Below are 245,391 nucleotides of genomic sequence, written 5' to 3' on the forward strand. Positions count from 1 at the left end.
GCTCCAAGATAAACATTTGTTTGAGGAAACAATGGTGAGAAATGCTTCTGTTTGAAAAATGGTTGCTTATGGAGCAAACATTTGATGTTGAAATCTATACTTAAACTGTTAGGTTGCTGCCAAATAAAATACTTGTCCACCCGAACATATGTTTGAATTGAAAAATGCTTGCCAGTGTAGACAGATAAAAAGGAAATGCCCGAACCTTGGCCATACTTAACAATATGTTTAAAAGTCACGTTGTTCATTACTGATTTTTTCAAAATGTTAATTTTCCAATCAATGTCCCAGTGTTACCTGTCAATTACTATATTATAAAGATGAGCTAAGAATGTATTCCATGTTCGTGCTTAGCCTTTTAAAAGTTTCACTTAAGAATCTGGGAGTTTTGCCAATGAAAAAACGGTTATTTTTCTTTGAGTCTCAAGAATCTTGTCATTTTTGTGTAATATCTTTCTTTGTTTTCTTTTTGCCGAGGGATTAGCCATAATTAGTCTGTAAGGATCCTTGGGAAATGTATCTGCATATTCTAAAATATTTTCAGGGCCCCTGAGTGGCTCAGTCCATTAATTGTCCAATTCTTGATTTCAGCTCAGGTCACAATCTCGTGGTTCGGGGGGTCAAGCCCCACATCAGGCTCTGTGCTGACGGTGAGGAGCCTCCTTGGGACTCTCTCTCTCTCTCTGTCTTTCCACCCCTCCCCAGCTCTCTCTTTCTCTCAATAAATAAATAAGTAAATAAATATTTTGAAACATTTTCCTACATGATTTTTTACTTCAGAAGTATCTTTTAAACTTACCTCAGGCCTAATATATAAATATAATATTTATATATTTATTACATTAAGTTATATATATATATTTATAAAGCTTATTTATTTTGAGAGAGAGACAGTGCAAGTGGGGAGGGGGCAGAGAGAGAGGGGGACAGAGAACCCCAAGCAGGCTCCGCATTGTCCACGCGGAACCCAATGCGGGGCTCGAACTCTCAAAACTGTGAGATCATGACCTGAGTCGAAACCAAGAGTCGACCAAGAGTTGAAGGAGTGGGTTGGAGAGTCATAGACTGTACCATCCAGAGCCTGGAAATAGCATTGCTGAACTTACTGAACCACGGTCCCGTGCACCTTCTGTGCTGATGGCTGTATACTGGAGCTCTCAACAGTTTTGACTTACCGTACTTGTGAGGTGATTGTCAGATTTAAACCTGAGCATATTAGGTCAGGAGATTCTCATAGAAACATTTTTCTGAATCTGGACTAGGACTGCAGGGCCCCCAAGGAGCTGGTGCTCGGTCCTTGAAGGAGGGCAGTCAGTCATTCCATTGTTATTCTCCTGAATGGATGAAGGAAAGACAGAGGAGCCTCCCAGTTTATTTTTGGTGGGTCCTTTCCTTGGGCGGCTTGGCTCAGGCAGTTCTCCTGTCCTATAATGCTTTTCCTCACTTCCTCTCCCTGCTAGCCAGAATGCAGGCGGTCCTCACAGCCCTTCTCGTTTGCGAAACTTTGCTTGATCATCTCCTGGCCTCAAGCAATGATGGCTTCCTCTCCTGAACTCTTATGTCACCCACTGGCTCCAGATCCTGGAGATCAGAGAAGGAAAGTGGGGACTCTGAAAGTTATCCCCGGAACATTGAAGGTAGGGGCACTGCAGATTTATACTCTTTTTTTTTCTTTTAAGATTTTTAAAATTGTTTACTTTTGAGAGAGAGAGAGAGCACAAGCAGGGGAGGGCAGAGAGAGGGAGAGACACAGAATCTGAAGCAGGCTCCAGGCTCTGAGCTGTCAGCACAGAGTCTGATGTGGGGCTTGAACCCACAAACTACAAGATCATGACCTGAGCCAAAGTTGGACGATTAACCCAACTGAGCCACCCAGGAGCCCCTATCCTCTTTTGGCTTCCCCCAGAAACCTGCACAGGTTGCTTTATCTTGGTCTAAAGGCAAGTTTTTCTGGTTCCAAACAGGAAACTGAGAGTAAGTTTTATGTATCTAGCTAGCTAGCTATCATCTATTTATCTATCTCTTTCTCTATTTACTTATTTGCTGGGAGGCTCTTATACAGAGAACATAGACTCGCCAGAAATAATACAAGAGCACACTTTAGTGTCATCCTTTGACCCCCTAACTCAGAAGAGGGCAAGAACACCAGTCCATCCAGGAGAGAGTATGATGAGGGGGCAGACAGGACTCCCAGGGCTCCCACAGGGGTGTGTGCGTGTGTGTGTGTGTGTGTGTGTGTGTGTGTGTGTGTATATATATATATATATATATATATATATATATATATGTAATCCCCTAAGGTGTGGGTCCGATTTCCTCAGGCTGCTCTGGGACAAAATCTTCAGGGCCCCTCATGAACGGGGCTAACTAGAAGTCATCCTGGTTCCTAGACCGCCGCCAGGCATTTAGGGGGACCCAGCAGGCACTAGGAAGCACCGACCCTCAGAATGCCAATCAACCAAAGCATATGTTCCTAATTTCAAACAGATGCGCTGCAATATGCTTGCCTCATCCTGATTAGAACTTAAGGCCTACGGGCTTCAACCAGTTGAGGCAACGCTCTGGTGACCCAAAGCAGCCCGTGTTAGAACCAGGTAGCATTTGCTAAAAGAAATCAGAGGAGATTGTCCCAAAGATCCCTGCCCGTAGTCTCTTGCACATAGTAGGTGTCCATTAGATAGTAGGTATAGCTGTTAATTTGTAGCTAACTTCAATTGGTCTTATCCTTAACAGATTCTGGGGAAAAGGGAAGAACAAATTGGGGGAAATGGGCGAAAAGTAGATAAAGAAGGAGACAGTAAAGGAGATACATGAGTTTCTGAAGGGACAGTTCTCCATGTCTAATTATTTCTCTTTTACTCATCAAGACTTGAAAGAGGGGCTGGTTTTCATTCCTTGGCTATTCATGAAAACTTTAGGGGACCGAACTTCCCCAATATGTTTTAAACTTACAAGGCCTTTGTAAATAATAATAGCTGACTTCCCCACAAGCAGAAGGGATAGCTTTAAAGGCTTTCCCGGGAGAATGATCCGGCCCTGGGGGACTGGTAATGGACGGGAGAGCCTTTCACCTCGAGGTCAGCAGGTCAAATCCAAATCAGGCCTGGGGTGGCTGCGAGGCATTGTTTGAGTGACAGCTGTTGGGAAACCCTGGTGAAAGGCGCTGGAGGGTTCGGCTGCATTTCAAGTGAAGTGAACAGGTGCTGTCTGCAGTAATTTTGGCAGAGGATAAAAGAGAGTGGTCAGAAATAGGCCAAGCTTGGGCTCCTGGCCCCAGAGGCCATCTCTGACCTGGCAAAGCGAGGCGCTTGCTTTCCCAACGCAGTCGTGACAGGAGGCAAGCTGAGGAGGCAATGGGTCTGAATCGCCAAGGCCTCAGAGGAACAGACAGTTTCAGGCTGCAGCATTTCAGGAGAGAGCTGGCTTCTTCCTGGGGAGTTTTCCAGTCCCTTCCACTCCCCACCCGCCACCAACTCTAGCCCTGTGTCTTCCCTCTCACACCCTTTCTTTCCAACACACTGTTTGCTATCACTGAGTAAGGACCAACCAGCCAAGATGCAAAGGGGTCAGTGGGACGATGGCAGTGATTCACGTAAGTGGCGTCCGTTTCCTTGTTTTCAGTTTCTCTGTACATTTTACGCACCATACACCTCAGACTCGCAGAGGTGGGGTATAAAATAGGTAGTAGAGAGGACATCAGAATTGGGTAGCTCCTTTATGAGAATCCTTAGGATGGAAAGCCACAGGAGCCCCATCCTTTTGTTTGATGTTGAAGAAACTGAGGCCCAGTGGGGGTTGGGGCAGGCCACTGTGTGAGGCTCTAAGCGGCCAGCAACAGAGGGGACTTGCACTGATGTAAACAATGAGCAGACGTATTTGAAAGGACACTGAGGCGCTCACAGCATCTCGGGGGTGGGGGTGGGGGGGCAGGTGGGAACAGAGAGAAGCAGGGGGAGCCAAGTGTGGCCAGAAGCTGACAAGGCAGAATCCTTGGCGGTTCTTCAGAGGAGGCCCCTTTTACCAAGTTAGCCCTGGGGCCCTGAGAATAGGGCCAGGAATGCCCCACTCCACACACAAAGCAGTCATCCCCTTACTTTTAAGTATCTATTCAAATTTCACCTTGGAAGGGGTGCCTTCCCAGACCACCCTATTTCAAATATTAACACCCTTTATCGATCTTCATTGCACTTATTAGCATCTCACAACTCCTTTACTTGACCATAAACTTCATGCAGATGTGGACTTTGTGATTTGGTTTTGTTTGAACGCCGCATTTCAGAAATCCCCATTTCTGAAGGGGTAGTGCCCACCGGAAGCTGCCTGTGCCCCTAGGAATGGAGCTTCCTCTGGGCCGGTTGCAAAGTTCCTCTGGGAACTTCACAGGGCTGGGGGAGGGGGTTGGCTAGTCTCTATCCAGAGATTTCCCCCTTTTGCCTGCATTCCCGGGTCCTCAGAAGGCTCTTCCGATGTTAAAGCGGGGAGGAATGGGGCTTTCTGAATAAGGGCGAGTGAACGGATGTAGACACAGGCAAAGGAATGTTGGAGGCCACGGTCCCTGGGCTGTTCGGATGCCACATTTTCTACCAAGTTTTTGTCAGCAGGCTAGAGGGACCTGTCCGTGAATCTGGCCGAACAAAGATTCCTCCTAGCTGTGTCCAGCTCTCTCCATTTCCCTTTTCCTCCTCCTTCCTTTCACCTGCAGCTGGATAGTTCCCCCCTCCCTTCCATTTCCCAGGAAAATAAATCTCTGGGAGGAGGCGGGAGAGCGGGTCTCAGAGAACCCTTCTGAATAAATGTCTATATTAATGAATTATTAACTCAGCCATCCATGACCTTAAACCTAGAAGCGGGAGCGCCGAGGGCAGAGAGCTGCTGAATCCTTTATTGGAGTCCTGTCAAAGGCAACCGACCATTTGTCCCCCTCCTCCATCACGAAAAAAATAATTAATATGAGAGGCAAACTTTAAAATTGTGTGTCAAACGAAATCAGATAGAGGGTCTCCCTGACCCAATCCTCTTGTCGCTTTCCTGCCCCTTCCTGGCACTCCCTCCCCACTCTCCCCTCCAGCTCCCTTCTTCCCCTCCCAGCGAAGGGTACAATGGGCTTCCCGAGAATAATTTTCAGGAAGAAAAAAAAAATTGCCGGAGAAAATGATGAATTTGGGTAGTTAATTTATCGATCCCGGCTCCTCTTCCCACTTGTTTTATTTTAGAGGTCATTAATCAATGAAGAAAAACACCACCGTGTCCCCCCGTTTGCATTTAATACACTCACGCTCCTTATTTATTCCTCTGGAACAAATTCCCAGCAAATATTCACCCATCGATTTGGGAGCGATGGATTTTTATAAAGGTTTGATCGCTTCCTAAGTGGTCCAAGTGATTTGTTTCCGCGGTCTTCTTCTAAATAATGAAGAGGAGGGGGGCGGATTTGGGGGGTGCATGTCCTGGCGACGGGTGGCCTCACTTTCTAAACACCCCCACCCCCCACCGACGAGATGCGCCAGGGCGAGCCGCGGGCCCAGGATCAGCCGGTGGGTGGGGGGTGGGGTGGCGGCCTCCGCAGCACTTAGTACCCCGGGGCCACGGGTGGTCGGGACTACACAGCTCGGCGCGGCGCCCGAGGGTGGGGGGACCGCGCTGACCTCTGTCCCAGCCCAGCCCCTCGGGCCTCCTCTGCGTGAGGGCAGGGCCCCACCCCGCGTCGTGGGCCGACTGGGAGGCACAGGAATCCCGCCACACTCCCCTCCAGACCTTTGTGTGAGCTCCTGGATACCCGGGCCTTCTGAGCGCTCGCTGTAACTTCCAGTCACCTCCTTCACGCAAGTTCCCTAAGGCCTCTGGGCCCTAGGGTCCCTTCGCCCTGAGACCGGCCTACTCCCAGGGCCGCAGGGGGGTGGGGGCGAACCTGATGAGTCAGGAACTCCACACTCTGGCCTAGGAAGAGGCTGAGGCTCCGCTCCAGTCCCTGCTTCTCCTCTTGGCCCTCACAGCAAGGGAAGTCCAACCTCCCTGGAGGTGCCCCTACACCCCTCTGGCGTCGGTCTCGAAGGTGAGGGTAGAGGTTTGACTAGGGTGGGCAGGAAAATACACGTGTCGCCTCACTGACGCGGTTTCCATCACGCACTAGTGGCGGGACCTTAGGCAACCTACTTTCTGAGCCTCAGTGTCTCCATCTGTAATATGGGGTTAATGATAATGTGTTCTCCGCGCGGTTCCTAGGCGGAATGAACTTGAAGCGCCTACCCGCGCCTGGCCAATCCGAAGCTCTCCCTGACCGATCAGCTAATCTTGCTACGAAGGGGACCCCCCCCCACCTCCGGCTTCCCAGAGTGCGGGCGGCAGGAGGCCTGGGGGCGGGACGACAGTTGTTGCAACTAACTAGCGTCTCAAAATCTCGAGATTTTCAAGTTTGTTTGGAGGGCGGTATGGGGAGGAGTTCTCCGAGACGGCCAGCCCTGGGGACCAAACAGTTGAGCGTAGCCGGCGTGGCCCCAAACAAGGAGGCGGCGGGCGGGGCCGCTGCCGCAGCGTCCGGGCTCCCCGTCTCTCCCAGAGAACAGAGAAGCCTCCTCGTTCCTCAGCAATGAACCGGGAGAGTGTCAGAGAGAGACAGCTTGCCCCTTCTCCCGAGGGCCGGCAGCTACTCTTGGGCAGTTCTTCCAGCAAATTAATTGAAACGGGCCTGGAACTTCGTAGTCTCCTTCCGATGGGGTTGTTCAAAGCCCGCGCTCAGAGTGCTCGGTTAGCCTCGGGGGTCCACAGCACGTGGGTTTTCCCTCGTGGTGTTGGCCTTAAACTTGGATACCATCAATCTGTCCAAGAATGACTGATGACCTTGTCACAACGACGCCAGTCAAAACATTTTCGGTCCAACTGTGTTCCAATCAGCGTCGAGGCATCCTCCGTGAGACCCGGACAAAGTCTAAACAGCGCGGTTCCCAGGCTCAGGCGACAGGAGTGGTGGGAAGACAAAAAGAAACAAGAAATCAGTAAGGAGTGGCTATTAATTGTTCAGAGTGGCGGGTGCTAAATAAGTTGGCTTGTTTGGGGAAAGACAAATGTCATTTCTTCCCTCTGAGTGTGGACAGAACTCCGGCTTTGGGAAAGCGCCCGAGCCGGTCATTTTCACACACCCTGTCCGTGCCCTACCCCCACCGAGCACTGCCACTGCCTGGAAGGGCAGGGGGCTGGTGCCCAAATCTTGGAGATGAGAGCGCGCAGGGAAGGGCAGCGGGGCATTCCAAGGCACCTGGAATGGTCAGAGTGGGGGTGGGGCTGCTCTCCCAGCCTGCACCGCCGACGCCACGTTTGGGGCAAGAGGCTTCTGCACGACCCCCCGGGGCAGCCCCTAGCAGCAAAGGCAAAAAGCTTCGCCAGTGACCGGGAGCAGTTTAACCAAGTGTAACGCAGCCCGGGATACTTGCCTCCGCTGCCCACAAGGAGAAGGAGCGAGTTCCCCAGGCAGACCACTCGAGAGTGGGTGGGCTTAGCGCTAAGCCGTGTGACACTCCACTGCGGCCGCCTCCCAGCTCCGCGGCCAGACTTGAGTCCCGCCAGGACTAGCTGCCCTTTAGAGACCCTCAGCCTCACGCCCACCAGCTCACCAAAGCCTGCCTTCTCCGCTGCAAACTGAGCGTTTCGTACCAGTGCGCAACCCGCCCCTCCCCTGCCTCCCCCGGCCAGGATATCTGCTGAGAGTTGCGTGGCGGGCTAGTCGAGCAGTTACTCCTGGAAAAACTGACCCGGACAAAAGCGCAAACCCTGTACTGGGACTTGGTCCACTCGCCGGCTGGGCGCGCCTACTCCGATGCGGACACCCGAGCGCGTGAGGAGATGCATTCCGGTTTTCGTGTTTCCCCTGCTTTCAGAATCAGGGCAGTGAGCTGGTACCTAGAAAAGACTTATCATGGGCAGGAAGAGACAACAGGAGAGCGGGAGACGTCACGCCAAAAAACCAGCGGGGGAGTGGGTGGGTGGGAAGGCGTTGGAGGTATCTGTGCTGGAGAGGGGCACAGGCCGTGTGTGGATCCAACCGAGTTAGAACTTCCTTCTCTCCCTCTCCCCTCCCCTTCGTTATTCTGGCCTGCCTACCGCCTCCCCCCACTCTCCATCTCCACCTCTCTCTCTCTCTCTCTCTCTCTCTCTCTCTCTCTCTCTCTCTCTCACACACACACACACACACACACACACACACACACTTGTATTTTGTGCTGTCGTAAAACCCACGTGTCCAGCCGGGAGGCTGCCAGAGCGTGGAGCCGAGGAACCGGGACGCGGCGGCAGCCGAGCGCAGCAGCCCACCGCGGCTCCGATCCGCGCCGGATCGGCCCGCGCTCCCGGCTGAACTGCTCTAGCGCGTTCCGCGGGCCTCCACGCCCATCTCTCGCAGCCCGGGAGGGTTCCGGGAGGTCAGATCACATCTTGGGCTCTCCCCTCCGCGGCGCAGGGGCATGTAGCGCACCCGGGACGCACACTCTCCCCCACGCCCACCGAGACACACGCACGCACGCACCCGCCGGCGGCTCGGAGTTTCCAGGTAAGGCGAGGCTCGTCTGGGGCCGGTGGTCTTGGGCCCCGGGGATAGGAGGCTGGAGGTCCCGGGCTGGGGGCGGGGGGCGAGACTGTCCCGCCTCCTGGCGCCGGAGGCCAAAGCCGCTCCGGCTCTGCGCTACTCCGGCTCGGGTCTGCTCCGGGCGCCTGCTGAGGGCGGGGGCTGCGTCCTGCCGCCGAGTTCTGCGGGCGAGCGCCCTTGCGCCGGGCTTCAACAGTGCGCGGCGGGAGCTGGGCGCCTCGGACTGGAGGCAAGGCAGGGTGCACACAGCTCCCTTCGCGAGGCGCCGCCGCTTCAGAGTAAACTTTGCGCCCCAGCGGAGTTGGAAAGAGGGAGCTGGGGAACCGGGCTGCCGCAGGCGGAGCCCAGGGCTGAGCCCTTGCTCCACGATCTTGGCGGTCATCCTCCCCGCCCCTCTCGCACCCAGCCCTGGGCCCGGCTCAAGCGTACCCTCCTCTCTGCCCTCTGCCCCCAGCTTGAGAGGTCGGACATGCTGAAGCCCGGAGACCCCGGCGGCTCGGCCTTCCTCAAAGTGGATCCAGCCTATTTGCAGCACTGGCAGCAACTCTTCCCGCACAGCGGCAGCGGCGGCCCGCTCAAGGGCGGCGGCGCCGCGGGTCCCCTGGGCGCGCCGCAGCCTCTCCAGCCCCCGCCGCCGCCGCCGCCCCCGGAGCGCGCAGAGCCGCCGCCGGACAGCTTGCGCCCGCGGCCCGCTTCGCTCTCCTCCGCCTCCTCCACTCCGGCTTCCTCCTCCAACTCGGCCTCCTCTGCCTCCTCCTGCGCCGCCGCTGCCGCCGCCGCCGCCGCCGCGCTGGCGGGTCTCTCGGCCCTGCCTGTGGCGCAGCTGCCGGTGTTCGCCCCTCTGGCCGCCGCCGCCGTCGCCGCGGAGCCGCTGCCCCCCAAAGACCTGTGCCTCGGCGCCGCCTCGGGCCCGGGGCCTTCCAAGTGCGGCGGAGGCAGCGGCGTGGACGCCCGGGGCGCCCCGCGCTTCCGCTGCAGCGCGGAGGAGCTGGACTATTACCTGTACGGCCAGCAGCGAATGGAGATCATCCCGCTCAACCAGCACACCAGCGACCCCAACAACCGTATGTAGCCGCAGCCCGCGCGCGCTCTCCAGGGGCGCTGGCGCCGTCGAGCGCGGGCGCCCATCGGGGAAGCGGGTCGGATGAACGGGACTCCGGGTGGTGGGCTGGCCCAGGCCGCGGCTCTGCACGTCCCAGACTGCGGTGGCAAAATTTTCCCGACGTTAGAGAAGGAAAGAGAACGGATGGGATGCCGGGTGGCACTTCGGGGTTACCTTGTCCTCCTCCCATTCCCTGCCTCGCAGCCCCAAGCCTTTAAGACCCACGCTGCTCGAGGACCGGACTTTCAGATCTCCGCCCTCCCGCGGGATTGTGCCCGGGGCCGGGAGGGTCCTAGCAGCGTACGCTGGGGAGTGTGGGAGACGGGCTTCGCCTGGCCTTAGCGGGACACGGAAGGGACTCTCAGCATTTCTGGGGCGCGTGAATCCCAGGGCTTGGGTCTCCTCTCTGCCTTCTCTCTGGAGTTCACTACATCAGCTCATTTTCGGGCCGTGGGGTTGCAGGGGACCAGCCGCGAGCTGCTGGCTGGCCGGGCCTCGCTGGAGTAGGAATTTTGGACGACGCTGGGTCAGTCTCTCCCTGCAGGCAGGCATGATTCTTGGATCTTCTGTTTATTTAGAAAAGGGGAAAAAGAAAAATTGCCAACTGCTTAATGAGAAAACATTTCCGACTTCAGGGTAGGGTGGTTCCCTGCGGATCCCGCGTTCTCCGTGCACCCTTGATCGTGTAAACGTTCGCAGTCCGTAGGCATGCTTGGTGGTTTACTTCTTTCTTTCTTTTTTTTAAAAATAAGAGTGACAGTAGTTAGTTTCGTACAGTGCGCTGTCTTTGTTTCCGAGTAAATGGCAAGTGCCTAATTAAAGCTGGAAGTTCTCTTCCCCGCTTCGATCCTTTATTCAAAGTTTCAGACCTCACCAGTACAGGTCCATTGGGAGGTCTTGAAGCAAAATTCTAAATGAAGACCAAGAATGTGCATTGCTTGGTCTCTAGTTATTTTCGTAATATCAGAAGTTATGATATGCTTACACCTAAGGCAGTTGGTGTAAGTGCTAAGTGTACTTCCAGAGTCTCTGGAGAGTCTATTAAAGCAGGTTAAGAGAGTCAGGTGGAAAGCGATACAGGATTCCAGAGATTGGCACTCACTCAGCTATTTTCATCTCATTTCTTCATTTAGTTTCTGTATGAGGAAAGTGGGTGATAAACATGTGTTATCATTCTCCGCTGGAATAAGTCCCCTCTTGCAGAATGTCTCCCGCTCCAAGAACTTCTTAATTCGTTGTAAAAACAAAATAACTCCGGGTTTTAGCGAAAGGGCTCCCGGTGTCGCTACTTTGATGAGAAAACATTGGACACGACCCTAGCGATGGAGGTATTTTAGTCTTTTCATAAGAGATGGGGATAATTTTTCTGATGGAGATAATTACAACTAACAAAAAGATCAGTTGTATTTACTTTTTTTCCTCTCTAGAGTTTGAGGCTAAAGTACCAGTTTAAAATGAGGGTTTCAACTCGAATTTGCCCTGCAGTTAAGAAGACTTTTGTATTTCAGAGCTTTAGAAAATTTTGGAAAATTATATTGTCCTGGTGGATTTCAAAAAAATACTTATCTCCTACTGAATTTCTTGAATGTGTTGTTTTCAAAGCAGTTCTTTTAAAAAAAAATGTGAATTAAGAAAGACAAGAAATGCTTTTTGGAGAAGATATTTTCTGACCGCTAAGTAAAACATAGTGATTTTGGGCTTAGAGTGCGTCGAGCTTGCGGTTTCTCTTCTGAATTAAACGAGTATTGGAAAAAAATGCCAACAGTACACCCCAAAAGCCCAGGCTGTGCCCTGAGCTCCTATACTGTTTGCAGAGCCATCTTGAGGTTCAGGGCATTTTCACCAGAGAAGAACCTAGATCAATCTGAGAAAGAACTGGGATAGATTGCTAATTAATATGTGGCTCTTGAACCAGTTTATTGCCCAGGTAACTTTTTCCTCTGGCTGGAGGAGATGATTTATGATTTATCTAAATTATTCCTATCGTGTTAATCTTCTGGTATCCCCTTTTGAGTGGACTGGACGGCTTCCCTGTGCCAAGCGCAGGGGAAAACAGAAAACACGAAGGGAAAGACAGTCAGATCGTCCTATTAGAGTTACACTTCACGTCTCTCCCTAATTAAGGGGCAATTGAGAAAGAAAATAGAAAGCTGAGGTCGTTCTGTGTAATGCTGACGGACCAGGCCTGCCATTCTATCAGAAACTTCTCTGGGCAAGAGCCCTCGCTCTTTTGAAACCTTGGGATGTGTTTTTGCAAAGATGGAGTGAGAAGTGATTGAGTTTAATCTAGCGAGCGGATCAAAACAAAACAGAAATGCAAAGGGTGGGAAACATTCCCCCCCCCCCCCCCGCCTTAGATGGGGGGAAGTTTCTCAGTTACTTGAAAGATGGTGAAAACCACAGCTTCGCCCCATTCCCAGGTTCTAAGTGGGTGGGGGTGGGGGGAGGTGGGGTGGGAGGCAGGCAGAGGGAAGCGCCTCTTTATCCTGCGGCTCATATCTTTTCCTGGTTTCCTTTTAGCCTCTTGCCATCTTCCTCTAAAAGAATTCTGTGAAATGACCACTCAGCATTTCTTCGTTTTATTACTTTATATTAAAAAGGATATTGGGACATTTTCTCTTTTTTCTTACAAGGCAAAGAAAGGGACCTCCTTACTTCCCTTATCCCTTTAGAAGAGTAACCCTTTGCCTGGGAGAAACAACCCAGTAACACATAGGAATCATTAACAGTCCTTTGACCTTGAAACTTTATTGGCATCTTTGGCAAATGCCATAGAGAAGGTCCTGTGGCTTTCTTACACACACACACACACACACACACACACACACACACACTTAAAAACAGCAGAAACTGTAAAAGCTAGCCCCCCGTAAACTCTTCCATTGTATTTCTCTTATCTAACTCTGTGGGTTATTTTATCGCACGATTGAAGTACTCTTTGAACTGACTCTCCCAATGCTTCTTTGCCGGGTTTTCTTCCCACTGTCCTCACACCGGTCGGCATTGTGTAGTAGAAACGGAGGATGGGGTCTCTCTTCCTTTTCTTCTGTCACTGCCCGCATTTGCTGCCTGGTTGCCTGAAGCCATTGATTACGTCAGGCTCCTTCGCTTTGGCCTCTTGTGGGGTTCCGGGAGCTGGTGCGTTGCTCAAGACCCCACCACTACTCTTGCAAGGTAGTGAAAGGCGGCCACAGGGCGCCCCTGGTGTTTGTACGAATGATACTGGGCAGTCTCTTGGCCGGGCTGATTGCCTCCTCGCATACCTTTCATGTGAAGATGTTCTTTTTTGTGTGGAAAGGGAGGTGGGAGCTAAGTCCGCCCCGAGTGTCTCCGCGTGGAGTAGGGGCACTTTGCAACTTCCCCAGCTGGAGGTCTCTGCCTCCTTCTTTTTCAGAGGGAGCCCTGCTGCGCAGGGAACAGTAGTGGGAACAGCACTGGCAGGTGCCCAGGTGTAGGAGTAGGGTGCAAAGCATTCTGTTGGTAGTGCCACCCTTTCCTAGCGCTTGGGGAGAGGGGCTGTGGGAGAGAAAGAAATCTGGGGTTTGTCCTGTTGAGGGGTTAGAGAGCTGAAAGAAGGGTGAGTATTTTCTGACCTTCCCCGATCTCTTCCCAACCTGTTGGGACACGTAGGTCCCGTTTTGGGGAGCTCCCGAGCCCAGTAACCCCCCAGTGGCGTCCTCCTGCCACCCAGGCACCGGCTTCGCTACCCCCGCCCAGCGTCCCCGCTGTCAAGCGCCTGCGACTTAGATTTCAGACCTGGTCCCTGGTGGGAGGGAGGCTCGGAGTCAGTGTGTGGGCTTTTGTGTTGTTCTATTTTTTTTTCTCTTTTCTCTCTTGTGTGCAGGCCCAGCCCCATCCCGTAACACACATGATTTAGCTATTTTACATTATTCGTTATCTAGCGCCCTGAAACCGAACATAGAGCCATATATTAGATTGAGGTTAGGAGTGGTGGCGACTGTTTATTTAAGGTGATAAAATGGTCCATCAGCAGTAATCTCCATCGATATGTGCCACCAGGAGATGAAGGATGAGGGGACAAGCCACAATTAATTGCCCTATAGTTTTGTAGGAGAGAGTGGAGTCGGCCCAGGCCCGCTTCGATCTCCTCTCCCTCCTATTCATCATCTCCGCAATGTATATGGCGGCCTCGCAGGGGCAGGGGCCGGCGAGGTTTATCTCGGCCCAATATTCTCTCGCCCGCACACGCTGGCGCTCCCATTTAATTTATTAATACGGTCATCGAAAGACAAATAAAATCCACATTGCCTCCCCCCTTCTTTCTCCCCCTCCCCCTTTTGTCTCTCCCTCTTGGTCCCTGGGCCAAGCCGGCAGCCAGGCGGAACAGGGAAAGCCCAGCGCGCCCGCGATTCGCGGGGAGCTTTAAACGCCCCTCGGGAGAGTCCTCGAGAAGGTTCGGCGCGCCCACATTCGGCTCCCCTTCCCGGTGGCCGGGCTAACCGGCCTCGCCTTCTGGGTGTGCCTCTAGAGCCCCTCGGGGGAGCCTAAAAGACCCCTGCTGGGTGGAGGCACCGACCCGTGGGAGGGGCGGCAGTGGCGGCGGCCCCTTCTGGTTTTCTAAGAAAGGCCTTGGCCGGCCGGAAGGGGCAGGGGCCTGGGCGTTCAAGGTTCAGACTTCGGTGCGGGGAGTCCCCCGGCGGGCCTGGCCGTGCCTCCCCTCCAGGCACGGGGCTGGCGTGGGAGGACGCGCGGAGAGCGCGGGTTGGAGTCCCGGGGGCGTGCGCCCCGGCGTGGGAGGTTCCGGCCTGCAGGGCTCAGCCCGCCCCCCGCCCCGTCGCCGCACCCCGGCGACCCCGCGCCCGCACCCCGAGCTCTCGCGGAGCTGCCAGCAGGCGGCACTCCCGGGGCGCCTCCCCGGGCGGGATCGATGGGCACCCGCCCCGCCGCGCTCGGCCTGCGGGACCGGGGGCCGCGACCTCGGCGGCGGTCGCTGAAGATTTATAGCTTAGCTGTTACTGCCGCCCAGGCGGAGAGGCCGGCTTCTCGGCGGCCCCTCCGTTTCTTTTCCAGAGGATGAGCGAGGGCGCAGGCGAAGGCGGCGGCCGAGAGGCGTCGGGGAGCCAGGGCCTAGTGTGGCGGGGGCTTCCCGCGGGTCCGCCAGCCTCTCCAGACAGCAACAAAGTCCCGAAACGTGTTAAATTTCACCTTTCCTAGAACCAGAAATGAAACACCAGAGAAGAAAACCATGGCCTGCTCGGCCCCCTTTACTTACTCCATTTGCATTTGCACAAGTAGTGCACGCACTCGGAAAAAGATTCAAACAGCGTGCTAGGGTGTGAGATGAAGAGTCAGAGTCTGCTCTTCACTACACTGGGCCTGGCCTTCACAAGTCAGTAGGGAGGTCTGGAACCTGGTGACACATCCTTCCCTTATTCAGGGACCCATCAACAGGAGCACTAACACATCTATTCAAGGTAGAGGAGGGACCCTGGTCTCTTCTGTTGCCTAGTGCTAAAATGGCATTTCAGCCTATCTTGCTTGGAGAATCTGATAGTCGTTCTCACAGATGGAGAAAACACTTTGCAAATAATAATTATGAACTGTACAAAAAATTACCCTAATTCTAGGAGAAACGAGGAACATGCATTTGCTTGCTCTTTATGAATACCAGTGGACTTGCATTTTATGTATTGCTTGGTAGGGAATGCTGCGTGTAATGTGTATATTAAATGTATATACAGCATATAAAAAATTCATCTTGGGGGTGTAGTTTGGGCGTCTAGCTAGCTTCTCCCTCAAACCTTTTCTAGGTGTTCATGGCTTGTCTCTACAAAACACTCTCTGAGTACTACCTCACATGTTGTAAGCTTCTTCAGACTCCTTTGGGACTCAGAGACCTAAGCCAGGGGCCAATTATTTTCAATGGCAGAGGTTTTGTAGAGTAAAAAACAACAGCATCAGGATAGAACTGTGTTTAGACGTAATTGGTCAACTTCTCTAGCAGAATATTTTGATGCCACCTGAAGTGGTTTCTAAATTAAGACTCATGTAATTAGAGTGGATTGGCCTCCCTTGCTCTGCTGTGGACTTCACACACAGGTAGTTTTCTCAATACTGGGAGAAACTCAGCTTTTGATTCAGCAAAATGCCACTACTGGGTTTTTCAACACCTGCTGGAGGCCAATGAAACATAGCAAGTAGAGAAGTAAAGCTATCTAAAGAGGACTTCTTAAAGAAAGGACTAGCCAGAGTTTTACCGTGCATCACAAATACTGGGAGTGTGTTTGCTGTCTGTGGGGGTGGTGGCTGGAGTTGGTACTTTTCCTCCTTATTTTATTACTGATGTAGTTGGTGTGATATTGAACGTGGTGGAGACGTTGGAAGTTGACAGAATCTCTGGGGTTGGACTGATAGGGAGTGAATACCAAATGCTCTCGCTTCTTATCCTGGTTCACTGAGCCAACCAGAAAGGAAAGTGGGTTAAGCAACTCCCTGGGGTGATTTTATTTTTATTTTTATGGGCCTGTTGCCTTTGCTCATTGTCATTTAAGTTCTTTTTGCTCAGGTGCTGAACGGTCATCTCTGAGGTCAGACACTAAAATTCAAAATTGTAGACATCACCTCTTCACTTTTCCGTACTTCTCACAGCCCCAAGCCCAAGAGTGTGGGAGAGAGATCTAGAAATCTTTGTAATTGACCGGTGCTAGAGCAAATTTTGCATCTCCCAAAGAGTGCTGTCAGTGAAATAATGCTATCGATTGTGAGTTTGGGTATACAATTCTCCCAGCTTTCATTGGTCTCCCTAGATCTTTAGGTCTGGAGGCTTTGGAGTCAGGCAAACCTGACTGAATCTTTACCACTTTCTAGTTTCTGAGCCTTGGTCTCATGACATTGCTCATGAAGCCTCAAATTGCGTCATCTGCAAAACAGGGATCATGATAGGGTGATTGCTCGGCTCAAGATAGGTGTCTGGAACACTATGCGGCAGGTGACTTTGAGTTTTTATTGTCTTTCTTTCCATTCCGCCTTTGTCTTGAAGTTTCTGTTTTCACAATCAGAAGCTTAAGAGGATGTGTGAAGTGTATCTGGAAGGGCTGACGTATGGTAAGTGTAGGACTACCTTCCATCTAGGCCCTGAAGTCAAAAGCAGAGCCTGACGGTATTTACATTAGTGTCTGTTACTGGAAGAGGGAGCTTTTGTGCGACGGAGGTCCAGAGGCATGGACGCTTCCTGCCTGTAGGACCAGTTTGTTGCTTTTCACTTGAGAGGCCTGGGGACGCCTTCAGGACGCTGCAGTCAGAGGGTCCTGTCATTTCCTGGGCTCTCTTGGGAGGAGTGAGGGAATAGCTGAGGGGAAGGCGCAGCCAGCTGGAGCCCTTCTCCACGGAGATAGGATGCTCACATGATGGTCACCCCTCAGCTTGCTGTGAAACAAGGGGGGTTCGCTCACCGTGGATGGTTGCCATTAGGGGTTCCTTCCTTGATGACCCACTTTGTCCAAAGTTACGTGGGTGTTTCCTCTGTTTGAGCACGGAGAGGGCACACTTAGGGTGATCCACCAGGACTGGCAGCGACCAAAGCTAGGCGGAGGTGCTTTGAGACCCCAAGGATGAGCCGTCACCCAGCACTGGCGTATCCACTGGTGCCCCAGCTCTCGCCTGAGAGCATGCTCTGATGCTCGGTGCCATAGGACTCCGTTGCGCCGCGGGTTCCCCGGGGAGGCCGGGTCGTGCAGGCGGGTGCCCAGGCTGCCTCCCTGAGGCAGGTCTGCAGGGCCCCGGGCGCAGACACCGCGGCTCCGCCAGGCCCATTAATAACCCGGAGGGCGCTGCGATCCGACAGCGCGGTCGCCGCAGGCCCTGCTTCCCGCGGCCGCCTGGCCTTTTCCCATCCAGTTTTTAGTCGAGGGACACTGGGCATCCACAGGTCCCCCTCCCAGAAGGAGGGTGAGGGATCCCCTTGGCTGCTGGCCGCCCTGGGGAACGTTGGCGAGAGACCTCTTCACAACAGCTTTCCCTTCGCTTATAACTCAAGATAGTCGCATTCAGCCTGGGGATCGGCCGTCTGGGCGGGAGTTGAGGCCCTCTCCACCGAGCCATTATTCTGATCCTTAACGACCCATTATGTTGATCCTTAAATTTGCTCTTCGTTTCTTTTTGGCTTCTGGGAGGAGTTTGCACTCCAGGACAGGTACTCCAAACCTGCCAGAACATTCCCCTTTTCCACCCGTGCCCTTCTGGCTGGAGTGGCCAGAGCGAGTGCTGCCGGGGCTCGAGAGGGACCCCAGCGCCAGTGCGCCCTCTTTGGCGGTTGTCTGGGGTTTCGGCACCACGGGAGCCAAGACCGGCTCCGCCCTCTGGTGTGGGGGTCCCTAGGAGTAGGAAGGACGCTCTGTGCTAGGTGGGTTGCCCACCTGCCCTGGTGATTCTAGAAGTATTTTTCTTTAATTGTAGAAGGTGGAAAACCAGATATGCCCGGGTGATCAAAGCGCGATCTCTGTTGAGACAGAAGACAGAGCAAGAGACACGCTCTTTTCGAGTATTAAACACACCTGGAAATCCCGTAGAGCGAGAACACCTGGGAACCGAGAAAGGGAAGTGGGAACTAGAGACCGACGGGAAGAGGGGGAGAGGGACAGACCTAGAGGACAAGACGCAACGCCATCCTCACCTACCTCGCAGGGCTTTTGGGGTGCCCCGGGTCTCGACTCCTACCAGGCCAATGTGGGTGCTGCGATTTCCAGGGGAGAGGTGCATATTTACTTCTCCCCCTGTTCGCAGTGGCCTCACCTCCCTCGCAGGTGGCTTACCCGGGAGGGGGATGTTGTTGTCCCCGGGGTTTACCCGAGGCTGGGCCGCCTCGAGCGGCAGGTTAACCTTCTTCCTTCCCTCCCTCCCGCCTGTCTCCCGGCAGGTTGCGACATGTGCGCGGACAACCGCAACGGCGAGTGTCCCATGCACGGGCCGCTGCACTCGCTGCGCCGGCTCGTGGGCACCAGCAGCGCCGCGGCCGCCGCGCCCCCGCCGGAGCTGCCCGAGTGGCTCCGGGACCTGCCGCGGGAGGTGTGCCTGTGCACCAGCACTGTGCCGGGCCTGGCCTACGGCATCTGCGCGGCGCAGAGGATCCAGCAGGGCACCTGGATCGGGCCCTTCCAGGGCGTCCTCCTGCCCCCGGAGAAGGTGCAGGCCGGCGCTGTGAGGAACACGCAGCATCTCTGGGAGGTAAGTCCCTCGCCGCCCAGCACCTTGCCACCCAGCCGGAGCTCTGGCCGGCAAAGAGCCTGGCCCTTGGTGGGGGCAGGGGCGGAGGAAGGCATTTTTGGGGAGAGCTTCCCTTGTTCTCCAGAAGGTAGTAGAGAATAGATTTCTCTGGTCACGCAAATGCCCAATATCGGCAGCACCTGCAGTAAAGAGGTGCTCAGCCAGGAAGACAGGGGCTCCAGGTTTCTGAAGTTGGGACCCCCTTAACAGGCCTCTACTCCAGCTAGTCTCCCTGGATCTTGAGAAAAAGAAAACGCAGGTGAGGTGATAGAGCAGAGGAGGGTGGACATTGGGGGTGTAAGCTAGAAGAATCTGGTGCCCCATTCTGAGCTCTTCCAGGATGTTTTTTGGGCACTGGGCAAGAAGGAACATAAGCCTGACCAGGAGGAAGAGAGCCAGGCTCCTTTTCCCAGATAAAAACAGTTTTGTAAACCCTGAATTAGACTGCAACATGTTTCATAACGTCCCAAGTATCCTCAGGAAGCAATTCCTGTCGTGAATGAGAAATCACAAATTCTGCTGCTTCTCTGACAAAGTACAGTTCCACAGTCTTCAACAAGACAGGAAATCAAAACATAGGAAAACTCGGAGCACTTTGATATCACCCAATTAATGGTAATACTTCAGTGGCACAATCTTATCTCATGCTATTATTTAAAAATAAACAGTATACTTGAAAAATGTTAATCTGAGATTCCTCCCAAAGCTTTACGGTTGATTATCGAGATCCAGTTCTGAAGAGGCAGATTCTTGGCCATAGGTAATCCCCCCCCCCCCCCCACCAACCAGTTGTAGCCACCTCTCACCCATGGAGTGATTTATGAAATACAAGATGCTAGAAGTTTTACTCTTAGGGCAATATGTAGATCTTACTGAGGCCAGGCAGTGTAATGGAGTGGGAACAGCCAGAAAACAAAGTCTCTCGAGTGCCAGCGGCCAAGTTGGTGTGGACTTTAAGTCCCCGTTCATGGTCATTTCTACAGCAACGTGTCTCACACACTTGGTTCGCTGGCCTGTCAAGATGGGCATGCTCATTGTGAGAAGCCCCATGGTCAGTCACCAAAACTCGGGAGACTCAGTAATCCACTCGGATTTTTGCTGAGCACTCTGGCCAGCACTACCTTAGGGCCTGGAGACACAGCATTGTGAAAAACAAACCCAGCCTCCAGAACTGTTACAGGGCTGTTGGCGATGGGCTGCTGGGGCCTGTGTTTGTAAAACCTCCTTGGAAGGGGGAGGAGCTAAGTGTATGAGCTCCCAGCGCACTGGCCCAAGATGACCACGTGGCGGCCATGGGTGGCATAGACCTTACAGTTATCTGCTAGGGCTGTGGGCCCAGGTTGCAGGTTCCATTTCACTCCTAAATTGGAAAACAGTTACACGTTTTTCATCTTTCAGACCAGGAATCTTGAACAAGGGGCAGATTTATGTTACCAAATAGTGTTTTGTTTTGTTTTTTTGTTTTTTAATAGACATTTTCACAGGAAAACATGGTGGGAGAAAAATGGCTTGGTACATGGAGCCAGGTTAGGAGTTAGAGCTCTGGGGATTGGAAAAACTGACAAGCGGGAAATAATCAAAGCATCTGGTTTGGAAATATTTCCCAGTTGGTTTTTGTTTCTGACTAATTAGTTGTAACCTCCAATGCGGTTTAAAGTTTATAAAACACTTCCAGGCACTTTTCGTGTTCCAGTAGTGTTATTAGGAGTGCTAATATCATAGAGTTAAAGGTCTGCCAGTACTTTTCTGAGATCTTAAAGCAGTTGTTCAATGGTACGGATTTGCTCTGTGTGCAAATGTTAAGACTGAACACTGTTATATTGCCCTCGGTTGCCTCACGTTTTGAGCTCATCTATTTTTAGAGTGCCAGGGGACAAAGCCATAAACATGAAAAAAATCCCATAATTCATTGTTGTTGTTTTTTTTCTTTTTTTTGGTTTTTTTCTTAAAGGATTTGGATTCTTGGTATATTGGCTGGAGATCACTATGCATATAGAGTAAAATGATAAATCTTAATGCTGAAAACTGTAGAGTCTTTCCCTTGTACCTTTCCTTGTACGTGAAGTTGAAATTGTTCAAATAAGGAGTGGGACTTGAGGGTTGTTGTTGATCCCTCGGTCGATAGGAAGTGCGTCTTACCTGTAGCTTCAGGTATGTGAGTTGGTTCTGTGTTATAAAAAAGACTTGATGGGAGTATGCATGCATAAATGATTTACGGGCCCCTCTTCCTAATTTCAGGACACGATCTGTTTATTTTTATCATCTGTAAGAACAGTTAGAATAAGCAAACATTGAGGGGATCGAAGGGATAGTAAAACTGCAGCCGTGCAAAATATATCTGTCTCCTGGGAGATCCTATAAAATGTGACGGACTGGGGCCAGGTAACTTAGTGCCGATGTCCATTTGTAAGATACAACACTTACTTTAATGGGTTTCAGGTTTTTATTAGTATAATTTTTTTTAAGCTATAGAGTCTGAGTTTGTTAATTTTAAGCATTATGATTTATTCTTTTTCTGAAATGTGCCGATTTGAATTTAGTGAAATTTATAACAGGAGATTCCAAATGGTGTTCCTTACATGTCAGCCTTTGCTTTCAAACCTAAGTTCTACTGTGAAAAAATTTTAATCACTGTATGATTCGTATTAGGAAAGAATCAGTAATCGGGATATACGGTAGATCGATAGGAAACTTTTGGCAATAATTGTTTCATGACTCATGTAATAATTATCCATTGAAAAAAACACATTCTTTCAGATATCTTCCAGAATCTCAGGTTGACATAAAACAGATCTTTAAAAACTTAAAAGCAGTTGAAGCATTACCATTTCATTTTAAAAGTCAACTGAAATCATTTCTCTTCTCACATTTTTTCCAAGTCACTGGCTGATGAAGAAATGTCTTTATATTTAGAGTTCAATACTCAGGTCCTGATGGATCTTCCCAGGGTTACTTATCTTTATTTCAGTACAATAAATGGATTGCTAATCTTTTCCCGTCACTGTTTCCAAGTAGATGATGGATTTTTGTTTCAGTTTACAGTTCATTGTTTTTAGTATGGCTGTACTTTATTATACACATGAAGGCTTATTACAGAAACAATCAGATTCACCTTAGTTACTCCCTTTGTTTAATCATTAAAACCTCCATTTTCTTTGTAGAAAATGGCTCTTTAATATTTAACATACATCAGCCATGGAGAGCTTGTCTGATTGTTTTGTCAGTGTGCTATCATCTTTTAGTTAATATTTGCTTTGTGTATAACCCTGGTTCTTAAAAATAGAGCAATTTAAAGAAAGTTAAATATCATTCCGTTACCTTCCGTATATTTTGACTCTTTGGGGTACTTACGGAAAATTCTAAGAGTTTTTCTTTTCTCTCTGTCTCTCTCTTTTTTAAGGAAGAAGTCCAAGTGATTTTTTTTTTTTTTTTTTTGCTGTGTGTGACTTAAGGAGATTAACAAACTGAAAGCCAAGTTGCTAGTCTTTTTCCTGGGGAGGGGCTGGGTACAGTTTCTTTTAGAATCAGATTTTAATGTGTTTTACAAAAAATAGTAAATTCAGATAGTTTAAAACAAAAACATTACAGGATGGATTAAACAATCACTCACTTTGCTTATAGACATTTATTCCAGTAAGAGTTGGATACATGGTATATTTCTAGCTACTTGGCCATAATGAGAAAAATCTTTCTCAATATTTTGCAAAGAAAACATAGTCTTTCTCAGCAATTAGGTCTTATTGATGAGAGTGAGATAATTTTGCTCTAATGTGTTTTCTAATAAAGAAGTGAAAAGGCACATTTGATTCTAACATTTATGAAAACATTATCTCAATTATTAATGTGCCCTTTTTCCCTAGAGATAGATTAATCTAATTGCACATGGTTTCCCCTTTCTGCTTAACATCAGAATTTAATATGACTGGACCTGAGGAATGTACATAGTGTAAACTTGAAATTCTATTGGATATAAAATACGGAAGTTTAAAATAAAGTTACCATGTAAGATAGGCCAGAATTGCTCAGGCCTTTCAAATCAAAGTCTGATTTAACAGGAAATTTTAGTGACAATGACAAAATAGATTACACTTATTTTCGCCCTAGAAAAATTGTTCTGCTCACTGAAATAAGGTAGTGACTTGTTAGGATTACAGTCAAGGAACTGGAAAGGGCTTTAATTTTATAGAACCTGTCTTTGCCTCAGTAAATTTGAGTGTCTCCTTTTCATTTACACTACGTGAAAACCTTCCATTATTTTTCTTCAGAAAATCAAGGGGGATAACATAATGCGGGTTTTTTTTTTTTTTTGTGGTTTGATTTTATGCCATGATATTCTAGATTTAATAAGAGGTTTGCTTTTAAGCAAATGGTCTATTTTTCATCATTACCATTTAGCTTAGGTCAAAAGATGTTGATGAAACCAATATTAAAAATATATTACATGTTGCTAAATGTTTATATTTCACAACCATCATACATAATTGGTACTAGAAGGAAATGAATTGATTTCATATTTTAAATGTATTACTTAGCTTTTTATAAATACCCAATTGCATATATAGTACCGTACTCATTTGTATATATTTAGATGTTGGAAAAAAATCATTTCAAATGAATCATTTCAAATGAAATTAAAGTCATTTAAAAATGAAATTGAAGTCATTCTAAAGTTGTTCCGGTGATAGTACCATAATTATACGGTCCATATTTTTGCTTTATAGACTTTGACGCATTTGGCCTGATTCACCAAAGCACTAGGGGATAGAATTATGTGGCTGTTCCAGTTAAAATGAAGTAGAAATTGTGTTTCTTAGTGATTTATCATTTCATGTGATAGACTGCTTGTCAGCTTGGTTTTGAATATGTCAATTTCATGAAGTCCAAATATGATTTCTCCTTAAAAATAAACTATAGTCATAGTACTGTTAGGTTTTAAATTTGCAGAGTAGCAACTGATGTATCTCTTTGGCTTTGCCTCATTTGATTCGAAGATGTCTTTTATCGTGGTGCCCATTTGATAGAGTGCGAGCATTTTGTAGTTTTACATACACTGTAAAACCATCTGCCGCCTCTTGGAATCGTTTCCAGCATTGTGCTAAAAATCAAAACTTAGGACTTAATGTTGGCTTCGAAAAGGGCCCTTACAGTCCCGGTCCGTTACATTTACATATCGCCCTGCACAGTGCCACTGGTGGTTTTCTGGGTCTGAAAATGATTCTGCTTTAAGAAAATAAATACGTAGAGCAGCCGTTTGGAAATTCTCACACTAGTGAGGTTTAATCTAAATATGCGTGTGACACGCCAGTGATTTAACTGCAAATATTTTATGAAGAGTGATGTGTTCTGTATCCATGGGACTATATTTCTCATTCGTTCATTTTATCTGTTGTTTACAGATGGCTTTTACTGATGGCATTTTGGCTATGTGAAGAAAATAATTCATAAGTCTCTCGTGTTCACAACCGCATCTTTTCTTACATCCTATGATTTTTTTTTTTTTTCCACACTGACTTAAAAACAGGGTCAAGAAATTGAAATCCCAAGCTCAGAGGTTACTGGACAGATGAAGTCTGTCCTCCCCAGTGGTAGCAAGTGAGCTGATGAAAATGTGGCTGTGGTAACATTGGGCTGAAGGAAGCTTGCTGGGGAGCCTCTGTCTTTTACTGTGTCACTTACGGCACTTTTAATTATTTGAGTAAGTCTGTTTTGCTCCCCAGATATCACTTAGAGTGGTAGTATAACCTTATGGATTTGTTAGCTGAGGAACCACATCCACAATATCCAAAACCTCTGGTTCTGCCGATCTGAAGAACACCATGCCTAGACCCACTGCTGGATTGCCCCCCCCCTCCTTTTCTCCCCCTCCCTTTCTTTTTTAGAATCTCGTAGACTCCAAGATTTCATGGGTCCCGACATTCCTTGTGTATTTACACAAGAAATACAGACTCCGGTACAACTACTTAGCATAAAAGCCAGAGAAAGCAGAGCAGGGTAGACTTTTCCTTGTAAGCATTAGCCACCTCGCTCAGATAAGTTACAGAATTCCATTATCCAAATTGTTACACATGTGTGACAGAGGTTGACCTTTCGTCATGTCAATCCTTTTTGCGTGGGCCCCAGGCTCCAGCCTAATGGCTCAAACCCTGATTTACTCACTGTAATAAGGGCAGGAGGTCGAGCAGTTGTCAGGCTGCCTGTTCGTACTCTTCTCGGAGCCCGGTTGAAGGCTGTTAACACAAAGCTTTTCAAAGTGAATTTACAACCCGCACCACTGACAGAGGCCAATCAGTGCACCATAAATGTCAGGTTAGTGAGATTGAGCAGTAAGTAAAGTACTGACAGCACACTATTGGCTGGAATCAATTGGCCAAGGTTTGACTGAGGAGCGCGAGCTACGTGCCTTGGCGGGCGCAGGGCAGGGGCTCAAGTGCGGAGCCTGGCTTTCCAGGTGGGAGTCCGTAGAGGTACCTGGGAGCAGGTGTTTGAGGGTTGAGACGCCGCCCCCATTTGCTGGGGCGTATGGGTGTAGCCAGCCTCGTCCGTGTTGATGGGCTGCACGGTGTCTGAGTTCACGGCCGCCCCGCCTACTGACTCTGAGGCTTGGAGGAGAAGGGCCCCGAGTTAGACACAAAGGGGCAAGAGGAGAACGATCACGGTGTGGTGCCTTCAGAACCAGGGGACGCGTGCAGTGCGGTGCTGTGCGGCTAAAAGGTAACGTGTTCAGACTCCGCAACCCTAACAGGGATTTCCACCAAGGCGCCGACCCACACACAAGCCGCCTCTTCTGCCCTTCTGGAGGCTGAGGGATGTGCAACTTTCACGGAAGTCACTAATGAATGATTATGGGTTGAGGGCCTGAATATCCATGAGGTGTGGTTTCCCCACCACACGGAATGTTTTTATCATTTTGTGTAATGACAGCCTGGACAACAATTCATTTAGCTCTGAAGGCATCAGCATTAAAATGGAGGAATCCATTAAAATGCTGTACGCAAGGATTTATAAATTAGGCAATTTCCTTGATTATTGCAATCATTTACAAAATTGATTGTTGCAGTGTGGTATAGACAGATTTCAGCAACTGTCATTGACAACAAGCACATTCTCTGATATCTATGGTTACTGGTCACCAAACCAGGTCACTGTCCCTCACTACTCCCTCTCTCCCGCTCCCCCTCCCCCCCCTTGTTGTGCTTGGTCACAAGGTCAGGCAGACTTGCAGAGAACCTTAAAACTCTAAAGTTTGAGTTGCCTTCAGAAGAGACCCACTTGGGCTGTGAGGGTGGGTGCAGGTTGTTGTGATGGTCGTAGCATTGTTTGCACGTGTGAATTCTAATTTTGGAGCCGCACGAGGATGATCCTCATGTGCCTCAGGTCAGTAGCGGAGATTTTGAAATGAGGCCAACCCAAAAGGAGATAATTTTTGCAAATTGCAGCTGTAAATATTTGTTTGATTGAAGATCTAAAAGTCAATAATGTGTTTTATTTGTTGGTCCTTAGAGTTCTAATTATCCGATAGATATATCGTAGAGTCACTGGATTTTAGGTCAATTAATTCTGGAAGGCATAATAAAGACATTGTTACAAGCGTGAAACGCTCAAAATGCTGCAGATTTTCCTGTACGAGGACACACACAAAACAAGTCGACTTGGTGCTTAATCACTAACCACAAACCACAGAGTTGCCTTTATTCGTGCAGTCTCAGACACGGGCATGCCCAATGTGTCTGCAGAGCTCCAGCCAATGAAAGCTAGCCGTGCGGTTTATGCTTAGTACCAAATAACTGACTTCGGACATTTGTTTTTCATCATCATTTTGTTTTTAATCATAATTTTTCCCTTTTGGAACTCTAAAAGAAACCGGGGCTTGTAAAATAATAACACTTTGGAAAATTGTTTAACGCTGTTGGGAAGACAAAAACGTTTTGGTTTGTCCTGATTTGAAGACATCAGTATTTGATCTCATGGTGGTCTTTGTTTAAAAGGGAAGATGCTGTGTTTTAGGAAGTCCTATGGCTTGGTGACACCTTGCGTCTATTTGGCTATTGTTGGGTCAGAAGTCAGAAGTTCCTTTTCATTTTTAATTAGTTGTACTATTCATGGCTTCACAATTCAGCAGAGAGGCAGTATTTTCATTTCAGTGCCTCGATATGATTGCCTCGTTTTTATCCAAATGTTCTTTTCCACAGGTATTTCTGGTTTCTGTTAAGACTCAAAAGCCACGTGACTAGATCTGTTTTGGGTGAAGTGTGAACGAGGCACTCACTGTTAAAGCTGTTTCTGCCAGTGCCCTTGTACATGAATTTAATACATCAAAATCTACAGCGTGCAACTGTGAAATGATGATATGGGGCTAAGCCCGTTTTATTAAAATGAACAGTGTTTTTCACTCTCTGTGATCATTTTAAATTAAAGCTGCCTCCGGTAATGAAGTGTCTTCTATGTAGAAACATTCAGTGTAATCTAATTCAGCAGAAACTTCTTAAGTGCTTTTTAATTGGAATCAAATTAAATGTAATCAAGTCATGTTTTCAGGGTCTTGTAAAGCACCGAGACCTAAGTGTTGTTAGCAGGCTTGGGAATATTAATGTTGATCACAAATTTAGTACAACACTACTAAAGTCTCAGAGGTCCATGCAAACTCCAAAATGGCAGATGACCAGTACATATATGTTTGGTTAGAGTACAATGCTTTCGGAATCTATTTTGTTTGTCCCCAGGCTAATACTGAGGTTCCTCTGTGATACTAAAAAAATACAGAAATCCTTGCTGGGAGATAAAATCCTGAAAAACTTGGGGCTCATGCAAAATGCACTTAATTTCAGTTTGTTGCAATTAATTGTAGTTTATAATTTGACCTGCATAATCTACAAAGTGGAAAATCTGCAAATTAAGCTTTAAATGATGGAAATGAGATTTTCTACTGAAAATGTTTAATGTTCATCCTAAGCAATTCACACTACACAAAAGTATACGCTGGCAGTAACTGTTGTTGATGGTTTTTTTTTTCAAGATTTTATTCTTGTTTTCAAGTAATCCCTACACCCATCCGTGGGGCTTGAACTCACAACTTCTGAGATCAAGAGTCACACGTTCCACTGACTGAGCCAGCCAGGTGCCCCCCCACCTTTGTTGATGATTTTTACAATGGCCTTTTGGGAGATGACTATGTAATATAATGCATATTTATTTCATTGAAATCACAGTTTTGGTAAAAATATTTGTACACTGTCATTGATACTGCAAAACAGATCTTGAAAGCCGCCGCCAAAAGCACTGTTTTTCTAAGATCTTCTGCAGTGGTTAAATTTGGCTCAGCCATGAATAGATTTTGATTTTGTGTCTAGTTGCGTCCTTCCCTCTGTGTATTTCTCTTGGTAGGAAATTTCCTTAACAGTCTGCCAGCCTTGCTGTATTATAGAAACACTTCTTGTGATATTTTTGTATGTTTTTAGTGCATGTCTTTAATATGACCAGAGGCTTTCTGGAGCCTGTAGGGAGGTTTTAATGGTTCTCAGAGGGGAAGAAATTTCTGTGTTCCTTTTTATACGTGGAGGTGTTAACAAAAAAGGATCAGATTGCTTTGAAATGCTTTTCTAAGTAGGAAGACTCATTAATTTACCGACTTGCATGTTAGACTTCAGGCAAACTACTAAATTTCTTTGTGTCGCCGTTTCTTGTATAAAAGAGTCCTGCACTATTGTGCAAGTTAGAAAGACCGTATATATGGCTTTTATATAACGAAAGGGATTTTCTGTTTCAATTGGGATTTTTATTTTATTTTATTTTTCACTTGGGATTTTAATAGTAGCCTGTAAGTTTCTACTGTACTCTGCACATAATTATAAAGAATCTCATTATTTGTTAAAGCGAAACTGTAGACTATGACACACAGTTTGAATGGATTTAGTTACAAAATCAGGCTTAAATAATATCTAAATGCACATTTATTTAGTGCTGCTTATAAGGAAGAAAGGATTAAAGAGATGCCATACGACATGGGCGAAAAAAAATGATTAGATGGCTTTAATTTTTAAGACTACTTTTCTAATGGAGAGCAAAAGGATAACTGTAAATATTGGACATGTAAATAGAAGTTTCTAGGTGTGTGATTTCAGTAAGTCAAATGATTGCTCTTCATCCTCACAACAGAGAACTGACTTGCAGTATGAAATGTGAGGGGAAATGACTGAGAAACATCTAGAAAGATCACAAGGAAGCCCCCAAACCTGAAGGTCCTTTGACCGTGGACCTCACGCCAGGAGCAATTCATTAGGTAGGTTTGACACTGGGTATTGAATTCTGTATAGAACAGCATCTCACTGCCTAGCATATGGTGGCTTGTCAATACATATTAAATGACAGCAAATCAACATCGTGGCACATTTGCCACTGTCCATAAAAACATGTGTGCTGCTGTGTGTGTACTGGTGAATACTGACTTACTGGCACACCGTGCAAATGGTGAATCTGTCAGTGTTGACCCTGTGAAAAGCAAGAATTCTGAGTAGCGGCTTGCAATTGGAAACTGTTATGTTTGGGGTGCCTGGGTGGCTCAGTCAGTTGAGCGTCCGACTCTTGATTCATCTCAGGTCATGATCCCAGGGTCGTGGGGTCAAGCCCTGCGTGGGGCTCCATGCTGATGATGGAGCCTGCTTGGGCTTCTCTGTCTCCCTCCTTATCTCACCCTGCTCTGCTTGTGTGCACGTGCACGCGTGCTCTCTTTCTCTCTCAAAATAAGTAAACACTAAAAAGAAAATTTTGTTTTATTATTTTTATAAGCAGGCTCCATGCCCTAGCGTGGAGCCCAATGCGGGGCTTGAATTCATGACCCTGAGATCAAGACCTGAGCTGCTATCAGCAGTTAGATGCTTTTTTTTTTTTTTTAAATGTTTGTTTATTTTTGAGAGAGAGAGACAGAGATTGAGTGGGGGAGGGGCAGAGAGAGAGGGAGCCACAGAATCTGAAGCAGGCTCCAGGCTCTGAGCTGTCAGCACAGAGCCTGACGATGGGCTCGAACCCATGAACCTTGAGATCATGACCTGAGCCGAAGTCGGATGCTTAACCGACTGAGCCACCCGCGCCCCAGGAAAATGTAGATGAAAAAGTCAAAATAAGATAAAAGCAGAGAGGCAGGCAAACCTTAAGAGACTCTTAAATACAGAGAATGAACTGAGGGGTGGTGGTGGGGGATGGGCTAAATAGGTGACGGGCATTTAGGAGGGAACTTGTTGGGATGAGCACCGGTGTCCTATGTAAGACATAAATCCCCGGGTTCTACTCCCAAAGCCATGACAACCCTGCATGTCAACTAACTTGACTTTAAATACCAAAAAAAAAAAAAAAAAAACAAAAAAACAACAAAACTTCAGATGAAGAAGTAAAAATCGAAACACGATCTAAAGAACAAAAATTTAGGTTGAGATTAATATTTTTAAAAATGTATATTCGTTTTACATGAATCATTTCTCTTACGGCATCTGGAGTTATTACTTAGATGTCACTCAGAGCAGGGGTGATGTTCAAAGTATTTGACAACCAATGCTGTCCCATAAACCTGCGTGCCTGCCACTGTATCGGTGTCTTGGGTGTGGTGTAGAGGTTCTGAATCTAGGAGAGTTAGGTGGGCTTTAGCAAAGCTATTAAATACACAATCAGTGGCAATAACAATCTATTAACAGGTATAGGGTTTTTGTTTTATAAGATAAAAAGTTCTGGAGATGGGTTGCACAACTGTGTGACCATCCTTTACTAAACCGTACCCTGAAACATGGTTAAAATGGGGGTGCCTGGGTGGCTCAGTCAATTAAGCCACACACTTGATCTCGTGGGTGGTAAGTTCAAGCCCTACCTCCGCCGTCAGCGCGGAGCCTGCTTGGGATTCTCTGCCTCCCTCTCTCCCTGCCCCTTCCCACTCGCAGTAAATAAATAAAGTTTAAAAACATAGTTAAAATGGTAAATGTTATGTGGATTTTACCCCAATTAAAAACAAAGAACGATCTACATTTTCAGCGATTTTTCTTCTAGCTCTTCTTAAAGTCCAGCTTACGTAAGAGTTTTCAGGTGTAGGGAGCCAAGAAAAAGTCACTCTAGGGTCCTGCCCCTAAAAGATTCTGGTTCAGCCCTCCTGCACTGGGGACCCAGCAGTCTGTTTTCTTAACAAATGTCTCACCGGTTCGTCCAGCTGCACTTTAAGCAAACAGAAAAAGCCAGACTCCACCTTTTTCTACCTTACTCTTGGGGTTGTCCGCTTCTCTTGTTTGGGCTCCCCTTGAGCAAACCTGGTCTAGTCTCATTTGCTCCTATGTTAATTCTAGTCTTTCATTCCTGCTGCACCTGGACTAATCTCTGGGTATTTCCCACCTCCTCCCTTATCACCCCCTCCAGATAGATAGATGGATAGGTAGGTCGATAGATACAGAGATAGATACAAGTATTGCTAGACGTAACAGACAGCAAAATGGACTCCCGTGACTTTCCTCTCTTTGTATCTTTTGGAAGTCTGCCTGGCCAGGTGTAAGGAAGCGAGCAAAAAGGCAGAAAGCTTTCCACAGTGTGTAAACCGCAGTGTGTCATTAGCCCCTAGGTAATCAAGGCGTGTTTCAGAAGGAGGTGGCTTCCTGGACGGCAGGCATTCGGTGCTGCTCGCTAGGGCCAGAGCTCCAGCACTGTCTGGGTCTGAGCCGTGTGTGACGGCAAGCAGACCCCCGAACTCCCTCCGCTCCTACCATCGCTGCTTTCCTCCCCGCGTCACCTGGCAGCCCCTTCTGTGCAGTCCTCTACCACGTGGAGAGACCATATGGTCCTTGTGTGACATTTGCCATTTGCACAGTCTGTAAAGTTTCCATATGCCAACTTCATTCTCCAGGTCTGCTGATCTTTTCCCGTCTTTTGCCTCCGCCTGCCGTTTCTGCCCGTTGATGGAGGGAGGTCTGTGGGCACGCAGCCTGTTGTCGGGTCTGCCCTTCTTACACTTACCTCCCCTGGTCTTACGGTTTCTTCCTTTTTGTTTTAAAAAAAAAAAAAGTATTTTTAATTAACGTTTGTGTGTTGAGAGAGTGCGAGCAGGGGAGGGGCAGAGAGAGGGAGTCACAGCATCGGAAGCAGGCTCCAGACTTTGTGCTGACAGCTCAGAGCCCAGTGTGGGGCTCGAACCCACAAACTGCGAGATCGTGACCTGAGCTGAAGTTGAGGCCACGCAGGCGCCCCTCTTCCCCTTTTTTTTTTCTTTTAATGCTTACTTTTGAGAGAATGTAAGTGAGGGAAGGGCAGAGAGGGGGACAGAAGATCTGAAGCAGGCTCTGCCGACAGCAGCGAGCCCCATGCGGGGTTTGAACTCAGGAACAAACTGTGAGATCATGACCTGAGCCAAAGTGGGTTGCTCAACTGACCTAGCCCCCCGGGTGCCTTTCACTCATTCTTACTGTTTCAGTTGCCTTCTCTGAGGGATGGCTCTCACGTTCCGGTCCCCACGCTGACCTCTCCTAAGTCCTGGATTTCTTTGAGACCTCGCTCTTTGGAGATGTAGCTACAAATTGAGTGTGCTGACTGCCCTCGTCCTATGTCTCCCCACAGAGGTGGCCCTTTATCCTTAACCTACAGTGTTCTCTTAGCCCTTTTTGGCCTATGAGCCCAACACTTTGGAGTCCCTCTAACGGTTTTTTTTAAATATTTATGTTCCTGGAAACCAACAGGGTATCTAGCACACAAAAGGTACTTAGTAAACACTGTTGTTCTGATAGCAATAATCAGAGCTAACACAGCTCCTCTGAGACTGTGAACCAGGCGCTATGCATGCTAAAGAGCTCTGCGGAGCTGGTCTTAATTCCTCCTCAGAACATCCTGGTGAGGTGAGGACTATTGCAACTCCTTTTTCAGATGAAGGAACTTCTCAGATGAAGGCAAAAGAAGTTAAATTACTCACCCAAGGTTGTATGTAGTGAAGGTAGGACTCCCCCTGAGGTGGTGTGGCCCGTAGAGTCCTTGCTCCAAACCATTCTGCTGTTATACTGCCTGCTCCCTTCCTCTCTGACCCCTGAACTGCCATTACGTTATGGGGCTCCAATGTCTGCCACAGACTTCTCCACACAGCTGACCCTAGCCTCTAGGTCTGCATATGAGCATTTCCTCCTTGGTAGACAATGCTTTGGCTTCTCAGACACAGCCCCGCTGCAGCTTAAACAGAGACCTGGTACTTAGTCTCATGATGTGCTTGGTCCACCTTGGGTTCTAGGACCATCGGCGCCATGTTTATTATGCTAGACAATTCAAACTTCCCAGCCTTCAGAGAAATAAATTTACTGAGAGCCTACATGCGTGAGGTGTCGTGCAGGTCACAGAGATGGGCAAGATGAACTCTGCCTTCAAGGCCCAGAGAGTGGTAAGACCATGAGTAATTCCCCTTGGAAACAGGAGCGAAAAGTGCTTTTTCAGAGCACAGAGGTGGCTTCCTGCTGGGAGCCTCAGGGGAGGAGGAGAATTTGACCCGGGGACGTAAATGGTTAATACTAAGGGAGGCAGGTGCTTCCTGGGGGAAGATCAGCCCCCATCAGTGGGTCCACAGTCCTTCCTTTCCCAGCTATGTTGCCTCTCTGTCCTTCCTCTCAATGAACTGCTTCCTGTCCTCTGGCATACCAAGATGGTATGCCAGAAGGCTTGCCCTTCTGTGGTCAGCCTGCGTCTTTCACTTTTTTTAGAGACACAGTTCCCAGGAATTCATTTTAGCCTCATTCTGGGTCTCCACCACCCTATTCACTTTCTCTTGCCTTCAGCCATCCCCTTAATAGGTGTTGAAGTTTGGCTTTATCACCTGATGTTACAGTTAGGTCCTCACTTGGTAAGCTCTTATTTGGGACTGACTTACACTAAAAAAATATTTGATTGTTTATAATTCAACTCTGATTGGGTGTCCTGTATTTTACTTGCTCACTTTGGCAATCCTATTAAGGTGACAACTGAGGAGAGACCTCATGGAAGAAGGAATGATGCTTGAGATCGTTCGGGAAGGCCAGCGTGCTAGAAGCCAAGGCGGTTCGGAGAGACATGGTGGGAGATAAAGTCGGAGGGACTGTGGGAGAAGACTGCATTTTATCGTGGGTGAAGTAGATCTTGAGGCGGAAGTAGCCTGAACCGAACTGTCCTCTGTGTTATAAAAACGTTCTTCTGGGTGCTGTGTGGAGAAGGCTCTGGTGGGGCAAGGCTGGCTGCTGAGGGCAGGAACTCAGTGGACCGGGTGGAGAAGTGGATTTGGAGTTAGGGGAACATTTGGTGATTTCAATCCGTAGGGCTCCTTGAGCTCAGCTGGCGAGGGTGGGAAGGCAGAGCTCTGACTGGAGGGAGGCTAGTTCCATGATCGCTAGTTCTCTATGCCTCTGTGAACTGCCTCCGTAAAAGTCTTATGTGGATTAAGGACCGTGTAGCTTGGTACAGCCACAGATGGCCTCATCTCATTTCCGTCCCCTGCCAGTAACGTCACAGGTCTCCGCTTTTGCCCCTCTGGTGGGTGTGGCAGTGAGGCAGTAGCACAGCCAGCCTTCTTAAGCGCTTTGGAATCTGTGAACCATGAGACGCTTAGAGACTCCGCTTGAGGTCTGTGCAGGATACCTTCCCCAGAGAGAGGGAGGGATGCTTCACCTGACTCAGCTCGGCGTTGCCTCAAAACTCTCCTTTAGCTCCTCTCCTGTGCAGCTGTCTGCATGCACAGGTGCGTGTGAACATGCACACGTGCTCGGTACTGTTCTCTTGGCTTTTCGCCCTGCGTCTTCTGAGGTCTTCGTATTTTTTCCGATTACAAAGGGTAATGAGCGAGAATCTGGAAAACGCAGAAAAATACTTGTGAAAACACGAGATAAAAGAGCTGTAAATAACTTGGTGTCATTCGTACTGCAGCTAGGATTTTCTTTTAATACATGGATAACAACATATTCTTTGCCCTTAGCATGAAACCGTACGCACGTCCCCCATGTTGAAAATTCTTGGAGGAGCACCTGAGTGGCTCTGTCGTCGAAGCATCTGACTTTGGCTCAGGTCACGATCTTTGGTTTGTGAGTTTGAGCCCTGCTTTGGGTGAGCCCTGCTTCTCTCTCTCCCTCTCTCTCTCTGCCCTTCACTCATGTCTTCTCTCTCTCTCAAAAAAAAAAAAAAAAAAAAAAAAACAAATAAAACCAAAATTCTTTGCATGTATATCCAATGATTTTTATGGCTGTATACTCTCAATATGGTTGAATCCAGTTGTTGAACATTGGTGTTGATCCTTCCTCCCTCTCTGCCTCCTTCCCTTTTTTCCTCCTTCCCTTCCTCCTTCCCACCCTCTCTCCTTACTTTGAAAATATTACTGATCCTTTGGTCTCCTGAGTGTATCGGCTCAAGCTTGCCAAAATACCTGCAGGAAAACACACACATACAGAGAAACTCTTTTTTGTGCAAACAGTAAGAATCCTAAGAACGACAGCAAATATTTATCCATCACTTTGTAGTTTGAAAGAGATTTCATAACGGGCATGCTGATTTTATTGCTGTGCCCTCTGCAGCGCAGGGAGCGCTCTGTCCCGCCCGGTGCTAGTGACATGGGGAGGCTGGATCCACGAGGCCAGGCGGAGCTGGCTCTTTTGACCCGTGTCAAGTGGAGCTTTCCATCTGTCCAAATGTTAGCCTGGAACTAAACGCCTCCACACAGCGATGAAATCCCTAACAAATGTAGTGACAGCGCGGAACATAAGGCCTTAATTTTTTTCAAATTGCTTGCATTTACAGTGAATTCAATTTGAACGATAAGTCACCTCCGTGCGAATGACTCACGCGCTTGTTATTGTGAGCTTTGTTTTGCAGAGTACACGAAACAGAGAGAGAGGTGGGTTCACAGAGCGAACCCAGCCAAGGTAGTGGCGACTCGTTTCCAGCTGAGAAAGTTGTTCCGTGTCTTTATACATGGTGCATTCTGGGACTGGAGTTGCACAAGGAAACGGAAATACCTTTTAAAAGCGCATTTGGTCCACTGTCCACAGGGGCAGTTGGAGGGGATAAATACGCAGACGAAGCTTACTTAGCACAGTGAAAAAGTGTTTTTTTTTTTGTCTTCCAGGACGTTTCACTTCAGGTCCGCTGAAACCCCTTTTCCAAATCCAGACTGTTGGGGTTCTAGAGAGGGCAGCGAGATTAGGCCTTGCAGACTGTGACAGAAGGGAGGAAATGATTTCCAAAGCAAATCACTTCCCCACTGTAGAGAAGCCTGGAGAGAAACAGTAAGGAAATGTCTAGAAAACAACCATATAAATAGCTGATTGCTAAAATATTTGGATAATTTTGAGAATAAATGCAGGCTAACATTTTTGGACAGTGAAATCAGCTTTTCATAATGACTCTGTCTCCCAGCCAGTAATTTCCTTGTTCTCCCTAATTTATTTCACTTCTCTGTAGCTGGCAAAGTCCTGTGTTCCGTACCTCAAATACACCAGCTTTCCCAGCTACCAATTTCTGTTGTGAGACTCTTGCTTCGCTTCCTGTTTTTATGCACAAACTGGTTCTCGCACGGAGCTGGGGGTGGGGGGGAGGCTCTAGAGCTGCAAGAGATTCGCGCTTTCTGATGACTTTCTGAGCAGTACCTCCGGGGATGCCCAGGGTCCTGACGCTTTATTTAATTTTGGACCCAGGTCCGGAGTGACTCCCGAGTTAAGCAACTTTTAACAGTCTTAGAGCTCCTGGTAAGGGCAGTAGGGACTGGGAGAGGACAATAAACAGACCCAGGCCATCTCCACTGGAGGCTAATGGCACAAGTGGTCCCTGCCAGGTTTGTACGGCCCTTGAAGGCAGTGGGTCATTCAAGGTGCCTTTGGTTTTTGGCCTTTTATTTTTTCCTCTGACCAAGGGAGAGGAGGAGCAGTGACTTCTACTTCTGAAAACTCTGTTTAGTGGCCTGGCATGATGGAAATTTTCATGCTCTTGACTTTGGACCACAGCAAGTTTGTGTCTGGAAAGTTTAAAATGGGTATCTTAGAGACACATCAGAAAGGACTAGATAACCAGTAGAAAATAGGGTGGGTTTCATTTTGGTGCCCTGTCACCTTTCTTGTTTGGGTAGAGCCACTGAGGGGTTTTTCTCAGATTCACCCTGATGGCATGGGATCACTAATGACGGACTTTCTCTATCTTAAACCTTGCTAGAGCCAGGAGTTCCATTCAGAGCAACTGCGGGCCAGGTTGCACAGAGCTGAGTGTGAAGCACGAGCAGTGTTTGCTTTGCATTGTATGTTTGGTGACCGAGAACTGGACCAGAAATTGTAGAGGTGTGCCCCAATTCTGGAGGACGAACAAGAGCCATTTGGCCCGTCCAACATAGGTTCATTTATCCAGGATGTATTGGATAAGCTTCTCTTATGTGCTGGGCTCTGCCCAGGGTTGGTGGAGGATGGTGTTGTATTTGAAAGACAGAGTTTGTGCCTGGGAGGAGCTAACTGTCTGTAAGATATTGAAGGGAAATAGACAAGTCAGAGGGAGTATCGGTGGGCCCCTGATGATGAAAATGCAGAGGAGACCTGGGGAGGTGAATGAAGGTCCACCTGGTGAAGTGCTGTCACCTCTGGAGGCAGGTTTGCTGGCACGTTTTTCTGGGATGAGTGTACTGGGAAGCCTAACCAAGAGGAGAGACGGAATGTGAGAGGGGTTGAGTCAGGGAAGACCTGAGGAGGAGTAAACGAACTGTTGGTGTCTGAAAGGTCGGCTTGGTCTGTGGGTTGCTCTCATGGAGGTGATAGAAAGAAACGAGGCTGTAGACGCAGGAAGGCACACGAGTGAGCTGCTTGAAAACTGGTGCGAGAGTTCAGATTTGACGTGTGCATAGGAAACCACGACGTGTTACTTGGGAAGGGGACTTGAGGCTGGCTGCTTGCAAATGAAGAGGGACATGGGTTTGACTTGACAGGTACTGTTTTCACAGGCATTGCGATAGGTAATGGAAGTCTCGCCTGTATCTGAGATCTCCCCTTCATTGAGATTGATGGAGACTGCGGTAAAGCTGGGACCACCCCTTAATGGCAGCGGATTTCAGTGACTAGAGCCCAGTGTATGTTACACACGAGCCGTCAGTCCCTGTGCACGGCCCTTTTAGGGCAGTTGAGTATCGCAGTGTCTTAGATTTGGTACATAACTCTTAGCAACCTCTACTTAGATGGACAGGGAAGCAAGATGGCAGGGGAGCAAGGAGTTGTATAGCAGTGCTCGGAAGGGGGATTAGGAACCCCTCTAAGGTCTAGAGAATTCTCTGGGTTAGAAGCTTTTTTTTTTCCCTTCCCCTTTCTGATGGTGATTGTGGTACAGTTGCTCACTGGGGTGTACGATCTTCTGTTGGAACAAAGAAGAGTATCTTCTGCTTTGTGCCAAATGCGTGCATCTTGTTAGGTTCAGGATGGGCTTGACTCTGCCCGTCTGTGGTCCTTCAGCAAACGGCATAGACTGAACTGTAAAAATTTAAAGGAAGAAAACAAGCACAAACCTAGAAAACTCAGCTGTCTAGGAGCCCGGAGTAGAAAGATGTGTGTGTGTGGGGGGGGGGGGTGGGGTTGGGGTGGGAGGGGAGTGTGCACATGACCCTTCCAGGAAAATTTGGATAATGGACTGAGTGACTAATGTGTAGCGGGCAGCGTTCACTGTTATTATTTCTTACACACAGAAAACAAAAAAGAGAAACCATCCTAAAGCAGCTGTGAGCTAAGAGGAGCAGTAGGAGCTATAACTTTTTGAGTGAGTGGAGATCACAGTAGGGCAAACCCATATGACACGTAAAAACATGAAGGAATGAGAAAACAATGGGTGATCCAGGTTAGGTTTTGGGAAAGACAGGACCTGGGCAGGGGGATCCTCTGAGAAGACAGAGCGAAGAGTGCTGTGGGGTGGGGGTGGGAGTGGGGTCCCAGGGACATCAGCTGTCACGCAGGTGCTGGGTACAGGCGGGCTCCGCAGTCCTGCCACCTTTGGGGCCACCGACTTCTTTATTCCTGCTACAGTGACCAGAAACTTCGGTGATGATGCCTGGCCCTGCCCCCTCTTGGAATTAGAGGAATGCATCTGTTTGCGGGCTGGAGATTAGAGTTTGGGGCTGGGGGTGGGGGGCTACAAGGAGAGCTGTCTTTTTGGGTGGCCTCACAAGACATGCTTCAGACCCGAAGCTGATACTTCAAAACTTCCTTCTCTGATAATCTATAATATTCTGTTTTTAGAACTACACTGTCAGCGGTGTCGGAGGGACTCCTCTCAGATGATTCATCCATTTAAGACGAGCAGTAATATCTCTTGTTTGGAAATTAAGCAACAGAAAGGAATTCAAGGGGGCCAGCTAAATATGGGCATTTTAAATGAAAATATATCTGTGGTTATGCTACCAAGTTAAGTCAGATGGGTTTTATTCCAGAGTCTATATACAAGGTTAAAAGATTATGTTTGAATGGTTTCAGTTTGTTTTTCATTTGAAAAGTTTAAGTTGAGTTAAAAATTATTGTTAAAAGTCTGTCCTTCACAGTGTCTTCTAGAGTGTCGATACACGGGAGGTACCTTGTAACGAGTTTTTGGTGAGTTTTGGGTATGTTGCGTTTTATTAGAAACCTTTGTTTATTCTCATTGCACCTTGTTCCAGAAGAGACTTGAAGCAGCTCAGTAGAAAGTCTGAGTTTAGAGATGGATACATGTTTGAGATGAAACCGAGACGTTCTAAGGAGAAACACATGTGCATAATTTAACATATTCTAGATAACCTCTTGATGCTGGAATGTGGTATATCCAAACAGTGTTGTCTTGGAGAGGTTACTTGATGAACACCTTCTCTGGGAGTTGTGTTGTTTGTGTGTGTGTGTGTGTGTGTGTGTGTGTGTGTGTGTGTGTGTGTGTGTGTAGAATGGAAATGTTACCATGATGGGATGTTTTTTGCTCCATCATCTCGGACACAGTGTCACATGGGGGTAGAGGGAGATCGGCAGTCTCAGGGTGAAGTCTCCTGACAAGTTGTGTAATGCTAGATTTCTTCATTCCCCCTTTTTTTTGTCTTATTAAACAAGTATTTGGTTTTTATTACCAAAAATACAGAAAATACAGGAAAAAATGTTAATTCCCACAATCTACTACCTGGAAACAAACTCTAACATTTTACATGTATTTTTTTTCTAGAAAACTTTATATGCATTTACATGTGTGCTTTCTGCTGACTTTTTTTTTTTTTACTTAAAATTATTACCTACACATGTCCTAGCATAATTAATACTCTGCGTAATCATCCTGTGTAACATATCGTCTGTCAAATGAATGAGTCACAGTTTGCTTAACTGTTTCCTTATTGTTAGATGTTTAGTGTTTTTGTTGCATGTAGTTTTCGTTATTTCACTGAACACATCTAGTAATGTTAATCTTTTGGAACTAGAATTTAGACTTTTATATATTGGGAATTATTTTTTCTCTTTTTGGGTTATAGTAATAATGAATATGATAATATATGATAAATCAGTGTTTATGAAATATGGGTCCAATTTTGGTGATCTTTGGACTTCATAGGGCTGTCTTTAGTATCTGGAGTTGATGTTTATAAACATTAACTGCTGATGTTATGCAAATGCTAATTCCAAAAATGTGCAATTTCGTATTTTATGCAAGAGTGAGGTCTGGAAAAATTGCTTTAGGTCCAGTTTTACAAACCGAATCGCTTTAATCCACAAAGGGGTGGTGTCCAAGCCACTGGGATGCTTTTTACTCTCTTAAGTTTTTGTAGAATTTTAAGTATAAAGGAGTAAAGTAAGTAAAGAGAAATAGTGTAATACATTCTCTTATTTCTAGGATGCATTTCAAATAATTTTTCTTTTTTTTCTTTTAAATTTTTTTAAACTTTTTTTTTAAGTTTATTTTTGAGAGAGAGCATGAGTGGGGGAGGGGCAGAGAGAGAGGGAGACACAGAATCCGAAGCACGCTCCAGGCTCCGAGCTGTCTGTACAGAGCCAGCATGGGGCTTGAACTCGAACCCGCAAGCCGTGAGATCATGACCTGAGCGGAAGTCGGACGCTTTACCAACTGAGCCACCCAGGCGCCCCTCAAATAAGTTTTCTTAATGTTTTTGTTTCTTCTGTTCTCTCCCACTTTTTTTTTTTATTTTGTTATGTGTTTTTTTGTTGTTGGAATATTGTAAAGTAAATCTCAGATACAGTAACGATTTACCTCCAAATACTTACCTATCTCTAAGAGATACATATTAAAAAAAAATACAGTATAACCACGATACCACTATCCTACTCAGCAATATTAACATGTTAATATCAGCTAATTTCCATATTCCATCATTTCCCCCATACATTATTTTACAGTTGGTTTGTTTGAATAACAATCAAAACAAGATCTTTACATTGCATTTTGTTGACCTATGTCTCCAGCATCTTTTAATTTCTAACAGCTCATTAGTTGGGAGCTTTTTTTTGTCTTTTCTTTTTCAATGAGAATACTTGAGTCACACCTCTAGGCTACGAAATCAGAGTCAGCAGGAACGTAGTCTGATGGTCTGCATTTTATAATAGCTCTCAAGGCGATTCTGATGGACAAACAGCTTTGAGAACCTCTATACAAGGGAACATATTTCAAGACACCTTAAGATTGAGTATTTTAATAAAGAAGTAAACTTTTTGAAATGTAAATAATCACTCTTTGTATGTCCTACTTTGTTTATTTTATAAATGTGAATGCTTTTTTACTGGATTTCCCCCACGTGGGACTCCCTTCTTGTACGGATGATGGTTGAGAGGCTCTATGGAGTCTTTCTACAGTTTGCATCATATCTATAGTTATCTATCTTCCCTTGGCAAGAAATTTTAAAACTGAAAATACACAGGAAATTGGGAAGAAATACAAATTACCTACAGTCTCCCTGCTCGGTGGTAACCACTGTTAATATTTTCACTATTTTTCGTTCTAGTCTTTCCCTAGGACAGTAAAACCTTAAACCTTTTAAACCTTAAAAAACAAAGCGTAAACTCTTTGAAAATTTTTGTTACTCTCACACATAATATATTGTGAATGCCTTTTCGATGACCATACATTCTTTATTGTGCTTTGAGTGGCTGCCTAGTAGTCCATGATTTAGGTGTGGTCTAATTTTCGATTTTTGTCTTCTTAAATTTTGTTATTCTGTGTGGATAATGCTCTTTTAAAATGCATGTATTTTTTCTTGCCCATTTGTGCTTATATTCCTCATTTAAATTTCTATATTTCCGAATTAAAATGCTTGTGCATTTCAACAGCTTTTAATTTTGCCCAATGTTGCCTTCAAATGAGTTAAATCAATTTGCATTCCTGAGTGGATGAGGGAGGATTTATTTTTCCATGCAACCATTCACATGTCCTTCTCTCTTTGGTATTAGTGTTTTTTTGTTTGTTTTTTTAGAATGAGAGAGAGAGAGAGAGCATGCTAGAGACAGGGGCAGAGGGAGAGAGAGAAGGAATCTCAAGCAGCTGAGCATGAAACCCAACACAGGACCCTATCCCATGACCCTAGGATCATGACCTGAGCCAAAATCAAGAGTCGGACACATAACTGACTGAGACACCAGGCACCCCTCATATCACTGGTTTTTAAAAAAAAATTTTTTTTCAACGTTTATTTATTTTTGGGACAGAGAGAGACAGAGCATGAACGGGGGAGGGGCAGAGAGAGAGGGAGACACAGAATCGGAAACAGGCTCCAGGCTCTGAGCCATCAGCCCAGAGCCCGAGGTGGGGCTCGAACCCACAGACCGGGAGATCGTGACCTGGCTGAAGTCGGACGCTTAACCGACTGCGCCACCCAGGCGCCCCTCACTGGTTTTTAATATAGGCCCTAGCTTATGCTTTCTGAGGCACATCATATCTGATGATGTAGTATGTGGGCCTGTGACCGTTGTAGTGTTGGGAGAACACTTGGAGGTCAGTTCAAAAGCCCTCAGCTCTCATTACAGGGATAAAGGATGATTGGAACCATGTAGCTGGCTAGTAATTTCTTTCCATCGAGTTTGACTATTTTAGATATTGCATCGTTGGCAGAGATAATGAAATGTTCAGCTTCTGCAGGTGGCTGCATTTTATGGGTAAGTAAAATGAATCCAAAATAAACAAATTTTGCCCATTATCTATCTTTAGGCTCCTTGGGGCCCAGGTCTCTAGAAAAAACATTTGACAGTTGGTTGCATGGTTTTCATTTTTGTTGCCCTTGGGTCTCTTTCTACATTTACACGGATGCTGTAGTTAGTGTATAATCCCTCTCTCCTCCTGTGCAAACTCTGATCCCGCTCCGATAGAGTTTGAAACTTTAGCCCCATTTTAATCCGTACCCTTCGATGTACCTCCTGATTTCTTGTCTGGTTTTTCTGGCTGTCCCCAGTCCAGTCTCTTGCCTGAGACGGGAGCTGTGCGGGCTCGCATTGTTGCAGAGTGACTAAAAAAAGGGGTAAAGTGGAGAAGAAAGGGGCAGACAGCTGAAGTTTGGGTAGAGGAAAGGGAGAGCCGCAATATTTGAATATTTTGAAAAATGGAAGAGATCCACGGTTGTGTGTGGATTAAAGGCCCTCTACAAAGCTCGCCAGAGTGGAACGGGCAAGGTGAGGGAAGATAGGATCTTTGGCAACTTTCCGCCTGGGCAAGAGTGGGCCAACCTTGGAGACTGACCTGCCAGGCTGGGTGGCTATTCCGTGTGTGTTGAGGGCAAGTTGAATGGTGCGTCTCTGTTCTGTGCTGTGATTCTCCTGAGCAGCTACACCAAAACGCTTCACTTTTGCGACTGTTTGTAGAGCACAACAGGAAGAGCCAACCTGGTGGTTTTCTAAATAATTATTTCAGGGTAGATGGCCAGAAGGATAATTCAGACGCCAATGGAAATGATTTTATCTTAAATTGTCCACTTTAGGCCCTCACATTGGTAGAAAGAATGTTGCCAAATTGCAGTTTACTTTTGGGCTGTTTAGACACACTTCATATGGTGCTTTGTTTAAAAGGCCTCGGAGTATTTTTATGGAAGTATTTACAGGAAGTTTGTTCTCAAGGGCACAAAGGCAAAAATATCATTACCTCACTGGTGAATGTATTTATCCTAATCGGCTTTTTAAGACAATAGCCCAACTTTGGGCACTAAGTGGAACGGTCCCGGTCTTTGACAGAGCATCTAAGTCAGAAACTTTGCTGTTTTTGGCAATCCCACGGTCTTGATTTAGGTGGGACAGGGATCAGGGATTAAAATGGCTCTACCCAGGAGGAAAGGAGACAAGTCTGACAGCAATGAAAACCAAGGCATTGCTGCATCCAGAAAATTTATGGTTAAGACCAGGGAAGTCTGGAAAGTTAGACAACTGTGTCATTTATTAATTTATCACCCTGTGCAGCATGTTTTACTTGAGAAGAGTGATGTATGATCTCTGAAAGGGTACGTCTTCAAGCTCAGGGTTTTTTTTTTTTCTTCACATAAAGATACTCTACTTACGGTTTTCTAAAACAGAAAACTTAAGGAAAAAAATCTATTCTTTTGCCTCTAGATTTGTGAAAAAAAATGTAGTTTTTCTCTGGCTACATTTTGTATACCCCAAAATTTTGATGGCAGAACTTCATCATTGCAAATATTTCCCTGGAGACTGAGTGCAGGCAACATGTAAAACTTAAAAAAAATTTTTTTTAATGTTTATTTTTGAGAGAGAGAGAGAGAGAGAGAGAGAGAGAGACAGAGCGTGAATGCAGGAGGGGGCAGAGAGAAAAGGAGACACAGAATCTAAAGCAGGCTCTAGGTTCCAAGCTATCAGCACAGAGCCTGATGCGGGGCTCAAACTGACAAGCTGTGAGATCATGACCTGAGCCAAAGTCGGATGCTTAACCAACTGAGCCACCCAGGAGCCCCCTGCGTTTTTTTTTAAAGCCTTATGCTGCATTTTCCTGAAAACTCTCCCTATCCCCTGCCCAATCTATGTAACTACACACACACACACACACACACACACACACACACACACACACACACACGTGCCCAGAGACTCTTGAGCTCTGGGTGTCTTGTGTGCTGCTCACCCAGCTGGGCTTGTAGTACATCTTAGATCTTGGTGACTCACAGTCTATTTGTTTTGTTGCCTCATTGAAGTTGTGGTGTCATCAATCACTCCATTTTTTAATCATTTGAGTAGCAAACACCCCAAAGCATTTAAGTTAAACAATGTTAATGGGGATTTACTTTGGATGCCATTGTTTTAATATGACAAATGGCCGTGCGTCAAGCTGCGTAGCACGGTTTATTTATGCAGACATAATGAGGCCTTTGAAATGAACTATACACGGAGCCATTTGCCAGAAATTCAAAGCCTCGTAGACATGGTCCCTCCTCCAGTCTTCGTTCTCCTATGTGCTTGATAGGTTTCAAGCAAAACATAAGCTAGATGAACATTCTTGGTTGGGAGACATGGTAAGTGGGCTTAGGAGAGGAATCGCCTGGTCTTCAGAATGGAACACTTCCTCCTCCGAGTCTTTGGCCTTTTTCGGGACTTTCAGTAGGACAGACTTGAAAGTTAGAAAAAAAAAAAAGGTTTTTTGGTTCCAGACATGTGAAAAAGAGGCATTTTCCAAAAGCGGTCTCAGTGAAGAGAACGGGAGTTTCAGGCTCTGAAGAACGCTGAGCTGTGCCGTGCGGGTTCTAGAGAGAGACGGCAGGAGGCCCCTTCTAGGAAAGCCTGAACAGCATGCATGTGCTCTTTTTCAGGTCTTAGCGTAGGCCCTGAAGGGTCCTTGTCCCCACGATTGTACATTTATTCTTTTGTGCTTATGTTTGTGTGTGGGGGTGGAAGATGGAGGAGTACATTTAGTGCCGGGTAGATAGTACTTGATGTTTTTAATTGCTGACGCTTCAGCAGCCAGCAGGTGGGGACTTAGTGGGCACAGGGGACAAGTCCAGGGAGTGAGGAGCCAGCCTGCAGGGAATCTCACAAATTCACATCAGCTTCTCAGTCTTATTCATGCATCACTAGGCCTGATCTTCCTCGTTAGTCTCAGAGGGGGTTGTGTAGTATCAACAAAGGTAGAAAAAGGGACCATGATTCCACGAGTTACGTCGCATTTGTGGCTATTACCATATCTCTTTCATTTTTTTTAATGTTTATTTTTGAGAGAGACAAAGCACGAGTGGGGGAGGGGCAGAGAGAGAGGGAGACACAGAATCCGAAGCAGGATCCAGGCTCAGAGCTGTCAGCCCAGAGCCCGAGGCGGGGCTCGAACTCAAAAACCGGAATATCATGATGTGAGCCGAACTTGGAAGCTTACTGAGTCACCCAGGTGCCCCATTATTACCATATCTCTTGCTTGGTGTGGAATGTCAAGGAGCTGGGTGACTGCTTCAAAGTTGGAAAGCAGGGAGCTGCTGACCCTAATCGATCATGTTTTTTCGGGTGAGGTTTTCAAGGTAGTATCTCTATATTCCTGGAGAGCTGAGATCACACTGGCAGTGATCAGGGACCTGACACTATTTGGGATGAGCATTTTTTTCTAGGCTCTAGCTAATTAGTTATGGAAATGGTTTCGCGTCAGTCTCCACCATTGAGCAGTAAATTTCACTGAAAAGCCAGACTCCCAAAATGTCAGCCATCACCGGTGTCTTAGATTCCATTTTAACCAACTTTTGGCTGTTGAAGCAGGATGTATTTCCTTGAGGACAGATGATACGTATTCTTACGTTTTCTTAGAATGTCAGAAATAAGATTAATTTTAAGGGGAAAATTCCTAGCCAGTAAAGGTTTTTACGCCTGTCCCTACTTTGGTTTCCAAGAAAAAAATCTTGGAGCTGCTCACCTGATTCTACCCTCCAGAGACTTATTATCATAATCACGATCATAATCACTAATAAGCTTTTTGTGTTTTATAATGTGACACAAAGTGGCTTCTACCGTTGGTGTAAGGAAAGTTGATCGCTGTTTATTGTTTTTGCTATTTTGGGATGGTCACTTTAACTGAAAAGCCAGACTCTCTAAATTTAGAGGTGGGGTCTTTCTTTCTCTCACTTTCCCTCACTTTCTCTTACTCCTATTTTTTTAAATCTCTTTTTCTTTTAATTTTTTAAATTTATTTTTGAAAGAGAGTGAGAACACATGCGCATGCATGTGGTGGGGGCGAGCAGAGGAAGAGAGGGACAGAGGATCGAAAGCACGCTCTGTCCTGACGGCAGAGAGCCTGTTGTAGGGCTCGAACTCACAAACCATGAGATCATGACCTGAGCGGAAGTCAGATGCTTAACCAACTGAGCCACCTAGATGCCCCTCTCTTACTCCTGTTTGCTGGAATCACTGGGAAAATCTTGACAGTTGAGGTTGAAGGAAAAAAATCAAGAGGTTGGGAAAAAGTTCCCATGTCCAAGCCTTAGAACTGTCAAGTTGATGGTAGAGGGTCCGTGTGTCTTATCATCATAAAATGGTGTGTAACCTCACTTAGAGGGAGAAGTGACTTTTGGGGGGTTGAAACAAAACATTGTTAGTTATGAGACTTAATGCTTTTCAAGATTTGTTAACGTTTAAACCTCTGCCTGGAAAAATCTGTGAATGAAAATAAAGCCAGGGATTTTGATCCTAAAACATTTTTAGAAACCAGATTTTCTTAAGGGATTTCTCAGATAAAGTGTTAGTATAAAGCCATTTAGCATCACGTTGAATCCAGAACTTAGTGTACAGATTATTATTAATAGCATTCTCACATGCAGGAAGGACCTCCTGGGGGTATTCACTGAAGCCATAGGTCTACCTTAAATCTGTAGGATCAAGGTCTTTGGACAGCACCTTGCATTGTAAACAAGCACAAAAGCATTTGAGGACATTACATAAAGGTCGTGGTCGGACTTGCCATGTATCTTTCCTTGTTCAGGGCTTCACAGAGAATGCATTTGCAGGATGATACAATGAATAAGGCCTTAGTAGTCCTCCAGGTTGGGTCAAACCGTGACTGCTTCATGTGACTTCGGACAAGTCGCTTTTAACTTCCCTTCCCTTTAGTTTTCTCATTTGTCACATGAAGATCACCAGTCTTTTTTTTTTTTTTAACGTTTTTTTATTTATGTTGAGAGAGAGCATGCATGCCTGTGGGGGAGGGGCAGAGAGCGAGAAAGAGAGAATCCCAAGTGGGTTCCATGCTGTCAGCGCAGAGCCTGACACGGATTCATCCCGCAAACTGTGAGATCATGACCTGAGTCAAAATCAAGAGTTGGACGCTTAACTGACTGAGCCCCCTGGGCGCCCTGAGGTGATGTCACCAGTCTTCTCTAACTTTGAGGATTTATCAAAACGGAAGTTCTATGAACTTTATAGCATGTTGTTTCTCACCTAGTACGTTCTGTGTAAATGTTTCCTTTTCTTTATTGCATTCAAAAAGAAATCTAGAGTACAAAGTTCTCTTCCACTTAGGATCTGAGAGAGAATCAGAAAATGCAGTATTTCAAAGTAGGCAATTCCTATTTATAAAAATATCACCTGAACAAATGAATGAATGAACTGTCTGCTTCCCTTCCTTCCTTCATTCTTTCCTTCCCTCCTTCCCTCCTCTTCTCTCCTCTATTTCTTTCTCAATAGCAGTTAGCCCTGGCACGTATTTTGAAGTATCAGGAAATCCTCAAGTGTGGGGAATAACTAATTACTTCGTACATGATGCAGTGCTTGTGTGTTTTTGGATTCGAATCAGATACACAGGATCTCTTTTTTGTAATGGCTTTATTTAAATTGTCTCATTTATTTAGGGGTATTTTTTAAATGATAAAGTCCATGTGTTCCATTAAGGTGTTTATAGTATTAAGAGACTAAAAATTGCATTTGAACCAGAGGATGGTCAGTAAGCAGTTACTAATTCTCTCAAGGAATGGGCTGAGAGGTTGATACAGCTACAATTCCATTTGTATTTCTTTACTTGTAATAGCACAGAATATTTCCTGCTACTCTGTTCATCATGTTAAAACTGATCGCAGTGGATGTTAACAATACTTACCACGTGCCAGCCATTATTCTGTGCTTTTCACACATTGTCCATCTTAACCCTTCCATCATCCCTTTGAGGGTGGTTTAATTATTCCCATTTTGTGCGTTGAAAACTGAGGCCCTGAGAGGTTGTGTCTATCATGACACCATGATGCATTTTAGTTATACGTTTTAATACCTGTCTTTCTCAGTCGACTGAATGAAGGCATCTTGAAGTCAAAGGTCCTATCTGACTCAAATGTATATCCTCAGGTTTTGATAAATATTTGCTGAAAGAACAGTGATGATAAGAGTGATTTATCGATGTTGAGTGCTTATGATGTGCCTGGGACACGATCAGACGTTGTCCATTCAGAATGATGGAAGTTTGGGGCTCAGCTTTGTTCCCTAGTAGGAGTATGTCCTGGAGTGATTTGCTTAGGCTTCCTGTGTCTCAGGTCCTTAAAACACAACATGGGCATCATAATAGGAGCTTTTTCCATAGGGCAGTTTGGGGATTGAGTTAGTACATAAAGCACCTGGCAGCCTGTAAATATCAACTATCATTTTCATCTTAGGCACGTCTCATTCCCAAGTATGCATCCACGCTAGAAAACAGCTATCTCTCTTGAAAAAGGTTTATCTGTCTTCAAGTAAGAATTGTGTATATGTGATTCGTACTACTTGATGATTCAATGTACACAGACATAGCAAAATGATGCCTGCCTGTAATCAAGCCACTGTATCACTACCTCACATAGTTACCATTTCTTGTAGCTGTGCTGAGCACACTTGAAATCTCTCTTGGCCTGTTTCCAGCGGTAAGTAGAGTGTCATTATTAAGTCTAGTCACCATGCCTGTACATTAGCTCTCTTGGGGTCACAATTAAAAATGTTCACGCAAAAAAAAAAAATGTTCATGCAGAGAAATCCACGCTCCCTTTGTTGAATTGCTCGAGCTAAATTCCTACATTGTGGTCTTTTCAGCGCTAAGAATCCCATCCATGAGTGCATGGGGTGCCTAAGTGTAGAGAAACACCTCAGGCCTTTGAAAATTAGAATTATTGCTGGCTCACCCTTCACATAAGTGGAATAAACACAATCCACTGTCCAAGTGACAGACGAGTTTTGTGGGTTGCCTTGTTTTGTTTGCCCTTCCTTAACTGCTCCAAGAGAAGTTTCCCCATTCTGGATGTTCAGTAAGTACTTTCTAATGGGTTTTCCTTGTTTAGTTTTTCACAAGAGTAGGTATATCATCCCCGTATCTTTGGTGGAGCGCTCTTGGAGTGTGTTGACATTTCAGGAAGCTTTGGATGTTTCTAAATGCATCTGTGTTTTGGGCTAAGCAGTTGGCCCAGACTCTGAGAAACGTGTCTGCACAAGATCCTTTCCAAGTATGATCTCTAACATGATACAGTTGTGGCTGTTCACACACGTGTGCATATATGGGTTGGTATCCTGTACGGACCCTTCCCTTTTTCTTAACGTCCTTATTATTTTAGGGGTTTTGGTTATTTACGAAGTATACTCTCTCCCAGACATATTAGCTTTCTGTTAACGTTTTTCTGTTCTTTCCCAGCATGGAAGTTTTAGAACTTCACGTTTGCTAAAGTTTGAAAAACTCTCACAGGTCATCTTTAACCAGTATTATCTAGACCATTTGCTGACGACAGATGTTTTGTCCATTCAGTTCTCCTAGAGCATGAAGTGCATGATAGTCCTGTAATTATCTCCCTCGTAAGGGGCCTTGTAAAGAGAAGGACGCACTGATACTGATGACACAATTTATGTTCTGGAAGGAAGATAGAAAGTCAGCAACCCTGGGGGCAGGAAGGCTGTGAATGTGGAAGTGAAAAGAAAACACGCCAGGGTTGCAGAAACCATATTAATCATATTTGTCATAATGTCTTTTTCCTTTTAAAACAAAATATTCTTATTAGGGGTTATGCATTTTGCCAAACTAAGAAGAGAGTGGTAGGAATCTCATAAATTCTTCCTGTATAATGTGTATTTCGCCTGTGAGAGAAATAACCATTGTTGGTAGTACTACCAGGCTTCTCCTTTTGAAATGGAATCAGACTGAAAATATCCATTGTAAAAAACAGGAAAAAATTCGTTCTAGTAGTTTATTCTGCTTCCTTTTGGGCGGGGTGCGGGGGGGGGGGCGGTGGGAAGAAAAAAGACAAAGGAACAAAACACAACCAAAATACTCCTTTTCATTAAAAGTCAGAATTAGCATTGCAAATACAATCCAGAACTTCAGAGCTGTCATTTTGGGTGAACCTTTTGATAAATTGGATCTTGATATTTACAAAATCTATTAAAACACAACCAATAGTGCGTGTGTTTATATGTTGACAAGATGATATACATCCTGAAGGTCAAGGGTGATGTGAACTGTTATGGTGTTCTTGTCAAAGTAGCTAAAAAAGGGGGGGGCTCTTTAAAGAGTTTTGATGGAATAATGGCTTCACCACAATGGGACAGCAAATGGAAAGATCATCGTGAACAAGTTGGATTGATTTGAAACAAAATCTGTGATGTTCATCAATCAAAAAAAAAAAGTTTCTCTTCCTTCTGTAGCATGTTAAAAAAACTGGCAGCTCAAATGGAAAAACAAATAGTGAAATTAAACAGAAAAGCATTGATTTAACTGCTTGGGTGGTTTATCAGAATGCCACAACGAACTTTTCATTCTGTCTTGTCATTTATTAATTAGCATGTTTTAATCAAACCAGTGAAGGATCACTTTATAAAACTTTCGGGCTACTTCTGTAGAAATAGTTCCAAAACTGAAAGTCACTTTGTCTTTTTAGCAAATGTCTTTTCTCTGATTGTCAGCCAACTTGTAGTTCTTTTTCCCTTGTAAAAACTCAAAATGTATCTGAGAAGGAAATGTTAGGTTTACATAATAATATTTTTCCTAGCGTGATTTTACCACTGCCTCTGGGTCCCTTGTTCTCCTTTCTTTAGCAGTGGTAATGTCCGTAGTTACTGGAGACTTTAGCTCCAACGTGTAACACCAGAACGAATGTAGATGCATCAACGGCAGTTAAGTTTTTCGGTAGAGATCTTGATTGGAGTGTCTCAAACTAGCATCTGTAAGAAACGGAATAAAAATTGTGTGTGTGAGCTTCAAAGTAACAGATTAAGCTTTAATGAAGAGGGTTTGTTAACAGGCTGTTGACAAAACATGAACTGATATAAATGGGGAGATAGATTTAGACATGAGATCCCCTCCTATTTAGAGAGCATTTTAATTTTTATGTATTTTAGATTATGGAAGCACACACAGAAAGCCATTTTATGAGCCTGTTGGAATTTATTTTTGAAAGGAGCCGAACTTTTCCATGTGTCTGCCGTAAAATGGATTAATTAAATGAAATTAAGTGGGAATGTACATAGACATGAAAATTATTAACCTCACATCTCCACCAATTTCAGTGTAAGTTTTCTGCAAAACGGTACGTGGTTTTGCCTCCAGGAATTAATTCTTTGAGTACTTTTCAATAAATTGGTTCATCTTCAGTTACTGCTCATGCAGAGATATGGAGTAGAATGTTATGTAAGACATCAGTGTTTTAAGAAGCTAATCATACTGCAGCACGGGTACATTTGACCAGCATTGGATGACACATTCCATTTCCATGGGCGGTAAGGACAAACAGATCTTACAAAATAAATCCCCCCAAAATGAGAGCAGAAATAGGCTTTAAGAAGTACGAATCTGTGTTCTCCTTAAGTTAATTAAAAACTTTGGCTGAAAACGCATCTCTCTGGTTGTCTTGATTTAAAAGGTCAACCCAAGGGCACCTGGGTGGCTCAGTCATTTAAGCGTCCAACTTGGGCTCAGGTCATGATCTTGAGGTTCATGAGCTCGAGCCCCATGACAGATTCTGTGCTGACAGCTCAGAGCCTGGAGCCTGCTTTGGATTCTGTGTCTCCCTCTTCCTGCCCCCCCCCCTTCTCAAGAATAAACAAACATTAAAAAAAATTAAAAATAGAGGAGATCATGGTCAACCCAGAATTAGCTATTGCTAGATGGTTTATATAGCCTGCAAGCCATAGTGAAGGTAACTACATACAATAATTTTGAAAACACAAATTGTCATTTGAACATGAATGAAGCTACCTTTGCCTGTGTGCCTTCAAAACCTATCACTCATCCTCTCCGATGAAGTTTTAGAAACCAGCAACTCATATAAAAGCATTATTGGAAAATCTTTAAGGTAATACAGGGTTGTGAAAGGCACATGCTGAAGAAGCTAAGGCTGTTCCCCAGAAGGAAAACAAAACAAAACAGAAAGGATCACAGGCTACAAGAGCGAATGCAGAAATTTCTCCCCCAGGGTGACTCTACTCTTTGAACATGTCCCAGAGCTACAGTTCAGCTTCTTACTAAAGACCTGTGGTTTTAATAAAACTTCACGGTGTGTCCATTAATGGTTGCGATAGATGGGATGTTGGTAACGCAACATTACCTCAAACCACCCTCAGTTCCCTAGCTCAGAGCCCTAAGAACTATATCTAAGCCACTAAACTGTTACTAAAGCTGATTAATCACCCCTGACTGCTTCGAAATAAAACAAATGATTTAAGAATTAAAGTTTCTGTATCCCATTATCAAACTCATTAAGTCATCTCAGACTGCCGAATTTTGGATGAATTTCTAAATTCCTAAGCATCTATTCATGCACATTCACCACCCTCCAAACACAGACTGCCCCCCTCTCTCTCTCTCTCTCTCTCTCTCTCTCTCTCTCTCTCTCACACACACACACACACACACACACACACACACACACACACCCATGTTACACAAATCTTAACAAAACCAATCCCTTTGGATAGCACAGTTCAACATAATTATTTTAGGGTTTCATTAGTTTGTTTTGTTAATGGTCACATGGCTTTGGGATATTTAAAAATTTTTAATTACTTTTCCATTCTAAGTAAAGGAAATTAAAGTATTGGGTTTGCAGTCTCTGATCTTAAACAAAAAATGAAACTTTCTGGTTAGGCCAGGAAGCCTCACCGTGGAGATGGGGACACATGGGTTTTGCAAAGGTCTCTGTAAATGGAAGGGAGTAGGTTTTATCGTGAGTTTCAAGGAAGACTTAAATGAAAAGGCCGTATTTTCAGCCCTGTGCTTTTCGGAAGTCAGACCTCTGTCTCCTTTTGGAAATCATTCCACTTGTATGTTTCAAGACTATGATCGTATGGCTACAGTTTTGAATGTATTCCTTGGCGCGTTGTGTGGTGTAACGTGAACCGTGTAGGTCCTAGTGGGAACCATGCTCCTTCTATTTCGTTTCTTCCCTGACCGTTTTACTGTGTTTGTAGGGTTCCTGTTGGCGGAGACAGCAGGAAGCTATATGAGGCTATTCACCCAGCATAGTAGACTGTTTTAGTAAGTAGATACCTCAGAGCCCGGAGTGTTGCTAATTGTTATTATTTGCTGTTCTTCTGTAGAGAGAATGAAAGTGTAAAAAGAAAAACCAACCTAATCAGAAACTACTTAGGTAGCCAGTAAATCTCAGAGATTACAAATATATTTTAGGACCCTCGTGCGAAGCTATTTGGGAACATTTTGGCCACAATTAAAAAAAAAAAATTAATCTTTTTGGTGAAAGAGGCTAGGACTGTAATGCTACTTGGCTTGTGTTTTTGCTCTGGTTGTTTGTAGTGTTATTGAGAGGTTTCCTGTTGCTGACCTTACTTATGCAAATTTATGCAAAGGAATACCTGTTGTAGCAGATTTCCTTCTCATTTCCCAGCTCCTCTTGACTTCCCCGCGTGTGTTCTCTTTTGGCAAAGATAATGTCGCCCCCACTGCTCCACTCATACCCTCAGCCAAGTGTCCACGGGGACCTCAGCAGCCGAGGGGCACCCCAAATTTGGTGTGGTGGCAAGAGCCCACACTCTGCAGCCAGGCTCCTGGGACTCCAGTTCCCAACTACATCACTCCCCAAACAGCTCTCTCATCTTGTGCGAATTACTCCTCTTCATGCCTCAGTTTCTTATCTGTGATAGAGGTTGGCAGAGGGTTGGGAGGATTAAGTGAGATAATGCATGATGAGCCTTTGGAAACTGAAGGCATGCGTTAGATACGCGTATGCTCTCTTGCCCCATCACGCTCATTTCCAGATCACTTACACATTTGTGTGCACGGAGGGTGAGAACAAGAGAGCACCGGATCAGGAGTCCAGAAACCTGAGAGTTGGATCTGGTTCTGCTCTTGATTGACTGTGCAAGGAGACCATGCACATCACGAGAAGTCCCTGGATCGTCAGGTTTTAGAATTTAGAGGGGACTGCTCAGGTTATCCAGATATTTGACTTCTGTACAGGCAAACCAGGAGATCCACAGAGGTCGAAATGGCTTGCTCTGTGACACACATACCTAGGACAAAGCTGGCCATGGGCACTGTAATCTTTTTTTTTTTTTTTAATGCAGTTTGTTTGTTTGTTTGTTTGTTTATTTATTTATTTTTGAGGGTGGGGGGGAGGGAGAGAGAGAGAGAGGGAGAGAGAGAATCCCGAGCAGGCTCAGCACTGCTAGCACGGAGCCTGATACAGGGCTCGAACTCACGAACCATGACATCATGACCCGAGCTGAGACCAAGAGTCGGACCCATAACTAAGCCACCCAGGTGCCCCTGTAATCTTATTTAAGCCTTTACCAAAGTGTGGCATGTTGTATTCAAAATAATTTTAGGTAGTATGCAGAAAAGTGGTTTTTAATATACCTACTATACCAAACACCACACTTTTATACATGTCGTTGCTTTTGAGGACGCCAGTGTGAACAGGCTGATGTGAAGTCATTTGAAGAAGAATACTAAGTACGTAATGGTACAGGGTGTGTGAAGACAAAGCAAAGCTCATACTGCTGATGCCGAAGTATTGGAAATGCTGCCTCCTCCGGGGTCAACCCCGTCCCTTTCACATACTGCTTGAGGCCAGAGCTCTACGACAGCCCAATGATTTCTGTGATTTAATTTTTTTTTTCTCCTTCGTGGTTATATGTACAAAGAGAACAATCTTTAAAAATTTATTTTTAGTATTTTTTAATGTGTATTTATTTTGGAGAGAGAGAGAGAGAGAGAGAGCAGGGGAGGGGCAGAGAGAGAGGGAGACACAGATTCCGAAGCAGGCTCCAGGCTCTGAGCTGTCAGCACAGAGCCCGACGCAGGGCTCAGACTCGTGAACCACGGGATCATGACCTGAGCTGAAGTCAGGCGCTCAACTGGCTGAGCCACCTAGGAGCCCCCACAGAGAAAAATCTTTTAGGCTTGAGGAGTTTTTCCTGTTCTCTTAACTTGTTGTTTTGTTTTGTTTTGTTTTAAAAGCATCAGCGAATATTGGCTAACGGTATGACATACTATTCTGGAATCCTAAGTGCACAGGGGAAGCGGTAGTTGTTGGCAATAGGAGCAAGCTGAGGGAAGTGTGAAACGCACTTTAGAAGGAAAAGGCAGATATGAAAACCAAAATGTCAGGAATGGCTCTGATAGCGGGTTATCTTATCACATGCATATGAACATTTACCCATTCGCTTTCAGCAAAGACTGTTAAGCGCCTCCGTGGTCTCTTCTCCTTATCTCTGTGTACATACAGGTAGACCCCGTTTCACACAGTGGCTGTACTTTCGAAGTGTTGTAAATACGTTGACTTGTTTCTTCTATTCGAGCCACGCTTTCGGGTTCTCCGGAAATTGGATGTTGTAAGAAACACTGGGAGAGCGTTTTGTCAAGCGGGATCACCCCTTTATGTCTTGTAAGTTTGGATTTTGATGCCTCACATTTTCTTAAAGCAAAGCAGACAGAATCAGAATGTCCAAAGTTCGGGACATAGGAGATAACAGGTACCTGGTTTTGTTTCCATCGTTTGTGCTGCTTGCTCTTTATTTGTGAAGGCATGGAGGGAGGCCCTCGGAAATGTCAGCTGGTCCCGTGGAGAGGAGAGGCATGGCTCCTAATGACTCCTGTTAAGCACCACGGCTCCCTTCCCCACCCCACCCCACCCCATCTCCACCTTTAAAATGCACTTGAAGGGGCGCCTGGGTGGCTCAGTCGGTTGAGCGTCCGACTTCAGCTCAGGTCACGATCTCACGGTCCGTGAGTTGGAGCCCCGCGTCGGGCTCTGGGCTGATGGCTCAGAGCCTGGAGCCTGCTTCGGATTCTGTGTCTCCCTCTCTCTCTGCCCCTCCCCCATTCATGCTCTGTCTCTCTCTGTCTCAAAAATAAATTAACATTAAAAAAAAATTAAAAAAAAATACACTTGAAGGTCATTTTTCAATGAATGAATATTCTAATATTAAATTGCAGTTAACTTTGACAGATGAGAAAAAAAAGGGGAAAAAGCTTATTTTCTCTCAAAGGAGAGATCTAGCCTGGCTGAAATAAGCTTCAAAGGATACTGTGGAGGGGTGCCTGAGTGGCTCAGTCAGTGAAGCGTCCCACTCTTGATTTCAGCCCAGGTCCTGATGTCACTGTTCATGCATGAGTTTGAGCCCCGCATCGGGCTCTGTGCTGACGGTGTGAAGCCTGCTTGGAATTCTGTCTCCCTTTCTCTCTGCCCTGGCCCTGCTCACTCTCTCTCTCTCTCTCTCAAAAATAGATAAAAACTTTAAGGCTACTGTGGAATCTCTTGGTAGATGCTGAGTCCCATTCCTTTTGAAGGTGTTCTGTGGACCGATCTTAATAAGGACCATTCAGAAGGAGCCCAGCTCATAATTACAGCGAACGCTTCATGAAGGTTAGGTCCTGCTGTTGTGTTCTTAAATTAGCACCCGTTCTGTGTGTGTATGGTTCGGCGTGCTTCAGAGCGAGGAGGACGTGGACAGTGTGGGCCATAGGACCTTTTGCTGTTCTCAAAAGGTTCCTTGGAGAATTCCCTCCTCACTGCCATATGCTGCACCCATCCTTGGGGACACAGGCTTCACGCAGTGCCAGCAGGCTGTGCTCAACCTTGGTGACATATTTCTATGGAGTCACCACACCTAGTGTTTTTGGTTCCATTGACTGATCCACCCAGTGCTTAAAATGTGCAGATTTGGACTTGGGGTGCGGTGTTGAATGGAAAGAAGGTAGAGGTTCTGGAATCAACCTGAGCTGAACTCAGTAGGAGAGAGAAGAGCGTGAGGGATGGGCTGGGTGACAGGAGGGGGGAGGATGAAAGGGGGAAGAACGCATGGCCAAAAGGATGCTGCAGGAACGGGCTCCGTTTGACATAAATGTTTTTATGATTTGTTTGTGAAAAGATGCTGACAGAACTCGAGCCCTTATTTCAAACGGCACTAAGCCCTGCATTTGATGTTTTTTAAGAAAAAGGAACTGTGTAATTGGTAGTCATAGTTTATATTAAACCTTTAAAAACACTCTAAGCACTGTGGCAAGCTCCTAAGACTTTCTAAGTGACATCGTAATTATATCATAATTCCTGTGATTGATGATTGATGAAAAAAATGGGCTACGTTCTAAGATACTGTAACATCTTCAATCTGAGATTATCTGTGCTGGCCAAATTGGCTTGCCTGTATTTTCTTTCACAAAACATTTGGTCTCAATTGTAGTTTTCTTCCTTTAAAAAAAAAAAAGTAAAAAGGTCAGAAGAAGTTCAAAATGACATATTTGTTTGGAAAAATGACCTGGTTATTGCCATGGCAGCTATATTAAATTTGTAGGGTTATGTGATATAGTTTTTATATTAATACCATCTTTGAAATTTATTTACATGATGTAACAGCTCTGATGGTTACATTACATCCTTGAAAGCAAAAATGTACAAACTAGCTAAGATTTATGCAGCTTCTTAGCAGGATAACATTATTCTGTTTTAAGGGGAAAAAAAGATACTCGTTGGGTTTTAATCATAGCATTTAGAATATGACATGTGTTTAATTTATTGCGAAAGAAATGCAAAGATGGTTTATAGAAAGAAAATTCTTACCTAATAAAAAACGGCACATGTCTTAGTAAAGCTGTATAATTTTGCTTTGGAATGAAAGCAGTGGTCTGAGAAATGGGTTTCATGAATTGAGACGGTCTTTTGTGTTCATTGCCTCTTGTGTGTGGAATTGTTATACGTGTTTACTCTTGCTCAAGCTTTGGTTTCTAAAGAGCTTAGCGATCAAGAGAGGACACGTTGTTCTTTTTTTAACGAAATTCTAATTTGGGGGATTATTGCTTCTAAAGTTGTTTGGAGGCCTCTTCCTTCATCAGACATGGCTCCTCCCTTTTTAAAAAAAAATTATTTTTATTTATTTATTTTGAGAGAGAGACAGAGCCCAAGCTGGGGAGGGGCAGAGAGGAGAGACAGAATCCCACGTAGGCTCCACACTGTCAGCTCACAGTTTGATGCAGGGCTTGAACTCAGAAGCTGTGAGATCATGACCTGAGTGGAGATCAGGAGGAGATGCTTGGGACGCCTGGGTGGCTCAGTCAGTTAAGCGTCTGACTTCGGCTCAGGTCATGATCTCGTAGTTCATGAGTTCAAGCCCCACATCGGGCTCTGTGCTGACAGCTCAGAGCCTGGAGCCTGCTTCCGATTCTGTCTCCGTCTCTCTCTGCCCCTTCCCCACTTCATGCTCTGTCTCTTTCTCAAATATAAATAAAACATTAAAAAAAAAATTTAAGAAAAAGAGCAGACGCTTAACCAACTGAGCCACCCTGGCATCCCAACATGTCTCCCCTTTGAAAGTGAAATTCAGAATCTGAGTCAAAACATTTTTAAAAAACGAAGTCATTTAGTTTAGGGAGTTAATTCTGAGTTATTACAAGGGTGAGTATAGAAAATTAAATAGTACTGCCGAAGTAGAGAAAAGTATAAATTTTCTGAGGCTTCTCGTTATTATACTTCCTTGGTTTTATAACTCACTTTTGAGTGATTATACCCCAAGCACAGAAATTTTCTGTAAAATACATATCCAATTCTGATTGTTTTGAGGTTATAGAAATAATGTTATTTTCCCCCTTTAAGCTCTTACTTTAACTTAAAAAGAAATACCATATGATCCATCGAGCTAAAACTGAGATGACTTGGATATTCATGTTCAAGTTGGCCTGTGCCTCCATTAATACTGTAAACATTATTGAATGCCTTGGCATTTACATTTTTAATTGATAACTGTATTTAAGTTAATAAAATTGTATAGAGACTTTTAAAAATGGGTTAAAATTTGGTGCTTTTAATATGTAAGGTAATGGGGTCACTGAGCTATGGAAAAAAATTTTATTTTTCTAGAAATTGTCTTTGTAGTTGCATCGTGAGGCAGTACCCTAAGCCCTTTACGTGCCTTCTTTTCCTTAATCCTTACACACCCTGTGGGGTGGTTATTCTCTTTTTACACATGAGAAACAGAAATTAAGTAATGTGCCTGAAATCACCCAGCTGAGGCTCCTGATTCCTGCTCTGCCCGGTTCCACTTAATTAACACATCACACTTGGGGATTGAAAATGCTGTCATTTTCTTGTGTGGTTTTTCAGAAATACTGAAGCAGTGGACATTTGTTGTGGAAAGGAAAACCTGAGCCCACCAGTAAAAAGCAGTGAAAATGCTGCAGTTTACTGAGCACTTACTACGTGTCAGGCACTTATGTGGATTTTCTTACTTCGTCCTCGTGGACACCCTTGGAGGTCGCCCGAACATCTTTCCCGTCTTACAGATGAGATCAGTGCTTTGCTCAGGATGACACGGCTCGTGATTGCTGAATGCAAGATTCGTACCCAGGCTGTCTGATTCCACTCCTGTCGGGTCTCCTTTTCACTAAAATCGAAGAGCATCCGTTGCACGTTTGTGGAATTGAATTCACTTGCAAGTCCGTCGAAGTTAAAAGAACATAACCATTGAAAAGTTGATTCTTGCTTGTATTCTGCCGGTTGGAAACTATAGACGGCAACTAAATTTGCACAGGTGTAATAAAAAAGCCTGGGTCTTAGGGTTAAGTTATCCTGCCCCTCTCCGGGGCATCCAAATATTTTCATGTCTGCTTAAAATGGTTGTATTATGGCTTTTATCCTGCTGGATTCCAGCTGCCAAGTATTTATATTTAAGACACATTTTTACATAGTTGTCATTTCACAGGATCATACGTGTTGGGCTGGGGCGTCTTCGTCTAATTTAATGTCCGTGCTTCTCAGTGGAGGCTGTGGAGGGTCAGGTTAAGTGTGACCTAGGGCACAAAGTTAGTCCTGCCAGGCTTAGAATTAGAGCCCAGGCTTCCTGATCTGCAGCTCACCTAACAACAAATCCCCTAGGAAATATAAAGGCATAAGCCAAAGGAAGATAAACAGTGCTTTCATTTATAAAAATTTTACAGGTTACAAAGCAAGTGGTTCTACCAGGTGGAGTGATTTAATGTGAGCGTAGACTTTCTCCTGAGTAGGAAAAAATGGCGGCATCAAAGGGTTTGATCAAAGCCGGAAGGGAATGCTTTGGAGTATTAATAACTATTCACTCACTAAATCCAGCAACAGGCAGTGCTTAATGTTCACAGAGCTGAAACGCTGAGCTGCCTGATGTAATCTGGGCCACTCACATGATCTCTACCCTAAAAATATCTGTCTTAGGAGCTAAACCAACCTAAGGACTCTAGTCCAGCTTGCTCTTCCAGTGCTCCTGAAAATGTGATCCAAGGTTTAAGCACAACCAACACATCAAAACACATCTGCAAGCAAAGACAAAAGGAAGGTACCGTAAAAGGACCATGGGAAGGCTAGAGTCTGTAGATCTGGAAGGAAGGAACTGAGAGTCAGGTCTGGTGCTTCAGAGACTGAGAAAGCCATCAGACTCTGAAGAGAACCTCCTCAAAAGTACATAGGACACCCCAAGAATTCTAGCTCATTTATTATTGGTGTTCTGATTTCTGTCTCTCCATTCATACTGTCCTAACTGAATGGTGGAATTTGGCAGTAGTTGTGTGTGTGTGTGTGTGTGTGTGTGTGTGTGTGTGTGTGTGTGTAAACACACCTCTTTGAGAATCCCTGAAAACTCTGAGCCTTCTTCCAATAGATGATTCATACACACAACCAGCATCTTGCTGAGACTTCCGGGTGTTGGTAGCCTCACCTGAAACCTCTTTAAGGATCCCGTTGTAAGAGATCTCTCGACATTCATTCCTTTTGCCCACAGGTGCTTCCTGTGGAAAGAAGGAAATCCTAAGTCTTGTCTAAAAATGAGGAAGCATACAGGTTATCACAATGTGGTAATTAGACGGGTGCTTTCTTCGGGTGTTGACGTTAGTCATACCTCTGCTCACCAGAGGATTTGCAAACCTGGTGCCCCAGACATTGAGGTTTACTGGATCTCTTGGTTGGATTTCCGGGGAAGCATGCCTTGTGGACTGGACTGCCTCTCCAAGAACACAGGGCTGTCTCTTTGAGAGAAAACACTGTGTCCCGTCCCCGGCTGCACACTTGGCGGGTCTCTGGGCTCAATGGCATCAAAGGGGCTTTATTAACAAGTCCACACCAGCCCTGTTCAGAGGCCTGGCCGCTTCCATTTCTTGAGGCCCTTGATGGATCGAAAAGTGAAAAAAAATTGCCAAAACAGGGGTTACGAAAACAGTGGTGTACTTTAAATGTTTACCTTCAACAACTTTGTGCTTTTAATACCAGAAACATAGAATTGCACTATTCCTAAGTTAACTACAGGCTTTATAAAAGTGTCCATTTATGGCTGACTACAGAGGACCTGCGTTTAGAGTGTGCAGAAGAGGCCTCTCTACCCTGTTGGTCTGTTTCTGTGATTGTGTCCATAACCTCATTGGGAGGTGACTTCAAAGGTCTAAATTTGAGGCTCTTTGTGAAAGTAAGGTGGAATGGCCTGGCTGGCAGCCCCTGGAGAAAGATCCGTAGCAACCTGTTCCAGAAGGTCCTGGGTTGTTCCTGTCACCAGAATTCCTCACCGTCTCCTCTGAGCTGCCTTTTTTTTTTTTTTAAGAAGTTCATTTATTTTTGAGAGAGAGAGAATCCCAAGCATGTCAGCGCAGAGCCCAACGCGGGGCTCCGTCTCACAAAACTGAAACCGTGAGATCATGACCTGAGCCAAAACCAAGAGTCAGATGCTCCGCTGACTGAGCCACCCAGGCACCCCTCCTGTGAGCTTCTTTAGATGCCTGAGCTCTTGTACTGGGGCTCCAGCTGCACAGTCAGCCCCCTTGCCCTGCATCTCTAAGAGGACACACTTTGGACTAAGTGTGACAGGGGAAGGGTGTCACGAAGGGGTATCTGTCACCCCCTCCCCCCATGACTTCGGTCCTCATTAGGGTATTTGAAATTCCTTTAAGAGCGCACACCTCTTTGAAGGATCACTTGGAGATAAAGCTCAAAATGCACATATTCTTTCTGGAGTAATACTTTGACCTAGGTTCACAGCTCCCAGGATCCTAGTGAGGGGAACCCTGGGCCTGGAAGAGAGGGCTTGAAACCTGTTGGAGGGAGAGCCACAGTTACCTTGAGGGAAGAATGAGGATAGTGACAGCCCTCAGCAGGGGCCAGATATGGGGGTTGGGGTGGGAGGAAGAACCCACATTCGCAGAGAGGCAGGTATGCCCGGCTCTGGTAGCCTCTGCCCGTGCCCTTGACAGAAGTCTCCATCTAGGCGGCCTCCCCTCTGCAGAGACTGTTGAGCTGTTGTATTCTATTGTCTGTTTTCTCCCTCTCTTCCCCCCCCTCCTTCCTTTTTGAGGGAGAGAACCCTGTAAAAGGGGCAGAGAGAGAAGGAGAAAGAATCCTAAGCAGGTTTCATACTGTCAGCACAGAGCCCAAAATGGGTCTCACTCCCACAAACTGTGACATCATGACCTGAGCTGAAATCAAGAGTTGGATGCTTCACTGACTGAGCCACCCAGGCGCCCCTGTTGGGCATTTTTAAGAGAAATGTTAATTTTGGCCAGTGAGGCAAAAAAGCACACACTTTCAGCCTACGTTGCATCTTTTAAAATTGTCATAGTTGGGTTCAACTCTGCTTTTGCTATGTGGGTCTTCCCAAAGAACAGATAGACGTGGTCCAGCACTTAAAACTTAGTTACCTAGAAGGCATCCTGTCCTTTGATCTATATCCTTCTGACTGTGGGTTTGTCTACATACCCATCCACAAAATGGTCCACACCTCTGTCCTTACATGCATCCACACCTCTGTCCGTATCTCTGTCCACACCTCCATCCACACTTGCGTGCACACCTCCACCCACACCTCCATCCATATCTCCATCCAGCCGTCCAACCAGCTAGCCAGCCAACCCGCCAACTGATATTTGTTGAACACCGGGCACTACGGTATGCCAGGCTCTGTGTTAATCACTAGGAATACTGTGGCAAATATGACCGAGTTCGTCTCTGCCTTCATTGAGGTCAGAGTCTGGCAGATTTTAATCAGATGTTTGTTCAAGGCTGCCTTCACCAGTCCAGAATTTGGTTAAATAACTACTTTGAACTCCTTTTTTTTTTTTTTTTTTTTGCAAAATAGTGATGGATTACCCTTCCTCCCCGTAGGAACCCCATTTTATGCACACAGAATGTCCCATGGTTATGTGGCGAAATCTACAGATTGTGGTGCCAGAATAAATGTCTTCTGATGTGCTTTTTGCGTGTATGTTTCCTGTTGAACTGTAAATTCCTTGAGGGGTGGGGACCGGGCCTTAAGTTTTTCCTGCCCTGCGCCGAGCATGGTTGCTGGCACATGGTAACTGCATACTAAATGTTGAAACAGCACTGTCTGGGAGATCAGGCGCCCACATTTGAGGCTCACTGTTACATCGCCTTCTGTCCTGGGTGCCTCATCTTCTGGATACTGATGGGAAGGAGCACTGTGGCAAACCACTGTATTCATTCATTCCTTCCAGACAGATAGGTTCTGAGAACCCCAGACCCTTCCCTCTCCCAGGGATGAGTCTGTCTCTTGCTCTAGGACGGACTTAGATTTCTTTCGGTTTTTTTTTGTTTTGTTTTGTTTTTTCCTGCGAGCAGTTATCTTTGGAAGACAGCTGTCTAAGGGCCCAACCTGGGGGGCCAGGCTTGGTCTAGGCCGCTTGTGGTCTTTATACTCCCACACTTTATACTCACGAGTACTCTGACTCTGGATATTGGCTGCATCTCTGCCATTGTCCTCTGATCCAGGGTAAGATGGTCTAAGTTGAATGTGTTGCTCAGCACTGTCTTGACTTGACGTAAGGAATGTCTCCTAAATCATCTAAGGTCTGAAAATATGTCTTTTGCTCTGGCCGCATGGTCATTTTCCCCTTAATAAAGTGTGTCTGACAATCACACTTTATTGGTGTGGTGAGGAAAAGAATGTCGTAGACTTGGGAAAACATAATAATTTAAGGAGTGACACATTTCAGTGAAGAAATAAAGCCGTAGACTGCTCTGAAAAGAAGTAAAACCATAGGAAACCATTACGTCATTGGGACAAACATTCAGTGCCTTCAGAAAGCTCTTGACTAAAAAAAGCAGGTGAGCTCTAGGGCCTGGTGTGCGTTGGGACTACGCATACATGGAAGTAGGTTTTCTCCCAGGGACATTCCCTCTACAAACATTCCCTACTTAGTACCTTGTAAGTATTTAATGTGATTGCTAACGTCGCCGTTTGCGCCTAGGCTCTGGTCCAAGCTGCTTCTTGGAAATCGTACTCCTCAGTAGCTACCATGCTGAGCTGTAAAATTAGTAATGGTTTTCACCAAGGCCTGTATGGTGTCATACTCAGTAGAATTTATAAACCAGGAATTTCTACTCCAGTAAGGGTTGAATACTACTCCTTAAGACCCACTGCACGAACCATAGCTCCTTCAGATCACACTGATTGTATTTCTGGGATTGTTTTAACAACATAAAGTTCCTCTTTCCGGGGTGCTTGGGTGGCTCAGCCAGTTAAGCGTCCGACTTCGGCTTAAGTCATGATCTCATGGTTCATGGGTTCGAGCCCCGTGTTGGGCTCTCTGCTGATAGCTCAGAGCCTGGAGCCTGCTTTAGATTCTGTGTCTCCCTCTCTCTCTCTCTGTTTCTCCCCTGCACATGCTCTGTCAGTGTCTCTCTCTCTCTCTCTCTCTCTCTCTCTCTCTCTCTCTCTCTCTCTCTCTCAAGAAAATAGACATTAAAAAAACAGAGCAAACATTAAAACTTTGGTTATTCATACTCATTCAGAATAATGGGCATAGGTTAAAGCAAAACTATGCTTCATTGGGGCACCTGGGTGGCTCAGTCGGTTAAGCATCTGACTTGAGCTCAGATCATGATCTCAGGGTTCATGGGTTCGAGCCCTGCGTCGGGCTCTGTGCGGACAGCTCAGAGCCTGGAGCCTGCTTCGGGTTCTATGCCTCCCTCTCTCTTTGTCCCTCCCCTGTGTGCGCGCGCGCGCTCTCTCTCTCTCTCTCTCAAAAATAAATAAATGTTAAAAAAAATTTAAAGTTCCTCTTTCCTATTTCCTTGCCCTTTTTAACACTGATCCTTTCTCACATGTAGCACATTGTTGTGGTTGTTTATATCTTTCTCGAAATCCACCTTTCATTGAGAAAGGAGGACGAGTAACTGAGCATGTGTCCCAGCCGGGGTCTGAGATGAGTCACACGGGTGCACAGCAGGACTCTGACGCTGGGCACTGAGGTCCAGTGCTGCCGATCCCTTTCCATCTCAGCAAAATGAAAATGAGAGAGAAGAGCCGGAAAGAGAGGGTAGAGCGGGGAAGTGTGCTGTGTTACCCATTCATTTCAGTATACGGAGAAAAGCATAGTGATAACGTGTCCTGCCCTTTGTTTATAGCACGCACAGTTCATGGCAGCAGTCTGTATAACCCTCCGCTGGCACTTAATAACTAGGAGAAGATACAGGCTTTCTTGATTGCTTAGATCTAAATGTTTATTCGAGCTTTCAGGAGCATTTTCCTTCATTTACAGAGTTCTCTCTGATGAACGAATATCCATTTAAAATGTGGGCTCTGTACATATGAAGCAGGTTTTCACAGGCTCCAAATTTACTTCATTTGTAAACATATTTAGTGGAGGTCAGGGCTTCTTATTGGTTGCTTTGATTAAAACTGGGTTTTTAGGGGCACCTGGGTGGCTCACTGGGTTGAGCCCCCAACTTCAGCTCAGGTCATGATCTCGCAGTCTGTGAGTTCGAGCCCCATGTGGGGCTCTGTGTGGACAGCTTGGAGCCTGGAGACTGCTTTGGACTCGCCGTCTCCCTCTCTGCGCCTACCCCACTCATGCTCTGTCTGTCTGTCTGTCTGTCTCTCTCTCGAAGATAAACATCAGAAGAAAAAAAATTTTTAAACTGAATTGAGGCAGTTTTTAAATGGGTAGATTGTGACAGTTCGTCAGAGACATTCATGCTGATACTTTAAAAAATTTTTTTTAATGTTTATTTTTGAGAGAGGGAGAAAGTGTGAGCGGGGGAGGGGCAGAGAGAGAGGGAGACACAGAATCGGAAGCAGGCTCCAGCCTCTGAGCTGTCCGCACAGAGCCCGACGCGGGGCTCGAACCCACGAACCGTGAGATCATGACCTGAGCCAAAGTCAGATGCTAAGCCAACTGAGCCACCCAGGCGCCCCATCGTGCTGATACTTTTAAAAAAGGGTCAGGGTAGGAAGAAATTGCTGCCTGAAAATATTTCCAAGGCTGTCCTCGGCACCGGAGGATTAACCATCTTTTCCTTCCTAGCGTTGATGTCGTATGGGCACTGGAGACAGCTGTGTGCTATGGATATTATTGCTGTGACGGAGGAGAGGGAGAAAGATAGGATTGCAGCAGAGCCCGTGGATGGCACCAAGCCAGTGCTCTGAAAAATGGCAGACGTGTCACAGCTAACAGCTGGATGCAGAACTATTTCTCTTTAATTTGGACGGAGAAAATTTTTTTCACAGCAGGGCGCTCTCCGAAGAGTACAACATCAAAGAGGGCGGGTCTCACCAGTCAGACATGGGCTGGCTCCAGGATGGAGCAAAATGAATGAACTGTCAGGACTTTCCAGCGTAGACCGTGCTGCCAAGTGAAAAGTTAAAGGTTCAGTGGCTTGTTCAGATCACAGACAGAGTCCTGATAATGGAAGCCTGATTCCCCCCAAAGTCTTCCTCTGATCAACAGACAGGGGATGTCTGAAGAAGACTCCAGATTGATGGATGGCAGGCCTCCTATCGACGGCCGCCGCTGTCCTCGGAGATAAGTGGGATTCACTCAGTGCCCTACCGCTCGGCTCCCGGGAGTTCTTGGGTCTCCGGGCGGGAATCTTCCCAGCTGCCCATTGTCTTCTTCCAGCCCGCCACTTAGCAGCGGCTGGCCCGCAGTGTGACCAAAATATCCATTTGTGTGGCTTCACATGGCCAGCTCTCTTGCTGCAGGCTTCACGAACACCACGACGGGTGTTTTACAGTTTATTGACACTTTTCAACTGTTTTTCTGATGACCATATTTCAGTCTTGACGTATATGTTAGTATTATCTGCAAGCTCCACATAAACCTCTAATGATTTTCTAATATTTCTGGAACTTGATGAATGGGAATTGACAGAGTACAGTATATAGCTTTATATCAGCATTACTGAAAATACAACAACGGTGTATATAACCATTACTCATTTATTTTATGGGGCGTTTATTACTTGACCTTTGAAGCCTCGTCTTAAAATCTTGGCATTCCAGACATTCCAAAATAGGCCAAACCAAAGGGAGAGCAAAGGGTTTGCCTTTTAGAAATAACAGCACAGTAAGTTCATTCTAATGGAAGGAGGAAGGGGAAATTGTCGACATGAGAAACCTGTAGTTAGATATTTGAGGTAAAAGCTGAAAACGAGTAGATACGGGCACACGAGCCGCTTTGTGCTCGAATCAAGAATCTTTCCTTCTAAAATAGGCTTCTTCATCTGCAGACTTCAGTCTCACCCAGTTTTTTGATGTTCTGTGTCGTCATTATTTTTTTTTTACTTTTTTAATGTTTATTTTTGAGAGAGAGAGAGAAAGGCAGAGCATGAGCGGGGGAAGGGTAGAGAGAGAGAATGAGAGAGGGAGACACAGAATCCAAAACAGGCTCCAGGCTCTAGGCTCTGAGCTTTCAGCACAGAGCCCAGCGCGGGACTCAAAACCCAGTAACAGCAACATCATGACCTGAGCTAAAGTCGGGTGTCCCCCCCCCCCCACCCGCCCACCGGGTCATTATTACCCCTGGAAGGAGAGTGAGTTTTCACAGAATTGGGGAGTTGTATCTCTCCTGAATTGCATGGTGGCTTTGTATCAGTTTTACTAACAGATTAAGTAATTCTCAGTAAAGGGGCGTTTGCTCTGAAAATAGGGGTTTGTTTCACACATGACATTATTAATTGTTATGTACATTTTTATGAGCCTCACTCGGAGAATTTCTGATGCTTTTAAAGAAAACGCTTTCCATTTCTCCCTGATAGAACAAACGGGAGATGATGGAAAAAAGCCATAAGGGAGTGGCTGGCCTGTGACTCAGGGGGCATTTGTCCTGGTCACTTGTTTGTATAGATTGCATGTCTGGGGGCAAGTCCTTTAACCCTTGTTAGCCCAAGGTTTCTCGTCTGTAAAACAGAGTAATGGTCCATCCCACCTGCTAGGTCCGTTATGAGCCTCAAATAAGCTTAGGACAGTATGTTATAAACTAAAGTACCATACAGATGTGTATAATGCAGTCATTCACTGCTGTTCCTTCTTTGTGTTAAGGAGGATGGAGATTCGCTCCTCATTTAAAAAAAAATTTTAATGTTTATTTATATTTGAGAGAGACAGACAGAATGCGAGTGGGTTAGGGGCGGAGAGAGAGGGAGACCCAGAATCCGAAGCAGGCTCCAGGCTCCGAGCCATCAGCACAGAGCCCGACGTGGGGCTCAAACTCATGAGCTGTGAGATCATGACCTGAGCCGAAGTCGGTTGCTCAACCGACTGAGCCACCCAGGTGCCCCGATACTCTCTTCGTGTTTAAAGCATTGCTCAGTGGCCTCTTTTCTCAAGCTTTGATCTAGCTTGATTTAAAAATCTACGCTCAAAGAGGTTGGGAGCCCACAGTGCCGGGGTTCCTGCTGTTTTCCTCTCGAGACTGGGAGGCAGTGGCCCAAAGCCCTGACTCACAGAGCTCCCTGTCGATCTGATGCACTAGGCTGCCATCCGTACATGTCCCCTGCTCCTTATCCAGTATGCTTGATTGCTCAGATGGCTCGCCTACCTTGGTTGTGTTCAGTGTTCGCAGAGGAACGAGGCGCTTGCTATACGTTTGGGGCCTCCCCTGGCCAAATAATGTCACTGACTTCAGAGGTCAAGCAGTGCTACGTAGTAGGTGATGTTCAATGAGGGGGTTTTGGGGTCTCAAAGCCACAGTTAATTAAAACGCATGGAAGGACTGCCTGTTCATTATAAATAGGCTCCAGGTGTGTTCTGAAGGCGGTGAGGTACCTGTGTCTTTGGGATGACATTTTTGTAACCCTGCATTAAAACCAAAGACTGAGTAAGCTTAGGAGATGGGAAATTTAGCACTGAAGAGGTACTTCCTTAGCGTTTTCTGTGAGGTGTTCTCATCCATCCAGCACTTTAAAATACTTTGTTTTATCGTTTAATAGGCTCATCTGGGAGATAAAACTAGAATATCTATTCTGGGTTTTTAAAATTAATTTTTTAATGTCTGTTTATTTTTGAGAGAGAGACAGAGAGACAGAGAGAGGGAGAGCCTGCGCGCCCGCATGAGCAGGGGAGGAGTCGAGAGAGGGAGGCACAGAATCCAAAGTAGGCTCCAGGCCCCCATCTGTCCACACACAGCCTGATGCAGGGCTCGAACCCACGAACTGTGAGATCGTGGCCTGAGCTGAAGCCGGACTCTTAACCGACTGAGCCACCCAGGAGCCCCTAGGATATCTGTTTTATTCATACACCTTGCTTGTGTCGTTTCGGATCCGTTTCTTCTCTCTTTCTGTCTTTCAGCAGAAGCTGATTTCTTGGTCTGTGTAAAGACTCGCATAAGGTGCCTGTGGGTAAATTTAAAAAGCAATTACAGTGTATTCCTGCCCCCCCGTGAGCTTACAGGCTGGTCAACCCTAGCAGCAATGAGTCTTCTTACATTATACATACTATCTTGTGGTCAGGGGCCACCATCTGGTTGGTTGGTCATATTTGGGCTGAGGTTTAATTATAGTGATGGCCTAAGGATAGCAGATGTTCTTATACTGAGTGCCCAGCTCTGGTTTAAGAACTTCACATACACCGGCCCATTTGATTTTTATATTCGCCTGTATTTTTTTTAAGTTTATTTATTTATTTTGAGAGACAGCATGAGCATGCATGGGAGAGGGGCAGAGAACAAGAGAATCCCAAGCAGGCTTCTTGATGTCAGCCTGACGTGGGGCTCGATCCCACAAATTGTGGGATCATAATATGAGGTGAAACCAAGAGTCGGACACTTAGCCAACTGAGCCACCCAGGTGCCCCTCTATTAGCCCTTTGATGTAGGGACTATCATAAGCACCATTTCTTCAACGAAGGTCTCAGCATCTTCAAGAGGTTAAGTCACTGTCTAAGGTCACTTGGTTACTCAAGGGGGAGCCAGGCTTACAACTCCACATGCCCTTCCCAGTTGCTCTTAACCAGAGTGACTGCTGTGGCATGTTTTCCCTGGTAATACTTAAGAAAGTCCCCCTAACAACCATACTGTTGAAAGTAAGAGTTTTGATTTAGCAGCAGAGGTATTCTGGTTTGTAAGTGTTCACGGTCAAAACAGTGAAGAATTATTCTTTGTGGCATTAGTTGTGTTAGCTCTCCCTGAGCCACAAAATATTTGCTCCCTGCCCCTCCTGACCCAGAGGAATCCCACAGTAAAACGTTATTATGCATCTTGGCAAACAATATATTTTTTCAGTTGAGGTTCTCAAATCCCTAATACACTTGCTTATTGAAACCTTGCTTTTCTGAATTTTACAGAAAGAGGGGGCCAGATGAAGGCACTGTGGAGAACAGGCAGAGAAGATAAGAGAAACCATCTTTTTTTTTTCATGTTTATTTATTTTTGAGACAGAGACAGAGCATGAACGGGAGGAGGGGCACAGAGCAAGGGAGGCACAGAATCCGAAAGAGGTTCCAGGCTCTGAGCTGTCAGCACAGAACCCGACGCGGGGCTTGAGCTCACGGACTGTGAGATCATGACCTGAGCGGAAGTCGGATGCTCAACCAACTGAGCCACTCAGGCACCCCAAGACAAACCGTCTTTGTAGCTCTTCTTCCCTGCGTCCTCCGTGTGCTTAGGTTTTCAGATCTGAACCCAAAACCCCCCAAAGACCACTTCTTGGCTCTTGTTGTAACAGTTGTTGATTACATTTCAATAATCACATGCAATGTGTCTTTGCATTTCATAGAATTGGCAGAAGTTAGGTTCAAGGAGGGTGTAATATTTTCTTTTAAAAAGCCCTGGTGGATAGTGTTCGGAATGGAGTTTAATTGCATTTAGCGGTGATTTTTTTCCCTCAGGCTTCGAGTAAAAGCTAAGATCTTTAGGAAGCGGCAGAATTATTGTGAAAATTCATTTCCGTTCATTGCAGCGTGTTTTGAGGTCCTCCTCCGGGCACGTGCCAGGCCCCGTGTTAGACGTTTGGGCATAGAATATGCTCCGTCATGTCAGCCACCCGGTAAAGAGTGAAAGTGGCTGGCATTTCAGCACACAGCCAAATGCTGGTGTCTGGGGCCTGGGCACAGGGACAGGCCAAGGTGTGGAAATGAAAGAGGGGGCCAGAGATGTCTCCCTGCTCACTGAAAATTGGCTAATCGTTTTCCTGTAAAACCTTGGGGATCTTTTTTTTTTTTTTTCTTTCCATGCCAAAGTTCAAGGACCCAGGTTCTGGAAGGAACAGATTAGTATTTATGCTATTATAATGCATGGTCCTTTGGTCTGCAGTCACTGGCTCTTTTCAGGGTACTTGGAACAGTGGATGAGGTGACCCAGGCATGGCATCTCCCAGTGGGAAAGCAGAGGTATGGAGGCTGGAAGAAGGCCTGGAGATGAGGCCTCCGTCTGCCACTGACTAGTAGTCTCGCTTTGTCTAAGCCACTAACTTTTGGAGCCCCCGTTTTCTTAGGTCAAACCTGATCAGTTTGGAACAGATGGTCTCTGAGGTCCCTTCCAAATCTGATTCTCCTGGGCTTTAAATTTAGCCAAGGTCCTCAGCGTCCTAGCAGAAGAATGGGCGACCGAAATCTTCACGGAGGTCTGTCCACCGGAGAAAGTGCTCTGCCTGTGGTGTTTTTTCAGACCGGTCCCCCCAGTTCACTGCGAGCCCTTGGTGATGTCCCAGCAGCCGCCTCCAAGAGCAGGGGTGAGGTTAGGTGAGCTGGCTGGGCGCTTTCTGGCAGACTTTCTTTTGATCTGTTTTTATAGTGAAATTACTTTTATAACTTCTTTGACTTCAAGGGGGTCCTTTGGTTAAAAAGATCATTGAAAGCCTCTGCTGGTACGAATGAAAGAAATGAACCCAGCTCTCTCACTCCCTGGAAAACTACAGCACAGAAAGCTTGGATCCCAATCAGATGGGCTTCTGGGCAGCACAGGCGTAATGAATGTTTGCCGTGTTTCCAGGTTATCAGTTCAAAAGGGTTTCCTTCAGAGTGCCCCCAGCTGTCACAGACTGATTTTTAGTCATACCAATAATTCCTTTAGGGCTGGGATTACAGACTGAAATCCTTCATGAGGCCAAGCTGATAAGTAAATTACTGAAGTTGGGAGCATGTAAGACAATAGGGAGTGGTGCAGAACCACAGGGTTGGCCTAAAGGGGGTGATCTTTTCTCCGCCTCGGTGGATTATTGCCAGAGAGTGGGGACTCACCTTCTGATTGTACTTTTTGAGAACAGTTGGAAATTTCCAAGTTTTTAAAACACGGTGGAAGAAAAACCAAGTTGGCCACGTGCCCAAGTCCAGCCCGAGAGCCCGCTGGGTTTGCAACTCTTGCTTCAGAGAAACTGATGGCTCAGAGCCACCGATATGTACAAATTACTGTCATTCAGAAGGAGGTTTTACTGCTTTTTATAAATTAAAAATGAGCCCAACTTACTTGCTTCCTTACATTGTTTCTATGATGATGATTATCATTAAATGTAAATTGGCAACATTCACAAATGACAGAGCTGTGGACAAACCACTCAGGATTAGGATGTATAACACAACCTGGGTGGATTTTTTTTTTAATTTTTTTTCTACGTTTATTTTTTGGGGGGACAGAGAGAGACACAGCATGGACGGGGGAGGGGCAGAGAGAGAGGGAGACACAGAATCGGAAGCAGGCTCCAGGCTCTGAGCCATCAGCCCAGAGCCTGACGCGGGGCTCGAACTCACAGACCGCGAGATCGTGACCTGGCTGAAGTCGGACGCTTAACCGACTGCGCCACCCAGGCGCCCCGTGTTTTTTTTTTTTATTTTTTAAGCTTATTTATGTATTTTGATAGAGCACGAGTCGGGGAGGGACGGGGGGTGGGGTGTGGAAATTCCAGGCAGGCTCTGTGCTGTCAGCTTGAACTCAGGAACCGGGAGATCATGAACGTGGATGTATTTTTTATTGCTCTTGTTGTCCTTTAAAGTAGACTCTTCTTCTAGGACCCTAAAGTCATGGGAGACAGTGGTGCTTCCTGGTATCCAGGATTGAAATAAATACACACCTTTCACACGGTGGTTTTCATTTGATGTCATGTGTGGTTGGTAATAAGCAAGAACGTGTGGTCATTCTTTCCACCATGTGTGGCTTCCCAGTAAATATTACTGGACTGAAAACTGCAAAAATCCCCTTAAAAAGGTAAGAATTAGCGTTCACCCTTACTTATCTCTCCAGTCGCGTTGATAAAAGAGAAAAGAGAAAGCACAGACCAAAAATAATGGTTTTAAAATAGCAACAACAAGGATCACAGAAGAAATCAGGGGCTGTTGACACAGTCGTACATACTCCAAACATTTTCCTAGGAAGATAACACAGATAACGTTTTAACCTTGGGTAATATAGTCAGCTTCTCTATTTTAACAACACATGCAAACACCCGACTACAAAGAAATGAGTGCCTAGGTTTTCCTTTATTTTTCTCTCTCTGATTTTTTGGAAAAGAATCAGAAAAGCATAAAGTATAATATAGAAATGCCAGTATGTGGGCCAGCCAAAAAGTAAGTGTGAAGATTTTGCCATATTGGCTTCAGATTTTTTTTTTTTTGAAGAAAAATGAAACTTTTCAGGTAAATTCCCCTTATTTTACCTCCATTCCTTTTTCCCCAAGGCCAGTGCTCTCATAAAGTTATCATGAACCCCTCCGGTGAACCTTTTCAGAATTTTACCATATGTATCTTTAGCTCTCACTACTTGTATATTGCAGTATACGCTTTCAAAAAGTATGCTACTGAGTGTGGTATATTTTGAAATGTTAACAAACAGTATCATGTGTATCAATCTGCAGCCTGTTTTTCCTCAATCTTTCTTTGTTACTGTTTTTTATCTTATCTTTATTTATGAGAAAAAGAGACAGAGTGGGAGCAGGGGAGGAGCAGAGAGAGGGGGAGACACAGAATCCAAAGCAGGCTCCAGGCTCCGAGCTGTCAGCACAGAGCCCCATGCGGGGCTCCACCTCATGAACTGCAAGATCCTGGCCTGAGCTGAAGTCAGAAGCTTGGCCAACTGAGCCACCCAGGTGCCTCTATATTTTTATTAGAGAGAGAGAGAGAGAGAGAGAGACAGACTCAGAGAGAGACACTCAGAGAGACTCTAAAGCAGGGTCAATGCCCAGTGCAGAACCCGATTCAGGACTTGATCCTACAATCCCTGGGATCACGACCTGATCCAAACTCAAGACTTGGGCACTCAACGGACTGAGCCACCCAGGTGCCCCTCAACTCTCTGTTTTTGATATTTATCCATATCAACTGGATCTGAATATAAACAGATCTAATTCATTTCCTTTAAGTGTTTTGTACTATTTTATTGGGTAATTAAAGCGCAGTTTGTCTTTCTGATAAAGGGTATTTCCATTATTTCTCATTATTTACTATTACAAACAGTGCTACAGTGAATGCCCTTGGACTTGTCTCTTGGGGCACTGGGATTTCAGTGGGGTGATTTCCTAGTGTGATATTGCTGAGTCATAGGATTTACACATCATCAGCTTTATTTCAGTATTGCCAGAGTGTTTTCCAATATGACTGTGCTGTCTTACACTCGTTTTCAGCAAAGCTGGAGCTACCTTTCTAAAACCAATACGCCAGATATATACTTGGTATAGTTTGGAGACTTTTCTACTTGAAAATTTTACTTCAGTTCCCACCAAGTATCCTGTGTGTGTGTGTGTGTGTGTGTGTGTGTGTGTGTGTGTGTGTGTGTGTGTGTGTGTTTACTTGTATTTCCTCCACTTCCACACGGTTATTGGTTTGACTTCCTTAGAACAGAGCATGGGGCACCTGGCTGGCTCAGTCCGTTGAGCATCTGACTTTAGCTCAGGTCATGATCTCATTGTTGATGAGTTCGAGCCCCGCATGGGGCTCTGTGCTGACAGCTCAGAGCCTGGAGCCTGCTTCGGATTCTGTGTCTCCCTTTGTCTCTGGTCTTTCTCCACTCATGCTCTGTCTCTCTGTCTCTCCAAAATGAATAAACGTTAAAAAACAAAACAAAACACTCTGCTTTATTCAAGTGTTCTTCCAGAATGAGTCTTTCCCTTAATACAAATTTCACTCTCTTACCTTCATTCTCACTATTGGAATGAATAGAATTTGTGACCTTGTTGACATTTTCATAGATCTTGAGAGGATTGTCTAAACACTTTATGCATGGTTTCTTTTGAAAGGACATGAAAACAAAATAAATGTCGGTATCAGCATTAATTGATATCCTTAAATTCCTTGTTTTTTTTTTTTTTTTAGACCTACAGGTATCTAAATTTTCATTTTACCGTCCCACAAATATAGATGTTAATGCAATGTCCAAGAACACCTTCTTGAACTGGGAATTGTTGCTCTATCTTGAAACTTGTTGAAACATTTCTTCACTTCTAGTTCCTTCTGCCTTTTTTCCTTTTGATTTAACTTTATTTTTTATTTTTTTAAAATTTACTTCCAAATTAGTATATAGTGAAGCAATGATTTCGGTAGATTCCTTAGTGCCTTTTACCCATTTAGCCCATCCCTCCTCCCACAACCCGTCCAGCCACCCTCAGTTTGTTCTCCATATTTATGAGTCTCTTTTGTTTTGTCCCCCTCCCTGTTTTTATATTATTTTTGTTTCTAGTTCCTTCTGTCTTGGAAAAAGAAAGTTGGGCCCTGCCTGATACAGGAAATGGATATAGGCTCACTGTCCTTGTATAGTTTGGTTACATGTAGAATTTTGCACATAGTGCGCCCTTTAAACAACAAGAACAACAACAAAAAACACCTGAGCTCTTAAATGGAAACAAAGTTGAACTGATGATGGATGGTGATGATAGGGCCCAAGTGAGTACCTAGGGCTTTTCTTAGTTCCTGCTCAGTGCTCACATTTGGGTATCTTCGTTTTCCCGCTTGGATTCCCCTCCTGCTCGAGGAATGAACAGAAATACGTGTCAGTGCCTTCTGGCCCATTGTTTCTTGTTCTAGAAACACTGAGTTTAAATGTCAACTCTTGGCTGGGGGGGCGCCTGGGTGGCTCAGTCAGTTAAGCATCTGACTCTCGAGTTCAGCTCAGGTCATGATCTCACAGTTGGTTTCTTTGAGCCCCGCACTAGACTCTCTGCTGACAGTGTGGAGCCTGCTTGGAGATTCTCTCTCTCCCTGCCCCTTCCCCCCTCAAAACAAATACTTTTTTAAAAACCTTACAAAAAAAAAAAAGATAAATGTTCACATTTAACATCACTGATCAGAAGGGGTCCAGGATGATCTTGAGCCAAGTATACAGGCATACATTTTCGGCCCCTCTAAAAACTTTGGTTGGGGACCACGAACCAGGACGAGGAGGCACTGGTCTTATTATGATGAGCCCCCTTGAGGAAATGCCACATGCTGTGAATATATGTTGTCATGATGTGACATTTTGTGACATAGTTATGACATTTTGGGGGGACTTAGGTGAAACAGATGCTGTCACTGAGGACTGTGGTATAGTGCACGAGGAAGGTGACTCGGGCTGATGATGGTGACGGTGGAGAGAGAGAGAGACCGTTCTTGGAAAGCATGTAGGAGGCAAGTTCAACTCCATTGGGTGATGGCTGGGCACTGGGGGCCGAGGGAGAGAACAACATCAAGGTCAAATGAGTTTCCTCAACTCTGGGGGCACAGCTATGGGATCTAACAGAGTACCTGCGATTTTCGTCACTTTTCCGTTTGAGTTAGCGTAAAGTCAGTATTAGCGGAAGCCGGGGAGGCACAGCCTCATGTCCTATGCTACGTTGTGTGATGTTGGGAAAAGGCCTGACAAATAGCCACCTACTTTCCCCCTCAAGGCAAGTAGCAGTTCCAATCAAGCAGGCAAAAGTGATAGGATTTCTGTCGTCACACTATATTTAATTTGGGGGGATTTTTTGCTAAGACGAGAGTATAGGGAGAAACCTTTTTATACCCATTTTCAAGACTCACTAGCTTGTGCCTGGTGTTCAGATGAGCCAGCGTCCAAGTGACACCTGTTACACGTAAATACTAGAGTTTCATGTGCTGCTGATGAAATGGGCTAGAAGCACCAAGGAGAATGGTCCTCCTCAAAACGCTTCATAATTGTTTTCACTCGCAGCTCTCAAGGGAAGTTGGTTTGTGGGGGAAAGGATAGGGCAGAGGGGCTGGGTCGTCAACATTTCTGGCTCCATTTTAGGTAAACATTGGTGTCTGAGGAACTAATGGCTTTGTTCAGCGTCCCACGGGTTGTCAACAGCAGAGTCACGGTTGAGACTTTGAATCTCGGAACCAGCTTCCTAAAAAGGAAAGCAGAAACCACCGCCACATAATACAGTGGGATCTAACCTAAATGCAAAGTCTGTCTTTAGGTGGTTCAGGGAGCAGATACATCTACCTCATGAAATGATTCCATTCCCTTGCCCTCATCCTCAAACTAGGAACTGCAAGAAGTCGTTAATCTTAACTAGAATATAATCCAGGAGTCTCTTTACTCTTCTCAGGCGACATTGATTATCCGTTGTGATCGCCCTGCTGCGCTACCCAAAGCGTCTCCAGCAGTTGCCTCCATCAGATTGATGTCTTGTCTTTGAGGGGTGGGGGAGCCAGTGGAGAGGTTGGGGGTGGAGACAAATGAGCAAAAACAACAACAACACAACAACAAAACCCAAAACCCCAAAAAATAAGTCATCTGTTTTAAAATGACTAGAGATAATAAAAGAAACTGTCATCACTAAGCCCTTTGGCCCCCAGCACAGAAATGCTGAGCTAAATTAATCTGAATCACTGTACTAATTTTAGTCTCTAGTGTAACCAGTGAGGCTCTCTGTAAGACTTGTTCTCCATGTGTGTTTGGAAGAGAGCAGTGGAAAAGGCTGATGAGAGGGTAAGAGACATGACTTCCAGGATGCTGTGGGCAGCACTTCAGCAATTACCAGGATCCCATCCCTATTTTATTTGAGAAGGACCAGGCGCATCAGGGTTCCTTCTGAGAACTGCACCCCTTGCTTCCCAGATGCCCCCTAGGACTGGGATTCCCTTCTGGAACGGCTGTATGCATGTAAGCCCCCAACCTCACACCCCTCGAGAGACCACATCCTCCAAGCTCTCCAGGGCTCACCTGGTTTCTGGAAGCGGGAGCTGATGACCTCTGTGGTCGGCTCAGACTCTGCCTGTGCTGGGTTGGCTGGTGTTACACATGAGACTTTTTGTCCCATTGTCCTTGCCTGGTTTGAAACAAATTTCATTTCCTTGTATGTGATCTTTAAGAAAAAATTTTTTAATGTTTATTTTTTGAGAGAGAGTGCGCAAGCGGGGGCGGGGGGCGGAGAGAGAGAGGGGAACAGAGGATCTCAAGCAGGCTCTGTGTTGACAGCAGACATCCTGATGTGGGGCTCGAACTGACGAGCTATATAAGATCATGACCTAAGCCGAAGTTGGACGCTTAATCAACTAAACGGCCCAGGCCCCCCTCCTTGAATGTGATCTTGAAAGAAGAGTTGCTTAGAATGACCTCAAGCAGTCGTTAGTAGACCAACCTCAGTTAAGACATTTACAATCCCTAGGAAATAGTCATTCTCTGCCCCCCCTTTCTCTTCTTGAGGGTCTCTCTTTTTTGATGGCTGCCCTAATAGTTTCAGGTGCTGACAACAGCAGTCCCATATTCTCTGCGAGGTGAGAGTCCTTTTATTTCATCTGAATGAGAGCCTGTTGTGTTTTGTTTTAACCAGTTCTCTGCGCGTCTATAACATTCCACCTGCTTTCTTCCCCGGGGTCGCCCGGCTCGTCTAACAGACGGTTACTGCGTCCCGAATGCCTTCGAACAGTTACGTGTTTGAGCCCGGGGGCCTCTCGTGTGGATGTTCCAGCCATGTCAGCATGGCCTCTCCCTTCAGCTTGTTTTGTTTATCCGGCAGCTCATTACTTAGGAGTAGCCTGTCAAAATAGGTTAAATATCCTTTGGGAAACATGGTCACTCACATCCTAGAGATACCAGAAATATGTTGAATACAGGGGAAGATCGGCTTGATAAGAAAAACGGGATCGACTTGCATCACCCAAAAATATTTTCCTGCTATTCCAGTTGAGTTTCCGCGAACATCAATAAAGCTCTAGCGAACCTACAGGCCATAAATTTCTGCAGCCGACGCATAAAGACACCAAGGGAAGCAGGGAAAATGATTGCTGATGATTCGTTCTAACTACTTGACCTTCTGACCTCTTCTCTAGATATATGACCAAGATGGAACACTACAGCACTTTATTGATGGTGGGGAACCTAGTAAGTCGAGCTGGATGAGGTATATCCGATGTGCAAGGCACTGCGGAGAACAGAATCTAACAGTAGTTCAGTACAGGTAACGTATGTACCTTGATTTACCACTTCAACGTAGCTGAAGCCCTTTGGCTTGCGTGTACAAATTCAGGCTTGCTGCTGGTTTTAAAACCCTGCAGAGTCCCGCAGAACCCTGTGAGGACTGGCAGACATTGTTTTCCTAGGTTTTTGGAATCTCCTTGGTTCTTGAAACCACACTATCCCGAGAGTTCAGGAGTAAAGATGCTCCCGGAAGGGCCTCTTTTCCTCGGTGCACGTGGTGTAGTTACTTCCACGCCACTGCCTGAGCATCCACGAGTGCCTGAATGAGCTGGGAAAACTTGCCGATGCGGGGTGATTCCCCCACAGCCGGTGTGTGCCTGCGCGTAGATAGGAGTTCAGAGATGCAGCCCCAGATCCCGTGCACCCTGCCGTCTTTAGGCTTTCTCCCTCGGGAAACAGTGTCATTTGCACAGAGACGTGGGAGGCCAAGAACTAACTCTCAGCCTGCTCCAGGCTGCTTTTCCCGAACTCTTAGCTCAGCAGCCACGGCTGAGCCAGAATAACCCATCCCGGTCCCTCAAAAGGTGTCAGAGTGTTTGGCTTTGGCCCTTTGACCATTCAGGATACATGTCGGGTGATCAGGCAGTTCCAGAACGTGGAGAAGCCGCCGGTTCCCTGAGAAGTTTGGGCAGAGCCCAAAGGGTAGCAGACCCAAAGTGGAGCCAGCCTCATTTTCCAGAATCCCGTTGGGAGGCCTGTGGCTGGGGCGGGGTGGGGGGAAGGTGGGGGGGGGGGCGTGGGAGGGGCAGAAAAGCAAGGTGGATTCCCAGATGCCCTGCCACATCCACTCACTGCACCTGTTGGTCAAGCATTTCCACTTAGTGCTAAAGAAGGCTGAAATGGAGATGGGAACACAAAAACAGATCACAGAGAGGGGGGGAAAAAAACCCTTTCCTCAAAATCCCTCGAAAACATGTGCCGTATAAATATATGACCTCAGTTATAAACAGCCATGTTCCCTTTAGAATCAGAAGCAACTGGTTAGCTTTATTAGGCACCACAGACACATCAAAGCAGAAGGTCCTGTACTCTGCAACTTGGCTTCTTGCCTGTGGCTATTTATTTTCTTTCTTTCTCCTTCTTTTTTTTCTTTTTTGGTTTTTAAACACGAAGCTTAAAAAAAAAAAAAAGGGCTTTATACCCCTCGTAGGTATAAGGCTGCACAAATCTGGCTGGCTCTCCGAAGGTCTCCAGTTCAAAGGGAACATATTTGGGCAGCATGTGACTCACTGCCATGGTTTCCTGGGCAGTTATATTTCATTAAATAATGGTTTCAACGAAACCGTGCATGACGGTATTTGGTTACTTGACTGCGGCCGCATTTCTGTCATGAAGTTTTTATGAAAGCCGGAGCTAGAAAATTAGTAAAGGTTGGGTTTGTCCCTCTAGCAAGAGATAGTCTGGCCGGTTCCGTAATGAGCACCTGGGGAGCTCTTGAGGCAAATTCTGAATTTGGGGGAAACAAGAAACCCCTGACGAGTAAGGCAGTTACCTATCTGTCAGTAGTAAGTGGATTGTACAGCTAGCCTTTCATGATAGTGCTTCACCTTCTAGATCTCTCTGCCGATCTGTTTTCGATTACTTCGGATCTTTCTAAAATGAACTACAAAAACACAATTTAAAAAACTGGCATCCATCACCAGTGACCACGTCCAAGAGTAAGAAAATAGAAAAGTTGGACCCCGAAGAGCCAGCTTAATTTTTATTGTGCATGAACGTCCTCTTCACAAAAAGTCAGCTGGTTTAGATTCATTCTGTTATGATTTGTAATATCTAAATGGAATTTTCTTCAAAGCGCCCTTGATTGATTGACCCTTAGCTGAACGTTTTGTTTTTATTTTGAGGCTGACAATAATGTTTGTTGGCGTGTGCTGTGCTTCAACTGCGTTGGGACGCCATGAGGCTATCTTTATGAGTCATCCAACCACAATACTAAATACATGTCAGCAAAGGAAATATTATCTGAAGAGGGAAAAATTCCTTTGATGTGCTTCAACATGCAGAGATTTCTGCGAGTTTTGGAAGCTTTGCCCGCTTGTAAGGAACGGTGTACCCTTACACATTTTTTTTTCTTTTTTTTTTTTTTTTTTTTTTACCCACCCCTCCCTTTCGGCTTACTCGGTGCCTCAGAAGACCACCCATTGCTTGAAAACCGTTCTGTTCTTTCAGCGGCAAAGTGTGTCATTTGGTTTTTAGCACATTCATTTGCCGGGCGCTGTGTTTATATTAAGGGAAGCCAAACCGAGAGATGAAACGTTACAAGGGTGAAGTACAAAGTCGACTCAATTTTTCTCGAGTTAGGAGATGCCGGTGATTTATAGCTCGGCTCCAATTTTGATTTTTTTATGTAGCAGTGGAAAGAATTAATAAAATGCACAGCTCTTGGAGATGCGGAGGGAGGCAGGGTGGCGAGGTCCGCACAACTGGCTGGAGTTTTTGTCAGATATTCATAGAATGTGGGGAAAAACATTCTGCTTAGTTAGCAGTGCCCTCGCGAGACAGAATGGCAGCAAGTAAGGAAAATAACAAGATAAATGAAATTTTTGCAGCTGCAAGTAAAATATTGAGAATCTGCACTTTTTTTTTTTTTTATTGATCTTTATGATCCTATTGCCAAGAGCCACTTTGTGGTGACAAAATATGTTGACAAGTGCATATCTCACCGCCATGAAAAATGTGGAGAAGGATTTGCCTTATGTCTGCAGTGTTCTACAAGGAGCCAATTGCCCTGCCAAGGCCATTCCTTACAGAAAGGCTAAATTTAAGGCCCACCAACCCTGAACACTTTTATCTTGAACTTGAGGCTAATATTTGTAGCAATTCTTCATTGAGGAAACCAGTCACGGTCTCCTCATTTTTTTTTTTTTTAAACTGTAGGTTTTTCTTTACAGTACCAAAGCTGTTTTAAAAAAATGTTTGTTTCTTGGTACCTCCACTCTGTCATTTCAGAGGGTAATCTTTCAGCCAGAGTAAAGTGCTCCCCTTGTATTTAATGAACTTCCATTCGTTTTCCCCGGAAGAGGGGTTTTCTCTTCTCTTGTGTCAAACTTGAGAAGATAGGCGATGGGGAAGATTTTTACTTTCCTCCGTCCTTAAATCACAAAGCCGCTTAATTTTATTACGGATTTGGGGACTCCCATTGCCACGTTGCAAGAATACGTGTAATGCTTTTCCTTCAGAAAGGAAATCAATAATATTAATTGATAGATGAAGGTGAGGCACCGGCATCTACAATTTGCCGAGAGATGGAATTTTCTCATTAATCTGAGATGGAGTTTTTTGTTTTGTTTTTTGTTTTTAATGAGCCCCTGGCTTTATGCCAGCCCTTGGGCCCTGTATGTGTCTCTTCAGCCAAGATGTTCTATGGAGGGACATTGTGGAAATAAACTGTAAGGTGTTTATTATACCGGGGTAGAGGCTGTAATTGGTTGCTGGGAATGATAAGGTGGGTGCAGATTTTATTGCAAACAAACTGTTTAGATGGAGCCGGGCGGAACTTTTTCGGGGCAATGAAAATGTGGAGGGGGGGGGGCACCTGAATCCTACCTATTACTAAGCTGGGTTTTCTTTTGTTTTGAATAGGTCGAATATATTCTACCGAGCCTGTATAGATATTCCCAGGGGTACCGAGCTTCTGGTGTGGTACAATGACAGCTATACGTCTTTCTTTGGGATCCCTTTACAATGCATTGCCCAGGATGAAAACTGTAAGAATTTCTTTTAGCTCTGAATTCACATCTCAAAATACTTATTTGAAAGCTAACCGTTTAAGAGTGTTGCTTGAGACTCTTGAAATCCAACTCACCCTGATACGTGATGCAAATGTGCACGAGTCTGTTCCCTCATTTTCTTCTCCTCCTGTCCTTTGCTTTTTTACAGGGCATCTTATGTAAGCCAGTCCTTTCCTCACCTGTATTTATTGTCAAAGCCATTGTCATAGTTTTAAGTAGTCGCTGGTAGCAGTAACGAGGCAGCTGGTATTTAAAAAAAATTTTTTTTTATGTTTACTTACTTTGAGAAAGAGAATGGAAATGAAAATGAGAATGAGTCAGGCACAGACAGAGAGAGAGAGGGAGACACAGGATCCGAAGCAGGCTCCAGGCTCTGAGCTGTCAGCACAGAGCCTGACTTGGGGCTCCAACTCACAAACTGGGCAATTGTGATCTGAGCCAAAGTCGGAGGCTTGACCGACTGAGCCACCCAGCTACCCCTGAAGCAGCTGGTCTTTATTGAGCACATACTCTGTGTCTGGTACTGTGCTTGCCACCGCATGGGGTTACCAGAACAGCACAAGCTGTAACTCCTGCTCTGCAAGGGTACACGATCTTGCCAGAGTCACATCACAGGCAAAAATAAAATAATAAGAAAACGGTGCTGTCTACGTAGGGGTCAAAGCCCTCCAGGCAACTGGGTGCTAAGTAGTCATTGGAATGAGAAACAGTAGCAAAAATCATAGACACGTGACTGAGAAATTTGTCTTTGCAAATTTCCTAGTCTAACATGAACTATTTAATTTGTATCTTTATTACCACGGCAGTCATTATCTCTAAAAAAAAAAAAAAAAAGTCTTATCTAGGCAAACAGGACCTGGGAGCCGTTTTTATTAAAACTTTTGTTTTTGTTTTTATCAATTCTTTGCAAAGTATTATAAGGTGATTTCCAGGATTTGGAATGGAATTAGGTAATGCTGATGCGTTTCAGTGAGAAACACTGGTTTCACTGACACCATTTTAATAAAAAAAAATGGTGTGGCAATAAAGCCACCAAACTGATAACGGCTAATTGCAGTGAACTAATAATTTGTCATTCTGTAACAGAAAAAGGTGCAGAGAGAACAGATCTATTGAAGAAACTTCAGTTTGGAGGAAAAAAAGTGTTATTTTTCCTTTCCCACTTACTTTCTCACACACACACACACACACACACACACACACACACACACACACAAAGACCCCCCCCCCCCCAAAAAAAAAAAAAAAGTTTGTGTTACTCCTGATAAAAACGCTGCTGGTCAGATATTTCTTTTTCATGTTGTCTTTATTTTCTTTGCCCCCCCCCCCCCAAAAAAAATAGAACCCTCGGGAAGCGTATTGCCATCAAATTTCTCTTTCTACTTTACTCTAACCCCAAACCAATCTCCAATCAAACAATGAATCTTTGAACCTATAGTACATTCCTCTTACTTCCCAAGTTTCCATTGCAAAGTTTCTTTTCTGCAGTGATACTTGGGTTTGAAGGAGTGTCTGTTTTTGTAGGAGAAAAATCTCAGTGTTGGACATGGAGTGTGTGGTTGGTGTTTGAGGCAGAAATGGACAGGACACCAGAACGTTCTGTCTTCTCAGGACGGCTCCATGCCCCTGTTCCCCCAGACTAGACCGGAGTCCATGTACAGAGAAACAGCAGTTTCCGGCCCTCTAGCCTGCTGACATGGGCCTGTCCTGTGAACCTTGACGTAACCTCACCTTCTGAAGTGTGGAAGTTGATCCAAAAGCCTTCCAGAAATCCTGTAAGGTCTGCTGTTCGCTCCTTTACCACAGCCTGCTATAGACTCTGAAGATGTTACTGTGGTGTGTGTGTTGAGAAAGGTCTGAAGATAAGCTTATTGAAGGCTCGAGTTCTCAGGTACCTAGGCACATAGTCCAAGGATGTGTTCATTCATTGCGCAGATAGATGCTCATTGAACACCCGTAGTGAGCTAGTGTCTTCGTAGGTGCTGCAAATGCAGCAGCCAAAAAGCAGATGGGAATTCCTGCCCTCAGGGCACTTACATTCTAGTGGAGAGAGGCACAGGAATGAATAAATGAATGAATGAATGAATGAATACATGGCTTGTCAGGTGGTACATTTTGTAGAGTGGCCAACGCAGGGGAAGGGGTGAGGCATGCCAGGAGTTGTGAGTTGTGGTTGGCAGGAGTGAGCGGGGAAGCCCCTACCTGGAATGTGCCTTTGGGGTGAGATTGGCGAGGGAAGGATCAGCCACGTTTGCTATTTGGGAGAAGAATGTTCCAGGCGGCAAGATGAAAAGAGTGAAGGCCCCATGATGGGGATGTTTCTGGCCTGTTGGAAGGGTATCGTGGAGGTTAGCACGGGTGTTGTGGAGGGAGCGAGGTGAGGACGCGTTAACTCAGATGTGGGGTGGGACCGGAGCGGGGACCCCGTGGCGCCCAGGAGGCCCCTGTCGGAAGCCTGGCTTTTCCTCTGTTCGAGGGCCAGGCGGAGGGCGCTATGGCAGAGTTCTGGGCCGAAGAGTGAGATGTATTGGCTGCAGTGGTAACAAGATTACGCCGGCCATTGAGTGGAGACCAGACAGTAAGGGCGGAGGGTGGAGCAGGGAATCCAGTTCCAGGCTCCTGCAGGACTCCAGGGGAGAGGGGGTGGTAGTCCGGGCTAGTATAGACATGGTAGAGGTGGTGAGAAGTGGCTGGATTCTGGAAACGTTTTGAAAGTCAAGCCGGGAGTGCTTCCGGACACACTGGATGCTGAGCGAGAAAGAAAGGAGTCCAGGATAACTCTAAGGCTTTGGTCTGAGGAACTTGAAGAAAGGAATGGCCAGCTACTGAGTTAGGAGTCAGAAATGGAAACCACCGTGGAATTACTTCTATTTAAAAAAAAAAAAAAAAAAAAGCTTATTTATTTATTTTGAGAGAGAGAGAGAGAGAGCGTGCGTTCATGTGCGCAAGCAGGAGGGGGCAGGGGGAGAGAGAGACAGAGAGAGAGAGAGAGAGTGTGTCCCAAGCAGGCTCCACACTGGTAGCGTAGAGCCGGACTCGGGGTTCACACTCACGAACACAAGATCATGACCTGAGCCGAAATCAAGAGTTGGCGGCTCGAGCTGAGCCGCCCAGACGCCCCTAAGGTTTAAAAAATGGTTTCAGGTTATTTACTTGTTTTGTTGAGAAATAGTACACATGCACGTGAGGGGGAGCCATGGAATTACTCCCTAGGGAAGGCATTTCTTACCCTTGATGTGATCTCTGGGGTGGCAATCACACATTTGCAACATTGCTTGCATTTGGTGTTGCTGTTACATGGATGAGACAGATGTAGGGGTTGGGCTGGAGGATTTTGGGATCTTGTGTGCCGTTCACAGCCACCGACAACAGGGATCTGAGAGTGCACCCTCTGGTCTTGAGATTCATTGCCGCAGTGTTATCAAAAGGGTACTTTCTGGAAACACCGGATGCTTTGCTTTTTAATCCTTCTGTCTCATAGAGTCCGACCGTGTAAAGCACTCTTGAGGCTGCTGATTAGAGTATTACGTTAACTCCACCGGGATAGATGTTCAACCATTTATTGAAATCCTTGGAAGACAATGTGGAAAACTATAGCAGCCTGAAGTATCGCGGATTCGGTAGATAAATGAAGCGGCTCTTTTGGGTGTTGAGTTCCGAGCTCAAGGTGAGGGTGGAGGGAAGCTTCAAGAAAATTAAGTCATTGACTTAAACGCTCACCAGTGACAATCCCCCTTCCCCCTTAGGGTATTATAGGAATTTTATTTCAGTTCCTGTCTCACAGTCATATATCTGTCATGTGATTGGCCACCCAAGAAACCAGCAGAAAGCTTCATCAGATAGTGTGGGGGAGATATATGACCGTAACTCTGAGATGGATTCCCATTCCGCATGATTCACGGAGAGGGCTGGGAGTGCTTTATAATGAGGGTTCCTTATTCTGCACAGAGAAAATACTCTGCGTGATTTAAAAGCACAAATGTGTGAGAGGGCATGGGCAGATAATTTAACAGATAGCCTTCCACAGCCCTGAGTAATTTAAATCATCTCAACTGGATTAGCAATTCTAAGACCATTTTTATCCTACGGAGCGAGCCACAAAATAAATTAGGTACCTTAAAAAGCTTCTTGATACCAGAGACAAAATACCTCCACAGGGCCTCCTTCTCGTGCTCTGCACACACCAATTACTAAATGCCCGCCCCCCCCCCGATGAATATTGAGAATTTTTTTTGCCATTATTTGAAGGGATTAAACGTTTCAGCCAGATTTTTCTTTGTTAATGAAGTTGATACCTGGCCCAAGACATTCAAGGGAAATATGATTTTACTTAGCAAATGATACTTATTAAGCCCTTTCATTTATGAAAATATCGTTTTCTTCCCATGGTTCTTTCAACAATGAAAGTACACATTTCCTATTGAGCGTGTGCGGTGGGTTCAGGCCTCAGTGACTGCCCCCCTCCAGCGGCAGCTGAGAGGCGGTGGGGGCACACTCAGGTGCCCAGACAAGCCCCCGAAAGCCGCCTTGCTGCTCAAAGAGAAGGCATCGTTTGACACAGGCATTTGGGTTCTGGAAGCAATTCCTATGTTATTTTCTTTGTAAAAAACCATGGTTATAAATGTAATAGAGCTCCAAGCAGAGAGCCGCTCCATCCACCCTAGACCTTCCAGAAGAGCCCGAAGGAAAGCCTGTGTCGACAGATTGCATCCGCGAGAAGGAATGAGGCTCCCCAAAGCTTCCAGTGGGGGATTAGCTCCTGCGGAGTGTAAAGACCAGAGTGTATTCATATTCATTTCAGAGGAAGTGGAAAAAAAAAAAACCAGGGAATAAATGTTAAACAAGTCTTCCTGCTGCTTTTTCTGTCTTGGCAAGGGAAGCCAAGGTAACAAGAATGTGAGAGGCAGTGGCCGAGGCAGTGGGCGCACTGCCCCCTTCCGCTCCCCTCTTCCTCTTGATTTTACAGAGCAGAAAACAAAAAGGGGCACCTCTGCCTCATGCCCCTTACCCTGTCACACCACCGAGAGGGAGGCGCTAGGCCCAGGCTCAAGCTTACATCTGGAAACACGGAGGAGTTTCCATTCCAGTTGGGTCCCGCAGGGCCATCTGTGTGCCAAGCTCCGTGGGGAGGGTTGTGACGAGGTAGAGGAGCTCAGACCCTGTCCTCAGGTCTAGAAGAAAGCACTGGAACACACAGCGTACCAACCAGATACAACACAGGAACCGGGTGACATGGCCACGGCTGTGAGCCTTAGCTCGGGGGAATTGGGCTGAGCATTCGTGAGGTTGGTAGGAGTCCAGGCTCCAGGCCCTTTGAGTACCATGGGCAGCTGGGATTTGCCTCTTCACTTAAGCCCGGGAACTAGAAGTTCCTGTTCTCTCCCTGACTGGGGACTAGAAAAATACTACCCACAGTCCTGGAAGCCAAGGAAACGTCCGTCTCAGGCCATTGGTAAAAGCAGTGCCTGGGGTGCCTGGGTGGTTCTGTCAGTTGAGCATCCAACTTCAGCTCAGGCCACGATCCCATGGTTCTTGAGTTCGAGACCTATGACGGACTCACTGCTATCGTTGCAGAGCCTGCTTCGGATTTTCTGTCCCCCTCTCTCTCTCTGCCCCTCCCCTGGTCGTGCATGCTTTCTCTCTCTCTCTCAAAAACATAAAAACAAGCAAACAATGCCACACTCTAAAAGCCAGCCCTGGCTATGGGATGTTGTGGGGTTGATTTTGTACTGCCTGCCAGGTCTGGAAACCCTGGGCCAACAGAGATTGGTCAAGAACTGGAGAAACCTGTAGGGTGCTAAAGGAAGCAAAGAGAAGTCACCCCCTAGGGATGCCTCGGTACCTGCACAGGACTCCCAACAGAAGGCAGCCGCTGCTGAGAACGCATCTGCAGTGAGAAGTGACAAAAAACACAGGGAAACCCACTGTTGTCAGAGATTCGGTCTCTTTGGGTGCTTTGGAATGCTCTGGGGGTACCACCTAGATCCCAACCTTGCTATTAGATTGAGGCACTCATTCCCCTGGTGGGGGGGGGGGGAGATTAAGGGGCTGCTGGCCTCAGAGGAGTTTGTCTCCAGGAAGTACCTTCAGCCTAAGAGAGCCACTTTGCCCTTGGTCCTACTCCCCCTCTGTGTAGCCCATGTTCAGTGACTGGGCATTGTGGGTGGAGGCTACCAGGGACTGGTTCCCTTGCCCCAAAACAGGACGCCTGTGAAGGACCTCCATCTCCAGAATTGTCCCGTCTCCTCCCTGGACAGAGTTCTCTTGCCTCACTTCCCTAGAGGTATTGATCCCAGGAGCACTCCTCCGGGAACCTCGTGCACACAAAACTGCAAATCTGCATTTCAGTGCCTTTCCCCGGGGGACCCGATTTAGGTGTTCCGAGATTTGTGTCTTCAGTCCAGACCTCTGTACTGATCCCCACATTCCTATGTAGTTGTGTGCTCCGTATCTGTCCTGGTATCGGACCGGAGTGCCCAGCTGGGCACATACCGCTGAAACCATTCTGCCCCTCCTCTAGTTCAGTAGCTCAGCCCCATTCATCCAGTTCTTTCTAGAAACATTGGCATCTCACTTTTAGTCACCCTTCTATCTAATCACTTACAAAGCCCTGTTGATTGTATATTCTGGGTTTTTTTTAATTTAAGTGTATTTATTTACTTTTGAGAGAGAGAGGAAGACAAACAATCCCAAGCAGTCTCTGCGCTGGCAGTGGGACTCGATGCCATCAACCATGAGATCATGAGCTGAAATCCAGAGTCCGATGCTCAACTGACAGAGCCACCCAGGTGCCCCATGGCTTGCCATTACTCTTATAATGGGTCCCCAGGTCTTTAATATGGTAGCCTATGGGCCACACAGAGTCTCCAGAAAGTATTTCCTACGGTTCATGTCCCGTTTTATCAAATTAGAACTCACGCGTCATTAGACTGGCCATGACCCGTTCAGTTTGTTACAGACCCTGCGTCCTCCCTTGAGCTCCTGCTCACCTCAGCCTGTCAGGTAGACCCCGTAGCAGAGCTGCCCATGTTGCATCCCCTCACATTGCCTTTTGTTCCCCCTTTCCACCTGACACCTGTGTGCCTTTTGGCACTCACATTCAAGGTCACTGCCTGAGAGAAGCTGTCCCGCACCCCCCTCCCCCCACCTTTCCTGGAGCCTCTTCGTCTCTCTCATAGCATGCGTCACACTTGGAGCACCTGTGTCTTGTAAGTGCTCACGTACACGCCCCCCCCCAGCCCCCCCCCCCCCCCCCCGCCACGTTTTGTTCTTTTTGTTCCTTCTGAACCTGGGAGATGCCTTACAGTTAATGGTGCAACCTGCAATTAATGGGATTTTAGATTTGACGACACTGAGAACTCACTTGCAAAAACCTTTTGTTTGATAGCTCTCTCACTAGAGTGTAAGTGGTCTGAGGACAGGGGTCGGGGCTTGCTTTTCCCCCCGTACCCACGGCACCAGCAGCTCACGAAATATTGGCGGACTGAATGAATGGACAGAGGGTGGTTGTACGGATCCTGCATGGGCCCCTCTCACTGTTGTAATTTCCCAGGGTTTGCCAAGTTCGTGTTCTTCCTTGACTCTATACCCTGTAGGGCTTTGCCGGTTTTCCCTCTACCCCCTTAATCTTTGTCTGGTAGAAGGAAGAGATTTTCCCAGCTCACTGTGTCTTCGTGTGGAAACCCCTCATTTTCTAGGCCACTTTAGTTCATCATCTCTGGGCCTTTTGCAGGCGTCTGCAAGGTCTGTCACCTTTCCGGTCATTTTGTTCATACTTTTGGATTGCCATAGCCCATGGGGCTCTAATTTAGGAAGAATAGTCTTCTGTGTCCTTTAAATCCTTCTTTAGAAAAACTGTAATTTGTAGATACCAAGAGTCCTATGAAAGTGTGCAGGAACTCTGTGGGACAGTTTAGAGATCACATATGGTTGCTTTTGTGATAATTATTTCTTCCCGCCATTACTTTCTCCTCTCTCTACGTTATGTGCTCATTTGATTCATTTGTACGGACGATTCAATTGATTCACTCGTACAGTAAAGGATCCCATACCAAAAGTAGAGTCTAGAGTGTAGAATATAGAGTGTAGTTGCTTCTTCTGTCTTGAAAGCGTATTACCTTTGCTTTGAGGTGTCCCAGAGAAGGAAATAATGAGACAGGGCATAATTTTGTTCCAACCATTTTCACTGTTACTGCCTCATATTATTATCATTACCTCTGATCCCAAATATCCTAGATTATTTTACAAACTGGTATACGTTTTTATCACCCTGTTGACGTTGCTCATTAGAGTTAAATTCATTTGCTTACCCATTCTCGTGCTTAATATAAAGGTGAGGCAACCGTAACCATTTTTGAAAATCTATGAGGTTATTTTCCAAGAGAAGTTGGAAGTCAGAATTCACAATCTATACTTAAAGTATTCTTTATATTAATTTCCCCAGAGTGAAGTTTCTGGCTGGTTACCCTGCTCTCGTGCACACTGATGACATCTTCATTAGACAGTCTTTCCAACGTGTCTTCCTTTAGTCTGCCATTTCCCAACCTGCAAGAACTTAGTGTTGCCTAGAAATGTGTGTGTTCCCCTGTGCCTTGTCTCTTCTGGATAAGTTATAAACAGGGTACACAAAACGAGTTCTACACTGATCTCTGACAATGCTGCTGTTATCTTTTACTAACAAAGTGCTGGAGCGCCCGGGTGGCTCAGTCGGTTAAGCGTCCGACTTCAGCTCTGGTCATGATCTCGTGGTCTGTGAGTTGGAGCCCCGCGTTGGGCTCTGTGCTGACAGCTCAGAACCTGGATCCTGTTTCAGATTCTGTGTCTCCCTCTTTCTCCTCCCCCCGCTTGTGCTTGGTCAAAAATAAATAAACATTAAAAAAAAAAAACTACTAAAACATTCCTCCTGATTTTACCTGTTTAAAGAGTAACATTCAGGACGCCAGGGTGGCTCACGTGGTTAAGCATCTGAGTTTCGATTCAGGTCATGATCGCACAGTTCGTGGGATCCAGCCCCACATTGGGATCAGTGCTGACAGCATGACAGCACAGAGCCTGCTTGAGATTCTCTCAGTCTCCATCTCTCTCTGCTCCTTCCCTGCTTTCTCTCTCTCTCTCTCTCTCTCTCTCTCTCTCTCTCTCTCTCTCTCTCTCTCTCTCTCTCTCTCTCTCTGTCACACACACACACACACACACACTAGATGAACATTAGGGGTGCCTGGCTAGCTCAGTCAGTTAAACATTTGACTTCGGCTCAGGTGTCATGATCTTGCAATCCGTAAGTTCGAGCCCCGCGTCGGGCTCTGTGCTGACAGCTCAGACCCTGGAGCCTGCTGTGGATTCTGGGTCTCCCCCTCTCTGCCCCTTCCCCACTCATGCTCTTTCTCTTTCTCTCTCAAAAATAAGTAAACATTTAAAAAATTAAATAAAAAAAAACGTTCTGTGTGCAAAGATTTTCTTTTGAAAGTCTGAAACATATGGGCAAATTTCATATTGATTATACATTTTTGCCTCAGAAGTTGAAATTACGTGTAAATATTTATATACAGAATATAGACATATAAACGTGTATATGGGTATGTATCAGTATTTGTATAGTGTACATGTATATATGACATCTATGTTTATGTTTATCCTATATTTGCATACATGCCAAACCCTATGCTACCTATAAGATGTTCTTTTTACTTTTGAAACACAGCTGGTGAGTGATGAACGGTCTAGGAGTGTGGCTAAAAAAATGACTTGGCAGTTAGAAGGCTAAAGCTTCCAGGTCAGATGTGTCCTCTGTATGTGTGACCCTGGTCGAGTTACAGTATTGGACCTTCTGGGGCTTCAGCTTTTTTTATTTGTAATAAGAGAGGGTTGGATTAGATCAGTGATTTTGGAACCTGATTGTACATTAGAAGTACTTGAGGGAGCCTCTAAAAATGCAGATGCCCAGGCCCTACCAAGAGCTTGTGATTTAATTTTTTTAAGCGTATTTTATTTACTTATTTGAGACAGAGCTGGGAGGGACAGAGAGAGGGAGGGAGAGAGAGACTCCCAAGCCCTGCCAGCACACTGCCTACACAGAGCCTGCTGTGGGTCTTGAACTGATGAACTGTGAGATCATGACCTGAGCCAAAACCAAGAGTTGGAGGCATTTTAATGGACTGAGCCATCCTGGTGCCTCTGTGATTTTAACTTTTTAAAAGCCTCCCCTGTGAGTATAAGGTGCATTCAACTACATAGACTTCTTCCCAGGTCTGTGAATCTCTTTATTTTCCCTTCCCAAGACAGGATGGGCCATGCCGACAGAGTCCTGTACACAGAGCTGTTCCTTTTATTGGATGCGTGTCACAGCTGTGATTGTACAGAACACTGTCTGGGTTGGAAGGCCCTTAGCGGCAGCCCATCATCCCCCATGAGTCTCTGCATATGGTCTCTCCCTGTCCTCTCAAGCGTGGAGCCTCCCCGTGTCCACGGTCCACTACCATTTTCTCTTTGTAGTCAAGCACGCTTGAGTTTGCATGGTACGTGGGCATCTCAGCGATGGTCTGAGGGAAGGATGAGAGCCCTCACTTTGTATGTGTCCTCCCTTGTGGCCTTGAACCAGTGGCCAAGGGCCATAGGTTACTTCCCACGACCCATCTTTTGGCCTGTCAACCTCTTCAAATTTTTTGGCCTCTAATTTTCTTCTTTGGCCACCCTGTGACTTTTTTTTTTTAAACTTTTATTTTAATGTTTTTATTTATTTTTGAAGGAGAGAGAGAGACAGAGCATGAGCAGGGGAGGAGCAGAGAGAGAGGGAGACAGAATTCGAAGCAAGCTCCAGGCTCTAAGCTGTCAGCACAGAGACTGATGTGGGGCTTGAACCCACAAACTGTGAGATCATGACCTGAGCCGAAGCCGGACGCTCAACTGACTGAGCCACCCAGGCACCCCTCGGCCCTCCTGTGACTTTTAATCTCTTTGACCCCTGAAATAACCAGTTAATACATTTTATTGCCACAGTACTGACTTAATACAAGAATAATAGTTTGAAAGCATATTCTAATCACCTTTCACCCTGTGGATTGACCAGCGAGTGCATGATGTGGATTATTAGCACCGTAACAACTTAAAGAAAAACAGATTTCACATGTATTAGGTTTCCTTCCTCAAAAATGTTTCTTCTTTTGCTGCTTTTACCACCATTCCAGTTTACATCCATCTTCCTTCATTCCAGTGTCTTCCCTAAAATAAGAGTAATGGTGGTCGTCGTTGATGGATACTTCCATTATTGCATTTCCGTGTCATGACGGGGTTTAAAGATGAAGCCACTGCCCTTAGGCCTCAGCATCTGTGGCGTGGCACTTTCTACATTCTGTGCATTAACTTAATCCATAGGGGGACCGTTTTACATCTTACCAAGGATGCGGTTGTAGATGTCAACGTTCTGTACTTGCCACTGGTCGCAAGAGTATTAGAGAGCAGTGTGAAAATGGAGGCTGTCTCAACCCCTTAGCCCTGCTGCGGTTACTTTTAGGATTATGACTCCCACTGTCCTCATCTTACAGATGGGGAAGCTGAGGCACAAGGCGATTTTGAATAACTTAGATGAGATGACTAAGCTAATACAAGGCAGAGTCAGGATTCGAACCCAGGTCTCCCCGGTCCCAAACCCGAGTTGCCAGCGCTATGCTGTCTTCGACTCTGACCTTAGCTACTGCACCCTGTCTGTAAGTCACATCTGACTCAAACCCTTTTTTCTTGCTGTTTCTGTACAGAAACGGTCTCTGTTTCCTAGACGTGACGTATTTATTTATTTATCTGGACTTTATAGAGCCTCTGAGGTTTACCTCCTCTTGGACCCCTTGTTCCCATGGCGTCGAGAACCATGCCGTTTGGTCAGCCTGTCTCCCTCACCATCCTACTAAGGTGCCAGACTATTGTCTGTAGGCATCTTTCACCTCGTTCCCTTCGTCTTTCAGCCAGTTTTTCTGGAATGTCGCATGCTGGCAAGGTTCGGTGGAAGGCCTAAAATCCTGGGAGCCCAAATCTGTCTTCTCAGACATTGCTCGGGGTTGCCTTCTGTGGGCAGAACCCCCCCCCCCCCCGCCATTCTCTCCCCTCTCTTCTCCTTTTGCTGTTTTTGCCTTCTCGACTCTCTCCAAGCCTAGGGTGCAGTGTGGAGCCTCATTCTGGAGTCTTTATGTCTCTACCCGTAAGTGAACTGTGAGGCAAAGACGATGTGTAAACAACCCTGAGCGTATAGTATGTGCTTAATGAAGAGGCACTGAGTGAGATAGGAATTTGTGACATTAGTGCTTTCTTTTCCCCTTCAAGTCAAGTAATTTGGAGTCCAGAAAAACGAATGTTGACAATGGTGATGTAAAGGAATTTTTAGAAGCATGTGTAATGGTGCTTCTTGGAAAGGCTCACGAAACTGATCTTCTGACACTCTTCCTGTTCTCCCAGTAAACGTCCCCTCCACGGTCATGGAGGCCATGTGCAGACAAGACGCCCTGCAGCCTTTCAGCAAGAGCAGCAAACTGCCCCCGGCCGCCCAGCAGCGTTCTGTGGTTTTCCCACAGACGCCGTGCAGCAGGAACTTCTCTCTCCTGGATAAGTCTGGGCCCATGGAGTCAGGATTTAACCAAATCAACGTGAAAAACCAGCGAGTCCTGGCCAGCCCGACCTCCACGAGCCAGCTCCACTCGGAGTTCAGTGACTGGCACCTTTGGAAGTGCGGGCAGTGCTTTAAGACTTTCACGCAGCGGATCCTCTTGCAGATGCACGTGTGCACGCAGAACCCCGACAGGTAACCCCGACTCTTGGCCGCTCCCCTCGTGTTTGCTCAGTGAGACCCATTGCCTGCCTTCCACCAGGCCCAGGCGCCTCCCGCAGCCGCCCACGACGGGAGGTGTGTGCGCGCGTTCTGGAAGGTCAGAGATGAGTGGCGGGGCCGCTGATGGACTTTTTACTGTGTAGCCGGGCTACGGGAACGACAGAGGTCGCAGGGAGGGACCTTGCTCTCGCTTTCCAGACAGTTCTGTCCGGGTCTAAAGGGGAACAAAGCAGACGGCGCATGTATGAATATCGTAGATGGAAAAATGAGGTCAGGAGCATTAGAATCCTCTCTGTCTTCCTAAGATAATATAGTTGGCTGCCTTGCTTGCTGTCACAGGCATTTCAGGGTTCACCTCCAGTGTGCCGTGGGTATGAACTTAATTAAGTACTAAGAGGTAATGAATTGGAATTTTTTGCTTAGTACTATTTTTCTTCAGAGCGTGCAAACCCATAAATCCTGCAAAGCTGTCAAAAGGAAATACCTACTCTGCTAGTGATGTGGAGGAAAACAGATGCCACTTATTCAATAAACTAATATCCACACAGAAGAAAAATGTTGACCAGATACCTCAGAGTCAAAGTTGGTTTGAAAGTTTGTCAATAAAGAATTTTATGGCCATGAACTGAGGATGAAATTTAGCTGAACAAGTGAATTAAAATTTCAGGTGCTTTGACGAGTGGCACAGTAGATATAATGGAACTATTATTTATGAATCAAAACTCGTTTATTCGACAGTCTTGAGAGCCGGGAGCGCAAAAGACAAAAATCAAAATAATTCAATAAGAAAGGACTGTGCTTTCTCTCCCTTTCACATCCTGTGAAGATGTGATTAAACCCCAAATATCTAAGAATAGCCTGGAAAAGGCACTTTGAATATGAAATGAAATAAAACATGGAAAATGATTTTTTGGAAGGAAGATATGCAGTTGGAAGCACGTCTTCTGAATTATTTTCTTCGTTTGGCCACTGATTAACCTTAAGCCCCTCTGTTCTCTTTGCCTTATGTTACACCCCTAGCTGTCCCCTCCCAGCTGAGTGGCATATGACAGTGTACTGGCGAACCTGGCAGGGACACAGAGGGTGGAGATGTGCTGGGAAGGGGGTGGATGTGTTCTAAAATAATAAGAACCCCTTTTAGTATATATATGCACATTTACATGTGTCTTTGTTCTTTATTTGTGCTTTTCTAGAAACCTCTTGCCAAGCATCAAGCATTGCTGTAATTAATTAATGTTGAAATGATTGCGTTAGTGTTGTTAAGGTAGCTGGGCCTTTCCAGTCTTTCACTTTCCAGGGAGAGATCCTGGTGAAACTGTCATCAGACCTCTGCACGTGTTAGTGCTTTGGGCTTTAGAAGTGACCACGAAAGTTGTGCAAGTGTTTTCCTCACTCAGGAAGGGTTTCCTTTGAAAGTTTCTCTGTTTTGCAAGTACGCATGTAGCTTCGAGATGCTTCTCTTCCAAGTTTGCAGTGCATTTTAGGAGTTTTGAAGCCTAAAAGAGGCGTTAACTTGTGTTACTAGGAACTTGCGTTCAGATGTATGGATTCGTTAGTGGCACAGATACGTTGTTATCATAGTAACTAAATGTGCAAGGTAAGATGAAATGATCGTTGAAAGTTTCTGGGTCCTGAAACGCCAGGCTTAGCTTTGAGTATGATTTGATTTCATGCTGAATATCACATAAAGCAATAAGAATATGTTACAGTAAATGGATACTGAAACAGACTATTTTGTCCGACCCCGGTTACACTTGGAAAACCATATGCATATTATGGCTTAAGTCCCTGTGAAGTCTGTCCCATCAAATAATACTGTCATGATTTGTAAAACATCTATGTAAGCTGTCAGAAAAACACCTGATAATTTCAGAAAACTTAGATACACCAAATACATGTGCAGGAGGGGTTGTTGGGTGAGCGCTGATTTAAAGTTAATTGAGAGTTACTGGCAGAAATCCACATGGCAGGAGTTTTCCATTCTGTGCTAGACATGGCTGGGCTTCTTTGACTCACATGCCCAGATGTGGTGTGGCCAGGCCTTCCCAGATGATGCACAGTGATGGGTGCTTGATGTCCAGGTACATAGCCAGGGTGGGATCAGATGACTCAGGCAGCGGTTACTTCTCTCTTCCCTGTCTTTGCTCTCTGTTCAGACGTAGTCACCATCATTCACGAATAAGTTGAATTTAAGAATTAGGACTTCAAAAAAATTAGGCCCTTCATAGGCAAAGTAATCAAGTTCGTGGCTTCTTAGTAACGATGAGGCAGTCCTTAAATTACTCCATCGTATCCGAATTGATTATTGGAGATACGGGCAAAATTGGGGAAGATACCCACTCACTTTGATGCACTTGTTTTAGGCACCTGATTTGCTTTTTGCCTATAGTACTGGAATAGCTCTTTTCAGTTCTAGAATCTAGAATGCGGTCTTTGCACCAGCAAGTTTGGAAGTAGAAGATACTCTCTATAATTCTTAACCACATGAGTGAATTGCCAAGAAAGAGGAAGAACTCACTTTCAGTATCAAATTTGTGTATGACGGTTGCGAAATTTGGAGCGTTTTCTCTTATTTTCCATGACTTATTTTCAGACTTACAGCTGCTGAGTGTACATATTTTCTTCAGTTATTGACTCCATAAATCAGTTGGCTTTCCATCTTTGGCAGTTGGTGGCCATTCAGCCGTATACAGTGATAAAGCTTGGAACCTGCCGGTCAGACACCATTTCCCCTCTCTTTGAAAAACGCACACGCTTTTATTTTGATAGGAAAATTGTGCTAGAAAACCAGGGGCAAAAAAGACATCGAAGACAAAGTCGGAAGGAAAACAGGTTAGAGTTTCAAACACGTCCAAATTTGAAACAGGCCCCAGAATCCGAGGTCCAAAAGATTTTTCACTCAACGGACTGAGTATTTGGCCATGAAACCCAACCCATCTGAACCTTCATCAAAAGAGACTTTGTGTGTCTATATCCGTGAGCTTTTCCATGGGAGAGACCATCAAAAAGTCTCTGCCTTGATATAAAGGAAAAAGATCCGGGGACGCTTAGAGTTGCCAGATCGCCCTTTTTCATGACCACGCTGTTTACACTAAATGCAGAAATAAATTCCATTTGCCCTAGCCAGGTAAGAAATTAGCACTCAAGATCAAAACACATCCGTGGGGGTCCTGGGGCCACGGAAGTGTTATTTCTCGATTCTGTTCTGTTAATACTTTGCAAACAGACTCCCAATTCTTGTCTTCCTTTTTCCCAGGCTACTAACTTTTTCTTTGCCCTGAGTGGATTCAAAAGGAAGAAGCTGTTGGCATCTACACGCCCCAAGGGTTTATTTAGGAACTTCATAAACACTAGGGGTTTTGCATTAGCTTATGACCTAGGCCAGGGCAGCTGAAATCCCTTTTGCTTGAACCAGGAGTTAGAAATCCCTTTTCTCTTCTGTTTTTCTGCTGCAGAAACCCTCAACAGTCCTACTGGGGGGGCTCCAGAAAGGGGTAGGCAAAGCCTTCAATCTCAGTGGATTATTTTTTGATGAACCTGTCGTCTTTTTTTGTCTGCAGAAAGTATCTTTCTAATGCTTATCTTTATGTTGCCTCCTTTTTCTTTTCTCCTTGGGTTTTGTTTTGTTTTTTGGGGGGTTTTTTTTTGGTGGCACGTTTGCCTTTTAGCCTCCCAGGTGTACCATCAGCTGCTCACATTTGTGTCGTTTTGAGTATCATTGTTTGTAACTGGATGTGGTGGTACCAGAGGGGAAAGTAACCCTAGAAGGTGCTCTTTGGTGGGAGGAGCCTGGAGATGATCCATCACCGTGATCGTTTGTTTTCAGTGTGTCCATGTTCTTGTGTTCCACTGTCCCCCTGCCCCCAAATGCGAAGCTTCTGTTCTTTTTAGGGTTTCGTGTTCTCCAGGTCCTTTTGGCTCTGTACTTTCACCGCTTTCCTGCAATCTTTTCCTTCTTACATACAGCTGCATTTGCTTCTCACTCCGCGTGGCCAGCAGTGACCTAAGTAGCACTCCCTTTGAAGTTCTGGAAGATGTACACGTGGGCAGACTGACGTGGGGCAAGGAGAGAACGTGGCCCCAGCTGAACGAGTTTTGTCCTGGAGGCTTTCATGCCATGAAAGAAAAAAATCAAAGGATTAATATTTTAAACCAAACCACACTTAATTTTGTTAAGTGCTTCATCCTTTTTCTTTGTGTACACAAAACCGATTACAGACCCCAAGTAAATGAATTGCACATTTTACTGGGGTAATCGTTGGTGTAGTTGCTGCCAGTTACAGAGAATGCCAGGGGATGTACAAAATTTGTCTTTTTGCTTGCTTTCTGTTTAAATGTGTACCAGCATCGATAGATGCTAACTAACTTGACTCAGGCTTTGTCTGGCTTTTAGTTACTTTTTTTGTTGTTAATATTTGTTTATTTTTGGGAGAGCACAGTAGGGGAGGGGCGGAGCGGGGAGGAAGGAGGATTGGAAGCGGACTCTGTGCTAACAGGATGACAGCAGCAAGCCTGATGTGGGGCTCAGACTCTAGAACTGGGAGATCATGACCTGAGCTGAAGTCACATGGTCAACTCCTGAGCCACCCAGGTGCCCCTGGTTTTTAGTTAGTTTGTCACTGCGTATGGGGCACCACACTCTGGTTTTTCATGAGGCTTTGATATTTCTATGTTGAAACTCACGAGACTATTTAAGTTTGAAGTAATCAAAATGGGGTAAAATAGTGTGCCTAGTTCTCAGTCACCCTAATCACATTTCAGGAGCTGAACAGCTCCAGGTGGCTCATGGCTCCCATGTTGGACAGTGCAGATAACATTTCCACGATCGGACAACAGTGCTAGATGTCTCCAGTAGTTAAAAAAAAAAAAAAAAAAAAAAAAGCCATAAGCTTCTTCTGGTTGTGAAATGTCATCACTTTGTGAGGAATGCTTGTTGCGTATATTTTCAGAATAACGAAATGGCGTCTGTGTATGATGATGTGGGGGGAGCTTTCTTAGAAAGTATATTCACATTTAGCTCTTGAGTCGCCTAAGATCCTGGGAAGAGGGGAGCTAAATGCGGTGCCTGATGATGTCAGTCCTTCCATGCTCCTGCCAGTAGGACACATCATAGGGAGAAAGAACTTTGGAGTTGAAATCGATTGGATCTGCAGGTTTAGGACAGGAAGCCTAACCTTTTGGCCGCACCTTGACACGTTTACGAGAATGTTAGTTATCAGAATAAAAAGCAGAGTAACGGCAATGAATCCTGTGCCCTCAAATCACTTCCGTTGTAAACTGTGAGCCTTAATTCCTCTGGCCAGTTGTTCCAAAGAAGATTCCATAGCGGTGGTCATGTTTTCGAAGGCCTGCCCTTGGACTTGGAGATTTCTTTCCGTTTTGAATGTATGCCTACATCCTTAGGTGAAACCCTTTGATGCAGTCAATGTTAAAATTACTTTTGAATCTTTTCCTTTCATTCATACTTTTTTTGTGGGAAATAGTGAAAATCCAGGAAAAGAAGGAATCTTGTCTACTTGCTATGTAACTCCCAGACTTTCTGAAGGCTAACTTCCTGTAAATTTCTAGGCTGCGAGAGACAATCTGTTATTAGAGTGGCAAGTCGAGTTCACATTTTAGTTCTGAACTCTACGTAAAGTCAGCTTCTGCAGAGGTGACTGTAAGCGTGGGGTATAAAATCTTACTCTTCAGGATATCTGAGAATGAAGGGATATTGCTTTGTTTCTTGAGATCAGTTCAAGTAAGGTTTGGTTCTCCATCTTGGTCCTGGATTTTCTGGTTGCCCTGACTTCTCAACTGTTTACCAAATAAGATTAAATGGGTCGTATTCTAATTAGTATGTATACTCACAAAACCAAGGAAGGCTCTCCGTGCAGGGAACTGGCTGGTGCACACAATACAAGATGGAGGTCATGTTGTTGATACTACGCCTTGGGGGGCTGTGTCTTGGGACAGATTCTCAGGCTGCACATGTTGGTTGATTGTCTGGAAGCAGGACCAGAGCATGATGGGAGGCTAGAGAGCAGGTAAATCACTACGTCCCTCTTAGCGGAGAGACGAGGAAACCGTGAGGAAGTGGACTTACCAAAGTCTCCCAGCTGACTCAGGCTAGGGGCTGAAGCAGGACTCCCCGGTGCTGCTTTCCCTGTCGTGCAGACCCTTCCATGAAGTCAAGCTAAATTCCACGAAGTTTTTAAAGTTGTGCCTTAGGTCACTGGACACCTAGCAATTGCCTCTCAGGCCGTAGTATTGGGCAAAATGGATGTGTTAGAATTCTCTTTGTCTTTCCTTGGTATTACCTTGATAACAGACTTCAGGATAAGCCTCCCCATGGTCATTTCCACTCTTCGGTGTGTAAATCTTCGCGACTGTGACTATTAACATAAAAAGGATGGATTGACTCCTGACTATGGGAAATAAATCACCCCAACTTTTGACAGCAGAGTTAGAAAAAAAAGAAAAGAAAAGATTAATTGGCTTTATTTAGTGGCTTATTGTTTATTGTGATAGCTATTAAAAATAGATAACCAGAGGCTAATAACTGTTAATGGTCCCTTCACTATTAGAAAAATCAATTGTCAGTGGATATAGCATATATTAATAAATTATTTTGTTTATAATCTTCAATAGTTTAAAAAGTTCACTCCTGAGAGAATGATTTCTTGAGGAACACTTTAAGGTTAACGGTTACTATAAAGAACAGACTTGGCAGGCAGACGTTTGCATTTACATATCATATTAATGGCTTTCAAAGCAATATTTAATAATTGTAATAAAGTGCACGTGCAGTTTATCAAGATTGATAAACTCCTTTACCAAGGACGCTTATATGTATTTTTTGAAACTTGTTTGAGAGCAGTTAAATAGATTTCTAAATGTAAGTAATTAAAATTGTATAGTATTGAGTTATTGACCAATCCTGGACTATTAATCAAGCTAAAAAATTCTACAATCAGTGCTCAGCGTGCTGAAGCCTGGTAAAATAATAGTATTTGTGTTCAGTGAGGCAAGTAGCCACAATTAAGCACTTCACTTGACAAATGAGAGGGTACACTTTATTTTGCACTTAATTGAATTGTTTTACATGCTCGCTCGCCATTGTCTCCTCGTCCTTCGTCTTGGTTTCTGGTCTTTGGAGCCTACGCATTTGTGAAAGCTAGAGCAATTAAATCTGCTTTTGCCATTGGCTTTCTTTTTTTTTTTTTTTTTTTTAATTTTTTTTTTTCAACGTTTATTTTTGGGACAGAGAGAGACAGAGCATGAACAGGGGAGGGGCAGAGAGAGAGGGAGACACAGAATTGGAAACAGGCTCCAGGCTCTGAGCCATCAGCCCAGAGCCTGGCCTGACGCGGGGCTCGAACTCACGGACCGTGAGATCGTGACCTGGTTGAAGTCGGACGCTTAACCGACTGCGCCACCCAGGCGCCCCTGCCATTGGCTTTCTAAATGCAGCCAGAAACGTCTGGGCCACAAAGCAGGGCTTCGTGAGTGCTGTTAATATCGCTCATGACAGATTATTAATTTTCCTCACAAAAATTTTGATAAATTAGAGTTCCATCGAAGAAGGATGAGAACTAGTTTTGTGAGTGGGGAGAACTCCCCAGGGTTTCTATCACTCACCGGACTCTGCTTAAGTAAGCAGCAGAACTCTGGTAGAGCAGACAGAAGTCTAATGTCTTTTATGAAAACCCCAAATCGATTTACTTCTCGTGAACTGGAAAGAATGTTCTCTGATAATCTCGCTAATTATCAGGTATTTGTCACAACTTCCTTCCATTGGCTTTCCCATCACCGTCCTCCCTCTGCAGACACAGGAACATCCTGTCATGTCTGTGCTGCTCTAAGTCGTTGCTTGCCACGGATTAAACTGGAGAGCTCAAGTTTAAGAAGATGACCCACAATGGATAAATATTAGTGTATGTGTGTGGGGTGTGTGGGTGTAAAGAGTAAGTACCAGTCAGGACTTTTGTCACAGACAAATTGGGGTGCACACCGGTGTTGACACACTATCAAATGTCTACGTTGTAGACCCCAAGGCAGTTGCGTATTTATTGAAACACACAAGAAACTTGCCCACTTCTCTGCATATTTACCTCAGAATAAAGTCCTAACACCCTGCGGTGACCTTGGCTTCGAGAGTTTATTTCCCCTGAGGACAGTTGGGCCTCAGTTTTCTGAACCGACAGAGATAGTAACAGCGGCTTTCCCTGCCCCTGAGGATTATTGTAAAGATTACACTACGTAATTGTTCGTAAAGCACTTTGAAAAGTTAAAAGTGTCACGGAATCATGAGAGACAATTCCGTATCTTCTCTGGTACCGTTCCTGCTTAATCACGCCCATACTCTCCGTGCTCCCCAGAGTGCCTTAATAGTTGCCTCGGGTGGGGATAAAAACAAGAAAGCGAGGGTTCTTGAAACGGGATGGTTGATACCCGCAAGGAATATTCATTTGGGAGTACTGATGTGTCTCAGAAGCTCCGTGAATTGTGTTCCCAGGGCCACAGGCGCGGTCTTGGGGACCCAGCCGCCAAAGCCTTGGGTGCGGTTTTAAAAACAGAGAAAATGTCAGTGGCAAGTTAAGGCCCTTGCCTCGTGACGCTGATTTTTGCCGACTTGACACAGACAGTGATGACCAGGCAGTCTCTTTATTTGTTTCAGACCTTACCAGTGTGGTCACTGCTCGCAGTCCTTTTCACAACCATCAGAGCTGAGGAACCACGTGGTCACTCACTCCAGTGACCGGCCCTTCAAGTGCGGCTACTGCGGTCGTGCCTTCGCCGGGGCCACCACCCTCAACAACCACATCCGAACCCACACTGGAGAAAAGCCCTTCAAGTGAGTAGAGCCTGACCCTTCACCCACCCCTTTCCTTCTAGCCTTTTCCAAGAGCCAGCAGACCAGCTGGCACGGTGCCACTCAGCTCAGCCAGTGGAGAAGGTTTTGCAAGGTGAGCATCCAGGCTCCGAGAGGACTTCCTTGTTTGGTGGTTGGCATTAAAAGAACGATGTCCGGAAGCCTATACCCTGATCCTGGCTCAGGCTGTGCGGCCATGGACACAAGATGATCTTTTCTGGGTCTGCTTCCTCATCAGTAAAATAAGGGAGAAGGAGTAGGTCATTTTAAGATTCTAGTTCCTTGGGGAGCCTGGGTGGCTCAGTGGGTTGAGCGTCCGACTTCATCTCAGGCCATGATCACGCGGTTCATGGGTTTGAGCCCTGCGTCTGGCTCTGTGCTGTTAGCCCAGAGCCTGGAGACTTTTCAGATTCTGTGTCTTTCTTTCTCTCTGCCCCTCCCCCGCTCACACTCTGTCTCTCTTTCTCTCAAAAATAAACATTAAAAAAAAAAGAGATTCTAGTTCCTGAGGGTCTGTGCTTCTAGAATTTAAGCGGAGAGCACCTACAGTGTCCTCTTTTGGCCACCAGCAAGTTTATGACCGTGGGTGAGGTGACCCCAGTTTAGGACATTTAAATAGTGATCTCTTGGGGAACTTGAACGTTTTAGGATTCTGGTGAACTATTTCCTCCTCTTCCCCATCTGTTAAAGTGGTTTGACTCTGTGACAGTGGCCAACCTGTGGCCTTTCCAGTGTGTTCTTTGGATCTTAGAATTACGATATTGGTGAAACAAAACAGGACCACATACTGGGCATGTCTGAATTCTTGAGGATTCAGGCAATGTGGGAAGAGGTGAGAATGAATTCCGAGGGCTTTGGCAAGGTAAGAGCATCTGAGTGAAAGACTGTTTCTAGATACGGCACAGTCATGAAAACAGTGGACATCTGAATCATGCAAGGTGACCTGTTGGTTCACGCACTCGTTCAGTCGTTCATTTATCCATGTATGCATTCATTCATTCAGCACATACCTACTGAACGTCTTCTTTTGTACTAGGCACCCACCTAGTCGCGGAAGATACAAAGGTGAATGCATCTCCACTTCCCGGTCTTTGAAGACCACATAATTTATGGGGGAAGCCCAGTTCATAAACAAGTATGATAACATAGGGTAAAGACTGCAAAAGTGAAGAGCAGGAAAATAATATATATATATATATGGCCACAGGATAGCACAGAAATGGAGGGGTCAGTGCTGTCTGGGAGAGATAATGTTGAAGATACGTCTTGAAGGATGAATAGGAGTTTTCCAGATAGACAAAGGAAAGAGGTATTTCTGGCAGCCCAAGTAGGTGGAAAGGGAGTGTGGACTAGCACATTGGACTTGGTCTGGTCAGTTGTCTCTAAGCAACTTCTCCTGTCTTTGTGATGAACTCTGCTGTTCATCCCTCTCTGTCTCTACTCATTTGCCGTACTGGCTTTCGGTGGTTAAGAAGGAGGATTAAAAGGACTTAGACGTACAGCCTATTCATTTTCTTTAGGACAAGTTCAAGCCAGAAGGGAAATAATTGAGGCAATAAGAGATGAATCTTGCTCAGTCTCAGCCAAGGAGTCTTGTAGGCTCTCATTACCCATAATTTTCCATTTGGACCTATTGGCATGGGATGTCATTGCCATGGTGCTCAACCCCCGAGGCTGAGCTTGTCTCAGGGTGGCACAGTCCTGCTGGCCCGGGTCCTGCCTGCCTTGGTGTCTGCCATCGGAGGGAGGACTCATCAAAGATGGTCGTCTTTGCTTACCTCCCATGAATTAGTTACCTTTATTCATCATCCTTAACTCGTTTTCATCCTGGTTTAATTTGTGATATATATTGGTAGTAAAAATAGTTTTAATTGTTGTCTGTGTACATAGGTGTAGCTTGTTGACTGTGCAAAAGCATCTGGCTAAGGGGGATGGGAAGAGATCTGAAGTCAAGCCTGCATTGCCCCGGCCCAGCTGGACCCTCTAGGGCTGTGATCGCCCAAATGGACCTCTTTTCTTCTAATCTCCCCTCAGGGCCGGTGGTTAGCACGGGTTCTAGAGTTTGGTGTACTCTTTCCTTGCCCTCAGTCCTGACCCCTCAGAGGGTTAGCACGTTCTGGCTTCATCACTGCCCTGGATGTGGAAGATGACAGCAGCACATTTCCAGGGCCTTTGAGCAAGAGCGCTTTGCAAAAGCAAAGACGTACGATTGACGATCCTTCCGGCCCCTTACATTAGAGAGGGCAGCCGGACAGACACAGTGCCAGGAATCAGATTGATTTTTATCTTGTTGCTGTGTAAATAGATTTTAGTAATTAATTGAAGAGGTTTCAGGGTCAAAATGCGAAATAGATTTCTATTAATGTTAAGGTGTTACTTATGTGTAACCTCGTTGACTCCAACTCAATTTTTTTTTCTCTAACATCCTGTTTTTGTCATGTTTCCAATAGCGTTGCCATTTTAACTTACTTTGAATTCATCAGGTTAATATTTGAGGGGCTTTAATAATTGTATCATTTACCTTTCCAAAGGTGTGTTTTTGTGACCATCACGTAATTTCATCTGGAAAACGAATTAAGAAAAGCATGAGAATTGGTTGGATTAGATTCTGTGTGTGTGTTTTAGTTCATTCTGCCTTTACTCTTATTGGGATGATGGCTACATGCTATATGTATGGTTGGGTAGTTTTGTGTGTGTGTGTGTGTGTGTGTGTGTGTGTGTTTTTAGTTTATTAAATATATATTCCCAGGGGAGAACTGAGTGTATGCTGTTTTTAATAGTGCAAAACTTAAACATCTTCTAGGAAATGGAAAACTAAATCCTTCAGTGTATACAATCAGATCGTTCTGGATTGAACTATCCCAAGGGAGTTTTGGGAAGCTTCTCACCATTGCCCACAGATATCCATCCCACGGACATTTGTAAATATTATGAAGATACTCTTTTACAAGCTCATAAAACAAACATTCAAAAAAACCTTTGTTGCAGATTAGTCAATAAAAACGGATTTCACCTCAACAGTTAATTTTACTACTTCACCTAATGGGTATTGGCTTAAACAACGTTACAAAGAAGGAAAAGAACCTCGTAAAGCTGCAGAATCCTAAACTGTATGCCTTGAGCAACTTGCACCTAGATGCCTCCAGTGGCTCAGTCTCCAAATTGTCCCACCCGCCCAGGGCCCCGGAGGCTTTCACAGAATTTTCAGGAGCCTGCCATGACAGGGGAGAGCCCTTTCCAAGTTCTGAAATCTGCTGGGATGTGGGTTTAGGCAGATCAAGATTATTGCTGCCCAAAGAAGGCTGGAGAAGATATGGCGTTAAGAGATCAGAGTCTCAGTGTAGGATTTGCCTTGAAATCTGATTGGCTGAGAGCCCACTGAAATACTCCACCCCTCAAGCTGCAGGTAGATCGTGGGCCTGTTGGCAGCCAACTTGGGTATCTACTTAGAACTTCTAAAGTAAAAGAGCCCATAGGAAAAAAATACCTATCAAAGGAGCATGATGAAGGTCTTGGCTTTCAGTTTGTACGGTGACACTGGAAGTCATGGACAGTAAGGAGCAAAAGCAAGACATCATTTCATTTAACAGCATTTGCCAAGCTCTTTAGTGAAAAGAGGAAAGAAGGAAGGAAGTGAATTGGCATCTAAAACTTCTTTATAGTAAGGACTCCTTTTTCCTTCTCTATTACTAAACATTAACCATAATCTCTGAAGATTTTAGGGGGGCGGGGCTGCTTAGCTCTGCCTGGAGGACCCCATGTGAACTGCTTGATGCCCAGCTTTGGAGTCTGGGAAGACCAAAACTTCCCACAGGAAAGGTTCTTCTGTTCATGTCTGTTAGAAGCAGGGGAAAAATACTCATCCGTACGTTTTTGCCTCAAGGAAAGACAGATTGGCTCAGTATATACATTAAAAAAAAAAAAAGGATATTCCAAAGATCATCTAATATTTTAACAAGATTCATGCAGCAGAGCAAATAAAAAGAGCACATCAGTAAATATGCATTGAGCACATCGTATGTACAAGCCCTGTGCAGTTCGGTCCAATCGAACAAGCGTTTGGTGACAGTCTGTAGAGGCACGAAAGAGAGCTTCTTGGAGCTTCCATTCTGTGTAACAGAACTTGACCTCATTTTGGCCTCTGTCAGCGTCAGGTGGTCATGGTTAGGCTCCCTGTACCTGTAATCCAGTCACCTATCAGATTAAGTAAAGAATGATTTCCAATCTAAAAGGAAATCAAATATAACTAAGATACCCATATTCATAGAAAATTGGGGGTTTCTCTGTGCTGGAATATTTGGATGACTTTCCACATCATCGTTCACGCAGTGTTCCTTTCGTGGCTGTGACATCCGCATAGTGAGGAAGACGTGTGGGCAAGAGCATTTCTTTGCTCCCAGCTCATTACCCTCGTCGTGCTTTGCTACTTTTTCTGCTGCACTCGATGAAGTCCAGGGTTAGAGGTACCCGCTCCCCCATCTGTGATATAGTTCAGGGTTAATTACATGCCAACACGGATGAAGTCTGGCTTTGACTTGCCAGAACCCAGGTATTTACATGGAGTCCTTCTGATGAGTTTCATTAAACTATGAAAATAACTTGTGAATGGATTTTTTCTAAAATTAAAGGTGATGAATGTAAAATGGAGGCTCATTCCTTATTTAAAAGATTATTTCTGTATCCGATTGTCTTCATTTCCTCATTTGGTAAGGAACCAACCCACACCGATACACATATCTGCATGTATTTTCATTCACACTTGGAGCAGATGGCAGTAGAGATGATTTATTTTATTTTATTTTGTTTTATTTTACTTTATTTTGTTTTACTTTTATTTTATTTTATTTTATTGTATTTTATTGTATTTCATTTTACTTTATTTTCTCTTAGAGAGAGAGTATGTGCAAGCTGGGAAGGGGGGCGGGGAGAGAGAGAGAATCTCAAGCAGGCTTCATGCTTAGCACAGAGCCTGACTTAGGGCTCAATCTCACAACCCTGGCATCATGACCTAAGCTGAAATCAAGAGTCAGATGCTCAATCGACTAAGGCACCCAGGTGCCCCAAGATGATTTCTCAGTGAGGACCTTGGGAGTCCTATAGACAGACTTAGTAGATTTTCTTTTGCAACAAGTTATTTCGAGAGAGTAAGTATCTAGGAGGCCAGTTAGGCACACGCTTGAGAGTTATGTAATTCTCCTCTTAATGTTTCCGTCCAGCCTAGATAGTTAATTATTACGTTTAGATGTACATTTGTGCCTTATATGAAGCACTAACCTTCTCACTTGTGAATTCTTTATCTTCTCATATACAAGGTTAGAGGTGCAGAAGTGTGACCCAGGTACACGGTCTTTCCTTGTAATTTTCAAACAGTTTGCTTTGAAATGGATTCTGAAGCTTCAGAATTTTTTTTTTTAAAAGGAATATAATAATTTGAAAGTTGGTCAGCCGTGAAAGGTAGTATATTCTGACATGCTGATCCAGTAACTGATCGGTTCTCTAATAAACGATCAGCAATGCGATAACATGTCACCAGCCCTCCGGGAGCCCCACAGAGAGGATGAGCTAACCGTGGACGCTAATGAATACACCAAAAATCATTAGCTGATCAATACTTCTGAGTTATTTTCATTGAGCTGATAGGTCTGATACATTAAAGCTGACATTATACATTTGTCAAGATCACAGTGCAGTTTTTAACAGTGGAACGGGCTGCTAAAAATATTCCCCGGAAGACAATCAAAGAAACACAACTTCTTCACCCTGACACGTTCAGATGGAACGGGAGCCCTGAAAAATCCAAGCGTGATGGTCAAGTCCCAGGCTCCCAGCATTAAAAAATATACAAGAATCCCCAAAGTGGATGGATATGTTTTATTTATTTATTTATTTATTTATTTATTTATTTATTTATTTATTTATTGTAATTATCTCTGTGGCTAGTTACTTTGTATATAAGGTACTAATAAAAAGAAGAGAGGCTCGTCCCCCAGATAATGGGGCACATGGCATATGATGGAGCAGTGAGGGCTTTGTCTTGAGAGCTTTGCCACAATCCAGTCATGCAGGGACCTGAGACCAGTGACTACATTAGTTAAGAGAGGGACAACAGTCAGGGTGCCTGGGTGGCTCAGTCAGTTGAGCGTCCCACTTCTGCCAAGGTCATGATCTCACGGTTCGTGGGTTCAAGCCCGACTTCAGGCTCTGTGCTGACAGCTCAGCGCCTGCAGCCTGCTTGGGATTCTGTGCCTCCCTCTCTCTCTGCCCCTCCCCCGCTCGCACTCTGTCCCTCTGTCTCTCTCAAAAATAAGCATTAAAGAATTTAGAAAGAGAAGGAGGGACAACTGTCTGCGGCTCTTCTGAACAGCCTTTCCTTCAAATGATTGAGAAGAAGACATTGAGGGGATGTGGTAGCCGCTGTGCCCTAATGGGTGCTCGGTCAGTGCTCCAGGCAGCCCGTGCATGCAGAGTGGTGACAGGAAATCACTGTCTATGCCCAGCTTGCTGCTAGAGTTTGAGTGTGTGTATAGTCATAGACCCCAGCCAGGAATAGCAACCACCACAGAGAAACTAGAGACCACCATTGGAGGTGTGTGTGTGTGTGTGTGTGTGTGTGTGTGTGGGAGATAGGTTTATATAGACTGAGTGGCCATGAAGTTAGTGTGTTGCGTAGGAGGTGGGTTGAGCTCAGGGTCTCTAGGTTACAATCTCTTTCAAAACTATTTTATTTTTTAACATTAAAGCCAGGAGATACTCTTGGAGCAGGATGCCGCTTTGCTCATCAGACACACTGACTCCTCACTATGGCCCACAGTTACCTTCTTTCTACTGTACCTTCTAGAGGGCTGAGCCTCTTGAGCCACCCAAACACGGGTCGATCCTGAATTTTTCTGTCTCCCATCCCACCTGCAAACATTCTTCTCGCCCTGAGTTTGCTCGCACTGTGATACTTCTGCACAGAAACAACCACCCACACCCACCCCCTGCGGTCGCCGCGGACTAATGTAGTGCTTCCTCCACACCCCATGTTCGGAGGTGACACGGGATCTTTGGCCGCTGCGCCGAGGGGAGTAGAATCCCCGATTTTAAATTAGCAGCAGGTGAAATTCTATTTGTCATCAATTTCTCTTTGGGGTTACAGAGCAGAAAACTGCAGACAAGATGCTGCTTTGATGGCTCACTCCTAAAAATCTCTTTTTGTTCTTTATCTATTTGAACTGACAGTGATCAGAGCTGCAGCAGGACAGGGCTCTCTGGAGAAATCACCTTCCCCCTGCCTATTGACAGATCCCTCTGTTCTGCATCAGACGGGCTTTGTCCCGTCCCGGGCATCCAGGCCTTGGAAGGAGCCACCAATTAAACCTCTTGAGCCGGTAAAATCTGAAGCCACTTTGGAGTGTCTGTTCTCATTAGGCAGGATGAGAGGAAGCCCATCACCCTGCAGGCCCCCGCTCCCCGGTCTCAATTTTCTCTCTTGCCTCCACCAGGTGCGAGAGGTGTGAACGGAGCTTCACGCAGGCCACGCAGCTGAGCCGGCACCAGCGGATGCCCAATGAGTGCAAGCCAATAACTGAGAGCCCAGAATCAATTGAAGTGGATTAACTGATTGACTGGTTGGAATTAAACTGCAAGCAAAGTCATGATTAAATGTCATGGACACTTAAGCAAAACCAAAGATTTCCTCTGAGCAACTTTCAATCAGTCCCAGAAAACCAAAAGCAGTAATAAAATAAGTAAGATGTTAAAGAGATATTGATCCTGGCGTGGAAGTCAGACCAGGAAAGAGATTATTTATTTATGACTAGGGATGAGACTTGTTTCAGTGGACCACAACCTGGGACGGTTCACGTTTCCAGTCCTCCCATGTATTTGCTTTGTTTCTAAAAAGCTTTTTTAAACTGTAATTTAATACCAAAGGGAGGAATCGTGTGGGTTCTTCGGCTCACACTTGTGACTAAGAATGCACAGGGACTTCTTTCTCGTTGCACCTTTTTTTTTTTTTTTTTAGTAGCATGATTCAAGGGGACCCACATTGTACAGCCCTCCTTCCTGCCGTTGGGGTTTGCGTGGCCCGATTTGGCCACCCCAGCAGGACCGCACAACCAGAAGCCAGAGCCTCCGCTAACTCATTGCCACCGTCAGCCCCGCGGGTGGCCCGTGTCTGTGTTTTCCACGCTTGTTTCCAAGGCCCTTTTTACGCCACTCCTTCCGTCCATCCGTCCACCCGGCAGCCTGACCTTGAGGCAGAGGAGCCTTGAAAAAGAAGAAAACGGTTCGGTTTCAAGATTGAAGGGGGGGGAAAAAAAGTGGGGAACTTACTTTGTCTTGTCAAGATCTCAGAAACATTTAAAATGTACAGAGCTTCATAATACAGTATATCGTTCCGAAGCAGCTAGTGGAGAAGATTTTGTTTTCAATAACATTTTAGCTTAAAAAAAAAAAAAAAACCACAAAAACACAAAATAAAGTTCTTCGGTACGAAGCCGAAACATAAGGTATTAGGCTTCCAGGAACTTTTTTCATTGTGTCTGTGAAAGTGTTGAATACGTGAGCAGAAAGGGTGCCCGGCCCCATTGTCAGCGCTCTCTGAGGTAGTTTTGTCTTCTTCCCTCCAGTAGAGGAAGCCCGGGAGACCCCTTTCCTCACTCCTGAGTGTCAGGGGAGCGTTGCTGCAAAAACAAGGGAAAATAGCCCAGACCAGGAAGCAGTGAGTGGAGGAACCGGGGACAGGGTTGTGATTAGAACAGACCGCACAAGAGCAGCTCTTTTTATCAGTTGGAATTACCTGTTCATCTCCTCTGGTCCTTGATAATACTCTTCTCTCATCGCTAATCTGTTGGAAGAGCAAAGATGGTGTACATAATTTCACCCCCCCTTGGTTGAGCACAAGGGAAGTGAGTGAACTTGAGCTAGCCTTTTGGCAGTTCGACAGTGGTGCCTGGTCACATTGGGTGCACATCCCGCGAAACGATCCACTATCAGGAAGAGCGGGTGGCCGCTGTACTCGTGTCCGTGAGCTCCCAGCCTCGTGGTGGAGCCCAAGTCTACCTTGTAGGTGTCTTGATCGCGTGGTAGCAGGACACAGCCTTTTGAGGAACTCTTTGTCTCTTAGCCCTCCCCCGGTCTTCCCTTAACAAAAACACGAGACACGGAACTGGCTGCCGGAAGGCAAGGGTACCCCTGTGTGGTGCACCTGATTCTGTCCTCATGGATTTGCTTCTCAGAAAATCTTCCTTTACTTTTAACTTTGCCTCCCCGCCCCTTAGCACCCAACTGCCACATTTAAAATGGGTGTGGAACAGGGCCTCATTGTGTTTGTAATTTATCTATATATACATGGTTAAAAAACCAAACTGAATCGAGTAAATTTGAAGATCTGATTGGCTTTATTAAAGGATTCATGAACTGGACTGTGTCCCATCTGGCGAGCAGAGAGATGCTTCCAGGATTTGGACTAAGTAGTAGGTTTTTGTAGGAAGAAAGGAGGGGGAGGAAGTTATCAGCAAAAGAAAAGGAAGGGTTCTTGCAGGTCACGACATCTTTTTTTTTAGTGGGAAGGGAACTGGCAGGATTTTTATCATGCAGGTTACTTCGCTGGTCAGGAAATTTCAGATGGACTCATAAAAGGTCACATTCGTGGGTTAGGTTGAAACTGTAGTTAAATCGTGGTTGACTCTTGTGTGGGTGCAAATGACTCCATTTCAGGCTTGTTATTTGTCTTTTTTAACAATATATTTATATCTCAAAATAATCTCTAAGATTGTGGGCTCCCAGGAGGAATTTGAACAATCCTGATCTCCATTGTCAGATATGACCTAGAATGTTCTCTTGGTTCTTTTTGGCTTTTTGTCGAGCAACTTGTAAGCATCCTGTGCTGCCCTGTAAGTTTTGCTGATGAAAAGTATTCCCTCTGGTAGATAGGAATGTGTTTTGTCTCATAGTTCCTTGTCTTAAATGATGGAGGCATTTGCCAAAACTGCGTGCCATTGGGCACGGTGGAAAGAACACGGAGCCTTAGTAACCTAAAACCTCTAAGAACATGTCAGATTGGCTGTACAGAGGAGGAAGCTGTTCCATTTATTAAAGATGAAACATTTGGCTGTACATTTTGAATGTGATGCAAAGGGACTCACCTGTATGTCCCCAACAATTTTTTTCCCTGAGAAAAATCGCTCTGTCATTTACCGCATTTCACAATGAAACACGCATGTGCTCTACTCAGTTCCCAGGACCTCCGCATGCAAGATGGAGAAAAATTCACTCCTCCCTTTCTGCCATGGGAAGTGTCTCTTTTTTTTTTTTTTTTTAAACATTTATTTATTATTTAGAGTCAGAGCATGATCATGGGAGGGGCAGAGAAAGGAGGAGACACAGAATCCAAACGAGGCTCCAGGCTCCAAGCTGTCAGCATAGAGCCCAATGCGGGGCTTGAACTCACAAACTGTGAGATCATGACCTGAGCCCAAGTCGGTTGCTTAACCGACTGAGCCATCCAGGCGCCCCGGCCACGGGAAGTTTCCATAACTGTGGTCTCTGCCACTCTCAGGGTTTTCCTAGCTGACCCCGAAGTCCCACTTCATATGGCAGCAACCTTTTTAAACCAGAAGATTCTTCTAGCTTTCTGCTCCATTGAAGCCTCTTTTTCTCCTTTATTGGAAAGGGAGACGTTTGGCATGTCTTTTCCACCCAACTTGGTCAGAAAGATTTTCTCTTTAACAAATAGAAAATCGAGGACGGCCCTAATGTTCACATTGCTGAGCCGTCCTCAGTTTCTAGCGGACTAGCCCAGGCTGTCTGTTCGTAAGACAGGCCTCGACCTATAAATTGACTTGAAGTCCTGAAGCAGGTCCAGACATTATTTGGGTTATAAATGCTTTTAATTGAGGTATGTGCCACGGAGGGGATTTCTCCCTAATATCTCCCAGCTATTGCTTGAGCGTTTGTACTTAAAAATGATAGATACTCAGGAGGCTGCAAATGGGTGGCAGAAACTGCAGTCATAAATTTTGCCAGTTTCCCTTCTCAGCAACTTCCTAATTCATTACAGTGTGAAGAGCATAAAAGCTCGGAATCGCTGGGACAGGGGGAGGCTGTCCGCCGAAGCGGTATTTGCCTCCTTAAGCTTTCCATGATTACCCTCTTCTATCATTGGGGAACCCTTTTTATTTCCAGAATAAGATGTACTATCCTCGCACATGCTCATTTGTCTAGCTAAGAGCCTAAGCCAAGGGGAAATGCCAGGTGGGGCTGCAAAAGTAACATTTCTAGAAAAATCTCAGTAACTGGAGGTAAAGCCACATATTTTCCCCAGGAAATGTGCATGATTTTTTTTTAAACCTAAGCTTTTGGTTTTGGTGGTCTTTATCTTTCAAAGTGACTTTTCAAAAGGGGAAGATAAACTTTTACAGAGTTATTGTGTGGATAGTTAAAGCTGTAAAACCAAATCCCTACAGGCAGGCTCTACACTGTCAGTGCAGATCTCTTCACGGGGCTCGATCCCATGAACCATGAGATTGTGACCTGAGTGGAAGTCAGACACTTAACCATCTGAGCCACCCCGGGTGCACCAGCAAACTCTTTATTTTGTATAAATGCCCCCTTTTAGGTGTTCGCTCTAAGTGGCCTTATTTAAGTGATTATTGATGAAAGAATACAATTTTCTCGTATTCTCCCTTGTAAGTGGCTGGCTAATAGCATGGGGATTTTAGTCCTTTAGGCTGTTATTTTAGTGAAGTCACAGAGGTTGCTACAGTTGTGAGCCTCAGATGTCAGTGCAACTGGGGACCAGAAGGTAGCATATTTCAAAAGAAATTAAGATGTGCCACTACATTGTCTTTGGCTGACCCACTGGGCTACTTAGCATCCATATCGAGGTACCAGGACTGGAGTCCAGAGTCTTAGTGTTTTTACGGCCCTCTTCTAGGGGTAGGGAATAAATACGGGCTGGACGTGCTCAGGCAGGGAACGCGGCATCCCCTGCGTGCGTCTGAGCGGCCTCATTGGTGACAAGCCTTGGCAATGCAGCCCCTGTCCCCACTTTGTGGCTGTGGTGCTCTCAGAGGTGGCGACCCCTAAATGGTACCCAGGTGTCTTAGCAATATGGACACCCACCTTTGGTTTAAGAAGAGCAGTTGTTTGGTTAAATTTGGTTTTGGACCTCACTCTCCATCTTTTCGTGCAGCTAATACTGGGTGGTCTTCCTCTTCCATGAAACCACTTTCCCAGGCCTCGGGTCTCTGGTGTATCATTGTGAAATTAATTGGTAGTAACGGGTTGCAAGAGTTGTTCCTGCAAGCAGCTAACATTTCATTGCGTTTCATGGAAGAAATAGCATCATTGCTGTTATTAGAGTGCCCTGCTGTAAAAACTGAAACACAGGTATCTGTTGCGTTGTTTAAAATAGGAAACATGATGCATCTAAAAAAGCAGGACATTTCTGGAACAGCCTGAGGTCAGTGGGTCCCTCGGAGGAGGCCCAGGCAGCCTTGTGTTTTAGGAGCGAATCTGTCGTTCTCTAATTGAGGCTACATATGCCTGCAGGAATCGGGCACATAGCAAACACACTTTCTGAAAAGTTCGCTTCTCTTTTCCTTCTTCGATGTGCATTTAATTTTATCTCCCATAACCTTTTCCAGTTCCTGACATCAAATCCTAAAAGATCCTGAGAGATGTGCTGCTTTGAGTGATAACAGCACGTTCCAGAAATGTCATTCATTTGTCAGGAGCCTTTCAAGGCAACGAGGTTCGGAGACGTTTTATGAAGCGACTGGATGTTTGGGTATTATCCAGCCAAGAGTGTGAGGTTTCCCTATCACTTAACACCTATCTGGACTACTACCAAATAACAACGTAGAGTCCCGGGAAGAGCCACATTTCAGACTTTCTCAAGATTCGATTCTCCAAACCCAACGATCAGCTGTCAGGAACAACTGGCCAGGGAGAACCAAACTGAAAAGGATATTGCTTTCCTTGTGGAAGGCTTGTGTCAGACGTTGAGCCTGTAATTCATGGTTGTGTTTAACAATGCCAGTATTTATTTAGTTTCTTCTTTTTAAGTAACGCGTGTCAGATAGTTCATCGGATCAATAGGAAAAATGACAAGAAACAAAAATATGTCAGAAAACAGAGCACAGACATTAAACTATTGAACTACCTTCCCTCTGTATTGAGAGGCAACCGTTGTGCTTAGAAAACAGTCTGTTGACTAAGTTTTAATAGGAAAATAAAATGAACGGGTCGCCTGGGTGGCTCACTCAGTTAAGCTGCTGACTTTGGCTAAGACCACGATCTCACAGATTATGAGTTCGAGCCCTACATTGGGCTCTCTGCTGTCAGTGCCAAGCCACTTTGGATCCTCTGTCTCCCTCTCTCTGTCCTTTCCCTTCTCTATCTCTCTTTCTCCCAAAAATAAATAAACATTTAAAAAATTAATAAAATGAGCTTCTTTTCCACACGTTGACAGGAATAATGATAGCAACTTGTATTGTGCAGTCACTGGTAGGCACCGTTCTAACTGCTTGACATGGATTATCTTACTTTAATCCCCAGTAACTCTGTAACAAAGATACTATCATTTTCCTCTTCTCATGTGTACTTAATCTTAGCAGCTTCTTTACCGTTTTCCCCCCTCCAAAACCACACAACAGTAATTTTCTAAGACGGAAAACCTCTATTCAAAGCCTCTTTTTGAGAACAAGAGTTTTTTTAAAATAAAAAGACACAAGTGTCATGTGTTTATAAAACGTGTTTCTAGAAACAATGCTGAGTTGCTCTTAAAATATGTGTCATTGTAGGGGCGCCTGGGTGGCTCAGTCACTTAAGCGTCCAACTCTTGATTTCTGCTCAGGTCATGATCCCAGGGTCATGGGATTGAGCCCTGAACTGGGCTTTGCATCGAGTGTAGAACCTGTCTAAGATGCTCTCTTTCCTTCTGTCTCTTGACTCAAGACTTGCACACCACTCTCTTAAGTAAAAACAGACAAAATGTGTGTGTGTGTGTGTGTGTGTGTATACACACATATATACACATATATATACAGATATACACATATATATACACATATATACATATATATATATACAGATATATATACACATATATATACACATATATACAGATATATACAGATATATATACACATATATACAGATATATATACACATATATACACATATATACAGATATATATACACATATATATACAGATATACACATATATATACATATATATACACATATATATACATATATACAGATATATATACACATATATACACACACATATATATATATATGGGTGTGTCCGTGTAGGTGCTGATTTTGTAATCACCACATCTGTCCTGCTGAACAACAAATTTTCAAATATCCCATTGCTGGCAGGCATTGTTTTTGTTTTTCCAAACTCGCAACTAAAAGTCCGCCTTAAAAAGAATCCTCTGAAGCCTGTGATACACATTGGAAACAAATGGCATCAGGCAGGAAGGCAGGCTATGTTGGGCCGTGGCCAAAGGAGAGCTGGGCTAGAGCACTATTGACAAGCGAAGACACATCGTGAATGAGGCTAAGTGAAATCTCGTTTTCTTTCTTTGTTCTGACTAAATGCAAAGTGAGTTACTTTTCAGGCATCAATGGAGTAATTATGTAGCTGTGTCCATTAAGAATATGAGCTTGTGTGGTTAGTCTGTTGGTTTCAAGCAGCCAGGGACAAAGATGGGAGTCCTTATAGGTTTGGTTTGTCAAAGGTATAAACAACATAGGTACATGCGTGACGTACTCAAGGAACCAGTTGACGTTCGTAGCCACAACCTAGAGACTCCTTTTGAGGTGGGTTCGAAAAGTAAGTTGACAACATTTCTCCATGAGCTGACTTTCTTACGAGGCAGTTCTTTATCACGGTGTAGAAACCACAGGGTAGGCTACGTTTTTTCCAAATTCAGATTCCTATTAGAATCTTGTTGGTCAAAATGATGAACAGGTTTCCCCCATCAGTGAAACATGGTGGGTTGCAGTTGGTATTTCCTTTCGTACAAAACATCTCTATTGCTGCCTTTCTCCCCCAAAGCTTGGCGTATCACTCCTGACTGGAAACAATCTTGATAGAAACTTCAACCAACTGGAGGTATATTGCTACAGCAGAATTCTGTTTATGTTTTGTTTTTGTTTTTTTTTAATCCTCCTACAGTAGATGATCACCACATGTCAGGGAGAGCAGCCATGTGGACCAAATGTCCACCTACTCACACTGTGGATCCCCATGCAAGCATTTTCTAATTGTAAAAATCCACCCTTGTAGACTTACTTTCTCTGAACAATCCAGTACGCGGACTTGAGTTTTTCCCAACTTGGAGAGAATACAATAGCAAAACCAGAGGCAAAATTCTTCTGGGAAGTCCTAAGTCCTCTGTGAAAGACGCTTCCTCCGGTATAAATTGAGTCATGTGGTGACTCCGACATGAAGGAAAGCTTTGGCTCAGATCAGCATAATTATTTTGGAAACCTGATGTCCCCAAGGTAATTTATTTTGTTCTGTCAAGGGAAGGCATCCAGCCTGTAGCATCCTACTAGAAATGTGGTATTTAGATGCTGTCAGGGCACTGTGTAATTTCCTTGATATGCTAATTTTAAATTTATTGTGAATGTTCCCCACTAGACTAGAGATCTGTCTGTCTCTCTCTCCACCTCCCCACCAAATAAAATGGGTAGGGTTAGCATTTAATTTCAGTTGTTGTTTTTGAGGTTTGGAAAGTTTAAACGAGTCAGGAGAATGAGGAGAGAAGCTCACTGTGGTATCGAATGCTTGCTGTAAGGACTGCTCGCTTATAGGATGGATAGGACTGACTGTCTTGTAGTTAGAATGGTAAACAATTTGTTTATGCTTTTACATCTTATTAAATTCACATCTTAAAAAAAAAAAACAACTATAAAGGACCAATGAGACCATACATTCAGCTGTATTCTTATGATAGTCTGTCCCGGGATTACATTGTGTTTAAATGAGAAGCAGGCACACATTTAGAGATAATTGACAAAGGATTGTAAATACATTGGATTCATAAGACCTGCCTGTGCTAACTTGGATGTGCCTGTGGGCTCTGCCTTTCCAGCCCCATGTTGGTCACTTCCCCAAGTGCAAGCTGTTTGATTCTAGAATCCGTCAACAAACTGATTGGGTGGTAGGCGTCAACAAGTTCTTCTTGGGAGAGTGTAAGCTAGAAAATGGAATAAGGAAGCTTGTGGAACTGGCTAGCAGAACGACTGTCAGAATTCATTCCTGTGGTCACCTGGGTCTTTTAGAGGTGGCTCTGCCCCTCGCTTCTGGGCTTGGTCACTCACTTGCCCAACCAGGTTGGGTCTACTATCAAGGAAACATAATATGCAGAGGCCCGGCCACAGTTCTAGACTTGATTTTTTTATCTCTGGCCTCCATTAGCCTCAGTGTAGCCTGGGTCTGTGGTCCTTCTGAGTGTCCACGGCTTCAAGGGCTCACAATCAGAAAGCCACAGTCAGCTGTTTGATTTACCTCCTGTTGTGTTAGAGAATGAAGTTCCACTTGACTCAGAAAGAGTATGTGAACTTCAAGAAACATCCAGGAAAACCCTGAGGCTGGAGTGGAGTGACAGAGGGGGAGGTGGTAAGGGGCTAAGGTCAGCGAGGTAAAGGGAAGTGGACCATGAGAGCCTTGAAGGCCACTTGGGAGATCTTGAAGACTCTTTCCCCTGAGTGAGGTGGGGCAAGGTCTGCTTGGAAAACATCACCTGGCTGCTCTTTGGACCACAGAATGTAAGGGCATATGGGCTGAAGATGGGAATTGATTATGAGGATACCTCACTATAGGGAACAGGTGGCGGGCAGAATCTCCCGCAAGGGGAGTAGTGGTCAAGACTGCAAGAAGTCATACCATTCTGCGTCTATTGGGATGATTTGTGGATGGATTGGATGTGGAATGTTAGATAAAGAGAGGACTCAAAAATGACTCCCAGGTTTTGTGGCCTCAGCAAGCGGAAGATTGAGTTTTTCGGTTTGGGGGGTTTGTGTTCCTTGTTTAGGTCGCTCATCCTTTCTATAAGCATCAGGATCACTCCTGTATAATAAACATGGAAAGGATCGTGCACAGTAAGCAGCTGTGCCATGAGGATGCTGACTCTCTGTGCGTGGCCAGGCTCAGCAGCCAGCCCCAACCCCGGGAACTGGGTTGAATAATAGCCTGCTTCTTCTGTCACACCACATGGATATTCCATTGGCCCAGAACGACACGCAGATGTTTCTTGAGCAAAAGATTACCTCAGAAGTAAAGATCTACTTTCAAAAGAGCAGTACCCTGCAGCTATAGGACATCTGAGTCTCCTTCTGGAGATTGTTTAAGGAAAGTGTGCTCTGGGAACACACATGGGACCATGTTTGTGCGTAGCTTGCTTCTCTTGTTAGTAGGCTCAGGTCCACACCTCTTGGTGGGAGGAAAGCAGGGCCAGCTACGGGTGTGGGGGGTGCGAACTGGGTTGTGGTTTTCAGCCTCCTGGTACGAATAGTTCTAAGTAGTTTTTTTTTTTTTAATTTTTTTTTCAACGTTTTTATTTATTTTTGGGACAGAGAGAGACAGAGCATGAACGGGGGAGGGGCAGAGAGAGAGGGAGACACAGAATCGGAAACAGGCTCCAGGCTCCGAGCCATCAGCCCAGAGCCCGATGCGGGGCTCGAACTCACGGACCACGAGATCGTGACCTGGCCGAAGTCGGACGCTTAACCGACTGCGCCACCCAGGCGCCCCCTAAGTAGTTTTAACTAATGGGACAACCCATGTTATTCATCTGTTCACACAGTCACTTAGCAAATTTTTTTTTTATTTTTTATTTTTTGGTTTATTTATTTTGAGAGAGAGCACAAATGGGAGGGGTAGAGAGAGAGGGAATCTCAAGCACACTGCACTGTCAGCACAGAGCCCAATGCAGGGCTCGAACTCATAAACCGTGAGATGATGATCTGAGCTGAAATCAAGAGTCGGACGCTTAATCGACTGAGCCATCCAGGTGCCCCACAAATACTTTTAAAAGATGCTTATATATAAAATTGAATGGGACCTGGTAGGTGATAAAATCTGGAAGAGAGAGAAAGATATGTAATCAAATAAAATGGTAGGCGGTAGGAGGTCATATGAAAACTGTCGGGGAAAGATTTGAGGGAGTAATCACTTCTCTTGGAGGAGACTTTCAGGAAAGTCTGAGGAGTTGCTTTCTGAGATGTGGCAAATGGAGACAAGGGTTTGAATTCCCTACTAAACAGCTATCACGAAAACTGTTGATGTGGGCTCATGCCTAAGATCCATCACTTGCATTGATGGCTATCCACTGTTCCCTTCACTGGGACATGTGTGTCATATGTGAATCAAAGGTTTTTCCTTTTATTGAATTTTTGCCATTGTTTCCATCCCCTGTGTGGGTACTACTTTTGCACACGGAAACTGGATAATTCACCAATAGTCAACAACCAACCAATGGCTCATAGCATTGAGCTGAGCTCTGGATCTTCTTACCTTTTGGGGTTGATGGATTTCTTTGAGAACGTGACTGCTTCACAGAAAAACCCAGAAACACACCAAGCTTCACATCGAATTTCAGAGAAGGGGGGCCTGGATCTCCCAGCTTAAGGACCTCTCACACTAAGATCTTGCATTTGGAATGGCGCCTTCCAGTCATGAATTATATTTTCAAATGATGGAGTGAAAATACAAATAAAAGACTCCTAGGTGATAATAGAGACATGGATTTCTTGATTCTCTACCTGAAGATTCTAGGGAATGAGGAACATCAAGCAGGGTTGATTAACTCTGCTAGCAAGAGCAACAGGGGATTGGGTGTGTTTTACTGAGCTCAAGAGCCCCTCTCCCTGTTTATGACTCGGTATAAGGCCCATAGAGACCCAGAAAGAAAGCCAGGCCACATCAACAGGTTAGAGAGGCCATTTTGTTAACATTTAAGAGGACGACTCAAGCGAGGTAGGGTTTCTTCCCACCTGTTACCAAAGATTATTCCCTTTTCCCATCGCCAAACTAAAACCAAATCTGTGTATATAGAAATTATGTACCACATGCATACAATTGTAAGGGAATACTAGCTATTTGGAATCCCAGTTACAACCAAAGTCAATTAGCTAGTATCTATCCGAGCACGTAAAATGCAAGTTTAAGTTTAAAATCACCATATAATGAAGTGGGTAGTGATCTTCCTGTCAATTTTTATTGCCTTCAGGTAGCCTGTGCATGCACACACACACACACACACACACACATATACACACATAAATATTTTATAAGGGTTAACAATCTGTTTTATCTTGAACCTCCTTAATGAAAGAATTTCAAGGGGCACTTGGGTGGCTCAGTCAGCTGAGCATCTGACTCTTGATTTTGACACAGGTCACCATCTCATGGTTCATGGGATTGACCCCTGCGTCGGGCTCCATGCTGACTTCTCAGAGCCTGCTTGGGATTCTCTCTCTCCCTCTCTCTCTGTCCCTCCTCTGCTCATGTGCTCTATTTCTCTCAAAATAAAGTTTAAAAAATTAAAAAAAAAAAGAATTTCAAGCTACCATAGACATTCCCTTCTGAGTTTTTACCATCCTCTTTCCCATTTGTAAGGAGTTGATTGGCACATGTCCCCTAGCTCCTAACCAAAAAAAAAAAAAAAAAAGAAAAGAAAGGCGTCCACCCACAACCTGTGAATGTGACCTTATTTTGGACAAGGTCTTCATAGATGTAATTAAGGATCTCGAGATAATCCTGGATGATCTGGGTGGGTCCTAAATTCAATGACCTGTCATAAGAAACAGAAGAGGGAAGACGCATAGAGAAGATCATGTGAAGACAGGGACAGAGATGGGAGTGATGTGTCTACAAGCCAAGGAATGCCAGGAACCCCAGACACTGAAAAAAGCAAAGAAAAATTCTCCCTTAGAGCCTTTGGAGGGAGCCCAGCTCTGCTTACACTTTCATCTCAGACCCCCCTCCCTGCCCAAGAACTCAGATCTGTGAGAGCATAAATTTCTGTTGTTTTAAGCCACCAGGTTTGTGCTATTCTGTGGGAACCTAATATACTGTGTAGTTCATAACCCGACATCTTGCAAATAGTGATCAGATTTACTCTTGGGAAATTTTCTCACCAAGGTAATTTAATTTTCTCTTATTCTCATTGGTCAAGAAGGCTTGTCACTTCTGTAATGCGCAGTGACGACGACATTCTCTAATGATAGCCGTTCTTGACTTAGTGGAGTACCTGCTTTGATACAGAATCTGTGTTCTGCTGACTCTCAGGGTTAACAAGCTCTTGTTCGGGTTTTTACTTACCATTCCTTGCTTTTCAAACTTGTCTGCAGAGCATATGATCGCAAAAAGCATACAAGTAACCCATTAACTTTAGGTATATTTCAAGAGTTGTCATGTGTTTTAAATAATAAGAGTTAAAAATTCAAAAACAGTTTTTTAACGTAAACTATAGGAATAATAGCACCTAAAATTGTTCTCCGGTTGATCATCCTGAAAATAATCTGATCATCTGACTCCATGGTGGATAGCTTGAGGCATATTTCCTGTATCTCATCAGTTTCTTTTCTTTTTCTTTCTTTTAATTTAGCAACACTTAATTTAGCCCCTGGGTGGCTCAAATGGTTGAGCATCTGACTTTGGCTCAGGTCATGACGTCACAGCTTATGAGTTCGAGCCCTGCGTCAGGCTCTGTGCTGACAGCTCAGAGCCTGAAGCCTGTTTCAGATTCTGTGTCTCTCTCTTGCTCTGCCCCTCCCTTGCTCATGCTCTGTCTCTCTCTTTCTCTCTCAAGAATAAATAAAACATTTAAAAAAACCTCAAATAATTCCATTGATAAGTTATTGGCAGTGATAACAGGTATTTGAAGGCTCTGAGTTGTCTACATCAGATTGTGCACAAACCTGGGAGTTAAGGATTTTTTTTTTTTTTTTTTTACTGAGGGGCTCCTGAGTGGCTCACTTGCTTAAGTGTTTGACTTTGGGTTATGATCTCATGGCTCATGAGTTCGAGCCTAGCATCGGGTTTTGTGCTCACAGCTCAGAGCCTGGAGCCTATTTTGGATTCTGTGTCTCCCTTCTCTCTTTCCCTCTCCCCTGCTCATGCTCTTTCTCTCGTTCTCTCTCTCTCTCAAAAATAAATACACGTTAGAAAAAGTATTAAAAAAATAAAATTAAAAAAAATATATATATATTTTTTACTGAAAATTACCTTTGGAATGGTGTCAAAATCTAACCTGAAGAAACTAACACTGTTTCGAAGTTGAAATGTTGAGATACCAGCTCAAGAGTTAAAAGCAAGTGGTTTCCTAATGCACTCTGGCTGTGCAGGTGGCTGTGGCTGTGGAAGGTACTTCTTCCTGTTCTGTTGCAGTATTTGTTTATGATTTTAAAATGTGTCCAGTCATACATCTTGAATTTTCTTCTCCAACAAATGATAACAATGATCAAGTATCAGAAAAGCTCTTAGCATCAAGATGTTTGCATCCCAGTTTTGTCTTACTAAGAATTATGGTTTAGACTTAAAAATCATGATATCTTAGGACTCATTGTAGAATTAGAGTGTTTTCAAATTGCAAAGCATGTTATAAGCAGTTCATAAAAATACAGCTCACCAATTGTTTTTTTAATGTCAAATTTATTGTCAAATTGGTTTCCATACAACACCCAGTGCTCATCCCAACAGGTGCCCTCCTCCATGCCCATCACCCACCCTTCCCTCCCTCCCACCCCCCATCTACCCTCAGTTTGTTCTCAGTGTTTAAGGGTCTCTTATGCTTTGGCTCTCTCCCTCTCTAACCTCTTTTTTTTTTTTTTCCTTCCCCTCCCCCATGGTCTTCTGTTAAGTTTCTCAGGATCCACATGAGAGTGAAAACATGTGGTATCTGTCTTTCTCTGTATGACTTATTTCACTTAGCATCACACTCTCCAGTTCCATCCATGTTGCTACAAAAGGCCATAGTTCACTCTTTCTCATTGTCATGTAGTATTCCATTGTGTCTATAAACCACAATTTCTTTATCCATTCGTCAGTTGATGGACATTTAGGCTCTTTCCATAATTTGGCTATTGTGGAAAGCGCTGCTATAAACATTGGGGTACAAGTGCCCCTTTGCATCAGCACTCCTGTATCCCTGGGGTAAATTCCTAGCAGTGTTATTGCTAGGTCATAGGGTAGGTCTAGTTTTAATTTTTTGAGGAACCTCCACACTGTTTTCCAGAGAGGCTACCCCAGTTTGCTTTCCCACCAACAGTGCAAGAGGGTTCCCATTTCTCCACATCCTCACCAGCATCTATAGTCTCCGGATTTGTTCATTTTGGCCACTCTGACTGGTGTGAAGTGATATCTCAGTGTGGTTTTGATTTGTATTTCCCTGATGAGGAGTAACATTGAGCATCTTTTCATGTGCCTGTTGGCCATCTGGATGTCTTCTTTAGAGAAGTGTCTATTCATGTTTTCTGCCCATTTCTTCACTGGATTATTTGTTTTTCAGGTGTGGCGTTTGGTGAGCTCTTGATAGATTTTGGATACTAGCCCTTTGTCTGATAGGTCATTTGCAAATATCTTTTCCCATTCCGTTCCTTTCCCATTCCGTTGGTTGCCTTTTAGTTTTGTTGATTGTTTCCTTTGCTGTGCAGAAGCTTTTTATCTTCATGAGGTCCCAGTAGTTCATTTTTGCTTTTAATTCCCTTAAGTACACTCAAAAAATGCATCCCTTGAAGGATAGATCTTGGGGGGAAATGTTGTGAGTCATTTCAGTGGTCTTTCACTTTGCCTTTCCTTGAATTCATTCGCTTTGCCATGCAAGGCTGTAGTTAACGGCCACTGAAGAGAGGATGTTTCCGCACCTCTCCAGTCTGGCTTGGCTTTTCCTTTGCTGTCAACAGCATGTGGCAGAAGTGAGCGTGTGCCACTTCTGAACCTCGCCTTCAAGAAGTTTTGGGTGTTTCTGTTTGCCAAATTCAACACTGCTGCCAAGCTAATCCCCTCATGGTTCCACCTACACGAGCAAAACATATTATAGCAGGCCACGAAGGTTTTTGTGATTCGTCGTGATGTGGAATGACTGTGGCCAGCGATAACTGATACAGTAGCCCACGCAGCCAGTGTGGGCAATCAGGGTGCCCGCATTCACCCCTTTGTCGTACAGAACATCGAAAAGACGTTCAGTGGCTGTGAGTTGATTACAGTTACAATTTCCATTATTTCCTTCAGCATTTAATTAAGATTTAGAGCCACAGTTTTTGGCCACCCACTGTTCTTTGGGAATAAAGCTGGGGACGGATTGACGCGTATTTGATGACTAGTATTTTACTTTTTTATTCTTGCGCACACATGGTTTAGCATGCCACCAGTACTCAAATGAGCGTGCCTTTTCTATTTATGTCATAACTCAGCACGTAATCGTTAACCAAAAACGTCTCTTCGTCTGTAGTATTCGCTTTCTGTGTTAATTAGAGCAGAAGCCCTCCTACGTTACTCCCTTGTATATGTATATGTGTATTACATTGTACATCAATGTCTTTGTCTGACTGTAAGGTGAAATTTCTCTTAGCGCTAGCATTGTATTTACTTATCTGACAAACATTTATACAGCAGGTATCGTGCACCAGGCCCTGCCCTGAGTGCTGTCTGTTACTGGTTTACTTAATCCTCTTTTGCAGCTCTGAGGCGGTACTTTGATTATCCCTGTTTTATACATAAAGATCCTGAGGCACAGTAGGGTAAGGACCTTGCCCAAGGTCACCCTGCCAACAAGGGGCAGAACTCCGATGTGGGTTTAGGCATTTTGGCTCTGGAGTATGTGTGTGGTTTTGTTGTTTTTAAAACTTTTTTTAATGTTTATTTTTGAAAGAGAGAGACAGAGTGCAAGTAAGGGAAGGGCAGGGGGCGAGGGAGATACAGAATCCGAAGCAGGCTCCAGGCTCTGAGCTCCAAGCTGTGAGATCATGACCTGAGCCGGAGTCAGACGCTTAAGCGACTGAGCCACCCCGGCACCCCTGGAGCCTGTGTTCTTCATCGTGACCCGTGATGGTAATTGCTTCGCTGCACTTTATGTCGTGGCTGCTATGTGACGCCCACAGTGCCATTTGAAAAGGGAGCTTCTCCAATAGTTTGTTCTGCTTTCTTGCCAAACACGGTATCAATCAATGAATATATAGCGGGCTTTACAAGTTTATTGGCAATGGTGTGACTTGTTTTGCTGTAGACTGCCATTTTGAATGATGCCTCTGTACTTTTCATCTCTCCTATGCCTCAGCAGCATGATTGTCAATTTCTTACTGCACAAAATTATTTTGCACTTGTTCTAGAAAAATTCTGTTGGTCTTTCGGATAGGTGGTTGTGCTATGTTTAAAAGTAAGGAGAAGGCTTGTTTCCTAACCCTATACGACAGAATTTCATTAACCTAGTGTATGAGAAATGGGTAAATGGATAAGTGATCTTATACAATTTAATTTTCAGATATTCTCTACTGGGATTCACTCATCCCGGCCCATACAGACATGTATTTGATATCGGTCCTTGAGCTCTGGTGATCATTTACATTGATGACATTATCCTGAATTATAAAATTTTATTCTTTTGGTACTTTAGCATATATGCCACTATGGAGTGTGTGTGTGTGTGTGTGTGTGTGTGTGTGTGTGTGTGTATGAATTGGTAACAAAATGAGGCATAATGGAGAAGCAGCAGAGGTGAGAGTCATCGGACTCAAGCCAGATTGCCTGAGGTCAGATTCCAAATCCAACACTTATGAATTGTGTGACGGTGAGCCTAGATACTTAATCTCCCTCTGACTCAGGTTTCTCGCCTATAAAATGGGAAGAGTGGTAAGAATCCCTCCTGGGATCAGTCGGAAGAGTAAATATGTTCACTCGCAACACTGTCTGGCATACAGTAAGTGTTCTGTAAATATTTATCATGTAACAAATAAAAACGTATGTCTAGCAAAAATGAAAAACACAAATTTAGCTTTTGTAAATATTAACATGCAGATATCATGAAGGACTCGCCCCTGTTAACTGCAGGTTAAACATGACAAATTGGCTACGTGTAATCCTAATGGTACGTGTGTAACTCTTAGGAATATAATGGTTACTGAGGACAAAAAGGGATTTTTACAAAACCGTAATCGATGTTACACTGCAAATTTGTGTCACGGGTATAAACAAAATTGTTTCCTCACCTTTTCCAGTGAAATCATCAAATTGCCAAGGGACCGCATTCCAGCTAGTATTGCTGTGTAATCACTTATCTTAAACCTCAGTGACTTAAAATGATCTTTATTTTTTTAATATTTAAATTTATTTTTGAGAGAGGGAGAGAGAGAGGGACGGAGCGAGCACACAAGCAGGGGAGGGGCAGAGAGAGAGGGGGAGACCGTCCCAAGTGGGCTCTGTGCCGTCTTGATCCCACAAACCAAACCGTAAGGTCATGACCTGAGCCAAAATCCAGAGTCGGACGCTTAACCAACTGAGCCACCCAGGTGCCCCTTAAAATGATCTTTTAGTTTTGCTCACAGTTTTGTGCATAAGCAATTCGGGAAGGGCTCTTCTGAGCTTTTCTTGTTTGGGATCTCTCAGACAGTTGCAGCCAGTAGGTGCATGGGGATGGGTCATCTCAAGCTCCCCTGAGCTACATCTGATGGCCCTGTGGTGTGGCTGGCACTTCATGCTGTCAGCTGGGAGCTTAGCTGGGGCTGTTGACCAGAGTGTCTGCACGTGGAGTCTCTAGCAAACTCTTAAGGGAGTTTGATGTGCTACATGGCGGCTGGCTTCCCCCAGAGTGATCATCCCAAGAGAACCAGCGTTGGGTTCTTTTGGTTGAAGCCATTGTGAACCTGCCCAGATGCAGAGGAGGGGACATTGACCCCCTACTTCTCGGGGGAATGTAAAAGAATTTGGGTGCCTTGTTTTTAAAGTGACATACACCACTTAATTGAATTCCAGCAACTACAAAAACTCGCAGGAACATTCCTCTGAGATATGTATGTCTGGATTATTCAATGCCAGTTTCTTTCTTCCTTTCTTTTTTTCTTTTTAAAAAAAAAATTTTTTTTTAACGTTTATTCATTTTTGAGACAGAGAGAGACAGAGCATGAGCAGGGGAGGGGCAGAGAGAGGGAGACACAGAATCTGAAACAGGCTCCAGGCTCTGAGCCGTCAGCACAGAGCCTGACACGGGGCTCGAACTCACAGACCGCTAGATCATGACCTGAGCCGAAGTCGGATGCCCAACCGACTGAGCCACCCAGGCGCCCCCTTTCTTTTTTTCTTAAAGGGCTAATCTTTTCACCTTTGAGCCATTCACAGAGATTTATTCTGGGCCTTTCATAAGAGAAGTACCCTAGGGCCAAACAAAGGGAACTGGGAGATCAGCTAACTTCAAAAGTGTGAGGAGAATCCAGGGAAATTTCTTGTAAGTCATTGACAGAGTGTTCATCTCAGAGCTAGGAGCTCTCACTGGTCCTGCATCCATAGGGTGTTTAAACAGCTCCCTGGATGGACCGCATCAGAATGAATAGCGGTTTCTTGGCCCTGCCCCTTCTTCAAGTGAATTTTGTATGTGACTCTGGAAAAAGGATTCTTCTTCGCCCTGCTTTCCATTTTGTTCCCCCTCATGTACTGCCCGCCCCTCAGTGGGCGCCGCCTATGTGATATTTCCCTGGTTCTGAGCTTTCAAGTGCCTCTTGGCTGAGCTTTTCGTTTTTGAGGAGCAGGGAGGGACCTGACCCACTGAGTCCCAAATAGGAAGGCACCGCCCACATAACACAGGCCAGAAAGCAACTACTCGAAGAGAAATTATTCTTAGATGAATCCATATGGAAACGGGCCAAAGGCTACAGCTGCATGACTTCTGTCTTCAGGTTTAGAAATAGTTTTCCCTCTGAAAGTTGACATTGTCCATGGGACAGATATATTTGGTATCTCCCATTGCTTCTGACTGAGGGTAACTTGCATACATTTGTTTCGGGCCTGAAAGTGAAAGGCCACTCATCCCTCACATGAGGAAAATAAACTGGATTCAGTGTAGAGGTTCCTTGGGTCTCATAAAGTGAGGCTAGACGCATCATGGCTAGGTTTGGTTCATTTTCTTTTAAAAGATAGTTTCCCATAATTAAGGGCTTGCCTCCTCCATCCTGGTCTACCTCCCACCTTGTAGCATGTTTTCCATTTAGGAGAATTTTTAGCGTGTTTTCCATTTAGGAGAATTTTTAGCATGTTTTCCATTTAGGAGAATTTTTAGCGTGTTTTCCATTTTCTGGTTGGAGCTGTTTCCATGTGCATTTTAGACCCCGTTTTGTTTTGGTGGCGCATGTTTTATGCTTCCACGGGCTGTGTCTGTGTGAACGTAAGCCAGGCAACTGAGAGGCAGGGCCCAAGTCCTGGCCCCCTGCCCCCACCCCTGCTTTTGGCAAGAGAAGCCTTAAGGAGTGAGAGCTCACCCCAGCTGACTTTTCAGGTGCCCAGAATCTTCCATTCTCTAGCATTTTCTTACAGCCCTTTTCCTTTGAGCCCAGTTTTGAAGGCGCTCAAGCTCCGCAGGCTCGCTCTTTGTCCATGAACTTGAGTCTTATTGGCTCTGTGGTCTTCTGGCGAATCACAAAGCCTCCTTCCCTTAAAAACAAAGAATATAAGATGAGGCTAAGAGCCTCTTGCACATCAAAAAGATCTTCAAGGCAACATTTCAGAAATTGCTGATGGCTCCGCCCAGATGGAGTTCCGGTCCCTGAGAAAGACAGGAGTATCCGGAGAAGCAGGGAGTGAAGCTCGTGGAAAGCAGCGTCTTTGGATTTTCCGCATGCAGCCTCACTGCACATATCATCCGGCTTCAGCCTGCCTTCTGTCCTCACCTGTCTACTTGAACTGACACTGCCTTGCAGCGCAGCCCAACTTAACCCACGAGGAGACTTCAAACTCTCTTCATTCCCCAAATGCATTTCGTTCAAAGTAAATCTTCTATTTTCTTTTCTTTTTTTTTTTTTAAATTTTTTTAACGTTTATTTTTGAGGAAGAGAGAGACAGAGCACGAACGGGGAAGGGTCAGAGAGAGGGACACACAGAATCCGAAACAGGCTCCAGGCTCTGAGCCCTCAGCCCAGAGCCCGACACGGGGCTCGAACTCATGGACCATGAGATCGTGACCTGAGTTGAAGTCGGACGCTTAACCGACTGAGCCACCCAGGCGCCCCTTCTTTTTTTTTTTTTTTTTTACTGTGGTAAAAGATACATGATATTTACCACGTGAATCAACTTCAAATGTAGAGTTCAGAAGCATGAAGTACATTCACGTTGTTGTGCAACCATCGCTCCCATCCATCTCCGGAGCTTTTTTTTCATCTCACACCGAAGCCCATTAAACACTAACTCCTCACTCCATTCTCCCCTTAGCCCCTGGCAACCACCATTTCACTTTTCCTCTCTATGAATTTGACTACTCTCAGCACCTCAAATGAGTGGAATCATGCAGTGTTTTGTCCATTTGTGACCGCCTTGTTTCACATAGCATCAGGTGTTCAAGGTTCATCCGTGATGTAGCCTATGTCAGAATTTCCTTCCTTTCTGAGGCTGATAACATTCCATTGTACGCACATGTTGCTTTTGTTTTGTTTTTTTTAGTCCATTTATCCACCAATGGACACCAGGGTTGTTTCAACCTTTTGGCTCTTGGAAATGATGCTGATGGGTGAGCAAATATCTCTTGAAGATTCTGCTTTGAATTCTTTTGGGTATATACCCAGAAGTAAGTGGAAAGGTAGATCATATGGCAGTTCCATTTTAATTTTTGGACGACTTGCCGTGCTGTTTTCCATTGTGATGGCGCCATTTTGCTCTTCCACCAGCAGCGCACGAGGGTTACAAATGTGCACATCCTCTCCAACACTTACTGTTTTCTGCCTTTTTGATTTTTTTTTTTTAATTTTTGAGACAGAGAGAGAGACAGAGCATGAGTGGGGAGGGAGAGAGAGAGAGGGAGACACAGAATCCAAAACAGGCTCCAGGCCCTGAGCTGTCGGCACAGAGCCCGACACGGGGCCTGAACCCACGGACCATGAGATCATGACCTGAGCTGAAGTCGGACGCTGAGCCACCCAGGCGCCCCAATTTTCTGCCTTTTTGATGGTAGCCATCTTACTGGTGTGAAGTGGTATCTCATTATAATTCTGGTTTGCATTTATTTCCCTAATGGTCAGTGATGTTAGGCGCTTTCACATGTGTTTATTGGCTGTTTGTTAGATCTTCTTTGGAGACACGTGTTTTCAAGTCCTCTGCCCATTTTTATTTTTTATTATTTTTTTTAATGTTTATTTTTGAGAGACAGAGTGTGAGCAGGGGAAGGGCAGAGAGAGAGAGAAATACACAGAATCTGAAGAGGCTCTAGGCTCTGAGCTGTCAGCACAGAGCCCGACGCGGGGCTCGAACTCACAAGCCGTGAGATCATGACCTGAGCCGAAGTCGGATGCTTAACCGACTGAGCCACCCAGGAGCCAAAACCTCTGCCCATTTTTTAATTGGGTTAGTTTTCTTGTTGGGTGATTAGAGTTTGGGATAGTCTGGTTATTAACCCCTTATTGGATGTATGATTTGGATATATTGTCTCTCATTCCTTGGGTTGCCTTTTCATTCTGTTGATGCTTCTTGTGATGCACAAATTTTAAAAGTCTTTACAAAGCCCAGTTTATCTCTTCTTTCCTTTTATGCCTATGCCTTTGGTGTCTTATTGAGGAAATCATTGCCAAATCCAATGTCATGAATCTTTCTCCTATGTTTTCTTCTAAGAGTTTCATAGTGATAGCTCTTATGTTTAGGTCTTTGATCCATGTTGAGTTAATGTTTGCATATGGTATAGGATAAAGGTCCACATTCACTCTTTTGCATATGGATATCCATTTTCTCCAGCACCATCTGTTGAAAAGACAGCCTTTTCCCCATTGAATGGTTTGGGCACCTTTGCCAAAAATCGTTTGACCATATACATGAGAGTTTATTTCTGGGGTCTTTTTTTTTTCAAAGTTTATTTATTTTCGAGAGAGAGACATAGAGAGCAAACTGGGGAGGGGCAGAGAGAGGGGGAGACAGAGAACCCCAATCAGGCCCCGTATTGTCAGCACAGACCCCCAAGCAGGGCTCAGATTTGTGAACTGTGAGATCCTGAGCTGAGCCGAAATCAAGAGTTGGATGCTCAACCTTGACTGAGTCACCCAGGCACCCCTATTTCTGGGATCTTAAAGTAACTCTTGCCCCATTGGATTGTGTCGATGATCACAGAATTCCCTTCAGTGAATTCTGCTCTTTGAGAACAGAGGTCAGAATCTTCTGCCCCCAGGATGTCCTAGAATACTTGGATTCACCTCACAATCAGTTCATTCACCCATGAGTAGCTTTGGGGGGGCGTAGCACTTCTTGCTGTATGAAAGATTTATATTATATTTTCTTTTATTGTTTTCTTTTTCTTTTTGAGAGAGAGAGAGTGAATGGGGGAGAGGGGAAAGGGAGAGAATAGAGAATCTCAAGCAGGTTCCATGCTCAGCACAAAGCTCATTGTGGGGCTCGATCCCACCATCCTGGGATCATTGGCATCCTGGGATCATGGAGAGTCAGACGCTTAACCAACTGAGCCACCCAGATGCTCCAATATACTACATTTTCTAAGTAAATGAGTTAACGCATCCCTGAAAATGCTGGTGGACCGAGTTAGGAGGGAGTGTAGTGACTATGCCATTATACAAGTGTCGAGTGTTAGAAGGTGGGAAACATCAGATGCCTTCCTATTGGATAACGGCGCGGAGTTGGGGGAAGCCTCCCTGACCAAGCGAAGTCCAATCTGAAAACTGAAGGACAATCAGAGTTATTGTCCTTAATTGTCTGCAGAGTTGCAGGAAAACGTGTCAGGCAAGGGAACAATATGTGACAGAGTCTTCTGTGGCCTTCTGAATATGCTTTGATAATACCAAGGGCTGCACAGAATTCAAATGGCGTTTCCTTACGTGTCTCCCTCCCTAGACCTATGGTTCCCTAAGGCAGGACCATGTGATACTCACCTGTGCATCTTCATTGCCAAGCATGGGAACACCTGCCCTCATGGGAGTGTAGTTCATGCTTATTAGTAAATACTGAGCATGTGGCTTTGGTACCTGACAGCTCTTAAGCCAGACATGACCATCTGGTGAAATCCTGACTTTTGTGGAGTCCCTGTTTTTTTTGTCCTCATAGCTACCTTGTGAGATAGGCACCATTGTCTAGTTTAGAGACAAGAAAACCAAGGCACATAGAAAGTTCCTCGTCTCAGATGACACAGCTGGTACGTAGAGAAAGCAGGATACGGACCCAGATCTCAGGAGCCTCAGAACTCATGTTCTTGTAATTATTTCATGCTGCCTCATTTGTTTTGCTCAGACTTGTGGGGAGGGAAACTAGCTTTCATGGAGAGCCTCGATATTATGCAGGGGCTTGATATGTGTCATGATAACTACTAACATTTACTGAGCCTTTAGTACATACTCGGCTCTTGCAAACACATGCAGGTCTTTTCTCGTGGAATTCTCGCCTCAGTCCTATAAGGTAGGGTCTTTACTTACCAGTTTTTACCAGTGAGAGAACTTGAGACACCAAGAGTGTGGCATCATCAGACACCATGCTGGGTCTTGTCAGCAGTGGTAGGAGGCTGGTTGTCATTTATTTTTATTTTATTTTATTTTATTTTATTTTATTTTATTTTATTTTATTTTATTTTATTTTATTTTATTTTATTTTATTATTTTATTTTATTATTTTGGGAGAGAGAGAGAGCTCAAGCAAGTGGGAGAGGGACAGAGAGAGAGGGAAAGAGAGAATCCCGAGCAGGCCCTGTACGGGGCTCGAAGTCACGTACCGTGAGATCAAGACCTGAGCTGAAGTCGGACGCTCAGCTTGATTTATTTTAAAGAAGAGGGATCTCACAGGGGTTGACATTGACTGTCTTTGCTCTTGGTTTTAAGTCATTTGTATTAGATGGATTTTTTTCCCCCCTGTCAGTCCCTTATCTGCCTCCAAATAATCAGAAAAATCACTCAGGATGGGGCAGAATCTCTAAGAAATCCCTCCTCTCGAGCAGAGGCTGAGTCATTTAAACCAGCAATCCTTCTGTGGGGTCTCAGATGTTTGATGTTCATTCGGCCTTTGGAGGGTTGATTAAGAGCCCAGCAAAAAGCAAAGCTTCAGAGCTTCTGTGTTCTGAAAGGGTCCCTTGACCCCAGGCACCCCAGCGGCCGGGGCAGACACAGCGACCATGATTTATGGATCAATAAACAGAGTCCTTCCAAACCACGTTTGCCCTCCTTCAAGGGAGTGAGCCGTGAACTTTCTGCATGTAAAACTTCTTTCTCTGGAATATTTTTGTTTGTTCTCGAGAACAGCCTTCGTAACGGGGCTGGGAGGGGAGCCTGGTGGTCGTGAGAGCGAAGGATAGTGTGAGGGATTTTGACCAAAAAGAGAGACTCAGAATCCTCACAGGCACAGACACCACGCATTTGGACTCAGAAGGTTGGACCCAATCAAACACCATTTGTGTTCTTTTTGTTTCCTTACAAACGGACAGTGGCTGTTGGTTCCTGTGGTCCCCTGAGGAGAGGAATTACACATGTAGGAAATGAGATTCCCCTCCCTCCTGCCTTCCTCCCCCGTCCCCCCCCTCTGCTGTCGCCCCCCCCCCCCCCCCGCCCTCTCCAAAAAACCACTAAACCTTTTTTGAGCTCCATGATGCAATGTGATTTTTTTTTTTTTTTTCTGGACAGAAAAGCAACAGTTGTTTCTTTCTCAACTATTTCTTGTTCCAAGACCTCACAAGGCGTGAGGAGAATAACTTCCTGAGGGAAAAAAGCATTTGAGTGTCTGCATCTAAAGATACACAAATCTAAGAACTTAATGGGAGTGGGGTGGAGACAAGAAGGAATGAAAACAAAAGAAAGCCATTCCTGCTACAGGGAAATTAGAAACCAAAACCTTTGTTTTGTGTTCTTTTCTTCCTTTTTTCTTTCCCTTTTTTTCCTTTTCCTTTCCTCTCATTACCTTTCCTTTTTCCTCTCTTTTCCTTTCCTCTCTCCTTCCTTGGTTTCTTTTTCTTTCTTTCTCTCTTCCTCCCTTCTTTCCTCCCTTCCTTCTTTTTCTTCCACTATTCCCTACATCTATAAATAATTCTATAGACTTTACATAAGTTCAGCTTTCTTCAGCCTGACCAACATTCCAAGGCATTCTTTTTCTTTTTCTTTTAAAGGTCTGGGTCACTGATTATGGAAGTTGGGATATGGAAGATTCTTAGGATATGTTACTCTCATAAATTCTAGTCTGACTTGTTGTTAAATTATAAATTCTTTTAAGGCATATTTTCCTCCAGTTTCAACCCCAGTGAGTTTTCCCTGTCTGCAATACTCAGATTACACACAAGCGAGCCCTAAAGTGGAGACGGCAGGAGGAGGGTAGATAAGGGGTAGGCGTCACATCCAGAAAATTCCTATAGCCACGAACCTTAGGGGCGCGCAATTAGCAGCCTTCCCAGGAAGGTTATACATCATGTCTAGGGCTTTATGTTAAAATGACTTTTTACTTGAGTCATTTGTTAGTCCATTACCAGTTCTCCTATCAGATTGCATTTCATCTCGTATTAAGTCAAGGTAAGCCGGCACGTAAAAATGGACTTCTTCATTGCCGTGCCTGTTCCAGGCAAGGTGGAAATGTCCGCAGCATTTTGCTTGATGCTTTTCCAGGAGGCTCAAGAATCACATCCTTTTGCGGAAAGTATTCCCCGTGGATTGAATCCCAGAGTCTCCCGCGAAGACGTGCAGGGTACATATTGTGTACTAAATGCGGATTTTTGTCTTCAGGGTTCCGCTCATTCTCCTCCAACTCTAGTCCTAAAAGGATCTGAAACTGAGCGACTCCTGTTGTTCATCCTTCAATCGTTACAAACACAAAAAGCAGGAGAGAGATTCCGCCTTCCTTATAGAGGAGCAGAGGGAACCTGCGTTAAAAAAAAAAAAAAAAAAAAAAAAAAAAAAACCACATGTCCTTGTACTTGGAGGCCAATTGGATCTTCCTTATATGATGACTTTGCTCCGTTTCCAAGTGGTGTGTCCTTTTATGGGGGCACAGGGGAGGGCTGGTTAATTACCAAGGCTTCGCTGGTAGGAAAACTGAGGCCCCGTATAGTTTTGTTTTGTTTATGGCGCGAAGGTACTGTTAGGTTCTTGTGCTGCCCGGGGCGCAGATGGCCACAGTGTTGGGGTGAAATCCTGCCCTCCACAGGCCAGGACCACATGTGTCACATCAATTACGTTCCTAATGCTCTTCCTCGGTACCCCTGTGTTTCCAAAGGCTTAATGCACCTATGAGTAAATGATTTCTTTCCACGACTGCTTCAAGTGCCAGAAGGCAAGAGAAATTTAAACAGACCTAAGATCAACACTGTGAGTTTACTTGGCCTCCCCATCCACCGACACTGCCATAAATTTCTTTGGCTTCTTAGTTGGGAATTTAAAAGGCCTATAGTCTTGGCAAGGTTTATATAACAATGTTTCTTCTATATGGATTACAAACTTGCAAAATCCCAGGCAGTTGTGGGGTATCGTATTTGGTCAGTGGGTCACCCTGAAAGGCCAACAGAAAAACTCAACACCCGGTCCAGCCGGACACTTTTTCTGGCTTTGGCCTGGTTGGTGGAAACAGCTTGGTTGGCTCCTGCTCTGACAGGGTCAGGAGCCCGAGTCTTGAGGCCTTTTCTTTTGTTTTCTTTCCCCCTGCCCCCCTTTGGGGTTTCCTACACCAGGACGCTGTCTTCTGTGGCCCTCACAGAGCCAGGGGCCCTAATCAGTGCTATAGGTGTAGGAGCCCGTGAGAAATGTTTTGTCGGGATGTTATACGCCCCAGTGTCATGAGGCTCTCTCAGAGAGGCACTCCTCAGAATGCAGGCGTGCTCAAGAACAGGAATGGCGCCGGTTTGTGCTGAGGGTGGCCCTCGGAGGCATGGGGTTCGTCAGCCAGTCGAGTGTGCTTGGCTCTATCAAAGGAGCCTTTGTGATAAGAAGGCGCCCCTCCTTCTCTGCCTGACCACAGTTTCCTCTTCAGATGGGCCCGCTGTGGGAGTTATATATGCCTCTTGTCCCAGGTGTGGTGGTTAGCCTGGAACATTCTTGCGCAGGGCTAGTGGGTGGGTCTTGTAAATGTCTTAGCTCCAAGGGGAATGCAGGTGTCCCTCGCTAAAACCGGAGAGCATTTCATTCGTGGGAAATGATCCTTTTCAAATGAAGGCCTCTCCTCAAAACACGTATCACGTTGTCTGCTTCGTGCAGGGACACTAATAGAACAGTGAGTGTCCGTGTTGAACGTGACTCCTGATGTGCAAAGAGCTGTATCTTAGGGGCAGAAGGCCGTGAGTGTCAAAGCTGACCGGCAAGCGATGAGCCTCCATATCCAAGTACCAGAGTGATGTATGTACCCATAGGAGACCCTTACCCTTTCCCTGCCCCCAGGGAAAGCACACAACTCTGGGACTTGACTCTGGCTTTGGACAGACATTTTGAGTTTTGTACTCTTAGCTAGAAAAAATTGTGAAGGTTGATCTCCTCTCATTTGTCATCCAAAATGGGCTGCAAGGGAAGTTGCCAGCCAGCCAGCCTGCCCAGCAAGAAGGGGAAGGAAGGCCAGGAAGTTCTTGGGTTGAAGAAGGGAAGGAGGTGAACTTGGCATTGTACCAAGACTTACCTTAGTAGAAGGAAGCCGAAACATAAAGATACAAAAATGTTGCAGGAGACCAGTTGGAAAACCTTGGTTCACAGTATTTGGGCAGAGTGAGACGTGTCAGGAGAGAAATGACAGACACTGAAGTAATGCATGGCTGCACAGGTGTTTCTGGTTTGTTCAGTCATAATTCAAGGCCCAGACAGTGTTCAATTAAGTCAAAGGCTTCCATTGAAAATTGATTCAAGGCTATATACTCTTTATGCGTCTACATCATCCACCTGGGAAACTCATCGCCTGGGGGTTATTATTCTTTAGGTCCAAATGAGGAAGAAAAAAAACTTAGTAATTGGGACTGCAGTTTAGATCAATAACTGCTAAAAATTTTTAAATATTTTTTTAATGTTTATTTATTTTTGAGAGAGAAAGAAAGAGAGAGACAGAGCACAAGCACGGGAGGGGCAGAGAGAGAGAGGGAGACACAGAGTCTGAAGCAGGCTCCAGGCTCCCAGCTGTCCCCACAGAGCCCGACACAGGGCTTGAACTTACCAACTGTGAGATCATGACCTGAGCTGAAGTCCGATGCTTAGCTGACTGAGCCACCCAGGCACCCCAACTTCTAATTTAAAAAAAAAAAACATAGTTTTTTAACTGTTTAAAAACTGAAATCTCAATAGAAGGCAGATACAAGTGGAAACGGGTTGGTTCTGGAGGGGTATTTGCATCCCCTTTGTTCCTGAGACATCCAAGGCTCCGTAGAAAAGAATGTGGAGATGGGTGTTTTAGACAATTATTTTACAAACTAAATTGGTAGGAGAGCCTTGGAGCACATAAGCTCAATCAACTGGCTCCCAGGGGGCCATAGCTAGCAAAGCTTATAGCCTCAGCACTTCTGGAGAGGAAGCTTCTGGGTCTGGTTTTGGCATGCATGGTGATGTCACGAGTGAACAGGGTCAACGCGACCAGCCACCCTCACTTCCTCCCCGCCTCCCCTGCAATATGAAAGTCACTCCGTGCACCAACATGCCAACAGCATAAAAAATGTTGAGTCTTCCTTCTCTCGAGTCTCTCCTTGGCTGGGAGTACCTGTTAGGGGCACTCTCTAATTCCGCAAGTTGCTGGGGTCTAGTAGTAACCCATCTGCAAGGTATCAGAAACAGATTTTTTTTTTTTAATTTTGCCTATGGAAGATGTCGATAATCATGCCATACCATCGTGGAACTCTTCTCACCCCAAATTCATTTAGGTCTGCGGAGACTATTAGCAGAAGCAAAAGAGGACAGTTAGGGTGATCTTCTGACTTCCTGCATACACCCTTCCTGAGGGTTGCATGTCTGTCCCCCTAGTTTGGGATGCGATTAAAATGGATTGACTTTCTTTTTAAAAAAAAGATTTTTGTAATGTTTATTTTTGAGAGAGACAGAGAGACCGTGAGTGGGGGAGGGACAGAGAGAGAGGGAGACGCAGAATCTGTGCAAGCAGGCTCCAAGTTCCGTGCTGTCAGCACAGAGCCTGACGCGGGGCTCGAACCCATGAACTGTGAGATCATGGCCTGAGCCCAAGTCGGACGCTTAACTGACTGAGCCACCTAGGTGCCCCTAAAATGGATTGATTTTCACATCGAATTCCTTTGCCCCGTGTCAGCCCGCGGTTGTGTGTGCGACACCCTACTCCCCTTACCTTCTGTTCCACTTGTAACTCCATTGCTTTTGGAAGCCAGGTTCCTGTGGATTCTTGAAAATACAGATTCAGCCCTGGAATGGGGTTAGCTGGAAGTGAAATAAGCAGGTTAGCTAAGGAGGTACACATCTTATCTAAAGGTCTGTAAATCTAGTGTGCATTTCCCCTTCCTAATAAATTTGGAATCCTCTTATCTCTCCAAAGGTAGGAGAGATATCGACAAGATGACTCTGCCTTAGAGAATTGCATGATTCTTTCCTATTTAAGATTTTGTTCCACTTCACAGTTGACTGTGAAAATGTGTAATGAAGTTTCAGTATATATGGAAATTTGACTCCAAAGTCAGTATTTAAGGCAAGAAATGTTTGTAGTGTAATCATCCTTGACAACCCCTTATAATGCATATAAAGTACCATAATATGTAGGGATAAAAGTTTGCTATATAGTAAAACACAATATATGATAAAAATCACTCATGCAAGAAAAAGCCATATAATACTTCTTTTCTTTTTTTTAATGTTTATTTATTTTTGAGAGAGGAAGAGTGTGAGCAGGGGAGGGGCAGAGAAAGAGGGAGACCCCAAATCCAAAGCAGGCTCCAGGCTCTGAGCTGTCAGCACAGAGCCCAACCCGGGGCTTGAACTCACGAACCGTGAGTTCATGACCTGAGCTGAAGTCGGCTCCTTAACTGATTGAGCCACCCAGGCGTCCCGAGTCATATAATATTTCTAAATGCGCGAATGGACAGACTCCATGTGAGTGCAAGTGCCGAGCTGTCGAGAGGGAAATGTGGGTGCAGGTTATGCCCTGCTCTCACAGGTGTGCGTGTGTGTGGGCCACACAGGCGTTGGGGCTGGTGCTGAATAATTGCTCCGTATTCACATCCTGCCATTCCCAGTCTTTGTTTATCCATCATCCAGTCCCATTTTTATGGTCCCCATTCTTTGCAGTATCTCGTAGCTTCTTGGCGTCTGATTTACTTCCCTTGCGACGAAACCTAAGAGGATACACTCTTTTATTTAGCTTAGTTGTCAGGTTTTTAATGCTTTCTTCTGATCCAAAGAGCTCGTTTTGGTAGAGAGAGTCAGAAACCAGCCTCGTAAAAGGAAGGTGAGCACATGTTTGGACCAAATACAAATGGGTGCCAATTTCGGGGCTCTTGTCTGGCATCGGGGTGAAGGCGGGGTAGGGACAGGTCCCACCTTCCACACGAACTGGATTTAGATGTGGTTACACTCCCAGTGCTGAGAAATAGGCTGCCAGCCCTTCTCCCAGTGTGCCGGTTAAGGGGAATTACTTGAAATCTCAAATGAGCTTTTGTTTCTTGGCTCTCGAGGGCCAGACAGGTTGGAAAGGCCTGCCCACCTGCTTGTAAATGTTCTTGTTGCCTCTGGCACTGACCTCTCCACGTTTCTGTTGCTCAGAAAGTTAAAGTTCACTACATTTACACAGTGTTTTGCAGCCCGAAAGGCACACTCACATAATTTTTCTTATTTGACCCTCCACACGACCCCGCGCAAGTCACTGTGGGCTAGGGTTGTTATCCCCACTTTACAGATGAGAAGACAAAGCCTCAGAATGGCTCCCCTAGGCTCCCACAGCCAGTGAGTGGTGGGGCTGAGGCTGGAATCCCAGCCTTCGGGTGACTTCCCACCTACCAGGCAAACTTTTCATTTATGATCTTAGGAGGTCTGCCTCTCTCTTGTGGGCGCAGCGGGTTGTTAAGGAGAAAATGGTTTCACACGGCACTCACGGAGAAGGTGTATTTCTCAGGCTGCAAACTTGTAAGAACTGTGGGTCCATCCCTTGGATTTCTTTCTCTCTTCACCTGACAGCCCAAACACAGTCTAGTTGGTTCTGACGTCTGATCGGTGATGTTAAGGGTAGAGTCAATCCCTTAAGGATTGTGTCTATCCATATTGTCCGGCTTCAGCTAAGATGTGCCATGTTCCTTGGGTCTTAGCTGGTCTTCCCCTCTTCAAGCTGGCATCTAGTACAATGAATGATGCCTCACCAGACCCCAGGCTAGAAGCCCCAGGCCCTCGTCCTGCATGGGCCAGTTGCCCTGGCCTCAGGACCTCCTGAACACATTGTTTTCTCCTTCTGTCTCTCATTCCCACTGACTGCTCGCTTTGACCGGCATTTAGCTCACTTTGCAGAGGCACAGAGAAAAAAGGCATTCTGTGTGGGTTGGCGTCCCCTCAGGACCCACGGTGGGAAACAGGCCCAGTTCTCTACACACAATTGCACATCCCCCAGCCTGGGCAAAGTATCCGCCCCCATCTTATGGCTACTCACGAATTTCTCAGCTCGCTCCCTCTCTCTCATCAGCTCTGAGGATCCCTATTTTGAGTGAGGGTGAGAGATTGAACCCCAAAGAGATTCGTTCGGTTTGATAGTCGTCGCTTCTTTTGTCATACTCAAGGATAAGCCGCTTTTGAATTTAAAAACTCATCATTTGCCCCTTTGTTCACCCGTCCCGTCTGAAATTGTTCTCTGGTGGGGGCTAATGGCCCTCATGGGAGATGCCCGCAGGGTCGCAGGACTAAACACACACACATATGCACAAAGGAAAAAACCCGAACAGGCTTAATATATCAAATTATTATCTCACCACAGTTAGAAGTATATAGAGATTTGATACATGGCTGTTAAATAGAAAACATATACGCTCATATAACTTTAGTTCCCTTCTCCAAAAGCCAAAGACAAATGGTCCATCAAAAGGTTTGTAAAGTTACAGCTGAAACAGTCTTGCAAATAATATGTGCCCAAGGAACCTCTAAAACATGCATCATGTTAAAGGGCAGTGTAAAAAGTGGAACCCTCAGAAGTGAATTTCACATTTGGTGAAACCTTGGTATTGCAGGTTGAAAAGTGGGAAACTCCAAATGGTCAAGCTTCAGTGCTAATCAGCTCGGCAATAGCCGTGTTTAAAAATTGTTAGTAATTTGTCAGTCCTGAACGTGGATTTTTAGTGTTGGGAAAGAGATTTCCCAACACCTAGAGATGAAATTTATGATATATGTATCACTAAATAAAAAATGCAGAAAGACATTTTTGAGGCGTACTGGTGGATGCAAAATTGACTCCGATAAATGCAGCGTATGGCTGTCTTCCAGCAAATACTTTCAATGCTAAAGAGTTCCATACAATAGATTCCCATTTTCAAAATCGCATCATTTTTACTTAGAGCGTTTCTGAAAACAGGTACAGCCACTTCCAATCAGCTGCCTGGAGATAATTTAAGATTCTCTTTCCATTAAATTGTAAAAATTTGACCAACGCGTGGCAGAACTTCATTGCTTTGGTGTCTTGATCTAGCAAAATCCCTGTTTCCAGGACTGTTGAGGATTATGCCATCCGTTGCTGCGGGATGAAGGGGGGGGGAAAACCCACCCTGAACTTTTCCTACAGTTTGGAGCCACATCATTTGGAAAACAGAGATAGGTCTTGGGCCAAGCTCTGAAGCTCCCACGACTGCATGCTTGGAACAGGAAGCTTCTCTATGGCTGGAGAATTGATTGATTGCTTGATATTTATTGAGGACCCGTGGTGGGTTTGGTTCTCGATGAATATGAACATGTCAATAGTTTTCTTTCTCAACCAGAAACATGATGCCTCAAGATGCTGCCTTAAGTACTTTCCAGACCATTCTACCTGGAGTCCTTCCTATCAAGATGCATATAAACAATAAATTAAGTAAATTATCAGAAGTCTGTTGTCCTTCACCTGCTGCCCTCAAATATGTCTTAGTCCTGAGTTCAACCCCTGACCACAATTGGAGTCGCCTTTCATCATCAGTCAGGTCTATGGGAGCCAATCCTGCCCTGACCTCCATGGCAACCATTGGTATATTTCAGAGCAAACGTCTTCTAAAATCCAAAGGAATCTTATCATTTCTACCACAGGCAGGAACAAGAACCCCAGGCAAGGTACACCTAGTGGATGGTCTGTTCTTCCAAAATGACTTCCCAGGAGGATTGCTCTCCTGTGGGTAGATGATTTCATTAATTGGTGTTTAACTTATAAGTCTGAGTTATTTATTGTAAAACCAAATAGGGACCATATGACTTTGAAGATGTGATCAGACCGGGCTGTGTGGGCCAGATACTGAGCAGAGCAAGCTTCCCAGCATTAATCTGTCACAGCCCATTTTTCACTTGCTAAATCAGCTTTATGCAAATATTCCCCCAAGCCTGGAGCTCACCTATTCATGGACTCTTCTCCCTCACCTCCAACATCTGTGGATCTTTTAAGATAGGGGCACATAAACTTAAGTCTTCAGATGTGCACTTAGAATTCTAGAGTAGATGGAAATATTAGCAGTCATCTTGTTTAAACCCTGATTTCACATATGGTGAAACTGAGGGGAAGTGACTTGCCCAAGATCACAGGGCCAGAATGACACCAACAGGAGAAAATCGTTATTGTGTGATTTACACGTGCGTAGTGTGAGAAAAAGCCCAATGCCTTACCTACTCTTTGGAAAACACCCTTCTCCTCCCAGATGCTTGCCACCCCTCTCTCCCAGATCAGCTTATTGGATGGGTTATTAAGGGAAAACATAATGTAAACAAACCAGTACACAAAAAGTAATACACATCTTGGGAATTGCCTACGCTTCTACTCAGAAATAACTACTGTTAATAGTTGAATGTGTGTACTTCCACTCTATTTTTTGTAAGATTTTTAAAAAATGTTTTATTTATTTTGAGAGAGGGAGAAAGAGCATGAGTGGAGGAGGGGCAGAGAGAGGGAGAGACAGACTCCCAAGTGGGCTCTGCCCTGACAGTGCAGAGCCAGATGTGGGACTCGATCTCACAAACCGTAAGATCACGACCTGAGCCAAAATCTAGAGTCAGATGCTTAACGGACTGAGCCACCCAGGTGTCCCTCCACTCTTTTTTTTTTTTTTTTTAGTTCTTTAATGTCTATTTATTTTTGAGAGAGACAGTGTGCGTGGGGGAGAGAGAGTTGGGGGGAGACACAGAATCCGAAGTAGGCTCCAGGTTCTGAGCTGTCAGCAAAGAGCCCGACGTAGGGCTCGAACTCACAGACCATGAGATCATGACCTGAGCCGAAGTCGGCCACTTAACCGACTGAGCCACCCAGGTGCCCCGGCCCTCCACTCTATTTTTAACCAGGGGATAGAAAGCATATGAATTTTTATAAAGCTTTGATTGCATGAAAAAGGGGAAAGTCATAGAATTAGTTATGAGATTTCTTGCAAAGTTTTTTCAACAAATACGATTGAGATTTTGTACTTGTTATATAGGAAACCCCAGGCTGTTTAGGACACAGTTCTGCCCCTGGCCTATGTAAACCTGGAGTTCTTATTTGAGTCCTGATTCTTTTATGATGAACTTAGGTCTCTGATTTTAGAAATAGTGTCTTTCTGTCACAAATCTTGTCCTGTGGGTATCTGCTCTACTGGTCCAGTGAGTTCTGACACCAGCTACCCAGAGTTAGACTTTACAGGTTGAAGGCACCATCCTTCACAAGACTTCTCTCGGTTTGGATAAACTCAGGGTCTCCAGGCCGCCTGCACTTTTGACAAACAGACTACAAATTTAAGGGTTTCCCCAACCCCCTCAGGTTTGATAATTTGCTGAAATAACTCACAGAACCAGGAAAGTGCTTTACTTGTGATTACGGTTTTATATGATGAAAGGATACATATCAGAACCAGCCAAGAGAAAAGATAACACAGGGTGAGGTCCGGGAGGTTCCCAAGTGCAAAGCTTCTGTGTTCTCAGGGAGCATTGCCCTCTGACACATTAATATATGACAACCAGGGAAATTTGCCACAGCTCTGATATCCAGAGTTTTTATTGGGGTTTCATTACACAGGCATGACTGAGTGAATCGTTCGCATGGCTCAATTTCCCGTCCTTTTCCCCAATGATGGAGCTGATATCACATGCTGTAAAGCCCCACCCTTTAATCACATGGTTCATCTTTCTGGCATCAGCAGCACGGTCCTGAGGCACGTACCTCATCACCATAAACCAGAATGTAACGGGGTAGGGGCACACACCACGAATAGCGTAGATGCTCGTCACTCAGGAAATCCTAAGGGTTTAGAGGCTTTCTCCAAGGAACCAGGGACAAAGGTGAGCCAGATTCCTTATTACTTGGGTCTGCATAAAGCGTCACTCCTTCCTTTCATGCCCTCACCTCCAAAGCATATTTTTAACACTGGGTCAAGAAATGGGTTTAACTGACAGGACGTAGGAGTGGGTACAAGTAGACATCAATTCTTTGGGTCATCTGAGTAGCCAGAGATCTTGAACGTTAAGTGCCCATCAGCATTATTCCCCATCTGTGGGGAGCGGAAATGGGGTTCTTCCCAGTCAGGGTTCTTAATTCAAGACCTCTGATAGACCTCGGCTAGTGATTGGGTCGCCACACCCGTGATTTTGTCAGTTGCTGGAATGCCTAAAGGCGTTGGTCTCCTTTAAAATTTGTATTCTCAGGGTGAGTGTCCAACTCTTGGTTGTGGCTCAGGTCATGATCCCAGTGTCCTGAGATAGAGCCCTGTATCAGGCTCCATGCTCAACGTGGAGCCTACTTAACATTCTTTCTTTCTCTCCCTCTGCCCCTCTCCCCCATTCTCACACACACTCTCTAAAAACAAATAAAACAACAAAAATTAATCAAATCAAATCTGTACTTCTGTCCCTCAGTGGTGATCTTGATCATGAAATTAGGCACCAGGCAAGCCCTTAGGCTGAGCCTATGGTAGGGAGAAAACTCTCTTGCAGCTTCGCTCCTGAGCTGCTGTTACTATTTTTTTCTTTCTAGATGAGTATCTCCCCATCCCGCTTCCAAAATGCTAAGAGAGAAGAAGTATATTTTTTAGGAAAGGGTAGTGCAGGGTAGATGCTGGAGTGGGGTGGGGGCCTGGGGAGCATCAAGAAACACACACTTCTGTTTCTGGAATCAAAGTCACCAGCAGGTCCTGGAACTTTCCATTCTTTTTGTCTAGCACTCCCTCTAGTGACACCAGAATCCTCTCGTGTTATAATTGGACACATGGCAGAAAGTGACAACCATCTTTAAGAAGGCATCACATGCTACAAGTTTAGAAAAAGGAGTGATTGCTTTCATTTAGAGGTAACGCATGACCTGGGATCGAAATGCCCAGAGTATAAGAGAAAGTATTACACTTGCTGGGACCTGGAAAGAAAGAAAATTAGGTTAATAAAGTGTTAACCATTGTAACTGAGATTCTGACTTTATAAAGAGGAGTCATGGGGGATAAGTGTGAAAAGGAACCAAATTTCAGGATCCATGGAAGGCCAGGTCAAGGATAATGGAGAGCCAATAATCTGTGTTCTGTTCTGAGATTTAGTGCTTTGTCCTCTGACTTCTGAGGATCGTGGGCCCGACCTCATTCATCCCCCATCCACCAGGCAGGAATGTATGCAAACTGTCCTAGGCAGATGCATGTTTCTCCAGTGATCTCAAGGCTCTGTAGGAAAGAAAGTACCATTGGATCATGGGCTGCCTCCAAATCCATGCTTTGGGTCTGTATCTGAGCCTTCTTCATTTGTGCATGGGAAAAAGTTACATAAAATTGGGCACTGATAACATGTGGCCACGCCCAAATGCCAACTTGAACATGGAAAACAAGGTTTCACAGACTTAACTCAAAATGCCTCTCATGTCTATGCAGAGAAAAAGTGGCCAACTTAATTCTGTTTTGATTTTCCCTGATGTGTGACTTGATCTGTGGGCTGGATTTCCAGAGTCACAGTTATGCCAAACCCCATTAGTGCTTAAGGCATACTCATGCCCAAATATGGATGTCTCGTGTTTTGTGTTGACCATGTGCCTGGGCCCAACTGTCCAATCCAGGACAGACTCCTCGCCAGGGCTCTAACAGACACAACATAGACAAGCATTATGTGATGTATAAACAATTTTGCCTGAAATGACAGCATGTGAATAGCTCAGCTGGTAAATTTGTGAGCAGGGAGTATGATGTAGCCTGTGAATGGCGGCTCCTAAAATTGCGTTCTGGTTGTTTCCTGCAAGCTTTCATCTCAGCCTGCAGAACCAGGATAAGGAGGTGCTGGACTCCTCTTTGGGGCTCGTCAATTCCATTGTCTTCAAGACAGAAAACGATAAGGAATAATATGATAGAAAGGAGACTAGAGACTAAAAAAGAAGATACAGAAAAGGAAGGAGGGAAGGAGAGAAGATGGGAAGGAGGGAGGGAGGAAGGGAAGGGAAGGGAAGGGAAGGGAAGGGAAGGGAAGGGAAGGGAAGGGAAGGGAAGGGAAGGGAAGGGAAGGGGGGGGGAAGGAAGGAAGGAAGGAAGGAAGGAAGGAAGGAAGGAAGGAAGGAAGGAAGGAGAAACAGACTCAGGATGAAGGAAATAGAATGGAAGTAGGAGAGAGGGAAGCGGGAATGGAGAGGAACAAAGAAGAACTTAGGTAGGAGCAGAAATAAGGAAACCCCCTAGGACTTAGGAGAGTCAAGCAGGGCTCACCACCTGTTGAACGTGGCCTCCATTACAGGAGATGTTTCAGGAGAACTTTGGAGAACCCACAAATTCCATAGCATTGAGAAAGGCTGGCTGGATTGTGTTCTTCCTTCCCACCCCTCTAGTGTGGTTACGTGTAAATCACTCCGATCCAATGGAATATCTGCCAGTGTTGACCTAAGAGGATCAATATCCAACCCTGTGCTAAGTACGGATATTTGTACTGGGTTTAAATGCAGGGCTTCTAGAACGGCAGTCTGGATGTCTACTTCATGATGTTGCTGGCCTGGGTATAGTTCAGCTCCACAGTACCAGAGAAATTAGAGAAATTAGTCAGAGAAATTAGTCAGAGATAGTCAATATCTATGTATTATTTGTGTGTGTGTTGGGGAGAGGGTTATTTGGATTATTTCTCCTTTCCCTAAGCCATGCCCCCCAAATGTCTCAATATTTAATGTTGCCTGATACATGTATGAGTGAAGTTGTCTCCTGTAAAGTTTTATATCTGCCTACTAAGGTCCACATTCATTTACCCGTTTACTCAAACAAACGGTATTGACCACTGAATATTTATTTCTCTGTACTGGTTGGTCAGTGTTCACAGGGGAAAAGCTCTCAGCTTTCATAGACTTGCACGCTAGCTAGCTTGGGTTCCAGGTCGCTTCTTTCTACTTCCATTACTTAGTCATATAGACTCTTTTACTACGTAGAGACCTTCCCCAAATAATTCTGTTGCATCTTTAAAATCTCGTAAAATTATTCCTTCCAGCTTCACCATGCAATATTTGTTCTTTTACAGTTTCGGTGGTGGGGGTGGGGGGAGTGGTTCAGTCAGCAGTTGGGGCTGATGATGGGCTCTCCTCACTAAGTGTGCGGTGTTTATCTCTCCAGAACTTCTTTCCTCATCTATAAAATGGGTATGAGGAAAAGTTTAAATGAAATAGGCCCATAGGGTCCTTTGCCCGTGACTGGTCCTACTAAGAATCCAAAGATACCTCCCCTCATTCCATCTGAGTGTGGGATAGTCCGAGATGGCATAGTCATCTGAATGATGCAAGAAAAATATGGACAAGCTAGAGCACTGGGCTGAAATTACCAACAAGGACTTAAACAGGATTGCTCATAAAATCTCCTCTTAAATGAAAAATAATTATTTAAATTCCAATCGATGAAAGGGGCTCCACAGTGGTGAGAGGCTCTATGAGCATCAGTTGTTTAAAGTCAATGATCCTTGGATAGGGCTTGCCACTAATCACTGGAGAGCTCCTGGGTGCCATTTATAGATGATGATTCCAGAAAAGAGAAGTAAGTTAGGTCACGGCACCCCTAAATTATGGCATATGTTATTGTGCTGAGGTCTGAAAAAGTGCGAACAAACTAAAAACATTCAGAGGAGGGAGAACCAGTGGGTACAGGATCTGGAAGCCTGCTCTTCTGGAAAACAGTATAGCACATTATGAATAGCATGGGCTTTGAAAGCAGAAGGATAGAACTAGATTCTCCCCCTAGATGCCCCTCTTACTAAATGAGTCATCTTGAATAAGCTATTTAACATCTCTAATTTCTTCATCTTTACAGGGGATATATATGAAATGAGATAATGTATTATATTTATTAAGGTTAGCTCAATTGCTATTAAGGTAGGTCTACCAAGGTAAGACCTACTAACAAACAACTGACTTCTCAGTGACCCACTGCAATTAAAATTCATTCCTTGCCCATATCACGGTCACATGTAGGGTACTGCCTTCCATGGGCTCATTCAGGGACCTGGGATCCTTCCACCTTATAGCTGCACCTGATGATGAGGAGAGAGGCCATTTTCTTTTTGACCCCTTCAGTGGGGAAGTGACACATATCATTTCCAGAAATATTCTGTTGTCAGGAATTCAATCCTGTAGCCACACCTAACTTCAAGGGATTCTGAGGAGTATTTATGCTCTGTGCCCAGGAGGAAAGGGAACGAAGTTTGGTGAACATGCAGTGGTGATGGTGACTGCCACAGTTCAGCCTGTGGTCACTGGTTACCCACCTCCTCCTTCTTTCACACTCCCCTCTTTCCCAAAGGAGACGACTCCAAATCCCACCCAGTGAGAGCATCTGGCTTGGAGTCCAGGATCTCTGGAATGTCTCATCCTTTCTGTCAGTTCTAGAAGAGACTCCTCATGGTCTCGTGCTCTGTGAAAACCCTCTGTCCATTGTTCTCCACTGGGGTGCTCTGGCTTCACCGTCTGAGACCTTGCCGTGCCCCTTCACCTCCATGAGCGCCCCTAAACTGGGCATTGACAAGTATCCCTTGCAGGGTGTTGGGCTTCCCGGTGGTGTTAAGTTCAGGGGCCTGAAGGATGTTTAATAGTTAAGCAATTCAAATACTTTTGTGTTTTGGACCCAGGCTCAGAGTTTCTTTGGCCACAGAACGATCTCAGAAGCCTATGAGGCTTCTGATCTCTTTGCTTCCTGACTGATGCTGTTAACCTTGTGCTGGTAACCCACGCACAGAATTTTCTTATGTATTATTTTCAGAGTTTCGTATTTCTTCACTTTATGTCCCACGCCTCTCTTAATTAAATGGCAGCTTCCCTGAAGTTTCCACATAAGTGGTGCCATATACCTTTAATCTGGCTTATGCTCCAGGACTGAGTCACTTTGTTCAACGGGGGAGTCTTGCTGGGTCCTTCTCACCAAAGCGTTCTTCAGTTTAATCTCGTACCCTTTGGGACCTGGAAGCAATTGACCTTTCCAACCTTGTGAGGTCCTTGATCCCTGGACTTTCTCTATTCCCTCCAACCTTGCTTGAAAGCGGGCCGATTCCTTCCTGAGCCTTTGTCTTTCTTGCAGTGCCTTGCTAAAGCCAGCTAGCGGCCAATGCACGCCACCACTCTGAGCCTTTCTATCCTTTCTGGGGCCTCTAGAACTGGCTCTGAAGTCACTACCACACATTTCAGGGTTTTGTTATGGTGGCATATGACTTCCACGGTATTAGTTGGGGCAACACGGGCCGCTGTGACAGATAAAGTTCCAATTCTCAGTGGCTTCACACAGGAAAATCTACTTCTTAGTCGCACCCCCAGTCTCTTGCAAGTGTCATGGTGGCTGTCTCTGCACGGGGCCACCTGCTGCCTCCGTCTTTTTTGCCCCCACCCAACCCTAGGACTCCAGAGTCCTCTCCATCGTTCAGGCAGATGGCCAAGGCATCTTAGTACAACGGGGAAGACAGTCCCACTCCTGACGACACTCACAACACGCAGTCCATATTGGTTGCTGGTTTCAGTTACCACATCCTTTGAAAACAATTGATAAAGGACATGGTATGTGGTTTTAGCCTGAATTAAAGACTTAGGGACAACATGAGAACAGTTGTCACATGCAGTGTAAACGAGGAATCGGGCTAATTCCCCGTAGCCCCAGAGGGCAAAACGGGGAGCGGCGGGCGAATGTGACAGATTTCCACGTAAGGTAAGGAGAACTTTCTTATAATTAGGGATGAGTCCCCAAAGGCAGTCCCGCTTTGAAGCTAGCAGGTGCTGGGGTGCCTGGGTGGCTCAGTCGGTTGAGCCTCCGACTCTCAATTTCTGCCCAGGTCATGATCCCACGGTTCATGAGTTTGAGCCCCTTGTCAGGCTGCATGCTGACAGCACGGAGCCTGCTTGGGATTCTCTCTCCTCTCTCTACCCCTCCCCTATTCTCACATTCCCTCTTTCTCTCTCTCTCAAATAAATAAACATAAAAAAATAGCAGCTGCTGGGGTCTGGGAGTGCAAAAGCAGTGGCCAGTGCCGCATATCTCGGAGGGAAGATTCCTGCTTCAGGGACCCCTTCCAATGGTGGGACTCCCGAGGCCTCTTGCAACACAAATATTTCATTTTCTGTTTCTGAGACAGTGGACAGAAGGGACTTTGATGGTTGATATCTCCAGCAGCGTGTTGGCCTCTGAGATGATCTCTCCTAAGCTAGTAACTACAGTTGCTGCCTTTGGAAGAGTCCACTCCGTCTTTGTTCATCCCCTGTTGGGAAAATGTTCATCCCCTGTTGGGAAATTTCCAGGCGAGCCTCTTGAGCCCCATGGTGCATTTGGTCATGGCAGGAAATGGATTGTATCTTATCCCCCCACCCAACCCCCAGTCGTTGAGGCCTGGGCCTGGGCGGTATCCTGGAACCTTCCGTTTCACTCACTGACGCATCTGACCCACCACCAAGTACTTGCTCTTCCCTTTCCTAATGCTCTGCAACTCCATCCACTTCCATTCATCCTCGCTTCCGTCACCCTAGAACAGGCCACTGCCAGCTCTCACCAGCTTCCCTCTGATTCGGTTTTCACTCGGGAGCCAGGCTAAGCCTTTCCATACGCGCCCTCAGCGTAAGCTGTGGTCCCCGTCAGCGGTGCGAGAACTTTAGAGGGCTTGATTTTTCCTGACCACTTTTCTCTCCATTTCGATGGCCCATCCTTCCTGGCTGAGATAGCACCTTATCCTCAGGTACGCTTGAGGGTTTCCTGGCCTCCCGGAATTGGCGGTCTTAGGGCATCATACAGACGTTCTCCGGAATGAATATTGCCCACACCGCTCTGCCCTCTGGGCTCTTGCTGCTCAAAGTGTGTCCCCATATCCCCACTGTTCTAACACCTGCTAACCACCCGCTTTCTCTCCAACTCCAAAGGAATCGATTATTCTAAGCTGGAGGGACGCCCCCATCCTCATTTGCCTTCTCCCTCCAGACCCTCTAGGCTTCTTTTTACAAATCTCCAGGCTCCGCTGAGTGCTTACTTAGGCTTTTGCCAATAAAAGCCAGAAATTTTTGCAGGGTGGATCTTCTTACTACCCTGCAACCAACCCACCTCTCCTGGTGTAACAGGAAACAGTCAGATATCTGTCATAAAAGGAGAAGGATCAAGAGGAAAATGCTAGGAAGACGAAAGAAAGCTTAAACTCCTATTTCAAAATATTCTCAGACCCCATGGGCCAATCTGTTTGTGTCCCGTCCCCACTTAATTGATTCCTTTTGCCCTTGGGATCAATTTCAGGTGGTCTCTTATGGTCTTGGGGGCCTCTGCGTGACGTCATCCCTGCCCACCTCTGTGGCTCCTCTTACCCTTGTCCCTTCTGTCCCAGGCACCCTGGCCGGTCCTCCCCGCCTGCTGTAAACCCAGCCTGGGGTCTCCCAATTCACTGGTCCCTGGCCGGAAATGCTCCCCCCTCACCTGGCCCCTCCCTCCCCTGGCCAACTGCGAGCAGGCTCCAGGTGTGGGTTACAGCACACACTCCGACAAGATTTGATCCCTTATTCTGGGCCCTCACAGCAGCCCCTGAGCTTCTCCTTCCCCTCCGCCGTGTGCGAAACGGTGCGTTGTGGTCCTTGTTCAAGGTCAATGTAAGTTCCTAAGGCTAATGGTGCTGAGCGTGGTAACACAGGGCCTGGGCCTGGGGGGTTGATAAGCACTCCAGTAATGCCTTAGAGAGCCATCTTACTACCAGTAACACAGTGCACCTAAGGGCTGTAGGGTGTGTGTGTGTGTGTGTGTGTGTGTGTGTGTGTGTGTGTGTGTGTGTGAGAGAGAGAGAGAGAGAGAGAGAGAGAGAGAGAGAGAGAGAGAGTTTGTCTTCTGGCCTATCTGTGCCCTGCCCCCTTCTTTACCCCCTATGGAGCTATAAATAAGGATTTACATTGAAACCAAGCCCTTTTAGGAAGCGTTTTCCAGACACTGTTGGACTCATCCTTGCTAGAGACTTACTTTTCATTCAGAATACTCTCATGTTCATTCTAGGACTTCTTCCTACAAACGTCTCCACGGTCTATTTTTCTGTGGCAGCAGAGGAGGGAGGGGGGAGCCCGCATTTTTGTTCACAGAAGCCACGGACCCTAGAGTGGCAGGGCTCTGGGAGCAAGCATGTTGAAGCTCGACTATTTTTAGGGAGTGTACATTTGTTTTTAGCACGTTGGGAGCCTGTTGCAGAGATCTCTGCTGTATGAAAGGAAAAGAAAGAAAGAAAGAAAGAAAGAAAGAAAGAAAGAAAGAAAGAAAGAAAGAAAGAAAGAAAGAAAGAAAGAAAGAGAAAAGAAAGAAAAGAAAGAAAAGAAAAGAAAAAGAAAAAAAAGAAACAGGAAATGAAAAAGTCAGCAGACAGAGGGTCAGACAAAGTTCCAAAGGCTTCCAACATCAATATTTTTTTTAAGGGAGAAAAAAGCCAACTTTTTTTTAATGAAAAGAAAACCCTGTTTTATTAACTGATGATAGCTTTATGACAGTTGTGTGATCTGGTCTATAATTTCTAAGTCATTCTTGAATTTGTCCCTCTGGAATCTCCCTTACAGTTGCTCAGAAAGGAAATCTCAGAAGCATGATTTCTGGGCTGCAAAGTGCCAGCCAGGGCTGGGGGCACAGTTCTCTTCACATGGCCAAGCAGCTGTGAGACGTGTGCACGAAGACATTCCCACACCCTGGTGCCACACCCTCCTAGGGAACTCGCTAACATCATAGTGCAAAAACAAAGTAAAATTGCTCTTGTCCCACCACATAAATAATCCTTTAATACTGTTCCAGGAGAAATTGTCTCTGTTTTTCTTTTTTCTCTTCCCGTCTTTAATGAGTTCCCTTTAGGCTGAATGAAGCCCTAGATATTTGCAGAATGGGACACTGAAAATCCTGTATTTGAAAAAGAACAATGCAGTCGTCTTAAGTTGTGGTTTTCCTAAAAATAAGGCCGTTTGGAAGAGAGAATCCTCTGAAATTATGAAGGTATACATTGCAACCGCGAGGTCATTTCTTCTCTGATGGCAGATGGGTGAGTGGTCTCTATGGCAGGGAGAAAATTCTACTTAAATAAAATAATTATGGACTTGAAAGAGTCTTGTATATAAAGATAAAAAGTGCACTAGGATTTTAGGGGGCGCTTGAGCAGCTCGGTCAGTTGAGCCTCCCACTTCGGCTCAGGTCATGATCTCTCCGTTTGGGAGTTCGAGCCCCACATCGGGCTTGCTGCTGTTACCCTATCAGTGCAGAGCCTGCTTCTGGATCCTCTTTACCCCTCCCCCTCTGCCCATCTCCTGCTGGCTCTCTCTCTGTCTCTCAAAAAATAAATAAAAACATTGAAGAAAAAAAATGCACCAGGATTTTACTCTCACTTCTGAAAATTTATCTAATGAAAATCCTAAGGTTGGAGAAAGCTTTATTCACAAAGATACCCAATGTAATTTTATTTAAAAGAGGAAAACAATCTAATGCCTTTAGGTAAATCATTTGCTTAATGCTATATTGTGCAACTATTTAAAATAAGGGGTATGGGGAATTAATAAAGGCATGGGAAGTTATGTTATAATGTTAGAGTGTAAATTAAAAAAAATTTTATGTATATTTAATTTTGAGAGAGAGAGAGAGAGAGAGAACATGAGCATGAGCAGGGGAGGGGCAGAGAGAGAGGGAGACACAGAATCGGAAGCAGGCTCCAGGCTCTGAGCTCTCAGCACAGAGTCCGATGCGGGACTCAAACCGTGAATTGTGAGATCATGACCTGAGCCCAAGTCAGACGCTCAACTGCCTGCCACCAAGGCACCCCCAATGTAAAATTTTAAATACGGTGGGCCTGCAAACATTTACAACCCAACAATTATGAATAGTGAAAAGAACAGACCCAGATTTACTAACATCGCAACTTGTTGCTATTTGAGGAGTTTGGATTTGAGGTACTTTTTCCTTCTGCTTCCTTGTAGTAGGTATGCAGTGTTCCAATGAAGGGGAAAAAAAAAAAAAAACAAAACAAGTGTGCTTTTCAGGATGCCCGGGTGGCTTAGTCAGTTAAGCGTTAGACTCTTGATTTTAGCTCAGGTCATGATTTCACTGTTGGTGAGGTCGAGCCCCACATCAGCCTCTGTGCTGGCAGTGTGCAGCCTGTTGGGATTCTCTCTCTCTCCCTCTCCCCCGTCTCATGCCCGCTCTCTCTCTCTGTCTCTCTCTGTCAAAATAAATAAATAAAAATTTTTTAAAAATTAAAAAACTTTACTTTTCCAATAAAGAATTATCTTAGCCTGATCTTTTCTTCCACTCATCCGCTGTAGGTACTTGGCAGTGAAGAGAAATTAAGTGAATCATTTTAAATTCTCATCTTCCATGGGGGCGCCTGGGTGGCGCAGTCGGTTAAGCGTCCGACTTCAGCCAGGTCACGATCTCGCGGTCCGGGAGTTCGAGCCCCGCGTCAGGCTCTGGGCTGACGGCTCAGAGCCTGGAGCCTGTTTCCGATTCTGTGTCTCCCTCTCTCTCTGCCCCTCCCCCGTTCATGCTCTATCTCTCTCTGTCCCAAAAATAAAATAAAACGTTGAAAAAAAAATTTTTTTTAAATTCTCATCTTCCATGTATTGCTGTCTAGTTATAAAGTTAAAGGGTAAAAGTTAACAATAGAAATATCATAAAAGATGTACTTCTATTCTTGAAATAGTGCATGCCTACTTATTTTTCAAAAGAAGAAAAATCTTATTGGTAGTTTACATCTGGGGTAAGAGTTCCATGTGACATGTTCACTGGGGGAGGAATTTCCTGCCTAGTTAACTTTATCTGGTGTCTCACGTGTAGACTGATGAAACAAGTTTAGCCAGAATAATTATAGTAAAAATCATAACAATAATAGCACCAAATCCCCAAATGTCTTTTGTTCCTAAGCAGATAATTTCCAAGCAGTTTCTATATAGCTCTTCATGAAGTGTCACAAAATCTTTAGAATTGCTTCCATTTTGGGGTGCCTGCGTGGCTAGTCCTTTAAGCTACCAACTTAAGCTCAGGTCACGATGTCACGGTTCGTGAGTTCGAGCCCCGCGTCGGGCTCTCTGCTGACAGCTCAGAGCCTGGAGCCTGCTCCAGATTCTGTGTCTCTTTCTCTCTCTGCCCCTCCCTCGCTCCTGCTTTGTGTCTCTCTCAAGAGTAAATAAACATTAAAAAAAAATTCTTTTTAAAGAATTGCTTCCATTTTATAGGTGGAAAGAGGAAATCTTCGTATGTATGTTATCAGGCTTTGGGAAGAATGTCATTTGTAAGAGCACCATCTAATTTTTTTCTAAATAACATGCGCACATGTAACCCAAACATGTTGTTACCACATTATAGAAACAGAACATATTTGGTTTTGATAACTGACCACATTAAAAGAATTGAGAGTCACATTGGTGAAGATGTAGGCATACGTAGGAAAGCTGCAAACTTCCAGCAAAATTAGGGAGAATCTTGAGTAATTCAACCCCATAAGGAATGAGTCCTATCTACTCTCAACTTAGCTGTTGATAAGTTAGAAGTCTCATTTTGTGCAGCTGAAATGTTCTTTCAAACTTGGCTGATTTGAACATAAGGTTGTGAAATCCTTTGGACTCAGGCATCATTTACCTTTTTCTTTAGAATAAAATAAGATAGTTAAACATAGCTCACTTTGATAGGAATTGTATCCACGATTGTGTACTTTCATTTGAGATCAACATGGACCGAGGGAATTGCAGGATAATAACTAAGTAAGAATTTGGTGCAAAGCCTCTCTTAAGAAGATGATCTTGGGTTAAGGCCACCCTTCTCCCTGATGGTTATGACAATGTGAAGGGAAGGAACAAGCAAGTGCCTCTTGAATGTGTGATCCGGAATCATTGGGAGGAATAAAGGGGATAGCCTGGTGCGGGTCAGAGCGGCGGGGGGTGCTCAAGAAAGAGAAGCATCTGGTATCAGGCTAGATACATCAATTTCTAAACCACGTCTCCCCCTCACATTCTCTAAGAAACAGCCATTTCTGCTTCATGACTTGTGTGCCCTCCAGACTGAAGGCAGAGGGCTGGACTCTTTCATCCCCTGAGATCCCTTTACCCTTTAAACCCTGCAAAGCTGACCCTGGCTTCTTTCCCTGTCAATGCCACTGTCAAACACCTGGCAGAGACGGTGCTCTTAGGGGCCTATTTTTTGACTCCCGGGATGGGAGAAAACAGTCACACGTGTTGAACAACGTGTGGGAATGCCTTGGTTTTGTTCGTCTGACTGAGACCTAGAATGGCAGGGGTGGCTGGATGCTGATGCATTTCCGAACGATCCCAGAAGTCTTTGTCCATGTGGCCCTGCTACAGTTTGGGGGGGTTGTAGTTCTTCTTTTCCTCGTCATCCTTGCACTCTTGAGGTGGAGCTTCTCCCAGATGGAACAGAGTCAGAAGCAGTGGCAGCAGGGAGGACCATGGGGTGGCTCCCAGCACATTTAGAATATCTCCCAATCCTACTTCCCAACATAGATCCAAGGATTTTTGAAGTCGACGAAATAGACCCCACATGGGGAAGAATTACTGGACAGCCTGATCCCTAAGTTCACCATTTTCCTCAGCTCTTCCAGGACCCATCCAAAAGTTTGCCATGCCTGCCCCTTGGTCTTTGCCCATCAAAAATCTCCCCTAACTTGAAGACCCAATTCATTTATTTTATTTTATTTTTTTAATATAATTTATTGTCAAATTGGCTTACATACAACACCCAGTGCTCCTCCCAACAGGTGCCCTCCTCAATGCCCATCACCCATTCTCCCCTCTCCCCCAACCCCCATCAACCCTCAGTTCTCTCTATTTAATTAAGAGTCTCTTATGGTTTGCCTCCCTCCCTCTCTGTTTGTAGCTATTTTTCCCCTCCCCCCCTCCATGGTCTTCTGTTAAGTTTCTCAAGATCCACATATGAGTGAAAACATAAGGTATCTGTCTTTCTCTGACTCACTTATTTCGCTCAGCATTGCGAGCTCAGCATAGCCCCCCATTGCTATCCACGTGACTCCAAATGGCAGGATTTCATTCCTTCTCATTGCCAAGTATTATTCCGTCGTATATATAAACCACATCTTCTTTATCCATTCGTCAGTTGATGGACATTTAGGCTCTTTCCATAATTTGGCTATTGTTGAAAGTGCTGCTATCAACATTGGGGTACCAGTGCCCCTATGCATCAGCACTCCTATATCCCTTGGGTAAATTCCTAGCAGTTCCATTGCTGGGTCCTAGGATAGACCTATTTTGAATTTTTTGAGGAACCTCCACACTGTTTTCCAGAGCGGCTGCACCAGTTTGCATTCCCACCAACAGTGCAAGAGGGTTCCCGTTTCTCCACATCCTCTCCAGCATCTATAGTCTCCTGATTTGTTCATTTTAGCTGCTCTGACTGGTGTGAGCTGATATCTCAGTGTGGTTTTGGTTTGTATTTTCCTGATGAGGAGTGACGTTGAGCATCGTTTCATGTGTCTGTTGGCCATCTGGATGTCTTCTTTGGAAAAGTGTCTATTCATGTCTTCTGCCCATTTCTTCACTGGATTACTTGTTTTTTGGGTGTGGAGTTTGGTGAGCTCTTTGTAGATTTTGGATACTAGTCCTTTATGCGATATGTCATTTGCAAATATCTTCTTATTCTGTCTATTGCCTTTTAGTTTTGTGGATTGTTTCCTTCGCCGTGCAGAAGCTTTTTATCTTGATGAGGTCCCAGTAGTTCATTTTTGCTTTTAATTCTTTTGCCTTTGGAGATGTGTCCAGTAAGAAATTACTACAGCTGAGGTCAAGACCTAAGTCAAGTTCTCTCTTCTTCTCAAAGCCTTCTGTGATTCCCCACAAGTCAGAAGGAACAGTTTTCTCTTTTATGTTCTCATTTACATGCCCTGTATTGTACCTTAGGACCTGTGTTGTATTAACCTGCTGGTCTCTATCATGATCCAATAGTATGCTTCACCCCCACTGGGTCACCAGTAAGCTTCTGGACAGAAGTGACAATATGGCGTTCAGCTTTGAAACCTGCATGGGGCTCACTGGAACTTATAAACAAGAAGTCACTCTGGGTTTATGGAGTTTTAGTACACACGTTCACTTCGCACAGGGGTTTCCAGTGAATTCTTCCAATAATGGGCCTTTGAAGTGAGCTGAGGTTTAGCCACCTCTGAATGGTAGCCTAGATGGAACCCGGAAGCCAGAGGGAGTACCCAGTGGCTGGGGGAAGAGTTGGACTCTGAAGTGAATGGATGCTTTTAGCTCCTTACCTCACCGGTGCGCCTCCAGGCTGTGAAAAATTTTTTCTTTGACATTGTAAGCTCCCAAAGGGTGTGGACCGCGACTCCTCTACTTACATAGGCCAGTACCCCATGCATAGGGCTACTTAATAAATATGGTTTCATGATGATCACTCTCACAGCGTGAGTCTGGGGTGCACATGGTGTGCCCCAAGAAGCTGACTCCTGGCCGTGGCCTGCCAGACAACAGCACACAGACTGCGCATAGTAAATAATCTTTAATGAATGTCCCTTCTAGGCACTGTGACCCTGCACCAGCTTTTGTGGGAAGTAGTAGGAAAACAGAAGTTATGGTTCCTCCCTCGAACCTTCTCAGGGTCTGATATAAATCTTCATCCAAGGATTTGCAGAAAATGAGGCCAGAGTCGAAGAAATATATGTCTAGGCAGGAAAGATTTTAATCAAGATTGCAAAAATCCACACGGTCCGTCGCGGGAGTCTTTGAGCCAACGACGTTTGCTGCCTCATTGTGACTTAGGCAAGTCGACACCTGCAGTGAAGAGTCACTGGCATATATGTATTTAAGCTTATTTGTCAGAAGAATAGCATCTGGAAAGCAGTGTCTTTTTCTATGAGTTCGGTTCTTTCGCCAAAACACCCCACAACAGTGGCAGGAGTCTCTGTGTTTCTGCCATAAGTATCTCCGTCAAAATCTACTAAGTTCTGCTTTAAAAAGAAAACTCACAGAAGTAAAAAACATTGTTTGCTTCTTGTGCTCAGAAAGGCTATGTTCGGGGCACCTGTGTGGCTCAGTCGGTTAAGCGTCCGACTTCGGCTCAGGTCATGATCTCACAGTTCATGAGTTCAAGCCCCACGCTGGGCTCTGCTCTGACAGCTCAGAGCCTGGAGCCTGTTTCCGATTCTGTGTCTCCCTCTCTCTCTGCCCCTCCCCCTGCTCACGCTCTGTCTCTGTCTCTCTCTCTCTCTCTCAAAAAAAAATATTTTTAAAAAATTTTAAAAAAGAAAGAAAGGCCATGTCCCCCCTGTCTACCTGACTGTTTGGGAAGAGTGAATATATGATTTTTCTCTGTTGTGTCATCACAAGTGAGTCTCCTCCAAAAGGAAGCCAAACAGGATTTTCTGTCTTCTTCCGTAACGTTATACTTCAGCGCTGTTCAAGGGCCTTCGTGTTTTATGGGTGAATTTAGAATTCAGAATCTCTGGAAACATTTGTTAACCTGGGGGGCAGGAACACACGAAGAAATTTTCTAATGTATCTACCCTATGTCCTGGTCGCAGCATGCATTGTTGTTCTTCCAAAAATGCCGTCGTGTCTCCTATATTGTCTTTAAGCCTCTCGGGTGAGCTCTGAAATTCTGCGATGCACCGTGCCGTGTGCTTTGTATTCGTGAGCTTCCTTTCTCCGACAGTAACCCTTCAGACAGGTGTAGTGGGCATTCTTTGTGACCAACCAGCATCTGAACTCCCTTGCCCTTGGAGTGTTTCCCAGCCTGAGGTCTGAGCAGGGGCAGAGATTCACTTCTTCCTTCTATAGAAGCTGAAAATGTACTTTTCCAGCTTCCCCTGCAGTTGGGACACAGACAAGGGGTTTAAACTCCATCGGGCAGATGTACCTGTTCTGGACTTGAATTAAGGAGCTAATGGCAAAAAAAGGAACAGGTACTGCCTGAGACATCTTCTATTCGAGAGAACCACGCCCAGATTCCAATAACAGAAGTGGCTCAGTAGCCAGGCGGCAATGGGTCAGTGGTGGCATCTTCGTGGGACCAGTGTGAGGCATGACTTTGGACACAGATCTTGGCTGTGCAGGCTGGGGCATGTACAACTTCTCAATACCCTTAATGCAATCCCTTTCTGCTTACGTTGTCCAGTGTTGGTGTCTGTTGCTGAAACTAGGAATCTTAACTGAGACACAGGTACTGTTATTAACTATTGTTATAATTATTATTAACCCTGCTTACAGATATAAATTCTGAGGCTACAGATGTTAAGTAACTTGCCTGAGGTCTAACAGCTAACAAGAGGTAGACCTTGGATTCAAAGAGAAGTTTGCCTGACCTCGGAGTCCTTGCCCTTGATGTCCACCTCACTGTATCCCTGGGATAGTATGCATGGCCACGGAACATTCTAGACCTCACAGTATTGCAAGTGTCTGCAGGACGGTAGGGCAGATGCCCTCTATGCGATCTGGACTTCACACTTCAGAGCACAAGAACTGACACTTTCCAGGCCCTCATGTACTTGATCGGTGTCATCCTATTGGTACTCGGAGAGGTAAGCATTGTTACCTCCATTTTATAGCTGTGAAAACCAAGGATAAGTAACTAAGCTTGTTTCTTGCCCAAGGTTCCATGCTCAGTTCCAGGTGATTCTGATACAGTGAGCACCTCCCCCTCTGGTGTCTGCTCACAAATCCTAGATCCATACTGACTACAAATGATGGCGCTTTTTGTCTGTCTGCTTCATCTCACATAATAATGTGGAAAAAAGGACGTCATCATCGAAGGTTTGGGGACTAGAGATTCTTTTGTCCTGATTTAATATTCTTGATCCATCATTTCGGCCGTTTGATAATGTGGTTCCGTTTTCCAAGTGGAAATATTTTCTGCTGTTCAACAACAATTCATTTCCTATGTTTGCCATGAGACCAGATTCCAATTATATATGTGTTTGCCATGTGAGAAGCTGGTTGTCCAGCACTATTTAACGGATAGCCTGTTCTTTACCCACTAACTTGACCTGGCCCTCCCGTCATGCCCCAGGTTGCCGTGTAAGTCATATGCCCATCTCTGAATAGTTAAAGCTATACACTCTGTCCCCCAGATTTTGATTTTTTTTTCAAGTCTAAATATTTCATAATGTCTGTTTGATTTTGACCATGAATTACTTAGAAGTCAGGTTTTTAATTTGCCGAAAGTCTGTATTTGTGATGCGTTTAAGTGTATTATTGAGATGGCCAAAGATCAGAATTTATTATTGTGTAAATGTTCTTTTGATTTTGATTTCTAGTTGTGTTACCCTGGGGTATGAGAGGGTGATCTGTTTGACATGGTGCTGCTCTGTCCATTACAGTAGTCACTTGTGACATGTGGCTAATAAACATTTGGAGCTAGTCCAAATTGAGATATTTGCCATAACATGAGTGGGGGAGGGGCAGAGATGAGGGAGAGAGGGAATCCCAAGCAGGCTCAGTGCTCAGCATGGAGCCTGACATGTGGCTGTATCTCAAGACCGTGAGATCATGACCTCAGCCGCATTCAGGAGTCAGACACTTAACCCACTGAGCCTGAGACCGAACCACCCAGGCACCCCTTATTTTCACATTTGAAAAAAATGCTTATTTTTGTGAGAGAGAGCGAGTGGGGGAGGGGCAGAGAGAGAGAGGGAAACAGAGGATCTGAAGCAGGCTCTGTGCTGTGAATGGGGCTCGAAGTCATGAACCCTCAGATCATGACCTGGGCTGAAGTCTGATGCTTAACTGACGGAGCCACCCAGGCACCCTCTTTTCGCATTTTTAAATATGGCTACTAGAAACTCTAAGCTTACATATATGGCTCACATTATGTTTGCGTTGAACAGCGCTGATACGGATTTTTTTATATTTTTGACGTTTGGCTTGTGGCTTGGCATTTGGTCCATTTTTGCAAATATCCCGTTGTACTTGAAAGGAATACAGACTGTCGGCAGGTACTGGGCTCTCTACAAGTTCATTAGCTCAAGCCTGTTAACTGAATTGTTCCTCTCTCATATCTCAAATATCCTGACTAACTTTTTGCTTCCTTTGTCTATCAGGTTCTAAGAGTAGAATGTTAAAACCCTCCAGTGGAAATGTGCGTTTCCTAATTTCATCTTGCACTGTGGTCCATTTTTGCTGCCCGTATTTTGAGGTTGTCTTGTAGGTGCATATGTTGTATTTCACATCTGCAGGTTGTGGTATCTTCTGGGTGATTTCCGCCCCCTCCCTACATTTCTTGATATTTCTGTTCTTTTAGAGGCTATTCAAAATGTTCACATGTGATCTCTGCAGTTAGTCAACACTGGTGTCTTCTTCCCATGCCTCTTGAGAGCCTCAGGTTGCTGAATCTCATGTCAGTACGGGTCCCTACCTCATCCTCCCTATGACTGCTTTCCCCAGCCTTTGAATGCCACTCTGTCGTTCAGACATTCAGAATTAGACGTTGTATCGCTGTTTTTAGTGTAGTTAATGCCCATGCATGCCTGGGTTAAAACTTTTACATCTTCCTCCTCAATCCTTCCTTCTGTATTCAATTTTCGTCTTACTGAAGACAACCCTCAGGGGTTCTGTGACTGTCCTGTGACTGCTGAGCTCTTGATCACTATCTGAAATATTATTATGTTATCTTTAGCCAGATATTGTGTTTCCAGATGATTATTCTTCCAAAGGGAAGGGGAAGCAATTGCTCTGGTAGACAGAATAACGACTCCCCAAAGATGTCCATGGCCACATCCTAATCCTTGGAACCTGTGAATGTATTTTATATGGCATGGGGACTTTGCAGATCCGATTAGGATTTCTAGACACGGAGATCAGCCTGAGTGTCCAAGTGGGCCTGGTGTCATCACAAGGGTTGTGGTAAACCTCTGGTAAGAGGAAGGCAGGATAGGAGGAAGCAGGCAAGGGAACGTGATGATGGAAGCAAGGGGTGTGTGTCTGTGACTGTGAGCAAGGAAGGGAGGAGGGGGGGGATAGAGGGGAAGGAGATGAAGAGATGGAGTAAGAAAGAGAGAGGCCAAGAGAGACAGGTTACACGATGCTGCTCTGTTGGGCTTGGACGATTGAGGAGGGGCCACAAACCATGAAGGCAGGAAGCTTTCAGATGGTGGAAATGGCCAGGAAATGGATTCAGCCCTAGAGCCTCCAGTCGGAACCTGTAGCCCACTTAGACCGATTTCCGATGTCTGAACTCCCGAACTGTAAAGATAGTAGATGTGTGTTGTTTTAAGCCATTAAGTTTATGGGAATTTGTTATAGCAGCTGTAGAAAATGAATAGAACTACTATAGACTGCATTATGGTAAAAAGGAAAATGGGCAGATTGGGTTCAACATAATGAGGCCACAGAGGCTATAATTAGTGAGCTCATTATCACAAGGTTATTTCAGTTTAAAGATAAGATTCTGACCTTTTATCTTACAGTTTTTTTTTTTAATTTTTTTTTTCAACGTTTATTTTTTTGGGGGGGACAGAGAGAGACAGAGCATGAACGGGGGAGGGGCAGAGAGAGAGGGAGACACAGAACCGGAAACAGGCTCCAGGCTCCGAGCCATCAGCCCAGAGCCCGACGTGGGGCTCGAACTCACGGACCACGAGATCGTGACCTGGCTGAAGTCGGACGCTTAACCGACTGCGCCACCCAGGCGCCCCCTTACAGTTTTTTAATAGCCTGCTCTGTTTGCTTATTTACCTCCCAGCCACCTGCAAAAATGTCTGAAGTAAAGTTGGAGCTTTATAAATATTTGAGGCATGTGTTGAAAATAGGAATGAATGAATAGTAAGTTTTCTGTGATTGCAATGGCTGTTCCTTGGTAGGTAATGTGTCTTTCTCTTCTGGGTATTTTTTAAACTGTCTTTGGGATTTTGCTGTGGCCTCTGGTATGCCTAGATATATAGTGGCTCTTTTTATCCTGCTTGCCTCATTTCTTTCCTAACACATGGATTCATGTCTTTCCTCCATTTTCAGAAAATCTTGCAGCTTTTTTTCAGCCATATCAGCTCTAGAAGAATGAGATACTTTTTCTTGCTATTTAAAATAATCCTTAAAATACCTGCATCATTTTATTTGGAAAAATATGTGTTTTTTTTAAACAAACTTAAGCGGGAAATGCCAAGACCACCGAAGCCTACGTCACAACCTCCTCTGTCGTAGTCTAGAGTTAAAATGAACAGACACGATTGCCTGCCACAGGGAATACATAGATTTCCCTAAAACATTCATGGTCTCAAGGCTGCCATCTTTGGAAACAGGAAAAACAAACAAAGAAACAAACCAACCAACCTTCTGAGTATTCCAGGAAGGTTCTTCACTTTTGCTAGGAAACTAAGTTCAAGGAAACTATTTTATAATCTTATTTATCTAATTGAAGACTGATAGCTCCCCTGGTACTCAGCCTTCTTTAAAGCTCTTCTGGGGGTCTATTCCCATTCTCCTGACTTTCTGCAGTAACTACTGATGAAACACTGGGCGCTCGTTTTCCGCTAACTCTAATGGTAACAGCTGTTCTGTTGGAAGTGTTCAGGGCTGGGGCACCTGGATGGCTCATTTGGTCAAGTGTCTGACTCTTGGTTTTGGCTCAGGTGCTGATCTCACGGTGTCGTGGTTCTGAGCCCCACATCGGGCTCCGCGCTAACAGCGCAGAGCCTGCTTGGGATTCTCTGTCTCCCTCTCTCTCTGCCCCTCCCCTGCTCCCCCACTCACGCTCTCTCTTTCTCTCTCTCTCAAAATAAATAAGTAAACTTAAAAAAAAAAGTTAGAAACTTTCAGGGCTTATGACAATTTAGTTCCACATGCCCGGTCTTTCTACTGTCTTTCTCAAACTTGTATGCAGGTTGGACTTCTGCTTCTTTTTCCACGTGCTTCTGAATCTCTCCCTTTTATTTTTTGTTTCCTTTCATTTTTAAAACCTCTCTGAGGGGCGCCTGGGTGGCTCAGTCGGTTGAGCGTCCGACTTCAGCTCAGGTCACGATCTCGCGGTCCGTGAGTTCGAGCCCCGCGTCGGGCTCTGGGCTGATGGCTCAGAGACTGGAGCTTGCTTCCGGTTCTGTGTCTCCCTCTCTCTCTGCCCCTCCCCCGTTCATGCTCTGTCTCTCTCTGTCTCAAAAATAAATAAATATTAAAAAAATTAAAAAAAAATAAAATAAAACCTCTCTGAGCTACTCTGTAGGTAATTGCCCCAAATATGTCTTTTTTATTAGTGCTTTTTTTTTGTTTTATAGCAGTGGCCCGTCTGGTTTAATTTTTAATTTCAGTACCGACGTTTTTATTTCTGAAAGTTCCAGTTGGCTTTGTTCAAAATCTTTTAGTTAATTCAATTGTATCCTATTATTTCTTCCTGGTTTCTCCTTCCTTCCTTTATTTCCTTAACCATTTTAAAGTATATTTTAATTACTTTAACATGTTGGAGGTCTATCCTATTAGTTATGTCTGCTGACTCTTAGTTATTGTAGATTATTTTCTCATTGCTTTGTAACTTTTTCAGAGGGACTCATGATTAGTAGGGATTTTTTTTAAGGGAATACAATGCACTCTAGATTATGGAAGTATCCTTATAAAGCTGTTTGCTTCTGTGGGGTGTTCTTAGAACAGCTTTTACACTAAATTTTCAGATTAATATTCCCTGATACATCGTGATATAAAATCAGACAGTATTTGCCATTGACCTAGGCTTCAAGTTTCTCTTTTTTACTGGGAGACATTTGAGCTTTCTAACTGATTCCTTTTGTCCCTGGAAAGAAGGTTTTGTATTGTTTCATTTGTTTTATGTTTATTTATTTATTTTGACAGGGAGAGAAAGAGAGGGGCAGAGAGAGGGATAGAGAGGGAATCCCAAGCATGCTGTGCACTGTCAGTGCACATGTGGGGCTCAATCCCACCAACTTTGACATCAAGACTTGAGCTGAAATCAAGCTTAACCAACTGAGCCACCCAGATGCTGTTATTTCTTCTTTTTTTCTTTTTTAAATAGAGGGACATTCCTTTGAGGGATCCCTGCTTTATAAAGGGTTCTCACTAATTGTTGTTCAATTCATAGAGACTAATGCATGGGCTTTAAAAGCTCATCCTAACATTTGGCATCTACAGCCAGATACAATATTTTTCCAAGTCACCATGGTATCAAATCAAGCACACTAGGCTGGTACCTGACTGGCATAAGAGGAAATTCTTATATGAAATAGGGGATGGAAGAGTTGTCATTTCGTCAATATTCTTGCTCAGGCTTGAATTTCTGTCTGATAAATTGGATTATTTATGGTGGCTAAAAGAACGAATAATACATTCCATATTGATGTGAACCTAAGGACACATAGGAAAAAATGTGTTTATCTTGGGGTTGGGTTCAAGAGTCTTCTTAGTGTCTTGAGCCCATGACCCAACAGCATAGAGCCTGTGACACTGGAGAAATGTCAATATAGTCAAAGATCTAATGTTAACAATAATATAACTATAATCTTTCCCCACCCTTTGGAAGAACCTCCTTGCTCAAAATCTCAAAGCTGAGCTGTTCCCATCGGCCATTGTCTTGAATGTGAACTTGAAGGTTCTTTTAAATTCCTCTGCCATTTCTTTCTAGCCCACGTAGTCACTAAAGTTCTGAGTAGTCTGCACAAAGTTGTCTTTTCTTTTTTCTTTTCTTTTCTTTTGGCTCCTATTAAAAGACTATGATTTTTTTTGGATTCATTATAAGATCAGATTTTTTCTTTTTCCTTTCTTTTTCTTTTCCTTCCTTCCTTCCTTCCTTCCTTCCTTCCTTCCTTCCTTCCTTCCTTCCTTCCTTCTTTCATTCCTCCCTTTTTGTTCTGCTGAAATTCTGAACCTGGTGTCTGGGTGTAACTAAATTACTGGCAACAAATTGGGAAATAAGTCATTGGAAATCCCTCTCAGCAGCCATTGGACACATCTTCCCCTAGATTCTCTAGATTTAGTTTTCTGTTATGAGATAGTTTTTCCTAAATGTTCTTTTACTGTGTTTTACAACATTATCTGTTTTCATAAAATGAAAGAAAAAATTATTCAGCTGAGCGATATCCCTATGACTCCTGCTATTTGTTTCAAAGAGCAACAATTTAATAAAGTAGTGATGGCAGAAACTAAGTCCATTGGCTTTCACTTTTCCTAGCTAAATGTAAATACTCTTACTCTAATTATAACAGAGAGGTCATTCCTAAGGAATTACTAACCTTTAAATGATATGAGATAATTATTCTCAAGAGAATCGAACAAATTTGTAAGACAAATATAGTTGAAATTTCAGACATCAATCTCTTTTTTACCATAGCCTGGGAACAAGGGAACTATGAAATATAATTTTACCCCAAGGTCCAACAAATAGACTGCATGAAAATGATTCCCTGGCCTGCCAACAAAGGAAAAAAAAAAAGGAAAAGAAAAAAACCCTTTATTTTGGTGCATAGCCTAATACTTGTGCAGGGTGTTTTTTTGTTTAAATAATAAAAATTCCCTGGAGGAGAAAAATACGTCTCTTCCAAATGAAGAATTTTAAAAATAAATTTATGTGTGTATTTTAGGAACCATTTGCTTTGCGCTAGTCAACCATTGTGACTTCGTGTTGAGTCATTTCACTGTGTAACCAATAGAATATTGGACTGGTCTTCTCATTTAGAGTAGCATTGGGCTTGCTGAGTCTCTCCCAATTTGCCACTAAAACGTACACTGGAAGAGACAATGAAGGCTTTGGAAGAGGTGAAACATACACTATCCTCAGACAGTGGAAATCACAGTCCACAGACCAAATCTGAGAGGCATTTCCTTTAGATTCAAGACTAATTATCCTAGACTTAAAGATGAATAGTCCACCTCGACAAACAGTGGTAGTGCAAAGAGAAAAAAAAAATGTCCCTCAGTACCCACCTCAGAATCTTGGAAGGGAACCCATTTATGGCAAATATTTCCCAAACTGGAGCGTCTAGTATCTTAATCCCTACGGTATGTCCCTTTTAGGAACAGGCACATGGTCACAAGTGTGGGCACTCCTGCAAAACACATCTCTTTTTGGAGATGAGAAAGCAAGTTAGCATTATTAAGTTTGTGAGAATTCTTGCAGAATAAAAACGTCTTTAATTCTGTTTAACTTAGAATTTCTGAAAGGCGTTTTTCACACAGGCCTCTATTTTTTTTTTCCCTGTGTAATAAAACCTTAACATCCTATAACACCAGTGTTCCAAGGAGTATGATTTGAGAATGCTCCCTGGATACATAGGTGCATAGGTTATGCTTTTGAAATGCCAGAATATCATTTCCCTTCCTTTCATTTTATGTCAAGTTTGAGACAAAATTCTTTAAAAATAACTGAATAAGTATCAGGGGATATTGTGGTAGAAAAAAGCCCTAAGAATAGAGGAGACGAAGATAAAAATAAAGCAGTACGTAATGAAGATGAAGAGTAGTAAATTATACAAGGATTTTAAAGGGTCGTATATTCACATAACCAGCAAATACAACTTAAATGCAAATAATACGGGAAAAATTTTAACTAAGCCAAGTTATTCTTTTTTTTTAATGTTGATTTATTTTTTGATAGAGAGACAGAGTGCAAGAAGGAAGGGGGCAGAGAGAGAGAGAGGGAGACACAGAATCAGAAGCAGGCTCCAGGTTATGAGCTGTCAGCACAGATCCCAACACGGAACCCAAACTCATGAACCGTGAAAACATAACCTGAGCCAAAGTCGGACACTTAACCAACTGAGCCACCCAGGCGCCCCACTAAGAAAAGTTATTCTAAAGTTCATATGGAAAAATGGACAAGAAAGAATAGTCAGAAAAGTCCTGAAAAGAAGTGCAAACGGGGAATTCGCCTAGCCAGTTTGGCCTTTTTATTGTAAAGACAGCATGTAAAACAAGGTCCTTTCGGCAGATAGATTGCTCTCAGTGGAAGAAAATAGAAGATCCAGTTCACAGGCCAAAATACGTAAGGGAATCCGGTATATGAAAAGGTAGCATCTTGGAGCGCCTGGGTGGCTCAGTCAGTTAACCATCTGACTTTGGTTCAAGTCATGATCTCACGACCTATGCGTTAAAGCCCCGCGTCGGGCTCAGTGCTGACAGCTCAGAACCTGGAGCCTGCTTTGGATTCTGTCTCCCTCTCTCTCTGCCTCTCTCCAGCTCATGCTGTGTTCACTCTGTGTCTCAAAAATGAATAAACGTTAAAAAAAAATTTTTTTAAAGAAAATGTAGACTTTTGAATTAGTGGGAAGAAATATAAATCCTTATATATTGCTCACTATGTCCCAACGAGCGTCAAAGCACTTCGCACGTATTGAATTACTTTATCCCTGCGACCACCCTGTGTACAAAGTAATATTAGTAACCTCAATTTATAATATACCTGAGGCTAGTAAGTAGAGTTTGAATTCAAAACCAAGTTACAAATCCTGTGCTTTAAACTCTTACACTCATCAAACTGTTTTATAAAAATATTCATCAAGGGTACCTGGGTGGCTCAGTTGGGCATCCTACTCTTGATTTTGGCTCATGGTCATCTGGCTCTGGGCTGAGCTTGGGGAGTGCTTAGCATTCTCTCTTGCTCCCTCTGCCCCTCCCCCACTCATGAGCACTTTCTCTCTCTCTCTCTCTCTCTCTCAAAAAGAGTAAAAAATAAATGTTCATCAAATAATTATTCTTAAGTGAAAAAAGGCTTGAAGATGTAGATACAGAATGACCTCAAAGTATATGTATTTTCACGTAATGGTGTATTTACTTATTGTGTATTTATGCGGAAATAGCGAGAAGGAAAAACTATGGTTGGTAGTTTGGGAATTATAGGTTAGCCTAATTTTTTTTTAATTTGGAGCTTGGTATCATTTCCCGATTTTTTACAATGACGTGGCTTTTATGTTTGGAAAGCATAGAGATAGTAAGAAACAAAACAAGATTTGGAGAGAAAATATTGTTGTGTAGTATAAGATATAAAATAATATGTAGTGAAAATAATATATATTTAGCTTTTGGCTCAGACCGCAAAATTGGCATTCACTTTTAAGATAAAATGTGAAACTTTAAAAAACTGGTTGATGAAGACGCCAAGCTATACCTAGGCCCTTGGTTACTCCCAGCTGTCATTATTGGCACGTTAGAGAAAGAGTTTGAGACGCTCCAGAGTAAGGCTAAGAATGGTGGAGTTACATATCTAGGGTGTTAAAAAAATAATTACTACGGGGACGCCTGGGTGGTTCAGTTGGTTACACGTCTGACTTCGGCTCACGTCATGATCTCACAGTTTGCGAGTTCGAGTCCCACATTGGGCTCGGTGCTGACAGCTCAGAGCCTGGAGCCTGCTTCAGCTCCTGTGTCTCCCTGTCTCTCTGCCCCTCCCCCACTCTCACTTTGTCTGTCCGCCTCCTTCTCTCTCTCAAAAATAAATGAACATTTAAAACATTAAAAATTACTATGATTTCAAAACTCTTTTGGCTAACGATATCAAACTGTTAAAATATCTATAATGGAAGAATGATCTCGGCCATCATTTTCTGAAGCCTGTTTCTAAAAATGCCGATTTCGTCCTGCCACACAAATTCTATCCGAAGGTTTACAGTGAGTTCTACACTTCTTGGTATCCTTCAGGCCCAACCCTAGAGAGCTACAGCATACAGGAGTTATTTGAGAGGCCCTGATCACTGCCCTCTAATACGTAGGGAACCATCATAAGACATCTGAGATGGATATGCATTCACTTCTTTTCAAAAGATCCCTGGGGGGAGAGAGGTTGAATACGTCAGCCGTGAGTTATCTGGGGACATGGTGATATCGAGCTGTTTACCCCCACAGAGGTTTCTGTGGCCCCTCTGTCCTCTGTAAACTGAGTCTGTGGTTTCCGCCTGCCTCCTTCAGCCCCATCACTTAGGATGCTGTGTGGCTGGCATCGGTTTTCTTGTCTGTCTCAGCTCCCACATTTGCAAACGTCTCGAGAGCACATTCCATATGTTCTTCTCCATATCCCGTCTGTTCGCCCAGAGGAAGTACTCGTCTTTTTTTCAAAGAAGGAATGAAAGAGTTAATGCCTTTTCATTCCACACAAAAGTGAACAGTTAGGGGTGGATCTCAGGACTGGTTTGTCCCAAACCAGTGGGTCTAAGAACTAAGTTCGCCTAGAGACAAACTCAGAAATCATGAAATTGGTGAGGTACCTGGGTCACTCAGTCGGTTAAGCCTCCAGCTCTTGATTTTCGCTCGGTCATGATCTCAGAGTTTGTGGGTTCGAGCCCCGCATCGGACTCTGCATTGGCAGTGTGGAGCTTGCTTGGGATTCTCTGCCTCTCCCTCTCTCTCTCCCCCTTCCCTGCTCATGCTTGCTCTCTCTCAAAATGGATAAATAAATAACATTTTTAAAAAGTCATGAACATGATATCACATCTCCTTAGAACCTAATAATTGAAAAACAGTTTTCATTTTCACGTGAATTATCTGTTGAGATAGGCAGGTGTTACCATAAGCATTTCCTTAGGTTCCGAGGGATGAAATGGCTTGTGGGCGTTGATAACGTCTCGAGGAGTTTTGTCCATTTGGGAAAAAAGACGAGAATCTCTTTGGTGGCCTGATTTTTTTTTTTTAATTTTTTTTTCAACGTTTTTATTTATTTTTGGGACAGAGAGAGACAGAGCATGAACGGGGGAGGAGCAGAGAGAAAGGGAGACACAGAATCGGAAACAGGCTCCAGGCTCCGAGCCATCAGCCCAGAGCCTCACGCGGGGCTCGAACTCACGGACCGCGAGATCGTGACCTGGCTGAAGTCGGACGCCTAACCGACTGCGCCACCCAGGCGCCCCATTTGGTGGCCTGATTTTTAAATGCCCCTACTTCCCATGATGGGTCAGGGGTGGAGAAAACAAGATAATAATTTGGAAGCGTAACTTTGGCAAGTTGAATCTTGCGCGCAACTCTAAGATACTATTCAATTATGTCTCGCGTGCAATCCAGATTTTCCTACTGTGCCTTCAGCTCATTTCCTCTTGCTGAGGCTTCAGTAAAAACATAAAGAGTGCTGTTCTGCCCTCTGTCCGGGACCCCCACCGAGTCACTGGTGAGCGGATGACATTGTACATGCGGGGCCTTAGCTTTAGGACCTGTCCCAATCAGGACTGATGTTCCTGTCTAGCTTCTCTGTGTTGAGGCTCTTTTCATTGCCCAAGAAAGAAATTTCAGGAGCTCAAGAGACACAGAGAGACAAGGCAAAGGATTTCACCTGTTACATTGCATAGTAAATGCACTGTCCAAGTAATATGTAGTTATTGCCATACTGCTTATGGTCCTCTAGCAGAAAGTAAACTTACCCCGGATCTGAGTTCATGTCTGAGTGATGGCAGGAGGTGAGAGGTGCCTGATGCCTGCCGATCGGTTTGTGCTGCAGAGGTGTCCCCACACCTGTGCTGCAGAGGTCTCCCTGCACCTGTGCTAAGGATTTCTCCCCATACCTCCAGAACCTCCCCTGATGGAGGGGAGAGAATACGGGCTACTTTTGTAACCACTCTGGGGGATTCGAGAAATTGTGGCTTTATGATGAAATCAAGCGAGTACTTCCCATGACTCAGTCCCATTAGACCTTTGGGCAAGTCCACTCCCAGGAAATTCTATTAGATCTTCAACCCAAGGCATGCCTCTCTATGCATGGATAGGGAAATAAGCATTCTCTCATGCAAGCCTGTGAGAAATCTAAAAACAGCCTGCGATTTCACGCTATGAGATTTCCGTCGCTGTAATCCTGCAGATATCTCACACGGAAAAATTACGCGCTCCTTCCCTACCTTACATAGCAAAAATTGCTGCCACGTGGTATTCTTTTCCAATAAGGAATATTGCATTGCATGTCTGACGCGTCCCAGGGAACTTGAGGTCCCGGGGGCGGGGGGAAGATTTTCCCCAAAATCCTCTATATCAGCCTTCTCTTTTAAATAACATTTCTCCCTAGGAATTGTAGGTTCCATCCCATGTCAGTAAATGGGCCCCTAATAGCCCTCCATGGCGAAGTTATGACTTATCCCCAAAGAAAAATGCTGCCTTGTGAGCATGTTTTATTGAGGCTAAGAGTCAAGTCATAAAACATCAGCCCTCACATTTGAGTGCCTGTTCACTAAGACACTATTTATTTGTACATAAATATTTGTCTTTTCTTCGCAGGGGTCTAGTTGCTTGCGTATTCAAGTAGACCATATGTGTAAATTTAAAACGTCCGAAGTGTTATAATGGGAATGTAGATTAGGAACTGATTATTTTGGCTGCTGGTTTTTCAAATACATTAAACAGCTCCTTGCTTTATCTACAGTATACGTGCAAAAGCAATTCTCACGTTGAGAAATCATGTACATCTCTAAGCATTAAAATAAAAGGTGACAGGGGAGCCTGGGTGGCTCAGTCGGTTGAGCGTCTGACTTCAGCTCAGGTCATGATCTCACAGCTGTGTGAGTTCGAGCCCTGCGTCGGGCTCTGTGCTGATGGCTCAGAGCCTGGAGCCTGCTTCAGATTCTGTGTCTCCCTCTCTCTCTGCCCCTCCCCCAGTTGTGCGCTCGCTCGCTCGCTCTCTCTCTCTCTCTCTCTCAAAAATAAATAAACACTAAAAAAAAATTTTAAAGTAAAAGATGACAGACCATACGGGTCTTTTACTGTTTTTGAAATTTTATGCTCTTAAATTAGTTTTTATGTCTGTGTTAGATTTGGGCCTTAGGAAAGAAAACAATTAGCTTCTGTTCATTTGATATCATAAAAACATTATGGCGAATTAAAAGTAATGTGGAAATATGTACATTAAGCCCTTGAGAATAGTGCACCTGAAAATCATGCAAGGTCAGGGTGCCTGGGTGGCTCAATCAGTTGAGCATCTGACTTTGGCTCAGGTCACCATCTCACAGGTCGTGAGTTCGAGCCCCGCATTGGGCTCTGTGCTGACAGCTTGGAGCCTGGAGCCTGCTTCGGATTCTGTGTCTCCCTCTCTCTCTGCCCCTGCCCCGCTTATGCTCTGTCTCTCTCTCTCTCTCTCGCTCTCTCTCGCTCGCTCGCTCGCTCGCTCGAAAATAAACATTAAAAAATAATGTTAAAAGATAAAATCCTGCAAGGTCCTTAGGAAGTCCTGTGTGCTCATCTGTCCATCCATCTATTTACTGTCCCCCGTGGTCTCTGAATCTCTAGGGTTTTTCCAGATGCAAGTTGTAACATTGTCTTCTCTTTAAATTACTTAAGAAACAGTCATGTTTGCTTCCTGACTTCCGCTGATAGAGCATTTGTATGTCCCGCGTGGAAATACAGCTTCTGATTCCTCCCGGTGCACACACAAAGTTCCTTCTCGAAGCAAGCCCAGAGGTAGGCGGGGTGTTTCCCCTCTGATTTCATTTTTGTCTCCGGAGGGTCTCTGGAGTGAAGCTGCTTTCCTCAGAAACTCCTACCAGCTTTGCTAAGGCACCAAGATAGTTGATGAAATCGATCTGAGTAAAAAGTAGACGGAAATAAGTCTATGCTGTGCTTTCATAGGGAAAGTTGTAAGCAGTCTTGTCAAGAGGGTGTTTGAACATACTCATTCATTCTGTTCCTTTCTGTCAGGTGTTGATAACAGGCTCATTACACTTAAGTTGGAGCTTAAATGTGGAATGTTGTATTTGAAAAGAAGGTGCTGAAAGCAGTTCTAAGACTTCTTTATGTCTCGGCTAAAAATAATTAAATGGAAGAGAAGAAAAGTAACGCTGTCACCTTTGTGTCAAGTCAGCTTACTGTGGGCTCTGACACAAAATGGAAACCGGAAAGGAAGTGCAGTGTAGCCCTGGAGAGTGAAATAAATATGACGTTGGCTCATTCTGCGCCCTTCGCGAGGATGTTGATGGAAATTGCACGTGAGATTCTAAGGACTAGATGTGAGCTGCCACTGGCTCTCTACAGGAAAGCCGTGTGAACCCCACTTACACAAAAAGACCTGTAAATTCCAAATAAATTTCAGGAGATTGGGGCTTGATGTTTGAGCCTGAAAAACACAGTGAGACACTTAGGATAAGAAACCATGTACTGTTACCGTTGACTTCCAACTGGTTTGGAAAAGAAAAAATGAGACTGTGTTTACTGAATGTGAAGAATTTCTTGCAGAGCATAGGAGCCTAGAAATCTTCTGAAAATGACATCTAAGAAAAAGATGGCACCAAAAAGATAATAGTATTCTGGAAAAGACAAAACTATAGGGGCAGACACAGATCAGTGGTCACCAGGCGTTGAGGTAAGGAAAGGGCTTGACTGCAAAGGCTGACACACATTCTATACCTTGATGGTGGCTGTGGTTGCTGACTCGGCATTTCTCAAAACCCATTGACCTATTCTAGACATCCCAGAGAGTGAATTTTAGCGCGTGTAAATTAGCAACAAATTCAGCATTAAAAAAAAAAATCACCCTAGCCAAAAGTAGTTTTGAGTTAATATTCAGGTGCAGAAGTTCATCACTACTTCTTTTTTTAATCTGACATGGTTTCTAACCCAGTGCAAGTGGAGGCAAGAAAGACAAGTCAGAGGGAAACTACTTTGTGCCTCTGGGTTTGTTTACCGTGAGTCATCAGGGGAGCTGTTTAAATTATTGTTGTGAAGAAAGTTGAAATACTTAAAATGTAGGGAAAACAAATATAATAAACACCAGAATGGTCACCAGAACTTGCAAACGTTACGATTGGCTGGCATCAGACGGTTCTGTGTAAATAAAATAGAACTCTCTAGATAAAGGGGAAGTCCCTTGTATTCCCGTCTCCTGGCCAGCTCTAGCACACAGAGATGATTTGGAAAAATAATAAAGTAGAACGAAACTGGTGGGGACTCTGCTCCGTCGGTAGAATGAGTTAACAACGTTCATCACACGATGATGGGGGTGCGTATCCCCACAGACCAGGTCCTCGAGAAGGGCAGGATTAACACACACATGCTAACATGGAAAAGACTACCAAAACATCCGGTGACTAGTTAAGCCAGTGCTAAATGCAGTCCTGGAAATGCACACAGTTGGTCTGACGCCTGGCCTGGCGGGATCAGTAAACGTGGATCCCCATGACCAACATCGAGTATTTCCAGCTTCCTCATTCCCTTTTCCCAAAAACTCCAGCAACAGAGTCAGTCTGGTGTGGAGGGAAATAACAAGCCACAGCAGGTCTGTACTTAAGAGGATTAATAAAGGTTTTAGCTCTAAAGAGTATCAAACCGGAGAAACCACAAGAGAAAACCAATTTGGTGCTAATGCCGAATCTGCCATGTTAATTTAAAAGAAAATAACTGTAGATGGCTTTTCAAATTGCAAAAACTGCCAGAGCTGTCCAAATGTCCCCACTCCCTCTCTCCTGCATGCCTGGTGTCTGACAAGAAAATTGCTAGTCTTAATCCGAAAGAAAGCAATTACGAAACGGAGATGTGTCATATTATAGGCTGCCCTCGGTTACAGGAATAGTTTGCTTGCAGCATTGAGAAAGTCATTCCAAATTGCTTTCTTAAATGTTTTGTGGAACTCTTGGAGCCCCAGAGTAGCACATTAGCCTAACTTGTTTAATATGAGTCTATTTGTCTAAGCGCCGGGTGCCGTGACCATGGAGGCTGAAGTCATCTTGCCGTCAGCCATGGGAACTGTTGGTTTTCCCCCCAAGACCATCAAGAACAAGAATTGCTTCTTCAGCCCCAATTCTCTTAAGTGGTGTTTGGGACCCTTTACAACCAGACTCCAACTTTGAGCTCCTATTTTTCACTACCCTCAAAAGGAGCCTTTGGATCCAAATTTGCGCGCCTGAAATGCATCCTCAGAACCCCCACTTCTTGGTTCCTTTTTCTCCTTTCACTCTCTTGATGACTTCAGCCAGTCTCACAGCTTTCACTGTCCGTATGTCTGCAACTCCCCAAATCATATCTGTACGTCTCTCCTGAGCTCCAGAGGCACGTACGCGATTGCCTCCTTGAAACCTCCAGTCCGAGGTCAGTGTCTCATTACTTAAAGTCTGATTCCACGTCAGCACCATTGCATTACCTGGGAGCTTGTTAGAAACGCAGGATCTTGGGTTCCATTTTTGACCGACCGGATCAGAACCTGCACTCTAACAAGACCCCAGATTCGTCTGCACATTAAAGTTTGAGAAGCACTGGTCTGTATCGTGGTTAAGGATTTCGCATATTCTACACTCCGATTGTTATTTATTTTAGGTAACTATTCTATCAGATTTTCAACATTGCGCGGCTTGAGACCAAGACTCATTTTGCTTTATACTTGTAGCGCCTAGCAGAGGAGACTCTAACGAAGTAGATACACAGTGTGTTCCATTACCCTGAAATGCAAATGGACAAGTCTGCATGAAAGACTCTCACAGTTGAGTCTGGGCTGGAGGCAGAGCTAACTGGCTCGCGTTACCAGTCATGGACTGCCAGGGGCATCACCGCTTATCACGGTGGATTCGAAAGTTGTGATTGGCACTTGGTGACTGGTTCTAGAAGAAGGGACTGTTTGATGTTTCAGGATGTCGGTTAAGTCATGCTTTTACAAGAAGTTTCTACTCAGCGATACCGAAACAATCTCACGCTTTCTCTGGCTTAGTCAAAATGTGAATTTGTCCACGGAGCCAATTAGAGTGCCCCACTCGTCCTGCTCTAGCCTGGACATCTGTATAATAATTGGGCCATGAATGAGGCTTTTCCTGAAAATATGTGTTTACCAACATTAGCCTGGGCTTGTGCTGGATCACACTGGGCCTGTGTTCTTCAGCAGAAAGAATGAATGTTCTCATTCCACTCTGAGCTATGGTGTTTCCTATTCAATTTCCCTGTTTGTTTCTGTATCTGATACACATTTAAGAGGATTTCGCAGGAGCCACAGGATTTGTGAAAATCAATGGGTAGTAAATTTAGTCTCAGACATCCTCAGAATGGCCCTCATTTGCATCAGGAATTGAACCGGGGCAATGAAAGTCCTAGCGATGGGGCTCCTCAGGTCTAACAGCCTCACAAGGGGGGAGCTGCAGGCCTCCAGCACAGGAACAGAGTCAAGTCACTTAGTGATAAGCTATCAGGGAAAAGAAGGCTGGCTCTGGAACAAGACTTCTATTTTCACGAAGACTAGCATTAACTTATTTTTCTTGAGCGCCTGGGTGGCTCAGTCGGTTAAGCGTGCGACTTCAGCTCAGGTCATGATCGTGTGGTTCAGGAGTTCAAGCCCTGCGTTGTTGGGCTCTGTGCTGACAGCTCAGAGCCTGGAGCCTGCTTCGAGTTCTGTGTCTCCCGCTCTCTCTGCCCCTCCCCCACTGCACTCTGTCTCTCAAAAATAAACATTAAAAAAAATTTTTTTTAATGAAATACGTTTATGTTCCAGTGCTTATTCTTCCTAGAAATAAGGTCTCCTGCTAAAACATTACTCCTTTGTTTTCTCAGTCGATCTTCTCTCTGAATTGCCATGTTTTACTTTGGAGCAGAGTTTCCCAAACGTGCCTGATGTTAAAAGCCACCAGAGGAGCTTGTCCAATGCTTGCTTTCCTGGGACCCAGCCCAGACCTAATTAAGGTCTCCTGGGGACTATCCAGGAGTGAGCATTTAAAATCAACTCTCAGGATGATTCTTAATTGAAATCTTAAAGTATTCTCTTAAGTATTTATGTCTCTAAGTACTTTTTCGGAGGCAAATTAGAAAAGCTCCTGTTTCTTCCATCTATTCAGATATTTTTTGAGGGGCGTCTGGGCGGCTCAGTAGGTTAAGCGTCCAACTGTTGATTTCGGCTCAGGTCGTGACCTCAGGGTTCGAGCCCCGCGTCCGGCTCCGCCCCACTCTCTGTCTCCCTCTGCCTGCCCCTACCCTACTCGTGTGTGCAGGGTTCTCTCTCTCTCCAATAAATAATTTTTTAAAAAAAGAAAGAAAACAATTTTTGAATAATTTCTGTCTGGATCCTGGGCCCTTGGTAAGCCCTCGAAAGATAAAGATGAATAAAACACAATCCCTGCTTTCAAGGATTTCAAATCACAAGGGAGACAAAACACATAGAAAGATCCACAGAGCAAAATGCAGTGAGGACCATCTAGGAACTAGACAAATCCAGCCCTGCGTTTTTGTCTATTTGAGGAAACAATAATTCTACAAATTTTTTAAATAGAGCCAAAACAAAATTTTTATGGAATTGGCATGTCTACCCCTCTGGGTTAAAATGAGATTCTTCTCTTTTTTTTCTTTTTTTGTTTGTTAATAGAGCCCAAAGAAGTTTGTAGCTTGCCTGGTACCTGGCACAAAACTGGCACTGAATAAATATTTATTGAACAAATTAATGAATAAGAATTCCCACAAAATTATGCAATGCAGAGAAAACAAAGGTATTCTTCTAAAGTGACTGGAAGTGACTAGGATTGGTAGGGCCTCAGGATGCTTTTTCCAAGGGTTCAAAGAAGAGAATTCTGAGTCATCGCTCTTTTGTCCCAACATTGTCAAATACCTTAACTACCATGGAACGAAAAGTTGTGTCCTTCCTGTGAGCCCCTTTGTTCTGTATGATTCCCACACGTGCACCATTGTGTTACCTGGGAGCTTGTTAGAAACACAGGCTCTTAGGTTCCATTTTTGACCAACCAAGTCAGAATAGCATTGATCTTACTTAGGGCTTCTGCCTGTTTTTGTTTCTTGCTATCCCTTTTTTCTTCCAAATGCAAACTATTTCATATGAATGTTATTTTTTCCAACCAGGGCATAATGTCTAATATTGGACTTTGCACCAGGGGAATACCTTACTAAACAGAGCCTAGGGCCGAATACTTTTTAGGCCTAGATTTCATTTTCCTGGAAAGAATTTCTAATCTGCTCTGGAGGGACTTTCGGTTGAAAGCCTTCTTGACAAAAATAAATACATAAGTAATAAAATAAATCTAACACAAGTTGCTCTGCTATCTACATTCCCATATAAAGAACTCCAATTGAACCAGGAATGAACACAAGAATAATATTTGTGTCCTGTCATATTCTCCCTATTTTTTCTAAATAACTCTATTCTAAGTGTCATAGTTAAAGCTGGAAAGCAATTAAAGAGACTGCATGCCACGCTATGGCCAGCTTTCGAGAAACTGAGATGTAGGTGGAGTTCTTCTGACTGTGTACTTTTCTTCCCATGTCCGAGGGCTCCATTACTCATGAGCTTTGTGAACGAGTCTTTCTTTCTTTCTTTCTTTCTTTCTTTCTTTCTTTCTTTCTTTCTTTCTTTCTTTCTTTCTTTCTTTCTTTCTTTCTTTCTTTCTTTCTTTCTTTCTTTCTATTTTTAAGTTTGTTTTGAGAGAGAGAGAGAGCGCGCGCGAGAATATGCACGTGAGCAGGGGAGGGACAGAGGTGGGGGGGTGGAGAGAATCCCAAGCAGGCTCCATGTTGTCAGTACAGAGCCTAACACGGGGCTCAAACTCATGAACTGTGAGATCATGACTTGAGCTGAAACCAAGAGTTGGCCACCCACGTGCCCCAGTGAACCATTGTTTCTGCAGCAGGAATATTCGTACCCAACCCTGGTGCCTCGGCTCTCCAGGAAATCATGATAAATTGCTGTATTCGGAGTCCCAGCGCGCTGGCCGTCAGTGCCCGTGTGGCGGCCATAGTGCCACAGGTGAATCAGCCATCTTGTGTGTGATGTCCTAGGGTTTCCCTCATGTAGTTGGACCTTCCAACAGGCAGAATATCAGCCTGCACAATGAGTATTTCCCCAGACTGTGTGGTCGCCATATGTATTCCCATTATTTCTGGATAGCAAAGAAAACCAAAATAGTAATTTAAAAAAATCTTCACAGGGTGAAATATTGATGATGTGATGATGATAGCAGCTGGCGTTAGGTAAACGTCGCCCAACAGTGTGCTAAGTGCCACACGTTCATTATGTCACAAAATCTCACAGACAGGACGTTGTGCAAAAGAAGCGAGACACAAAACGGTATGATTTCATACTTGATACAAAGTCTAGAACAGACACAACTGACCGGTGGGGTTGAGCATCAGAGCCTAGGCAGAAAGCAAGGCAGGACTGCAATGGGTCTTCTGACGGGGCTGTTTTGGGAGATGAAAAATGTTCCATGTCTTGGTTGAAGTGGGTTGCTACACATCTGTATTCAATGGGACATCAGGCATCAAGGTTTTTCTGGTGAACTTTCTGCTTTAATGATCGTACACCTCTTCCAAGTGGTTCTCGGCCCCTATTTTTGCGTAAGACCCACCTGACGTGCTTGGTTACAGCGCAGATTTGGGGGCTCTTTCCAGCGTGACTAAATAGGACTCTCTGGGACTAAGACTCTGAGTCCTGCAGCTTAAGCCGTCACCCCAGCGGCTTCTGAAGCAGAAATCCTGGGTGTGTGCCACCTTGCTAACAGTCAGGCTGCCCGCCTGTGGCCGGGTATGTTGAGGACCAGATGCATCTATCGACGGTTCTACAAAAATCCATTCCATGCTCCTAGAAAAATCATTCAGAGCCCTCGAGAGTGGCAAGTGGCTGCGTTTCTGCGTTTGAAGCCACGAGTTTTACCTCAAGCCAGACAAACAGGAAACTGCTATGCATTTGCAGACGACCGGTAATCTCCAGGCCTTTCCCTGAGTAGTGCCTCCTGCCACTTCATTTTATTGTTACTTTTTCTTGTCACACATGCCCTGATGATGCTTTTTGTTTACCTGGGGCAACTGGTTTTTAATTGATTTTTTAATAAAGGTATTTCTTGCTCTCTTTCACTCTGATTAAGAACCATAGCATGATCTCATCAGGCCCGGACAAGTATTGATGGGCTGGCGTATCATGGGGCTAATAAAGAGTGTTATCCAGTATTTTTTAGTGACACATAAAAACTCCCTCATGAAAGATACAGGAGGCCGAGCATAATATAAATGTCATTCTAGAAACAGTGGTATGAGGGTGTGTACGGCCAGACATTAGTGATTTCATTAATGCACTAAGACAGGTCTCTCCCAGGGATAAGTGGTGCTGAGTGGGCGCGGGAGGGTCAGAAGGAACGCGCAGGGGACGCCATCACAGAACCAACAGCGAGCCCTGTAGGTCTCTAGGTCTTTTTAGATAAGCTGTAGCAATCTAATAAAATGCTTCTGATGAATACAAAAAGGGCTTCGATTCTCCATTTACCCATCTTCACCCCAAAACACTATTTAAAATATTTTGGGTGGCTGAGTCAGTTAAGCGTCCGACATCGACTCAGGTCATGATCTCACGGTTCATGAGTTCGAGCCCCGTATCAGGCTCTGTGCTGACAGCTCAGAGCCTGGAGCCTGCTTCCTATTTTGTGTCTCCCTCTCTCTCTCTCTGTCTGCCCCTCCCCTGCTGGTGCTTTGTCTGTCTGTCTGTCTGTCTGTCTCTCAAACATAAAATAAAATAAGCATAAAATAAACATAAAATAAACATAAAACATAAAATAAACATAAAATAAAATAAAATAAACATAAAATGTAAAACATAAAATAAAAAATAATTTAAATAAATAAATAAATAAATAAATAAATAAATAAAATATTTCAGAAGGAATGAGGTATTGAAAGCCAGAAGTGTTTTTGGGGGTGCCTGTGTGGCTCATTTGGTTGAGCAACTTTCACTCAGGTCACGATCTCGTGGCTCATGAGTTCCAGCCCGCATTCAGCTCACTGCTGTCAAGGGCAGAGCCTGCTTTGGATCTCGTATCCCCTCTCTCTCTCTGCCTCTTCCTGCTTGCACTCTCTCTCTCTTTCAAAAATAAATAAATCTTGTAAAAAATTGCTTTTGGATTTTTCTTTTTTTGTTCATTAAATCCTTAAATGCAATGTGATCTACTACTCCACTTCTTTGGTTTCTGACAGGGAGAAGGATTGAGGGTCTGAGAGAAATTTTCTGGAGCATCCCGCTTCTGCTCCTGGATTCTGTTTCACAGAGAAAAGAAGTTAGCAAGTGTTTTTCACAGAGAAAAGAAAACGATCAGAATGGGGGCACCCGGGTGGCTCAGTCAGTTGAGTGTCCAGCTTCAGCCCAGGTCATGATCTCGCGGTTTGTGAGTTCAAGCCCTGCGTCGCGCTCTGTGCTGACAGCTCAGAGCCTGGAGCCTGCTTTGGATTCTGTGTCTCCCTCTCTTTCTGCCCCTCCCATGCTCATGTTCTGTCTGTCTCTGTCTCTCAGTAATAAATAAACGTTAAAAAAAAAAAAAATAGAAAACGGTCAGAATTAGCAAAAGAACCCCAGCTTCACCATGAAATGTCCAGTTTTAGAGAGTCTAGGAAACCCCTCTAGGCCAACAGGCAGGAGAGATTTTGAAGATTTATTCCCAGATTAATAATGTTATTCTGTGATATGTGCCCCGTCTGACCAAGTGCCCTGGAAGACAAAACATTTAAAACTATCCATTTCCTTCCAGAAAGAAACCAGCTGAAGACACACAATGCATGGGAAAGCTTGCACGTACATTCTCACCCACTTTCACACACCCTCAGGTTTCAAAGAAGCAAATATGTAGCAGCCTTTCCAAAGAGTACGCTGTGAAAGGTCTTTTAAAAGTTTGATTTGTGAAAAATCCACTGAGAAAAACCACAGAGCATAATTTTCTTCTAACGTCGGTCTCTACTTTCTCGTTCGCCTTTGACTTCATTATTTTCAGGGGACTCTGTGTTTAGCACGCAGGGACAGGCCAGTGGAATCTGAATGATTACCATTAACATAACAACGTAACTCTTTTTGTACCTACAGGCTATGTATGCCTCTGGAAACTCCCGGTACGTGTGTGCACGCACCGTGTGGGCTTTCCTGCAACTTTGGAATGACGTTGTGAGTTGCATTAAGGAACATGGATCTTAGTCTGTGTACTATAGGTCACGGTGTCATGGACAGTCTTCCTATATTTAACACCTAATTGCGCGCTGTTTTCTTTTTCAGTTTCTCGCCAACACTTCGGTCCTTCAGTTTTTGTTTTGCTTTGTTTTGTTTTGCAACCAGAAGCCCAGGAACAGTTGTAAGAATAACTTCCGGGGCGCCTGGGTGGCGCAGTCGGTTAAGCGTCCGACTTCAGCCAGGTCACGATCTCGCGGTCCGTGAGTTGGAGCCCCGCGTCGGGCTCTGGGCTGATGGCTCAGAGCCTGGAGCCTGTTTCCGATTCTGTGTCTCCCTCTCTCTCTGCCCCTCCCCCGTTCATGCTCTGTCTCTCTCTGTCCCAAAAATAAATAAAAAACGTTGAAAAAAAAAAAAAAAGAATAACTTCCAACTGGAAAGGTACAAAATGAGAATGACTCAGGGTCCCAGATGATAAAGTGTCTGTAAATATCATAAAGCCATTGACTAAGACTTGATTCATTTTCTTTTCTTTTTTTTTTAATTTTTTACATGTTTTATTTATTTTTGAGACAGAGAGAGACACAGCCTGAGCAGGGGAGGGGCAGAGAGAGAGGAAGACACAGAATTCCAAGGAGGCTCCAGGCTCTGAGCTGTCAGCACAGAGCCCGATGTGAGGCTGGAGCCCACGAACTGTGAGATCATGACCTGAGCCAAAGTCGGACGCTTAACCGACTGAGCCACCCAGGCGCCCCTAACTTGATTCATTTTCTCAGTCGCTCAACCGACTGAGCCACCCACGTGCCCCTGTGCTAGCCACTTTAATAGACTATTTCCCTGTGATCTTCAAAACGACCCCAGGAGACCCATTTTACAGATGAGGAAGTTGAGGCACGAAGACATTCAGAGCGTGCGGCCAAGATAGGATGAAGCCAAGATTGAATCTAGGCAGTCTGACTCCATGATCGTGGGCACCCGGCCCCCACTGCCCGAAAAATGTGTTCAGATCTGTCCGATTTGAACAGGATTCGAAATCTTGGAACTCAGTCGTGAGGCTGGTAGACTTTTGGCATCATCCGTTCAACCCTGCCGGTTTTAGTTGAGCACCTCCAGGCAGCTAGGCTCCCAGGTCACCTTCTGCTATTCTTTTTACCCTGCCACACCGCCTCCTTGCCATCCCGCTTTCTTTCTCCTTCTCCAAACTCTGTGACTTGAGCGTCTAGGGACATGAAAGATTAATAACCTTGGTCTGGACTAGGCCGACTGTGGGCAGGCCTTGTGGGGACTTTTCCCACACTTTGGTGCCAACAGGTCTCAGGCCTGAAGTGCTTACACCCCTGTTATTTTTTCTAGCCGTGGGCCTCTCTGGAGCCAACCAGCCCCACGGTGACACGCTGAACGGGGGTTTTGAGGGGCAGACCCATGGGATGCTGCCGCCCGGCTCGTCGGGGAGCCGGCTCCGGCTGCCTTTACCTTCCTTCTAAAACTAGTGTCAGACCAGAGACATGCTGGAAACTTCCCAAGCTGACACTTTAGTCTATGTAACTAAATCCATCAGTGAAATACTCATGCTGTCTACATCATTTTTCCTTTCCTAGTGATTAGCAGCCAGAAAAAGTTTGTCTCGAGGAATTCACTTCCCCCAGGACCTTTTCAAGTATCACAGAGTTCACTAAGAAAAACGTGGGGCCTATCTCTGGGTCCAGAAGCGGGTCCTGCTAGTGAGCTCAGTGACTGTGGATGTGTGGCTTCTTTTCCCTGGACCCAACATCCTTCACTGCTAGACTTGGCTTAAATGGATTCGAAATCTCTTCCAACTTCAAGGTTTCCATGATCTTTGGTCAGCCTCAGTCAAGCTAAGTCTAGATTTGCTTTGATTTTCATTAATTTGCACGTTTATTCATTTGCCTGAGAATATTTTTAAAGTAACTGGCTTGTGCCCCGTGCTTGGGATACAGTGGTTGGCAAACCCACAGATAGTCAATCCATCTCTGTGTGATAAGTGCCACCAATGAAACATTCGGGGAGATAGGAGAGAATGTGATAGACTCTGACCTTAGCTGAGAGGCCAGGCATGGCCGTGGAGATGAAGTGGATGTTAGCTGAGACCTGAAGGGTGCGTTGGCCATCAGCCAAAAAAAAAAAGGGGGGGGGGGCGCCTGGGTGACTCAGTGGGTTAAGCGTCTGACTTTGGCTCAGGTCATGATCTCACGGTTCGTGGGTTCGAGCCCCGCATCAGGCTCTGTGCTGACAGTGCTGAACCTGCTTTGGATTCTCTCCCTCTCCTCTCTTTCTCTCTCTCTCAGCCCCTCCCCAACTTGGGCATGCACTCTCTCTCTTTCTCAAAAATAAGTAAAACTTAACAAAAACAAAACCAAAAACAAATGAACTTTGCAGGCAGAGAGGACAATGATTTGGACCACTCTGTGCCAGGCAGGACTTATGGAACCATTCAAAGCAATGAAAGAGCCTCACTGGGCCTGGAGTGTAATCAGTGAAGGGCATATGGTTTCCCATGGTCCTTAGAATAAAGTCCCAACTCCTTGCCTGATTGTGGCTGTGAGACCTTGCCTACATCGCCAGCCTCACCTCATGCCACTCCACCTGTGACTTCTTCAGCCACATTGCGCTTCTTTTTCTCAACCATATCACCGCTGCTAGCCTCACGGCTTTGCAGGTACTAAGACACTCGTGCTCTCACCGGGCCAAGTACCCCCCATCCTTCTGTAAGCAGCCTAACTGTGACCTCTTCCCAGAGACCTGTCCTGATCACCGTGTCTCAGCTCTTCCCACCCGGTTAGTCTCTGGCTCTGAACCTGTTCGTTTCTGTCCCAGCACTTGGGGTCAAGGTTATTTTGTTGACGTGTTCATTCCCCAAGGGCAGGTGTCGTATCTGTCTTCATCTCTCATTAAGTGTTTGGGGTTTGAAGGTGGCTGGACGGTCAACAGGTTATAAAGTGCCTTACAGGGGCACCTGGGTGGCTCAGTTGGTTGAGCGTCTGACCCATGGTTTTGGCTCAGGTCGTAATCTCATGGGTTGTAAATTCGAGCCCGGCGTCAGGCTCTGCCCTGACAGCGCGGAGCCTTCTTGGAATTCTGTCTCTCTCTTTATCTCTGCCCATCCCCTGCTGTCTCTCTCACTCTCTCTCTCTCAAAATAAATAAATGAAATTTTAAAAAATCACTGACAATTATTTAAAAAAAAAAAAAAAAAGCCTAACAGCACCGAGGAGCTTGGCCTCACCCTGTGACCAAAGGCACGTATCCGAGAGTCTCGTGGAGGATGTGACATCTCCTTGTTGGGCATGTAGGAGTGCTTTCTGGAAACCAGATGATGGGAAAGAGGCAAGCGAAGGTGGAGGGAGAGCAGGTGAGCTGATTGAGAGGTGAGAGTGGCTTGCGCTCGGATGGTAAAAGTAAGCAAAGGGGGCCGGACTCCAGGAGTACTTAGAAGATGAAGGTCTGTAAGATTGCGTGATGTTTGGGTCATAGGTGTGGGGGAGAAGGAAGGGTGAGGAGGCCCGGGCTTCCGACGTGACTACATCCTTTTGCCAGTGGGAAAAGAGCGGAGGAAGAGAAGCAGGCTTGTAGAAAGACGTGAAGGATTAGGCTGCAGTGCCTGTTAGACGTCCCAGTAGACTGTCTGTTCCAGGGGCTGTGTGATCGGTGGATCTGGAGCTCACAAGAAAGGTCTGGGCTTGGAGACAGCATATTTGGGAGTCTCGGAAGTTGGGAAGTGGGGGTGTCCTGAGAGGCAGAGGTGGGTCTGATGGGGAGGATCCGAGGGAGTAAACCGCCTTCCGTGGAGAGCCGTGATGGAGAAGTCTGGCAACACAGCCAGGTTCAACGGTGGCAGGAAAGCATATGGGGTTAATGATGATGCCCGAGAGCTTTAGGTCAGAGTGGAACACGTGTAAGGATTTGAAAGGGTATGGGAGAAGGGAGGGGTGAGAGATAGTGTCAAAGTGCGCTCTGGATAGGTTGTATTTCTCTACAGTTTTACCAACCGCTCCAGTCTCTCCAAGTCCTCTGCTCAGCCTTTGGTTCTTTGCCACCAGATGAGGGCAAGCTAGTGTTTTGTTGTAATTATAACAGGCATTTCTTCAATTTTGAGTGCACTTAACATTGTTATGTTAAGGGGAGGGGCAAAGAGAGAGGGGGACAGAGGATCAGAAGTGGACTGTGTGCTAACCACAGGAAGCCCACTGTGGGGCTTGAACTCACGAGCCGTGAGATTACAACCTGAGCCAAAGTCAGACATTTAACCAACTGAGCCACCCAGGCATGCCCCGCCATTGGTTTTTCCTTTATTGAACTACTGGGGTTTTGTTGCTTGCTGCTGTTAATTCGTTAGTTCTTCGTGTATGTGTCACAAAAATTTTGGGAATGACCTCCACATCCTTCAAAATAGGAGTTGTTACATACATTACAGAATACTGAGCAAACTTGAGAAATACTTCTTTAGGACTGCCTGTGCTCCTAAAATACCATCTCCGAAATGTGCAGTGGATAAAGCACGATTTAACACTGCACGTAAAGTAGGCTACCTTATGCGCAACACAACGTTTATCATATGTGTGGAATATTACCACACGAATACGTAAGAAATGAGGGAATTGGATGACCAAGGGGGCTAGTGTAAAAGCTAGATTGGCTTTTTATGGTAGACGCTTTGTGCTTGTCGAATTTTGAGCTGTGTGTATAGATTACTTGTTGAAAAATAACCCATTCCTTGGAAATGGGAACGGACTGAGTGGTTGTCAGTGACGCTCCAGAGCTGAGGCAGTAGTTTTCTGTCCTCGTGTGTATTTATCAAGTCCGGGAGATGACAGACAGCGGCGGGCTTTCATTTGAAACACTTTTCAGGTTCATTTGATCACTTTGAAGAGGGAAACTAAACAGACTTTTGGAACACTTTTCAAGTATCAAACGTGTTCTGTGTTTCAAAGGGTTTTAACTCACAAGTAGACCTTTCTCTGCACTGACAGTCCCCACTTTAAGAAACTAAAACAAGTAGCTTGTAACCGCCCCTCCCCCCCCCAGAATAAGGATAAATTATGATTACTTCTGATCAAATATGGAATGTCAAGCCTAGAAGAAAGAAAAAGAAACTCTCAAACTAGAGTCTGTGTTAGTGTTTCCATAAAACGTGCCATGTCCTATACATTGCAGAGTCCCAGCTAAGAAAGTCTATTAATAGAAGTGGTAAAACAATAATGGGGGCCCTTAGGGCCTGGTCATTTTTAAAGATAGGAGAATGGGTTCTTTTTTAAATTTTTTTTTCAACGTTTATTTATTTTTGGGACAGAGAGAGACAGAGCATGAACGGGGGAGGGGCAGAGAGAGAGGGAGACACAGAATCGGAAACAGACTCCAGGCTCTGAGCCATCAGCCCAAAGCCTGACGCGGGGCTCGAACTCACGGACCGTGAGATCGTGACCTGGCTGAAGTTGGACGCTTAACCGACTGCGCCACCCAGGCGCCCCAGGAGAATGGGTTCTTGGCTTTATTGTTTTAGACCTGTTGCAACACCTGCCAGCTGTACTTCTTATTTGTGAGGATTTTTTCCCATTACGTGTGGAAAAACATTTTCAAACAGAGTGTAAAAACCATTCAAGAAAACTCAAAGTCACAGCAATGAAGCTTGATAATGTAGTCCAGACAAACTTTATTTACAAATTTGAAAATAGTCACTGAGGGCTTTTATTAACCCATAAGCTCCCATGCTGTGGAAAGCCCTAACTATGGAGGTAATTTCTATGAAAAGGATTGCCCGCAAGTACAAATCCTGTAGGTCAGGGGGGAAAAAAGGTCAATTTCATAATAGTTCTCATAGGTGTAATTGATGAGGGTCTCAAGCATCATCCATCAGTCTGACAATGGTGTGTAGATACTGAAGGAGATGCTTGCTCATTCTAGGCTTCTGGAATCTCTTGATTGAAATACCACAGCCTAGGGATGCCTGGGTGTGTCAGTTGGTTAAGCATCAGACTCTTGGTTTCAGCTGAGATCATGATATGGTTTGTAACTTCAAGCCCCGCATTGGGCTCTGTGCTGGCAGCACGGAGCCTGCTTGGATTCTCTTTCTCCTTCTCTTTCTACCCCTTCCTCACTTGTGTGTGCACATGCGCTCTCTCTCTTGCCCTCTCTCTCTCAAAAATAAATAAATACACTTAAAAGAAAAGAAATAACCCAGCCTAGGAATTCTTCAGAGGGACTGCCCTCCACCTTGTTGAGCCCTTCATTTTAACAGCTGAGACCATCCAAATCCACCCCAAGTATTGGGAGCATCCAGGTGGTGGGACCTGGGAACCCTCCCACAATTCTTTTCCTCACTAACTGATCAGTTTCCTCAGGGATTCTTTCAGGTTAAGGAATTGACAATGGATATACGAAAATATTAAGACAGCGCAAACAGAGTGTGGTGGTTAAAGTCTTGTACCTTAGAACCAAAAAGACCTGGATCTAAATCTGAGCACCCCTGTTAACTGTAAAACCCACTACAGAGGGTGGAGTGAGGGTTGAAAACCATAAGACTGTCACCTGACTCCAAAGACTCCTCCCTCTGAGACAGGCCCACCTCTGGGCTACCCAATCCAGTTTCAGTGACACCCATGTGGTGTAATAATTACATGAATGATTAAAATATAGGAGATATGGAGACCAAATGGGGAAGCAGATGCCCTCCCCCCCATCCTGGGGAGGGGCATGGAGGGAGGGCTTCAGGAAGAGGATCCACTCTGAGCTTTGCAGGGAAAGATAAAATGGGATGTGGGAAGTGACAGCTCTAGGTGTGACAATGACTCCTCTATCATCTTTGGTTAGGTTGCTGCTTCTGAGGGACTTGGATAACCCCAGCAGGGCTGGGGTATGTGCTGTGTTTGTTTTAGCCAGGGCTTGCCACACTGATTGCCGCAGGGCAGGGTTCTCAGTCCTCTTCGTATATTCCAGAACAACTTTGCCCTTCTCTGCCTATGGCCTCCTTCATCTCTTCCCAAGAGGAGAGACTATGCATGGACACATTGCAGGGTTTGGTGAGGCCGTGATACCAGTGGGCAGGACCGCTGTGTGTAAGATAATTGCATCCCTCTTTCCTGATTCTCCCTGATCCCTGCCCCAAGCCCAGGTGTCCCTAAGCAGTGAGAGCTTCCAGCTGGCCTGTGGACTGTAAGGTCCTTCTGCTTCAAGTCCCTTCTGAGGCCCGGTTTCTTTTACGGGAGCTATGGAATGTAGGAGAATCTCCATAAATGATGGCTAGATTGAATTATGATCTGGCTAAGAGAAACTCCATCCTCTTGCTTATACATGCTGACTTTTGGATTAGTACTAAATGCTCATGGTTGTTGTGACATGTTTTTGATTTATGATTTAGACAGGTGAGTTTTCTTGGAGCCATTGCTGGCATCAAAATTGGATTACAGCCACCTGGGTGGCTCAGTTGGTTAAGCGTCCAACCTCAGCTCAGGTCATGATCTCACGGTTCATGGGTTCATGGGTTCCAGCTCAGCGCTGGGCTCTGCGCTGACAGCTCGGAGCCGGGAGCCTGCTTCAGATTCTGTGTCTCCCTCCCTCTGCCCCTCCCCTGCTCATGCTCTGTCTCTCTCTGTCTCTCAAAAATAAATAAGTGTTTAAAAAATATTTTTTTTTAAATTGGATTACAGCTAAGTTCGCTCTCCTGGTTTATACCACTGTGGAAATGGATAGGTATGATGAACTTGCACCAGTCAGTTCTTTCCAGCCTCCGCTCCCATGATGGCTTGTAAATCCTTGTGTAGGCCACTGCTCTGTGCAGGGACTTGGGACTTGTTTCTCTGAGCTCGTTCCTGATTCTCTCCCTCCAGCCTTCCCAGTGGTTCCAAGGACACACATAAATGGGTCTGGGTTTCATAACCTAGGAGGCTAAAGAGCAGTGCAGAGGAGAGATGTGTCAAAAGACACAGAGCAACCAAAAAGTGGTCCTGGCCAGGAGAAAGCAAATTCTAGGGCTCTTGGACTCCTGTCTTACCCTCCTGACCCCAGTCTCTCTCTTGGAATCTCCTTCCAGGTATCCACGTGGCTCACCACCTCCCTTCAGGCTTATCTCTGCTTAAATAACAGAGAGACCTACCCTGACCTCCTTTTTGCAGCGTCTCTTCATCCCAGCCAGCGTCCTCTCTCCCTTCTCCTTCTCCCACTCCAGTTTTCTTCATAGCCCTTATCATCCCCTGACAAGTTCGATACTAATGTCTTGATTGCCCGTGAACTCTAACTAGAACCCAGTGTTTGTGAGAACAGGGACCTTTTTTTTTTTTTTCCACTGTTCTATCCCAACACCTATGACAGCACCTGGCACATAGGAGGCAGTAAACACTTGCCAGATTGAAGAGTGACCACCAGCTAATAATTAGCCCTTCGGCGGTGCTAGGCGTTTTATATGCATTCCTTCATCAGATTCTTAGACCAGCCTAATAAGACAGATGAGAGAATTATCCACATTGTACAAATGAGAAAGCTGCCACCGAGAGATCATAGAGCTTGTCTAAAGCCACATGGTTTATTAAGTAGTGAAACTTCCCTACAGTCAAGGGCAAAGTAACCACAGGCACTCCTTTCTTGACCACGGTACATTGCGCTCAGATTCTACCTTCCCGATGCTCCTCCTGAGAATCTACTTTTTTTTTCTTTTTTCACATTTATTTATTTACTTAGAGCATGTGTGGGAAGGGTAGAAAGACAGGGAGAGAGAGAGAGAACCCCAAGCAGTCTCTGCACTGTCAGCACAGAGCCCAGTGCGGGGCTCAATCTCACAAACCGTGAGATCATGACCTGAGCCGAAACCATGAGTCAGGTGTTTAACAGACTCAGCCACCCAGAGGCCCCATCTCCTCAGAATCTGTAGCAGAGATCAATCTAGCACAGTCCTAACTTTTGGACTATATTGAAAATATTTTTTCACTGATGACTTTGAATGTAAAAATTGCCACCAAGGAAAAGGCAAATATATTCAAATATTCAAAGAAGCAGAGAATAGGAAGAAAAGTCAGTTACAGGATCTACAAGGCACATGAACAGAGTAAATCTGCTCATAGATTTTCCTTATTTTTGTATTCCGTTAAATGGCTTCAGAGAAATGCTTTGAGATGACAAGTTAGCTGACACCTTGAAAAAGCTCATCAGTTTTCAAGAAACATTAGGTCCTGAGTCAATTAGTACTTGTAGTTATATTTTCCTGGGGATGTGAATGCCAGCGTGATGGCAGAGGAAAGCTGTCTACATCAGCCCCAAATATCTTGTCAAATCAGAATTGCCTTGTGGGCAATCGCACTGGTACCTGGAATCTTACCATGAGCTGTGACTCCGTCTCCTGCTAAAATACATCTCCTGAAGGAGATAGCCCTTTACTGTTCTCTCTTTTATGTGAATGTGTCCAGTTATTCATGAAAAGAAATTTTTAACGGAGGAAAGGGTAGAGTACACATGAGGACGTGCCTTTCTGAGTGAGAACAGGGAACGGAAAACAGGGAGAAGAGAGAAAATGAATCAGCAGGTGTCCCCTACCTGGCACATCCGAAGTGTGAATTTAAAGGAGTCTAGTAACCAAAGTAAAACTAATGAGTTTTATTAAAAAGTTCCTTTTGAGGGGCGCCTGGGTGGCGCAGTCGGTTGAGCGTCCGACTTCAGCCAGGTCACGATCTCGCGGTCCGTGAGTTTGAGCCCCGCGTCGGGCTCTGGGCTGATGGCTCGGAGCCTGGAGCCTGTTTCCAATTCTGTGTCTCCCTCTCTCTCTGCCCCTCCCCCGTTCATGCTCTGTCTCTCTCTGTCCCAAAAATAAATAAACGTTGAGAAAAAAAAATTAAAAAAAAAAAAGTTCCTTTTGGTAAGCTGTTATAAGATAAACGGAGACATGTTAAAATTGTGAAGGGTTTATTTGAGCATAAATTGATTGGAATCAGACCATATCCACTGTAGCAAATAGAAAGGAGCTCCAAGGAATTGTACGAAATGAAAGACTTTCGTAGGCTGAAGGAGATGGGAATAAGGAAATTAGGTTTTTTATTAAAAAAAAAAAAAGCATGTTCGTTATTGCAAGGTCCCTTTGCTTTTGGGCATGGCCAAGGTCTCTCAGGTGGATTATCTAACTTGTGTTGATCAGAGATACCAGATCGACTGGTTTAAGATTCCATTTCTGGGAGAGCCAACACTAAATCCTTTCAGTGACGTGAAACTTAGCCTAAGTGACTCCATTTTGGAATGTTTTTAACAACTGTGAGAAGGCAAGGACTGGACCTATTCATTCAACCTGTATCCTCAGAACCTCATAAATGAGCCCAGCACCTGGCATGTAGTACAAGCTTAGTACGTAATCGTTGGTTGGGCAAGTGTGTGATTCTTCGAAGACATTTCCCTCTTCCCTCCCAACTCGTTCCTGTCCTCGAAGTGAAGTTTTACCTTCTTCCCACCAGCCCTCTGCCTGGGAAGTGAATTTCTCTTCTGACTGTGTCCAGCAGATATTTCCGTGCTGGATCGTAGGAATCATTAATCATATATAGATAGTAAAGTCTGTTCAAAAGTTGAGTTGAAAATTCGCTTGTCATCTTGTGTCATAAAACGTTTACCTTATGTCTGCACTTGGATTAGAAGCCTTGGAAAGGTAGAGGCTTCACAGCATTCCTTCCCTAATGATTTTTACATAAATAGAGCTGGTGACTGAGTTTTATAAGGAAATGTCATCTTTCACTGCTAAAAGGAAGTGGAGAAACAAAGATGCCCAGGTATATCCTTTGACTGCTTTCGTGTCTCAAAAACACGATTTGAAAGTGCTGGATGAAATAAGTACATTTATCATTAACAACACACTGATCTCAACTGAATCACATAACTGATTTTTTTTTAAGTCTTATCTATCTGGACAAGAAATATACCGTAATACATATAGACGCAGGGCTTTACCTGAGAAAAGGAAAAGTGTATTGACTGTGGGTGCCTTAGCATAGCATTCTACTAGCCTGTCTTTCCTGATTTAGGAGAGCTGCATTTGATGCCCGGAAGGTTCCTGAAGCCATACTTTGCCTCTGGGTTATGCTGGACTTTGTATTACTGTGCCTCCAAATTACAGAATTTGAGTATCTTTTTGAAGTGGCCCTACATATTCTTCAGATGGGTTTCCTTCCCAAGAATCTCTTCTCGTCCCTACAGATAGACCTGTGGTTTTTCTAAGGCCACATCCCTTGAACTTATTGGTGTCTCTTCAGAGTGTGTGAACACAGAGACCATTTCTCCACTTCAGCATCTACGTAATGAAAGAAACTTCCCACCACCCACTACCTTCTCTGTTGGGTTATCACAGGGTTGAAAGTTCATCAGGTGCCCCCCCCCTCCCCAGTCCACTCCTCCCCTCCCCTCCCCCTCGCCTCACAGTCAAATAAATCAATGAGAAGAAAAAAAAAAAAGGAAGAAAGAAAATCCATCACATAAAGTGTCAGTAGGATATTGTGAGCAGATGAATGCCGATTTTAAGATCTGCTCAGGGCAGATCAGGCCCTGAGCTCCTCAGCCCGGGCTCCATTCTGTTTGTTGTTTGACGAAATCAGGTTTTCTGGGTGACCCTGAGGGTTGCCGTCGTGAGAGTCGCAACATGTCAAGCTCCCAATGGCCCACCTGCTTCTGTGGTCTGCTCCATGAATGAGAACAGAATGCACACCTCAAGAGACTATGCAAACTTACAAAAGAAGGCTTTGCTCTGGCTTCGTATGTTGTAGTTGTGAGGCACTGTGGGAACGGGACTGTGTTTACCCTTCACATTACAAACAACCCGAGAATAATTTTGTTCCCCTCTCTCCAGGAAACCTGCTGTTTGGGGTTACAGAGCAGGCTGCCACTCCTCTTGTCATTTCTTACCCTTCACCACCTTCTAGTACAGTCATGACTCAGTTTCCTTCAGGCTGTCTTCAGAGACTCGTGGAAGATCTCTCCCTCCAGAAAGCCAGCCCAGTAGGCACCAGGCGCCGTTTAAGCGCTTCCTCGGTCTTGAATCTTTACAACACTTCTCTGAGGCTGGTGCCTTTATCATCATCCCATTTTACAGGTGAGGAGACTGAGGGAAAGTTAGGTCTTGTTCCAGCTAATACGCTGAAAAATGGCAGAACGAGAATTCACACCCAGGCAGGCTGGAGCCAGAACCCGCCGTAGCTCTCTGAGCACCTTTTTTTTTTTTTTTTTTTTTTTTTTTTTTACTTCAAAAATACCTCACAGCGTAGACATGTACTCCCAGGCAACCAAACTCCCCTACTCCCATCATACTGGCCTTCTCCTCCCCTCCCCTCCCCTCTCCTCCCAGCTCCTCCCCCACCTCTTGTTGGAAGCAAACTTAAGGGTGCTATCAACTTGGATTTTTCACTCCAACTTGGCCAAATAGAAATCCCGTGCTTTCACTCTCTTGAAAACCATCTTAGATTTTTATGTAACTTGATACTTGAACAAAGAACTCCTTAAAAAAAAAAAAAAGCAAAGCTCTGTGTTAGAGTTGCATTATCCTCTTGGATACATGCGTTCTACTTAAGAGCTTACCATTCTCCCCACAAGCCAGTGTGGGGAGGAGGTAATATGTCTTTGGCTCTTGAACGCTGCTGGCCCCCAAACCTCATTATGGCAAGTCCCTTTTCGAAGCTGGGCTGTAGCTCTAGACAAATGGTTGTATGAAGTTTTAAATAAACATACAACATTTACGTTACGCTGTTTCTGGAAATGATTTATCGTCATTTCGTTCTCTGAGTCCTGCTCTCTGGACATAAAAGACATGAGCTTTTGCTGTTTATACAAACCAAATCCTCTGTTTGCTCTGATTAAGCATTCATGGGTCTTTAATACAGCACAGGCTTGAGATTGGGGATTATTCCCTTTGGGAGTGGTGGAATTAAATACATTAGCCAACAGAGATAAGCAAGGGCCCTGGAGTTTAATTGCCATTAAAACAGATATGGAGGGTAACAAAAATAGAAGTCAGGAAAACAGCCTGTATTCTCCTTCTCCGCCCTGGTGGATCAGTTTCCAGGATTATGTGACTCACAGCCTGTCAAAGCCTGCCACGCTAATGGCTTGGAAGATGCGAGAAAAAGGTGGCAGTTGTCTTGGGAGGCTAGCTGGTTCCCGAGTCCCTAGATGCTTTGTGCCCAGGAAAATGGTACTGTAACGTGAGGGGACCTCAGCACTGCCCATGGCGGAGAGACTTCTGGTCTACCTGTTCTAGGCACAGTTGACCATCAGTGAAACATAATTAAATTAACCCCAACTGTCGTGTCTCTCAGAATGCGTTTGAGAAATACCGAGAGAAAAACCACGATCTTCTTTGGCCCCCACCGCTGACGGGACAGAGAGGGACTTTTCAAAGTTAACTTCAGTTGGCAGCTTTTTTATTTTTCATAATTTCATAATTGGCTGGTCTGTCAGCAATTTTTTTTTTCCTCCTTTCTCTTTGTGGATATTGTAAATGGATCTTGTCACATTCCCCCCAGAAGCTGACACTTGGAGCCAGCCATGGCCATGGGATGGGCGACCTGTCCAGTTAACTCATATGGAGTAGATAGGATGGACTGTTTTGTCTTGTTTTTTTGAAATATCCCTCTGGGGGCGCCTGGGTGGCGCAGTCGGTTAAGCGTCCGACTTCAGCCAGGTCATGATCTCGCGGTCCGTGAGTTCGAGCCCCGCGTCGGGCTCTGGGCTGATGGCTCGGAGCCTGGAGCCTGTTTCCGATTCTGTGTCTCCCTCTCTCTCTGCCCTTCCCCCGTTCATGCTCTGTCTGTCTCTGTCCCAAAAATAAATAAACGTTGAAAAAAATATATTAAAAAATAAAATAAAATATCCCTCTGTGAGTCCAATAGATTTTCACCTCGATTTGGAAATCTTTAACTTTCCTGGTTTTTAAGTTTAAAATCAGACCAGAAGTGTCCCCTTCCGCGGCACATACGTTAAAATCGGGAAAACCAGCTGGGGGGAAACACAACCGAGTCTTGGCATTTTGAGCCATGAGAATTAACATAAACACCTCAGAGGAGTTTGTCAGGATGAGGGAAACCTTGAATTAAAAATACACTGGCTGATTTAATTTATTTGAAATTGGCAAAACTAATTCATAGTGACAGAAAGCAGATCAGAGTTTTCCTGACACCAGGGGAGCAGGGGAGGGCAGTGATGGACTGAAAAAGAGCAGGGGAACTTCTGGGGGTGTTGGAAACGGTCTACATTTTAACTGTAGGAGTTGGACGAATTCAACTCATAATACTATACACTTAAATTCATTCATTTTATTGTATATAAATGAGTTCCTGAGAAGCCATGGAAAACCTTTCTGAATCCTCTTTTATTTTTAATATAAAAGAAAACGGTTGAACTCCTACTCACGGAGTCATTAATGGTAGAATGGATTTTTTTTTTTTGCCAAACAAAAATAATATATATCCATCAGCTTTAAGTGCTGTAGCTGACAGGCGGAGCTTTTCTCGCCAACTGCTATCTGAGAAGTTTCGGGCTGGCTCTCCCCCACGCTGCACATGGTTTTCCTTGCTGAACACGCTGGTGTGTTTCATTCTCAGTAATGGATCGCCAGGCACCCAAATTAATTGCAAGATGTACTTTAATCTCTCACACGAACGTGGAAATAAGTATCCATCAACTTTGTGCCCAGCACGTCGTTTTTATCCCCCCAAGTGGCAGTTGGGGACAAGTTCTGGAAAGTTATCTGTATTTTTCTTCACGGAGGCCAGTTAGACGTGGGACTGGGAGGGTGCTTGAGGTCAACCCCAGCTCCTAAAAGAGAATGGAGTCTGCAGGATGCCAGAGAGGCCACAGTGGCCAAGTGCACAGATCTATGGAGCTGCTGTGGATGCGCCCTGGGTCCCAGGTCTGGGTCCCTGGGTCCCACCCCCCGTTCCCCCATCATGCCCTACCACTCCCCTCTTTCCTGCACTTGCCTCGCACCGGATAGTCCACCCACCTCAACATGCACCCTCTGCACCCAGCACTCTCCCCACTACAGCGGCTCACCACCACCCTGGATAGTTTAGGTTTGGGGATTCAACAGTTGACAGTGAGCATTCCCCTAGAGGAGAAGCAGCTAGAGCCCAGCCATTTCTCTCTGTCTGTGGTCCCTCAAGCTCTTGGAGTGTTTACACTAAACTGCAGGCCGGGGAAGAGAATTTACAGCCTTATCACGGAATTTAAGGTGCTGTTAGTTCGGGGGGTGTGGAAGGGGGCATGTGTCTCTCCCTAGCTCATTTTCCACGGGAGACTTTTGGCTTCATGCAGGCTGGTGGTTATTTTACTTTCTCTCCTCTCCTCTGCCTGAAGTTCCTCTTTGAAGATTTTCTGTCCTGTGTATTGGGATAACGAGGGTTTATTTTTTATTTCTCTTCCGGTATTATTGTCAGGAGATGATTGCTATTGGAAAGTATTTTTTAAAAGCCACAAATTAGACTTAATCAATATAAAGATTGCTACAGATCAGTGTTTCTCCTTTTAAGAACTTAGCATCTCTTAAATGCGGAGGAATATTTAGAGTATCCATAAGGTGTAAACAACATTGTACAGTGAATACGGAATGTAAGTAAAGAGCAAGTGCACTATAACCATTTCCTTGTCAGATCTTTGATTTTTTTTGTAAGATCTTTTCTTTTGTAAGATCCGTGATCCCTGTCCTCTCAAACCCTGAATGCTCCTTACTATCAAGTCACTTGACCATGTGTTTCCATCTGTAAAAACGTGTTGTTTGGATTTGTGCACGTTTTTGAACTGCATATACATAAGATCATGGTAAACCTATTCTTGGCGGCTTGATTTCAAGTAACATTATGTTCCTAAGAGTCCTTCCGTTTGCTGCAGGTAGATAGAATTCAGTCAGGTTAACTCCTGGATTCTTCCATTCTGTTGGTGGTGGACATTGGGTTATTCCCGATTGCTTCTATTTCATGAGTGCTGTTGTGAATGTTTGTACACATTTCTCCTGGTATGTAGTCTAGAGTTTTCTAGGCCTAGGAAAAGTAGCTGGGTCATAGGTCTGTGCATCTTTATTGGTAATGCCTAATTGTGTTCCATACTGGCCATACCGATGTACTTTCCATGGCGGTATATGTGGAAACTGTGCCTCCCTTCCCTGATAATTAATATTGTCAGGCTTCTGGTTTTCTTGTTGCCAATTTGATGGTAACAAGATGGATCCTTACGGTGATTTTAACTTGCATGTCTCCAGTTACTCCCGAGCTTGCATATCTTTTCGTTGGCCATCTGGATTTCCTCTTCTGTGAAGGGCCTGTTTTCCATTGCCCATTTCCTCTTGTTAGTTGTGTATTTTGCAAATATTTTCTCTTGATTTGTGGCATGTCCTTTCACTGTCTTTATGGTAAATTTTGGTGAACTGAGGTTCTTCGTTTAATGTAGTTTATCAGTCTTTGTATAGATTTTTTTTTGTCTTATTTGAGAAACTCTACTTTAATCCTAGGTTATAAAGATAGTCTCCCATATTTTCTAACAGTTTTATAACTTCACTTTGTACATTTAAGTCTGCAACCCACCTGGAGTTGATTTTCGTACGTGGCATGTGGTACAGACCCAATTCCTTCTTTACCATGTGGATATCCAGTTGCCTCAGTAACCTTTATTAAAGTCCCTGAAATGTATTGGTTCCTGTCAAAAAGTGTGTGTGTGTGTGTGTGTGTGTGTGTGTGTGTGTGTGTGTTTGTGTTTTCTGGGCTCTCTATTCTGTTCATTTAATCTATTTCTCTACCCCTAATTTGGTAACATACTGAATCATCTATTACAGTTTCATTGTAAATGGTGATAGCTATTAAATTCCCCTCTTGACCCCCTCATATTCCATGTAAATATTAAAATTAGCTTGTCAGTTTCATATAAAAAAACTTCAGGGAATTTTATTGGAATCTTACTGAATCCTAAATATCAGTTGGGGGAACAGTATAACTTTAATGAGGTTGAACTTTTCAATCCATGAACATGGTATATGATTTTATTTAAGCATTCTTCAATCTATTTCCAAAAAGCTTTATGATTTTTTTTCATGCAAGTTGTACCTCTTTTCTTTTTTTTTTTTTTTAGCATTATTTATTTTTGAGAGATGGAGAGAGACAGAGCATGAGTGAGGGAAGGGCAGAAAGAGAAGGAGACACAGAATCCGAAGCAGGCTCCAGGCTCTAATTGTCAGCACAGAGCCTGATGTGGGGCCCAAACCCACAAACCACGAGATCATGATCTCAGCTGAAGTTGTACGCTTAACCTACTGACCTACCCAGACACTCTTGTACACCTCTTTTCTTTTTTTTTTTTTTTAATTTTTTTTTTCAGCGTTTATTTATTTTTGGGACAGAGAGAGACAGAGCATGAACGGGGGAGGGGCAGAGAGAGAGGGAGACACAGAATCGGAAACAGGCTCTAGGCTCCGAGCCATCAGCCCAGAGCCCGACACGGGGCTCGAACTCACGGACCGCGAGATCGTGACCTGGCTGAAGTCGGACGCTTAACCGACTGCGCCACCCAGGCGCCCCTGTACACCTCTTTTCTTAAATGTATTCCTAGAATATACATATGTTTGATGATATATTAATGATACTTAAAAAAGAACTGCAGCGGTATAGAGAAATGGAATTGATTTTGTTGTCCTTTGATTTTTGCATCAAGAAACTTGTGATTCTTGATCTGTAGATTATTTTCTTTTACACAATAGTTTTATGTGGGAATATAGTTTTGTTACTTTCCAGTTCTTATACTTATTTATGTTTCTTGCCTTAACTTCGCTGGAGAAAGTTTGAATAGAATTAAGAATAGCAGGCAACTTTGTCTTCTGACTTTAAAAGGAATGCTTGCAGCATTTCACCATTATATGTAATGTTGTCTCTAGAAACCCTTTATCAGTGGTCAATAAATATAGCTCTATTCCTTCTTGGATAAGATGTTTTTATTATGACTATATATTCAATTTTGTTAAACATTTTTTCATTACTGAGATAACCACATGGCTTTTGCCTATTATTGTGATGAATTTCTGTAGTTGATTTTCTAATGTTAAAATAACATTGCGATGTAGGAAAAAAACTCAACTTGATCATGATATGTAACTTACTTTACATTATTGGGTTTGGTTTGCTAATAGTTTTCTTAGGATTTTTCTGTCTAATGTCCCAAGTCTTTATTTTGTAGAAGCAAAATAATTTCACCAATCTGTACCCAGTCTCAATGATACTGAAGCTTACAGACTAACTAAAAAACTATTTTCCACTTTGTGACCTGGAAATGTGTGCTTCATGTAAAAGTCTTTCATGAATATCCTAGAATCACAGTGAATGGTTGCTATTTCACCCCTCAGATTTATTCTGTACCTTTTGAATTTTAAACCTTGAATTCATATACTGAGCAACTTTTCAACCAACATGAGAGAAAACTAAATTTGAAGGTGAGGGGTGCCTGGGTGGCTCAGTCGGTTAAGCCTCTGACTTTGGCTCAGGTCATGATATCTGAGGTTGGTGAGTTTGAGCCCCCTGTCCGGCTCTGTGCTGACAGCTCAGAGCCTGGAGCCTGCTTCAGATTCTGTGTCTCCCTCCCTTTCTGCCCCTCCCCAGCTTGCTTGCTCTCTCACTCTCTCTCTCTCTCTCAAAAATAAATAAACATTAAAAAAATTGAATTTGAAGTTGATACTTGAAGGTGATAGATGGAGATTAACAGTTTACACCTCGTTACTGAGTACCTTTAGCCATAAAGAAGCATCCAGGTTTTGTGTCTGCAGAAAAGATACAGCTGTGTGTGCGCGTGTGTGTGTGTGTGTGTGTGTGTGTGCGCGCACACGCGTGCGCTCCCAAACACTTATGCTTATTAGATTGCTTTGCTTGCCTGGGTTTTCGTCACAATTCAATCATAAGCCTTTTGGGGAGAGGCCATACAGTCCCTTGTCCTAATCTGGTCTGCCCTAGTGCGCATGCTTTGTGCTCTGTCCAGGGCACCCGGTGCGCTCCATAAATAGGGACCGATTGTCGAGCTCTCAAATAAACATGCTGTGTGGGGCAGCGGTAAAAGCCAGTGTCTCAGGCCTTCGTGCTTCTCAACAATCACTTAAGATTTCAAAAACATTTGTCTAGCTTTGCAGTCAGGCTTCCCACAGGGGAGTAAACAACACTGAGCTAAAGATGCATGCTCTGGAAAACCAAGTCCGTTGCAGAGCCCTCACGTGAATTCCCAAGATAACATGTAGTGCGGGAGATAGGTTCAGTGTGAACCTTCCCCCAGCGTGTCTATTTCTACATGATCCGGTTGACTTTTAAAAGGAATCCAACCTTTCATTTTGTTAGTGATCCCTTTTGGTCTGGGATCCCTTTTATGGCAGTAGGACTGGAGCCCTTCATCTTATTAGAAGTGTTAGTGGACGTGATTGTTTGGAAATGAGTATGATTGAACAGGGCCATTATGTGGAAGAATTTTTGAAAAGTGAGAGCATAGCTAAAACAAACACTATTTTTAAAGCTGGATCTATTGACCTTGGGAACCACAAAATCATCATTTACGGACTAACGCTGGACTGCTTGCCGTTTGTTCATTTGAACACCGGTGGCCAAGCACACTATTCGCTCGGGCTCCAGAATCGGGTTGGCTGGTGATGAGACCCACTGCTCCCAGTCTAAAACTCTGTTCTGCACTTCTTGGTTTCCTATTACAGGGTGAAAGGTGGGGAGGGGCAGGAGAAAATGGCTGAGAGTGCAGGTGTCTCTCCAGGGATCCTTGAGAAGCCCTTGAAATGAACTCCTGGAGCAGGGGGAGAAAGGCTATATGTCACTGATACTGTGATTTAAAATATTCTAGTAAAAACCTCTAAGAGTGGGGTGCCTGAGTGGCTCAGTTGGTTAAGCATCTGACTCTTAATTTGGGCTCAACTCATGATTTCGCGGTCATGAGATGGAGTTTGCTGTCGGGCTCCATGCTGAGCACCAAGCCTGCTTAGGATTCTTTCTCCCTCTTTCTCTGCCCCACACCCACTCATTCCCTCTCTCTCTCTCCCCCTTTCTCAAAAATACATGAACATTAAAAAAAAAAAGTGCTCAGTGCAAATGCCTCATTTTTACAGGCAGGGAAACGGCACAGGAAGGATGTCCTATGACTTGTTCAGTACCCGTCACTTAACTGGTTGATGCTGGAACTGAAGTGGAACCCCACATTCCTGACTCGCACAGGCCAGACCTTTGCTCTGGTCTAAAGATGTCACTGATTCACCTGGGCCCATTTTGAAAATAAGTTGCTTACTTGATCCTATTTGGTCTTGCACTGCGATGGCCAAGGGGTACTAATAGGTCACACATTTGGACTTTTTGTAACACAATAGTCAGTTGAAGGTCTTGAGCGGCGAGGATATTCGTTTTCGCGTGTCCTCCAAAGGCGAGTGCAGGATTTAGAGATGTCCTCAGAAGGCCAGATTCTCTGCATTTTTCTGCTAGACTGTGACCAGTCTGTTGGCTTTTGTCTTCCAATCCAAGAAGGCTCCTCTGGCTCCAGGCTTCGAATTCACCCACCACAAGGCCGAAAATGGTGTGTGTCTTAATTACGTAACTCTAATGTTCTTAAGTAACTATTTGTTGGCGAGGAAGGCCATTCCCAGGAGCCCCCGGGCTGCCTCTTCTGAGATCTCCATGCTCTAGCCCCATGCTCTAGCTATGAGGAAGGTTGGGGAACTAATTCTTTAGTATTTAAGGGCTCTGTAGGGAGATGAGCTCCGCTAATCAGGAAGACAGAAGGCTGCAAGGTCGCTTGGTGAGACAACCCAGTGACCGCCGCGTCAGGCTAATTTTGATCATCTCAAAACATCTGCTTGACCAAGGGAAGTTGCCGACTGGATGTAATACCATGTCATCAGCACTCCTAATGGGTAGCTCCTCACCTAGGGGACTTACCCGGCCAGATGAAGTGGCCTATATTTAAAGCACAAACCGGAAACGTTCATCTTGCTTTCCTTTCTTGTCCTTTTTGTCTTTCTTTCCTTCCTTTCCTTCTTGACTTTCTTCTTTGACGGCAGGTAGGCTTACCACAAAGTTGAGGGGGAGGAAGAGGGTGGGAATATTTCCCATAGACCTCCTGCCCTCCCACCCCGGCATTGTCAACATCACTCACCTGAGGGGTGCATTTTTTTTTCAGGCCAGACATGAACCCACACTGACAGAGCAAAATCACCCCAAGTCCATGGTTTACCTCAGCGTTCACTCTTGGTGTTGATGAATGTATAGGTTTGGACAAGTGTGTAATGACCTATGGCCAGGACAATATCTTACTAAGTATTCTCACTGCTCTAAGAATCCTCTGTGCTCCGCCTATTTATGTCTTCCCATCCCCAACTCAGCAATGACTGATTGTTTTATTGTCGCCAGAGTCTGGCCTTTCTCAGAATATGTATTTTTATATTTCATGGAATCAGAGACACAATTACTTAAAAAAAAAAAAAAAAAAAAAAAAAACTATGTAGTTTCCCATCCGAGTACTAACCAGATTTCACTAATTTGTGGAATTTAAGAAACAAAACAGATGGACGCAGGGAGAGGGGAGAAAAAAATAAGATAAAAGCACAGAGGGAAGCAGACCATGAGAGAGTTTTAAATACAGAGAACAGGGGCGCCTGGGTGGCGCATTCGGTTAAGCGTCCGACTTCAGCCAGGTCACGATCTCGCAGTCCGTGAGTTCGAGCCCCGCGTCAGGCTCTGGGCTGATGGCTCGGAGCCTGGAGCCTGTTTCTGATTCTGTGTCTCCCTCTCTCTCTGCCCCTCCCCCGTTCATGCTCTATCTCTCTCTGTCCCAAAAATAAATAAAAAGCGTTGAAAAAAAAATAAAAAATAAATAAATAAATACAGAGAACAAACAGGATTGCTGGAGGGGAGGTGGGTGGGGGGATGGGCTAAATGGGTGATGGGCATTAAGAAGGGTCCTTTGCTGGAATGAGCTCTGGGTGTTATATGTAAGTGATGAATCACTAAATTCTACTCCTGAAACCAACACTATGCTCTGTGTTAACTAGCTTGGATTTGAGTAAAGTTTAACAAAAAATTTTTTTTGGAAAGATGTAGTTTATATGAACTAATTAACACACAATTTTTACTTTTCCTCAGTGTAAGCTTTTTCTACATTTACAATCACTAGGTTGTTTTGTGAAGGCTAACAAAATCGATTGTGGACGTGATTTGATGGACTCATCTATCTGTGAAACTTCAGAACATATCACTAGGGGCAAAATAGCAAACACAGGACCGAACATAGTAAGAAGAATCAACTGTCATTTTAGGTCTTAACAAAATGGTGCGCTTGGTGGAGGCGAGAGAATGAAACATGAATGTTGAGTTTTCCGGTTTTCCTTTATCTGTGACTGAAGGTTCTCCATCATCTGTCGCCAGTAGATAGAGAGTATCTACTTCTCTTTTGCTCTTTACCTCTGGGAGCCTTGGTTTGATACTGTTTATAAGTTGTACTTTATCACTTCCCCTCCGGGGTCTCCATAAAATTAGCAGGATGCCTCTAGTCAAAAATGTCTGCTGAGGAGGTAAGGCATAAATGTGGGACCTTTCTCTAATCCCCTCCTGTGTTATAAAACCCCTGAGGGCGGAGGCTCTATCACAGTCACCCTTGTGCAGGTCGCTGATGTTGGACACCGGCACGTAGAAGTATGTCACCAAATGTTGCCAGCTTGTAACTATCCTGCCTTCCCTCCTCTTTTCTGCTACTTAGCCTTCTTTTCATCGTCCTCACTACATCCCCACAGAAAATGTGTCTGTCTCCTTTGTCTTCAACACATGCCTTCCTGCCTGACAGTAGGCGAGCAGGCGCCATTTAACCTTGCCTGTGGCAAGCAGAAAGAAGTGGGTTGGGAAGAAAGATTTCTTGACTCTGAAGGATGTTAAACCCTGACACAGGTTGATGGGAGAGGTTATGGTGTCTCTCTCAGAGACCGTTGAAAATAGAGAATATTTGGAATGATTCAGGGGTAAATCTCTACCTAGAGATGTAGTTTAACATTCTTTTGCTTAAAATTTTTTAATGTCTACTTAGTTTTGAGAGAGAGAGAGCACGAGCAGGGCAGGGGCAGAGCGAGAGAGGGAGGCACAGAATCCAAAGCAGGCTCCAGGTTCTGAGCCATCAGCACAGAGCCCGACGCGGGGCTCGAATCCATGAACCATGAGATCATGACCTTTGCCGAAGTTGGACACTTAACCAACTGAGCTACCCAGGCGCCCCTAGATTTAACATTTTTAAAGCATACGTATGTACATACATATTCTTCTTGTATAAAACTTACTTGTGTTCATTGCAGAAAATTAGTACAACCGAGGGGTTTACAAAGAAGAAAATAATCACCATAATCACCCCACCTAAAAAGAGCTACAGTTAATTTTTTAAGTGTATTCCTTTGTGTTTTTTTAAATGTATTTACTCATACATTTATTCATTCAACAAATTTGTCAATAGGTACCTACCAGTATTCTATCCAGAAGTAGACCATAAATAATCACAAAAAAGAGGAAAATGGTAAAGTATAGTAAAAGGTGTTAAGGGCCTAGAAAAAATAGTGCAGATGAAGTAAGGTGGTCAGAGAGGCTGGGATAGAAAGGAGGAAATTACCTCCTTTTAATAGGGTAGAGAAATAGTTTTATTGTCAGTGATATCCTTTGTTTTTAAAATTTATTGAGGATATAATTGCCGTATAACATTAATTTCAGGTGTATGATGATGATTTGATATTGTATATACTGAGAAATGATCACAGTAAATCTGGTTAACATCTGTCACCATATGTAGTTACAATTTTTTTTCTTGTGATAAGAACTTTTACGACTCACTATCGCAAAAGCTTTTAAATATGCAATACAGTATTAACTATAGTCACTATGCTGTACATCCCATCCCCGTGGCTTTGGTATTTTACTTCTGAAATTTTTACCTTCTGACCCTTTTCAACTATTTCACCTACCTCCCCACCTCTGGCAACCACCAATCTGTTCTTTGTATCTATGCGCACACACAAGAAAGTGGAATTTTTTGTTTCCTTTTTTTTCTTTAAGTTTCCACATTTAAGTGAGTTAATACGGTATCTGTCTGGGCTTGACTTTGCTTCCCATGACCTCAAAGACCATCCATGTTGTTACAAATGGGAAGATTTCATTCTTTTTATGGCTAAATAATATTCCATTTTATATATATACACCGTATCTTCTTTCTCCAGTCATCTATCAGTGGACACATAGGTTGTTTCCATGTCGTGCTTATTGTAAATAATATTGCAATAGTCGTGAGAGGGTGCACATATCATTTTGAGTTAACGTTTTCATTTTCTTCAGATCGATACCTGGAAGTCAGATTGCTGGGCTATATGGTAGTTCTCTTAATTTTTTGAGGAACTTCTTTATCATTTTCACAGCGGTTGTGCCCACTTGCATTCCCACCCAAGTTCACAGGCTTGTCTTTATCCTACATCCTCGCTAATACTCGTTAGTGCTTGTCTTTTTCATACTAGACATTCAGACCGGTATAAAGTGATACTTCATTGTGGTTTTAACTTGCATCTCCCTGATGATTAGCAATGTTGAGCACCTTTTCATGTACTTGTTGCCCGTCTGTCCTCTTGGAAAAAAATGTCTTTCCAGATTTTCAGCCATTTTTTTAATTGGACTATTTGTTTTAGGGGGTGTTTTTGTTTTTTGTTTTTTGTTTTTGGGGGGTTGGTTTTTTTTTTTTTTTTTTTTTTTTTTTTTTTTTTTTTGCTATTGAATTAAGTCTGTATAGGTTTTGGATACCAGCCCCTTCCTAGATACATGATTTGCAACTATCGTCTATTCAGTAGGTTGCCTTTTCATTTTGTTGACAGTTTCCTTTGCTGTGTAGAGGCTTTTTAGTTTGATGTAGTTCCACTTACTTATTCAGACGTTTGTTGCCTTCACTTTTGTATCAAATTTAAAAACTGATTGCCAGGACTGATGTCAAGGAATTTACCCTGACTTCTTCTTGGAGTTTTATGGTTTCAGGCTTACATTCAAGTCTTTAATCCATTTTGAATTATTTTTCTGTATGGTGTATGAGAGTAGTCCAGTTTTATTCTTTTGCTTATGGCTGTCCAATTTTTCCAGCACCGTTTATTGAAGAGATCATCTTTTTCTCCTTGTGTATTTTGACTCATTTCTCATAAATTAAATGATCATAAATGCACGGGCTTATTTCTAGACTCTCTATTCCTTGCCATCAATCTATGTTTCTGCCAGAGCTTTGTGATACAGTTTGAAATCAGGAAGAATGATGCTTCTCAGCTTTGTTTTTCTTTCTCAAGTTTGCTCTGGCTATTTGGGGTCATTTGAGGATCCATACAAATTTTAAGACTGTTCTGTTTTTGTGAGAAATGCCATTGGGATCTTTTTTTTTTTTTTTTTTAAGTAAGCTCTACACCCAACGTGGGGCTTGAACTCATGACCCCACATCAAGAGTCTCATGCCCTACCAACTGAGCCAGCCAAGTTTATTTCAATGTTTTCAATTTTTATTTGCCGTTGGAATCTTGACAGGGATTGCTTAGACTCTGTAGATTGCTCTGGGTAGTATAGACATTGTAAAGAAATTCTGGGAATCCCCATCCATGGAAATCTTGCTACATATTTGTGTTTTTCATGAATTTCTTACAGTTTTCACGTTACAGGCATTTTACCTTTGCGACTGAATTTATTCCTAGGTCTTTTTACTCTTATTGGTGCAATTATGAAGGAGATTATTTTGCTCACTTCCGTTTGCCTTAGTTCATTAACAGTGCACAGCAACACAACAGATTTTGGATATTGATTTTTGTGTCCTGCAGCTTTACTGTATATGTTGATAATTTAGAACTTTTGTTTTGTGTGGCATCTTTATGGTTTTGTCTCTCTAGTATGATCTTCATTTAGAGATAATTTCACTTCCTCCTTTTCTATTTGGATGTCTTTCATTTCCTTTTCTTGCCTAACTGTTCTGGCTCTGACTTCCCATACTCTCCTGAATAAAAGTGCCGACAGTGGACATCGTGACCTTTTTTTTGATCTTAAGGGATACGTTTACAGCTTTTTATCATGAAACACGATGTTAGCTGGGGACTTGTCATACCTGGCGTTTCTTATGTTGGGGTAGATTCCCTCTATAATCATTTTATTGAGTTTTTTTTTATCATGAAAGATGTTGAATTTTGTCAGATGGTTTTTCTGCATCTCTTGAGGTGATCATAGGACTTTCAGGCTTTATTTTGTTCACGTGTTCTATCCACATTGATCAATTTGTGGATGTTGACCCATTCTCCTATCTCTGCGGTAAATCCCCCTTGATCATGGTGTACTATATAGTTAATGTATTGTTGAATTTGGTTTGCTAATTATTTGGGTGTTTTTACATCTGTGTTCACGAGGGATTCCTTGAAATTTTCTTGTGGTATCCTTGTCTGGTTTTGGTATCAGGGTAATGCTGGTCTCAATAAATTAGTGTCGAAAGCATACCTTTTTGGATTTTTTGGAACAGTTTGAGAAATATTGGTATTCTTTTTTTTAATTTTTTGAATATTTATTTTTGAGAGACAGACAGCAGGTGAGGGGGAGGCGGGGGGCAGAGAGAGAGGGAGACACAGAATCGAAAGCAGGCTCCAGGCTCTGAGCTGTCAGCACAGAGCCCGACGTGGGGCTCGAGCCCACAAACTGCGAGATTATGACCTGAGCCAAAGTTGTATGCTTAACCGACTGAGCCACCCAGGTGGCCCTCTTTTTTATTTTTATTTTTTCAAGATTTTATTTTTAAGTAATCTCTACACCCTGTGTGTGGCTCGAACTCCAACCCTGAGATCAAGACTCTCATGCTCTTCCAACTGAGCCAGCCAGGCGTCCCAGTATAGGTATTCTTTGAATGTGTGGTAAAATTCACCTGTGAGGCTCTCTGGTCCTGGACTTCGATTTGTTGGGAGGTTTTGGATTACTGATTCAGTCTGTCTACCAGCAATTTTTCTGCTCAGGGTTTTGGGCAGGGGGGATAGTTTAGGTTTTTGAGTTTGTTTGGTTTTTGTTTCCTTATGATTCAGTCTTGGTAGGTTGTACATGTCTAGGAATTTATTCATTTCTGCTAGGTTATCTAATCTTTTGCTAAATATATGCTCGTAGAGGCCTCTTAAGATTTTATCTATTTCTGTGCTATTAGGTGTAATGTCCCCTCTTTGATTTCTGATCTTATTTATGTCAGACTTCTCTTTTTCTCGATGAGTTTAGCTGAAGACGTGTCAATTTGTTTATCTTTTTAAAGAACCAACTTTTAGTTTTGTTGTTCTTTCCTACGCTTTTTTTTTCTTCTTCTTTTCCTTTTTTTTTAGTCTCCATTTACTTCCACCCTGATCTTTGCTGTTTCTTTCTTTTCTTTCCTTTTCTTTCTTTTTTTGGCTGAGATTTTTCTTCTTTACTGATGTAGACGATGTACTCCTATGAGCTTCCCTCTTGTAACAGCTTTTGCTGCGTCTCAAAAGTTTTGGCATTTTGTGTTTCCATTTTCATTTCTCTCAAGTTATTTCTTTGATTTCCTTCTTGATTTCTCCTTTGGCCTGTTGTTCATTCAGTAGCATGTTATTTAATCTCCGCATACTAGCGAATTTTCTAGTTTTCGTTTTTTAATTGATTTCTGGTTTCTTATCACTGTGGTTAGAAAAAGATGCTTCATATGGTTTCATATGATTTTAGTCTTAATAAGTTTATCAGAACTTTTGTGGGGGGTGGCCCAAGATCAATACTAGACAATATTCCATGTGTGCTGAAAGAGAATCTGTGCTCTAAGGCTTTTAGATTGAATGTTCTGTGTATCTGATACATCCCTCTGGTCTAATGGGTCATTTAAAGCCGATGTTTCCTGGTTTGTTTGTTTTTTGTCTGGATGATCTGTTCATTGTTGTAAGGGGTTTTAAAATTCACACCCCCCCCCCACCTATTCAGTTGCTATCTGTTTCTCTCTTGAGGTCTGTTACTATTTTCACTATAATTTTAGATGCTCCTATGTTGATGCCACAAATATTTACAAATGTTGTATTCTCTTCTTGGATTGACCCATTTAACTTTGTGTAATGCCCTTCTTTGTCTCTTCTTAAAGCCTTTCATAGAGTTTCTCTTTTGTCTAAGTATAGCTATCCCAGTTTTCCTGTGGTGTCGATTTCACGGAACATTTTTTCCCCCCATCCGTTCACTTTGAATCTGTGAGTGTCCTTACATGTGAAGTGAGCATCTGTAGACAGTACATGGATGAGTTGGGATTGTGATGTTAAGTGGTTGGATCAGGGAAGGCCTGATGGAAGTGTATTTGAACAAAGATAGAATTTGGCTCATTTCAAACACACAACTAGACGAGTTTGTTTTGGTGGTAAAGTTACTCTTTTAAACATGATTCTCTCATAGATGCACATTACCTTTTGAATGAGCCTCATTTTATGTAACCTTATGGTTGGACCCTTAAATCAACTCTGTTTATTTTTTCTGTGATCTCTACTATTAACTATAATAGGCGTGATCGCTTTAGTCACATACTGCAATTAGCAATATAAAGGTAAGATTTAGATCAGTAAAGATGAGGCAGCACTAGGGTAAAAATGTTACCTTTCTGAGAAATGATGCCGCGTTTTCCCGGTTACTTTCAATCCGTTCATGTGTTTTGAAAATAACATTTACGAAGATTTTAGCTCAAATCTCTATATCCATTGTTCACGTTTTAAAAAACACAGAAAAGCAAAAGAAATATTGCGAGACCCGTGGTCACACCTTCCACCATCCATCCCATTTTGTCACAACGCACTTACTTTGAATTTTTTTTTTTTAACGTTTATTTATTTTTGAGACAGAGAGAGACACAGCATGAACAGGGGAGGGGCAGAGAGAGAGGGAGACACAGAATTGGCAGCAGGCTCCAGGCTCTGAGCCATCAGCCCAGAGCCGGACGCGGGGCTTGAACTCACGGACTGCGAGATTGTGACCTGAGCTGAAGTCAGATGCCCAACCAACTGAGCCACCCAGGCACCCCGCACTTAGTTACTTTGTATCCTGTGAAACATATGGTTAGCATTTTCATGGAAATAACTGAACATTTTTAAAGTTTTTAAGTGTTTGACTTACAAAATATTTTACGTTGCCATTTTTGAAGTACTCTTTTACAACATAATTTTGTAGGAAATGTGTCCACGTGATAGTTGGGCCACTGCATAAACTATCCCCACTTTACGAACTGAAATGTCTGATTTATCAGTCTTAGAAAATCCTTTCTCATACACCCTTGCACACAACTCTTATTATAATAAAGACCTCAATCTTTCATCTGTGTTGCAAATATTTTCCCTAGTTTGTTGCTTTCCTTTCGCTTTTATTTATGTTGTTTTTTGACTTGAAGAAATTAAATCTATCAATCCTATCCTTAAGGGATCCTTCTTTTATGTTTTTAAAGACCTTTAGCACCCTGAGGCTTTGGGTCTTTTTTTTTTTTAAACTCTTTTTTCCCTGGTGGGATTTATTTTGGCCTATGGCATGACATTTACTGAACTGCCTTTATTTCTTTTGGAATAGTTATAGCTTGGTTAACCTTCAATAGGCCTTTCTTGCCTTTATTTTGTTATTCTATCAGTCAGGACTGATCTGAATACTCCTTCAAACCATATGTAGGAGCAAAGGTGGTGCTTCTATGGACATTCCAAGTAGTGAGATCCCTGGGTATAGGCACCTGATGGGTTCCAAGAGGACAAAAACTGTTTCACGGGGAAGAAAGGAGTGTGTCAGATTGAAAAATGTTAATGAACCGGGTTAGGAAAAGCTCTCAATGCATAATTCCAGGGGAAAAAAACCTTTTAAAAGAACGCTGAATTTCTTTTTTTTTTTTAATTGTTTTTTCAATGTTTTTATTTATTTTTGGGACAGAGAGAGACAGAGCATGAACGGGGGAGGGGCAGAGAGAGAGGGAGACACAGAATCGGAAACAGGCTCCAGGCTCCGAGCCGGCAGCCCAGAGCCTGACGCGGGGCTCGAACTCACGGACCGCGAGATCGTGACCTGGCTGACGTCGGACGCTTAACCGACTGCGCCACCCAGGCGCCCCAAGAATGCTGAATTTCAAAATGCCATTTGACAGTTCTGTAGGAGTTATTCAGACCAGATTCACAAACGGTGGCAAGCCGGGGTCTCTATTAGGATTTACTTAAGTGTATCAGTGAGTGCTCTCTTCTTGCTCTGAGAACATCAGGAATGTAATAGTAACAAAAGCTGCGTTCGGTGTGCTCCTGCCGCATGCGCATGAGAGGCATTCTTGACACGTGGTGTTTATTTAATCCATGCAGCACTCTAGAAAGGAGGTGTCCTTAGGACCCCCTACTTCACAGACGAGGAAACAGAGCCTTAGCAGTGGAGACAGTTTCTCAGATCACACAGCTCGCCGACTGTATGGAGAGGACTCCTCGACGTTTCCTATTCAAAATGTAATCAATGCAGTAGTAAAAAGAAAACATCGGGTAGGTCCTGACGGGATACATGATACGATGTTGGTAACTTTTGTTCAGTAGGATATGCCTGGAAAACTTGAGGTGCCTTAAGGTACCCCTGACCACTAGCAGCTGTATTTGATAAATGAGTGATTATATAAAGGATATTCACCCAACAAGAGTTGGTGTTTCAGCGCAACCCCTTCAAAGGAGGTCATTGCCGTTTGGTGCTGAGAAAGCAGAGGTGCTAAGAGGGCACGTGGCAGCGTTGTTACTTAAAACCATGACTTCTAACTCTGCCATCAGTGATTCCCCTGATGTACACAGTGCAAGTTTGGAGGATTTCCCTTGGGAAACTTATTTGATCCAAACCTCAAAGTATTATGACAGAGGAGGGGATTCCCCCAAACTTATTTTATGAGGCCAGCATTGCCCTGATGCCAAAACCAGAAAAGGACGCATTTAGAAAAGAGGACCGCAGGCCACCGTCTCTGATGGATATAAATGCAAAAATCCTCAGGAAGGACTAACACACTGAATTCAGCAACATATTAAAAGCATCATTCACCATGATCAAGTGGGATTTATCCCTGGGATGCAAGGATGATTTGACATGAAGAAATCAATCAGTGTGCTGCATCTCATTAATAGAATGGAAGAAAAGAATCCTGTGAACATCTCAGCAGATGCAAGAAAGCATTTGACAAAATTGAGTGTTTGTGAACATAATTTTGTCAAGTTAGGCATAGGAGGAACATACCTCCACACGGCAAAGGTTGTAATATGATAAGCCCACAGCTAACATCAGACTCAATGGTAAAAGACTGAAAGATTTTCTTCTAAGATCAGAAACAAGGCAGTGATGAAAGAAATTGGAGAAGACACACACACACACACACACACACACACACACACACACACACACACTGAAAGAAATACCATGTTTATGGATTGGAAAAATTAATCTGGTTAAAATGTCAGTACTGTCAAAAGCCATCTATAGATTCAGTGCAATGCCTGTGAAGATTCCTTTTTTTTTTTTTACAGGAGTAGAAAAAAAGACTCCTCTAAAATTCATATGAAACAATGAAAGACCCCAAATAGCCAAAGATAATCTGAGAAAGAAGAGGAAAGCAGGAGGCATCCTACGCCCTGAATTCCAGCTATACTATAAGGCTATAGTCTTCCAAACAATATGGCACTAACATCAGAACAGTCAAATAGACCAATGGGAAAGAATTGAGGGCTGAGAAATTAACCCAGGCATATATAGTTAACCAGTATTTGACAGAGGAGCCAAGAATGCTCATTGGAGAAAGAAGAGCCCCTTCAATAAATGGTGCTGGGAGGGGCACCTGGGTGGCTCAATCGGTTGAGTGCCTGACTTCAGTTCAGGTCATGATATCGCAGTTCATGAGTTTGAGCCCCACATCAGGCTCTGTGCTGACAGCTCAGAGCCTGGAGCCTGCTTCCGATTCTATCTCCCTCTCTCTGATCCTCCCCCCACTCATGCTCTGTTCTCTCTCTCTCTCTCTCTCTCTCTCTCTCTCTCTCTCTCTCTCAAAAATATATATAAATGGTAAAAAATGGTACTGGGAAAATTAGATAATTACATGTAAAAGAATGAAAAATAGGGACACCTGGGTGGCTCAGTTGTTTGGGCGGCCAACTTTGGCTCAAGTCATGATCTCACAGTCCGTGAGCTGAAGCCCCATGACAAGATCTGTGCTGACAGCTCAGAGCCTGGAGCCTGTTTCATATTCTGTGCCTCCCTCTCTCTGACCCTCCCCTGTTCATGCTCTGTCTCTCTCTGTCTCAAAAACAAATAAACGTTAAAAAAATTTTTTTTAAAAAAGAATGAAAAATAAACCCATATCTCATGCCACTCCCCCACATTAACATGAAGTGGATTAAAGAATTAAACCTAAGATGAGAAATCATGAAACCCCTAGAAGAAAACATAGGAATAAAGCTCCTTAATATAGGTCTTGCTAATGATTATTTGGATATGATACCTAAAGCACAAGCAACAAACAAGGTAAACTAAAAACCTTATTTAAAGCAAAAGAAACCAGCAACAAAGTGAAAAGACAACCTGCAGAGAGTGGGAAAGAATATTCGTAAACCATGTGTCTTTAAAAAGATCACTACAATTGACAAACCTTTAGCTAGATGAAGGAGGGCCAAAGACTCCAACATCTAAAACAAGAAATGAAAGAGGGGACGTTAATATTTTTATATAAATAAAAGGTACTATAAGACAGTGGTATAGGGTCACCTGGGTGTCTCAGTTGGTTAAGCGTCTCATGCTTGATTTCTCCTCAGGTCATGATCTCACAGTTTGTCACTTCTGGCCCCCTGTCCGGCTCTGTGCTGACAGCGCAGAGCCTGCTTGAGATTCTCTCTCTCTCTCTCTCCCTCTGCCCCTCCCCTGCTTGTGCTCTTTCTCCGTCTCAAAAATAAATAAGCTTGGGGCGCCTGGGTGGCGCAGTCGGTTAAGCATCCGACGTCAGCCAGGTCACGATCTCGCGGTCCGTGAGTTCGAACCCCGCGTCAGGCTCTGGGCTGATGGCTCAGAGCCTGGAGCCTGCTTCCGATTCTGTGTCTCCCTCTCTCTCTGCCCCTCCCCCGTTCATGCTCTGTCTCTCTCTGTCTCAAAAATAAACGTTAAAAAAAAAATTAAAAAAATAAAAAATAAATAAATAAATAAACTTAAAAAAAAAGACAATGGTATACAGATTTGTGCGCAAATAAGCTGGAAAATCTAAATGAAAGAGAGAAATTCCTAGAAATACACACACTACCTAGACTGAATGATGAACAAGAAGAAAATAAACCTATAACTAGTAATGAGATTGAAGAATCTAATGAAAAGTTTAGGACAAAACGGCATCATTGGCGAATTTTATTCAGTATTTAAAGAAGAATTAAGCCCCATTATCTGCAAACTCTTCCAAAAAATTGAAGAAAATGAAAAACTCCTAAACTCATTCTCTGAGACAGCATTAGCCTGATAACAACACCAGAGACAACAAGAAAAGTAGAAACTAATATCCCTGGAAAGCACTGGCATAAAAATTTTCAAGAAACTATTAGTGAACAGAATTCAGCAACACAAAGGATTATAAACTATGACCAAGTGGAATTTATTCCTGAAATATAATGATGGTTCAGCATATAAAAACTAATCAGTATAACAGACCACGTAAAAAGAATGAGGGAAGGAAAAAAATGTATCGTCTTGATTGATGCAGAAAAAGGAGTTGACAAAATTCAACACCCTTTGAATTAGAAACCAACAAACTAGGAATGGGAGGAAACTACCTCAACATAAAAAAGCCCCTGTATGAAAAACCCAGAGCTAATTTCATACTCAATCGTGAGAGATTAAAAAGGCTTTTCTCAGCTTGTGAGTTCGAGCTGCTATAAGAGCTAGTAAATGAATTCAACCACATCAAAGTATACAAGATGTGCAGGCACAATCAGTTGTGTTGCTATACACAACCAATGATCCAAAAAGGGAACGAAGAAAAGAACTCCATTTACAATACCAACAAAAAGAATATTTAGGGATCAGTGTAACCAAGGAGGCGAAAATCTCGGGCCACAAAACTACAAAGTGTTGCTCCAATAAAAGGTGACACAAATATGGGATAGAATAAAGAGCTTAGAAGTAAACCCTCACATATACAGTCCATTGATCTTTTTCGCCAAGGGTATCAGAAGCATCAGTAGAGAAACAATAATCTTTTCAACAAATAGGGCTGAGGAAACTAGATACTCACCTGTAAAAAAAAAAAAAAAAAAAGTGAAGCTGGACCCATATCTTCCACCCTGTATGACACATTAAGTCAAATTGGAATCAAAGATCTAAATTTAAGAGCTAAAATTATAAAACTCTTAGAAGAAGACAGGGGGAAAATCATTACGACATTGAATCTGGCAATGATTTCGAGGGTATGACACTAAAACCACAAGCAGTGGAAGAGAAAATAAAATTGGAGTACCTCAAAATTAAAAATTTTATTTTTAAAAATTTTATTATTAAAAATGATAAGTGGTGCCTGGGTGGCTCAGTCAGTTAAGCGTCTGACTTCAGCTCAGGTCATGATCTCATGGTTTGTGAGTTTGAGCCCCGTGTCGGGCTCTGTCAGAGCCTGGAGCCTGCTTTGGACGCTGTGTCTCCCTCTTTCTCTGCCCCTCCACTGCTCACATTCTGTCTGTCTGTCTCTCTCTCTCAAAAATAAATATTAAAATTTGTTTTAAAAGGACATAATGAACAGAAAGAAATGCAACTCACAGAATGCAGCAAAATATTGACGAATCGTATCTGATCAGGGTTAATATCCAGATATATATATATATAAAAACCCCTCAACAACAACAAAATCAAGCAACCCAATTAAAAATGGAAAAGAACTTGAACAGACTTTTTCCAAAGAAAATATACAACTGGCCCGTAAGGACTAGAAAAGATGATCAACATCAATAATTATTAAATTTTTTTTCAACGTTTTTTTATTTATTTTTGGGAGAGAGAGAGAGAGAGAGAGAGAGAGCACGAACGGGGGAGGGGCAGAGAGAGAGGGAGACACAGAATCGGAAACAGGCTCCAGGCTCCGAGCCATCAGCCCAGAGCCCGACGCGGGGCTCGAACTCACGGACTGTGAGATCGTGACCTGGCTGAAGTCGGACGCTTAACCGACTGCGCCACCCAGACGCCCCGACATCAATAATTATTAATGTGATTTCACATCAAAACCACGAGGAGATGGCACCTCACACCCACTAGGACGGCCACTGGGAAAATAAGAGTAATAGGCTTTGGCAGGCATATGGAGAAGTGGCAACACTTGGGCTCTTTTGGGATTGATTATTAAGTAGTATAGCCACTGTGCCAAACAGTATGGCATTTTCTCAAAAAATGAAAAGTGGGACAACTGCCCTGTAATTGTCAGGGTTCCACAGAGAAAGAACCAGTAGAGGTTTGCAGAGAACAGAACACAAGGAGAATTATTGTGAAGAATTGATTCCAGATTACGGAGGCCGACAAATCCCACGATCTGCTGTCTGCAGGCTAGCGTCCCGTAAAGTCCTGCGGCGTGGTTCAGTCTGAGTCTGAAGCTCTCAGAACCAGGGCCGCCAATGATGTCAATCCTAGTCTAAGTAGAAGATTCGAGGCCCTGTCCAGCGCAAACAGTGAGGCAGGACAAAAAGGGATGAATCTCTCCCGCTTGTGCCTTCTGTTGTATTCAGGGGCTCAGTGGATTGGATGATGCCCACCCCCTTTAGGGAGGGCAGTTTACTGGGCCTGCCAATTCAAATACTAATCTCAGGTGGAAAAAGATTCTGACCTAGGTCACAACATGGATGAGCCGTGAGGGTAATGTCCTAAGTGAAATCTGCCCATCAGAAAAGGACACATATTGTATAATCCCGCTTAGATGGGGTAGCTAGTATAGTCCGATTCTCCAGTTCAAAGAGGTGGAAAGTAGAAAGCTGGTTGCCAGGGGCCAGGGGAACAGGGAGTTCTTGTTCATTGAGGGTGGAGTTTCAGTTTTGCAGGATGATAAAGGGTTCTGGAGATGGATGGATGGTGATTATGGCTGCAGAGCAGTGACACGTATTTCGTGCCAAATGTACACTTCAAAAATGGTTAAGGTGGCTAAAGTAAAAAATACTACTAATAAAAATGAAAATGAAAAAATTTAGAAAGGGACACCTGGGTGGCTCAGTTGGTTGAGTGTCCAACACTTGATGTCAGCTCAGGTCGTGATCCCAGGATCATGGCCTGGAGTCCCAGGTTGGGCTCCACACTAAGTGTGGAGCCTGCTTAAAAATGCTCTCTCTCGGGGCGCCTGGGTGGCGCAGTCGGTTAAGCGTCCGACTTCAGCCAGGTCACGATCTCGCGGTCCATGAGTTCGAGCCCCGCGTCAGGCTCTGGGCTGATGGCTCAGAGCCTGGAGCCTGTTTCCGATTCTGTGTCTCCCTCTCTCTCTGCCCCTCCCCGGTTCATGCTCTGTCTCTCTCTGTCCCAAAAGTAAAAATAAAACGTTGAAAAAAAAATTAAAAAAAAAAATGCTCTCTCTCCCTCTGCCCCTCCTCCACTTATGCACAAGTGTCCTCTCTATATCTCTACAATAAACATTTTTTAAATGGTTAACATGTTAAATTCTATGTTGCGTGGTCTACATAATTAAAAAAATAATTTTAACACAGAATTTCAAACCCCACTTGCCCTTCCTGAATCTGAGTTTGCATTTTAACAAGACCACCCCTTGTTTTGCATGCATATTAAAATTTGAGACGCATCTGCCTAGAAAGGCATCCCACACTGGGTTGCTCACCTCCACCCCACCCCCAACACACACGCAGCCACACTCTGTGCCGGTGATACCCCCACAGGCAGGGGTTAATGAGAATGAGCAGAACTGACCCACCTAAGAGCTAACTCGGGCATTTTATGTAAGAACTCTGGAGATAACGGGAGGAAGAAATTGTTGGAACTCTGAGCCATCTACCTAGAGGAGGGCACTGGGGCTTCTCTGTCCTTTACTTTTCTCTCTTTATTCCTCCCCAGTCTGACCAGGGGATCGAGTGTGAAGGTTTCTGGGGCACTCATTGTAAAGTTTGATAGTGCCCGCCAGAAGCAGACTGTTAGCTCATTGCCCTGTCGAATGCTAAATTACCTTTAGACTCACCATTCATAACCTGCTGAGCAGGGAGGGGCAGACCTGGTGAGGGACAGTAGGGTGGGGACAGAGAGCAGTGGCCTGCGTCGCTTCCAGCTGTGTGGGGATCCCATAGGTCAGGGGATGCTGCAGAAGGGAGCTGGGCCTGAGACCACTTGCCGGAACCCACCAAAAAGCCACGAATGAGAGGCTACAGGTTGTAGCCCCACCCACACCCCGGGGATCAGAGTCGAGGAGGGTTGAAAGAGGTCGCATGGAGCTGGATGCTTCATCTCAGAGAACAGTACAGCAGAGGGTCTGCAAATTCCTCATTCTCCCTCCCATGAGGAAACCTCACACACAGGACCCAGGAAAGCGCCACCTTTGGACCTGCCACAAAGAGTGTGTCAAACACCAGCCATGTTAGAGCAGCCGCAGCCCCAAAACTGGAAGATAGAATCGCAGCCGGACAGATGAGTGTGTCTCTTTCCTTCCCTCTCTCACGTCCTCGAACCTATGAAAAAAGGTAGAGCCAGGAAGAGGAAGGAGGTGGAGTTTGCTAGAAACTAACCTGACCCAGCGCTGAGAATTTCCCAACTGAGAATCTCCCAAGACCGAAGCTTGGTCTTGGATAGAATGGGGTGGAGGTTCATGACTGACTAATGGGATGATTTGAAAGATTTTTTTTTTTCATTAGGTAATACATTTCTGCAGTTCAACTTTCCAAAGTAACTAAAGGTTGCAGGGTGAAAAGTCTACCTGCCACACCAGTGCCCCCAGCGAAATAGGTGCTCACTAAAGGAAAACCAGCGTGCTCAGTCTTGGGGATCCTTCTGGAGAGAGTCTGCACGGGCACAACCAACAATGAGTGTTCACCGTGTTGGTTTTTCCACTTAAAAGTACAGGAAGGGGCGCCTGGGTGGCGCAGTCGGTTAAGCGTCCGATTTCAGCCAGGTCACGATCTCGCGGTCCGTGAGTTCGAGCCCCGCGTCAGGCTCTGGGCTGATGGCTCAGAGCCTGGAGCCTGTTTCCGATTCTGTGTCTCCCTCTCTCTCTGCCCCTCCCCCGTTCATGCTCTCTCTCTGTCCCAAAAATAAATAAACGTTGAAAAAAAAAAACAAATTTAAAAAGTACAGGAAATGACTACAATGAGATACCTCTTACCCACCTACCAGAATGGATCAAAAAAGATTGACCCGAGGACGTGTTGACATAAATGTGGTAACTGGAATCCTCATATATCACTGGTTGAGAGTGTAAAACGGGACAACTACTTTCAAAGTGTTTGGCAGTTTATAGCAAAGTTAAACATACACTGTTCTCTGACTCAGCAGTTTTACTTGTTGGCATCCACTCAAGAAAATTGAATGCAGATGTCCCCAAAAAGACTTGTACGCGTTCTTCATGTCAGCTTTATTCATCATAGCCAAAAATTAGAAATCACACAAACCCACCAACAGCAGAATGGACAAATTGTGAATATTCACACAGCAAAATACCACTCAACAAGGCTGAAAAGGAAAAGAGCGAACTGCTGACATATGTAACAACATGGATGAATTTGAAAAACATGGGAGTGAAAGAAGCCAGACATTACATGGTAGGATTCCATTTACATGAAATACCAGCACAAGCAAAACTAAGCTATGATGATAGAAGTCGGAATAGTATTTCCATTTTGTTGGGAAGGGAGTCAAGAGGAGCAGTGGATACTGCCTTCAAAGGTATACAAGGGAATTTTCTGGGAGTGGTGGAAACATTTTACCTCCTGATCTGAGCGGTGGTGCCATGGGTGGATATACATATATATATCTGTGTGTGTGTGTGTGTGTGTGTGTGTGTGTATGTATATGTACATATATATATATATATATATATATATATATATATATATATCTTACTGTATATAAGCTACGTATTAATGAAGTATCAGAGGGGCGCCTGGGTGGATTAGTCGGTTAAGTGCCTAACTTTGGCTCAGGTCGTGATCTCATGATCTCATGGTTGGTGGGTTCAAGCCCCATATCAGGGTCTGTGCTGACAGCTCAGAGCCTGGAGCCTACTTCAGATTCTGTGTCTCCCTCTCTCTCTGCTCCTCCCCCACTCATGCTCTGTCTCCTCAAAAAAAAAAAATTAAAAAAATTTAATGAAGTATCATAAAAATATGAGAGCTAATATTTAACAAGAATGAAATTTACATTATATATGTATGTGTGTGTATATATATATATATAATTTATTGTCAAATTGGTTTCCATACAACACCCAGTGCTCCTCCCAACACAGGTGCCCTCCTCAATGCCCATCACCCACTTTCCCCTCTCCCCCACCCCCCATCAACCCTCAGTTTGTTCCCAGTATCTAAGAGTCTCTTATGGTTTGCCACCCTCCCTCTCTGTAACTTTTTCCCCCCTTCCCCCTCCCCCATGGTCTTCTGTTAAGTTTCTCAGGATCCACATATGAGTGAAAACATATGGTATCTGTCTTTCTCTGTATGGCTTATTTCACTTAGCATCACACTCTCCAGTTCTATCCACATTGCTGCAAATGGCCAGATTTCACTCTTTCTCATTGCCAAGTAGTATTCCGTGTATATATAAACAACATCTTCTTTATCCATTCGTCAGTTGATAGACATTTAGGCTCTTTTCATAATTTGGCTATTGTGGAAAGCGCTGCTATAAACATTGGGGTACACATGCCCCTATGCATCAGCACTCCTGTATTCCTTGGGTAAATTCCTAGAAGTGCTATTGCTGGGTCATAGGGTAGATCTATTTTCCATTTTTGGAGGAACCTCCACACTGTTTTCCAGAGCAGCTGCACCAGTCTGCATTCCAACCAACAGTGCAAGAGGGTTCCCGTTTCTCCACATCCTCTCCAGCATCTATAGTCTCCTGATTTGTTCATTTTAGCTGCTCTGACTGGTGTGAGGTGATATCTCAGTGTGGTTTTGGTTTGTATTTTCCTGATGAGGAGTGACGTTGAGCATCGTTTCATGTGTCTGTTGGCCATCTGGATGTCTTCTTTGGAAAAGTGTCTATTCATGTCTTCTGCCCATTTCTTCACTGGGTTATTTGTTTTTTGGGTGTGGACTTTGGTGAGTTCTTTATAGATTTTGGATACTAGCCCTTTGTCTGATATGTCATTTGCAAATATCTTCCCATTCCATCAGTTGCCTTTTAGTTTTGTTGATTGTTTCCTTTGCCTTGAAGAAGCTTTTTACCTTGATGAGGTCCCAGTAGTTATTTTTGCTTTTAATTCCTTTGCCTTTGGAGATGTGTCAAATAAGAAATTGCTGCAGCTGAGGTCACAGAGGTGTTTTCCTGCTTTCTTCTCTAGGGTTTTGATGGTTTCCTGTCTCACATTCAGGTCCTTCATCCATTTTGAGTTTATTTTTGTGAAAGTGGTCTAGTTTTATTCTTCTGCATGTTGCTGTCCAGTTCCCCCAGCACCATTTGTTAAAGAGATTGTCCTTTTTCCATTGGATACTCTTTCCTGCTTTGTCAAAGATTAGTTGGTCATACATTTGTGGGTCTAATTCTGAGGTCTCTCTTCTATTCCATTGGTCTCTTTGTCAGTTTTTGTGCCAATACCATGCTGTCTTGATGATTATAGCTTTGTAGTACAGGCTGAAGTCTGGGATTGTGATGCCTCCCGCTTTGGTCTTCTTCTTCAATATTAGTTTGGCTATTTGGGGTCTTTTGTGGTTCCATACAAATTTTAGGATTGCTTGTTCTAGCTTTGAGAAGAATGCTGGTGCCATTCTGATTGGGATTGCATTGAATGTGTACATTGCTTTGGGTAGTATTGACATGTTAACAATATTTATTCTTCCAATCCATGAGCACAGAATGTTTTTCCATTACTTTGTATCTTCTTCAATTTCCTTCATCAGCTTTCTATAGTTTTCAGCATACAGATCTTTTACATCTTTGGTTAGATTTATTCCTAGGTATTTTATGATTCTTGGTGCAATTTATTTCTCTTTCTGTTGCTTCATTATTGGTATATAAAAATGCAACTGATTTCTGTACATTAATTTTGTACCCTGCGACTTTGCTGAATTCATGTATCAGTTCTAGCAGTCTTTGGGTGGAGTCTGCTGGTTTTCCATGTAGAGTATCATGTCGTCTGCAAAAAGTGAAAGTTTGACTTCATCTTTGCCAATTTTGATGCCTTTGATTGAATTTTGTTGTCTGATTGCTGATGCTAGGACTTCCAACACTATGTTAAATAACAGTGGTCAGAGTGGACATCCCTGTCGTGTTCCTGATATCAGGGGGAAGCTCTCAGTTTTTCCCCATTGAGGTGATATTAGCTGTGGGCTTTTTAAAATGGCTTTTATGATGTTTAAGTATGTTCCTCCTATCCCAACTTTCTCAAGGGTTTTTATTAAAAAAGGATGCTGTATTTTGTCAGATGCTTTTTCTGCATCGATTGACAGGATCATATGGTTCTTATCTTTTCTTTTATTAATGTAATGTATCACACTGATTGATTTGCGAATATTGAACCAGCCCTGCATCCCAGGAATGAATCCCACTTGATCATGGTGAATAATTCTTTTTATATGCTGTTGAATTCGATGTGCCAGTATCTTGTTGAGAATTTCTGCATCCATATTCATCAGGGATATTGGCTTGTAGTTCCTTTTTTTTGTTGGGTCTCTGTATGGTTTGGGAATCAAAGTAATACTGGCTTCATAGAATGAGTCTGGAAGTTTTCCATCCCTTTCTATTTTTTGGAGCAGCTTGAGATGGATAGATACTGTATCTGCTTTAAATGTCTGGTAGAATTCCCCAGGGAAGCCATCTGGTCCTGGACTCTTATTTGTTGGGAGATTTTTGATAACTGATTCAATTTCTTCACTAGTTATGGGTCTTTTCAAATTTTCTATTTCTTCCCATTTGAGTTTTGGTAGTGTGTGTGTGTGTGTGTGTGTGTGTGTGTGTGTGTGTGTGTGTGTGTGTTTAGAAATTTGTCCATTTCTTCCAGGTTGTCCATTTTGTTGGCATATAATTTTTCATAGTATTCCCTGATGATTGCTTGCATTTCTGAGGGATTGGTTGTAATCATTCCATTTTCATTCATGATTTTATCTCTTTGGGTCCTCTCCCTTTTCTTTTTGAGAAGCCTGGCTAGAGGTTTATCAATTTTGTTTATTTTTTCAAAAAACCAGCTCTTGGTTTCATTGATCTGCTCTACAGTTTGTTTGTTTGCATTCTATATGTTTATTTCTGCTCTGATCTTTATTATTTCTCCTCTTCTGCTGGGTTTGGGGTGTCTTTGCTGTTCTGCTTCTATTTCCTTTAGGTGTGCTATTAAATTTTGTATTTGGGATTTTTCTTGTTTCTGGAGATAGGCCTGGATTGCATTGTATTTTCCTCTTAGATTGCCTTTGCTGCATCCCAAAGGGTTTGGATTGTTGTATTTTCATTTTCATTTGTTTCTGTATATTTTTAAATTTCTTCTCTAATTGCCTGGTTGACCCATTCATTCTTTAGTAGGATGTTCTTTAACCTCCTTGCTTTTGGAGGTTTTCCAGACTTTATCCTGTGGTTGATTTCAAGTTTCATAGCATTGTGATCTGAAAGTGTGCATGGTATGATCTCAATTCTTTTATACTTATTAAGGGCTGTTTTGTGACCCAGTATGTGATCTATCTTGGAGAATATTCCATGTGCACTCGACAAGAAAGCATATTCTGTTGCTTTGGGATGCAGAGTTCTAAATATATCTGTCAAGTCCATCTGGTCCAATGTATCATTCAGGGCCATTGTTTCTTTACTGATTCTCTGTCTAGATGATCCATTGTTGTGAATGGAGTATTAAAGTCCCCTGCAATTACCACATTCTTATCAATAAGGTTACTTATGTTTGTGATTGTTTTATACATTTGGGGGTCTCTAAATTTGGTGCATAGACATTTATAATTGTTAGCTCTTCCCGATTGATAGACCCTGTAATTATTATATAATGCCCTTCTTCATCTCTTGTTACAGCCTTTAATTTAAAGTCTAGTTTGTCTAAGTATGGCCACTCCATCTTTCCTTTGACTTCCAGAAGCATGATAGATAGTTGTCCATTCCCTCACTTTCAATCTGAAGGTGTCCTCGGGTCTAAAATGAGTCTCTTGTAGACAGCAAATAGATGGGTCTTGTTTTTTTATTCATCCTGATACCCTATGTCTTTTGGTTGGAGCATTTAGTCCATTTACATTCAGTGTTACTATTGAAAGATATGGGTTTAGAGTTATTGTGATGTTTGTAAGTTTCATGCTTGTAGTGATGTCTCTGTACTTTGTGGTCCTTGCAACATTTCATTCACAGAGACTCCCTTAGGATTTCTTGTAGGGCTGGTTCAATGGTGATGAATTCCTTCAGTTTTTGTTTGTTTGGGAAGACCTTTATCTCTCCTTCTATTCTGAATGACAGACTTGCTGGATAAAGGATTCTTGGCTGCATATTTTCCCTGTTCATCACATTGAAGATTTCCTGCCATTCCTTTCTGGCCAAGTTTCAGTAGACAGATCCGTCACTAGTCTTATTGGTCTCCCTTTACATGTTAGAGCATGTTTATTCCTAGCTGCTTTCAGAATTCTCTCTTTATCCTTGTATTTTGCCAGTTTCACTATGATATGTCATGCAGAAGATCGATTCAAGTTACGTCTGAAGGGAGTTCTCTGTGCCTCTTGGATTTCAGTGCCTTTTTCCTTCCCCAGATCAGGGAAGTTCTCAGCTATGATTTGTTCAAAGAGAACACCTTTGGCCCCTCTGTCTCTCTTCTTCTGGAATTCCTGTGATACAGATATTGTTCCATTTGATGGAATCACTTCGTTCTCTAATTCTCCCCTTGTAATCCTGGATTTTTTAAATCTTTTTCTCAGGTTCCTCTTTTTCCATAATTTTATCTTCTAATTCACCTATTCTCCCCTCTGCTTCTTCAATCCATGCTTTGGCCACCTCCATTTTATTTTGCACCTCATTTATAGCATTTTTTAATTCATCATGACTATTTTTTAGTCCCTTGATCTCCATAGCAATAGATCCTCCACTGTTCTCTATGCTTTTTTCAAGCCCAGTGATTAATTTTATGACTGTTATTCTAAATTCTTGTTCAGTTATATTGCTTAAATCGGTTTTGATCAGTTTGTTAGCTGTCACTTCTTCCTGGAATTCTTTTTGAGGAGAATTCTTTTGTTTCATCATTTTGGCTAGTTTTCTGTCCCATATGAGTTTTAAAAGTTTGTTGTGTGCTCTGCACCTGTGAGCACTGCTATCTTAAAGGAGGGTCATACACTGTCCAGGGCCTGGCCATTCAGGTGGTGTTTTTTGGAGCGTGTTATTACTTGTTCTCTGTTGTTGTGACTTTCCTACTCATAGTGATGTTTTGGACCCTCCACCAGATGTACTTTGATTTGTTCCTTGGAGTTCCTGTCATTTCTCAAGTTGTCCCATTTTCTTCCTGTTAGATTCAATCTCTTTTCCTCCCAGACTCTTGGGGTTCAAACTCCTTTGGCTTCAGCACTTCTTTGTTTGAGAGACGAGGGCAGTATGGATCCCCCTTATTCTCCACCATGTTGGCCTGAAATTTGAATTTTCAACAGAGCTTTGACAGCCCAAAATGACTAGAAAGTTTTGACATCTGTCCATGATGTAGGTAAGTATAGGAGATATTCAACAGAGTAGAAGAAGTGAGTGCATAGAAATGAAGTGGATTCATTCTTCTGTTTTATTGAGTAAATTCTGCTCGATAAATCACTTATAATTTCATTATGGAACATTCTGTTACACATAAAATGATGCTGTAGGTTCTTTATGCAACACATAGTCATGAGTTGTTTAAAAAGGAATATGAATAGCAAATAAACATTCAGGAGAACAGTCAGTGGGGAAAGAAAGGAGTCACTGGATTCAGAAAAGGGATCCCGAATTGACCCCAAATTCAATCTGATTTTTTTTCTTGAAGGGAAAAGATGAAAAACTAATAAAATGTTAATATTTTAAATTTAGGGGGTGTCTTTAAGAGTGTTTATTACATTTGTATCTGCACCCATTATTTCAAATATCTCCTATTAAAAATGGTTTTTATTTATTAATAGAGAATTATCTGAGATTTACTGCAAGCCATCACAACTTTATAGCCTCCTTGTAATGGTGTTAAACAGGCAAAATGTGTGCTTGTATATTAAACTTCATGAAGAATATCCAAGAAATTATTAGTCATCACCCCTGGGTTAGGAAAGAATCTTAAATCCACTATATAATCTCTAGTAGTAATTGAATATTTCTTTTCAGTGTTACTTATTAATAATGTAATTCAGTAAGTGGTTTAAATTATACGACCTTTTAGGTATTTGTAGGTTCTAAAATGTTATAATGATACAGTTTTCTGGAAGGGACTTTATTGTCAGATCTGAAGACATAGTTTTGACATGGCACATATTTTGAGTAGTAGTACTGTATTAAAATTAGGGGGAAAAGCATAAATATTATCCTGTTCCTTTAGTCAGCATTATACCTGTACTACCCCTTAAATGTAAAGTTCCTGAATATTAGTGTATATGTGTTCTGTTGCCACTGCACTAGATTTTTCCCCCAGTTTTATTGAGAAGTAGCTGACATCCATCACTATGTCAGTTTAAGTCACACAGCTTGATGGTTTGATTTACATATATTGTAAAAGGAATCCCACAGCAGTTAACAGCTAACCCGCTGGAATTTCTGTCCCTTTCCCAGAAGACCCCTGATGACAACAATGTCCTTACTCACTAATAGTTTCTCTGGGATGAGTGTTTGCCAGTCTGTGTTCTTTTTTTCCCCTTTTGATTCCTTCAATTCTGTATTTCCTTTTTGAATTCAATACAATTTTGCAAACAGTCTGAACTTCCTTGTGAAGAAAAGCAAATGTAAACCTGTACATAGTATCAGCTAACTTCATGCACAGTACTTTCCGTTTGTGCTGCACCTGTGGCCATGGCAGTCTGTGACATACAGAAAAGATTTCTTGGTTTCTGTATTTTGTGTTTCAAAAAGCAAAGGAGGCTGTGATACATTAAGCAAAGATTTATCTTTAAAATGGTTCAGGGCCGCCTGGGTGGCTCAGTCGGTTGGGCGTCCGACTTCAGCTCAGGTCATGATCTCGTGGTCCATGAGTTCGAGCCCCGCGTTGGGCTCTGGGCTGATGGCTCAGAGCCTGGAGCCTGCTTCAGATTCTGTATCTCCCTCTCTCTCTGACCCTCCACCATTCATGCTCTGTCTCTCTCTGTGTCAAAAATAAATAAACGTTAAAAAAATTAAAAAAAAAAAACGGTTCAAATAAGCATTCTCCAATATGGTAACCACTCAAACCTCAGTGACGTGGAACATCCATGTAGATGGAAAAGTACATGCCCTAATAGGGCTGAACAAATGTATTACCACTGCATTAAATAATAAGAAGTAAATACAGTTGAACAGACAACCAAGAATACCATGGTAGGTATTATTTTTTAAATGCTTGTTTTTGAGAGACAGAGACAGAGACAGAGCATGAGCAGGGCAGGGGCAGAGAGAGAGGGAGACACAACGTCCGAAGCAGGCTCCAGGCTCTGAGCTCTCAGCCCAGAGCCCGATGCGGGGCTCGAACTCATGAACCACGAGATCATGAGCTGAGCAGAAGTCAGACACTTAACCACCTGAGCCACCCAGGCACCCCTGCAGCTATTATGTTAATATAAACATTTTTGTTTTTAAGTTTAACAACTTTATCAAGACATGTTGAGGGACCCCTGGGTGGCTCAATCATTTGAGCATCTGACTCTTGATTTCAGCTCAGGTCATGATCTCACAGTTTTGTGAGTTCGAGCCCCACATTGGGCTCTGTGCTGGCCGTGCACAGAACCTGTTTGGGATTCTCTCTCCCCCTCTCTCTCTGCCCCTCACCCACTTCCTCTGTCTTTATCTCTCTCAAAATAAATAAATAAACTTAAAAAGATAAAAATAAAATAAACTTAAAAAAAGACATATAAAAGTGTGTACTTAAAGCATACAATCAGAAAAGTTTTGATATGTATAAATCTGTGACACCATCACGTCAAAATAATGATTGTATCCAATACTACAAAAAGTTTCCTTGTAGCCCTTTGTTTTGTTTGTTGTTAAGTAATCTCCACCCCCAAACTGGAATTTACAGCCCTGAGATCAGGAGTCACATGCTCTACTGACTGAGCCAGCCAGACGCTCCTTCTTGTACTACTTTGTAATTCCTCTGTGCTGCCCCTTCCTGTCCCTTGCACCCCAGTACTTATGGATCTGCTTTCTGTGACTGTAGATGAATCTTTGCTTTCCAGAACTCTCTATAAATATAGACATAACCTGTGGGCTCCTTTTTTGTTGCATTTCTTATACTCTCTGAATATACTTTTGATAATTATTTCGAGATTCATCCTTGTTCCTTGTATCAGGAAACTGATGATTGTGGAGTAGTGTTCCATTGGATAGCTATGCCCGTTTGCTCGTTCTGTTGACGAACATTCAATCTGCTTCCCATCTGGCTACAAATAACGGTCCTATGAACATTCATGTACAAGTCTTTGTGGGACATATGTTTTATTTCACCTAGGAGAAGAATGGGCAATCTATTGAGTCCGTTGAATTTTAGTCGTTCTAATTGTTGTGTACTAGTAGCTCACTATGGTTTTAATTTCCATTTTCATACTTAATAATAATGAACCTCTTTGTATTCACTTATTGGACATTCATAGATCTTTCTGAGTGAGCATTTGTTCAGATGTCTTATCTTTCTAAAAACTGAGTTTCTTATCGACTTGTAAGAGCTGTTTATATGTTCTAAATACACACTCTGATTCAGATACACGATTTGCAAGTGTTTTCCTCCAAGTTGTGGCTTTTTTTTCCTATCATTCTCTAATCAGTGTTTTTGAAGAACAGGGTTATTCATTTTGATGAAGTTCTAATACCAATTTATTCTTTTATGGATTGTGCTTTTGATGTTATATGTAAGAAATCTTTGTCTAACTAAAAACGACAAAAGTATTCTCCCATGTTTTCTTTGAGAAGTTTTATAGTCGTAGATTTTACATTTAGATCTACAAACCATTTTGAGTTAAATTTTTGGACTTTTCTACTTCATCGAGATGTAATTCACATATAACCCATTGTGTAAGTTTAAGGTAACATAATGATTTGATAGACATATGTATATTGCAAAATGATTGCCACAAGAGGATTAGTGAACACATCCATCACTTTCATGTAATGATTTTTTGCGTGTGGTGAGAACTTTTAAAATCTACTCTTCGAAACTTTCAAATACACCATGCGCTGTCGTTAACTGGTCACCATGCTGTACATTACATCCCCAGGACTCACCTGTCTTGTAACTGAATGTTTGTACTCTTTGACCACCTTCCCCCATTTCTACCACCCCTGGCAACCAGCGGTCTGTTTCTGTGACATCAATTTTCTTAGATTCCACATATAAGTCAGATAGAATACTTGTCTTTATCTGCCTGACTTACGGTACTTGGCATAATAACCTCACGTTTCATTCATGTTGCTGCAAACGGCAGAATTTCCTTCCTTTTTATGGCTAAGTAATCTTCATCTGTTGATGGACACTTAGGTTGCTTCCATGCATTAGCTATTGTAATGTTGCCATGAATATTCAGGGTTTTTTTCTTCGAGCTAGGGATTTCATTTTTGTTGAGTATGTACCCAGAAATGGAACGCTGGCTCCTATGGTAGTTCTGGTTTTCATTTTTTTCAGGAACCTCCTTAGTGTTTTCCATAGTGGCTGCACTGATTTATGTTCCCACCACAGAGCACGAGGGTTCCCTTTTCTCCACATTGTCACCAACATCTGGTATCTCACCTTTTTTTTTTTTAAGTTTGTTTATTTATATTGAGAGAAAGAGAGCGGGGGAGCGGAGGCAGAGAGAGAGAGGGAGAGAGAGAATCCCAAGCAGGCTCCATGCTGTCAGCGCCCAGGCATCACAAGTACCTCTCCTTTTTGATACCAGCCATTGTGACCGGTGTGAGACGATAGATCATTGTTTATCTATCACTGATTTACATTTCACTAATGATTAGTGATGTTGAGCACCTCTTGGCCATTTATAGGTCTTCTTTGGAAAAGTGTCTATTCAGGTCCTTTTCTTGTTTTTAAATTGGATTACTTGCAGGGGTTTTGCTATTGAGTCATGTTCCTTATATATTTTTGGGTATATATTTTTTATTAAAGTATAGTTGACACACAGTATTTCATTTCAGTTGTACAGCCTACTGATTCCACAAGTCTATACCTTATTCTCTGCTTTCTACAAGTATAGCTACCATCTCTCGCGATACAACACTATGGCAGTACCTTTTACTGTATTCCCTATGCTATTCCCTTCCTCCCTGCTACTTATTCATTCCATAACTGAAAGCCTGTACCTCCGACTCCCCATCACCCATTTTGCCCACTGTCCCCATTCCTCTGGTACCCTTCAGTTTGTTCTCTGTATTTGTAGGTCTGTTTCTGTTTTTTGTTTGTTAGATTTGACAAATAAGCAAAATGATATGGTCTATGTCTGTCTGACTTATCTCCTTTAACATGATACCCACTGGGTCCATCCATGTTGTTGCAAATGACAAAATCTCATTCTTCTTGATGACTGAGTAATATTCCAGAGAGCATGTATACAACACGTCTTTACCCATCATCTATGGATGGACACTTAGGTTGCTCCCTTATCTCGACTTCTGTAACAGTGCTGCAAGAAAAGTAAGAGTACCTAAATCTTTTCAAATTAGTGTTTTTGTTGGCTAAATACACACTGGTGGAATTACTGGATCATATGGTATTTCTGATTTTAGTTTTTGAGAAACCTCCATCTTGTTTTTTCCACAGTGACTTCACGATATACATTTTCCGTGAATGAGGGTTCCTTCTTGCCCTCATCCTCACCAACACTTGTTATGTCTTGTCTTTTTCATCCTAGCCATTCTCACATGGGTACGGTGGTATCTCATTATGGTTTTGATTTCCATTTCTCTAATGATTAGAGACGTTAAGCACCTTTGCATTCATCTGTTGGACACATGTATGACTTTTTTGGAAAAATGTCTATTCAGGTCCACTACTCATTTTAAAATTGGATTCTTTTTATTGTTTGCTGTTGAGCTATATAAGTTCTTTTTTATATTTTGGATGTTACCCTTTTATCTTGGAAATATCTTCTCCCATTTAGTAGGCTGCCATTTCATTTTGTTGATGGTTTCCTTTGCTGTGCTGGAGCTTTTTATTTTGATGCAGGCCCAATAGTTTTACTTTTGTTTCCCTTACCTGAGAAGACCAATCTAGAAAAATGTTGCAGGGCACCTTGGTGGCTGAGTCAGTTAAGTGTCAAACTCTCAATTTCGGCTCAGGTCATGATCTCACAGTTCATGAGTTCGAGCCCCTCACTGTCAGTGCAGACCCTATTTGGGATTCTCTCTGTCCCTCTGCACTTCCCCTACTCACGTGCTCTCTTTCTCTCTCTCTCTCTCTCTCAAAATAATAAACTTTAAAAACTAGAAAAATGTTGCTAAGATCATTGTCACACAGATTACTGAGTTTTTTTTTTCCTAGGAATTGTATATTTCAGGTCTCACATTTAGGTCTTTAAATCCGTTTTGAATTTACTTTTGTGTATGGTGTGAGAAAGTGGTCCAGTTTCATTCTTATGCATGTAGTTGTCCACTGTTTGCATTATTTGTTGAGGAGACATCTTTTCCCATTGCTTGTTTTTGCCTCCTTTTTTAAGATTAATTGAACCTAAAATTGTTGGTTTATTTGTGGGCTATTTTGTTCTTTTGATCTATGTGTCTATTTTGGTGCCAGTACCATACTGTTTTAATTATTATAACTTGGTAGTACATCTTGAAATACAGGATTTTGGTACCTCTAGTTTCATTCTTTTTTCCTCAAATTCGGCTTGGCTCTGAAGAGTCTTATGTGGTTCCATGCATATTTTACTTTTACTTGTTTTAGTTCTGTGAAAAATGGTGTTGGTGTTTTGGTAAAGATTGCATTGAATCTGTAAATTGATCTGGGTAGTATGGATATTTTAATAATATAAACTTTTCCAGTCCGTGAGCATAGTATGTCTTTGCATTTGAGTCATGTTCAATTGCTTTCATCAGGGTTTTATCATGTTCACAGTACAGGTCTTGGACCTCCATGGTTAAGTTTATGCCTAGGTATTTTATTATTTTTGGTGCAATTATAAATGAGATTGTTTTCTTAGTGTCTCCTTCTGCCACATTGTTGTTAGGGTACAGAATCAGAACAGATTATTTCTGTATGTTAATTTTGTACCCTGAAACTATACTGAATTTATTTTAATAGTTTTCTGGTGGCATCTTTAGGGTTTTGTATGTATTGTATCATGTCATCCACAAATACTGAGTTTTACTTCTTCCTTACCAATTTGGGTGCCTTTTGTTGCTTGTTTGATGGCTATGGCTACGGCTTCCAGTACTATGTTGAGTACAAGTGGCAAATGCCTTAATTCCTCACCTTAGAGGGAAAGCTCTCTGTTTTTCATCATTGAGTGTGATGTTAGCTTTGGGTTTTCATATATGACCTTAATTATGTTGACATATGTTCCCTGTAAGCTCACTTAGTTGAGAGTTTTTATTCTGAAAAGATGTTGAATTTAGTTCAGTGAATTTTCTATATTATTTGTCATGATCATATGATTTTTGTGCTTCATTTTGTTAATGTCATGTATAACATTGATTGACTTGTGAATATTGAACCATCTTTGCATCCCAGAAATAAATCTCACTTGATTGTGGGGAATGATCCCTTTAATGTATTTTTGAATGTAGATTGTTAATATTTTGTTGAGGATTTTTGCATCCACATTTATCAGGGATACTGACCTGTAATTTTTCTAACTTCCTTCCTTCCTCCCTCCCTTCCTCCTTCCCTCCCCTTCCTTCCTTCCTTCCTTCCTTCCTTCCTTCCTTCCTTCCTTCCTTCCTTCCTTCCTTCCTTCCTTCATGTGTGCATCTTTGTCTGGTTTTAGTATAATGGTAATGCTGGCCTTATAGAATGTATTTAGAAACTTTTCTTCCTTTTCTATTTTTTGGAGTAGTTTGAGTAGAATGATTATTCACTTTTCTTTAAATGTTTGGTAGAACTCTCCTATGAATCTATCTGGTTCTGCACTTTTGTTCTTTGGGAATTTTTGGTTACTGATTCAGTTTCTTACTAGTTTTTGCACCTTTCATAATTACTGGTTGTTCCTGATTCAGTTTTGGAAGATTGTGTGTTTCCAGGAATTTATCCACTTTTTCTAGGCTGTCCAATTTGCTTGTATATGATTTTCTGTAGTACTGATAATCCTTCGTTTGTGTGTGTGTGTGTGTGTGTGTGTGTGTGTGTGTGTGTGGTGTTGGTTATTACTTTGGTTATTACTTTTCTTCTTTCATCGCTGATTTTATTATTTGGGTCCTCTCTCATTTTTTCTTGTTGCATCTGGCCAAAGGTTTATCAGTTATGTTTATCTTTTGAAAGAACCAGTTCTTGGCTTCACTGATCTTTTCTACTGTTTTTTAAGTTTCTAATTTATTTGTGCTCTGATCTTTATTCTTTCTTTCTTTCTAGTAACTTTGGATTTTATTTGTTCTTTTCTAGGTCCTTTAGGTGTACAGTTAGATTGTGTACTTGTGATTTTTCCTGTTTCTTGTGTCACTGTGAATTTCCCACTTAGCACAGGTTTTGCTGGATCCAAAAGATTTTGGACTCTTGTGTTTCCATTTTCACTTATCCTCATATATGTATGTATATATGTATTAAGGATGTTTTATTCTTTATATTTAGAGAACAAGTGGATGAGCAGGGGAGAGGGGCAGAGGGAGACAGAATCTTAAGCAGGCTCCACACTCAGTGCAGAACCCTTTGCAGGGCTCGATCCCACAACCCTGGGATCATGAGCCAAGCCAAAATCAAGAATCTGACGCTCAATGAACTGATTCACCCAGGCACCCCATCTTTGTTGTTTTTTAAATTTCCTCTTTGCTTTTTTGTTGGTCCATTGGGTCTTTAGGAGCATGTTGTTTAGCTTCCATGTGTTTGTAGTTCTTCAACTTTTGTTTTTCCTTGTAATTCATTTCTAATTTTATAGTGCTGTAGTTGGAAAAGATGCACGATACAATTTCAGTCTTCTTAAATATATGAAGACTCTTTGTGGTCTCACATGTGATCTACCCTGGAGAATGTTCTTTGTGTACTTGAAAAAACATGTATTCTATTGTTTTGGGATGGAATGTTTTATATCCATCTGTTAAATGCAGCTGGTATAATATGATGTTCAAGGATACTGTTCAATTTTCTGCCTGCAGGTCCTATCCTTCGATGTAAGTGGGGTGTTCAAGACCTCTAACTGTGAGTATATTACTGTCAGTTTTTCCCTTCATGTCTGTTAATATTTGCTTTATGTTTTGGGTGCTTCATTGTTGGGTCCATAGATAATTACAATTATTACACCCTTTGGTTTAATTGACCCCTTATCATTATGTAATGCATGTCTTTGTTTTAAAGTCCATTTTGTGTAAAATAAGTATTATTACCATGGCTTTTTTTTTTTTTTTTTGCTTCCATTTGCATGGAATATCTTTTTCCATCCCTTTATTTTCAGTGTATATGTGTCCTTAGGTCTGAAGTGAGTCCGGTAGGTAACACAGAGTCTTGATTTTTAAATCCATTTAGTTACCCCAAATGTTTTTTCATTGGAGCATTTAGACCATTTACATTTAGAGCATTTGCCATTTTGCGAATTGTTTTCTGATTGTTTTTGTAATTCTTCTGTGTTCATTTTCTTGCTCTAGCTTTGTGATAAATGACTATCTTTAGGGTTACACTTGACTTTCTGAGTTTGTGTATTGATTACAGGTTTCTGACCTATGGTTACCACAAAGTTCATATATAACATCCTAAGTATATAGCAGTTTATATTAAGTTGACGGTCACTTAAGTTTGAACATGTTCTAAGAGAATTTCATTTTTACTCCTCCACGTTTTATGTATAGATTGTCTTTTTTCCTACATCTTTGTATTTTGTGAGTTCCTTAACTAATTTTTTAGGTATAAATGATTTTACTACTTTTGTCTTTTAACGTTTATACTTGTTTTCTAAGTGATTGCTTTACTACTTTTATTGTATATTTGCTTTTACTGATAAAATTTTTTAGTTGTATAATTTTCTGGTAATTATGGCCTTTTCTTTTCCCATTAAAGAACTCCCTTTAATAATTCTTGTAAGACCAGTTGAATGGTGAACATCTCCTTTAACTTTTCATGGTCTAAGGAAACCCTTTCTCTCCTTCAATTCTGAATGATAACCTTGTTGAGTACAGTATTCTTGGTTGTTGGTTTTTCCCTTTCAGCACTTTGAGTATCTTGTGTCACTCCACTGAGGCCTGCAGAGTTGCTGCTGAGAAATCAGCTGATAGTCTTATAGGGTTTCCCTAGCCCTTCCCCAAGAGCTTCTTTCTTTGTTGCTTTTTAAATTCTGTTTACCGTTAATCTTTGGCATTTCAAATCTGAGTCATGGTGTGGACCTTCTTGGGTTCCTTGTTTCGTACCCTCATGCTTCCTGAACATGGATGTCTGTTTCCTTTCCCAGGTTCAATAAGTTTTCAGCTGTTGTTTCTTAAAATTAGTTTCATGCCCCTTTCTCTGTCTCTTCTCCTTCTGGAATTCCTGTAATGTCAATGTTTATTCAATTGATGTTGTCCAAGAGATTCTTAACCCATCCTAGTTATTTTTCCCCCCTCTTTGCTGTAAGCTTGGGTGCTTTCCATAAGCCTATCTTCCAGATTGCAGATCCGTTCTTGTGCATCCTCTACTCTGCTATTGATTCCCTCTGCTGTATTTTTCATTTTAGTTATTGTATTCTTCAACTTTGGTTATCTTTAACATATTTTTTTAAATTTTTTAAAATGTTTTTATTTATTTTTGAGACAGAGAGAGACAGAGCATGAGCAGGGGAGGGGCAGAGAGAGAGGGAGAAACAGAATCCGAAGCAGGCTCAAGGCTCCGAGCTGTCAGCACAGAGCCTGACACAGGGCTCGAACTCACAGACTGTGAGATCATGACCTGAGCTGAAGTCGGACGCCCAACCGACTGAGCCACCCAGGCACCCCAATATATTTTTTAATCTCTTTGTTGAAGTTCTTATTTCATCTAGCTGTTCTCTGTAGTTCATCCTCTCTTCTCTCCACCCTGGTGAGCATCTTCATGACCATTACTTTGGACTATTTATTAGGTAGATTGGTTGCCTCTGTTCCTTTAGTTGTTTAGTTGTTTTTCTGTTCCAACCTGTTTGTTGGGCACAGGTTCTGTTGTGTCCTCATTTTGCTTGACTTCCTGTGTGTATTTCTGTGAATTAGGAAGAACAGCTACTGTCCTAAACTTAGAGGAATGCCCGTGTATGATGGTCCCCTGTGTAGATTGTGTGCCTCGTGACTGTAGCTGGCCATTTGGAGCTGTGGCTGCTGTGGGCTGGGAGTCCTGGGGTACTCCATGCTGGGGCTGTTCTGGTGGGATGACTGGAGATGTGGAGGCGCATGGGCCAGGGCCTTCCTGGGGCTGTCTGCACAAAAGACACTCTGGCAGGACAGCTG

General features: G+C 44.1%; 1 protein-coding gene across 4 annotated transcripts; it reads left to right on the forward strand.

The window, feature by feature from the left end:
- Positions 1-8,407: 8,407 nt before the first annotated feature.
- PRDM6 (PR/SET domain 6) lies at positions 8,408-243,267 on the forward strand. 4 transcript variants are annotated; one of them, XM_045058252.1, is made up of 8 exons: positions 8,408-8,539; positions 9,030-9,639; positions 18,553-18,860; positions 80,654-80,781; positions 84,384-84,508; positions 96,971-97,313; positions 106,000-106,176; positions 243,109-243,267. In XM_045058252.1, exons 2-8 carry the CDS (start codon positions 9,045-9,047, stop codon positions 243,125-243,127), a joined length of 1,695 nt encoding a protein of 564 aa, XP_044914187.1. In that variant the 5' UTR covers positions 8,408-8,539; positions 9,030-9,044; the 3' UTR covers positions 243,128-243,267. The 4 variants fall into 4 exon arrangements, with proteins under 4 accessions (XP_044914187.1, XP_011281724.2, XP_044914171.1 ...); XM_011283422.4 differs by lacking the exon at positions 243,109-243,267 and adding an exon at positions 113,679-114,687; XM_045058236.1 differs by lacking the exon at positions 243,109-243,267 and adding an exon at positions 113,416-113,665.
- Positions 243,268-245,391: the final 2,124 nt, after the last annotated feature.

The sequence above is a fragment of the Felis catus genome, chromosome A1, assembly GCF_018350175.1.
Source record: "Felis catus isolate Fca126 chromosome A1, F.catus_Fca126_mat1.0, whole genome shotgun sequence".
Taxonomy (NCBI): domain Eukaryota; kingdom Metazoa; phylum Chordata; class Mammalia; order Carnivora; family Felidae; genus Felis; species Felis catus.

Coding starts and splice junctions, on each gene's coding strand:
- PRDM6 (XM_045058236.1), top strand. CDS start 9,045: ATGCTGAAGCCCGGAGACCCCGGCGGCTCGGCCTTCCTCAAAGTGGAT. Junction 18,861..80,653: donor ACACGCAGCATCTCTGGGAG/GTAAGTCCCTCG, acceptor CCTCTTCTCTAG/ATATATGACCAAGATGGAAC. Junction 97,314..105,999: donor TGCACGCAGAACCCCGACAG/GTAACCCCGACT, acceptor TATTTGTTTCAG/ACCTTACCAGTGTGGTCACT.